The following is a 269198-nucleotide window of genomic DNA, read 5'->3' as shown; positions in this document are numbered from 1 at the left end:
TTTGTGGAGTCTGCATCTACTGTAGGGATCCCATTGAGGGAATCTTGCTGCCCCTTGTGCCTAAGAAAATGAAGGTTAAAGAGAGCACGAGGCTATAGGGAGAGTTATGGAGAGAGTTCGAAGTCTTGGTGAGGTGACTTGTTTTCGTTAGGCACCTGCTGTATATCGGGAACCTAGGAAATGCCGAGCACCTGGGATATGCTGAGCACTATGGCCAAAATGAGATCCTGCTCCCCACTCACTCAGATAGTGCTCAGAGCAATGGGAATTTATTATTATTATTATTATTATTATTATTATTATTATTATTATTATTATTATTATTATTTTGTTGATGAGGAAAGTACAGTACAGGAGCATTGAATGAGGGCATCAGAATGCATGCTTCCCACAGGTCGGTTCAAATTACGCAAGGTGGCTACAAAGATGGGTTTCTGGGATAGCCGGGAATACAGTTCTGGAGCTTTAAACCCGAAGGTGGTGTTGGGAGAGATGGGAGGTTCCAAGGGAAGGGATTAACCGAGCCGCAGGTTCTTGGAGAGAACTCAGGAAGGTATGGTGTGACCCCTCGTGGATGTGAGAGGAATGGCAGCACGGGACTGCCCTGCCCATGGCCCACGTGTGAGTTGGAGGGAGGGAGGAGTTCAGTGGGGCTCAGAGGAGTTGAGGAGAGGGGCATGTTGTGTGGAGTTGAAACCCAACACAGGCCGGTGACAGCAGTGATTATTCCAGGGGATCCTGGCCTGGGGAGGGTCATTCTGGGAAGATGGAGAGAAAGGGAATAGACTTTCACTAAGCATTGACTATCCACATGGAAAAAAAGATAAAAAAGCAAAAACGATAAAGATAATTGCCGCACAAGTGTGGTATCCTGAATTTGACCCCTAGTACCTGAGTCAGGGTGGAAGGTGAGAAAGGACTCCAGAAAGTTGTCCTCTGACCTCCACAGTCGAAACTAAAATGAGATACTCCTTCACACTCACTTGGAGGCTAGAATTAAAAGACAGTAAATGCACAACCACTCATATTGGAAGCCAATGGAGGACTAAGGTTTCTCTGGAGACTGCAGAGTTTCAAACTATGGCATGTAGAATGTCTGCAAGGATACTCACAGTGTCAGTGCTCTCTCTGGCCAGAAGCAGCCTCTCCAGAGGGCCAGGTCCCGGGCTTCCCTCTGAGGACCATGTGGAGAAGTTCATTGAGAAAAGCCTTTAAACACCCTTTTTTCTTTCTTCTGCGTTTATGTGTAGATGTGTGTGCCTGCTTGCCTGTATGCTCCAGGTGAAAGCATGCAGGAGCCCTTGGAAGCCAAAAGGGGGTGTCAGATCCCTTGGAACAGGCTTTGTGAGCCACCATGTAGGTGCTGGGAACAGAACCCAGGTCCTCTGGAAGAGCAGAAGTGTTCTTTAACCACTGAGGCATCTCTCCAGCCCCTCTCTTTTTTTAAGATGGACTCTCATGTAACCCAAACTGTGTAACCAAGGATGACCTTAACTTCTAATCCTCCTGCCTCTATGTATCTTTTATTTACTGGATAATCACACTTTAGGAAAGAAAACATTTTTGTTTATTTAAAAATTGAGTATTTATAATTTGCTTCTCCCAGGATTTTCATCCAATGTGTATGTGTGTGGGGAGTGTTTTTTGTTTGTTTTATTGTTGCTAAGTTTTGTTTGTTGTTGTTTTTGTTTGTTTGCTTGCTTGCTTTTCAAGACAGGGTTTCTTTGTGTATACTTAGCTGTTTTAGAACTAGCTCTGCAGACCAGGCTGACCTCGAACTCACAGAGATCCAACTGCCTCTGCCTCCCAAGTGCTGGGATTAAGGGTGTGTGCCACCACCACCCAGCTAAAATGTGTTCTTTTTCCATGAATTTACAACTGGTAAGTGCAATGGTTAATACTATCAGTTTATTTTTATTTTTTTTTTATTTTTTATTTTTTTTTTGGTTTTTCGAGACAGGGTTTCTCTGTGTAGCTTTGCGCCTTTCCTGGAACTCGCTTTGGAGACCAGGCTGGCCTCGAACTCACAGAGATCCGCCTGGCTCTGCCTCCCGAGTGCTGGGATTAAAGGCGTGCGCCACCACCGCCCGGCAATACTATCAGTTTAACAGGATCCAGAATCAGCTACACATTTCTGAGCATGCCTGTGAGGAAGTTTCTAGGTTGGGCTAATTAAGGTGTGAAGACCAACCTAAGTGTGGGTGGAGTTCCCAGAGTGGATAAAAGAAAGCCAGCTGAGCATAAGCATTCGTCTCTCTCTGCTTCCTGACTGCGGACGCAGTGAGCAGCTGCCCTCTACTGCCCTGCCTTCCCTAACATGATGGATGGTTCCCTCAACTCACGAGCCAAAATAAGATGCTTTTGGCAGGTGTGTGTGTGCACGCGTGTGTGCGTGTGTTAGTGTGTGTGTGTGTGTGTGTGTGTGTGTGTGTGTGCAATGAGAAAAGCTACTACTACTACAACACTAAAATAAGAATATACAAGCCAGGCATGGTGGTGCATGCTTTTGACCCCTGCACTAGGGAGACAGAGGCAGGAAGGATCTCCATGAGTTCGAGGCCAGCCTGGTCTACATAGCAAGTTCCAGGGCAATCAAAGCTCCATAGTGAAGCACTGTCTCAAAACCAAAGTTTGAGATGTGACCCACATACATAGTAGAGTGAATAGTTTAAAACAAGTGATGTTGTGGAGCTGAAAGATGGCTCCATGGATAGAGGCTCTCTGCCACCAAGCCTTATGACCCAAGTTGGATCCTAGAACCCACATAGTGGGAGGAACTCACTCCCTCAAGTTGTCCTTTAACTCTCTCTCTCTCTCTCTCTCTCTCTCTCTCTCTCTCTCTCTCACACACACACACACACACACACACACACACACACACACACACACACAAACACAAAATGATATTTTAAAAATTAAGAAAAACTAAGTAGCATTAAAATATCATAGCCTAAAAGCTTTTATAGCACAAATTTCTCACTTAGATGATGAGCCTCTAATTTGGGACATTTTCAGAGAGATTCTTTGTAATAATCTTTGATGATCTTGGAAATAAGATTTCTGACTAAATGAAAACAATAGGAATGAAATCTTGGTGAGGAAGTGGAGAGCTTAGATCTTCTGAAAAGGTCAGTTGACACTGGAGTGGCAGTTACTTTGGAAAGTCTGGCAGCTTCTGAAAACATCACATAGGGGTGGTTCCAAACCAAAATGCAATTCCTACATAGATACAAGTCTATCCAAAATTTTGTTGGTCATGGTGTGCACACCTTTGATCCCAGCACTTGGGATGCAGAGGCAGAAGGATCTGAGTTCCAGGACAACCAGAGACACATAGTGAGAACTTGTCTTAAGAAACAAAAACAAAAACAAAACAAAACAACCAAAATGTAGTAGAAATCTCGAAGAATCATTGTATCTAGGGTAAACATTAGAATGAAATAGTTGTTTTCACTATATCTAGGGTAAACATCACAATGAATAATTGTTATGTAGAAGTACTTAGATCTTGAGGAAGTCACTATAGAAAACAGTGATTGTTTTCCATCATCTATGGAGCTGTTTTTCTGAAGGAGCTTCACAACCTTTCCATGACTTTGGTCACTAGACAGTCCCTGAGTGTCTTGTATTATTGGGTAATGCAAATAGTACACAATAAGGACTAAAATTACAGGGTTGTGATGTTTTCCTTCAGAAAACATACAGATTAGATCAGGGCTTTGTTATAAGGAACTTATTTTACCCAAAAAAAACAACTTTTGTGTAACAATCAATAAATACTCCTTTGCACGGCTGTTTGGGGTTCAGTTCATAGGAACGGTTCCTCCCTGCTGTGACAGAGCCTGAATTGCATCTTGAAGTGACCCTCTTTCTTTGATTGTCCCATGAAACACAGAACATCTGACAACAAAATCTTGTGCAAGACTGTGGCAGCATTGGCCATCATAGCTCAAAATGGGACCATGAAGATGTAACAGTCTTATTATTAAATAAGAAACACAGAGCCGGGCTGGAGAGATGGCTCAGAGGTTAAGAGCACTGGCTGCTCTTCCAGAGGTCCTGAGTTCAATTCCCAGCAACCACGTGGTGGCTCACAACCATCTGTAATGAGATCTGGTGCCCTCTTCTGGCTTGCAGGCATACACGCAGACAGAACATTGTATAAATAATAAATAAAAATCTTAAAAAAAAAAAAAAAGAAAAGAAAAGAAACACAGAGTCAAATGCAGAGTTAAAAGCCCAAGAGGTCAGAGCAGTAGTAAGAGCTGATACTAAAAACCCTTCTTGTTACCCTTCCTGCCGCTGCTGTCCTTCCCCTCAGCAAGCAACCTACTTCCTGTGTATCTGTCTTTTTATTGACTTTCTGTTCTGCCTTCTCATTAGTTGTAAACCCAACCACATGACCTCCAGGTCTTCTATGGTTAGTACCGAGATTAAAGGCATGTGTCTCCATGTTGGCTGTATCCTTGAACACACAGAGATCTGCCTGTCATGTGATTGGGATTAAAGGTGTGTGCCACCACCACCTGGCTTCTGCTATGGCTTGCTATTAGCTCTGACCCCCAGGCAACTTTATTTATTAACATACAAATAAAATCACATTTCAGTGCGAATAAAATATCACCATAGGACCAACACAAATCTCCATCAATTTATGGAAACAAAATACTGATCCAAAGTGTAGCATGGATGAGTCTTGAAAACACTATGCTAAGTGAAAAAAGTCAGACACAGGAAAAGTTACATATCACTCCAGAGACATGAGCTGTCCGGAACAGACAAATCCATAGGTACCGAAGGTAGATGATACACTATTACGACGAGCAAGGGAAATGACATGTAACAGGTAATAGAGAATAAACACAAGATATTATGTCAGAGTGAGGAAAAAATTCTGAAACAAGATCTCAGTGAATGTTGCACAAGCCTGTGCATGCAGGAGGGGGGAAAAGCCTGAATACTTTAAAATGGGTCAGTATGGGCTGGAGGGCTAGGTCAGTGGTAGAGTGCTAACCCAACATGCATGTGGCTCCAAGTTTGATCCCTGATACTGCAAGATACATCAAGCAAAGTTTATGGTGTATTAATCACCTTACAAAGATTTTTTGGGGGGAGGCGGGGAGGATAGCTCTGGCTGTCCTGGAACTATGTAGACCAGGGTGGCCTCAAACTCATAGAGATTTGCCTGCCTCTGTCTCTGTTGGGATTAAATGGGTGTGCCACCATACCCTGGTAAGAATTTTGCTCTTGCAGAGGACCTAAAACCTAAGTTCAATCTCCAGAACCCACATAGAGTGGCTCACAACCACCTGTAGCTCTAGCTCCAAGGGATGTGATGCCTCTGTGGACACCTACAATCATATGTACACACTCACACATAAACATACACATATGCATGGAGACAAGAGGATGTTGAAGTGTCCTCTTGTCCTTCCCAGTCTCTGCTTACTCCTCTGAGGCAGGATCTCTCCCTGAACCTGGGTCTCACTTGTAGACAGACTTTTCTGTCCCACTAGTCAATCCCCAAATAACCACAGAGACTTAATATTAATTATAAGTGCTTGGTCAATAGCTTAGGCTCATTTTTAGCTAGCTCTTATAACTTAATTAACCCATTTCTATATGTGCTACCTCATCTATGAACTTCCCATGTTGCTTCTTCTGCATCTGGCTCGAGACTCCTCAGACTTCTCTCCAGCATTGTCTCTGCTCCGAAAATCCTGCCTCTCAGCTTTTTATTAACAATGAGGGCAACACATTTTCAGTGCACAGGATTATTCCACAGCACTCTCTTTTCTGCCAGCTAGATGGGATGCCAGCAAGCCTCATCAATCCACCTGTCTCTGCCCTCCTCAGAGCTGAGCTTACAAGCATGTAGAATGTCTGTCTTGTCATGTGGAAACCTGGGTTTAAACTCTGGTCCCCATGGTTGTGAAGCAAGTGTTCTTAACCAATAAATCATCTCTTCATTCTCAGGGGGCAGGGGGAGACTCTTTAAATGCAAGTAAAAACACCCTCAAGAACAAAAAGAAAATAAGATTCAGAAACAGCCACCATGACGCTATATCAACATGGACACTGTGTGCCCTTCCTTCAGCCCAGTGATCTTGTACCTAAGAATTTCCCTGTAGAGACGTACACAGGTGTCTAGGTAGGCAAGGGTCTGGAAATGTGGGCCTCAATGAGGAATCAGCCAGAAGACGCCAGAGCCACAACCTGAAATACTGATGCAGCCCATAAAAGAACCTAGAATTCTCTATCTTGGGGCTGATTGTGCCCCTCCTTGGAGGGGATCTGACAAGCCTGTATAGGTCTTTCTGTGCTGAGTCTGTTGTTTCTGTGTGTGAAGGCTGCAAGGACTTGAGCACCTTTTAGTTGGTTCAGTCTTTATTTCCTACGAAGAAGACGTCAGGGTTTTGTTTTTTCTTTCAGTTGTTGTCAATGTGACAGAAAACCTGAGACAAACAAGTGAGGAGAGATGTCTTTGGGCTTCCCGTTTCAGAGGCCACATTCCAGTTCCTGTGGCACCACCACTGTGGGACTGTGTTGAGGCAAAACATCAAGTGGAGGGGCCTGGGCAAAGCTGTTCCCCTCATGGCAGCCAGGGAGCCTAGATGACAGGAGAGGCCCAGGTGGGACCCGCCCCTCACCTCCTGATCCACTTCCTCCAACTGGGCCTAACGCCATATTTAGCATACCCAAGACGCAATAACCTCCCAACAGCTGGAATGATGGGCTTTTTACAGGGAGACTTCATCTCCAAACCCAACAAACTCGTGTTTTCTGGAGTTGAGTGTTTTCCCTGTATTGTTTATCAGATCTAAAACTGTGTTGGCCTCGGATTCATCAAAGAGGCTTTTGGGGCTCAGTGGTTCCACACCATTGGACCTTGTAGGGTCACCAAGACTCCCCAGTTCTCTTTTCCACACCACACGGGGGATGCAGAAGGTGCTATGAGGTTGCTTACCGAACTAGTTGCCTCCAAACATCCTTCCTGCCGTTAAAAATCTTCGCCCTCCCCCTGCCGGGCGGCGGCGACACACACCTTTAATCCCAGCACTTGGGAGACAGAGGCAGGTGGATCTCTGTGAGTTCGAGGCCAGTCTAGTCTACAGAGCAAGATCCAGGACAGGCACCAAAACTATACAGAAACCCTGTCTCAAAACCCCCCCCCCAAAACAACAGCAAAAACCTTCCCCCCCAAATACCATGTACAATAGCTAAAACAGCAGCAGGGCCGGAGGCATAGTGTCCAGCATGCACAAAGCCCTGGGCTCGTTCCCCACCACCACCTAACTCAGGGGTGGTGGTGCACTCCTGTGATGCCAGAACTTGGGAGGGGGAGGCCGGAGGGTCATAGGTTCAAGGTCATTCTCAACTACATAGGGAGCTGGAGGCCAGCCTGGGATACATTAGACTTTGTCTCTAAGTAAATAATAAAGATAGGAATAATAATAAACAGCTTCCAGAGGCAGAACCTAGGGCACGAGAAAACAATCTTGAAAAGTTTTTATTATCGTTCCTATGAGCATGATGTGTGGGGACATGAGTGTACCACAGTGTGCGCAGAGAGGTCAGAGGACAACTTACACAAGGCCCTCCTTTCCTTGCACATTTATGTGGCTTCCAGGGAGGGAGCTCGGTTGCAGGTTTTCACAGCAAGCACCGATACTGCAAAGTCACCTTGCTGCCCATCTGAGTTGTTTGTGTGTGTGTGTGTGTGTGTGTGTGTGTGTGTGTGTGTGTGTGTACATGCTGCCTGATCTTGCCTTCCCCAAAAGACGTTGTCTTTATTATATGGGGTCAGGAGAGCATTGTCTGCCTTCCAAGGCTGATTGGCACAAACATCCTTGAAAAACCTGTGTGGAGCCAGGCAGTGGTGGCGCACACCTTTGATCCCAGCACTCAGGAGGCAGAGGCAGGAGGATGGCCGAGTTTGAGGCCAGCCGGGGTGAATTCCAGGACAGCCAGGGCAATAGAGAGAAACCCTGTCTCAGGGGAAAAAGAAAAAGAAAAGAAAGACCGGCGTGGAGAAAAGGCAGCCACTATCTGTGCTCTGCCACAATGCATGTGAAGACCCATAAAGAATTGTCTCCTGGGCTGGGGGTGTAGCTCCGTGATAAACAGATGGAGTTGGTTCTCTCTCTTTCATCCTCAGCTGGGTTCAGGAGATTGAACTCAGGCTTGGTGGTTCTTTTACCTACTGATCCACATCCTACCTGCCCTTAATACACTTTTAAAAGAAAAATGTATAAGGAACAAAACAAAACAAAAAACCCTGCAACAATGGTTAGGAAAAAAAAATTGGAAAATAAAAGCTATGAAGGGGATTTAGCTCTTCTGGCTGTGGAAAATACAGTATAATCCTCTATAATTAAACCGGTGATATCTTAGCATCAATTAGACAAGACACCAATGGGTAAATAAGATACAGGAACAGTACAGTAAAGGTGGATTTCAAATCATCAAGGCAGGTGGGGATGTAACAGGAAAGAAATGGGCGCTGCTGGGTGACTGAGTGCACACATGCCCACCGAGTGAATGAGCTGACACCACAGTATGTGTCGGGAATGTGACAGAGGCTTCCCTCAGTGTACCAGCTGCAGCTCCTGTCCCCGAGCCTGTTCCAACAGGTGGGGCGATTCAGGATGCCTGTTTATGGCTCAGCTCACCACACCCTGGCAGCCCAGCGGGCCAAAGTACATTTCCATATCTATGCTCAGGTCAGGCCAGGCAGACCTACCTCCTCCTGTCCGTCACTCCTACCTTCCTCCGTTCCTCACAGGAAGACATCATCAGCATGGTGGGGAGGCAGCCATGCCACCCAAGTCTATTGCCAGCCTGTGCCTAGCTGGCCACACGACTGTCAGTAAGCATTTCATTTCCTTGGACCAAAGTTTCCCTCATTTGCTCCTTAAGCAATTTGGCTAAATGAGTGATTTTCAACCACAGCTGTGCAATACAATCAGAGGACTTCAACCATTCGAGTGCCTACTGGCACCCCTGAAGACCACCTAACTCGGACTCCTGGTAGGGTGGCAGGCCAGGCACCAGTTTCCTGCAGTAGGTGTGCATATCATCTGCGACCTCTAGGATCCTCCGGTGTTCGGAGGCTGAAGACCACTCAGCTCACTGGATGGACTGTCCACCTGCTGTCTTCTGTTACAGGGATGTTAAACGCCAGTCACCCATGCATATGGTCTCAGTCCACGCTCCTCCTGCTTCGAAGCTTGCTTTTGAGAGCTTGGTACAGCAGCCTCACTGGGGACTTTGCCCCGCCCCACCCACCCTTCACCAAGTCTCCTGCCCCAGCCCACCTCTTGCACTTTGATGCTTGCAATCAAGGGATCACATTCACAAGACAGCCTGCCCAGGTATGGCCAGGGGCTTCCAGCTTCTTTCCAGCCATGCATAGCAACTGAGGGATGGGCTGGGAGGGAATGTTCACTTCCAGGAATCAAGGGTTTGACATTTCTTATCCCCGATATAGATCCACAAATCTTTTCCAAGGGAAGCTTGACTCTGGTGGAGGGTTCTGGGGTGCCTGGCTGGTCCCTGGTACTCAGGCCAGAGCTAAGGGCTCCATTCCCACCCAACTGTTACTCCTGTGCATTGTATCCAGGAGTCACAGCCTAGGAGGGAAGGTGAAGCTTGAACTTCAGTCTCACTTCACTTGCAGCATGCTATACAAGTCACATGGCACACCTAAGCCTGTGTACTTAGCAATAAACAAGACCTTGCCCATTTTACAAGGCCGGTGACAGATGAACATACTACCTTACCCCCCATACTTGGGTTGAGACGCCAGGAAACACTTATTTGGTTGTGAGCTTACACGTAACTTGAGAGGGGCCACTCATCTGTCATGGAGGAGCCTGAACAGGACATCAAGAAGCTGGCAGGTGAGCGGATCCTGTTTCTAATAGTCCTCAAGGGGAATGGCGGCAGAGGGCAGTGTTCAGAAGGTGGTGGCCAGTGCTGTAGGCAGTGGGCCAGTCATGAGCAGAGAACTGAAAGGCTTCTGTCCCTGCATCAACTATACAAATGCAAGCAGCAGCCAGCACGATCTGATAACTGGTGCTAGGAGGACCCTACGAGCATCTTTTTCTTCTCACCACCCCATGAGGAAGGTCTTCTTAGCTTCATTTTCCTGATTAGAAAATAAGCCGAGAGGTTTCATACCTTGCCCAAAGCGTCAGAACTTGTGTCAAAGGAAGAATTCAGGCCTGAATTTGTCCCCTCCCAGTTAGACTTGGGAAAGTTCCTGGATGAGTTAGCACAGTCCACTTACAAACTGGTGTCTTGAGATGCTGCTTTCAGACAGAAGCCTCAGCCTCCGGGACACAGGGCTGAGTCATCTCCATGGCTGAGGTTGGAAGGACAGACAAAACCTGTCAATCCCTGTGTGCTCAAGAAAGGGCCATTACTGCTGTGTGAGGCGGCTGTGCTGGGCAGGGCAGTCTCCTTGCTGGGAGTACAAGTAGGGCTTGCGTTTGGGGAAACCCAAGGCTTCAGATTTAGTGTTCTAGAGCTGTTGGCTTGAAATTATTCATTTTCACTTCCATACTGTTAAGTACTGTTCTGCCTTTACCTCACCTGGGCATCACTGCAATTTCCCCCTTATTATCTGCCTCTTCTACTGTAAAGACTCATTCATGTCTTTGGAGTTTCATTGTTGCTCTGTGGTGGGGACTGAACCTAGGGACTCAGGCATGACAGGTAAGTACTGTACCACTGAGCAATTTCCTCAGCTGTTCAAGGTTTTTTAAGACAGGGTTTCCTTGTGTAGCCCTGGCTGTCCTGGAACTCTCTGTAGCCCAGACTGGCCTCAAACTCAGAGATCCACCTGCCTCTGCCTCCTAAGTGCTGGGATTAAAGATGTGCACCACCCCACCCTACTCCCAGTTCCTTCAAGTGTTTGTTTTTGTTTTTGTTGTTGTTGGTTTTTTGAGACAGGGTCTCTCTGTGTAGCCCTGGCTATCCTCGAACTCAGCGACTCGTCTTCCTCTAAGGAAGATTTCTAATACATCTTTCCTTTCTATTATAAGCTTTGCTAGAGAGCAACACAAAACATTGCATACCAAAATACCAGGAAAAGTTAAGGGCATAGATTATAAATATTTCTTTCCCAGACTATGCACCACTTTAGAATATAGAATTGGCTTCCTTTCATGATTTGGCTGGTAATTAAGAAAAATCACTCAAGATCAAAACTAGGGTCTATGGGATGGCTACTTGCCATACAAGACTAAGACTGAGTCCCACTTAAAGGTGTGCTCTGACCTTTCACACACACACTGTGCCATGCCATGGAAATAAAATAAACTTTATTATTAAGATTAAAATGAACTACTGTCCTTTCCCTGGCCTGCCTGTGGAAGGGCAGTGGGAGGCAGGAAGCGGAGGCAAGTGCTGGGGACTGCTGCTTCTCAGCCCATCTCCTTCCCAATTCTCCGCCAGGTGAAGGAAGTCAAGGCACGAATCCACACTTGCCGACTGAGGCGTGTGACGGCAAAGCTGACACCATGGGTGCAGGTAAGGACCATGCTGTAGAGCTGTGCTCACCATGTGGTCTGCCCAGTGGAGTTCTAGTTCATACTGTCCTTGAGATAGGAAGTTGACAAGATTCACACTCAATGCCATAGTCCCACAAGACATTGACTCATCCTAGCTCTTAAGGGATGCCATAAGAATCATACCGTGATTGGTACCTTGCCCAATGACACATATTTCCCAGTAACTTCTCAAATGGCCAACTAAGTACCATGACTGCTACACATTGCCAATGCATTAAAATACCCACTGTGTATTTTACTTTTATATGTACGGGTGCTCTTTCTACATGTGTATCTGCACCATGTGTACGCCTGGCGCCCTCAGCGGCCAGAAGAGGGCACTAGATTCCCTGGGACTGGAGTCAAGACGGTTGTCAGCTATCATCGTGGGTGCTAGGAATGAACCCAGGTCCTCTGGAGGAGCAGCCAGTGCTCTTAACCACCGAGGCATCTCTCCAGCCCTACAGCACATATTTTAAATCTCTTCCTATGGGCTGAAAATATAAGCTCAGGGTAGACTGATACATGTACTTAACGCTCCAGATCCCCAACCACAAGAAAGGAATTAGCGAAGTGTGGTGTGCATGCCTGCAATTCCAGCACTTGGAAGGCTGAAGCAGGACTGGAAGGGCTTCCAAGGGTAAACAGAGGCTGGAGAGAAGGTTCAGTAAGCCGAGTGCTGCTCTTCCAGGAACCCAGTTAGGTTCTCATCTGGGAGCTCACAACTGCCTGTAACTCCAGCTCCAGAGCATCCAGCATGCTTTGGCCACAGACACCTGCATACACAAGGTATTCCAACAGACACTTAAATCTTTTTTCAAAATATTAAAAACAGCCCTTGAGCGACTGGTTGGCACCAAACTGCAAGCTTCCTGTTTGTAGTAGATCTGACAGGGGCACACAACTCAGGTCAGCCCAGCACTCTCAAGTCCCAGCTCAAAAAGCTCCAAGGTTTTTAGGGTCATCTTTGCTGTGATGACTGACAATGTGAACAATCTTTAAAATGGGTATTTTATCTAAAAACCTATGTTTGAATTTATGGGTGATCAGAGCTGGTGCTTAAAGTAAGAATTCACAACTCCAAGGAAAATGACTTCATTGAAATTGAACTACACAGACAAGAACTGAGTTATCAGAACCTACTACAAGTGAGCTGCTGTGAACTGGGGATCCACCCAGAGCAAGTGGACAAGTTGAGGAAGCTGCCGAACACACTGCTTAGAAAGGTATGCCACACACCACCAAGTACATAATTCTACAGGTAAATGATGTCACACAAAGCCAATTGTTTCGTTTTCATGTACCATGCACAGTGTTCAAGATGGTGGAGATGCCTATAGGAGAGCCACAAGGCAGCTTGGCCACTCTGAGTCACATTCCTGCTGGTTCCACAAATCTAGTTCAGACACTTCTTAAACACCTGAGTGACAAGTGATACCCAATTTAAGACTTTTATATTATCTCTGCCAATCTCTGCAACAGACTGGCTGATAAAAAGACAGCATTGTCCTCAGACTGGAACGTGGCCCGCCCTTACCGCTTAGGGAAGGTCCACCTTGGCAATCCCCAGAAATGATGTTTCTTTGAATTTTTTTTCCAGGCTGAAAATGCAGATCTCAAGTTTTAACCCCAAATTTCATTCCTTAAGAATCTTTTTTTCCTAGCTGGGTGTGATGACACACACCTTTAACCTAGTACTTGGGAGGCAGGGGCAGGCGGATCTCTGTAAGGCCAGCCTGGTCTACATTATGAGTTCCAGGACATCCCCCACCCCCAATGCCTCTGACAATTTTTATTGATATCTCATTGATGTACTCTTTGTAAACTACCATTAAGTCACAAGATAATCATAATTTCCAGACAGCTTTAATAGGAAAAATAAGTTTGAGCTGGGCTTAAGGGCATACACCTTGATAATCCCAGCATTTGGAGAAGCAGAGGCAGATGGATCTGAGTTCTAGGCTTACACAGAGAGCCCGTCTCAAAAACTACAATTTTAAAAATAAACCAGCTGCTAACGATTCATCATGGAGACAAAGACCCTGAAATGGCCAATGTCACTTATTCCAGTGACTTCACATAGCACTCCAGAATCACTTAAATCTTTCCCCAACTTTTAGGACAAAGACATTCAAAGACTCCAGAACTTTCAGGAGATAGAACTCTTGGTGAAGAGTGGAAACTCTGAATGGACTCAGCACACAGCATCACCTTTGACGGAGAGACCCTGCTACAACAGCGAAGCTGCAAAAATGACTTACTAGCTCCACGAGAGAAGGATCTGGAATCATTGTCAACGAGGCCTAGACCCACGTGACAATTAGCTAACCACATTTGAACTTTGAAAAATTTCCTCATTTCCGACCTCTCTGAGCAGGAATTGTTTGACAAACACAGCTACAGTACCCATGAGAGGCCAAGCTGATTTTGAAGTGTTGTACCCCAATACTGACACTCTACTACTGAGCTGCATATATGCCCAGGCCCACTTACCTATCAAATGGAATGACTTAGGATCTGAGTAAACAACTGACTTCTCAAGGCTGAGACAACTTGTGAAAACAGCTCACACCACTGTAGTTGGTGGTGGCTTCACTAGCTTATCTAAAAGGTTGGTGGTTGTCATATCCCCAGCTAGTCTTCTGAAGTTCACTTTTGGCACGTCTTAGATGGCTGTAACCTGCCCACATTCACTCACCCATTCCTCTTTACGTAGCCATTTCTCCTCAAATATCAAATCACCTCTGATCTTTATGAAATGACTTTAATTGAAACACCAGGGCTCCTCAGGGATCCACACATTCTATTTGTATTCCCAGCTCAGAGTCCAGTCTCCTCATCACTGCCTTCCCAGCAGCTGAGATGTGAGGGAAGGGAAAGGCAGAGCAGGCACTAACTACCCAACCACTGGAGGAACACGGCTTACACAGCAATACGCTTGGTATCAGAACTATGGAAGGGGCACCATCAGGACATGCACTTTGGAAGTGTTCCAGCTCCAGTTCCAGTAACGACAGACAGGAAGGAGCCCCAAGTGACAACTCCCCTGTGTTTCACTTTCAGTAATGAGGAAAATTTAGCAGGGGTGTGAGATTGGTTAACAGCTAGAAATCACCATTAGCAGAACGCTGAGAACTGTTTTTAAATTAATAAATTTGTTTAGAATAAATTTTAATTGAAACACAAATTTATCAGGAGGGTAAGGTTATCCTAAGGGCAGAACCTATGTAGGTGTTATCCAGTGGCTAGTGTGAACAGTAATTCAACCACAAGGCTAAAGAGCAAATTCTTACCTGCTCTAAAATAAGCACACTCCACTACAAACAAAATGGGGGGGGGGGCGCACATGCACGGGGCTCTAGTAGCCCAGGGGGCTTTCACTTCCTATGGAGCTGAGGGATGACCCTGAACCTCTCATGTGCTGGGATTACAGATTCAAAGACACTTTTCTTTAAATCCTAAAACAAAACTTGAGAGTTTCAAGAGGAAGTACAAATAAGTTTTACTTTGTATCTTGAGTGTAAAAACAACAGGAAAGAACTCTACTAATAACTCCCAATTTTAAGTGGTATGAACCATGTAGCAGAATATTAGACTAAGAAGTCCCAGAACATGTATGGGTTACAATAAATTCAACACCCTTGACTCCCTGATGCACACAACCTGTTTCTTTACAGTGACAGAGCTTGTTAGGTAACGCACCTCCGTTTGTGCTGTGCTCGTGGTAGTAGTCCAGATGCACTCCCACAATGAGATAAGAGGCAAGGGGCGGGGGTGGGAGACAGGGGGCGCTGCTCCTGTTCTCTTTACTGACCCACCCCATTACTAAGATCCTCAGCATGCCAGGCAATCGTGGTGCACACCTTTTTTTAACCCTAATACTCTGGAGGCAGAGGCAGACAGATCTCTACGAGTTTGAGGCCAGCCTGGTCTACAGAGCTAGTTCCAGGACAGCCAAGGCTACACAGAGAAACCCTGTCTCAAAAAACCAAAACCAAACAAACCAAAACCAATCCTCAGCTCACTTCAAAAGGGCTGAATCTCACCTGAGCAGCAGGATGTGGTGGAGTAACTGCCAGGAACTAATTCTTGGCTATGTGAACCCTGAGCATCTGTTCGGGGTTTAAGTCCTGATCATTTTGTCTTAAAGAGAGACAACATTTTTTGCTAATACTTCATGGTACTGAACCCTTCCTTGGAAAGCTACTTAGGATAGAAGCAGCCATTCCCTAGTTGCCACATAAGTGAGGGAAAAAAAAAGAAAAAAAAAGGTGTCACACATTGTGTGCATGCCTTGTGTGTAGTGTAAGTGTGGTGGTGTACTTATAACCTAAGCAGTTGGGAGAAAGATTTCCAATTTCCAAGCTAGCTTGGGCTACACAGTGAGACCATTTAAAGAATGAAAGGAGAAAGTGTGCCTTTTAAAATCTGCCATGCATTAAGGTTAATTCAGTATGTTTATTAGTCACTACCTACACCAAAACCTTTCCCACTTAAATTTTTATTAAGAAATAGCAAATACACAAAAGCACACAAACATACAATTCAAAAAGAAAAGAGCCCGCCCAGCTTGAGAGAGAGGAGTGGCCATTCCTCTGAAAACCCTTTTGCCCTCCAAGGTCATTCTCAAGGAGCCACTAACTGATCGTCAACTGTTTGACGTTTCTTTCATTTCTCAATGTATTTTTGAGAACAGCCTGGTTTGACCTTTACCAAAGTGAACCATAATGAATAGATCCTTCTGTGGCTTGCGTTTTGGGGATATTATTATATCTTGCGTCATCCATGGTCACATGTGGAGCCAAAGTTCACGTTCACGCCTGTGAATTCCGTGGTGGGGATGTGTCACACTAGTTATCCAACACAAGTGCTGATGGGATCTTCCCAGGGTTTGTTGGTTTGGGTTTTCTTTTCTTCATTACACAAGATGACATTAAGACATTTGTTCATCCATCTCCTGGCAACATTTAAGAGTTTTTCAAGAGTATGTACCTAGGGCTGAATACAGCACTTAGCTGGGCCACACTGTTTGCAAAGTTGCTCCTGAATAACCTGTTGATAGACAACTGATCTACTTGCTATGGCTAAGGGGAAGAAATAGATCGACTATGAAACTCTGGAAATGCACTTTAATAGAAAATCCATAATTCTGACACAATGAAAATGTCATTTACCCTGTTTCAGCTAACTTGAAACACACTCTTTAAAAGCAACATGATCAACTTCAAAGTGTTGTATCCTACATCTCAAATAAATGTTTCCGAATATAGTAACTGAAAATGGCAAATTCAGAACATATATGATGGACACCATCATATATTAGATAGATAGATAGATAGATAGACAGACAGACAGACAGACAGACAGACAGACAGATATTGTGCATTCCCCACCTCCACCTCCTACTTCTTGCCCCACTCAAGTGCTTGAAATAGGCAACATTGGGAACTCTTAGAGGAGCAGACAGGTAGGAGCAAAGGAAGACACAGATCACTGAACACTTCCGGCTGTAGCTTTTAAACCAAGAACAGGCATTACAATTGCAGTTATCAAACAAGTTAAAATGCATAGTCATCCTGGGTCCTTTCACAAGCAAATAAAATCCAGTCAAAAACACAAGCTTAAAACTCAACCCTGAATGAAGTGTCACCCCATAGAATGTTTCATGCACATAATAAGTTAGGCATACTCATATCACTCATCTACAATGCATCTATGCATCTTTAAAAATGTAACAGATGTGAACTCAAAAAACTTCACTACAAAATTTTCAGTTTGTACATCCCTAAAATCTTTAATTAGATGGCTCAGCTTAAAGGTTATGTGAGCCATGTTCTTAGACCCTGGAATGACCTTTGTCCTCCTGTGACACTAGTTGCATTCAAGGTGTGAAATGCTCTAGAAGAAACTCTCTCAGCAGAACAGCATGAACAACTTAACTCATGATTACACAGGTACAAAAGTGGTAGCTGGGATCTGCTGAAGAGGCCATCCGTCTAGTCTGTCTACACTCTCCAGGAGACGCTCGTCTTCTGCCCTTTGGAGATTTACATGGTAAAGGGCCATCAGTCTGAGAACTACAGAGTAAAAGCTCATCAGATTTTACAATGAGCTATTTGGGGAACCTCCTCCTTCAGAGACAAGTTAACAGCATAACTGAGACTTGCTTAAGAATACAGAGTAGACACACACACACACACACACACACACAAACACATGCACACACACAGGAACTAGCTACAGCTATGAGTCTTATAGGAGATAAGTTAACAGAGATTGATTACACTCTTATATGAGGTAAAAAATTCCAAAATAAAAAGCACTTTAAAAAAGATTAACTGCTTGCTCTGATTTCAAAATTACACAGTAACTGGATTAAAACTAGCTCTCCAAAAAGACATGACACATTCACAATACTCTCTCTCTCTCTCTCTCTCTCTCACACACACACACACACACCAAATAACAGAGACAGCTGTTTGGTCTACACAACAGAACTGTTTCTTCTAGTAAGTTAGTTCCTGGCTTCTACACCAAACACCAATGGTCAAGCCTTTTCGAATCTTAGATCTGCATCAATAGATCTAAGTGTTCACAGGAACCCACTGCTGTACTCATTTCATTTCACTGTTAGCCTAGACGAGGCAGAAGAAAGCAATCTGGCATTTTAGTACTTGAGCAGATTTCTTACATTATGTTCTTAATACAACAATGTCATCAAACTACATGCTACACAAAGCAGAGCTTAGTTAGTCAGGTGACTTTGCGTCTGCCAGACTGTTGTTGCCAACTGCCTTAATCTCCCACAACTTCAGAAACAGCCTCCCCACCAACTGCTGTGTCTCTAGATCAGCCGGGGAAGCCAAGAGGGCTCTGTCCCCATTAACATTTCTCATATAGTGTCTCTAGAAGTGATGGCTTCATGATTGTCAAAGTTTGGTAGAGAGTATTTACTTAATAAATTCTGTAATGATCCATAACGCACACTAGAAGGAACGCAGTGGCACAGCAGTGAGAAAGGGCCGAGACCCAGTCTCCCAGCCCTAACACTGATCAACAGGAAGCCACTCCCTAGATGAGCCATGTGCTCAGTTTCTTCACCTATAAACTGACGTTAGTATTGAGAAGCTGTAAGTCACAGGAACTGCTATGATATATATAAACATATGTACTTGGGGATAATACTTTATACAGTCGATGGAGTTAGGTATAAACATGCTGCTACTTCGATGTGAAATTATCACCTGCTTTGTTTTTCAAATATCCTTGTTAAATATACTACACATTCCATACACAGAAATATATACATTTATAAATGGTAAGACTGGGTTGAAAGAAATTTTTGGTGTAGGATTTAAAGGGAAAAACCTAGCTGAAAGTTTCTGAATGTTTGCCTGCATTGTTTCATAGTTCAACAGAGGAAGACAGAGTTTGTAAGGTTATTCAGAACCTTTCGCTGCTATAGAAACCTCTCATGGTGTAAAAATATATTCTAGTTCACTGTACACCTTTGCTATTAAAAGCAAATCCAGATTTATTCATAACCACCCAAAATTGAAGCACCATTAAAACATCAAATGGGAAGTTCTATAAAAATTACCCTTCAACAGGACAAGTTAGAAAAACTGTTCACTAACACTTGTAGTAATAGTGTGCCTCATATTTAAAAACCAGGGACTAGATTGGAGTCAACAGCTTTATTAGAAAAAGAGCAATACTAAACCTTTCAATGACACAGACAATCAACTCTGTAACAGAAAGTCAGAGATACTTTATTGTCACTTCTAAATCCAAAGGCTAAGTATAGCAGAAGTGTAAAAATGGAATCCCACTCAGTCTGCTTCACACGAATACTAACGTTTAAGCCCGTTTTCAAAGTCCCAGACTGAAAACTTGCAATTAAACACTGAGCAAGCCACATGTTTAGGTAATATTTCTTAAAAAGTCTTAAAGAAAAAAATATGATACAGGACCTAAGTTTTCAAAGTGGCATATGTGCTAATAACACATTTTCTGAAATCTGGTAGGTCACGACAGTCCTGAATTAATTTTTAATAATAATAATAAAAAACAAATAACTAACTGAGCTTTATACTTTTCTATGCCACTAGAGCTTTCTTTCACCTCATTTTAATGTCGAGCTTCACTTTATGCCGTTTTCAGTATTCTTCAAAAAAATCTTCAACAGTAGTCCTACAATGCAAAATGTGGGGAAAATTGATAATTAGACAGCATATAAAAGGTAAAATTTTATGACTAAGTGTTGGCCCAGTCGCTAACTGCTAATCATGACACATGTGGATTTGAAATGTCTGTGTTGTTTTTACATCAAGGCATCAACGTGGTTCTTAGAGCCATGTGCCTGTGTATGCTGCCTATGTGTGAATGGTTCACACAGACATAACTATGCTGCTTTTCTAAAACAGGAATGCCACCAACAGATCAACTAATTGGTACTTCCTTTCATTAGGATTATTTCATCCCACGCCACTAGCCCAAAGGTTGAAGTTAGAGGTTTTAAGAACACCTATGAAACCTAGCTTTGAAAAGTTCTTTAAGAACCCAACCTCATCTGATCATCAATCAGATCTTCGTGTCACTGATCCAAAGTCTGTCTTTGCTAGATGCTGTTGCTTTCAATGTCTCAGCCAGTGACTATTCCTCTATACTATGGCTGACTGCAAATTCTCCTACACAGTAGGAAATGTTAAACACATACCTCTTAAAGACTTGAGAATTGCACTGAATGTAACAAGGCGGATAATATGAGGTGTTTATTGTATTTAAAATTCTTTAAAGATATCTAATTCTGGGCACCACTGCATCCCTACACACAGTTGAAAAAAAATTCCATTCTGTTAACATATGATTTGTAAGATTTCACGCAATACACAAAAAAACCCCTCTGTGCTTCTTGTAAAGAACAAAAAGGATACACAACAGTTAAGCGTAAAGGTCACAGGCAATAGCATTCAAACACGGATGTGGGTAGAGAAAGGAGTACCTGGCATGAGTACCTGCTTAGTTTGACTGAATCCTTGATTTCTAATTTGGCTTTTCATGGGCCGCTCACAACACCAACGCTGTGTGAGGTATGGTAGTCAGCTGCAATAATTCATAAACCCTACACTTCCATCAATCCAATGCTACTGGCTCTCGAGTTACAGAACAAACTGCATTAGAATGCAAGGCAATAAAGCAAAAAACTAGAAACATCCTTGACAAAGAAATACTAGCAGTTTAATTAAAACAAAGTAGTCCAACATGTGCCTCAGAAATAGTTAAGTTTTTACAGCATATGTCTCTGCCAATGTACCAACACAAGATGGACTTAATACCAAAAAGAAAAAAAAAAGAAAAAAAAAAAAAACAGTTCAACCTTTTTATTAAAAAAAAAAAAAGAAATGACAGCAAAATCCCTAAAAAAAAGGATAATTAACTTTCAATGGCGACTATATTACATACGTGGACAGTAATTTCCAAAGAGGCACACTAATGGGGGCACGAGTCTGCTACAAAATAGCTGAGACAAAACAATGTACCTCAAAATGTTTTGCAGGACTACACTGTCTTTTCCTTCAGAAGAGGCTTTTGTATGTCTTCTTACTCGGCTTAGATCCATCTTCATCTGTGCATACTTACGCTGCACTGTCAAACAGTAACAAAAAGCCCTAATCAAAGTGAGAAACAATACACTTACCTCTGTCTGATCTGAGGTCTTATCAGATCAGTTTTAATTGGACTGAGTGTCACCTTCAGATTTAATGTCTTCACTGGTCCCATTGACCTCATTCTTAGTATCACTTTCCTTCGAGTCAGTGTTTGTGTCTTCGCTTTGTTTTTCTCGACTACTGGACTTCACACTACTTTTTTTATCATCAGATCCCCTCTTTTCTGCCATAAAAGAAGACATTGACCATGGAATTTAGAGCAAAATACAACAAATACATTACTCTTTAAAAAGGGAAACAACAGAGATGAACAGATCCATTTCCCACAGCCTGCAAGAAACAGTTTGCAGAATTCACCAGTGATGTTGTTTGTAGTTTATAGGAAAGGCCAAGAAGAGGACTGAAAGGAAACAGAAGGTAAACAGCACATTTTCTCAAACTTGTGAAAAGCTGCTAAATTCCCCTCAGAACTGAAAACTGCAGGACCCCTCATTCTAGATAAAGAACACACAAAGGCAACGGGGAAGATGTAAACGACAGTTCACAAAGCTGTTAGCACCAAGTTAGTTAATCAAGCTGCGAGGGCAAAATGGTAACCAGAAAACAATTAACCTTTAAATGACATGTTTACCCAATGACATGTTTTATTAAAAAAATGTATGATTATTTAAATATCCAAGAGGGGCATACCCAATAAAAAATGGGATCTTAAAAATTCAAGACCCCAGACCTCTGTTTTCACTAGATGTAAAGAAATCTAAGCGTTTTTTTCCCTTAAGGAAAAATTAAAATCAATTCAGCTACAAAAAGTCGTTTCCACCTTCCCCACTGCTGTGTTGGAAAGGGACACCCCAGGCTAAGGTGAAGGAGCATACTCTGCCTTCCAGTTCTAAGTACCCCTCTAAAAAACAGACTCTGCAGAAACTTCAACAGTTAGACACCTTCCATAAAAGCTGTCTTCCCCCTCAAAACTAAGTATAACTAGTCTGGTAAAGTAGATCATGATGGGAAGATGTCTAAAGAGAGGAACTCTACGTGGACGGCCGTTACAGATGCAGCACCAAGGATGGAAACGCAAACACAGTGTTATGAACTGGCCCTCTTATGTAAAGGAGTGTGATTAGGTCCAACACTGGTGAACCAAGCAGAGCGATGTCTAAGGTTAACCGTAAGACCCGCTTCATGTCCTTCTGTCAGCTTGTGGGAACTATGCTCTAACTGACCTTGAGGGAAAGTCCTCCCTTTGTGCCTTATGGGCTTCTCCGGTGCACAGGTAGCTTCAAGAAGGAAGAGTCGTCTTGTTGCCCCGTAGAGGACTAGTAGTCCAAAAATCTTATCTTCTGGCCTATGTAAATATGGTAGATCTTAATAGTCCTAAGGATATCCATAATGTGTGGTGGATTTTAGAGTTATGGGTTAAATGGAAACTCTCTGAACAAAGAGAGCACCCAGGTAGCTAGGTGTGGGAAATGACTTCTCACTTGTGGCGCTAAACTGCCTCATTCACCTGCCATTATCAAATGCTTGCTATTGCAGACACCTGACCCCAGAGGCCAGAATACTATTATTTGTACTCAGAAGTGTCTAGAACTTTCAAAAGTCAATGGACTCACCACTTGGAAAGTTAAACTCTACTGACAGCATGCCCAACCAAGATAGGCCTGATAGTTTTCTCAGTCTTCCTTCTTTTCCCAAGTCTCAACAGGAAACTTAAGAGTTTTACTAAATTCATTTTGTCACAGGTCAATAACTCAGGACATATTTTTGCTTTCCCTAAAAATTGTACAAATGTGTCTATTTAAGTGGCATGACTGGACAAGAGCAACTAATCAACAGCAGAACTATGGGGTTGAAAGCCTCACAAAACATAGGTGATTAATTTGATCTGATGCAAGAGTCACCAGATGACTCGACACCAGGTGACTCTTAAAACTGCTATCTCACTCCAAAAATATGCCAAAGCCTTGCTAAAAGAGGGCAAGAGAAGACCCTCTCAAACAAAGCAGTAACCCTTTACCCCAAATGCCTTTTGAATCCCTTTTGAATTAAAAATGGTAAACACTAAAGCTCCTGAGAGGTGCACATGTGCCCCTTACCGAAAATGATCAAGGGCAAAAAAAAAAAAAAAAAAAGAAAAGAAAAGAAAAGAGAAAGCAAGCCCTTGTATACTGCTATACATTGAGTCTTTAACTCAATCTAGGAAAAACTCCTAAGTCTAACAAAATAGCTATCAAAAGAAAACGTGAGTGCCATACACATCACCAGTGTCACTTAAAGCACCACAGAACAGACATGCACAACAGGAGAGGATGGGACCAGGACTGAGAAAATCAGAAACATGCCCTTTCTCTCATCCTTAAAACCACACAGAGCTAAACAGCCCAACTAATATAAAATCAAAGAAGCTAAGATAATCCAAAAACAAAAATAAGTTTTAAAACTTATTTTGATGATTAAAAACATTATCTTGAAGTAAAGACTAAAAGAGATTATTTTTGTGAAAACAGGCCAGACAAAATTTACAGTCCTTTACTATCACTAATATAAACCAGCTACCCGGAGCTACAGAAAACCAAAAGAAAGCAGAGGGGATAGCAAGATGGCAACATAAACACAGTTAAGACACGGTAAGTAAGTATTCACTTCTGGGAACACAGAAGTTAATTCCTAAGTTAGGTGAATGCTGCACATAGGTAGGACCAACGAACAACGCACATCTATTTTGTGAGACATTATGGAATATTGCAGTTTTTAAAAAATGTAGCCAAATAAGTAAGGTTAAAATACTCTACAGCCTAAGCATTCTCAAAGGTGATACAAATTCAGAAGAATCTATACGAAAAACCTTTAGGTTACCAACTGAATAACGAGGCTTTAATATGATCTTAAAACCTCAGGTAGACTTCCATTCTTACAAATCAGGGCAGGAAAGGAAAGAAATACAGCTTGAAATCGAACTGACTGTTCTGGCACACGGTAAAATGGAGATCTGGGCTATAGACGGCACCTCTCATAATAAACCAACCTTTCTCCTTGGACTTTCTATCTTGTTCTCTGTCCCGACTTTTGCTCCTGTGTTTATACGACTTTCGATCTCGACTTTTTGATCTTCTTCGATCCCGACTTCGAGACCTATGTTTTCTTTCTGATCTGTCATGGCTTCTGCTTCTTCGTCGATCTCGACTTCTTAATAATTTAAAGAGAGAGCAAACAACTTCAGCTGACATTACTAAAAGGGATCCTCAGAGAAGCATATACTACTATCCAATAATTAAAAAGATTTAAGTAAAGCTTTCCCTTAAGAAATAAAATAAATGCCTAGCTTGATCTACAGAGTTAAGTTCCAGGACAGCTAGGGACATACCGAGAAACCCTGTCTTGAAAAACCACACAAACAAATGTAACAGAACATTTTACATTAGAAATCTCAAGGATGACAATTATTGAAAATCATGCCGGGCGGTGGTGGCGCACGCCTTTAATCCCAGCACTCGGGAGGCAGAGCCAGGCGGATCTCTGTGAGTTCAAGGCCAGCCTGGGCTACCAAGTGAGTTCCAGGAAAAGGCGCAAAGCTACACAGAGAAACCCTGTCTCAAAAAAAAAAAAAAATCTTGCTATTAAATCCCAGCATTCTCTTTTTTTTTTTTTTTTTTTTTTTTTTTTTTTTTTTTTTTTTGTTTTTTCGAGACAGGGTTTCTCTGTGTAGCTTTGCGCCTTTCCTGGAACTCGCTTTGGAGACCAGGTTGGCCTCGAACTCACAGAGATCCGCCTGGCTCTGCCTCCCGAGTGCTGGGATTAAAGGCGTGCGCCACCACCGCCCGGCAAATCCCAGCATTCTCAAGCCTGGCGGCGGTGGCGCACACCTTTAATCCCGGCACTTGGGAGGCAGAAGCAGGCAGATCTCTGTGAGTTGGAGGCCAGCCTGGTCTACAGAGCAAGATCCAGAGGACAGGCACCAAAACTACATAGAAAAACCATGTCTCCCAAAAAACAAACGAACAAAAAAACCACCACTACCAACAAAAACCACCCAGCATTCTAGAGGCAGAGGTAGTTGGATCCCAGTGTGTTTGAGACCAGCCTGGTCTACACAGTGAACTCCAGGCCAGTCATGGCTACATAGAGACTCTGTTTTGAAACAAAACAAAACAAAACACAACACAACAGAGATGAAGTGCTGTGGGATGTTCTGTATGACAAATGTGTTAATAAATAAAACACTGATTGGCCAATAGCCAGACAGGCAGTATAGGCGGGACTAACAGAGAGGAGAATTGAGGGAACAGGAAGGCAGAGGGAGAAAATCTGCCAGCTGCTGCTGCCATGACAAGCAACATGTAAAGATACCGGTAAGCCACAAGCCATGTGGCAACTTATAGACTAATAAAAATGGGTTAATTTAAGATATAAGAACTAGATAGCAAAAAGCCTGCCGACTAATAAAAATGGGTTAATTTAAGATATAAGAACTAGATAGCAAAAAGCCTGCCACGGCCATACAGTTTGTAAATAATATAAGCGTCTGTGTGTTTATTTTATAAGTGGGCTGTCGGACTGCCGGGGCTTGGCGGGACCCGGAGAAAAAACTCCAGCTACAATATATCATCTGGTATAGTCTCTGGAAAGATTATCTCAAACCCCATAACAGAAAGGAACTAACCAAGAAGATGAAAGCTCACTTTTCAACTCTCATAAATCTACTTAGCACATAGGGATACAGTCTTCTATTCACAGTCCAACATAAAATAATCTGACTTTATGACAACATAAAAGTAACATGCATCCCCCATCAGTCATTCTATTTCAAATTTAGGATTTTAATCACCACCCAGGCCAGCATAGCAACACATGCTGGACACACATCCTAATCCTGGGTGTCAGCAATCACTCACAGTTCCCCATCAGCCACGTTAAAAGGACAAGCAACCCACTCTGCAGGTACTGTGTCACTATGGATTCAGTAGTGACTTAATGCGTTTTAACTGAAAACAGTTTCAATTTATGACATTATCTGGGAGCCCCACCATGATGAAAGGCCATTTAGTATTTTTTTGCTCATGACTGTGTAGTATGGCTTCATCATGAGCCACTGTCAGAAGGTTTACAAACCTGCTTCGCCTTCTGTCTCTACTCCGTGATCTTTTATGGTCCCGGGACCTGCTGCATCTCCGGTCGGAAGTTCGGCTTGAGTGTCTACTTCGTGAACGACTTCTCTTTCTCCTTTCTCTATCACGAGCTCGTTCTTTCTCTCTTTCTTCCTCTTCTCTTCGTCTTTTCCTTTCCCGTTCTTCCCTTTCTCTCTCCCGCTCTTTTTCTCTTTCCTCTCTTTCTTGCTTCTCTTTTTTGAGACGTTCATCCCGATCAGGTTCTTCTGTTCTTTTTCTTAACTTTTCCTAAGGAAATCAAGTTGGAGTTGGAGTTGTAGTGCTGGTACCAGCCAGAAGACCAAGAATCCTAGGCAAGTGATCTATCACTGAGCCACCTCCCCAGCTCAAGATGGATTTTATACAACTTTAGCTTTTAGGACATTCTCAAACAATTTATAGACTACGTTGTTTACGGAATCCCATACCCTCAGGGGAAATGTAGAAATTTCAGCACCATATGTATACATAAAATACCATTATTTTACTAATTCTTTAGGTAAAGTCTCAATTTCTGAGTTGAAAATGGAAAGAAAAGTACTTCGAGAAACAGATTCTCACAGGAGTCATCACTGCCTGTCTTTTTACTTTTGGTACTAGGGATCAGCCGCTTATCAATCTACAGCCCCAGCACATCACTGCTTTAAAGAAATATAGATAGCAACAAAATGCCACTCAAGGTTTCTATCGTTGTTTTACCAATTTTTAGCTATAATAAATAAAATACAGATTTTTCAGTGATAGTTATTGTTAGAAATTACAGATTATAAAACCAGTCAGTGGTGGTACACTCCTTTAATCTCAGCACTTGGGAGGCAGAGACAGGCGGATCTCTGTGAGTTCGAGGCCAGTCTGGACTGTTATACAGAGAAATCTTGTCTTGAAAAACCAAGTAACAGATTATATTTACAAGAAACTTACTTTTAACTCTTCCACGGTGGCTTTAATTTTGGCATAGCCCATGTGTTGTTTGCCCATCAAATGGTCATCTACCCGGGACTGGGCATCTCCTACTATCAAAAAGGCTCCACACACCTCACAAACTTCCATCTGTTTTTCTTGGGCAGCAAAACTTTCAATAGTCTGAAATGAGAAGTCAGTTGCCATGAGAGTATCTGAGGAAGACAGAATGAATTCCAAAAGGAACTGAACATCTATTTTCCATCTCTCCAGCCAGAAGCTGAATACACCTGGTTAAGTTCTAGAGAGGGAAGGCTGGAAAAGAGCAACCAACTTGTCTCTTCTAGGAAAAAGAACAGGCACTGCTCACCTGACTTCACTGCTGAACACCCACATCACACTGAAAACCTTCAACTTTCAGAAAGCTACTTTAATCTAAATCCCTTTCACACAGATTCAATAACTCAGAACTTTAGAAATTATTAAACTCAAGGTGAACTGAGCTCACACTACTGAGGGAACAGAACCAGTGACCGACTCCATTTCATCAACAGCATCTAAAGCACACACCGCACTACTCACAGTAAGGTGGGAGACATTTTAAGACTGCCAATTTTAAACTAAGGTAAATAGAAGTACTGAGTGGTGATTTAACAAAAATGAAAATGTAATTCAGGCTCAAATGAGCGTTTACAATTTAAGGCGAGGCTCAGCAAGAGAGTGACTGAAGAACTGTTTTAACAGTTTTACTGGGAGGCTGGCAAAATGGCTCAGCAGGTAGGGGCTCTTGCCACCAAGCTGGATGACACCAAGGGGAGAACCAATGCCTACAACGTGTCCTCTGATCTTAACACACATGCTGTGACAGGACCACATAAACACACTAAATAAATAAATGCAAACATATAGAATAAGAATATAGCCTGTTTGTAGCGAGGTAACATGTAGTGACTATTTCTATCCATGTTCCTTAGCTCGTAACTCCCTCCCCTAAAGAAAGTCACAGAAACGCCAACCTTCTCTCACTTTTGAGACTTCAAGTAGACCATCCAGACCCACTTGTCTGCTCACCAGACCCCTATTTTAAAGGGATTATGCACAACAGTCAGGGTAAGGGATGTGGCGGGGAAGTCACAAAAAGATCTGAACAGGCAGGCTGCTGGGTCCCCCACTTGGTCTATTGCATTATATCATATTCTTTTTGTCTAATCACGTTTCTACCCAGTTGTCCATGTTTCCATACTGCTTACAGAATTACGTTTCCAATGTGACCCAGAAAAGGGCCTGGGAACTTCCAGATACCTGAATACATGGAGGTTCCTAGAAGGTGGTGAACCTGAAGAGGAGATGGAAGCTTCGCCACCCTTCTCCCATACCTATGCATCTCTTCTTCATCTGCATCCTTTGTAATATCCTTTATAATAAGCTGGTAAACGTGTTTCAGAGATCTGTGAGGTACGGGAGCAAATTAATTGAACCCGAGGTGAGGGTTTGTAAAAGCTCTGAATTTTTAACGTTAGTCAGAAGCACAGGCAAGACCTGGGGCATCTGAGTGACATCTGACATACATGTGCCTAGGACTGTGTATGTGTGAACACACACACCTAAGAAGGGGAGAGGAAATGGAGAGGAGAGAAGAGGGGAGGGGAGGGGAGGGGAGGGGAGGACGAATGGACAGAGCAAACACACAAGCTTCAGGACTGAGCTCCCAACTTGTGGAATCTAATGCTATCTCCAGATAGGCTGTCTGTACTGAACTGAGTAAGAAGATACTTGGCCAGTGCCTGCTGTTGAAGAACATTTCTTGCTTGCTACTGGAGTGAAATCACTAGCTGGAGAACAGCTCAGAGGTAGAGCATTTGCCTGACAAGCACAATACCCTAGGTCTGATGCTCAGCATTGTGTGTGCTTATGCATGTGGGGGAAGGGTAGGGAAGGACAGAAGGAACAAGCACACCAAAGCAAGCTAATTTTGAGGATTTTTGTTATATCTTCACATCTCTGAGGACGGACTCATGATGTAAGGCAGAACCTAATCTTGTGACCAACCAACCCAACACATGTGGCCTTTTAAGAAAATGCTTGATCAAGACTGAATTTAGGACAATAGAAAAAGTGCGCAAAGGTTCTCCAACATGAACAGATTCCAAGTAATTCCTAATTAACAGGCTTGAGAACATAAAAGGTTTAACTCACCGAGGTTGTAGATCTTAGCAATTCTCTCTCTTCTTTTAACTGTTCAACCAATTTCATCATTCCCTGGGCTTCTTCTACTTTTCCTTCAGATCCTAACTCTTCGATCTAAGACAGAGGAAAACACAGTCAAGCTAAGAATTTTACAGCCACATGCTTCACTAGCATTCAGTGAAATTATGTCTTTTTGGATTTACTTGACCCTTGTGATTTTTTTTTAACACCTTAGATGATGTGGATTTTAAGTTCACAGAGCTATAGTGTGGACACATGCACATATCCACAAAAAAACCTTCATTACCAGCTAGACAAGTTCCTTCCCCACCCCAAAAGGTTTCAGTTCTTTTTAGTACTTCCTCAAACCTCAATCCTATACATATAATCAGGTAGGCAATCAATCAATAATCTGTATCACTATAGATTAGACTAAATTTTCTGAATTTTATATAAATAGTATTATAATGTGGTTTGTATTCCTTCCTCAGTCTAGCTTCTTTCACTCAGATAATTTAAATGTTTATTCATATTATTGCAAATAATAAGTCCCTTTAGACCTCAGAATATTACTTCACTATATGGCTATAATCATAATTTAATCTTGGTTTTCTTAAGACAGTAGTCTATCTCTGCAGCCATGGCTGGCCTGCTACTCACCATACAGCCAAAAACTGGCCTTGAACTCAAGGCATTCCTCCTGCCTCAGTCCTGAGATTATGACCACAGCTGGCTTTCTCACACACTTGTTGAACATTTGAACTAGTACAAGTATTGATTTTACTGGGGTGAGGTGGGGCAGGGGGTCTGAGTGATTTTAAATAAAACTGTGAACAGCAGTGTACATGTTGTATAGCCATGTTTTAATTTCTCTTTTGAATAAAGGAATGGCTCACAGTACAATTTTAACCTTTTAAGAAGCAAACTAGGGGTTGGGGATTTAGCTCAGGCCCTGGGTTTGATCCTCAGCTCCAAAAAAAAAAGAAAGCAGCAGCAAATTAAACACACACACAGAGCAGATTAAACTCTTCTGGAATACCTGTGTCGGAATCATTTTACACACCCACCATCAATGTCTGATAATTCTAATGAGCCCAAATCCTTCAACACACTCAAGTACTTTACTACAGTTATTCTTTTTAATTGGGGCAATTCAAATACTGTTAAATATCTCCCTGTGAGATTTCAGTTTGTATTTCCCATATAATCAATCAAAAATCTTTTCATGTTTCTTTTCTTTTTTTTTTAAATTTTTTTAAAAGATTTATTTATTTATTATGTATACAGTGAGTGTTCAGCCTGCAGGCCAGAAGAGGGCACCAGATCTCATTATAGATGGTTGTGAGCCACCATGTGGTTGCTGGGAATTGAACTCAGGACCTCTGGAAGAGCAGCCAGTGCTCTTAACCACTGAGCCATCTCTCCAGCCCCCTCATGTTTATTTTCTAACCTTATCTATCATGTGTCTGTTTTTTTTTGTTTTGTTTTTTAAGACAGGGTCAAGGTCACAATACTATCTCCACCAATTTCTACATGCTGGGGTTAAAAACATTTGACATGGCTCCAATTACTTTCACACACTTCTGCCAACAATTCTCACCTGCTGTAGAAGCACATCAATTTTGTCTGTCAGAACCTGAATTTTTTCTTCATTTTTGCCTGTTGGACCAGCAGCCTATTAAAAAAGTAATGTGTGTTAATATTGTCATTGATAAGTAAAATACCAAAGAAAATAGTTCTAACTCTTGGGTCCAGGGACGGAGCTGGTGGTAATATGCACTAGGTCTTGGGTTTGATCCCAGCACCACCCCCTAAAGTAATAAAACATCCAAGTTCTCACAAATACAGATAGCATATTTCTTCCCCTCTCCCTTTAAAAGAGAAAAGAAAAATCAGGGGGCTTCTATGTAGCCCCAGTGGCCTTGAACTCGAGAGGCTTTTGCCCTAACCTCCCAAGTGCTAATATGGGATGATGCCACCATGCCCATCAGTATTTCTAGCTATTAAAGGGAGGGAGGAGGTTGGGCATCACGACATATGCCTATAATCTCTTGGAAAATGGAGGCAAGGAGGATCAAGACTTCAAGTCAGAGCCAGCAATATGCATGAGTTTGAGGCCAGCCTGGTCTACAGAGTGAGTTCCAGGGTATAGAGAAGCCCTGTCTCAAAAAATTAAAACAAAAATTTCTAGGTCATCCTCAGCTACCCAAGTTTAAGGCCAGTCTTGACCACAGGAGACCCTGTCTTGGCAAAAAAAACATGTTTAGCCAGTAAATACTAGTCCAACTCTATTTGATCTTTAGCCAATTATTACATACATAGTTACTGACATCTCAAAGAAAAAAAAATTTCAAAAAATCCTCAACTGAGCATGGTGGTGCATGCCTGCCATCCCAGTACTTAGGAAGTTGAAGCAGGAGGATTTCTGAGTTAGAGGCCATCTAGGGCTCAAAAAAGAAAACCATGAGCAAAACCATGTTACATTTACTAATAAAAACTGTCTAAGAACTACAAAGAATCCCAGTAATTAGTTTCAATGGCAGAAAAAGGGAAAGGAAAAGGGACTGAGGTTAACCTGCATCAGCCACATACCATCTCTTCAAGAAGATCCAAGGCCTGTTATGTCTATTTCTGAGCACCTCCATGAGCTCCAGACTCAAATAGCTAATATCTGCTGGGCACTTAACCACGTGTGTTACCATTGGTCACAAAATTTGACTTGTACAATAAATAGCTACTTTATTACTTCCACTTAACAGAGACAAAGCCAAGGTATGAGGCTAAGGTTAGTAACGGGCTGAAATACAGTTGGAAGATTTTGGATTCATGCCTAGATAGCCTGACTTGCAATTGCAAGCTCATGTCACTTCTCACCTCCTACTTGATGTCTCCACCTGGTTATTTTAAAGGCATTTCAAATTTGACATTTCTAAGATAGAAACTGTAAGGACAGAATTTCCTCCAGTTCCTATCTACATAAATTCTGTTAGTCACCTGGTTGCTCAAATCAAGAACTATGCAGATAGAATGGTCTATCCTTTCCCTGTTCACCCAAATCCTCTCCCCTGCAAGCTGTTAAGTTTTTTCAACCATCCTCACCCAAGCCACCACTGTATGTCCTTCAGACCATTTTCCATCCTATAACCAGAGTGAGCCTTTTAAGAAAGGTACTTCAGATCTTTGCACACCCTACACCCTAACTTTGTGGTGGCTCTGGATGAAGAAATAAACCCTTCCTTCTTTGTCCTTATGTTTACTCCCCCACCCCCACTTTGGATTCTGCTGGCTAGTTCCTTGTTTGCCTTCTACAAAGGTCACTTTTAGAACACTCTTTTCTAGTCATTCTCTCCTTGGAAAAGCAATTCCCCTAGACAACCGGCTTATCCCATCTTCTCATGGAGGTGGATTGAGTCACTGGGTCAGGACTAGTTCCTAGGACGACCACTTTTCCAAGGTTTCCTAGGATTAAGGAAGTGGCTAGAGAGCTACCATGTAGTTTAGTGGTGGAGCACTTGAGAGCATGTACAAAAGTCTGAGGTTTGAGCTCCAGCAGCAGCAGCACCAAAACAATCAACAAACAAAACACAAGAGGGGGAGATGCTTCCCTAAACTTCAACAGAAAAAAAATTTCATGTCATTTTAAAAGACAAAGCAATCAATGAAGACAAGTTTTAAAAAACATGAGATGCCTGGATCTCCACAGAACAAGGGCTCTTTACGAAGTTCATTTCATACTTACCCCAGAGGACTGCTGATTTTGAGATAATGCCAAACGAGCATGACCTCGTCTAATTCTACGCTCTACCTCGGCAAGCAAACTCTGTAAGTATCGCAAAAAATCTCTCTCATAGCCAACTTTCATAAAACGAGAACTCTTCTCATACCTGATAAAATGAAAATAAGTAACTTTTAACCAATACAAGTCATATGTTCTCTATCACCCCATCTCTCAGACAGTTGCATTGAGACTGAAGAATGAACAAGGCATTACATGAAGGAAATTTCCGGCTTTATCGTTTCCTATCAAAGGGAAAGGCATTACACTGTTGGTTAAGAATTAGTTTACGGGCCTGGGGAAGATGGTTCAGCAGCAAGAGCACTGACTGCTCTCCCAGAGGACCTGGGTTCAATTCTCAGCACCCACATGGCTGATCACAGCTGTCTGTAGCTCCAGTTCCAGGGGAACCAACACCCGTGGCAAGGCACCAATGCACACAAAATAAAAGAATCAGTTTGCTTTGGTGGTGCTATGCACTGAACCCAGGGCCTTACACATATTAACCAAGTGCTCTATCACTGAGCCAGAATCCCTTACCTTTTGTTTTTTGAGAAAGGGCCCCTTAAGTTGCCCAGACTGGCCTTGTAACAGGTTTTATAGGCCTACACTACCAAGCCCAGGTAAAAACACAAGCTTTAAACACAGGCTTAAGCACCACCAGCTCTACTACTACACTGGATCTATCCATGATCCCAACCCCAGGACAAATCTTATCTATAAACCAGTGAAATAGTTCAGCAGGTAATCTACTGCTAAGCCTGACAACCTAAGTTTGATCCCAGGGACCCACAGGGTAGAAAAGTCCTCTTAGCTCCACAAGTGTACTGCAGCACTGGTACACCCACATATGTAAGATACACAAATCAAAGAAATAAAATGTGATTTAAAAATTAAAAAATAGCTCACCATGCTGGTATAGTCTCTAATTACAGCACTAGAGACAGACGGATATATGTGAGTTTGAGGCCAGCTAGGTTATATAGTGTACATAGACAGTGTCTCAAATAATAATAAATTTTAAGAGTTGGGCAGTGGTGGCACATGTCTTTAAGCCCAGCACTTGGGAGGCAATGGCAGGTAGATCTGAGTTTGAGGCCAGCCTAGTCTACAGGGTGAGTTCCAGGACAGCCAGGGCTATACAGAGAAACCCATCTCAAAAATAATAAATAATGATGATGATGATAATAATAATAAATATAAAAAGCTGTGCAGGCATGGCAGCCACTTATATTCCTAGCACTTGAAAAACAGAGAAAGGGGATTCCTGGAGTAAGCTGGCTCAATAGACTAGCCAGAATTAGCCAACAGGAGACTTGCCTCAATAAAATAAAGTAGAAAGTGATCAAAAAAGACATCAATGTCTACTTTGGGCCTCTACATACATCCCCATCCCATAATCAAAAGACCCCTACACCACAGAAGCCGGAGAGAAGGCTCAGTGGGTTAAACTGCTTACTGTGCATGCATGAGGACCTGAGTTGGATCCATATAACGCCAGGCATAGCAGTACAAGCTGTAATCCCAGCATTCTTACAGTGAGATGGGAGGCAAAGACAGGACAACCCTCAGAAGCTTTCGGGCCAGGTAGCCTGTCATATGCAGTGACCCTATCATAAACAACCGAGGTTGTCTTCTGACACACAAGGGAGTGGGTTACAAAACATTTATAAAATGAATTTTAAAAGGGCAGACAAGGGAGATAACACAGAATAGACATAATATAAAATATTAAGCGTATAATATGCATTCATATGGCAACTAATACCATTATTGAAGCTATTAAACCTCATCATGCCCAGTCAGTGACTAGATTTCCATGCATCCTTATTTTATATTAATTCCAATTATTTCTTCAATGCTTGTCTCTTTAAATAACTGGTATAGTCTTTATAGAGGGAAGAATGACAAAAAAAAAAGTAAACTCACTGTTTTCTTAGATTTTCATCATGAATTTTTTCACATGGACCTGAGAGAGAGAAGAGCATGTACAAATTATTTGTGGCATTAATAACCTTCCACTAGCTATAAAAAGCCCCCCCCCCAATAGCATCTTACTCATTAGCCTAGGCTGGTCTAGATCTAGAACTTAGGATCCTCCTGCCTTGGCTTCCTAAGTGATAAGGGTTAATAAAAGTAGACCACTACACCAGCTTTTTTTTTCCCCCTTTCTTTTTAAAAAGGTAGAAGGCCTCATGTGACCTGCAGTCAAGCTGGGCAGTGTATCCCTCTCTAATAAGTAGTATCACTCTGTTCAGAATAAAGCTATGCTACTACTTTTTTGGGGGGGAGAAGGGGGTGACGACTGAGACTATAGATCAGTGGTAGAGCACTTGCTTAACATGTAAAATGCCCTGCGTTTGATTCCTAGCATCCCTGTGAAACAAAATACAGCTGCATACATATCAATATGGCTACTACAGTATATACAGCGCTTAAAAATAGTAAAAATATAAAGGAAAAAGGACACATTTTATCACTAAGTAGACTACAGACACCAAAATTGATGCTACTGAAACATCATGAAAATTGACCTCTTTAGTCTCCTAAGTCAACAAAGAGGTCTGGAACAACAGTGAAGAGAAAGAAGAAAACTGGTCCTTACTGTTACCAAGCAAAACTTGGGTGCTAGAGACTACTGATCTGAACCAGCATTGATAGAAAGTTAAGTAACACAAAAGGCTCCTTCTCAACCCCAAATACAACCAGTTTTTACTTTTAGCTATTTCTTCTAAAATTTAACTCCATTATTTTGGAATTTTGTGTTTTTTTTTTTTTTTTTGGTTTTTCGAGACAGGGTTTCTCTGTGTAGCTTTGCGCCTTTCCTGGAACTCACTTTGTAGACCAGGCTGGCCTCGAACTCACAGAGATCCACCTGGCTCTGCCTCCCGAGTGCTGGGATTAAAGGCGTGCGCCACCACCGCCCGGCTTGTGCTTATTTTTAATCAATCTTATACATCAAAAATTTTAGGTTAGGCCGGGCGGTGGTGGCGCACGCCTTTAATCCCAGCACTCGGGAGGCAGAGCCAGGCAGATCTCTGTGAGTTCGAGGCCAGCCTGGGCTACCAAGTGAGTTCCAGGACAGGCGCAAAGCTACACAGAGAAACCCTGTCTCGAAAAACAAAAACAAACAAACAAACAAACAAAAAATTAGGTTAGGCTGAGTAAGGTGGCACACACCTTTAATCCCAGCACTCAGGAGTTCAGTAACTCTGAGTTTGTGGCCAGTCTGGTCTACATAGTAAGTAGGACAGCTAGGACTACATGGAGACCCTGTCTCCAAAAACAAAACAAAACAAAACAAAAAGTTAAACCTTTTGGTATTTACATTTGACCAGGCAAACAGCATTCTCTGTAGACCAAACAAAAGGTGTGGGTAGTATTTTTTGTGTTCTTTCCTTGAGATTTGTTTTCTATGTATACATTTTTAGACCCTAAACACTTCCACTGAGTCAAAGAAAGTATCTCGGTAATCATTTCCCGAAAGGCAACAAGGCAACAATTGACCAAGTTTTGTTCTCTACAGGGAGCCTGGCCTTCCTTCCATCTGGAATGCTTACTTTCCAAGCTTACTAGTGTCGCCATCAAGAATTCCTCATCTACATACACTGCATTGGCTATAGTACCAGAACTTATTTTACTTTATTCTTTTCAGATCAATGAACATTTCCTGGATAACTTGGTTGAGAAAGGATACATGGGAACATGTTTGAAACTTCCTATGTTCAAAAACATCTTTCTCCACTCTCATACTTCAGTGTTTCCTATACTCATGCTGGTATTAGCACAAACCCTGAAGGTTTTTCTCTGGTGTTTGCAAACTCCTTGCATTGCTACTGCTAAGTCTTAGGCCATTCTGAGTCATAATTCTGTGACTATGTTTGCTGTTCTCAAATTCACCAAGGTGTGCCAGGGAGGGTATAGATTCTTCTCACTCGTTGTGCTGATCACTTGAAGTTAAATCTAAAGACTGATGTTCAACACTATTTAAAAATGTATTTCTTGCCGGGCGGTGGTGGCGCACGCCTTTAATCCCAGCACTCGGGAGGCAGAGCCAGGCGGATCTCTGTGAGTTCGAGGCCAGCCTGGACTACCGAGTGAGTTCCAGGAAAGGCGCAAAGCTACACAGAGAAACCCTGTCTCGAAAAACCAAAAAAAAAAAAAAAAAAAAAATTGTATTTCTTGGGGCTAGAGAGATGGCTCGGCAGTTAAAAGCACTTATTGCTCTTGTAGAAGACCCAGGTTAAAGTCCCAGCACCTACATGATGGCTCATAATCATTCATAACCCCAGTTCCAGGGGATCCGATGCTCTCTTCTGACCTCTGTGGGCACCAGGCATGCACATGGTATATAAATATTCATACAGGTGAAAACACTCAGATACATAAATGAAATAAACCACTAAAAATTTTTAAATGTATTTCTTTTACTTCTTCCTCATCTGTATACTGTCTCAAACTATTAATCAAGGTACTGATTTAAACAATGTTTGCATACTTATCTTTCTCTGTTCTACTGCACATTTCAGTAAATTCCTTTTATTTTCAAATTACCCCAGTCCTTTCTATTAATGTATGTACATATCCCTCTATGCAGCACCCGCTGGTCTCTAATGTGAGGGTCTCCTGTCTCAGCATCCAGGGTGCTGAGATTAAAACAGGCATGTGACAATGTGACATCACCTCTTGTCAGCCAAGTGATTTTTTGTATATACATGTGCATATCGTGTGTGGTATATGCATAGGAGTGTGTAGTACTTTTGTGTGTCCATACTGCAAGCTTTCAGGAGTCAGAGCATGACTCTGGTGTTGTCTTCTATTTGCTATTCATATTCAACTAAGCTGGCCAGCAGGCTCTGATCCACCTGCTTCCACCCCACCAGGCTTTCACGACAGGTATGTGCAGCTTTTCATGTGGGTGCTGGGGTTTGCCTTCACAGGCTCATGCTTGCAAAGCATGCACTCTTACCCACTGAGCCAACCCCTCAGCCCAGTCTTGCTGTGGGATGGTCTGTATGTCAAATGTGTTGCTGATTGGTCAATGAATAAATCACTGATTGGTCAGTGGCCAGGCAGGAAGTATAGGCGGGACTAACAGAGAGGAGAATTGAGAGAACAGGAAGTTGGGTGAGAGAGACACTGCCAGCCGCCACCATGACAAGCCGCATGTGAAGATGCCAGTAAACCACGAGCCACGTGGCAAGGTATAGATTAATAGAAATGGATTAATTTAAGCTGTAAGAACAGTTAGCAAGAAGCCTGCCACGGCCATACAGTTTGTAACCAATATAAGTCTCTGTGTTTACTTGGTCGGGTCTGAGTGACTGTGGGACTGGCAGGTGAGAGAGTTTGTCCTGACTGTGGGCCAGTCAGGAAAACTCTAGCTACACAGTCTATTGGCTTTTATTTCACATTTCTCTAGTTTTAACTTCTGAAAGCTTTATTTTTAAGAAGTTCAGCTTAATTGCAATCTATTCTTTCTAATATGCACAGACCATTCTTCTGAAGATATTAAAGTCAGGTAAGATTTCTAAACAATTTCAAACCTTTTCTTCTTGTATTCCCCATTATTTTTTACCATCATACCTCCTCCCTTGACCATTTTGTTAACCTAAGTTGAAGGATTCTTCCAATGTCTGCCTGGTTAGTGTTCCCTGAGAGGCAACTTATTTTTCACAGACAGTTTTGCCAGCATGTCATACACATCCACCATTTACATGCCTGGTTAAGAGGACATCGGAAGCCAGGCGGTGGTGGCGCACACCTTTAATCCCAGCACTCGGGAGGCAGAGCCAGGCGGATCTCTGTGAGTTCGAGGCCAGCCTGGGCTACCAAGTGAGTCCCAGGAAAGGTGCAAAGCTACACAGAGAAACCCTGTCTCGAAGAAAAAAAAAAAAAAAAAAAAAAAAAAAAAACAAAAAAAGAGGACATCGGAGCCCCTAGAACTAGAGTTGCATATGGTTGTGAGCTACCATGAGGATGCTAGGAACTGAACCAGGTCCTCTGCCAAGAGCAAGTGCTTTAAAACACCCAACCATCTCTCCAGCCCTGGCAACTAGTTTTTAAGACACTTCCAAATCCGACTGGAAATTAGAACAGATGGGTAAGATTTGTCAGCAAGGGCCTTTACCAAAGGGAAACCAAGAACTAATTTGTTTAAATGAGATTCTCAGAGGGTCAGGATGCAGACAACAGATCACTTCTCTGAGATGTTCACCTGCTCCCTGTACCTGGAGGAAATATCTAGCTATACATTTCTAGATGCCTCTAAGGGAACACCACTATTAAACACTTACTTAAAACTTTTTTACAATCTCATTTTTGCTCAGAATTGCCCTTTGCTGTGCTTAAAATGTCAAGATCCAGACTCCTCCAGCCGTAATATATCCCAAGGCAAACACTGATATCAGTAATGTCAGAGAACTCACAACTCCACCAATTATGTTTGTAGTTTATATTTCAGGTCTCTTTGGTCAATTTCTCCAAAAAACATAACCCTTATCTTCCTGGGGCACTGTGGTAGAAAAGTTAGCATCAAGAAATGTGCAAGAATACCTAAATTAGTGGCTCTTTACTGGGAGCTATTTGTCAACGTCTGGTGACAGTTTTGGTTGTCATGGTGGCATATGCTACTGGAAATGCCAGGTACGGACTAGGAATGCTGCCAACACCTTCAAATATACTGTTTCAAAACGTTAACAGTGTCAAGGCTGAAAAAAAACCTCTCAACTGAAAATCTTCTACATTTTTAGTATTATGACTCAGCCCTGACTTTTATAGTATCCTAATGCCCCAAATCCAGCATTAGCCAAGATTCTAGGATCCAATGCTTGTTTTCTCAGTCCCCTCTGCAGACTTTCAACATAGGTGTCTCTGCTCTGTTGAGACTGATCTAAAATAGTGCTGACACCTGATGTCACTGCCTATTCCACCCCTTTAGCATAGTTTCCACTTTGCCCAGGCATGGTCACTTCTACCTGTGATCCTAGCATTCAGAAGACAGAGGGAAGACTGCTCTATGCTTCAGGCCAGCCTGGGCCACATAAGCGCATTTCAGGTTAGTCTGCGCTAGAGTAGAGTGTGTATGTGAAGAATTTTGACTTTAGTGTTTTAGTGTAGGTGTGAACTTTTAATTATGCCAGCATGTTTAATCAGACTAACATTTATCAACATATTCATAATTAAACCAAGTAAGAAATTACTGAGCAGTAAATTTTCAAGAGAAAAAAATCTTCAGCATTACAAAGAAAGTTTTGAGTTTTGCTTGGATACAAGGTTTTAACTACATAACCTGGGCTGGCCTTCAACTCAAGATCCCTTTGTCTCCTGCTGAGATTATAGGCTCGTGTTATCATGCCTGGTGAAGAAAGTTAATTCTAAGTGTGATAAGAAGGTAAACAGAAAAATCACTTACCAAGATCAGAACGAGTATTTGTAAACAATTCCGCAGGACAAAAACCACAGAGATAATATTTACAAACCTATTAAGAGAAAAAAAAAGTAACTTTTAAAAACTGTTTAGTTCTAAAACTTCCATTAGAAAGGGTGCCAAATAATATTTATGTCTTGATATTTTCATCTTCTAACCAAGTACAACTTCATCTGTTTAACTCTGAACTTTCTTTTCTTTTCCTTCTGGTTTTTCAAGACAGGGTTTCTCTGTGTTATAGCTCTGGCTGTCCTGGAACTCGGGAACTCACTTTAGACCAGGCTGGCCTCAAACTCAGAGATCTGCCAGCCTCTGCGAACACCACTTATAGAATTATCAGTTATTTTCTAAAAATATACTAATTATGTTTGTTCAAATATGATGTTTCCCAGTAAACACCATCTTGTGTTTTAAGAACTAGCTGTGAGCTGAGCATGGTACTCAGGAGGCAGAGGCAGGTGAATCTCATAATAAAGAAAAACAAAATGAGGGAAGTGGTGTCCCATGACAGGGTTTCTCTGTATAGCCCTGGCTGTCCTGGAACTTGCTCTGTAGACCAGGCTAGCCTTGAACCCAGAAATCTATTTGCCTCTGCCCCCCAGTACTGGGATGAAAATTGTGTACTACCACATCTGGCAAGAAATTATTATCTAAAAACAAACAAATAACCTCTAACACAGGCTAGAGGGATTGCTCAGCACTTGAGATGAGGTACTGCTCTTGTAGAGGACCTGAGTCCAATTTCCAAAAACCAAGTTGAGAGCCTCACAACTACCTGTAACTCCAGCTCTCTTCTGGCTTGCATTCATGTGCACACAATCCTGTGTTTACGCACATACACACACAGGCCTCGCAATCACATAATTAAAAATATAATCTTTAAAAAAAAAAAAAAAAAAAAACAATTCGTGGGCTGGAGGGCTCAGAGGTTAAGAGCACCGACTGCTCTTCCAGAGGTCCTGAGTTCAATTCCCAGCACCCACATGGTGGCTCACAACCATCTGTAAGGAGATCTGGCACCCTCTTCTGTGTATATAAACTTACAACATGGAATAACTAGTAGTACATATATGGGTGTTTCAAATGAAGTTATTGATGCCAATAATAATTAACCCACATAATACCTTTTATTTATTGTGTGCTATATACACATACAATTTGTGTGTGCGCAAATGCATGACAAAACCACAAGTGGCCATAGGGGTGTCTTCCTCCATCACTGCTCAGCACATTTATTTGTTTGTGTAAAGGCTGCTCTCCACCTTAGTTTTTGGGACAGTGTACTTTGCTGACTGACTGACTAGTCTGGCTGGTCAGCAGGCCCCAGGAATCCACCTATCTCTGGCTGCCCAGCATGGGGGTAAGAGAGGCACTGTGGTGCACAGCTGCATACCTGGTTATCTTTCTTTAGGATATAATTGTGCCAATCGCTATAAATGTAAGATATTAGCCTTTGGCATTTAATATTAGTCAGAAAACTTTAAATGGTAAGTTTCCACCACCTTCAAATCAAATTGTCCAAAAAATAAAACAGTATCGGGCATCAGTGATGAAAAAGTAATGCTCTAAACAATACTACAGGACTGAGAAACAATTTGGCACTATTTGCCAGATCTAAAATGTAGATTTTCTTTTTGGTTGTTGTTTATTTTATTTTCAAAAGAGGGTTTCTCTGTGTGGCCTTGAGTGTTCTCTACCGTTCCACCTACCTCTGCCTCGGGAGTGCTGGAGTGAACAGTGAGTGCTACGACCGCCCAGCAGATTTTTTTTTTTCCATTTAGTCACACTATCTTTTGAGGTACCTGCCAGTAGTTTTTATAATCAATCTCACTTATATCCCCCCTCCCCATACCCCTTTCTCCCTCTCCCTCCAGCCTGGCTAGAATGGCAAAAGACGTAATTTACATACCAAACAGGAATCAAATAGTGAACATAAATTAAGGCAGGTTCATATATGCTGATATTGTCTAAATTATTAGGAAAAGCCAGGAAACAATACACACCAAGTCCCATTTTATTTAAGCAAATTACATAGGAAATAATTCATTCAACATTGCCTTCTTTTTTCTCTTCTTTCTTTCTTTTTTTTTTTTTTTTTTTTTTTTTTTGTTTTTCAAGACAGGGTTTCTCTGTGTAGTCTTGGCTGTCCTGGAACTTAACTCTGTAGACCAGGCTGGCCTCAAACTCACAGAGATCTGCCTGCCTCTGCTGGAATTAAAGGTGTGCACCACCACCACCACCAGGCTCAACATTTACCTTTGATCATGTAGATACTGCTGAGATAACAACTCCTGTTGGCAATGGTCAATCTGACATTTGAGAACAAGGATGCTAATTAAAGTCTGCACTACAGCCAGAAACAATAATCCCAGCTACTTGGCTTAGGTAGACTTTTAAGTCTGGGATAAACTTAAGCAGCAAAGTAGTGAGCTCTTACTTCAACCTTCTCCCACAACAAAACAATCCAAAACACAAAACCACTTCATAGAAAACCCTAATTACTTTATATATTAAGACTTCAACTGTCATACATGTATTAGCTTAAAATCCAGGAACACAGGGAAATTTTACTGTAGTTTCTTGTTCATCAATATTCCTTTAATTTTGGCCACATGCAGCATAAAACCAAATGGGTTTTGTTTTAAGAACAGTCTCATGCAACAGCCCGGGGGACTGGAATGAGCTCCTCTTGCCTCAGCCTTCTGAATGCTGGGATCTGGGGGTTGTGACACCAGGCCTAGTTAACTTTTAGCTAAAGGAATTCAACATCTAGTTTATAAAATGGAAAAGAGAAAGAAAAAAAGCGTAAGAAATTTTTCAAAAGCAGTTTTAAACAGAAGGTGTATAAGAGTCAGCTGAGAGCTATGGTTTTGCTCCAGCTATTCTGTGATCACACTTTCAAATAATTAGTCTTTGCGTCTCTCGTATTACATACTCCTTTGCAGTCATGGTTCACACACTTCTTCTTGTTACATATTTTGAATGGTAAAATTTCAATCAATCTCCACGGCAGCTAGGCAGTGAACATCTTCACTGCTTCAAACCCTTCAACCATTTCCCAACATAATGAAGTCTAAACTTCATTCTTACTGTCTCCCTCCTCACTCCCCTCCCAAGTCACCAAAGACTTCAGTGTACCGGTGCTGAAAACTCCCCAGTTGCACTCACTTTCTTCAGCCTGCCATTAGTAGCAATGTCTTCTCTCCCACCTTCCTAAGGCTAATTCTTACCAATCCTTTAGGTTCCAGTATTTAAAGGCCACTCTGTATGAGAAACCCTTCCTGAGTCTGGATTGGATACCACAGGCTCTTGCACCCTCTGGTTTTCATTGTAGTATTCACATTGTGTCATGAAAGTACATTTACCAATTCCTATTTGTCATTACACTGATGGTTCTCAGGGCTGAGTGTTATGCCTACACAATTCTACTATTCCCCCCCCCCCCCCCCCCAGACAGGGTTTCTCTGTGTAGCTTTGCACCTTTCTTTCCTGGAACTCACTTGGTAGCCCAGACTGGCCTTGAACTCACAGAGATCCGCCTGCCTCTGCCTCCCAAGTGCTGGGATTAAAGGCGTGCGCTACCACCCCCCAGCATCTACTATTTCTCTTAAGGGCATCTCGTTGAAAGGAACCTAAGTAGCCATCTCCCTTGGTGAAAATCAAATCTAAGGACATGTGTATGGGGGGGGGAGCAATCTATCCACACACACATACTTTTCTGAAGTCAACTGTTGAGGCTTAAATGTGAACTATCCCCCACGGCTCATGGGTGTGAACACTTGCTCTCCTGCTGTTGGCAATGTCTAGGCAATGTATGAAACCTTTAGAAGGCTGAGCCTTATAGGAAGCATGCCGCTGGAGGCAGGCTGACTGATGTTTTACAGCCTGGGTCCATTTCCTATTCTTTCTCTTCTCCTGGATGGCCAGTAAAAAGTGGCTGGCCAGCCTCATGCTCTTTCTACCATGGAAGACTGTATCCCCTTCTGCAACTGTAAGTCAAAATAAACCCCTTTTTTTCCTTAATTGCTTCTGCTGTGGTATTTTATCACAAGACAAAAATCAAGCCAATAGTAAGGAAATTTATTTTCAGTATTTATTCAATTTATTATATGAAGAGACACTAGCCCACTCCAACTATGGCTCTGGCAGGTCTTGCCCTTCTTCCCACTCCCTCTGCCTTGCTAAAAACAGATTACGTTCCTAACGCTAGCCACCAAGGTCTTCCCTTGTCCGCTTCCTCCTCATGAGGATGACTACCAAGGTCGAGCTATTGAAGTAGTAAAGTCCAGCCATCAAAAGCCCCCTTTGGTTCACACCTAATTAACATGCCCAATTAAATTAAGCACCTCATCTTAACATGGGGTTTCTCATCTTACCTTTATAAACCATTTTGCCTTTGTGCTATGTCTGTCTCCTCTCTATCCAGAGACAGCCCTTTCTTTGTCCCTCTGGGACAAATACTTTTTCCCCCTTTCCCTCATCCCCTATCTCTTTTACCAATGCATCCTAGGCCATTCTAACACAGACCGCCCCTTTTCCTCATTTTTTAAAAAAAATTATGTATACAGTGTTCTGTCTGCAGGCCAGAAGAGGGCACCAGATCTCCTTACAGATGGTGGTGAGCCACCATGGGTTGCTGGGAATTGAACTCAGGACCTCAGGAAGAGCAGCCAGTGCTCTTAACTGCTGAGCCATCTCTCCAGCCTCCCTTTTCCTCATCTTAAAAATCACCCCTGCAAGGTCATCTGCTGATGTTTTCTGACGGGGTTAGAAAGCAGCCACTTTAACTTTTCTTCCCTGCTTAATAAAAATCTCTCTGTGAAAACAGATGTTTGTGTGTGGTTTGTGTCTAATCCAGGGTCTGAGAGGAAGCCCCCACTGTTTAGGGGTCTTCTTCATTTTATCTTTGGATTTTTAGAGATATGAGATATCTTTAAGACTGATACTATAGAACTGTCTCAAAACAATTTTGTGTGTGTGTGTAGGGGGGATATTTGAAACATTCCATCCAGCAGAGAAGTTTTTTTTTTTTTTTTTTTTTTTTGGTTTTTCGAGACAGGGTTTCTCTGTGTAGCTTTGCGCCTTTCCTGGGACTCACTTGGTAGTCCAGGCTGGCCTCGAACTCACAGAGATCCGCCTGGCTCTGCCTCCCGAGTGCTGGGATTAAAGGCGTGCGCCACCACCGCCCGGCCAGCAGAGAAGCTTTTTAAGCAGAGGTAAACAACTCAAAATAGCTTCAGGAAGCCCCTGAAACCGACCAGATTCACTACCAGACACCCCCCGCCCCACACACACACACACACAAAAACCCACAACAAAAGTTCATAGTGCCTTTCAGACTAGCAGAACTGAGCTTAAGATTCTCAGACAAGACAAGCAACAAAGAGGACTGGGACTCTGAGGCCAGGCCAGCACCTAGAAAGAAGCAAAAACCAGCAGAACTTCCCAGAAGAGGTTTAGACCAACTGAGTGACTTGGAAAGGGCATTCTCCAACCTGTTAAGGTGACTGCAGGCATTTAATATCTAATAGGTATCATGAACTACAAAAGAGTTTGCTTATTTTTGTAAACATGCAAGCATGCATATGCTATTATAGCACGCATCTAGAGGTTGGTTCTCTCTTCCAAAAGTGGGTCCTAATGACTGAACTCTAAGCTGTTATGCTTGGCAGCCAGTGTCTTAGCTGCTGATCCATCTGAGACTCGCTCAACCCCTGTGACTACTAATTTTATACCTTTAATTTCCCCTCCCAAATTTTGAACCTTTTCCCCACCTCAGGCATTAGGTGTAAGAACATGGACAGAAATTTTAAGTAAAAAGTTTGGGGGCTGAAGAAATGGTTCAGCAGTTAAGAGCACTTGCTCTTCCAAAAGACCCAAGTTTGGTTTCTAGTACCCATGTCAGGCAGCTTACAATGGCAGGTAATTCCAGCTGCTTCGAATTCAAAGCCCTCTTCTGGCCTCCAACTGCACCTGCACACAGCATGGCAAATACACACTCAATCCTTTTTTTTTTTTAAGTTGTTTGATATTGTCAGTGACAGTATTTGCTAACATCCCAAAAGTTTTAGAAATGTACATTTAGTTCAATTCTCTTCATAAATAATTAGTCTTTAGCCAACAGGTTATGCTTCAATTAAGGTAAGTGACAAAAACAACGGCAGTCTCAGTAGGATGTGGGAGTACACTCCTACAGGCAAGAGGATCACTCAAGGCCAGTCTGGAAAAATATGAAGACCCTGGTCCCAGCAAATAAAACAACTGCATTCAACTCTCTGCAGACACTGTAAGTCAGTTACATCATCCACAGTTAAATTCACTTTTGGAAGGAGGTTCTTAATGTAAAACTTCAATTTGAACTACTAAATTCCTACCACATTAAAAAAAAAAAAAAAAAAAAAAAAAAAAACAAACAAACAAAAAAAAAAACTAAAAGCTCCAAATTAGACTTTGTAATTCCCTACAATCTTCTGTAATACAGCTTCTAACGGCTTCTCTGGAAACACTGAAATCTTCCTAACTGAAAGGTACTCACCCTAGGCAGTTACAATTCAATGCTTTCCTCATTACTATGGTTACTTGCACGTAACACCAACCAAACCTGGGATAAACTCTTAATGCAAAAGTACCGGCGACTGCAAATATGCGATGCACAAACCTGGAGTTGATGTTGGGTGAAGACTATTCTCAAAGAGCCCGCAAAGTACTAACACCAGTATATTCTACAAGACTCAACAAGGGTGGGGGTTGTGGTTTTTTGTCTTCCCCACCCACATACACACAACAATAAATGTAAACAGGGATTTTTAAAGTCAGTGTGCTGGGCTAGGATACAGAAATACATATTTAAAATAAATTACCCAGGTCAGTCAAATAAAGCTATCTTCCAGCGAGGCTGAAGGAATGAAGAGTACTTGCTTCTTGGTTCCCAGCACCTACATGGTGGCTCACAAGCATCCAGGCTCCAATTCCAGTGGAGTTCCATTCCCTCTTCCGGCATCCACATGGTGCATAAACATACATGCAGGCACTCATACAGCACACACGATAAATGTATGAGTGTGTATAAATACAAACACATTTTAGAAAACTTTATCTTGGAACTACTGTTAACACTAGGGTAAGTTTTTCTCTTTTCCCCTCCTGTAGCTCAGTGGTTAAGAACACTTTCTATTCTTCCAGAGGGCCAGGATTCAATTCCCAGCATCCACAAGGCAAATCACAATTGTCTTTAATTCCAGTTCCAGGAGTTCTGAGGCACACACATACATACATGCAAAACATATATACTAAAAGTAAACATTAAAAAAAGGCAGGGCCGGGCGGTGGTGGCGCACGCCTTTAATCCCAGCACTCGGGAGGCAGAGCCAGGCGGATCTCTGTGAGTTCAAGGCCAGTCTGGTCTCCAAAGCGAGTTCCAGGAAAGGCGCAAAGCTACACAGAGAAACCCTGTCTCGGAAAACCAAAAAAAAAAAAAAAAGGCAGGGTCTCACTATGTAGCTCTGGCTAGCCTGGACCTTGCTATATACACAAGATTGGTCTGGAATTTAAGAGTGCTGAGATTAAACACACAAAATGAATACAACCATGCAAGTTTCCATTTTGACTGCTAAATATCTATAGATGTTTAATCTCCTTTTTTTCTTTGTTTTGTTTGAGGCTGGGTTAGCCTAGGCTAGCCTGGAACTGTTTACCCTTGCCTTAGCCACCAGAGTGCTAATTTACAGGCATGCACTCCATCGGGCTTGATTTCCATTTGTCTTTTTTGCTATTTTCTCATCCTTATTTCAAAGAAGCAAAAACAAAATGGCCTGCCCAATTATGTGGCTTTTCTCCATCTAATCCAAGAATGGCAAAGAAAAAAAAATCTTCAAACACAAGCCAGAGAGATGGCTCTCTTTCAGGTAAAGATACCTGCACTACAAAGCCTGAGGACCTATGTCCAAACTCCCCATCTACCCATACCCACCAAATAAATTTCTAAATGCAACAAAAAAAAATTTTAAGAAGAAAAATTTCCAAATGGAATAAAAATGCAAAACTATGTTGCTATGTTAGGCCATGGTAATGTGATGGTGAATCCTGTATATTTAGATGCTGGGCTTGTCCATCCCTTCAGAGTTTTTATTAGCAACCAAAAGCACAGCATCTGACTGACATGGAAGTAACACCAAGAGTGTCCTTCCTCGTATTTACTATACCCTACAGTATCTGCACTATTTAGAAAGGCCAGAGCCAGGCAGTAGTGACGCACACCATTAATCCCAGAACTTGGAAGCAGAGGCAGGTGGATCTCTGCGAGTTCGAGGCCACCCTGGTCTACAGAGTGAGTTCCAGGATAGCCAGGGCTACAGAGAAACCCTATCTTGAAAAAACAAGAGGGGGGCGAGGGGGGAGGAAAACAAAAGACAGATGGACTGACCACAAACTTTGTTCCTGGTAATGACCACCAGCACCACCCCTTAATCCTGCAGACATGAGTCTGAAATGTCAATAAGTATCTGGAAATCTTTGAAATTAGAATATGATGTAACCTCGTCATTAAAGGCATGGCGTATTTTGATGACAATCTCTAAATGTTTATCAATAAAAAGCATTAAAACTGAAAGGAAAGCACATCTATGGCTGAGATGACGACATTCAGGCCTCGATTGTTACTTTTGCCCTGGCAAAGTCATAAACTTATCCACATTCATCATATGCCAGGCTTCACAACCTGTTCAAAACCAAGAGATACAAGGAATGAAATCACTTTTCACTTTAATCCAAACTACAAGTGTCCTGTGTGTATCAGGGAAAACCCTAATTTTTTTCTAACCTTGGTTGCTGTTGAGTCTCTGGCTGGCCTTGAATACACCAAGATCCACTTGCCTCTGCCTCCCCAGTGCTGGGATAAAAGGTGTGTGCTACCAAGCCCAGCTAATTTTTCCTAACCTTTCAAAGCTTAGACTGATCTGGGCAGTGGTGACATGCTCCTTTAATCCCAGCACTTGGGAGACAGAGGCAGGTGGATGTTTTCCAGGTCTACAAGAGTCAAGTTCCACAACAGCCAGGCCTACACAGAAAAATCGTCTCGAAAACAAAACAAAGCCAAAAGAAGCTTAGGTGGAAGAGTTAAGTGGGGTTAGGGGACAGAGAGAAAGTAAATTCACTGTGACAGAGGCCAAAAAAGGCAAGGAGGGTCAAGATATAACCAAAAGTCTAGACTAACACTGTGACAAATGAAGGAGACAACAAACATTTAAAACTCCACGTAAGGCCGGGCGGTGGTGGCGCACGCCTTTAATCCCAGCACTCGGGAGGCAGAGCCAGGCGGATCTCTGTGAGTTCGAGGCCAGCCTGGGCTACCAAGTGAGTTCCAGGAAAAGGCGCAAAGCTACACAGAGAAACCCTGTCTCGAAAAACCAATAAATAAATAAATAAATAAATAAATAAATAAATAAAAATCCACATAAGATTCACATGTTGAAATCAATCACAAATACATGAATCAATATGAATAATAACCAATACCATAAATTACGAACACTTCTATACTACTCTGGAGTCAGGTACCACCTCCATACAACTTTAGCCAAACACTTTTTTTTTTTTTTTGTTTTTCGAGACAGGGTTTCTCTGCGTAGCTTTGCGCCTTTCCTGGAACTCACTTGGTAGCCCAGGCTGGCCTCGAACTCAGAGATCCGCCTAGCTCTGCCTCCCGAGTGCTGGGATTAAAGGCGTGCGCCACCACCGCCCGGCTAAGCCAAACTCTTTTAACGTAAATCATATATCCCTCCTTATTTTTCTGAATTGCAAACAAGAAATTTTTACTTTACTCAAACCCTGGGTTTAAAACAATGCATAATTTACTATCCTGAAAAGCCTATCTGTTAGCCAAACGTGAAGACGCCTTTAATCCCAGCACTCTGGAAGCCAAGCAAGGATTTCAAGTTCGAGAACCTGACCTACAAAGTAAAATACTGTCTCAACAAAGCTTTTGTTGAACCATTTCCTCATATTTTTATTAGCAAGTGATTTAACTGCTGTTTGACTGTAACGGCAAAGTGAAATCAAGTCCGTCTATTCCCCGATTAAGATCTCCAACAGTGGGCCGGGCAGTGGAGGCGCATGCCTTTAATCCCAGCACTCGGGAGGCAGAGCCAGGCGAATCTCTGTGAGTTCGAGGCCAGCCTGGGCTAGAGAGTGGGTTCCAGAAACCCTGTCTCAAAAAACAAAAATAAATAAATAAATAAGGTCTCCAACAGTGTGCTCCATATAAAAAACTAGATAAAAATACCTGAAATACAATATATGCAAGGAGCCAGCTGCACAGAACCGTGCAACCTGAACAGGGCTACAAAAATTACTTAGTTTTGCCGACTACCAGACGACCTTAAGTGAGCTTGTCCAGTTCTCACCTGTGAACCTGGAGTTATATTTAACCCTTCTAAGTAGGTAAAAGGACCCAATGAGTTTATGTGAAAGCAAAAACCTTGACAAGCGCCTACCTGAAGGACTTAAACACAACTGCCTTCTAACAGTATTAGTAAATACACTGTTCACGATAAGCTGTACCAAGTTATTTAGCTGTATCAAATGTCTAGTCTCCCAAAGAAGTGTCGAAATGGAACCACTTCTAAATGAGGCATTGCCGTATTTTCCCCCCAATAATACTGGTCAGAAATCAGGCTAAATACGATGGCTGCACCCAAATAACGGGAAGGGTTTGCCCTTCTTTTTCATACGGTAAAAACCCGGAGCTCTGGCGTAAGAAAATGAGCCCTTCCTTCTTTTTCCCGCGTTTCCTGGCCTCACCAAGGTGCTTCGTTTGGCCCCGCCACACGCAATCCCGGACTTCCTCCACAGAACAACAAATCACCCTATCCCCGGGGTTCGCGCGGAATCCTCCCTCCTGGGCCACCCTCCCGCCTCCCTCAGCCGCCAGGTGCTTCAGTCGGTACGACCGGGGACCCCCAAATCGCGCCGAGACCCAGCCCGGCCCGGCCCGCGCCCTCTCGTCGCTCCCCTCCCCCAGGCGCTGGGGCACAGGCCCAAGGCCCACGGGACTTACGCTCTCGTGGTCCCACCGCACGTTGCTCCGCTTCTCATCCGGGGCGAGGTTTCGGTCCCGGCCCATTAACTCATCCAACAATTGCGCGGCCGAAATCATGGTGCTTCCTTGGGGCGGCTGCTCCCACCAGCCCTAGCACCCACCAACGAAGAACACCAGCCACTCGGTCGCCAGACCCCCTCGGCCCACTCTCAAGCCGAAAAGCCTCTTCCAAAGAGGAGCCGACAAGACAAAATGGCCGCCGCCCGGGCACCTTCCCAGCATGCCGTGCGCCCGCGGAGACACGCCTAGGCCCGGGCGCCCATGGCGGCGCGGCTTCCCCGGCTAGGGGGCGGGACCTCCGGGCCAGGCCGAGGGCAAGCCAAGGCCAGGCGCTAACTCCGCCCCGCCGCCGTGTCTGCGCCCGCGGAGCCTTAGGCTCACTTAACCGCCCGGGCTGTCGGCATCTCTCACTGCGAGAAGCAGCAAGCTAGCTCTGGAGACTTTGACACTGTCCCGAAATGGAGAAAATGTCCCTTTGTCCACGTGGTGCCCAGGGTGCCCATCTTCCAGCCAAGGAGACAAGATGAGCAAGCTGCGTTCGTGCTCAGACTCCATTTTCCTAGTCGCTATAGTTCCTGCCTCCTTTACCCGACCTGATTTCCCTGTCAGCCCTCCACATCCATTCAAAGCTGGGGACCTAACCGAGGACCTTACACTTAACCGTCTACCACTGAACTAAATCCCCAACTCCTCTACCTGGTTTTGTCCGGATTTCTTTGACTTTTAGAGTGGAAAACCTATGTCCTGATACCTCCCATCCAGGAATTTATTTTTCTTCGTTTTGTGTGCGTTGTACAAGTGTTGCTGTGTGTTCAGATGCACGGAAGAGGAGGCCAGAGGTCAACCCCTAGAGTCCATTCCTCAGGAATCATGCACTTTTTCTTTTCTTTTTTTATTTTAAAAGAAACGGTGTCTCGGCCAAGTGTAACAGTGCAGGCTCTTAATCCCAGCACTCAGGAGGCAAAGGCAGGTGGGTCTCTGTGAGTTCGAGGCCAGCCTGGTCTACAGAGTGAGTTCCAGGACAGCCAGGGCTGTAGGGGGTGAGGAGGGAATGTCAATTCGGCCACGCATGATAATGTACGCCTTTAATCCCAGCAATCCAGAGGCAGGGGCAGGTGGATCTCTGTGTGTTCAAGTCCAGCCTGGCTCATGTGTGAGTCTGAGGCCAACCAGGGCTACATAGTGAGACCCTATCTCAAAAAACAAACAAAATTTGTATTCAGTTGAGAAGTAATGGAACAAGCCTGTAAATTAGGAGGTGGGACAGGAAGATTGTTATTCCAGGTCATCATGGGCTACCCTGTGAGTCCCTTCTCTAAAACTATTTAAGATTAGAAAATTAAAAAAAAAAAAAAAATCGGGGGTTCCTGAGATGACTTATCTGAAAGGCAGACAAGCTTGATGAGCCTGACAACCAAATTCCATCCCCAGGTTGCACACGGTGAGAGGAGAGAATCAACTCATGGAAGCTGTCCTCTGATTTCCACATGTGCGTCTCCACACACGGACACTGGTACATAAAATAGAATGTAATTAAAATAAACTGGGCAGTGGTGGCGCATGCCTTTAATCCCAGTACTCGAGAGGCAGAGCCAAGTGGATCTCTGTGAGTTCGAGGCCAGCCTGGTCTACAGCTTGAGATCCAGGACAGGCACCAAAACTACACAGAGAAACCCTGTCTCGAAAAAAAAAAAAATTAAGATTAAAAGTTGGAATGGTACTCTACCACAGTTAAAGGGACAGACTGCCTGTGTTTATGATCCTCAGCAAATCTCCTTCTGTGCCTTTGTTTCCCCAACTGTAAAATAGGGTTTATGTGTCCTCCTCACTAATGTTAGTGTGTAGATCAAATGAATTGATACACTCTGCACATTGATAGAGGAGACTTGTATTCAGTCTTTCTTTGGACCACCAGCTCCCAAAAAATGACACGGAGACTTTTTACTAATATGAAAGCTTAGCTTTAGCTTAGGCTTGTTTCCAGCTAGCTCTTAAAACTTAAATTAACCAATTTATATTCCTCTGCATTCTTCCACATGGCTCTGTTACCTCTCCTCCATATCTGGCTGGCAAATCACCCACCTCAGATTCTTCCCCCAAAATTCCTCTCTCTCCCCAGAAGTCCCGCCTATCCTCTTCTGTCTAGCAGTTGGCCATTCAGCTCTTTATTAAACCAATCAGAAGGTGCCTTAAGGCAGGTGAGGTAAACCAGAGATACTTTCACACGGTGTGATCAAATATCCCCAAACAGAGACCCAACAGGTTTTTAATTACTTTATTAGCAAGAGGGAGAAAACCTTCTTATTGTCAAAGGGGAGGAGAGAACCCTCCCTGTGGAACTGACCGAGGAACATGAGAAAGTTCCAATCAAGCAAAGTGGGAAAAAGAGGCCCCAAGCTTCCTACCTCAGCCTCCCAGTGTGTTGGCACCTTCCCCAACAGAAATCTGAAGAGTTTATAGTTAAGGAAAGCAAACAAACAAGCAAAACAAACAAACAAACAAACAACAGTTTAAAAACCATGAAATGGAGGACACCGAAGAAAACTCTTGAAGGTCTGCTAGGAGAGGAACTTTTTTGTTTTTTGTTTTTTTTTAGCCCAGGCTGGCCTTGAACTCACAGAGATCCGCCTGCCTCTGCCTCTCGAGTGCTGGGATTAAAGGCGTTCGCCACCACCGCCCGGCGAGAGGAACTTTTTAAAGCATTCTGAGTCTTATGAATGGAAGCTGGACAAGGATGGGTTGAAAAATTAGAGGAAGAAGCAAACCCAAAAAGACTAAAATACAACACTTGGGAAGCTGAGGCAGGAGGATCAGAACTTCAAGGTCATCCTGGGCTCTCTAGTTCAAGGCCAGCCTGGGCAGAATGAGAAAAACCCATGGCATCTCCACCACTCCACTGTAACTTTCCAAGATCACAAGCAGTCTGAAGGCTCAACTCACACCTTCCTTATCCACTGGGTTGCTCTCCAGCCTGTGAGTCACTCATCCCTAATCCCTCCCCCTCATTTGCTTTTCCTCCTACAGGATTCCAGTTCTTCATCCTCAAGTGCCTTAGAGACTTTCCTTTCCATCATTAGAATGTTGAGTGTTCTTCAGAGTTCTGTCTGGCTGTCTCCTGTCAGTACTCACCAACCCTCTTGGGGTTATCTCTCCTGTTCCTGTGACTTCATCAAGCACTTTTTGCTGATGAGCGCCAAATCCCAACCTCCAGGCCAGATCTCCTTTCTCAATTTAGTATCCAGACCCACCCCCTTGACCGGGCCACTCCACTTACATGAAAGTCAGAAAACAAACATAAAACAAAACAAAACAGAAAAACAGCTTCCTGGGTCAGCCGTATAGCTCCATGGTAGAGAGCTGCCCTGGCACTGTGAAGCCCTGGTTGGATCCTCAGCATCAAAAGAGATAAATAAAAACAAAACAAATATAGGTCCTGGGACAGTTCAAGTCAATAGATGAAAAAGTGCATTCAGGCCTAAGGAGATAGCTCAGACAGTAAAGCGCTTGCCAAGAATGCATGAGGACCTGAGTTTGGACCCTATCACAGTGTGCTTTCTATTGCTGTGATAAATACCACGGCTAAAAGCACTTCGGGAAGAAAGAGTTTATTTCATCTTTCAGCTTACAGTTTATCACAAAGGGAAGCCAGGGCAGGGAGAAGTTAAGCAGGGCAGGAACCTTGAGGCTGATGAGAAGTCCATGGAGAAATGCTGCTTGCTGGCCGGCTTGCTCTCCTGGTTCGCGCTCAGTTGCCTTTCCTTTTCAATTTATTTGTTTAGTTTTATTTTATGTGTATGTGGGTTTTGCCAACATGTATGTATGCATGCATGCATGCATGCGCGCACGTGTATGCTTAGACCTGAAGAAGTCAGAAGAAGGCACCGGATGCCCTGGAACTGGAGTTATATATGGTTGTGGACCACCGTGTTGGTGCTAGGAATCAAATCCTGAGCTTCTGCAAAGGCAACAAGTGCTCTTAACTGCCGAGTTATCTCTCCAGCCCCTGATATGATCCCTTTTATTTATTTACTTATTGTTCTCCTGATATAATCCTTCTAAGGAACGGCAATTTAACAAACTCTTATTTTTAAAAAGCATACATTTTGGAGGGCAGTTACCATCTAATTTTTGTTGTTGCTCCTGCTGTTGATTTGTTTTTTTTCCAGTTCTGCCTCCTGAGTGCTGGGATAAAGGCCTGCGCCACCGCCTCCCGGCTACTGCTATCTTTTTAAATGGTCTTTTTTTTTTTTTTAAGACTGCTATTTCTTTCCATGTCTGCTAAGATTGTGTTAAAAGACTGAGTTCCAGCCAGGCGGCGGCGCACGCCTTTAATCCCAGCACTCGGAAGGCAGAGGCAGGCGGATCTCTGTGAGTTCGAGGCCAGCCTGGGCTACCGAGTGAGTTCCAGGAAAGGCGCAAAGCTACACAGAGAAACCCTGTCTCGAAAAACCAAAAAAAAAAAAAAAAAAGTCTGAGTTCCAATCATTCACATCAGCCTCAGACGGAGTACCAGGCTGATTCTACGGATTAAATTTTAAATTGGAGAAACAAATAAAAGCGCAAGCTCAAGCAGAGCTCCAATTTGCCACTGGGGTCAATTTAAGCGTTTAGTCAGTTGATATTCATCACTCCTGGTGTGCAGCGTGTACTCTGTGAATTACTGTATCATAATAAACACACATTGCTTTTTCTTAAACAGTAACAAGACAAATGCATGCTGTGAGCCCTTGGCAGCCCTGAGAAATGGAAATAAAGCCTCTATACCTAAATTTATCCCTTCCTATTTCATCTCCTCTTTGTTCGGGCTCACCTTTCTGCCTCCCCAGGGCACTTTCCTTAATCTTCTCAGCCCATCTGCCAAGTTCTAGCCAGTGCCACATCAGGGATCTCTCCAAGTCACCTGGGCTCAGCAAAACAATATTTTCTGTTTCTCCCACTGGGTAGTAGAGCAGTGCCAACCGAGGCTCTGAGCCTCATTAGCTAGTTTAGGCAAGGAGTACTGCACACTGCTGTTTATGAACACACCATAGCTCTACCCCTCAGTGCCTAGGATCAGGACCTGGATGACTAAGCGCTCTCCCCCCCCCCCCCCCCGCCCCCGCCTTTCCTTACATGACTTAGAGTAATTAATTATAATTTATAAGATATAATGAGTTGCATTTTATAGACTGTAAACAATGTTATTTTTCATGAAAGCCAAGTTAGAAGAATTTCTGTCTAAAAACGATAAGGGGTAAAACAGTAACAACTGAAATAAATATTCTAGCTGAATGGTCCCAAGCACAGACAAAAATAAGAAAGAACACTGTTATCTATCTCGGCAAATAATGAACATATTATAGTAGCATCGTTTTCAGCCCATTTCCCGTCCTGCTGGGCAAAATTGGCTCAGATAAAGAAAAAGAGCTAACCAAACTTGGAAGGTGGGTGGAAACCCACCAATTATTTTTAATGCCTGCTAAACAGCCTGCTCCAGAGGATAAGGCTTTTCTGGCTCTCAAACATGTCGGATCCCTCCGCCCCCCAACTATTCCTGTGTCTGTCCTCCTCGCTGGAAGCTGGGAGGTCTAAAAATAGCCGATGAATCACAGCAGATAATCCAGTGCAGTGGTTACATAAACAGCCGGCTGGGGCGGCGGGGCCGCGGGTCGGAACGAAAAGCATCTGGGTTAGTGTTGCCACACTAAATAGGGTCCCCCGGAGCCGGCCTTCGGAGGCGCGGCGGGGGAGGAGGCCTGGGCCTGCGGGCCACCGCCAACAGCTGGGCATCTGCCGGAGGGCGGGCGGGAGCACAGGGCCCGGGCCGGGCGCGGGAGGAGGCGCGAGTGGGGCGGCCGAACCCGACGCTCCTTCCCCATGGCCGGGAGCGGGCCGCGAAGGCGGCGGCGGCGCTGACGGGCTTGGGGCGGGGCGGCCGGGGCCCCGGGGCCCTGGGGAAGATGAACGCCCTCCTAGAGCAGAAGGAGCAGCAGGAGAGGCTGCGGGAGGCAGCGGCCTTGGGGGACATTCGGGAGGTGCAGAAACTGGTGGAGAGCGGGGTGGATGTGAACTCCCAAAATGAGGTCAACGGCTGGTAAGTGGCGAGCGGGGGAGGCCTAGGGTTCAGGGCCGCTAGCTCGGGGCGTGGAGCAGTCAGCCTTGACCCAGGACGCAGGCTAAGGTGAAGGCTGGTACTTCAGGCCTCGCAGGCTGTGCCCTTTCGAGACTAGCCCTGGCCTCATTGCCTCGAGCAGTCAGGAGCACATCCTCCCCCAATCCTATCTTACGTGGTCCCCCGCGGCCAGCGCCCTCCAGGACACTCGAGCCCACGCCATCCCCCCCGCGCCCTCTGGCTATCTTGGCCCGAAAGGTGATACTCGAGGCTTTGATTCTCGGCGACTCTGCTCTGGATTTCATCAGGCTTGAGTTATTTTGCCATGGGCGCTTCTGAAGAACACTTCGTGCAGAGATGAAAGCATAAGCAACCGAGCAAATGCCAGTCCTAGAACAGAACCAGCACCATTTCTTTAGCCAAGACCAGGAGAAAAGAAAACAACAACTACAAAAAACCCACCACTTGCATCATAATTCGCCTCTGTTGTTTCAGTGCAACAGTGATTTGCTGTTGCCTACAGCTGCCTGTTGAGAGGAGACTCATTTGTTTACCCTGTAGAGTGTTTTCGTAGTACAATTTCCAACAGAGAATTTCACCCAAGGCTTTAAAGTCTGCTTGCAGATTGCCCCCTTCCCAATTAAATAAGGAGTCTCATGTTAAGACCCGATCATTAAATTACTGGATGTAGTATTATTGTGCCTTTTTTTGCATTTTCATTTAAATTTTTACTTAATCCAGGTAATGTCTAACTAGCCTCTTTTGCTAGTTCAAAGTTAAAGTAAGTTTGAACACCCCCACCCCCACCCCCTTCGTAAATCGAGTCACACATTTTGGAACTGAAAGGGCACTGGAGATCATTTGAATCCCAGAGAGTGTTTTGCCCTGGTTGCACAATTGTTAATATATTCAGAGTCAGAATTGACGCTGCCTTACTTCCTAAGAAATCTACCTGCCTCCTTTCCCTAAAGAAACTATCCCGGATAGCTCTCCACAGCTAGGAGACAGTGGACACTCCTTTCTTGTCTTGTTTGAAGTGTTTACAATCAAAGAAACTTGTAGTTGTGTTTGCCTTGCCCTGATGTCCAAAGGCTGTGAGTTACTGTTTTGGCACTGGGAGGCAGTGTTTTACAGAATAATGAGCCTGGTCCCCCTGCCGGTTCTGCCTGCTTAGCTGTATGGTCTTGCCTGAGTCACTTCATTTTCCATTTGTTTCAGAAGGGTTGTTAGCATTTATTGAGATGAAGGATAATAAATAGCTACCGTGTATTGAATGTGCTCTGTGGCATAGATGTGGTTCTGAACACTTGACATAACTCATTTACGACTATTTAGGGACATAAGTTATTGTTATTTTCTCCATTTTAAAGATGAAGAAACTGAGCCCCCAAGAAAATTAAGTAAACCATCCAATTTTCAAAGTGTCCCTAAATTACTAAATTTGGGATTTAATAAGTCTTCATTACTGTTAGCCTTTAAGTAATTGGTGGAGCTGAAAATGAATCCAGCCCCTGACCTGCTCAGCACAATGCATGCCTTTGCTAGATATACAGTGGATGTCAGGTGAGTCTGAAGTAATGTGATGAAGCTCCCTATAGATTTAATTCAATATTGATGAATTTAAGTCAATTCAATCCAAAAGTGAATCCCTAGATTCCCTTTATCCCGCCTTATGCTCTTGGCCTATTGCTTTGAGTTCTTCTCATCTCAGCCTCTTATATGACCAGGCCAGAAATTTGGCATTATCCTGTTTCCCTGTCTTTCCTTCACACACCACATACAATCAGCCAGTTCTGTTGCCTCCATGTTCAGATAGGATCTGACTACCTCTCATAAGCTCTGCTGCTACACTGTCATCCAAAGGCACCGCCATTTATCTTGCTGGGTAGTTGCATAGTCTTGCTTATATTATGACCTGAACTCGTGGTCTGAGGGACCCTGACTTAGAACAGTTGGATCACTTCGCTCAAAGTCCTCTGGTGGCTCCCATGTTACTCTGAGAAGAAGCCGATTTCCACTCCCTTACCTGACCTTTGGGCCCCATCTCTTGAGATTTGCTTCCTTGTTTCCTTCTTTCCATTCCCCAGGCCTCCTTGCTTTTCCTGGAACACCACCACCCCGGTTCTAGACCTTTGCATTTTGCCTTCTTTCTTGTCCAGGCAGCTTGTCTGCAGTATATCCATGGTTTGCTCTCTATCCTCTTTCAGATCTTAGCTTAGATGTTAGCTTCATGGTAAAGCTTTTCCTTGGCTGTCAGTAAAAAATTGTGCAACTCAAGCCATGGGTTTTTTTTTTTTTTTTTTTTTTTGTGTGTGTGTGTGTGTGTGTGTGTGTGTGTGTGTGTGTGTGTGTATGTATGTGTGAGTGTGGTACACGCCTTTAATCCCAGTACTCGGGAAGCTAAGGCAAGTGGATCTCTGAGTTCAAGGCCAGCCTGGTTTACAGAATTCCAGGACAGCCAGGGCTGCATAGAGAAACCTTGCCTCAAAACACCAATAAATAAATTGTGCAACTCCCTTCCCAGCCCCTACCATTCCCTAATCTCTTACTCTGCTTTATTGCCCCATAACACTTAATAGCCACCTAACACACTACATAATTTGCTTTTTTATTTGCTAATTGTCCTAGCTTTGTTAACTGTAAAGTGAGTGAAGAATGTTCACAGTAGTAACGTTTTTCTTTCCTTTCTCTCTTTAAAAATTTTTAAAGATTTATTTATTATATACACAGTGTTTTATGTGCATGTATGCCTGCATGACCGAAGAGGGCATCAGATCCCATTACAGATGGTTGTGAGCCTTGTGGTTGCTCGGCATTGAATTTAGGACCTCTGGAAAAGCACCAGTGTTCTTAACTGCTGAGCCATCTCTCCAGCTCCCCGTGGGGTCCTCCCCCTCTTCCTTCTTGACTTGGTCTTGCTATGTTGCCTAGGCTGGCCTTAACTCTTGTCCTCAAAGTTACCTTCTTCCTACCCTAGTCTACTGAGTAGCTGGGCTACACCCCGCTGTACCCAGCTCCTCAAGGGACCTTTTGAAGATTAAATGAGTAGAGAGCCTTTAGAACAATGTCCAACATGTAAAGTATTATGTTTGTGTTAGCTATTGTTATTTCTTTATTATTAGGCAACATGTTGGGAGACTTATAAAGTCACCCTGAAAAATAAAAAACAACTTTTCAATATTGAAAAGTAGCTGGTGACTGCTTTCAATTCTTCGTTGCTCAGTAACCACAGTTTCAGCAGTGATGAATGATGCCTAGTTGATGAATGATGCCCAAAGCCTCTGGTCAAAAATACTTTCCAGCCCTAATGGGATATTCTGACTGCAAATATAAAGTTTAAAGAGTTGAAGTTCAAAAATAGAGTTTCCACATCAATTGTAATTCAAGTGTCATGTGTCCCCTTTGGCTTTAGAAATGAGTATTATGGTTTCTGAAGAAGTTGAAAATACTGCCTAGCTGCAATGGTTGTGAGTTATAGCTGCCATAGCCACTGGGCTCTAGACTGCAAATGATGATCACCGAGGGTACAGGGTGGCTGGGACATGCTGTGTTCACATGACCCCATTTTACATGGTAGTACTCTAACTGGTGGTGTGTTCAGTCTCTGGCCCATGCAGTATCAGTCTTTCACCCTCTTCATGATTGACTGATGTACTACTAGCAAGTAAGTACTTCTTTCCAACACAGAGCATATTTTTTCTCAGCCCGATCCCTTCATTTTTGAATGCTCACTTATTGTTGTTATTCATTTTTTAAGTCTATGCCACAGACATCTCCACACAAACACACTCCAAGCAGCAGTTTGCTCAGAATCAAGGAAAGTTTGGATTCTCCCTATGCTAAGCAATGTCCATTTTATTCTAGGTTCACTAATTAAGTGATAAGAAATAGGCAGTTGGGCTGGAGACGTAGCTCAATGGTAGAGTGCTGACCTAACGTATGTGAGGACATTGGCTCAGTCTTTGATATCACACGCACACACATACACACACAAACACACACATACACACCTGTATATACCAGGGAAATGCGTCTTTCTGTTCACCCTCTGCTGGGGATGTACTTCAGTGATCAGTCACTTGCCTAGCATGTATGAGGCCCTGGGTTGCAGAACAACAAAATAATTTTAAAGGCCCCATCCCTGTTTTTCCCACGGGCAGTCATTTTTGTTAAAGAGTACATGAAAGACATATGGATGGTGAATGAGTAGCTCTCACCCAGTCAGGCTAGCATTCTTGAAATCAATAATATAAAGATACACAAAGCAAATCATCTTTTCCTTGAAATCAAATAAATCTTACAGATGGTTGTATTTCTTAGGTTAGTGACCTCTCTGTCAAGCCTCTACTCTGTTTATTATCTTATCTGGGTTTGGCTGTAAGCTTGGTTAAATTAGAGAATTGGTAAATGAGGTTGTTTAAAATGGGGGAAAGTGTTTCCTACCATAATATAAATTCTGCTTTGCACCTGAGGATGCAACTTCTGTTAGGATGGCATTTTTGAGGGATACTAATAAATTTCTATACAGCATTAAAATAATAGTCCTTTGGGGTGTGCAACATGTCTATATATACAATACTAAGTAGTTTTGCTTAAGTAAGGCTGTTTTGTTAGAAGGGTCTGTGCTTGAAGCAATTTGGTTGTTGTTACCTTCATTTTCCGTGCCTCCAGAGGAAAAAAGTACGTGTGCAGTGTTTCATTTGAGCAGATGAGGATCTGTTTGTAGCCGTCTGGAGAGATTGAGAAAAGCCAGCATTTTGAAAAACGGAAATTTAGAAACCGTGTGTCTGTGTAGGTGTGTGTAGGAAAGAAACAGGAGGAGAGAGGAAGCAGCTAAGATTGATGCGTAGTCCCTGCTCAGGTGATGACTGACATGACAGAGAAGCTGCAGATAGGGGATGGCTAGCAGCCTGACAATGTTTATTCTTTAGCTGGCACTTGGCGCACATAAAGTTTTGACAGTTTCTAAAATAAAGAGGTAACGTAAAAATCTGCTTTAAAGAGACCAAGATCTAATGGACGTCACTGGTAGAGTAGCATCCTGAAGTGTCACTGCAGTCTCTGGAACCTTGGAAATTGAAGCTCCTGGGATAGATTGGTGTTTCTTGTGGCCTAGAAATTAAAACTGTATCTATCTATTTTGCAGTGCTAGGATTGAACCCAGGTAGGCCTTGTGTGTTCTAGGCTTAGCACTCAACCATTGAGTTACAGCCCCAGCCCCAAGAATGAAACTTAAACAGAAAACTTAAACGTATTAAAATATTATTATTATTGGAGATGGGGGGTGGTCTCACTATGTAGCTTTGTCTGTCCTGGAACTCACTCTGTAGACCAGGCTGGCCTTGAATTCACAGAGATCCACCTGCCACTGCCTCCTGAGTGCTGGGTTTAAAGGCATGCGCCACCATGCCTGGCTATATTAATATTTTCATCATCTGCTTTGTGAAATGAAAAGTTGAGATTGCTAGTCTTTCTTCTGAGTTCTAGCTGAAGTCGAACAAGCTAATATAGTTATTTACTAACGTTTCTAATTTGAAATCTTGAATCAGCTTTTCTCTCTTTCACTCATTCTCTCTCCTTTCTTTGGGACAGGACCTGTTTACACTGGGCATGTAAACGCAACCATGGCCAGGTGGTCTCTTACCTGCTGAAATCAGGGGCTGACAGAGAGATTCTTACAACAAAAGGAGAAATGCCAGTGCAATTAACATCGAGGAGAGAGATCAGGAAGATTATGGGAGGTGCGTCTGTTTGGGGGGAACATTCGATTCTTGCTGACAAATACTTTAAGATGTGGTGTTACTGGCCACATCCATGCTGATCAGATAATTGGTCTTATTTTTCTAAATTAATTACTGTGCCAAAGTTGTGGTTCCACATTGTTTGTAGGATGCCAGTATTATAAGTTGTGTTTTTTTAATTTGTAAAAGTGAAGAGTTTTACAAAAAATGGTAGTCATAAGCCTAATGAAATGGTCTCTCTTCTGACCTGAAGAGGCAGTCAGTCCTGACCAAAGTATTTGTCACATTCCAAATGACACTAGCTCCCACCATGCTCCTTTCTTGGTAAGTTTTATGTTCTGTGTTTTTCTGTTTTTAAGTGGAAGAAGCTGATGACGATGATGAGCTCCCCCAGCTGAAGAAGGAGTCGGAACTGCCCTTTGTTCCCAACTATTTGGCCAACCCAGCCTTCCCTTTTATCTATACCCCTGCAGCAGAAGACTCCACCCAGTTGCAGAATGGGGGCCCCTCCACACCTCCAGCGTCACCCCCAGCAGATGGCTCACCTCCATTGCTGCCCCCCACAGAACCCCCTCTGCTAGGGGCCTTTCCTAGGGACCACACCTCCTTGGCACTGGTTCAGAATGGTGATATTTCTGCCCCCTCTGCCATACTCAGAACACCAGAAAGCACAAAACCTGGTCCTGTTTGTCAGCCACCAGTGAGTCAGAACCGCTCCCTGTTCTCCTCTGTCCCATCCAAGCCACCAGTGTCTCTGGAGCCTCAAAACGGGACATATGCAGGACCAGCGCCAGCATTTCAGCCATTTTTCTTCACTGGAGCATTTCCATTTAATATGCAAGGTAATGCCTTAACAGCAAACAGTCTCTGCAAGAGGAGAATGAAGTGTATGTGTTTATTTAATTGGGGTATACTTACAAAATTAGGGAAAAGTTCCAGGATCTGTATAAGGAATTCTCTTCATTCAAGATTCATAAACTGTATACTGTTTACTCAAAAATATGAAGTGTTGTTCCTTTTCTATCATTCCTGGGAACAAAATTTTTCTCTTTCTGGACATGATGGTGTACACCTTTAATCCCAGCACTCGGGAGACAGAGCCAGGTGGCTCTCTGTGAGTTTGAGGCCAGCCTGGTTTACAGAACAAGATCCAGGACAGGCACCAAAGCTACACAGAGAAACCTGTCTCGAAAAACAAACAAACAAAAAAACAAAAAAAAGAAAAAGAAAAAGCGTTACTAGGGAGCTTAGCAGTTTTTAAAGCCGTCTTGCTGCTCTTGCAGAGGACTCTGGTTTCGTTCCCAGTCCCACACTTAGCTCACAACTATCTCTAACTCCAGTTCCAGGGCTACAGTGCCCTCTTCTGCACAGTGCATATACATGATACACTGTGATGATGGCACACACCTTTGATCCCAGCACTCAGGAGGCAGAGGATCTCTGAGTTCAAGGACAGCCTGGTGTACAGAGTGAACTCCAGGACAGCCAGGGCTATACAGAGAAACCCTGTCTTGAAAAACAAACAAGCAAACAAAAAAGAAAGAAAGATTAATTTTTTCATGTATATGAGTGTTTTGCCTTCATGTAAGTGTGCCATGTATGTACAGTGCCTGCAGAGACCAAAGAGAGTGTCAGATCTCCTGGAACTAGAATTTCAGACCCTATGAGCCACATGGGATACTGGGAACCAAATTCTGGTCCTCTAGAAGAATAGCAATTGTTCCTAAATGCTGACTCATCTCTCTAGCCCCTTTCTTCCCTATCATTCTTGACCTCTATAATTTTGAAGGGTTCAGAGCAGTTATTTGGTGAAATATGGCTTTCTATCATTCCTTCTGTGTTTATTACTTGGTATTCTGCTATAAAGAAGGATTTGGAGGAGGGAGGGCTGGAGAGATGGCTCAGTGGTTAAGAGCACTGGCTCCTCTTCAAGAGGACCTAGGTTCAGTTCCCAGCCCCTACATGGCAGCTTACAACCTTATGTAATTCCAGTCCGAGGGATAAGATAAAGTAAAAACAAATCCCACTAAAGAAGGACTTTTCCTTCTCATTTATAGCCATACTGACTTACTACTCTTTTGTATGTGGGGGGTGGGTGGGTGGGTGTTTTGCCAGCATGGATGTCTGTATTCTGTGTATGTGTCTGGTGTCCTCAGAGGCTAGGAAAGTGCATTGGATCTTCTGGAATGAGTTACAGACAGTTGTGAACCACCCTGTGTATTCTGAGAATTGAACCAGGTCCTCTGGAAGAGCAACCAGTGCTCTTAACTGCTGAGCCATCTCTCCAGCCTGAACTTATAATTCATATTATATTCAGTGTATTGTAATTTGATGCAGTCATTCTTTTGATATTCAGATTATTCCTGATTTAGCCAGTGGGAACCCCTTCAAGCTAGTTCTTAATGTCCTGTGGACACATCCCCATTATTCTTGGAACACATCCTTATTTCTAGGGCAACAAGATGTTCCTGGTTTATAGCATCATTTCCCCTACACCAACACTCCTGGGAGTCCTGGTTCTTTTTGGTAGAGAGTAGGATTTAGAAGCCAGGATTTGAGCACTAGGTGTCCTTCTTGCTATAGGTGTGACAGTTCTAGGCTTAATTAGAGACTGAGAGAAGGGGAAAGAAGGGACAGTGTGAAGAGTGGATGGGAGAAGAGAAGGAGGCAAATAAGCATTTGTATATATGTTTGCAGGTATATACATGTATTATTCACATATTCATGTATATTTCTCTTTGTGTGTATGTGTTTGGTTGGTTTTTAGTTTGTTTGTTTGTTTTGGTAGAGTCTCACTATGTAATCCTATCTGGCCCAAACATACTATGTAGAACAAGCTAGTGTTGAATTCATAGAGACCCACCTGCCTGTTTCTCCCAAATGCTAGGGTTAAAAGAGTACACTACCATACCTGACTGTCATATCATTTTAAGAACATTAGAAACCACAGTTTCATTCAAACGGCTCTTAATTCCAGTAAAATCCATAGTCTGGTGTACACTTACTTTTCTTTTTCACGTAACTTCCTAGTTTTGAAGACCTAGTACTATAGCTGCTGATATCAGTGACCTGTGATGCTGTGAGGGATCCATACTTTAAGAGCAAGACAGAATTGTCAAATGTATGTGGATACTTGGCTTGAGTCATCTTGACACTCAGTTTTGGAATATAAAGGCAGATAGATTGCTTCTAACTGACTCCTGAATATAGTGTTACCTACTCCCAAGCAAGGGTTCCTTCCTTATCAGGGTGCAGCGTTTCAAGTCATGCTTAGATTTAACTTTTTTTTTGTTCCTTTGCTGTTTTTGTTTTGATTTAGTGATTTTGTTTGTTTGTTTGTTTTTGTTAATTGATTTGGGTGTGTAGCCTAAGCTGGCCTGAAACTCATTGGGTAGACCAGGCTGGCCTCGAACTCACCCTGTTTCCTAGTTGGTAGGATGAATTGTTTTGGTGTTTTGAAACAATGTCTCACTATGTAGTCCAGGCTGTACTGAAACCTATGGCTCTTCTCTCTCCACCTCCTGTTGCTGGGATTATAAGTGTGTGATGCAGTCCATGCCTGGCTCCTTTACTGTCTTTATTTCAAGGAATGTTGTATTTCCTGAGTAACTTCAGATCCGTAATTGTTGAATCCCGTCAGAGTATCTCAGGTACCACATCTTGCCCTTGCCATCTTTCTGGCCCTCCTCTCCTTTCCCTACTCACATGTCATGGGTACTTAAACCCTCTGGAGTCTTTACCTCCTCATGTCCAGTGACAGAGATTAGTGAGCCCTACATAGCTAGGGTGGCTGCCTCTGCCCCTTTTCTTGGTGACCCCTAGTGGAGAAGACAAGGCAGGAAACGGCTCCAACAGAGCCAGGAATGGATGTAAACAAACCCTACTGATTGACCTAGGTTTTCTCAGTGGCTGGTGCAGACCTTAAATTACATGTGCTGAGCTATACCAGACTGCGCAGTACCATTTCTTTCTCTCTTTTTCTAGAGCTGGTACTCAAGGTGAGGATTCAGAACCCATCTCTTCGGGAAAATGATTTCATTGAAATTGAACTGGATCGACAGGAGCTCACCTACCAAGAACTGCTCAGAGTGAGTTGCTGTGAGCTGGGTGTTAATCCAGACCAAGTGGAAAAGATCAGGAAGTTACCCAATACTCTGCTGCGAAAGGTAAGAAGTCTGCTCAGCACGAGTAAGTGGCTGCTGCCTGCATTTGGAACACACCTAACTTCTTCCTTGGTTATTGAGTCATAGCTGGAGGGAAAGCCAGTAGCAAAGGGCTAAGGAGGGCTGAGGCCAGAGCTCAGTGGTCAAGTGTATACTTGTCATGTGCAAAGCCTTGAGTTCAAGCTCCAACCTAAACGCAGTCCATAAGCTTTCTCTCCCTTCATCTGAGTCCACAGAGACCCTGGCTTACTTGCTCATTTATTTATTTGTTTGTTTGTTTATTTATGACAGAGTCTTGATGTGTAGCTCTAGCTGCCTTGGTATTTATTGTTTGTCCTAGGCCACATTGAATTTATGGTAGTCTTCCTGCCTCAGCCTCTTGAGTGCTGGGATTAAAGATGTGAGCTACTACACCCTAATACACTGGCATTTTTGAAGGTTAGAAAATAGCAGAGTGTTACATGGGCCTGTTTCAGTTCTTTCCATAGTGACCCTGTGGGGCTTGACTTAGTGCTCTATTAGGTATGTTGTGTGTGATGAGCTGAGGCCCACCTGGTCATCTGTTGTGATCCTCCAGCCAGCTATGGGTTCTCCAGCATCAAGCTTCTGGCTGCTCTAGGAGCCTGAGGAAAACTGATGCCCACCTGCCTATCCCTTCAGGACATTCACATCCTACAGCAGAGACTGTTAGGGCCTTCTCCATCTTGTCCAGGTTAGACCTGGGAACTGATCATTGCTTAGCTGCCTCAGGGATTTCATTTTCCTTCTAGATTGAAGATGGACCAAGGTACTAGCATCAATACAACCCACCAAACATAGACACAAGCTGCTTCTATTAATCTGTTGCCCTGGGCTGGCAAGATGGCTTAGTGGTAAAGGCACTTGTCCCCAAACCTGATGACCTGAGTTCTATCCCAGGGCCCCACATGGTGGAAGGAGAGAACCAGTTCCCACAGGTTGTCATCTGACCTCCACATGTGTGTCATGCGTGACAAGGATACAAAATAAACAAGCAAATAAATGAATATAATTTAAAAAGTAACTGAATGGAAAGAAAAGTTTAACCCATTGCCCTGTTTTGTTTTAGGACAAAGATGTGGCCCGACTCCAGGATTTCCAGGAGCTAGAGCTGGTTCTGATGATAAGTGAGAATAATTTTCTGTTCAGAAACGCTGCGTCCACACTGACTGAGAGGCCTTGCTACAACCGGAGAGCTTCCAAACTGACATACTAATGCTGCAGGGCCTTTATCACTGAGTATTGTGACAGTATGTGTCACCTCTGGGCCAAAGGACAAGCCATTGATCCCAAAGCCTCGGATGCCCCCCAGGGCCTCTGGTGTCAACTGCGCAGTGTCCACTAACATCCTGCCTCAGCAGGAGGGAACCCCGACCCCCAGCGCGGTGCCCCTCTTTCAAGCCTCTTGGTGCACAATAAACCTATTGCTGAATCTTTGAACAGCTGAAAAGCGGTCTTGAGAGGCAGAAGCCGGAGGTACGATAGCCAGTGTTTCACGTGCAGAAGCTAGGGAGTCGAAGCGGACCCGAGAGCGGACCTGTCTCTGGGCAGGGCCCTGTTGATGGTGCACCTGAAGGGCCAGGCGCACTTCATTGGTGTTGCATGCTCACGATGCTCCTGAGGTTTTGAACTGACTAGGGAGGGAGACTGGGGTAGAAAGCACAGGTACTGGACGGAGGGATTCCGGTGTGACCTGTGGCTGTGAGGGTCCATCTAGCGTATTTATAAATGTTACTCAGGTTTAAAGTATTTAAGAATCTAGTTACCTAATTGTAAATAGGCTGTTAACCAAAAGAGCTTCCCCTCCCCACTTTTCTTTTGTGACCACTCATGACTGCCGCTGTCTGTCTCAGGACGGTCGTCTCTGCGTCTCCTCCCCTCCACGGTCACTAGAGGGCTCTCTGATGCTTTCTAAAGGAACCACTCCATCTTTACTGAGGCAGTTCCTGTCATCCTTGTTTGATTGCACCATTCAAAAGAGCACAAACACTGCTGGTCCACGTCCACCACTCTCACTTCCCACCAGAAATGAAAAGCCGTTTTTGAGCCTGAATTTGTTGCTGTTTTAGAGGTTATTGTGGGGAACTGAACTAAAGGAGTTAGCATCTTTATTTTTGTATCAAAGATAAAGGTTATTTTGGAAATTATTAGGATTTTTACATAACTCTGAAATCTGTTGCTTTTGTAAACAAATTGTTCGATCTTAGGAATCCCCGTCACCACCACCATCCACTGGTCAGTCAGTTGTAAGCACCTGATTAGACTTAAGCATGGCCTAAGGATCTTTCCCAAGAGTGCTTCGAAGAGTCTTCCCCTTCTCCTCAGCAGCGTTAAAGTTGAAAAGCCTCCGTTTTGCTGAGACAGCTTCACTTTAGAAATAGGACCTGGCCCACGCAGACAAACAGGAGAGCAGGGCCTGGAGCAGCTGTTGACGAGGATCCCTGCTGTCTTAAGCTTTCTCCCCATAGTGCCTATAGTTTCCACAGAAACTTAACTTCCTGACTATTAACTTCATTTTACTAGAACACTGCATTAGAGTGAAAACATGCAGCTGTCGGTGGAAGAGAATGTTTTGCTGAGGTAATGGCCTCCCGCTGCCACCTAAATGCTGAAATGAGATTGAGGTGTTCAAGGCCAGCTTCGTGGGGTCACTGTGTAGTGACGTCATCATACCCACCCTGGTATAGCTGGGGACTTTCCCTTGTAGAGTGGCAGTTGCTCATCACCCCTTTCTCCCAAGTGCTTTAATGAAGAAACCTCCCCTGTGTTTCAACCAATCAGAAACTACTTTATCTAGATGTACTAACCTTTTTTCCCCTCGATTTGCTTTGGAAAAACTTAGTTTACTGATACAATTAGTGTGATTCTATCGTGGAAGAAATAAATTCAGTATTAATTCATGTCTAAATTACTGGGGTTCAAACTCCTTCAGCCATCCCAAGTGATTAGAGATTCTCAGAAGCAGTAGAGACCTGGCTGGGAGGTGGGCTACAGACCAGTGTTCCAGAGCTCAGGAGCAGTGACCAAGGGTGTTGGCGTCCCACATGGCTCTGCCCAGTGCCCTGCTCTTTGCTGAAGTCCTCTGTGGTCATTGCCTCTGGCAGTGGGATGAACTGCATGGTTGCTCTTAGGTGAGTTTCAAGTCTTAATCTATGCATTCAGAGAAATATTTTTATATGCTTTGTGTAATTTATAACAAGGGATTTTCTTTTAAGTGTTGTTAACTGAATGCACTTCTCCTCCACTGCATAGTTGAAGCATGTGTTCACACTGTGTGTAAACATTCACAGGAGACTGTTCAAACATAACAGGTATTATTAAAATTAAATGCTAACTGACCAAGTTCATTTTCTCTCCTTTTGCCCTCGTAAACAGCACTGTATTCTAATGACAGGGTTCAAATGGCTGTCAAGTCCCATGGGGCTGGTACTGCGGAGGAGAAAGAGAAGGGCCACCTCCCCCGCTGAGCCGCCTCCACCCCACTGCCACTGTGTCCCTGCAGCACTCGTGCCCTGTCGCAGGCAGCATCTGGAGATGGAGTCTGTGTGGCGTCCTCCCTCCCAGTTCACAGCAAGCTCTTTGTTTCCCTGGAGTCGCTGAGCCAGTTAGATAGAGGTCATCCCCTATTAACCACATTTTTTGATTATCCTATTTACTTGACACAACCGAGCCTCCCCTTTGGGCTGTCAGCACCTGTCACGGCCTCAATGAGTTCAGAAGCAAACTCCCGAGACAGGAGAGGAAACAGCCTCACACCTTCAGATCCTCAGCTGAGAAGCATGCCGAATGAATCTCCTGTTGGTTTAGGCCAGCTAGCGCCTCACAAAGCAGACGTCATGCCAAATTGGCCTAATAAATCAGAGAGCATAGCGGAGACCTTTTCTTAGCACCGAGGAGAGGCAGAATAATTTGGGCATTTGTGCTTTCCTACTTGCTCTATCACAAGGATGGAAGTCGACTTCCATATACTCATAAACATCCTGGACAGAAACAGCCTGCCAAAAAAAAAAAAAAAAAAAAAAAAATGTGATTAACCTTTAACAAACGGTCCTGCTGCATAGGCCAAGCCAGAGCATATAGAAAAAGCAGATCAAAGGAGCCGTCTCCTCAGTGATTGCCAAGCCTTTAAGGTGGGGAAAGAAAAACAGCCATCACCTGCAGCCGGTCACTTTTCACCAAGAGTAAGGGTAGAGATGAGGGTGAAAGGCTGAGGAGGTGGCAGAAGAGATCCATTTCAATTGCAGCCTGGGTTCAGGCCAACTCGACAGAAAATAAGCCTTTGTTGGCTTGTTCAAAATGGCTCCAGGGGCTGGAGAGGCAGGGACCTGGAACACTTCTGACCTTAATGTTCATCTGGCTGACCTGAGGAGAAGGAATGACCAGTGGCCTTCCTGGTGAACAGGCATCTAAAGGAGCCAGGAGGGGAGAGCTCACACACACTTTAGCCCCCGGAGAACAGGCTTGGAAAGACAGCAATGACATGGACCCAGAAGTGTTCTAAACAGCTCTTCTAAGAAGCTAAGGCCTGAGGTCAGATTTCAGGACCTTTATTTCTTACCTTTCATAGCATCTGCCCAGAAGGGGAGGTACTGTAATTTCACTGGGAATTTTGGCTATGAAGATGCAGCCAAAATTTTGGGGTCTGAAGGTTTCAGATAACGCAGTCACATAGAAGTGTAGGAGGTCCTTCACCAAGGTTCGAACCTCCAGACAGCACAGGAAACAGGCAGAAGAAGGCAACACATGGTGTGTATACTGTTGACCACACAGCTTTATTTCATCAGTATCCTATCTGAAGTGGATTCAGACAGCACCAATACAGGGACTCTGTTCTTGGGACAGTCTGACCTAGCAGTCCCTGGACCAGAAGGAGGAAGTTTCATTAAAAAAAAAAGGGGGGGGGTATGAAAATGTAGCGGCAGGCGTGAGGTCTCTTAAAAACTGCAATGTGGGACTAATGGTAGACTAGGACCAGGAGACCCAGGTACTGGTCTGAACTTGGCTTTCAACTAGACTCCAACTCACTTCCTCATTCCAGTGTTAAGTATGGCTAGTCTGTGAGGCAATTTGCAGAATAATAATAAGAATAATATGAATATCACAAATGCCCCCACTCATTGCCATCAAGTCCTTGCTGTCGATTCAGACAAGGAAGAAACCCTTGGAATGTATTCTAGGCGAGTCCTGCATCTTTGGCCATCCCATAGAAGATGCCTCCAGCTGCAATGAGGTTGGTTGGAGAATCAAATTCAGCTACTGCTCCTTTGTCCAAGACCAGGACCCTAGCCAAAAAAAGAAAAAGTAGTTTGGTCTCCATCAGCGTAGACTCAGCCCTGGAGGCCAGCCCTGCCCTTTGGGTACTGCTCAGGCCCTGCAGTGACATGTCAGCCCACCCACGTCAGCCAACCCTCTCAGCCCAACTGATAGGCCACCTGTGCACACTCGCAAGCCTGGTTATTTTCGCTATTTGGTTAGCTCTCTTAGTGCACGAAGCAGTTTCTGGGATCAAACACAAAGTCCTATTCATCTCTGCTAGTCTGGGCTTGGAAAGCCTTCCCTAATGAGCCATCCTGTCGCTGGGGTCGCAAGGCTTCAGCAGGCTGTGTGCAGGGAGCCACAGGCCTGCACTAGGCCCTGTGTACATCCATCTACTTTGTGCCAGCTCACAAAGGCACACGGCAGGAAACCAGGCTGCAGTGAGGCCAATGCTGCAATCTGGGTCTTGGGCTGCTACTGCTGCTGCTGCTGCATGGATCAACTGCCCCACCCCAGGCAAGCCTGAGCCTGGAGTTAGAGTCTCCATCAACCACACGCAGGAGGAACCTGGCACAAGACCCATAGCCAGCTGCATCAGGGGAAGGTGGGAGGGGCAGGAGGCCCCAAGCCTGGAGAGACTCTTTTGTGAGAGGTAGGTTGTTTTCTAATCTCCACCTGCTGGGCTCCTAGATCTGTGTGCTGGGAAGGAGTGAACATTACCACCTGGCCACTGACCAAACCTGGGCCAGGAGGCTGTCTTATCCAAACTCAGTCTCCAGTGGCTTCTCCTGGCCCTTAACATGATGACCAGCTGACTCGGCATGGTCTTCAAGAACAGCTTTGGGGGCTGGTTCCTCTCTCTGGCTCCACCCTCCAGCCTCACTGCTCCCTGCCTTGGGGGCTGTGCTGCCTCTATTTCTGAGGTATACAGCCACCTCCCTTCTTCACTCCCCATCTCTCACCCTTTCCCCATCCTTTGGGTCCACGTGGCAGTGCCCTTTCTTGGAAGAGAAGGTCCTGCCACCCTGCTAGCCTGACTTCTCTGCCTGCACACAGGGATCCCCTGCTTCCTTCCCGTGGTCTCTAATTACAGGCTCCGTAACCTGACTCTTTGATTAATTTCTGCCTGCCCTTTTAGAATGAGTGGACTCCCACCCCTCCACGGTGGGGCCCGAGCCTCCCACCCTAGGGCTGTTGGGGGTGAATCTGGAAAGATCCTCTCAGCCCTGCCTCTTTCCCCAGAGGCAGAGCCCACCACTTGCAGCCAGCCCACCTGCATTCTCCTCCCAGTAGGATCCTGAAAGGGAGGGATAGAAATGGGGTAGGGATGGGACAGACACAGGGTGGCATCAGGCATGCTCACCACCCCCACCCCCAGATCCTGCTGGCTGCATGGGGACACTTCCAAGAGAAAGCCTCAGTTGACCCATCCTCCTACCCAAGGAAGCCAAGCGATCCTGAGGCGTTCCCTTTCTCATCCTTGGAGGAATGAATACTAGGGAGAAGAATCACAATCAACGGGCTTAAGGGGACTGGGGAGCGAACTGGCATTTCTCGGTGTTACCTTCAGTTTACATGTGCTTTCGCTGACTCCTTCCAGCAGTTCTGAGAGACACGGAGCAGCCCCAGCAAAGCTTTGCAAGCTGCCCATAGTCACACAGCAATCGGGCTCAGTGCTCTGGCTCAGACACAATGCCTTCCCCACAAGTAGGGCACTGGTAGGGTCTAGTCACCAAGGATGGGACCCAGGAACCTGTCAGGGACCTCCCAAGCAGCTTTATCCCATCCCCTGTGTGGTACTTGCCCAACACAGGTGGTAGTGAGGTGCAGAGGAAGTGATGGGCACGCAAACGCTCCACCCACAAGCTTGGAAGTGACATGAGGGGCCATTCCCCTCCCCTTACCCATTCTCAGTAAGGAGCACAGAGGTGACCCATGCAGTTTCCAATGTCTAGGGAGCCTGGTGTACCTTTCCCCACATGTTGGTAATTCCAAAAGGACCCTGGGTCTTTGCAGATGTAATTGTACCCAGTTAACTCTACCCTGCATCTGAAGAATAACTTGGGAACCCTGTTCTGAACTTCCATGCCATAGCCAATTCCAAGAGTCTCATTTGCCCTGCCTCTTGCGGACTCCTAGGTGATAGCCACAGATGCCCTCTTTCCATGACTTTCCACCCCCTCACCCACTTGGCTTTCCATGGCCCACCTGTTGTAGTCCATGATGGTGTTGAGCCGGTGGGCAATGGTCAGGACAGTGCAGTCTTCAAACTGGGTTCGGATGGTGCCCTGGATGAGGTCATCTGTCTCCAGGTCAATGGCAGCGGTGGCCTCATCTAAAACCAGGACGCGGCTCTTGCGGAGCAGGGCTCGGGCCAGGCACACCAGCTGCCTCTGGCCAACACTGAGAAGGAAGGCGGGTGTTTCCAGCTAGGTTCCCAAGCCACCTTCCAGGCCTCAGGCCTTGTTTCCCACGGGTTTGTCTCTACTTCTTCTCAGCAGCCCGGGACTAGCTGTCTACCTTTCCTGGTTCTGCCACAGCCCTCCAGGAGCAGGGACAAGGCTTTGTACCATAGTGAGGGGCCTGGAGAGCCAGAGCCAGAGCCAAACATCGCCGTGGGAGCTCTGCTGTGGGTACCCTCAGGTCTCTCTTCCTGTGCTTCCTTCCGGACCACATTCTGAACTAGTGCCACAGTGTGTCCTCACCTCACATTGTCAGTCATTCACACTTTATAGTAAGAACATACTGGGATCGCTCTCCCTGGATATTTGCATACAAGCCTCTCATGCCATCTTGCTAAACTATGATTATACCATTCTGGCAGCCATCTCCTACCCACACAGGGAATAGAGAGCATGGCTCTGTTTGGGAGACATGGAAGAGAGGGACCTGGGGACTCCCCATCTTTGTTCACTGGAGATCAGGAGGGCGGATCCTTATCTTCAACCTCCGGCCTTGAAAGCCAGAACCAATAAACAAAGCAGGGCTGTGTTCCCAACCACAGAGGCCACAGCACCCACCCACCTCCCCCCCCCCCCCACCCCCCACACACACCCAAGGACAAATACCTCAACCCTTCCCAGAGGGGTGAGTCACAGCCAAAGTAAAGACCAGCCTCCCTCCTTGGCCTCTTCCCGAAACTAATGAAGGTTCTGGCAGCAGAATGAGCTGCCAGATAGAGCTCAGGGCTGATTAATGGTGGGCCTGGCACAGGACACAGGTTATACTTAAAGTGACCACAAGCTCACTGAAGGAGGAGGAGGGACCGCTTCTGTCTCTGATCCTGCTGTGAAGGGCTACAGATGCTCTGGGGAAAGTGCTGGGGACTAGCAGACAGAGTGGTTGCTGTACCGGAAACTGAACCCAGACCTCACATTCACTAAGCAAGAACTGTATCTCCATCCAGCCAAGGCTGGTCTTGAACTTACAATTTTCTTGCCTCAAGTAGTTGGGATTACAGGTATGCGTCGCCAGGCCTGCACCACCTGTTTCCCGTTTGAGGAAGCCTTGCGATGAAGTAAGGAAAGTGATGATGGGGACAAAATCTCACATCTCCCTAAATCCCTCGCCCTGCCTCTGGCTGGCCCGGCAGTTTGGGGCAAGTAATTCCATTTCTATTTCCGGCCCACGGGGCAGCAGAAAAGATTAAATGAGACGGTGGAGGCCAAAGTACTTTGAATACTGCAAAACATTAAGCACCGGGCAGATGTGACCTTACGTTTGTTTGTTTCAAGTTTTGAAACATGAGTATGCACTGAATAGAAGGATGAAAATAAAGGGTTAGGAATGTAGGTCACGGTGAAGTGTTGCTCAGCTTGTCCAAGGTCCTGGGTTCGACCCCAGCACCAAAAGGAAAAAGTAAGGAAAAAAGAGAGGGCATTAAGAGAGAGAGAAGAGGCAGAGGCAGAATCTTTGTGAGTTCTAGTCCAGGCTGGTCTACATAGCAAGTTCTAGGACAGTCAGGGCTATGACATAAAGAGACCCTGTCTCAAAAAGCAAACAACTGTCAGGCAGTGACAGCACACGCCTTTAATCCCAGCTCTTGGGAGGCAGAGGCAGGCAGATCTCTGAGTTCGAGGCCAGCCTGATCTACACAGTGAGTTCCAGGACAGCCAGGGCTACACAGAGAAACCCTGTTTTGAAAAAACCAAAACCAAAACCAAAAACAAACAACAACAAAAAGAAAGTGGAAAATACATGCAAGATTTTAAACTTCTGTGAAAAAAAAAGCAAAATATCCATAATAACTTCCTTTTCTTTTTCTTTCTTTCTTTCTTTTTTTTTTTAAGATTTATTTATTTATTATGTATACAGTGTTCTGCTTGCATGTATCCATTCAGGCCAGAAGAGGGCACCAGATCTCATTACAGATGGTTGTGAGCCACCATGTGGTTGCTGGGAATTGAACTCAGGACCTCTGGAAGAACAGCCAGTGCTCTTAACCTCTGAGCCATCTCTCCAGCCCCCTCTTTTTTTTTTTTTTTAAGACAAGGAAACATTATGTAGCTCAGACTGCCCTTAAACTTAAAGTAATCCTCCTGTTTCAGCCTCCCAAGGCCTGGGATGATAGGCATATATTACCTAATAGCTTTTATATTGCTGACACATTGAATATTATTTTAGATACATTGGGCTGGATAAAATATGTTTTTAGAATTTATTCCAGGGCCTATTCAGTTAGCTGGTTCAGTGGATAAAGATGCTTGCCATTATGTCTGATGGCCTGAATCTGATCCCTGTGACCCACATCTTAGAAAGAGAGAACTGGGCTGGAGACATGGCTCAGAGGCTAATGCCTCTCTTGAGAAGGGGTATCGCTATGCTGTCCACTAATGTGGCTACTAGAAAAAATATTATATATATATATATATATATATGTGTGTGTGTGTGTGTGTGTGTGTGTGTGTGTGTGTGTGTGTGTGTGTGTGTGTAGCTTGCATTATGTATGTTTATTTTATTTATTAGTTTGTGTATATGGGTATTTTGCCTGCATGTATGTCTGTGTACCACATGTGTTCTGTGCCTACTGAGGCCAGAAGAGGAGGTTAAATTCCCTGGAACTGGAGTTACAGCTAATTGTGAGCTACCATATGGGTGCTGGGAATTGAACCTGGGTCCTCTGGAAGAGCAGCCAGTGCTCTTAACTGCTGACCCATATCTTCAGCCGTCATATTATTATCAGGGAGTGCAATGCAAGCAGGCATTGATTATTATTATCCCTATTTATATAGTGAATGTAAAAGAGACACAGAATGGTTAAGCAATTTCCCAAATCACACAGCCAGGACTATGACTTAGCAGTAAAGAGCTTGCCTAGGGTAAATCTAGCACCAGAAACAAACTCAAATAGAATACCAAAGAAAATCTAGATATCTTGAGGCTTTTGCCTCAGTAAGAACAGACTGCTGATCTCTGGAACACACAGCCCAGAGGCTTGGGTTGTGGACCCTAAGGGTCTGGAGTGGGCACAGGGAATGCAGAGAGAGCCGACTTTGTCCATTCCCGAGCTGACTGCCTCTATCCTGGCAGACATCTTTAGCTTTCTAGACCAACACAGGCTTCCTCTCACTTATGCCACAGGTACATGACCCTGGGAGATTCCAACAAGGGTGGGACTGTTTCATCTGTACGTCACTGGGGTCAGATTAGATGAGAACCAGAGCTGGTTCAAATCCCAGGTGTGCCTTCTCTTAGCTGTGCAACTTCGGCGAATCCCCTGCCCTCTCTGAGTTTGTTTCCTAAACTGCAAAGTGAGTCTTGCATGAGGGGTCTGAGGAAGCGCCATGTTCCTTCTGAGACTATACTCCATAGGAAATAGCATCCCTGCGCAGCTCTGGCTGAGGTGCATGCCAGTGTGGGTTAGGGGCTCATCCGGATTCTGCCCAGCACCCACAGGGCCCCCAGTTGGGGGCAGCATTCCTGCCATGTCTACTCCCACTCTTACCTGAGGTTATCCCCTCCCTCGGAACACTGGAAGTCCAGGCCTGCTGGCTGGCTGCTCACAAATGTGTGCAGGTGGGACAGCTCCAGGGCCCTCCAGATGTCCTCCTCCGAGTAACGGCCAAAGGGGTCTAGGTTCATGCGCAGGGTCCCTGAGAACAGGATGGGGTCCTGGAGACATAACATCAGAGAGAAATACCTTAGCCCCTGTAAGGAGTCTCAGGAGCGTGAAGAAGGAAAGGCACCGGGCAGCAGCTCTCTGCTCTGTCCCCAGTCTTCCAGAAGGGGGACATTACCAGGGAGATAAAAAAAACTGTCTGTGGGGGAGTGATAAACCTCAGCTTGGCCAGTAGCTGAGTCCCCTGCTGAAGCGGGAAGCAGCGCCACTAATCTGCCTCCGAAGTGTCTACTCGGCATAAAAAACACCCTAAGGAGCCAGAAAAGGCTGCGCCACTTGGAGCTGTGCAACCAGGAGAGAAAGACAGGACACCTCAGCATTGCTCTGCTGGGGGGAGCCTGTGGTCCTTCCCATTTGCTAGTTCAGGAGCCCAAGGGCAGTCCTGACTGGCCAAGGAGTCTGTCCTTCCAGATCTGTGCCTGGGTGGCTTTTGTGTTGACTCTGCTCCTGGCTGTGGAGGCATCTTTCCAACCAGGCCCCAAGGCCCAGTTCTTAAGTTCTTGAAGTTTCAGGGTTTGGGAGTGGGGTGGGGGGGTGGGTGGGGGGAGGAGCAGGGTCAGCAGGCTCCTACCTGAGGGATGATGGTGAGCTGAGAACGGAGGTCATGGAGGCCAATGTGTGCCACATTGAGCCCATCGATGCAGATCTCACCCTCTGCGGCCTCCAGGATCCGGAACAGGCAGAGAGTCATGGAAGACTTGCCAGCCCCAGTGCGGCCCACAATGCCTACCTATGGGGCACGGGAAGGGCTGTCAGGGGCATCTCTATCAGCACCCCAATAGATAGCCAGTTAGAGCACCCACGTTCCCCCACGAGGCTGTGGCAAGGTCCCCAGGCACAAGTACCTTCTCGCCACCCTGCACATGCAGAGTCAAGTTCTTCAGCACCAACTCAAGGCCCGGGCGGTACCGCACCGAATAGTTCCGGAACTCCACCGCCCCACACGTGGGCCAGCCTTTTGGAGCACGGTTGCCCTCCACCACCCAGGGAGCCTAGCGGGAGACAGTTGGGTTCTCATCAGGGGGACACCTGTCCAAGCCCTCTCCCACTGTTCAGCCCCACCTCTTTCCAGACACCTCAATCCTCACTCACTGTAGCTCCTGACGGCAAGGGCTGGCACCTGTGGTTCAGGGAATCCTTATTTCCTTTGACTTTTTTTCTTTGATAGAACCCGGGGGCTCACACCTGCCAGGCAAGCAGGCTACCACGGGACCACGCCCCCAGCCTTTTCTCTTTGATTTCATCCCCCCCACATGCTACGCTGAAACCTGGCTGTCGGGCCCCTGCCACTCTGTCACGCGTCTCTGAGGGTCTCTCCCTGCCTGCTTTTTCACGGCCTTTTGTCATCCCTATTCGTTCTCTATTACAAGGTATCCCCAACGAGACAAAGTTCTCCTTCTGGGAGGCTTGCGTCCCAGCATACACAGGCCATACGACTTATACAGAAGCAAGGCTCTGTAGTGAAACAAGTGATGAGGCCTTGGGCCCATAAGAGTTTGCTGTTCTATGCGTTATTCAGGAAGGCTTCCTGGAAGAGGTGACAGTGGCTACCTGAAGGAGGTGAGGGAGGGAACCAGGCCAGTGGCTATCTAGAGGACAGACAGACAAGGGAATGATGTTTGCTGTTTGTGTTCTGCATTGCAGTACGGGGGCAGCTACTCTGAATTACCTCCCAAGTGCTGGGGTTATAGGCACAAGCCACCACACCAGGTTTATTTGGTTTTAGCGGCAGAACCCAGGGCTCTGGGCATGTTAGTTACTTACTTTACCAAAAGAGCTATCCCACTAGACCATGGCTGGTCTCAAACTCACAGAGTTTGCCTCTGCCTTTCTAGTGCTGGAATTAAAAGGCACGCACCACCATGCCCACTTCCCAGTGGAGTTTTGAAGGGTCTCACTGGGCACTGCGAGGAGAATGGCGCGACTGGAGGGAAGATGGTGGGCACTTCGAGGAAGAACGAGCTATTTCCATTTGAGAGTCCCAATGTAAAACAAAACAAAACAAAAAACCCAAACCCCTCAGGGCCTGTTGTCCAAAAAAAAAAATTACTAAGAATGCCAAGCGACAACAGCAGAATACTGAACCGACACGAAGCCCTGCTGAGTGTGGGGGCCCTTCCAAGATGGGGAACTGTGGGACATTTCAGGCCGCACACCTCTGAAGCCAGCCTTGCTTCTGGGTAAGGAAGGCAGAGAGTCAGCATTGAAAGCGGCCGAGGAAGCTGAGCACAGTGGCACACACCTAGAAGGGCAGCCCTCGGGAGACAGAAGCAGGGTTGAGAGTTTGAGGCCAGCTCGAGACAAACAGCAAGACTGTGGACAAGATCCAAGGGCTAGGGATGTATCTCAGGGGCAGAGTGCTTGCCTAGCCTATATGAGGTCCTGGGTTCCAGCCCCAGAACTGGGAAAAGAAGAAAAAGAGGAAGAGGAGGAGGGAGAGGAGGGAGGGGGAAGGAGAAAAGGGGAGAAGGGAGAGAAGGGAATAGGAGGAAGAGGGAGGGGGAGAGAAGAGAGGACCAGGAAGGGGGAGGGGGAAAAGGAAGGAGGGGATAAGGGGGGAGGGGGAGATGGGGAAGGGGAGAGAGAGGGGGAAGAGAGTAACAGAACCAGGAACAGCAGTTTATACTGACAGCTCCCTCCAGGAGATGCTAAAGGCAGAAATGGATACCAGGCCTGAGAACAGCATCATTTGGGATAAAGCAACTGTGTGCATCCACAGGACATGTTGGATGTAGAGAGACATGGATATCTCAGGAATCAGGTGTACACTGGGGGAAGTGGGGCTAGCGTGGAGGCCGGGTAGCTTGGGATGGAGAACAAGTAAGTGGGTGGGGGTTCAGTGATGGTCCACCCACAGACCTAGGGCTTGGGTCACAGAAGCAGCCCCGAGCGAGCGGAGGAGTGGGTGCTTTCATCTGGATGGAGCTGATGTCAAATCAGACGAGCACAGGAAAGCGTCTCTTAGACTGGAGCCAGGTAGGTCACGAGGGAGCTGTTTTCGTGGAAAGCAGGCTGCAGCAGGCGAGGGCCGGGGTAAGGAAGAAGTGGAACCTGTGTAGATCACAGCTTCAATCGGACTTCACAACAAAGGAGAACTGAGAACCGGGGCAATGTGATGTGGCGGGGTGGGGGTGGGGGGTGGGGGGTTGTTTATGTCTAGAACGGAAGGTAGCTGTGGATGAGAATCACCCAACAGAGGGAGCAAGACAGAACGTCTGACTGAGGAAGCCATATTCTCCAGCAGCCATTCGAGCTGATAGAAGCTGAGGGGCTGGACTTTGAAAAGAGAAGGGAAAACATCAGCTCAAAGGGAAAGGAAGGAGGCAGAGAATGCCCAGGTGGCACTGAGGAGCTGGAGGTGAAGGGAGTTCACATTTTTAACCTATTTTCTCAGGGAAGAAAGTGGCAGGGGAGGTGGAGGGCTGAGCACAGAGAACAGACGTGGTTTGAGGACAGAGGAGGCTCCCAAGAGGTCTTTTGGAAAGTGGGAGCGCATAATTCTCAGGGAAGGGAAGCAGGGACACCAGCTGTGGAGGGTGGTTATGAACTTGAAGGAACATTAGCGATTTTTTCCCCCCGGCTACACATTAGCGGCTCTGTACAAGTGTGATGTGGACAGGTGGGTGGGCGCAGATGGGGTGGGGTTTTGTAGGCAAGGACAGGGACAGGTTGAGAACATCTCCTTGTGGAGCGCAGACAGAGTCTAGGCTAAACAGGGAATGGAAAAGACAGGAGCCAATAGCTGGGGAAACAAAGGCAAGTCACAGCACTGGAGTCTCATAGAGGGCAGAGAACTGTGGCCGTGGAACACACCGTCAGAGGTCCAAAAGTGGGCTGCTTGACACTCAGAGCTCAGAGATGGTGCAGCTTCTGGGCATGAAGAGGTCTGAAATATGCCCTCTTTGGAGAAAAATCTGTACCCACCTAGGCAAGAACAATTCCTTTTCTCAAAAAAAAAAAAAGAGCACACTGCCTGGTGGTGGTGGCACACATCTTTAATCTCAGCACTCAGAGGATGGGGGGCAAAGTCAGATGGGTCTCTGAATTTGAGGCTAGCCTGGTCTACAGAGTGAGTTCCAGGACAGCCAAGGCTACACAGAGAAACCCTGTCTTGAAAAACCAAAAAAAAAAAAAAAAGGCCCACTGCCCCACCTCCGCTCCTTTGGCTGGAATGCTCATCTTTCCCCTGCTCCAGCCCTACTTCACCTCATCTGTGAAAACTTGCCCATTCTCTGACTCTCACTTACTCCAGGACCACCCCAGCTGAACCACCTCCCCTAGCTCGGGGCAGCCCCAGAGCCTCACCATCTGCCTACATGCCGTGTGCCTCCACTGGATCAGAATCTTTGGCTCAGCTCTGAGCCCTCTGAATCTAGCATCAACCATGGCCTGATACTCTGAGAGCTGGATGGATGGATGGACGGATGGACGGATGGAAGGATGGATACCACTTAAAGAGCTAGCCTTGAACACACAGTGATGACAGGCCACCAAGCATCCTTCCTCAGGTCACCCCGGTACCTTCTGCTGCAGGGAACTCCTCTTGGAACTCACCTCAGTCTCAGTCTTGGAGTATTCCTTGACCCTCTCCACAGCTATGATATTAGATTCCAGGTCTGACATCATTCGTATCATCCAATTCAGAGCCAAGGTCACCTGAGCAAAGGAACTGTGTTGTGGGAGGGGCCCAGCAGGGGCTTTATTTCTCCATCCGTGGAATCCATCCCATCTAAGACCTCCAGGTGTGTGCTGACTAGGCCTCTAATCACATCTGTGCCTCAGGCAGTGACAATGCACACTCAGTGGAGGACCGTCTCACTCAGTGCTCCTCAAACTTTAATAGGTATTAGACTTCTCAGAGCATCCTGTCAGAATGCAGTGTGTGAGCCAGCAGGTCCGAGACTCTCCACTCCTAACATGCTCCCAGAATATGTCAGTGGGGCCAGTCCAGGGCCTGGACTGTGTTACCAAGACGCATTGACAGCAGTGCAGACTCCAAGCTCTGGCTCAGCACTGAAGCTTGTGAATGAGAAGGAACATTTTAACAAGAGCTCCAAATGAGTCACGTGCACAGTAAGGTTGAGTCTGACAGGCTTGTCGGCCTCGCTTTCTGTTTACCGATGCATTCAGATCTGAGCCACCTGAGGCCTCGACCATGTGATCTGCTTTAGAAAAATCCCATTTGCAGCTTGTATAACTCTTGGACTGTTCAGGCTGGTGTCAGGGTGACCTCCAATCCCAGGCTCCAGTCACCTGATCGGTTTACTCCTCCACAACCACGGGGTATTGGTTCTGGGACCCGGGAATATACCTAAACCCACAGATGTTCAAGTCCTTCACATAAAACTGCTTATTATTCACATGAAACATACCCACACCCTCCTGTATGCTGCAAATGGTGTCTCGATTACTTAAGATCCTTGACACAATACCTACATGTCACTTCATTTACCTGTGTCCAGAGACTCACTGAAGGCATCTTGTTTGTTTGTTTTCTGTTTTTTTTTTTTTTGGGGGGGGGGTAGGAGCTTCTAAAAATTTTTTTCAGATTGTTTTGGGGGGAGTTTTTTTTTTATTTTTTTTTGTTTTGAGAAAAGATCTCACTATGTAGTTTACGCTGGCACTGAATTCACTGCAATCCTCCTGCCTCAGCTTCCTCCCAAGTGCTAGGATTCCAGGCATGCATCATCATGTCTAGCCTCCTCAAGTGTTTTCTGTCTGCAGCTGGTTGGTTCTTCAGTGAAGAAGCCAAGGACACAGAGGGCTAGCTGTAGCCTCCCTGAAGGCGTGAACCACATCATGGAGTCTGGGCCCACATGTCCCATGTTCTGACCTCAGTCAGGTTGACCTACATCTTGCCCAGACATGGCAGTTCTGTTTGGGCCAAGCTCCAAGATCATTTCTCCAAGATCTCAGAACAGGGAAACTCCTTCAAGCTCTTAGCTCTTTCCCTCCCTCCCTCCCTCCCTCCCTCTCTCCCTTCCGTCCCCCTTCCTTCCTTCCTGTACTTGGGTTTGAACCTAGGGTCATGCACATACTAGGCGAGTACATGACCAATGAACTATACCCCCTTGTCTCTTGTCACACTTTCCTCTTCCTGCTAGGGAGACCTCCGCAGCCTGAATCACACTCCCTGGCTGGTAGTGTCTCCCCATGCCTGGGCTGAGAGATCTCGGGCTTTGGGAACCCAGCTGGGGCTGGTCTGCAGGTGGAGCAGAGGAGTACACTCAGCAGATGCTAGTGATCCCTGTATGTCCTCTGCCTCAGAGGTGGCCTTGCCGAATGAATCTCCTGTTGGTTTAGGCCAGCTAGCGCCTCACAAAGCAGACGTCATGTCAAATTGGCCTAATAAATCAGAGAGCATAGTGGAGACCTTTTCTTAGCACCGAGGAGAGGCAGAGTAATTTGGCCATCTGTGCTTTCCTACTTGCTCTGTCACAAGGATGGCCCCACCTTACCTGTAGGGCATAGGACACAGAAAGACCCACGAGCCCTGGATTCAAGCTGTTTTTCCCGATCACTGCAAACAGTGCGGCGAAGAGCACCACGCAGTTTCCCACGAACTCCACGTGGACACCCAGCCACCTGTGGGGACCAACAGGGAGGGAATGAACAAGGGCAGGGAGTGCGGGAGCCCACTCAGCACCACAGAGAGCCCGTCCTGACCGGTTCGAGGCGATGTAGGGGTAGGAGCTCTTCTGGTTGATGTCCACCTTCTTGTCACTGAAGACCTTGAAGTCTTCCATTCGGCCATAGGCCCGGATGACACTGGTGCCCGTGACGGTCTCCGAAAAGTGTGAGAAGATGGGCGAGCGGCTGATGGATTCCAGCCGCTTCAGCTGCCGGGACGTGGCCACATAGAAGCGCTGACCAGGGACGGGAAGAGAGCTCCAGTCAGGGGTGTCGAACCACCAGCTCAGTCCAGCATGGCCGCCAATTCCCTGTGCTTCCTCCTGCTGGCCCTGCTCTTCCCATGAGCCCCTGGTGCCTTTTCCTATGTTCCTTGGAGAGCAGATTCCAGACACACATACACTTCCTCTCTGACCAGCTTTGCTCAGCCAGCCAGCCCGCTTCGTCCATGAAGCTCTTCCTGATGCCTTATGCCCTCCCATCTCCTCATCTTTTACAGACCATGACCCTCTCTTGTTTAACCTCCCACGTAGTGAGATTTCTTGTTCCGCTTGAAGATTGTAGAAATGTGCTCCCAGCCAAATGACTGCAAAAAATAATTTTATATCTTTTTTTTTTCTGAAAAAGTCCCTCTTAGTCTACCTACCTAGTCATTTAAGGGTTCTAATCCCACAAAACCATGGTTCTGCCTCCATTTTCTAGCCTGTATTCTGTGGGCCCAAAGACAGCCAGGCCTGCACAGGAGGGGTGCACAGGAGGCTCCTTACCTAGGGGGCAGCACTTCCAGGCCCCTGTGGGAACTGATCACCTCCCTGAAGAGAGAGATCCCAGTAATCACAAGCCTTTACAATGAGCTGCCCCTGAATGCTGAGCATCTCAGGTGACACATATATGTCTAAATATGCACACAAAGGACAGCGTCTCGCGAACTATTTACAATGATTTACTCAAATAATACCAATGGGTGTAGGGGGCTGAGGAGAAGACTCACTCAGTAGAGTGCATTGCCATACAAGCATGAAGACCTGAAATAAGATTCCCCAGCACCCACATAAAAATCCAGGCATGGCGGTGCACACCTGTAACCCCAGCACTGCGGAGGCAGGGACAGGCAGATCCTTGAAGCTCATTGGGCAGTCAGCCTAGCTGGATAGGTGAGCTGTGCATCCAATGAGAAACTCTGTCCCAGAAAATAAGGTGGAGAGTGATTGAGGAAGACACTCAGCATTGACCTCTGGCCTCCACAAATGGACACACACATGTGCACACACACAAACATGTGTGTGCACGTACATCACACACACACACACACACACACACACACACACACACACACACAAATAAATAAAATACAGCCATTTGGAAAGGGTCCCAGGGCTGTCAGTGTATGAACACACATTTTGTCCTCACATCATCTCTATGAATTAGATTTTAAGAGTCTATTTTACAGGCTAGAAAAGTGAGTTTCAAGGCCGTGAAGCAATTGACTGAAGTCCCTAATCCAACCAGCTATGACCTAGCCTACAAAAGGGCCTGGTCCACATCAGAACCTACCCACCCACCCACCGTGTGCACACACACTCCATGCCCACTCTAGAGCTCCACCTGCCCCGTGCACTTCAGCGTCCCACCCATCCATGCTGGTACCTGCACAAAGCCATAGAGCACAGCCAGAGGTATGACAACAACAATGAAGAGTGGCGTGCTGGCCACGATGACCACAAGGGTGGAGATGGATGTGAAGAAGGAATTCAACAGCATGAGGATGGTGGGGGCCAGAACCTCATCAATGACGTAGATGTCCTTAGAGAAACGGTTGAGGATGCGGCCGGAGGGTGTTGTGTCAAAGAAGGACTGTGGTGAACGAATCTTGTTGTGCAACAGAGCTGCATGCAGCAGGCGGGCTGCCTGGACACTGCCGACCACCATGGTGAAGGCTGACAGCATCACCAGGAGCCCTTGTTGGGAGAAGGAGAGGATGAGTCACTTACGGCAGGGGAAGAGACCAGGGTAGAAGGGCAGAATGAGACAGGGGGTGGCCAGGTGGATCTAGGGAGGCTCTGAAACAGGGATATGGGTCTGTGGTATGGGGAGGGGGCAAAGGAGAGAAGGGATGAGGGAACCTCTTCTGGGCACCCCAATATGTTCACCTTGTAGTATTCCTAGGGCAGCATAGACACCTAGCCTTTGGGAGGTATTATTCTGCCGGCCATCTACCACCGCATCATTGGTCCAGGCGCTGAGCCACACATTGGCTCCGATGGCAGCCGCACTCTGGCCCGCATACAGGAGGCAGATAGCTAGCGTGGTGTAGAGCCCCACAGACCTGGCATAATCCCAGTACACGCCCATCTTCACCTGCAAAGAGAGGCCACACAATCTCCACGAGCCCCGGGGACCTGGTCATCGTCTCCAGCCCAGGCCCACCCGACTCACATTGCCTGTCTCTGCTGTCTCCTCTGTGATCAGTGCTCCAGTCTGCTTCGCCTTTGTCATCTGCATCTCCTTCTCTGACGAATTCGTGTGTCTCTTGGTCACAGGCCGGTTCTGGCTCTCCCCTTCTGAAGACATGGAGCTCATCTGTCTGTGGAAGCAGCTGGTGAGACCCAGGCCTGAGAACATGGACACACTCCCAGGATTTGTGCGTCCAGGAGAATGTCCACGTGTATTCTACCTGCTGGGGCTTGGTGGCCCTGATGTAGCCTTCTGAGGACTTGAGAACTCCTGGGAGTTTACCTCATGAACTGCTTGCGGACCTCGTACATGGACGGCTCATTGTCCGTCATGTCTGTGTGGGTGCTGAGCGTGTCTTCAACCAACAGCACTTCCTCATCTCCATCCTGCAAGCCTGCAGCAGGGAAGGAAAGTCACAGAGGCTGATGGCCCCTTCTGCAGCCCTAGAGACCCCATCTTCCACGCCAGTGGGAGGGCTGGATGGACAAGCAAGAGGGTGAGGAGAGGGTTTGAGATGACAGCCAGAAGGAAACCGGGCCGTGGTGGCACACACCTTTAATCCCAGCACTCAGGAGGCAGAGGAAGTTGGATCTCTGTGAGTTCGAGGCCAGCCTGGTCTACTGAGTGAGTTCTAGGACAGCCTAGGCTATGCAGAGAAACCCTGTCTCTGAAAACAAAACAAACAAAAAACAGCCAGAAGGAAATTTGGGCAGAAAGTTATCTGAAGACTATAGAGAAGGGGACTCAATAGGCTGAAGACCTGGGCTCTGAAGTCAGTCTGGCTGGCTTTAAATCCTGCTTCCTTGATGGCAGCAGGGCCTTAGGCAGGCATCGCAAAAGGGTAATAATCATGGGCAGCTCATGGCACCACCAGTCACTGTGAGGATTAAGGAAAGGATGTGTGTCCAGGGCTTCTCAAGGGCATATCACTTGGGAATGCTCAAGCAGGTTGGCAGCAGGTAGGGAAACCCAAGAGAAGGCCTGAGAGCCACCTCAGAGTGTTGAGGTAGGGAGCTCTGACTGGGCAGCAAAGTAGGGGAGCCGGGTCTTTTGTAAGCTCAGACACTGCCCTGGACTTCATGACGAAAGAGGCCTTTTGGCAGTCTACTATCTGGAATAGTTTCAGGTCATAGTAATTATCTAACAACTCTTGTTGGTAAATAAATGATTTTGCCAAGTACTTATACACTTATAAACAATTCAACCATAAAACAGCTTTACTACATACTCTGGGTCTAAGCTCCTGTGTTCTTTTAACAAATGGGAAAACAGGGGCTGGAGGGATGGCTCAGAGGTTAAGAGCACTGGCTGCTCTTCCAGAGGACCTGAGTTCAATTCCCAGCACCTACGTGGTGGCTCACAACCATCTGTAATGAGATCTGGTGCTCTCCCCTGGCTTTCAGGCATCCATGCAAGCAGAATACTGTATACATAATAAAAAAAATAAATCTTTGAAAAAATGGGAAAATGCTGCTGAGGCAGGGTCCCACAGTTAGGGGAGAGAAGGTGGGCTTTAGTGCATCTTTATCACACAGGTGGTTTCCCAGAACTAGGTCCCCAGCTCCATACTAGGCCAGTCCAGAGAGACTTAGAAACCCCAGACAAGGTGAACGCCGGGAAAGGATGGGAATTGGGAAGGCCAGGGATGGCAGGTACTAATTTTTTGCCACCTTCATGGTCCTTCTGGTCTTCATCTGGTGCATAGTTTCGGAGGAAGTTGGCAAAGGAGCCATTATGCTGGAGGAGGGCCGAGTAGTGGCCCATCTCAGACACCTGTCCGTCAGCGAGCACAATGATAAAGTCCGTCTGGGGCAGGAAGCTGATGCCATGGGTTACCAGCACCCGAGTCTGTGGAGAAGGCAGCAGGCTCTGAGCAGCAGCATCCTCAGGCAGACCCCAAGCATGGGTACAGAGCCATGGGGTCACATGAGGAGTCAGTCATAGGCCAGGCACATCCACAACATATCCCACACCAGCCAGAGCCTGCACAGCATCTCAGAGGTGTGCATCCCTATGGGTTTCCCCAGATCGTATCCTGCTTTTCAGGTTCCTGCATCTCCAGGTCTCCCTGACCCTCCCCCACCCCCACCCCTCTGCCACCTCCTGTCTGTTCTCCCCAAGGACCAAATCTCACTTTTGCTCCCACTCTCTTGTGGCCTCACCTTGCCTGCCAGCACACCTTCTGGTCCAATCACTTGGTCGAAAATATGTTTAGCCACGTGAGAGTCCACAGCTGACAATGGGTCATCCAGCAAGAAAATGTTGGCGCCACTATAAACAGCTCGGGCCAAACTCACCCGTTGTCGCTGGCCTCCAGATAGGTTAATGCCCTAGAGGGTGGAGAAGGTGGCTGATGTGTGGTGGTAGATTGAAGGGGTCAGACAGGCCCATGGGGGACAAGAGCCCACTCATTGTCCCTCGGCAAGGCAGACCTCTGAATCTCTAAATCTCTATTCTTTTTTTTTTTTTTTTTTTTTTTTTGGTTTTTTGAGACAGGGTTTCTCTGTGTAGTTTTGGTGCCTGTCCTGGATCTCTCTCTGTAGACCAGGCTGGCCTCACAGAGATGCTCCTGCCTCTGCCTCCTGAGTGCTGGGATTAAAGGCGTGCGCCACCCCCGCCCGGCTATTTCATTGGGTACTTGGCTGTCTCCACAAAGTTGTAGAAGGAAAGGGTGTTGGCTCTTAGAATCCTCTGGGACAGATGAACCTATTCAGCACCCTGTACAGTTGGCTGCCCTGCCCAATGCCAGTGTTCATGGCGGCAGATGAACAAGGAAACGACAGGTGCTATATCCATAGACTGGAATATTATTTAGCCCTAAGAAGGAAGGAAATGCTGACGTGTCTACAACATGGATGAACTTTGAGGACATTATACCAGTCGGACATAAAAAGACAAATATTATGCAAATCCACTCACACTGGTATCTAGGTAGCCAGATTCTGAAAAACAAAGTGGCAGTTGCCAGAGGTTTGGGGAGGTGGAATTCAAAACTGTTCGATAAGGACAGATAGCAAGGTTGGAGTGACATTTGGAATGCCCCGAGGTTCTAGCAATTATTGCATAACATTGTAAATATACATAACATACCTGAACTGGGCACGGAAAAGATAGTGAAGGTGGTACATTTAATGTTAGGTGACCTCTGACACATTTACAAAAAGGAAATACTTTAAAAATAAAAGCAAGGAACGGCAGGATAGCTCTACAGAGAAAGGTGCTTGCCACCAAGTCTGAGGATCTGAGTTCGACTCCCAGTACCCACAGGTGAAAGGATAGAGATGACCTCCACACATGCTGGAACAACTGTGGGTTCTCCCATGCACCCCTCACACAGACTCATGCAGTAACGTGAAAACCCGACAAAGAAAAACAAAACTTCCACCAGAGCCCCGTGTTTCATAATGTAACAGTCCTACTCAAACTGGCCAATGGAGGTGCACACCTTTTATCCCAGCACTCGGGAGGCAGAGCAAGGTGGATCTTTGAGAGTTCAAGGCCAGCCTGATCTACATAATGAGTTCCGAGACAACCAGGGCCACCCACCAGGGTCAAAGTGCACCAAAGGCCCATCTGTGACCACCCACTGCTCCTAGGCTCACTCTCCAAGGCCCTTCTATCACTCTGGGTAAACCCTGCAGTCTTCAAATGGCCTGCAGGGTTCTAAACATCCCAGCTGTCTGATGACCTCAGTCGCCTCCCTTTCTTCTCCTGACACCTGGATCACTCTGCTCCAACCATGCTGCTCTCTTCCTTGGGCTAATGCCCAGTCACACACCTGCCTGAGGCTTTGAACTGCCTGTTCGATCTCAGATGACTCTAGGCGAGGTCCCTAGACAGCCAGGGCTCCATGGTCCTCTGCAGGGCTGTTCCTTCTGTTCAGGTCTCTATTTCTCAATGATAAACCTCCCCAACAAAACAGTCCAGCACAAATTTCTTATATTCCTGCGAGGCTTTGTCTCTCCCCTTTAGGATTATCTAGTATATATTTTGTTTATCTTGCTTATTGTTTTTCTATAAAAGCAAACATTTTTATCCTGGTGCATTCGCCACCATATAATATTCCCTGGCCCATAGTAGATACTTAATAAAAATCTGGTGGCTGAATCAATGAATGATGCGCTCCTCTTTCTCAGTCATTAAGAGTCAGCTCAAGCCGGGCGGTGGTGGCGCACGCCTTTAATCCCAGCACTCGGGAGGCAGAGCCAGGCGGATCTCTGTGAGTTCGAGGCCAGCCTGGACTACCAAGTGAGTTCCAGGAAAGGCGCAAAGCTACACAGAGAAACCCTGTCTCGAAAAACCAAAAAAAAAAAAAAAAAAGAGTCAGCTCAAGAGTGATGCTTCTCCTTATACAGACTCTTCTACCCCTACCTCCTGCTCTTCTTCTACCCTGTATAGGCCTTTGTCATGGCCCTGGGGCATTCTGTGGTCCTTGTCTCTTCTTATCATTTTCCTCCCAGGAATAGAGCTGTTTCCTGGCACAGAGCTGGGCATGATGTTAGACGAACTGGCGAGTGAGTACAGAAATCTGAGGTTGGGCTTGGGCTAGCAACCTCATGAGTTGGCTCCTCGGGGATGAAAAGGTGGCTCTGTACCTTCTCTCCAATCTCCGTCTGGTCCCCACCAGGAAGCACATCCAGGTCAGCCAGCAGGGCACAGGTCTCCAGAGCCTGTTGGTAGCGCTTGGGTTTCATGGGTTGACCAAACAGCACATTTTCCTGAAGCGTACAGTTCTGGATCCACGCCTGCTGCGGTACGTAGGCCACCGAGCCCTGGCCAATGGAGAGGCTGCCTTAGGGTTTGCCTGAGGCTGTCCAGACCGTATGCCTTTCCAGGAGCCCCCTGTCCATCTCACCTTCACAGACACTGTTCCTTCCAGCTTCTCCATCTCTCCGAGTAAGGCAGACACCAGCGAAGACTTCCCACAGCCCACGGGGCCCACCACGGCCACCAGTGCCCCCTTCGGGATTTGGATGTTTAGGCTAAGAGCAAGGAGGAGTGGTCAGTGGTGGAACTTGGATTTGGTCCAAGCCTTCCTCCTGCAGACCCAAGCCCTCCTCCGTTCCCGACACCACCCTGTCAAAAACAGGATTTTTCCTGCATTCCCTGTCAAAGCCAGAGACAAGGAGAGAAGGGACCACATTTGATCAGACCTTCTGTCCACTTTTTTTTTGCATAGCTAGCAAGTGAGTGAGAGAAGCTGGGGGTACCTGTGCAGGGTAGGTGGCAGGTCCTGGGCCCAGGTGAAGGTGCCGTTGTGTATGGTGATGGCATGGCCTGGGAGGACCAAGAGGCATAGAGTCAGCGTGTCTAGGACATTGGAAGACCGTAGGGAGGCCTGGGAGGAGTGTGAGCAAGGGAGAGGATCCCTGAGCAAAGACAGAGGGAGGGGCATGAGGAGCCGTGGAGGAGGGCTTGATTAGGAGAGGGGCTGTAGAGTTCAGAGAAGAAAGAGGGTCACAGGAAGAATCTTAGAAACTTGGAGCAGAATTTCCCTGGAGTAAGGGTGTTGGGACCTGGGGAGATGGTCTTTCTTTCCACACACTGGGGGTCAAGTTCATCTTGGTTCAGGAAATCCTGGATCCGTTTCAGAGACACACTGGCCTACAGGAGGGTGTGGATTAGTTTTACCGTTGCTCTATGGGTGCCCAACTTCTGAGGCTAAGCAGGGCCTCCTGAGGACCTAGTCACTAATGCTGGGGCCCCTCCTATAATCAAGTCTTACATGGCTCTCACTGTCAGAAGGTAAGGTCCAGATGGCAACGAGGAGGCTGTGTGAGGAACTCAGGCCCTGTGACTCCAAACCGCCCACTTAGCCTTCACGGCTTTCCCTGGCCCCAGGGACTCTCCCCATTTGATTATCCGTTGATCCTAAGTGACCCCTGACTGACCTTCCCACATATCCTAAGTATAACAGACACCCGGGTGGCCCTGGGTTACCTGGGTCAGGCCACTGATTAACTGAGGCAGCATGTTGAGGGGGATCTTTAAGATATTGAACAAAGACAAGGACACAAAGGCCTTCTCGGCATCCAGCACATTGTTCTCATCCACACACACGTACACTCCGAGGGTGATCAGGGTCACCTGGGTAGCATGGGAATGAGCGTCATGGTGGGATCTGTTAGGTTCCAGGGACCCTCAAGACCTGGGCTGGCCTAGCCACAGCCAGGAACCCCATACCAGCTGCAGAAAGCCTCACTCACCAGAAAGGGGGTGCAGACCCAGATGAAGGTGGAGATAGCCTGCAGGTAGGCACCCTTGCGCAGCAGCTGGAGCTCTCCCTGCCTGATGCCTTCTACCTGCTCCAAGAAGCTGGGCTCCCACGCGTACAGCTTCAGCACTTTGATGCCATTCAGGATCTCATTCATCAGTTTGATGCGAGAGTCCTTGAACTTCATTTGTTGTACCTGTACGGAAAGGATCAGTGGTACACCCTTCCCCCTCCCCAGATCTCCTACCCACTGGGCTCCCATCTCCAATACCATCTCATCTGTCGTAGCACTGCATGTTGCCCCACGGGCCTCCCCACCACGCCTCAAATGCCCAGACCCCTGTCCCCCACAACCTGTGTCCTCTGACTCAGAAGTACAGCTCCGTCCTTAGTGTCATCACCACTGACCTCACCAGGTAGCATCCTCTGCCCCTGCCTCCCATTCCCATCCCTACCTCTTTATACAACATCCCCAGTCAGACTATGAGCCTCCCAGAGGCAGGAATTGTTTGTTTTTCTGTTCACTCAGGTCCTGATCTAAGGCCTGGCATATCACAGTAATTTCTCCACTCAGTTCTTACTTGCTGAGTGCCTATGTGTCAAGCCATGTGCCAAATGCAGGATAGCATGATGAACAATTCAGATGTGGCCCTGGCCACCATACAGCTGACAGTCTGACGGCAGAGGCAGACAATAAAATGTGAATGTCAGGGAAAGAACAGGATTCAGTAAGGGGAGAAACAGGTAGGGGCAGGGGAATGACCTTGGGATAATCAAGATGGTTCTCTGAAGGAAGTGATGTTTCTGCTGAGAAGTAAAGGAAGGGAAGACGTTAAATAGGCAAGGAGAGCGGGGAATGTTCCAGGTAGAGGGAAGAGTACATGTAGTGGCCCAGAGGCACATAGAGTTTGGTTCTTAAAGAAAGGAAAAGCCAGCATGTCTGGAATGTGGTCATCCCACGAAGATTAGAAATGGAGGCATGCAAGGTCCAATGGAGCCTGGACGGTGGTGGTGGTGGGTTGAATAAGAATGGCCCCCATAGGCTCATATATTTGAATGCTAGGTCACCAGAGTGTGGCACTCTTTGAAAGGATTAGAAAGATTAGGAGGTGTGGTGTTGTTGGAGAAAATACGTCATTTGGGGTGGCCTTTGAGATTTCAAAAGCCCATGCCAAGCCCAATCTATCTTTCTCCCTTTGGATGAGAATGTGGCTCTTCACTACTTCTCCAGCACCATGTCTGCCGCACATGCTGCCATGATGCTCTCCCCCATGCTGATAACAGACTAAGCCTCTGAAATTGTAAGCAAGCCCCCAATTAAATGCTTTCTTTCATAAGATTGACTTGGTCATGGTGTCTCTTCACAGCAGTAGAACAGTGACTAAGACAGCGGTCTTAGGTAGTTTGTCACTTATTCTATGTGTAGACAGAGCTTCTGAAGACTTCAGTAATCATTTTCAGACGGATGATAACTCCGTGTCTGGTTAGCAACACTCTAGCACCATGAATGGTGCTCTACCTGTCTCCGGACTGCCACAGTTACTCTGGGCCTTGGTGTTTCTGCTGTGAAGTAAGACTGTCACTACAGTGACGAGGATCGAGGACTTAAGGTTTGTACAAGGGGCTGTGGTCATTCACGTTCAGTACAGGGAGTGGAGAAGTCCTGAGAGTAGAAGGTGAACACTGGCCCTCAAGTGCCAACCCCCTGCCCCGCCCCCCGGCTGGTGTTGCTGTCTAAAGCAAATGCCTTCAGGTGCACTCACCTGGTAGGTTCGCATCTTCATGGACACAGCTCCATTGAGTGGTATGAGCAAGACTATGACAGCCACTCCGGCCAGGACTGATGGGCCCAGGATCTGAGGAGGCACACAAGCGGAGAGTCAGGTACGATAGAGGAACTTATAGACAACCAAGGTCTGCAGACAGAGCTCAACAGACCCTGGCTGACTTGAAGTATGACGGGCAGGAGGCACAAGACATCCGTCAGGAAGGAGTCAGAAAGCCGCAGCCACGTCAGCCGACGCAGTCAGCTGTCAGCTGATGAGCACAGGTGGCCAGCGGCACACAGAGAGAGGCATGTTCAAACTGGTCACTCTGGCACAGGTCTGGGATTCCGTTACTTAGATGGCCTGCCTGGGCTACACAGTGATTTCAAGATCAGCCTGGGCAACTAAGTGAGACGCCATCTTGAAATAAAAAAAAAATTCAAAGGGAAGAGGTGTTAGTAACAGAGTGTGTGCAAACATACACAGAACTCCGGGTTCAACCCCAGTGCTGCAAAGAAGACGGGAAAAGAGGAATGGAGAAGGCATGGTGGAGAAGATGGCAGCAAAGGAGGAGGCTGTACGGATACCCAAGAAAGATAATACAAACAGACCAGCAATGATAACTACAGTCACATCCACCCTGCCTCCAAATACCCTCTTGCCCCTGGCTTTTGAGGGATGAAACACAGCCTAGGACAGGAAGAGTGAGTGACCAAGTTCCCCTGGTACCTAGGGATGGTTTCACAGGCATGACACAGCTCATCTATCAGCACAAGATAGATGTAGTCAGAGGAAGGGGACAGAGGACAAGGTTCAGGAGTTACCTGCCAGAGGAAGTATATAGCCAAGATGACCTGCAAGGGTGCTGACCAAAGGAGGTTGAGGAAGGGGGAAACATCCATGAAGCGTTGAGCATCCACTGACATGAGATTGACCATTTCTCCCACAGTGGACTCACGTTTGACTGAGTTGGTGATGACCAGAGCCTGCAGATGAACAGCAAGGGGTGGATCAAGCCCATGAACCTCTCCCAAGCAACCCAGAACTGACCTCTCCCGGTGCGTGTCCCACTCTGACTGACCTTCCTGTAGACGACACCTATGATCGCAGTCCGTATCCTCAAGGCCATCACAAAGATGCAGTGGTAATATTGGTGTAAGATCAGTGTCTGCATCATGGAGCTCATGAACATCAGCCCAGCCAGCAGGAAGCCCCACCAGGTGGGAGCCGTGGGGTCAGAAATAAACCTGATGAGTATGCTGCCGGGCAGTGGGGAGGGGAGACCAGGTATGAGGCCGGTGTGCTCTTCAGCCTGTCTCCCATGCAGCAGCTCTTATCACCAGCCTTGCCTGCTTGTCCTTAAATGTCATGGGAGGCAGAAGAGGCACATTTTCACTGGCTACAGCAGCGGTTCTCAACCTATGTTTCGTGATCCCTTCGCCAACTTCTACCTCCAAAAAATATTACATTATGATTCATAATAGTAGCAAAATTACGGTTATGAAGTATCAACAAAAATAACTGTATGGTTGGGGTCACTGTGACGTGAGGAACTGTATTAAAGGGTCACAGAGTTAGGAAGGCTGAGAACCACTGGCTTAGACGTTCCTGCTCATTCTTGCGGGCTGCTGGGGGTTCTAGAATCCATCACAGGGCCACAAGGACTTTTATTCCACAAATCTACCCAACAATTGGCCCCAGTGCTATCTGCTAGCCTTTATTGGGACTCTTGTCCGCCTCTCCTATGACTCTCTTCGCCTTGCTTCTCTTACCTCCTAGCCTGTACCCACTCCTCGCCCGCCACTCTCATCAGCTCCCTGTCTTCCCACTGAACTGCCCATTGAGAATTCCCTGACATCCCAATGCTTCCAAGCTTCCCCAAGCTCATCCTTTGCTTTCTTCTTCTAAGGGGAGTTATTCTGGCTTTCCAAGCCCTATTTTATCTCCCTGAGTCCAGGATCCAATCTTCCTGTTGGAATCTCCCCAACAGGAAGATTGGGTCCCATTGTTGTATGATACTCAGGATTGTCGCCTCTTCTGGTAGCACTGTGCCTTCACTTATTGACATGACCAAGACTCACTATGTCATACAACAAACATCCTCTCGACCTCATGGAGCTTTCTAGACACCATCAGAGTTAAGCTAGCCTTTCTCCTGGGGGCTGAATTGTGTCTTGACCTTCTGGTATCTATGAATGTGACCTCATGTAGACATGGATGGAGTCTTTGTAGCTATAATCGGTTAAGATGAAGTCGTGCTGGAGAAGGGGGGATCATAATTCAGGGACTGTTGTCTTTTTTTTTTCTTCGAGACAGGGTTTCTCTGTATAGTTTTCGTGCCTGTCCTGGATCTCACTCTGTAGACCAGGCTGGCCTTGAACTCACAGAGATCCACCTGGCTCTACCTCCTGAGTGCTGGGATTAAAGATGTGAGCCATCACTGCCTAGCTGGGACTGTTGTCTTTATGAGAAGAGTGGGAAAAGAACATGTCCTCTCTCTCTCTCTCTCTCTCTCTCTCTCTCTCTCTCACACACACACACACACACACACACACACACACATACACACACACACACACACACACACACGCACACACACACATGGGGGGGGCGGCGGAAGAGGAGAAGGAGGGGAGGAGGAGGAGGCATGTGATAGATGCAGAGATCTGAGTGATGAATTTTCATGTCAGGAACACCAAGGACAGCTGACAACCACCCAAGCTGAAAGGCAGGCCCAGGAGAAATGCTCATTCAGAGTCTTTGGAAAACTCAAGTCTGAATCAGGGCATTGAGACATAGGTCTGAATCCCAGCACTTAAAAGGCTGAAGCAGGAGACCCATCAGTCAAGGCCAGTCTGAGCCCCAGAGTGAGACTCAATCTCAAAAAAAAAAAAAAAAAAAAAAAAAAAAGAACTGATCCACGTGTAGTGGTGCACATCTTTAATCCCAGCATTTGGGAGGCAGGGGCAGGCTGATCTCTGTGAGTTCGAGGCCAGCCTGGTCTGGTGTACAGAGTTCCAGACCAGCCAGGGCTACATAGTGAGATCATGCAAAAACAAAACAAAACAAAAACCCCAAAAATCAAAAACAAAACAAAACAAAATTACCAATCCCCCGGCAAGGTAGCGACGCCTGTAATCTCAGCACTTGGGAGGCAGAGGCAGGCACTTACTCTCTGTAAATTCAAGGCCAGCCTTGTTTACAGAGTGAGTTCCAGGACAGCCAGGGCTACATAGAGAAACACCATTTGGAAAAACCAAAAACAACAGCAACAACAATAAGACAAAAGTCACCAATCCTGTCAACACACCTTGATTTGGGACAGTGGAGCAGAACTGAAGGAATTAATTCCTATTGCTCCAAATGGCCCACAGGACGATAACTCGTCAGAACATTTCTGCAAACTATACAGGTGTCTTTGCAGCACATTTTGAGACTGTGATTTCCTTGCAGACACTCTCCACTGCTCTGGGGCCTTCTCCTGTGTCCCAGGCCCCAGCCATGGGAAAGCTGCTAACCAACTTCATGCCTCCTTCCTGGGACCGAGTTTGCGGGTTAATTTTGTCTACTGGAAGACTCTCTTTCTCCCAGAAGCACTCTCTGTGTTCATCTTGTGTCCCCAGCTCTGGACCTCTCTAATCCAGTCAGGGCTCTCTCCTTGTCTGTCAGGACTGCTGAGGCTCACTGACAGACAAGGAGAGAGCCCTGGTTGCCTTAGAGGCTCAGGCCTCTCTTCCTCTTACAGACTGTCTGAGCCCCAGACGTGGGAGCCTGGACCTGCACTGAGAGGCATCCTCTTGGAGGGCCCACCTGGCCAGCACTCAGCCCTAGGCCTAAACCTCTTTCTCCTCTGAAATCACCGATCGATCGGGGAAAGATCCATTGCCCCTCAGTGACTGCCCTGGATGGAGTAGCTCCTGAATCCTTGCCTCACTCCTGGCCTGGGCTGTCCTCTGACCTGCTTGGCTTACCTGCATCTTGCCACTCTGCCCTATCCCTCCCACACTGGGGTGGGGCCAACCTTTGGAAACAGAACAAGATGCCGCTCCCTGGCTTCCTCTCTCCCCAGCCCTGCCCCACCTTTGGGTCACTTTCTCCAGTAGTCCTGAGTCATGCTTCCTCAATTCTTTGTGACTCAGCTGGCTGCCCCTTCCCCTCTGCCTTCAATTACTTGTTCTTCAAAGATAACCTTTTGAGCTGGCACATGCTCTCTGACCTGGCAGGCTGACTTCCTGGACTCCCCAGTCTTTTCCAGGCACACCTGGGACCCACTGTAATCTTCGAAAATTACCTTCGGCTTCTCCCTCAAGACTCTAAGACGACCTTAATGAATCTGCAAATCTAGGGGTGGCTGTTGTCGTGTTCCATGAATGCTTGTTGAATTGATGAGCGTGCACGTGAGGGGAATCAATGCAGGGCTCTGCTCCATATCTCACCCTGTCATCTGAGAGCTGCCTCCAGTCCAAACCTCTCCCGTGACAGATGGCAGAGGCTGGCAGAAGAGGAAAGGGCTCTGGAGTTGGACTTCAGAGCCCGGGACTCACATCTGCCTTGTCCTACCAGCTGTGTCTGTCACCTGGGTGTCTGCCTTCACATTTGTAAAGAAGGAAATAGGGGGACTTCCCCAGAGGACTCCCAAACAAGGTCAAAGGGGGACACTTATTACCGACAGGCACATGTATGTGCACATGTATGTGGAGAGGGAATGGGAAATTGAGGGAAAGGGGCAACGCCATTGGCCAAGGGTCACCCAGAAAGCAGAGCTCTTGAATTCCTGCTCTAGGACAGCCAGCCAGCCCTCCACCCAGGAGAAGGCTGCAGCAAGAGGGAGTGGGGTGAGACCTGAGCAGCTGTGGGTTGATGAAGGAGAGCAGGTCCTGGATCAGCTTGAAGCAGACACTCATGAGCAAGCTGGAGGTGAAGGTTCTCACCAAGGCCCACAGAAAGGAGGCCTTGGTCTGGGACTTGGGTCGGGCCCTCAGTAGGCCTTCATCCTCTCCTGGGATCTTTTGCTCAAATGCTGCATTCTGGGGCCTGTTTGGGGGAATAAACAACAGTGGGTGGGAATGGGCACCTGATTCCAAGAGGCTAAGGGCCAGTCTAGGCTGGGCAGGCTGGAGGGAGAAGAGGAGGAGGAGGAGGTGATGGTTTTTTTCTTGGCTTTCAGAACTGGAAGGGGGATAGACAACACAATTCCCCAGATGACTGTCTCCAGGTGCCGGGGTGTGTGTGTGTGTGTGTGTGTGTGTGTGTGTGTGTGTGTGTGTGTGTGTGCGCGCGCGTGCGCGCGCACGTACACACTTGCTGAAAGGGGAACTTTGTACCCAGCTCAGAAAAGTCTGTGGCCCTCCTCCTGCTTCCCAGAGCTGCCTCCAGCCAGGACAATGGGACAGGAGAGAGCAGAACAGGTACAGTAGGAGGCTTAGGCTTTGAGCAGCTGATCAGGGAGGGGATGGTGTTGGGGAACAGAGAGCGGGTACAGCAGGCAGCTGGGGGTTCCATAGGCCTCTCCAGATGCTCCAAGGCAGGGAAGCCACAATATTGTTATCCAAGCCTTTCCTTGTTCCACCAATAGCTAAAGGCCACCAGTGGCTCTGGGCTGACCAAGCATTGACTTCTAACCCTGGGTTGTGGGAAAGAGGGATAAGGGCTTGGCTGTGGGTCCTGGATGGGAGGCTGCTAGCTCAAAGGCCCTCGGCCTCAGGCTCTCTCCTCCAGGCCTGCTTCCAGGCAAGAGAGGCAGGATGGAGAGGGCTGGCCCCGCCCTCACTAGGAAAACCCCTGCAATTTCTGATTCAAATCAGACACAGTAGAAGAGAGATCCGATTAGGGCCTCTGGGCCAGTTGGGTGTGGGTTATTGCTCTGTCAGCTTCAGTAGGGAGACCTTGGCTGTATCTTTAAAGCTCTAAGCTTCAGTGCTCCTCTCGGAGTCAAGGGAACCATAGAATGAACACTGTTTGGCTGCTGAGAAAGTGAATGAGGTACTCTATATGCTAAGAGTTGTGCCTAGGAGACACCGAACGGTACACAAGTGTCAGCATCCCCTTGTCCTCGGCCAAACCAGGGAGGACAGGTCCCACCCAGGCCTCGCTCCCACCTGCAGCATCCTAAGGCTGCGGAGCCATGCCCTCCCTGTGCGTGCTGTTCTCCCCACTCCTGCCCACGCATCCCAGGTGTCCGAGCAACACCACGGGTAACGGGCGTGGCAAGCCAGAGCACTGAGAAGTTAGGGTGGGGACCTAATGGCACAGGGAGGCCTCACCCTGATGCTTGCTTCTGCTGCCTCTGCCACGCTTCCAGCAGCCGCTGGATCAACTTGTGAGAGCAGTCCTCCTCATTCAGAGTCCAGAGGTCCTGCTCCTCCAGGGGACGTCGGTAGCCAAGGATGGCCAGCCTGGAGGAGGGAGGAGGAATCCCCACGTGGGGTCAGAATTTAGAAGCCTAGAGCCGATATCTCTAGTGCCTAAGGTCGAGGGAGGTTCCCCTTAATTGCAGCACCCATAGTCATCAGCATGGTAAACATGTTGCAGGTAGCTACCTCTCCCCTCCTGACTTGCCCTCTCTCTGCCTTGCTCCTACATGTCCCCATATGCTCTATCTGTCTAAGGCTCTGGTGATGAAATTCCCACTGGCTAGGCCTGAGTGTATGTATACAAGGCAGGAGGGATTCAGGCCAGCCTCAGGTGCATGTGGTTAATGAGTTGTCACCCAGGTCACAGACACAATTATCCTGCTCAAGCTGCTCTGAGGGACAGCCAAGGAGATGACAAGCTGGAAGCTTATCCCAAACGGAAGAACTCAGAGCTAATTATGATCCCCTTCCAGCCCTCTGAGCCCGTCTCTGTGGCCTGCCAGATGCAGGGATGGCCTGCAGCCTGGGAGCTAGACTGGACCAGGCTCAGCCTCCACACTCAGGCTCAGCCAACCCAAATAGCTACTTTTGCCCACCCTGGCCCACCCATCCAGTTATTGGGGTGGTAGTGTGAGAGAGGGGTAAGTCGGCTGATTCCTGGGGTTCCCTTTTCCCTCCTCAGGACTAAGCTAGAGCAGGAGCCAACTCACTTTGTGAACCACCAGAAAGTCAGGCGGGAGAGAAAGCCAGCACTGGCCTCTGGGCAAGGATTCTAGATGGTGAGAGAAGGGGACAAAGGGATCAGGAGTGTCCCCAGCATCTCAACACTCTGTAGAGGCAGTTCACAGGCCATGGAGGTGGCACCCCACTCCCCACTTTGGGTGAGATTGGAGGGATGGGAATGCTGCTGTCATTTGGGCTGAGGTGCAAACTGTGAAGCGCCCCCCCTCCCCCGCACCCTCCCATGGCAAACTCACAGGGTCAACATTCTCTGGAGAGAACAAGGGTGCCTTCTCCTTGAAGCAGGACAGGATGAGGGCGCAGAGCACCAAGGCAAAGTAGATGTAGAAAGTGGTGAAGCGGAAGGGATCTGAGATCTTACCCTGGGGGAGAGTGGAGAGGCACCTCAGAAGCTTTCAGGAAGGCTGGACTGAAGCTCAGCACCCTGAGGTGTCAGGCTTCTCTGGAGCAGCCAGAGGATGCTGAGTGGTGGGGAAGTGTTGTGGTGTTGTGGGTGGGGGCATGGTGAGGACTTGCCTTGAACCAGGCATTGGGCTGACACAAAAACCAGCAGCTGGCTCCTTGCCTATGTCCTCCTGAGAGAGGGAGATGGGGGCCACCTGGCTGTCAGTGCTTCGTCCCACCCGCCATCAAAGAGCAAAGCCCCACTGAAGCATGTGGGAAGAAACAGAAGAAATGAACAGGACTTCAGGGACACCTGCACATGGGATCATAACAGACACTTGCATCCACATTATATATTGAACTGGGGGATGGCAGTTTCAGAACTGTCCTCCCCTTCCTCTGTCCCAGAAGCACATAACCACGGTGGGATCTTGGATCTATTTCCTTGCATTGCTCAGATCTCCCACCTCTTGCCACCGAGCAAGAGATGTAGCAGGTGGAGGGACAGCATAAAAGGTGCTGAAACCCTGGGGTTGAGGAGAAGCCTAGAATCAGTAGTGACCTTGAGCCTTGAAGCCACGCCCCTGACCAGGGCTAGACCTGGAAGGTCTGACCGACCCTCTTACCTCTGCCATGGCTGAGAGGATCTTGGAACGGAAGGGGATGACGGCACAGATCACACACAGGAGCCAGAAGATAATGAGCACCCCTGAAGACTGCACCCCACGAAGCCGCTCATACTGGATCAGCAGTGTGGCCAACAGCTGTGCAGGAAGGGCCGGGAAGGCTTAGCCAAAGCACACACACCTAGGCCTGCTCTAACCCCCTCCGGTGTGGTCAGATGTTTGGGAGTCATCCTCTGACGACTGCCATGTGTCCACCCTCTTCCTCAGAGCCCAGGGTCTCAGTATACTCCACACCCCCCTGGAGACCTCCCCCGAGTCTCCCGGGCCCCACACTAACCATGGTGACCCCCACCACCAAGGGTGTGACAAAGAAGACAGGAGCAGGAGCTGAGCCGTGGATCAGGCCATGGAAGGAGTAGAAGAGGTCCACCCATGAGACACACCACAGCAGGACACCTACAGCCTGTGGACAGTGCACAGGTTGGAGTCTGCATCCCCGATGGCAATGCGGGTCCCTGCTGGGGAGGGGTCCCTGCTCACGCAGCCGCCATAAAGTTCTCAGACCTGCCTGGGCCTACTCAGAAGTGTGTCTAGGGTGGGTGATGGGAAGTTCTGTTGTTTGAACGTCCTACAACTTTCTAAACAGGGAAGGGCTCCAGACCCAGTCGGTAGGCTTCTAGGACCCGGAACTATGGGGCAGGGGCAGGCTGGGAACACTGGTTTAGCTGCTAACGGGGGCAAGGAGTTCATTAGAAGCAGAATCCCTCAGGTCTCCCCACTCAGAGGGCAACCCTGGGCCCCTGACCGTCTTGAGCCTGGACAAGTGGGTGAGGATGATGTAGCCCCGCTGGTGGTTCCTCAGGTAGAACAAGTAGCAAGGCAAGGCAGCCCACAGGTAGATGCAGGGGATCCAGGCCAGCAGGGAGTTCTGGAAACAGGGTGTGAGGTCCGGAGTATCGGTGTATACAGACAGGTTGGAGTCCTGGGGAACAGAAACGGAACAGTTTGGGCGTTATCATAACCTCCAGCAGGCGTAGTTGTCCCTCAGGGAGGTGGCTGGACTAGGGAGCCACTCCATCCACCCAGGATGGGTGTGGACAAGAGACTGAATATGTATGTGAACAGGTGAGCAGGGATGGCCTGGTGTGAACTCCTAGGGAGCCTGAGGCTGCCTCATTTCCTCATACTCTTTCTGAGGGATAATTGAAGCGCAATATAACTGTGCCCATTTAAAGTGTACAATTCACTGAGTTTAACAGTTGCATAACCCCTCAAAATCATTGCCACAATAAAGACACGCTATTTCCATTATCTTGCAAGGTCACTGATGTCTCTTTGCATTCCACTCCTCTCAGGCTAATGGTGTTCTTCAATATTCTTAATCATTTCCCCCTATTTTTTTTTCCCAAATTGAATATAAACCAAAACCCCTCTCTCCAGACTTCTCCCAGGCAAGGAGAGAGAATCCCCGGGACCTTAGGTGCCTTTAAGATGGGGTGGCAAGGCTAGGTGGATGACTTTTTTGTGTAAGCATGGGGACTTGAGTTTGGATCCCTGGAATCCATGTTTCTTTCTTTCTTTCTTTCCTGCTTTTAAACCAACCCAGCATGGTAGTCCACACTTGTAAACCCCAGTGCTGGGGTGGCAGAGGCAGTGGATGGATGTGAGGAGGGGGAGACAGGTGGATCCCCAAAGCTCAAGGGCCCATCAGTCTAGCAGAATTGATGATTGTCGGGTTCACTGAGAGACTGTCTCAAAAAATAAAGGTGGAAGACCAGCAAAGGCACCAGCCACCAACTAAGACTTACCAACCGAGTTCCATCCCCAGAACCTTGGGGGGGGGGGTTAACGGGGGCGCGGGGGCGGGGAGAGGAGAGAACCAACTTCCTGAAAGTTGTTCTCTGACTTTCACATGCGCACTGTGACACTTGCACACACCCCTCAAAATAAACAAATGTAATAAAGTAAGTGTAGATAACCATCAATCTTGGATCTCCGAATGCACACACCCCGTGTGAATGCACATGCTAACGAATAGACATACCACAGAGAAAAAGATGGGCTGGCCATCCTCTGCCCCTATCTACCTCAATGAGTGATGTGAGAGTCATAGGAGAAAAGGGGATAGGCAGAGATCTTTGCAAATTACAAAGTGACAGGCAAGCACCTGTTTCTGTTCAGTGGACGTGCCCGGGGTCTAGCCTGGGAAGTCTGTTTTAGGTACTGCAGGCAACTGCAGGGTGGTGGGTCACTCTCTTGACATGCCCTTCCTTGGACTGGACTTAGACCTCCACACTTTTTGGAACAAGATGAGGTAATAAATTCATTCACAAATGCTTCGTATTCAGATCGTTTCCTCCAAGGTAGCTAATGTACTCACCCTTCCCCCTTCTCACAAAGCATTAGGTGTTCTTTACAAAAAGCCCCCAAAATACAAACAAATAATGAGAAAACCGCCTACTATCCCACCCACTTAGAGACAAGTGTTGCCTGAGGATATACCGCCTACCTTCTAACTATCATTTAATTTTTATGCAAGTCACAGATGCACATAAACCCGATTTTCCTGAAGCAGATTTGTTTTCTGTTACTGGAGTTGGAAGTTCCTCTCAAACGTGTGTGAATCAGAAGGCTTGGCTGCTCCGGTAGGAACAAGGAAGCGCTAATGGATGCCCTATGGATTGGGGTGGAGCTTGATGGATCAGGAGAAGCTCAGTGGTTGTGTTTTTCTTTTTTTTTGTTTGTTTGTATTTTTGAGACAGGGTGTCTCTGTGTAGCCCTAGCTGTCCTGGAACTCACATTGTAGACCAGGCTGGCCTCGAACTCACAGAGATCCGCCTGCCTCTGCTGGGATTAAAGGCGTGCGTGGCCTGCACTCACACTGCCAGCGCTGGGAGATGAAGAAAGGCCTACATGGAGAACTTTAGGCTGCTAAGAGACCCTGTCTCAAAAAAGGTGGATGGTACTGAAGGCATGGCTCCGCAGGAACAGTGCCTGAGGAATGACATTTCAGGCTGTCCTCTGGCTTGCATGCACACACACATGTGTATGTGGACCTGCACACACATGAGCATGTGCACGTGGACATATATGTAAAAAAAGAAAAGACAGGGAGGAGGAGGGAAAGGGCCTCTGTAGGGGTGACTGGCACTGGCCTGGCTTTGAAAGGAGATGGAGAAGCTAGTTGGCTGTCTCAGTTCTCCTAACCTTCTCTCCACTAGCCCCTCCCCTCCCACAATCTCCGGCAGCCACCTGGTCACTGAGCTTTGCCAGACTCTGCGTGGGAAACGGCTTCAGCCACTCTCATGCCTGCTGATGGTCACCCCTCGGAAATGAGTCTGTCCTGGTCTCTCCACCGCGGGCAAGCAGCATTCTTTACTGGACTTTTCTTTTTCCCAGTGACCTCTGAGCGCTCAGCCTCAGCCCGTGGGCTGTTGCATCATGGTTCACAGATTGTACCCAACAGCCCCGCTCTCCTAGGCCTATGTGGCCACTTGCCCTTGCCTCTCAGATGATGTGCCCATCTGTCCTCAGCCACCTCAGTTTCAACACCGTTTATACCAAACGTGTTTACTACCCGAAAGGAACAAGTGTCCCACTGGTGCTGCTTGTCTCTGCCAAAGCCACCACCGTACCTCTAGGTCCCCCGGATGTGCCGGGGTACTGGACTCTTGCCCAGATAGCAGGTGTCTGACTCTGGCTTTCGCCTCTCTTAAGCTGTGTGATCCTAGGCGAGGAGATTCGCCTCTCACCTGCCTCTCTGGGCCCTGGCTTCCTCAGGGCTGGGGCTGGGATGATCATACTTCCTGCTCGGCCACTCTCACCTGGTCCCCTCACCTGCCCTCTGGCCATCCCACCACCTCTCACCTCTTTCAGAGCGCCTGCCTCAGGGGCTCTGCTCTCTTCCCTTCTGGTACCTCAAGGATGTGGGTGCTGGGCTGGCACTCCCCTTTCTTCACAGCCATGGAGTCTGGCTCCTTCTCTTGGTGTGAGAGTGCCCAGGCTCAGACCTTTCTCTCCTCTATCTGGACTCACCCGCTGCTGATCTCTTTTGGTCTCATAGTTCTAGGTCAGGTAGGTACCAGTGAGGTCTCCCTAGCCTTTTAGACCTCAATCACCAATGCTGTGTCCAGCGCTTAACCAGGAACCTCCATTCTACACACCCAATAGCCTGGACAGTGTCCCATCCCTCTGACCTGATTTCCAGTACTGTTTCTACTGCCTAAAGGTGGCCACTGGCCTTTTTACACATGCTAGGCTCGTTCTTGCCTCAGGGTCTTTGCACAAATCATCCTCTTTTTCCAGAGTGCTCTTCCCTTACATAGTTAAGTCCTTCATTTTCAATGAGGTCCATCATAATCCCCTTGTATAATACTACCACCTTCACCAGACTCCAAACATTCCCAATCCTCTTCCCCCTTTTCTGCTGCGCCTATGCCTTAAAATGGTACATAGTTTATTCATTTATCACGCTATCTTTCATCCCTTCTTGTTAACATGTAGCATCATTGAAGTAAACTACTTTTACTTAATTTATTGTACCAAACACGTAGTAGATGCCCAGAAAAAGTAGTTTAAATAACTTAGAAGAGGAGCTTGGCGAGATGGCTCAGGGGTTAAGAGCACTTGTTCTCAGAGAGGACTGAGGTTTGGTTCCCAGCTCCCACATGGTGGCTCACAACCTCCTCTGACTCTGCTGCCAGTTCTTCTAACCTCCGAGGGTAGCAGGCACACACGCACGTGGCACACACACATAGATGCGGTCAAAACACTAATACATGTAAAAATAAAATAAACAAATCTTAAACATTTTTAAGGTAAATTCTATTCAATATTTATTGAAGAATTGAAGCCAGACATAGTAATGCATGCCTGTAATTCTAGCACTCAGAAGGCTAAGGCAGGAAGATTGGCAAGAGTTCAAGACCAGCTTGGGTTATGTAGTAAGTTCAAGACCCGCCTGGACTATATAGTAAGACACTGTATCAAAAAGAGCAAGCAAGATATATATATGTATGTATATATATATATATATACACATACATATATATGTATGCACACATACATACACATACACATACGCACATATACATATACATACATATATAATATATATTTTATATAGCTATTTATATATTGAAGAAATGAAAGAGTTAACAAAGAAGATACTATGATACATTTCTTCTAAATCTTCAGTGGCTCCTTATTACCTAGAAGACAAAGTCTCAGTCTCTCATTATAGCATGTAAAACCCCCAGCGGGCCTTGAGTGATCTATGGAGCTTTGCAGGGGCCTGGGTTCTCCACCTCTGTGTCTAGGGAAGGCTGCTACCCCCTGCTTCCCTTTCTTTAGCCTGTCTTCCCCCTAATTCTCTCTGGGTAGCTCTCTGCCCGCCAATGCCCTGGCCACTGCTGCTCTTTCCTGAAATATAGCTCCCCTGCAGGATTCCCCTCCCACTCTCCTCCTCCTGCTCCCTTCATCCCCCACCCCCCTGCAGCCAACTCTCTCCACCCTGAGCCTGCTCTGAGATTCCCACGTGTACACCTTTGCTCTGTCCGGGCTCTCTCCTTTCAACTCTGCAAATCCCAGTGCCTCCACCGAGCAGCAGCGTTGGGCAAATCTCAGGGGCAGCCTCTTCCCTCCTGAGCATCCGTTCTCCTCTAGAATCAGCACTTGTTGGGAGTGTCACTTCTTGGAGCGGCTTTCCTGCCGTGGAGGATGCTTTGGAGAAAGTCCAGTGCTGCAAACACAGCAGCCTGGCAGCCTGGCAGCCAGGACGTGAGGTCTGGAGGTGCCTCTCTCAAGCTGTGCGTGTGCGCGTTCATGTCGGGGGACTGGGGTTGTGGTGTATGCATGTTCCATTCTAAAGCCCTATACAGGGTGCAGCAGGTGTTCATTTGTTCTTTATATTTCCCTTCCTCCCTCTCTCCCATCTTTCTTTCCTTTCTCCCTTATTAGGAAATTAAACATGGTAGGCAAGTGTTCTACCATTGAGCTATAGTTCAAGATACAGGTTTTGTTGTTGTTGTTTTCCAAGACAGAGTCTCTCTGTGTTAACAGCTCTGGCTGTCCTGGAACTCACCCTGTAGACCAGGCTGGCCTCCAGCTCACAGAGATCCTCCTGCCTCTGCCTCCCGAGTGCTGGGATTAAAGGTGGGCACCACCACCACCACCTGGTGGCGATGTAGGGTTTTTTGAGACAAGGTTTCACTATGTAGTCCAGGCTGGCCTCAAACTCGTGATCCTCTGGTCTAAGCCTCCCCATGAACTGGGATCATACACATGTACCACCAAGTCTGGCCCATTTTATGTTTTCACTCAGACTGTACAAGCCAGCTACCCACACACTCCTGCTGAGTTCCTGCCCTGTCAATCACAGAGCTGGGCCTAACACTCCGCCTGATCAGGGAGATGAAGAAGGCGAGGAGGCAGACATCCTCTACCCCCAGCTTACTTTTCATTTCCCTTTCCCCTCTTCTTCCCTCCCCAGACTTTCTTTTCTTCTTTCCTTTTTTTGAGGTAGGGTCTCTTGTAACCCAGGCTGGCCTTAAGTTCTTGATTATTCTGTCTCTGTCTCCCCAGTGCGGGGATTGCTAGTGTACGCCACCATTCCTGCCAACCCCGTTTTAAAAGCATTTCTTTACACTCAAGTGTGACAGAGTTATAGAAAAGCACACATATCTCTGACATAGAAATCTCCATGATTTTTTATCCGCACACAGGTGCGCTCAGCTGTGTGAACAGCACCCACAATCAAGAGCTGGAACACCAATGGCAGGAAGAGGCCCTGGGGCCCTCCTCATCACTGTCCACCACAGAGAACTCATCCCAATCTCTCATGCAATGCATGATTCTGCCCAGCTTGGATCTTCCCGTAAATGAAACCGTATGGTGTCTGTCTGTTATATTATTCTGGAGGGCCCACCTTCAATTCTGTGTGTTCCACTGTGCGAACATTCGATTGAGAACACACCCTACCTGTCTCCAGGCAGCTCCTAACTGAGAAAAGGAGCTCTCTAGGCCTTACATTTTATACTAAGCCTCTAGGCAAAAGTCATAGCTGTGACTTTTGTCTTTGTTTCTGGTCCTAGGGATTGAGTCAAACATGCTAAGCAAAGTGTCCTGACACCAATCCAGGTCATGAGCTTTTAAAAGGTATCTATTGGGGACTAGGGAGAAGGCTCAGTTGCCTCTCCAGTGTGAGGATCAGAGTTCAAATCCCAGAATCCACATAAGTCACATCTGTAATCCTGGTGCTCCTATGGCCAGATGGGAAGTGGAGACAGAATCCTTCAAAACTTGTGAACCAGCTATCCTGGCATACACTACTATGAGATGTGTTACATTTGATTATGCTGTTTTTGTTTAATTATGTAAAGATGTGCTGCCTGGCTAAGGCACACGATTGGTCTAATACAAAGCTGAATGGCCAAAAGCAAGGCAGTAGAGGGATAGGCGGGCTAGCAGGCAGAGAGAATAAGTAGGAGGAGGAATCTAGGCTTGAGAGAGAAGAGAAGGGGAGAATGAGGGAGAAAAAGAGGGAGATGCCCGTGGCCAGTCCGCCAGGAAGCCACCAGCCAGTCAGGCATGGAGTAGGACATACAGAATGAAAGGTAAAAAGCCCTGAGGCAAAATGTAGATGAAGAGAAACGGGTTAAATTAAGTTATAAGAGCTAGTAGGACAAGCATAAGATAAGGCCAGGCATTCATAACTAACAACAAGTCTCCATGTCGTGATTTGGCAGCTGGTTGGTGGCCCAGAGGAAAGCCTGCTACACAGGATATCTCTGTGGCAACAAGCAAGCAAATGCTCTTCCTCTGACAGTTGTGTGCAAACATGAGAACAGGCACCTTTCTTTCGGTTCGATATATACGAAGCTTTCAGAACTACACGTTGAGGGGATGAGGAGTTGACCCAGCAGGTGAAAGCACTTGCCACCAAGCCTGACAATCTCAGTTCACTCCCTCAAAATACACATGGTGGAAGAAGACAGCCAGCTTCTCAAAGGTGTCCTCTGACCTCCACACAGGCACCGTGGCATGCTCCCCACCCCCCACCAAGAAAAACCCCCAAACTCTGTGTGTTGAAAGAGCCTTCCCCATTTTGGCAGCACTGGGTCTTAACCAAGCAAGCCAAGCACTCCACCACTTCGTGTTCCTTTTACTTTTTACCTCGAGGCTCGTCAAACTCCCCAGGCTGGCCTTGAACTTTGGACCATCCTACCTCTGCTGCGGGAGGACCTGGATTCCAGGCACATGTCATCATACCAGTGCTCTGACCTGTGTCACCTCCGCCACCCGCTCAGGGAGGGTCATAAAAGTCCCCAAAGCTTTTCCAGCATTTTATGACTGTGCTCACAGGGTCATTATCTCATTTGGCTAGCTCAAAACAAGTTCCTGAAATATATAACAGGGGTGTCGTTGGGTTCAGTTTACAGAGGAGAAAGTGAGCACCAGAGGCTTTGGCAACAGCTTCAGAGACAGTTGACACCGTGGAACTGGGACAAATATCCTGGCTTCAGGGATGCCGTTGGACAGTTTCTCCCAACCCATTCTTCCTGGACTCATGTACCAGAAGACACCTTTTCCCCTGAGCCTTGCAGACGTTAAGGGGGTAACCCATGCCCTCCTCCTGCTCTCTTCCTATGCTGCACCATCCCCATCCAGCTCCCAGCACAGGGCGAGGTGCTCCGGAGCAGATCAGAGGCTGTTAAATAAGTGACAGGGGAGTGTGGGGGGAGAATGCCTATGTATGGGTCCACAGCACGCTTGGCAGGCCACTGGCTTGGCTTTGTAAGGCCACCAGAGGACCCAATCCTGGTGCTGTAGATGTGGTACAGCTCCACCAATTTGCTCATCTGAGGCAGGTTCTTATGTAACCCCTGAACTCACTATGTAGCCTAGGCTGGCTTTGAACTCTCGATCCTGCTGCCTTCACCTCCTAATTGCCATCATTACAGGTATGCACCACTATGCTCGGTTCCGCCACTTTTGAGTCATGGGATGGTGGCCGGTCCCTGCAACCCTCTGAACTCCACTTTCCAGGTACAAGTAATGACAGACCCACAGCCGCCTTCCCTGCAGGAGTGATGGATGACCATGTAAATGCCCAGCTGTCACCTGGTCACACTTCAGGACATCACGCTACTGGGGACATGTTTCATGACATAAACACTGACACTATAACCACAGCCAAGCACCCTTGGGGAGTCAGGATTGGATGGCTGCTCTGAGCTCATGAAGGTCCTATCTGGGTGCTTCTCCTTGGGGAAAATATATTCTGATTGGGCGCAGTCTCCTTGGAGACAGCAGGTACCCGTTCATTCCTACATGCCGGATTACACCCCCAGAGCTATTGCTAGGACATCTATGGGACATATAAACACCACAAATCCGGAAGCACAGGTTCCTTCTGCTGCTGCCTGCCTACCTTGGCAACTGGCAAAAATGCCTTCCTCCCTCCCTCCATCCCTCCCCATCTCTCATCCCCCTTCCTCCTTCCTTCAGGACAGAATCTTGCTGGGCAGCCCAGCTTTCTTTCTTTGTCTCACTTCTGAAATCCTATCCAAAAGATCAGGCGGGAAGTCGGGAGCAGCGATACCTCCTAGCTCCGTGACACGCCCGTCCTAGGCTACTAGCAAGACCCTGCCTCAAACAAAAACAGCCCCCTCATGTACACACAAAGATTAAGTGCAACTCTGTGGCCATGCTGTATTGCATCATCGTTATCCATAGAAAGGAAACCTCACCTACTTTACCCGATCGCTCTAGAATCTGGCCTCTTCTCCAGTCTCTGCTCTCCTGCCTGACTTCTCTCCAGAGCCCTCTCTCTGGTCTCCTGCTTCTGGCCCAGCCACTTGTCCTTACATCCTCTTTTCTAGTACAACAAGGGAAGCCCTATTGGAAGCCTAAGCCAGACCACACACCCATTGCACCACTCTGCTTTTTTTTTTAAACCAGCGTCTAAAGAAAAATCAGGAAATGTCACACAGCCTTCAAAACCATTACCAGCTTCCTACCTGTCTGACCTTCTTGCCTCGGTCTGCCTTAGGACCCTGGCCTGGGACCTGGCCATCTTCAGGGGCTCCATCTTCACTTGCCTCTGAGCACTCACTGTCTGCAGGCTTTTTAATTAGAACTGCGACCCACCCCAACCCCCTCCTTAACCCTGCACCCACCCCTTACCCGTCTATTTTCGCCATAGCCCCTCATCACCTTCTCTCATTTGATACACGTGAACCGTTTTCAGTTATGAATGGTCTACCTTCTCCTACTTGAGTATGTGCTCCCTGAGGACAGGTTTGCTAAAGGACAGCTTTTGTTGACCAGGATGTTCCTTCCTGCCTAGGGTTACACCTGTAACTCCAGCTCCAGAGGATCCAACTTCTGGCCTTCTCAGGCAACTGCACTCACAAACACAGATGTATACACAGACGCATCTATACATAATTAAAAATTATTAAAAAAATCAGTCCTAAGACAATAGCAATAAAAAGGTTTTGGAGTGCAAATGGCCTACATTGGAGGCATGGACTGAAAGTCTTTGACTATGTCCCCATCCCCCCACAGGCTGCCTCTGGAGTCAGGACACCTGCTAGGCTATCCTCTTGTCCAGGGGGCTGTGCTGTGGAGCAGGGTTTGGTTGAGAATGGGGTCTTGAGCCGAGATTGGATTTCTCTTCCAAACCGGACATTCCAGTTTCTTGTTTAGTTTACTCCCAGGATCCAGCTGGTCCATTGCCAGATACCGACAGCCCCTACCCCCCAGTCCCATGGATGAACTGCAGGAGAGAGGGCAGGCCGCGTGGGTCAAGGGTGACTAGTGATTTGAGAGGGTGGATGCAGGTGGATGTCATATTAGTGCTGACAGGGCACTGAGGAGACAGGCTCGACCCCAAGGGTGGGACCTGGGACTTGGATTACATGGCCTGGGCTCAAGTTCCACGTTAACCATGGGTCCCAGGTGTCTTGGCACACAGTGGCACTCAATAACCAAAGCCTTTCTGGGATGCCAGGCCTTTTACAGGAGTGAGAGGTGTGTTAGGTCTTCAAGCTACAGGCTGGCCCAGCATAGCCCTCTTTGGCCTCCCAGGCTTCCTGTTTTTATCTAAACAGCGCCTTGAGAGGGGAAGGGAATCAGAACATGCCCTCTCCTTTTCCACCAGTTTCTGCTGAGTCATATGATCTTGCCAATCAGTCACTTCCCAGTGACCTCAGGAGCTGTCTAGCACAGATGGTCCCCCACCCCACCATACAGGATTGAGGAAGTAATGAATCTTCTTTGGACAGGGCCTGTCAGCAGCCTGAGGCCTGGGAGACTGCTGGCAGAACTGGGGCACAGAACTCTGGAGTCTTCACCCCCCTCCCCCTGCCACTAGTTTGAGTCCACAGGCATCTCAGCCTCGGTGCCCATTAAGGGGCATCTGCCCTGTAGTCCATTCTGGGTGCCGGACCTTCTGCCTTATCAGCTCCATCCAGCTGTTTAATCGCAGTATTAAGGAAGCTGCTGTTGCTGTGGAAACCAAGTGGATGGCGGCAGGCGGGACTGTGGGGCTGGGCTGCCTCCCAGCTGATGCTCCTCAGAGCAGGAGTGGAAGGAGAAGTCTTAAGGAGCCCCCCTCCATTCTGCCTGAGGGAGTCCAGAAAATGACTTCAACTGTCCCTGTCCTCACTGTCACTTACACTTTAGTATCTTAGGCTAGAAGCTCCTTTGGTTGCCAAGACGGTGCTCAGTGCTAGAGAAACAGCGTGATGTTGTCTTGGTGTTCAGCTACTGAAGCCGGGGCTTGGGAGCACATTGGTTCATTCATTCACGAGTTTTGTTTAGCCAGTATCTACAGAGTATGTGCCTTCGGGGCTGAGCACTCAGAAGTGACCGGCAGGCAGGTAGGCAGGTAGGCAGGCAGGTGGGAAGGCGAGCCCGACGGTTGCTCTGAGCTCTGGAGGCCCTGCCTGAGTGTTTTTCCTTGAGAGAAGGACCAAAGTCACTTGGCTGAGGTGGGATGGAGGAGAAAACCAACCCAGGCTCAAGACCCCATTCTCAACCACACCCTGCTCCACAGCACAGCCCCCTGGACAAGAGCATAGCCCAGCAGGTGTCCTGACTCCAGAGGCAGCCTGTGGGGGGATGGGGACACAGTCACAGACTTTCAGTCCTTACCCACAATGTGGGACATTTGCCCTCCAAAGCCTTTTTGTTGCTATTGTTTTAGGATTTATTTTTTATAATTTTTGATTATGTATAGGTGCGTCTGTGTATACCTCTGTGCTTGTGAGTGCAGTTGCCCGAGAAGGCCAGAAGTTGGATCCCCTGGAGCTGGAGTTACAGGTGTTCATGAGCCACCTGATGTGGGTTCTGGGAATTGAATTCAGGTCCCTTGGAAGAGCAAGAAACGTTCTTAACCATTGGACCATCTCTCAAGTCCCTGTTGTTTGTGTTGTGGGCCAGGTGGACCTCAAAGGAAATACTTCGCTGAGAGAGGCCTCAAATCCTCCTGTCTCCACGTGCCGAGTGCTGGGGTTACACGTGCGGTGCTTGGAATCACACTCAAGCTTTGTGGCACGCTTGGTTAGCACTCCTCCAACATCGTTAGCCCCTTTTGTTTGTTTTGAAATAAAATCTCAGCATACACAGCTAAAGACAGCCTCAAACTCAGGCCAATCTCTCTGCTCCAGCTTCCTGAGCGCTGGGATTACAGATGTGTCTCCAAGATCACTCTTTAGGGGTGGGGAGGGAAACCAGTAGATTTCACAAAGCTTCCCCTCTCAGGTTCGCTTCCTTTCCTAGGTTTCTCCCTTCAGCCCAGGGAACAGGAGAAGACAATCTGGGACCACAAGGGACCGTATCTCCCAGACAGAAACCAAAAACTTAGAGGCCAAAGCTAATAAGCCTGAGGTTCAATATCTCCAGCTTTAATGAAAAGGATTTTCCAAGGCCCAGGCCCAGCAGGGAAGATTAGGTCCCTGGAAGGAGATGGAAAGCTTTGGTGCCCAGCAGGCTAAGAAGTTGGCACCTTCTACCCATCTGCCCCTTCAGACTGCCCTACTTCCTTGCATGCCCCTGTCTCCGCTTCGGAGCCCAAAGACACTGAAACTTAAACCTTGTCCACTACCAGTGTCTCTTGATGGCTGCCTATTTGTGTTGGGCAATAATTCAAGAGGAAGCCTTGGAGTCCCTGATACCTAGAGCCCTAAGGTTTAGAGCACCTGATTTATGACCCTGGACCACAAGCCTGAGGCGCATCCTCCCAGAATCATTACCAGGCAGCTCCAGACCTGAAGGGGGGGCCTCAGAGCCACCTAAGCTCAGCTAGACCCAGAGGGTGAAAGACTTTCCTACAGTTACATACCTAGTATATATGTAAGGAGTCATGGGAACGGGTCTTCAAAGTACCAGAGTTCAGCCCCTCCTTAGGGTGAGTGGGTAGCTGAGGGAGCAGTGAGAATACGTATCCTTCACACATGGGCCTGGCCATCGTGGGATCCGTGGGGCCCAGAGCTGCTGCTAAGTAGACTTGCGTTCTGAACAATGAGAAAGCCAGAGAAAGGAGAATCCAGAAATCTGGGGGTGGGGGGTGGCGGGGGATGGTGGGGGGCGGGGGGGCGGAGAGGAGCCAGAGAGTCTCCATTGGCCCTCTTCCCAGCTGCTCACAGAATCTGAAGATAGGACCTTGCTTGCTTGAGTGCTTTTCCCACAAGGTGGCTTCACACCAGGTACTTACACACCCCTAGTGACAGGGAACCTACTACTTTTCAGGCAGTCTTGATTACTTCATATACGTACAGCCTCTGGATTTCTAGGCTTCCAGAGGGCATGGGATCAGGGCTAATTATGCAAACAGACTAAACTTTCTGAGAGCAACCAGTCCCTCTTTAGGCATGGGGCGGCAGATCTGAGCAGAGGTAATCCACAATCTCCTCCTGGAGGCACCCTTGGTCTCCTGCATCTGAACTCACTCCAGGGTTTCTTTTGTTTTTGTTTTTTGTCTTATTTTGTTTTCAAGATAGGGTTTCTCTGTATAACAGCCCTGGTTGTCCTGGAACTCACTCTGTAGACCAGGCCAGCCTCAAACTCAGAGATCTGACTGCCTCTGCCTCCCGAGTGCTGGGGTTACAGGCCTGAGCCACCACTACCAGACTGAGTTTTGTTTTTTGAGACAGGATCTCATGTAACTCAGGCTGACCTCAAATTTGCTACATAGCTAGAGGTTATTCTGTAACTCCTGATCCTCCTGCCTCTGCCTCCCAAGTACTGGGATTATAAACAGGTGCCACCATTTTCTGTTATTGTTTTTTGAGACCAAGTCTTCTTCTGGCCTAGTATTCTTTTTTTGTTGTTGTTGTTACTTGACCAGGCTAGCCTTGAACTCACAGAGATCTGCCTGCCTCTGCCTCTGGGACTAAAGGCTGGCCTAGTGTTCTTTGGGAACTTACTAAAGGTGTACTCTGAGATGTTGATACTATGCCCAATAGATGAGGACAGTGAGCGTGGAGGAGAACTGTCATGCCACCTAGCAAGTGGTGGGTGCGAACACACAGGTGTGGGGGTGTCCACCAGATCACAGGTCCCCAGATTTCTACCCTTAGGGGGAGGGAGCCGAATCTACACTAGGCATTAGCTCCCTGATCCCCAGGAAGCAGCTGGAACCAGAGCCTCTGTCCCAACAGTGTGTCAGCCCTTTTCTCACAGGACCAGGGCTCTAACACCCGTTCTGACCTCATTCCTCTCTGTCTTCCCGCCAGTCAACGGGAGTGCACGGACCTGCCCACAGTGCTTCTTGCTTCTCAACTTTATTTCACATTCTCTAGCTCTTTTTATCGCCATAAAAAAAAAATCTTGCTAGGTAAGCAGCAGGTGGCTCGTTTCCTCATTTTGTAGGTGGAGAGAGAAAGGCCATGAGAAGCTAGGGAAAGTCTGGGTACATAAGTGGCCCAGAATGGCCTCACCACCAACCACACCCTTTGTTCCATTTTCTTCTATGTTCAGGTTTTCCTGGCTACCGCAGTCCCTCCTTCCCACAGCCCCTAACATTCAAGGGTGTAGCTGAATTGTAGATGATGCAAATGAAATGCAAAATTGCATTAAAAAAAAACAAAACAAAATAAAACCCAGTAGCCCAGAAAGTCAGCCTTTTGGGTAACTGAACTACAGCTTAGGCTCCAGCCTCCTAGCCTGAGCCCCTTCCACGTGCCAGCTCCGCAAACTCCCAGGGCTGAAGGAAGAGAAGCCTCCTGCTTTCTCCTACCCCAGCACGAAGCCGCCGCCAAGGGCAGCCGGGAATGGCTTTCAGAAGCCAAGATAGCTTGGAAGGGAGATGGAGGATGTTTCCAGTCCCAGGTGGGCAGAGGAGTCAGTTCCCCGTTACCGAAGACATCGAAGTAGAGACCCCCTCAAAGGGTCACAATAGAGATGAGCTCCCACTAACACGGCCTCATGGACAGTGTTAAGTTCCAGGGCCAGGCTGCCTGAGGCTCAAAAGTGTGGCCAGGCAGTGTGGCCGACATCTCGTCCCTTACTTAATCCAGTGCTCTCTAACAACACTGGGACCCTGCCATGGCCTTACCAGCCACGTGTCCTCTTCTCCCCAAGACTCTACATTGAAAGGTTGGGTGAGCCAAGCCCCTGCCGTAGCATAGCTCTAAGCTTGGGACGGAGGTGGGTAGGGGGCATCCCGAGGTTTCTAGCTCCAGGTTCCGGGGACCGTTGCCTTGGGCAGTTCTAATTACTCAGGGCTTCATTGCCAACCTAGGAACATGAAAGGCTGTCCCCGAGGCTGGGGGTAGCTGCCCTCCTGATTTTCAAACTTTTTGCCTAGTCACTGTGACCATGGACCTGCTGTAGTCACGCCTGCCAAGTCCAAGTGAGCAGACAAAGGAGTTGTACTGACAAGCTTAAGGATCATCTCTGGGCCTTAGAGAAGGGTGGCACTCCAGTCTGGATGATGGGGGGTGGGGGGTGGGGCTCCTCGAGGTTTGAGCTGGAACCAGTTAGTGATACGAAGAAAAAGAGTGGTCCCCAAAGACACATTTTTGTTGTTGTTGTTGTTTGTTTGTTTGGAGATAAGGTCTCCTGTATCTTTGAACTTGTCGTGTAGCCAAGGATGACCTTGAATTTCTGGTTCTCCTGTTTCCATCTCCCAAACACAGGATGACAGACTGCTCCACCACATCCAGCTTCTAGACATTTGGCAGGCAGGGGTGGGGGAGAGTACTCTATTACTTTTACTTCTCCCAGATCCATATAACACCTCGTGCCCAGCCTCGACCATTCCTGTGAACACATAGGCACATAGCACACACCTGTGCATAGCACCTCACCTTTACCCCTGCACACACCAGATGCCTATACACAAATATGTATACAAAAATACGTTGCCGGGCGGTGGTGGCGCACGCCTTTAATCCCAGCACTCGGGAGGCAGAGCCAGGTGGATCTCTGTGAGTTCAAGGCCAGCCTGGTCTACTGAGCGAGATCCAGGAAAGGCGCAAAGCTACGCAGAGAAACCCTGTCTCGGAAAAACTAAAAAAACAAAAAAAAAAACAAAAAAAAAACGGTCATAATGGGACTTACCAACTAGGATTCTGAGTCTAGATTTGGAAGCAGCCTAGGGTGGGCAGCCCGAGTTACCAGAAATTAGCCCCTATTCATGAAGCTGAGATGGCATCCTTGGTTGCCTTGCCTGGTAGAGGGGCGCTGAGACTGCACACCCTTCAGGTACCTAAGCTGCCTTGTGAAAGGACTGGATGAGAGCCACGGAAGGCTGCTTTTGTGTCTGTGTGCGGTACTGGGGTTTGAACCCAGGGCCTCCTGCCTACGAGGTAAGGGCCACACCCCTGAGCTACCACCCCAGTAGCCTGCTTTTACCTACTTTATTACTGTTTTCAATCCAGCTCTGATTTCACGCAATTGGGTGCTTTGGGGCAAGTCCCTTCCTCTCTGAACTTCCATTTCCCCCATCTATCAAAGGAGAGGGTTGGGCTAGGAGACCAGTCCACCTCTCTCTCTCTCTCACGTCCTGGGTGTAAATAGGGCCTCCGCACAGATCTGCAACCAGGTAAATCTTGTCCACAGAAACAGTGGCTCCCAAAAAACAAAACAAAACAAAACAAAACAAAAAAAAAACTGTCCATGGAAGGTCTAGCTGTACCAAGTACCTGATTAAGTAGGGCTCTGTATCCACAAACTATGGCTTGGCTATCTACCCGGTCTTCCTGCCCTATACCCTAAAGCATACATACAGTTTGTGGATCAGGTGCTGGGAGTTTCATTCACTAGGAATGCAGGCAAAATGCAAAATGCTGCTTCTGTACCCTGGGATCAATTGACAGAGGGGCTGAGATCAACAGGTAAGCGCCAGTGCTTTCCAATTCCCGGTGCCCTGCACTACCGTGCCTGCCTCCTGCCTAGCTCCTCCACACGGTAGGGAAAGGCATGACAGACAGCAAAGGTCCCGACCAGGAGTCGCTTTGGCATCGTGGCCAAACATCTTTTCGGCACCCATTGTTCCCTCTCTGGTGCCTAGACCCTCTCAGGCTTGGTTATATACACCCACCCCAGGGATCCGCTGACGCGCCCCCACTCCAGTGCCTTCCCCGGAAAGCTGTGGTGAGGCGGAGACCAGACTTCCGCGGTTGACACCTCCTCCCTCCGCAGCATGGACCCCGAGAGGCAAGCCTTACCCAGAACTTGGAGCCCAGCTCCCCGGAGCCGCAGAGGCGGTCCATGTGGCTCAGGTGCACCGCAGGACTGAGATCTCGGTTCAGCACAGCTCCAGCAGACCTGCCCGGGTGCCGCCTCCAACTCCCAGCTCGACCTGCACTCCTCCCCGCCCCGCCCTCCGGTCCTCTGGTCAAGTTCTCCCGGTCTGTCTCAGCGATTACGACACGGGTCTCGAGCTCAGAAAAACTGCTGGTACCTAAAACTGCAACGCTGGAAGGAACTGCAGAGTAAGGACGGATAGTCCCTTCCAGTGGTCCCCATGTTTCTAGTCCCCAAAGCTGATGGGCCTGGGAATGAGTCTTCATCAGTTTTCCAGTGGGATTTGAAACACATGTATTTTCAACCCAGTCAGAAAGACCTGGAGCGGCATTTAGCCATCTTCTCGCTGTAAAAGAAGTCCCTTATAAAGGCAGGGTCACTTCTGACTGTAAAAATACAGGATCATCTCGTTTCATCATCTGTAATACGTGTAGTACTTGAGGGCCCAGTCTCCCTCTTCCCCAGAAGTTGTCGGAGACAACTGACAGATGCCAGCCCACACGTGTGATGTGTGTACTGTGCATGTGTACAGCAGGAGAGTGAGGCATGAAGTTGGTCCCAGGTACCAAATAGATGGGTGCGTGGCTTCCTTGTGGTCCCCTTAAGTTGCTGCCGTCTGAAGCGCTGTGGCTCCCTCGTCTTTCCCAGAACACTTCTGCACACCACTTTTGCACTGGTAAGGTATGGATAACCAAGCCAGGCGGTGGTCGTGCACACCTTTAATCTCAGCACTGGGGAGGCAGAGGCAGGCGGATCTCTGTGAGTTCGAGGCCAGCCTGGTCTACAAAGCAAGTTCCAGGACAGACTCCAAAGTTACCACCGAGAAACCCTATCTTGAAAAACCAAACCAAAACAAACCAAAACAAAACAAAGTATGGATAACCATGATAGAATCCTCCTCACTGGCTTTCTGAGGATTCAACAGAAAAGTATATAGAGCATATGTGCTGAATGTAACATGTTAATTCTATTTCAGCCTGGCCATGGTAGAGATGGGTGGTGAGACCCCCCCAGGAAGAGCCCCATATTAGCAACCTCATCTTAATGCTGAACCTCCACATTGTCAGTTTGCAAAACGGCCTTCCCAGCTTGGTTATGCTGGGATGCCCTCCATCTCTCTTTTCCCTAATAGACTCTCAACTCACCACTTTCCTTGGAGCTAAGCAGAAATCTTCTTGGTCTAATTTACCTCTGTCTCTATCTGGTGTGTGTGTGTGTGTGTGTGTGTGTGTGTGTGTGTGTGTGTGTGTGTGTGGTCAGCCTCCCTTAGTACTTGTTTCCCAGACAGGACAGGGTATTTCTATTCTCCTGGGGTTCAGTGTAAATGTTGAAGAAATCCAGTAGGATGGTGCAGAAGTGATCATCTCCTGCCCCTCCAGGCAAGCAGGAAGTCCTGGAAGCCAGAATAGAGATGAGTCTGTAGAGTGAGGTGGACAGTGATGAATGAGGTTCCCCTTCCCAGGCGATTGTCCTGGGGACCTATGCAGATTCTCTCAGCCCTCTTTCCTTTTCTCCTCTTCTCTCCCACACTGCTTTCCCCCAACCTTCTCTCTGAACAGAAGACTGTAGGAGCTTTCATATCTTGTCAGTGTGCTTTTGGTTACGTTTATTAGTGAAGAGTCTGTCTTTCTTGCCAGTCTGAAAGGTCCTCAAGGCAGCCACCAACTGATTATCTCTACTTCTCCTCCATGCCTCAGGTAGTAACTTTGGTGCACTATGTAACCTTAACAGGCCCCTCATGCCTCTGGGACCAGTTCCACCAGCAAAGTGAGCAACATGCCATGGAAGCTCTCCCTCACTCTGGACTCTGTGGTCCAGGGCCCTAGGACCAGAGCATCTGGGAATCAGCTCGTAAGCCTTCCGTTAACCTTGAACATGACTTTCCCAGCACCCCTGCCTGGCATTTTACTACTGGCTCTCTCTTAGAGTCTGGCCATGGTTTGAGGAGCCTAAGGGACCTCTCTCTGGAACCCTTTAGGAGGTGAGCTTCCCCCAGGTAACTTTTCTGGTTCCCTGGGGCCTTCCAGCTCAAGGTCAGTGTGGAGTCTGCTGGTTAGCTCTCTGATCTGAGGACAGGAGTCTGGCGTCAGCACTGGAGCAAAGCACTGTCCTCCATGACATCAGCCTTTCCATTCTACCTTACTTTCCCTTGTCTCCCCATACAAGGTGGGAGGCTCCAAAGGTAACATGCAGTCCCTGGTGATCCTTGCCTTACCCCACCTCTGGAAATGCTCCGAGTTCACCCCTTCGTGGCCTCTTATGGAATGTAACCTCTTTCACACAGTCCTTGAAGAACAAGCATAGTGTTTGTATGACATCATTGTTTTTGGTTAATTGGCTCACCAGAGCAAGAGATCTCAGGTCTTGGGACATCCCAGAGTTTGTCCAGGGCCTCAGAGCTTCATCTGGCACAGTTACCAAGCGCCCTCTTCTCCTGTATGCAGCTTCCACACATGGCTACTCCAGGCAGCTCCCTGGATGGGATGCATTTCCTGGACTCTGGGCTATTGTACCCCTGCCCCTAGCCCATCTTCCAAGCTGCTCTGCAGACTAACTCCCCCTACTCCCTGTACCCACCAAACTCTGCTTATCCTTCAAGATATCTGTCGATACCGGGATACGGTAGCACAAACCTGTAAATTTGGGAGATAGAGATAAAAGACCACAAGTTCAAGGCCTGCCTCAGCTACACAGTGAGTGTGAGACTGGTTTAAGCTATGCGAGAACCTGTCTACTACCATAGCGAAGTCTCTTCCCTCCATTGCAACCCTTGCCACCCAGAGGACTGTGAATGTGGGTATAGAGACTGAATCTTATTTATTACAGTATTCCTCAGCACTCAGGGCAGTGCTTGGCTGAGTCCTCAGGGAATGTTTGTCAACGGACTAAACAGTTACTCATATAATTCTTGGTGTATTTCTTCAGTTCTGGGCATTCTTTGGGAAAGTCATTTCAAGCAGGAGGCAAGTGAGCAAGGCCACAGTTGGACTGAAATCCAGTAGAATTTGTCCGGTTGTTGTCTTTGGGTGCTAGCTCATGGTCTGACTTTCTCAGTCACGCTGGGGTCCAGAGAGGTCCTGTAGGAGAATGCACAGATACGGAGCCCAGGAACTGATCAATGGGGAAGGGGGAGAGCGGCATCCAGCTAGAGGCTGGGTTCTTAAGGGAGTTTATAGGAAACCATTAGTTTGTTTGTTTTTTAGTTTTTTTTCAAAACAGGGTTTCTCTGTGTAGCTTTGAGCCTTTTGTGAAATTCAGTCTGTAGCCCAAGCTGGCCTCGAACTCACAGAGATGCACTTGCCTCTGCCTCCTGAGTGCTGAGATTAAGGGCATGCGCCACCACCGCCCAGCGAAACCATCAGATTTTATAAAATCTCTTGCTTCTTTTTGTTTGTTTGTTTGTTTTATTAAGAGATTTTCTATTCATTTTACGTACCAACCACAGATTCCCCTGTCCTCCCTCCTCCTGCTCTCCAGCCTTCCCCCTCAAACCACCCCCCAAATCTCTTGCTTCTTAAGATGTTTTTCTGCAGTTTTAGGGAGGGAAATTGAGAGGAATGACTTAAAATTTTTAAAGTTTAAGTTGCTTTGGCAAGTCGCTCCTGAGCAGCCAATCCCTTACCCCCACCTTTTAGTTTATATATTTGAATTTTTTTATTTTTATTTTTATTTTTGGTTTTACGAGACAGGGTTTCTCTGTGTAGCTTTGTGCCTTTCCTGGATCTCGCTCTGTAGACCAGGCTGGCCTCGAACTCACAAAGATCTGCCTGCCTCTGCCTCCCGAGTGCTGGGATTAAAGGCATGCACCACCACCGCCCGGTCTTAGATTTTTTTTTTTAAAGTAATAAAAGGGCTTGCTCAATTATGGCTTGTCCTTGGGGATTATAAGGAAGGTCATGAGTTATATAAATTTCCAGAAATTGTTAAAAAGAGAGAAAAGTTTTAGATCTATGTGCAGGACCATTGTTTGTTTTAATTTGTTTTGAGACTCCCATTACAGAGAGAGCAGTTGATAAGTGTCTGCAAACAGCTCGAGCAGACACATGTGTTTGAGAGGTAGCCAAGACAAAGCCTGAAAAAGTATCAATGCAAACGGGAACAATTTTTAAATGACCAAAGAAATTTATAAGAATTTACACCCAGTTGCCAAAGGTCAGGAGGACAAAAATCCCAGGGACTGACCGGCTGCTCTGGGCTGGTTGACGGAGGGACCCAACAACCAACGGATGGACGTGGCAGAACCAGAGAGTTTGCTGAGCTTGTGTCTGTAATAGTGAAATTGTTTCTGTGAAGCCCTGGCTCCTCTATGAGAGAGGGGATGAGGGGAAGCGGCTTGTAGAAAGAGACATGATAAAGTGGTCAGCATTACGATTTCCTTTTTCAGGGACCCGTTTGGCATGACATTGAATATGTGGAATCAAAGCAGGATGAATTCATCTGTGAAGGAGGCTTTGGATAGAGCTAAATGCTGATGACAAGAAGTATGAGGTGTGAGCTAAGGTGGTTTTGTGATGGCTAAAGAAAATCCATTTTGCCAGGTGGCGGTGGCACATGCCTTTAATCCCAGCACTTGGGAGGCAGAGCCAGGCGGATCTCTGTGAGTTTGAGGCCAGCCTGGTCTACAAAGTGAGTCCAAGACAGGCACCAAAGCTACACAGAGAAACCCTGTCTCAAAAAACCAAAAAAAAAAAAAAAAAAAAAAGAAAGAAAAAAAGAAAAAGAAACTCCGTTTTATCCTAGACATCCATCTTGGTACCTACTAGATGTTTATCTCTAACCCCAGTCCCTGGAAGATAAGTTCCCAGTAACCTTGAATCAGTGACCCTGGCCCAGAAATATACAGCCATAACCATCTGCTTGTTACAATATGACTAACTGCTTTTTTGGCGTTTGTAATTTGCTAATGAGACACCCAAGGATTATTGTGGGTCGCCTTGACCACTTAACTTGGCAGAGCTGACTAGCTTTTGCTTGCTTTTGTAGATACTGAAGGTCTTTTTGTGGTTTTTGCCTTTAAAAAAATCATTTTCTGCTGGGTAGTGGTGGCGCACACCTTTAATCCCAGCTCTTGGGAGGCAGAGGCAGGTGGATGTCTGTGAGTTTGAAGCTGCCTGGACTACAGAGCAAGTTCCAGGACAGCCAGGACTACACAGAGAAACCCTGTCTCAAAACAAACAAACAAAAAAACCCATACAAAATAAGAAAATAAAATAAAATAATATCCCTTCCCCCAACCCTTTCTTCATCACATGCCTGAGATTTGGCTTTGAGGCTGTCGTCCTGCTAGCAGCTAATCAATAAATCCTTTAATTATAATTGAATTAAGTCCATGGTCTTTTCCCAGGGGTCATAAACTCCATAACAGCTTGAAATGAAAGTGGGGTGCCTTGAGCCACATAGTGAGAATCAGTTTGTAAATTGAAAGGCTGAGTGGGGGATTTTTTTGAAGGCAGAAAGGGCAACGAAAGTTCTGCCCATTGGGTGGGGACTATTTTGGGGGTAACAAGAGTGCCATATTCCAGCATCATCACACCATGGGCTGGCTTCTTTGCCTGATATATTGGCTCCATCTGAGAAATGATAAATGTATTAGAAATAGGATGTGTACTTGTGGGAGAACAGGCCTGTAAGGGAAGTAATGGAATTCCACAGAATCTTTTTTTTTTCCCAAGACGGGGTTTCTCTGTGTTGTAGTTTTGGTGCCTGTCCTGGATCTCGCTCTGTAGACTGGGTTGGCCTCGAACTCACAGAGATCTGCCTGCCTCTGCCTCCTGAGTGCTGGGATTAAAGGCGTGTGCCACTGCCGCCCAGCTCCACAGAATCTTTATAGCAGGGAGACGAAGGGAGAATTGTGCCCCTCAAAAAACTCAGTAAAAGTTATTGCCATTCTTCTGAGGTCTGTGAGAGAAAGTTGAGATTGTCTTGAGATACAGAAGGATAAAGAATATCAGGGTCTTGTCCAGTGAGTTAGGCAGTTCTGGTTCTGCCTTGAGTAAGAGTGACTGCTGAGTAGACTTTTTTTTTTTTTTTTTTTTTTTTTGAGTAAAAATGTTTTGCTTAGGTATACTGGGAAGAAACAGCTGTTTTAAAATGCCGATAGGGGAAGTTAATTGTCCAGTGACTACCCTAAAATCTAAGTGTCTGTGAAAAAGTTGTCTTTGTTGCACACCTGGAATGAATAATTGTGATTGCCCCAATGCAAGAAGTTGGAGTGTGAGGCCAGTTTAAGTCAGCGTCTCCTTTAAGAGAATGGAAAAGGTGAGAAAGCTGCATAGGGAATTCCCAAGTAAGGCAGACTCCCATTGATGCTGCTTGAGAGCTGTTGAAGAGAATTTAACATTGTCTTTCTTGGAATAGAGTAATCAGTAAAGTTTAATGGAAGGATGAGTAACAGTATGTCCACAATACTAACAGTATGAGGAATATTTGTTCTAAAAGGGTTCACTGCCTTGTTAGGCTGCCATTGGCAGAAGGTGGGGCTATTGGTCATACTTGGGGAAGAATATTCCATTGAAAGCCAGACATAGTTGCTTGATTACAAAGAGTAGGTGCTGAAAAAGCACATCTTTAGCATCAGAGTGTAAAGGGACAATAAAAAAAATCTTAAAATAAATAATAATAATATGGAGCCATAGTGGCGCACGCCTTTAATCCCAGTACTCGAGAGGAAGAGACAGGCGGACCTTTGAGTTTAAGGCCAGCCTGGTCTACAGAGCAAGTTCTAGGACAGCCGGAACTACAGAGAGAAACCCTATCATGGAAACAACCATAATAAAAATATAATAATAATAATAACATTGTAGTTTGAGGGACTATGGTAGGAGAGGGAACTCCTGGCTGAAGGACACTAGAGGGTGATGATGAGCATCAGTAGCACAGAAATCATGTAAAAGCCTGCATTTAGCAGATTCCTTGGGAATACAGAAAATAGGAGTAATCCCGGCCCTACAAGATGGTTCTGTGTAGTCAGCCTGAAGCGCTATGGAGTTAGCTGATGTGAAGTTTAATTTTGTTGTCCCCTTTAATGGGTCACTGATTTACCCAATGGGGGGATCTTTTACCCAAGAAAGCTTGGGTAAGGTATTGTTTTAGTGGCTCTTAGGAAAAAGAAGGTTCAAGTACAGAGTTGCTACAACCCCAGTAAAACAGGAGGTCTTGTCCCCCAAGGGAAGAAGGTTAAGGACGATGTAGAGGGTTGCAATATGCACTTGGATTCTGGATGGCAGCACATAAGGAGTCTACACTTGGTAGGGAAGGTCTGTAGCATGAATCTTAAATGGTCTTATTAATAAGAACAAACCGGAAGCCAGGTACTGGGGTGAATGCTGAAAGACCAGAGAAGCAGAACAAGCCACAGCCACCTCACTTTGCCAATTCCTCAGCTGATCCTGTTTCCTCAGACTGGAAGCCTCCGTGTCCTCATCCGGAATGAATCTCAACTGAACTGCTGCTAAAAGCCTAAAAGCTTAACCAGCTCTAATTCCTGGTTTTCATGCCTTATATACCTTTCTGCTTCCTGCCATCACTTCCTGGGATTAAAGACATGAATCACCATGCCTGGCTGTCTCCAGTGTGGCTTTGAACTCACAGAGATCTGGATGGATCTCTGCCTCCAGAAGGCTAGGATTAAAGGTGTGAGTGCCACCATTTTCTGGCCTCTATGTCTGTCTAGTGGCTGTTCTGTTCTCTGACCCCAGATAAATTTGTTAGGGTGCATGATATATTGGGGAACACAATATCACCACAGAGGTCTTTTGCCACCTCCCCCCCCCCCCCCCCCCCCCCCCCCCCCCCCCCGCCGGGTATCCAAAACTGAAGATCTAAGCATAATTAGAGGGACAGGATTGTTCAGCTACAATAGAAACATGAGCCCCTGTGTTGATAATGCCAATTATGGGGATCTGGTTGATGAAAACTGTAATATAAGGTTTGTCAAGAGACATCAGCTGAGTCCAACATGCATCTGAGGAATCATGACCTTTATTTTGTCAGTAATCATCACAAGTTTCTGGTGTTAGATAAAGTATAATAATCAATTGCTCCAATTGAGTTAATGCTGGGATTTCTTGGAATAGCTAGGACTGCACCATTATACAAATTTGACCTGCGTGATTTGAATCAGTAACATCTGGGCAAATAAAACTCTCTTTGTAATCCAATTTGATTTACCTAAAATTTAGTCAAAACATTTTGTAGGAAGGAATCCCCAAAGTCTGTGGGGGAGTCTCATTACTTCTCCTATTACACCTAACTTTATACCTTTAGCTAAGGCTAGATCTAATGTTGAATTATTTTTAATAGTGTTGATCTTATTGTCTTAGGGTTAGGGGTGTAGCCAGATGGAATGTTTCAAAAGGCCTAAACCAGGAAAACTAGCCGTGGCTACAGCTGGCTGTGCTCCTGGCAGCTGGGAGACAGTACAGGGGAGGAAACTCTGGGCTTCCAAGCTGGGGGTGTAAGCGGGCTGGTTTATGTCTTCTGCAGTGCCCTTGGGACTCATTTCCCCATTTCCAAAATTGGATCACCTTCTTTATCAAGTTTAGGACGACACTGACTGGCCTAGGGAAAAACCCTTGTTATACTTTGGGCATATTTTAGAGGTGGGTCTACCAGGATGAGGTTTGTTTGTATTTGTTTGTCTGAAATGTTTCTGCAAATGGCCTTTTTTCCATGTCTAAAGCATGCAGGAGGTTTCAAGAGCTGCTTCTAGAATTTGGGCTTTGTGCTCCTTGGTGCCAGCATTTGGGCATGCTTTGACCAGATCAGCAAGAGTATGGATGACATGCTGTCTTAGTTACTATTCCTGTGACGAAATACCATGACCAAAAGCAACTTGGGGAAGAAAGGGTTTATTTCCTCACACTTCCACATCACTATTCCTTATAGAAGGAAGTCAAGACAGGAGCTCAAACAGGGTAGGAACTTGGAGGGCAGGAGCTGATGCAGACCTCATGGAGGAGTGCTGCTTACTGACTTGCTCCCCATGGCTTGCTCAGCCTGCTTTCTTATAGCACCCAGGACCACCAGCCCAGGAGGGGGTTCCACCCACAATGGCTGGGCCCTCCCCCATCCATCACTAATTAAGAAACAGGTTTGCCTACAACCTAATCTTATGGAGGCATTTTCTCAGTTGGGGCTCCCTCCTCTCTGATGACTCCAGCTTGTTTCAAGTTGACATAAATCTAGTCAGCACAAGCACTGACTGCAAGTACTCTGGAATGAAGAAGATTCTTGCAGCCAAAATTTGCATTTCATAAACTAATGAAAGGTGTGAGGGACCACTTTATTGTCTGTCACTCTATAGCTTGTTGGGGACAATTAAGGCTCATTCATGTAGGCTCTGTGGGTTTTTGTCCGTAGTGGAAGAAGACTCTGAAAGAGTGTTATGGTCAGGGATCTTGTTCTAAGCCCTTGCAGAGGTTCTGCTAATCTGTTTATTAACCAGAGTGTTGGTAAGCTGTAGAGCTAGTTTCAAAGTTACCTTGTGCTGATTAATTGATCCTAAATACTATTTAGAGAGGGTTGCTGCCTTTGATTATGAACAGCATTAGGGCAGCATCCACCCATCCACCCATCCATCCAGCATCCATCCATCCCTCTATCCATTCAACCCTGGAACTATAAACTATATTGAGCAGTGGCAAGAATTGTTTCCAAGCTGGGAGGTGGTGGCACACGCCTTTAATCTCAGCACTCAGGAGGCAGAGCCAGGCGGATCTCTGTGAGTTCAAGGCCAGCCTGGTCTACAGAGTGAGATCCAGGTCATGCACCAAAACTACACAGAGAAGCTCTGTCTTGAAAAACAAAAACAACAACAACAAAAGAATTGTTTCCATAAGGGCTTGCCAGTCAAAAGGCATCATTTCACATGTATTTGCTATAACATCTATTATTTCCTGGTAAAAATAGCCTTGGCCTCCATTCTCTATAATACTCTTATCTGTTTGTTTATTTGTTTGTTTGTTTATTTATTTATTTTGAGACAGGGTTTCAGTGTGTAGCCCTGACTGTCCTAGAACTCACTCTGCAGACCAAGCTGGTCTCAAACTTACAGAGATCCACCTGCCTTTGCCTCCTGAGTGCTGGGATTGAAGGCTTGCATCACCATTACCTGGCTCTATAACGCTCTTTTTCAGATCTTTAAGCAGGAAAGTAAGAGCACTTCATGGCTGGGAACTGTCTTCTCTAAAGATAGGGTATGCAGTTAAAAATTCTCCTCTTTGAGAAGCCTCTTCAAGGCATTTTTGGAAGGCACTTTGTGTATATGGATTACTAATTGGCAGAAAACTCGGGGGCGCACCAGTTTTAGTAGGTGGTGGTTTTTTCAGAAGTTCCCCCTTTTTTTCTGTTGATAAGATTCTACAGCTCAGCTGGGTGGTGGTGGCGCACGCTTTAATTCAAGCACTCGGGAGGCAGAGCCAGGCAGATCTCCAGCCTGGTCTACAGGGCGAGATCCAGGACAGGGACCGAAACTACACAGAGAAACCCTGTCTCAAAAAAAAAAAAAAAAACAAAAAAAACCCAAAACAAAACAAAAAAAACAAAAACAAAAAACAAAACAAAACTCTATAGCTCACCTAATATGGTTCCAAAGAATTAGGTGTTTCTGTTGAACCTGTCCTATGCAACAGCGTAACTGGTTACCAATCCCCCGCAGCCCGCAGCAAGTTTCCAAATCAAGCATCCCATGGTCAGGATACCAAGGGCAATACTTCTGAATAATGCTTAAAAGCTCATAAATTTGTTTTAAAGACGTCTCAGTTCTGATTCTTGTAAGCAGAGTCATTCATTGCTGTGTGTGAGCTCTAAGTTCACGGGACAGAGCCCCCCCAGAGTGACGGCCAAAGCCAGAGTAGATCAGGCTGGCGAGAAGGAGCCTGGTTTACTTAGCACCTGTGGGAAAAGCCCTGTGCTTGTTGCCCGCTTACCAACTCAAGCAGCCGGCTGGGGCTGCTGCCTTTGGCCGTTTCCTCCAGACTTGTGCAGTGCTCAAAAGAACGCTTCCTCCCGCTTCCTCCCACAAGGCTCCACACGTGGCTATGCCACGTGAAAGAGGAAAGACTAACTCTTGGTGAGCTTTATACAAGAGTAGGCCTTCATATATTGAGAGGGGTTTTGGTCTTTCCTCTCCTAATCTAACAGAAGTCTCGTCTGAAAGAGCAACCTCATCTAAGAGACCCTAAGAAGTAGATGCTGAACAAAAGCCATCCTCTCCATATTGAACAGCACAACAAATGCGGCAGCCGTAAGGAGTGAGGAGTCTTTGTCTTCATTTTTTCCGGGGGTCTCACAGGGAGAAAACTCTTTCTGGCCCTACTGACTCAGGACAGCCACACAAAGCCAGAATCAGATATTATGAATCCATACCCACATATTGGGGGTGTGGGGAGTGATGTGGCTTTTGCTGCGCCGATGCTTCCAGCAAATGGCCTCAGACCTGGTTATCACATCTTCCATACACATCCATTGTTTTGAGTCATGGGTGTAAAAGATTCCCAAAGGAGAAATAAGGCACAAGGTACATTGGGATGTCTAAAGCATAGCAATACTGATTACAGTCTTAGAAGGTAATTCTGAATGGGTTGAGCACACAGCCTGTAAACAGAAGGAATATAGAGCTATAAATAATTTCATAGAACATGGTTAATTTGTTACAGTTTGGGTGAAAGTTTGATCTATAAAGGGAAATTTTCAACAGCAGTTCTCAGGTAGGCTACCATGTAACGAGGAACAGTCCCCCAAGTGCGCATAGCTGGCCCACTCCACTTTTGAGTTTTCAGAACCAAGATGTTTCTACCCAAAAGGCTGCTCAAAGGAGCAGCAAAGTCATGTGGTTTGAGCTGAGGCTCAGAGGGGAACACAATCGGGTGACCAATGCCTCGCCCTCCCTTTCCACCTGGCTGTAACTCCAGACTAGATGGCCGATGCATGTGCTATGCCTCTTCCCCCCTCCCCCGCCCCCCGCCAGTAAACATCTTGAGGCAGCCTAGCACCAGGGATTTTCTGGCAAAAAAAAAAAAAAAATGGCGTGAAAAGATCACTGCAAATGCAGAACAGGGGCTAGAAAGCAGGGCAGAGGAGACAGGGTGATCTAGGCACAGGAAATGCTGCCTGGGGGCAGGGCAGGTCGGAGCTAACAAAGGGACTGTGTGAAAAAAAGGGATGCTGTCCCCACCTCACTGTGCTGCTCCTTTAAAACCCCTTGAAGTCTGGGAACACCCCTAAATTATGCTCCAGCACACACACTGCCTCCCTCTTCTGTCTTCCCAAGCAGCAGGCCTGTTTCCTGCAGACTTCAGCCTAGTTGGAGCCACCTGGTCCTGTCCCAGTCTCAGCAAGGTTGCCCTCTGCCCCAGCCTGCACCCTATCTAATTGGTATGCAGGTGAGGGCTTGACTACTGTATCTGATCCTAGAGTTTTCAAAGTAATAATTAATAGGCCCTGTGGGCCTCAGCCAAGCTCCTCCGTTGATATAGGGGCTAAGGCATGCAGAGTGGAGAGTTTGCAGCAGAATTCCCTCCTGGAGCTTGAGGAGCAGCTCATTTCTTGATGCACCTTGCCCTGTAGGTGGGACCAATCCACAACTAAACTTGCCTTGAGTCCTCTCTCCTCCTTGCCACTTCTGTCTGGGATTTGTTCACTGGCCTTAGGGGCCATTATTGGCACTAGGGGCTCACCCTCCCTCTCCACCCAGCTGTGGCTCCCCAGCATTCAGATGGCATAGTCCAGTCCGGGCTTCCCCCCAGACAAGTTCTGCACTGTGAGCTCCTTCCCCTTTGGGGGTCTTACAGTGCTTCTGTCTGTGGAAGGATCCATCAAGGTTGGTATCCTCTCCCTGGATTCATCCCTCTTCAGAAGAGACCTTGGATGGCACCAGCCAAGAGTGCTTGGTGCTGCCATGTGGTGTCTGATGCCCTCACTACACTGTCATCACAGGGGTGGGGCAGGTTGGCAGCTCAGCAGGCCGGGGGAGAAGGAAAGGGGCCATAGGGCACCAGGCTGCGACGGGTGGGGAGAGCGTTTGAAGGTGTAGCTGAAGCCTGTTTGGAAAGCGGGCAGAGGCCTAGGTGGGGACAGGAAAGGAGAGGGTGGAGACAGTGGTGGCTGAGGAGAGCAGGTGCCAGGGTTTCAAAGAGCAAAGCCATTCTAGGGAAGGGTGTTGCCTGGAAACCTGGCGTGACTACAGAACCTGCATCTGCGTGGAGTTCCTGGAAATCACCCAGAGTTAAAGGACGCCCCCACCATCCCTATGGCTGAGATCACGTTGGAGGCTAGGATCTCACCAGGTGGGAGGCTGTGGACCTCTCTAATCCACCAAGTATGCCACACGGAGAACACATGTACATTTCTAGAAACCAAATGCGACTGCTTTAAGAACGGGCCCCCTCGCCTCCTAGCAAACTCTTCATTTTGTGAGCATGGTTCTGCCCATCACTTCCCATTCGCTCCTCGATGAGGATAGATTGAGGTGGTGGAGGCTGCAGAGGGGCCAGCCAGGCCTGGAGTCAAATCCTAACTCTGCCAAATTCTGGCTGTGTGACCTCAGGCAAGTCCCTTAACCTCTATGAAGCTGCTGCCGCCTGGAAAAAATGCTAGCCGGGTGCTTCCCTCGCTTAAGCGTTTGGAGGAGTGAGTGAGAGACTGTGTGTGAGCTTCAGGTTTGTTTTTAGCACCAGCTCAGATCACTCCTCTTCCCAGTTCCCCACCCCCAGACAGGCCTTTTCCTGGAGCCTTGGGGGTGGAGGAAGCCGCGGTGGCAGCCACGCCTGAGGTGCTCTTGACACAATTTCCTCTTTGAACCCCAGGGAGAAGACTGAATGGAGACAAAACACCCAGGGAGATAGATGTTCTCATTTCCAAACGCACCCCCATCTCAGAAACCCCCTGGGCCGTTCCAAGCCTGCCTTGGAGGTCCTAACCCAAGACCTGCTGCCTCCCCAGCCCCAATTCCGGGAGATCATCAGCCTCCTCACTTCCAAACCCTTGCAGTGACGGTTTCTTTCCATCAGCCATGTTATTGTTTTGTTGGTGGTTTTTGTTTGTTTGTTTTTGACAGGGAGTGTCATGGAGTTCAAGCTGGTCTCCAATTTACTATGCAGTGAAGGATGACCTTGTAATCCTAATCTTTCTGCTTCCACCTCCCAAGGACTGAGATTACAGACAAGCATCCCCATTTCTGGCTGATAAAGACTTCGCACTGTTGGGAGAGTGGTTACAATACTCCCCCCAAAAATATCCACCTTGACTCTGCCATTAATATGCCCACAGCATCACCCAGATGCCCTGTAGGCATTGCTTCCTGCCAGAGACGTGCTCAGGTCCACGATGAGGTGGGGTGGGAGAAGGGGGCTTTGCCCTCTCTCCGGGTGGGTCACAGTAGATCTCTGGAAAGCAACTCTAAAGTATACTCAGTGTGACCCCAAGCAAGCTTCCTTAGTCCTTCTTGGGAAGGGAGAAACAGGGGAGGGGGTGTTAGAAAGAATTAGACATGCTATGTATTATGTCATGTGACACTACAGCATTACTGCACTGCTGTGTATTCACAGAGGCAGGGAGGTGGGTGAGGGAGGTCTGGGTGAGGGGAGAGGGTTCAGCTTTCTGCTTCACCTCGACCCAGAATCTTCTAACCACTAGGAGAAGGGGGAATCCCAGAACAACCCCTTCCCAAACCTCCTATCCGTAAGGCACAGACAGCTATAGAATTTTACAAAAATCTAAAAGCTTAATCTCCAGATCCAGGTGGCAAAACTCTAGGAATTTTGTACAGCTTCCCCCCTCAGAGAGAGAGAGAGAGAGAGAGAGAGAGAGAGAGAGAGAGAGAGAGAGAGAGAGAGAGAGAAGAAAAGAAAAGAAAGAAAAGCCAGCTTCTACAAGAACCCCCTTTCTTCAGCTGAGTAGGCTAGAGGGATTAGAGCTTGGCACTATCATACACCCTAGGAAGATCAAACCAGGTATTTGCTTCAATGAGTGGTATCATTTCTGCCCAATAGAGCAATCAGAAAAGCTCTCTCAGCTTAGGAAATAGGCCAGAGGATGGACGCCTGCAGGTCCAGCCTCCCAGCAACCGGCAACCAGCAGCCTGGCACTGGGCTCCCAGTTGCTGGTGCAGATGGGGGCTGTGAGTGAGGGATGTCGCTGAGGTTTCAAGAATCCAATCCAGGGCTGGAAGTGCAGCTCAGTGGTAGGGAAAGAGCTGCCTCAAATACACGCAAAAACCCTGGGTTTGATTTCTACTCCAAAGCACGAACACACACACACACACACACACACACACACACACACACACACACACACAAGCACACAAGCACACACACACTCATGCAGGCACACAGAGCTGACTTAAGAGGGGCAGGGATGTTCAAAGGGATGGAAATAGGACAGATGTTTGAGGCTGGCTGAGTCTACAGTTACTCCCTCTTGGTACTAGGACTTCAACCAAGAGACTATCGCCAGCAGTAGCACCAGAAAGGCGACTCCGGGTCAGGTGGCTCTCCCCACCCCTGCCCCCCTGTCCTGGTGGCCTTTCCCCCCACTTCCCTCTCCTCTAGCTCCCTCCCACTGGGCGAGCAGCAGCAGACCATGTAAGCACCTTGCTTGTATCATTCATCACCCCTCAGGGAGTCAGCTTCCTAGCTCAGTATTCTGGCCACCACCAACCCTGCATCCTCATCAGATGTCTCCAGCCCTGGTCCCTGCAATCTCATCCTTGGGAGGGGACAACCTGCTCTCTTTACACAGATTAATCTCAATATCGGCGGGCAGGTAGATGAGACACCTCAGGTCACCACCCGGCCAGAGTGTGGCAAATGCCAGGGTGGAAGACTGGGGCAGGAAAACCCAGAAGCACCTGCCCCTCCCCCACCAGCCCTTCGCTCTAGATCCGCCGCAGCTGAGGCTGCCTCCCAGCCTCCATTGGCCCCATTAACCAAAACAGCTTCATTATGCCAATTTCCAGCTTTCAATGTGCGGCTGATCGCTGTCAGCAGAAATAAGAATTAATCTGGAATTACTCACATTCCCCGAGCTGCCTGGCTCAGAGGATGCGATAAAGCTTTGATAGAAAAACAGAAGCCCCTGCCACCCAGCCCCACCAGGCACAGGGTTCTCTTCTTCCCATGCTGGTGGGGATGGGCATTTGAGTTCCTCCTCTCTCAGACACACAGCTCATATGCATACAAGTGCACACACACACACTCAACACACACAAACACACACGCACCCCCCTCCCTGTACACACACAAAGGCAGCCCCGATTCTTCCCTCCCCACCACCCACTCCCCACACCCCATGGCCACCTGATCACCCCTAACTCTCCATCATCCCCTTTGCTTTTACTCTGGACTGTGATTAACTTTTTATTTTGGAAAATTACTTTATTTTATATAGATATATAGATATATAGATATGTATGTATGTATATATAAAAAGGTTCCATTTCATTTGTAAAATCTCATTTTTTTTCTCTTTTTCTCTTTTTTTTTTCCCCTACAGAAAACGATGACGAGGTTAAAGGAGAAAATAAGTTACATGACAGTTTCCAAAATGGTTCTCGCTTTCCACTGAAGATGGGCCACGGTTGGGTTGTAATGCACTCACGGTCCCTGCTTGTGCTTTACAAGAAGAGGGAATATAACTAGACTGGTTATTTTAGGTTAAAATAGCCAAGAGACAGACGCCTTCGCCTCAAAAATATTCTGAGACACATAAAAGTAGAAGGAAACAAGTCTCTTCAGTCACAAAATGTCGTACATCCGGCATATACTAGATTCAATTAATTTAATAAAATAGAATATACATAGAGATTCTGCACAAACGTATTGCTTTCTCCCAACAGCTCCTGGTGTCGGGAGCCTCTGCCAGACTGGGCTTCTCTCTCTCTCTCTCTCTCTTTCTTCCTGGAGGCGGTGGTGCCAGGGCTGTGCTCTCTTCAGACTCTCTGGAAGTCCCGCTTGTGATCCCCCAGCCACTAAAGAAGCCAGGCGAAGCGCCTCGCTGTGTACGTGGGACTTTTCAGAAATACTGCCCAGGAGGCGGAGCTAGGATCTGCACCCAGTAGAGAAAGGTGACAGGGAGAGTGGGTAGGACTCAGGGGTCCAGGTCTGTTGGGTCAGAGGACAAACCGGAGAGACTCAGCGCATCTTTCTTTGGGGAGGGTGAGGAAGCCGTGCCATCAAGGGGGCCTGAGGCCGAGGGATCCTTGGAGTCACTGGATGGCGCCCTCCTCCTGAGGCAGACACCAGGACTACATGGGGGCCGAGGGCCCTGGCTCTCCGGGGGATCTATAGAGATACTGGGTGGGCTGAGTTTTTTCTTAGGCCGGCTCCCAGGGCCCCCAAGAGGTTGGCCCCCCAGGCTTGAGGGGCTTGGACATAGGCGGGGTTGGGAGCCGCTGTCCAGGCAGCTGACCGCAATGGAGTGTCTTCTCTGTTCATCTAGCCAGGATCCAGGCCTGCGCCGGCAGCTCTGGGCTTCTACACTGTAGCATTTCTTCAGGTCCCGTGGGGACAGGGGTTCCTCCTGGCTGCTGGGCAGGAGGTCTCCTGAAATCCAGCTCAGCTCCGTGTCCAGCTCTAAGCTGCTTCTGGTCTCTGGAGGGTCCTTGGCCCAGCCCGGTTCCAGGCCTGGGCAAGGGGCTAGCGGGCGGATGTGCTTGGAGACCTTGCTCTGGCTGCCAGACCATTGCTGCACCTGGATGCTCGACCCGCCCCAGAAGGATGAGGATCGGGTCAGAGGGCAGGAGGGCCCACTCACCTCTGACAGCAGGTCTTCCCGGCTACCCAGGCCCTGCACTTCCAGGGAGTCAGTCCTTATTGCTGCCTGTAGGGAATGGGTGCAGGGCTCAACCCAGGAATTGCCTTTCCAACATGGATTGTCTTATATTCTTTCTGTCAGGCTGGGTGTCCCAGACCCCCCATGAAGCTGCAGGACCACCCTATTAACTTCTCTTATTGAGAGAAGGGGGCCGTGAGCCCTCTGAGCTCTGTGGTTCACGTCTCTCCCACTTCAACCACCAACCCTTTCTTCCGGTCCTCTGTGCTCCACTATCCTAAATCCTGCAGGAGGAACTCTTCAGGCTTTGGGCCCTGGGAGGCCAGAAAGAACGCTGCTTCCCAAGCTGGCCTCTAGCCTTTAGGGAGAGCAAGGCAGCTATTCCCTTGGCCTTGAATACCCTTCCCAACGAGTGTCCCTCACTCTTCTGAGCATGGGTTTTCTGTGATGAGTGCCTGGCAATCCACTTCAAATAAAACTAACCCTTGCCTCTTCTGGATTCCCCGCTACAACCCACACAAGCACCTTGCAGCTAGAACCTGTGGCTGCGGGGATCTGACGGCATGTGCGCCTCCGTTCTTAGACTGAGCTCAGAGAGCAGGAACTGGGTCTCAGTGCCGAGCACCAAGAAACTGCTTGGTGAGTGGGTGTGGGATGAGGGGGACCATGCCTGCTCCCCAAGAGCATGGGGCTGAGCAGACCTTCATGTGTCTGTGCTCCAGAGCCACAGAGAGCCACACAAGGCGCACAAGCCTCACTTGGCTCCGTGAGTCACTCTCTGTCTGGTTCACGGAAGGTGGACCCCAGGGTTGGCCAACAGTGAAGACACTTAAACCCTGCCTTGTGTCCCTGAATTTAGTCCCAAGTGTGAAGAATTGGGGGGGAACTCTGGGCCTGGGATTGGGAGCCTTGGTACCTGGGTACCACCTCCACTGGATGTCTGTTGCCCTGGTAACAACTCTTCCCCTAGACCCTGGGCCTCCTCAGTGAAACAAGGTATGTGTATGGGGTGGAAGGCAAACTCCAGCCATTTCTGCTTTACCCAGGACCATGTCCCTCATACACAGAGCTGCTGTATGGTTGGCACACAGTACACCTTTGCTGAAAGTTTGAAAGTGTCAACTCCAGTCGTCACCAACAGCATAGGAGTTCCAGTCGAGAGCCTTACCCCAGGGCCCAGAGCTAACTCTTCACACTTGCTCACCTGGCGCCTGAGCGGCCTCTGAGCCAGAGGGGAGCGGCCCGGTGGGGGTAGTTTAGGGATGGCGCCCCAGGTGGGGGCCCTGTGAGGCTGGAGTAGATAGAGTGCATCTTTGGGAAGCTGTAGGATGCAGCTGGTGTCTGCTGGTTGGGAGTGAACAGACAAGATGGAGCCTGTGGGGAAGGAACATGGAGAGGTGAGTAGAGAGGAGTCTGTGAGGCCTCCCTTCCGTCCTTCCTCCCCCCCCAGGGCCTCTACCCCTCACTGCCCTGGGATGAAAGCGACTTCTTCCAGTCTGGGTATTTCTCTTTAGCTCGGGGGTTTCCTCAAAGTAAGAGGCACGTCTTTTGTTGGTCTTAGGGAAGGTTGGATCTCCCTGTGTGAGCTGAGCTGGTTTGCCCCAGCCTCGGTACCTGACTGGGCTTTGGGGAGCCCCCAGCCCCTGTGTCCTCGGGCCCTCTCAGATGTGCTCCCATTGCGACACATGTAGCTGTCATTGGGCAGAGAGTGCGTCCGGCTGACACCAGACTTCCTCACGGTCAGCAGGTCTGGTCCCAGAGGGACCGGCACCTCCTCGGGGTGGGGTACCACCTGCAGAAGGATCAGGGCATGGGGTGAAGAGCATGCAGCTGGGTTTGATAACTGAGGAAAAGCTAGACAGCAGGAACTAAGGCCTCCCCCACCAGACCCACCGCCCTCCCCCCCACCTACCCACACCCACCTCCACACCCTCCTAGGCCAAGGTGATAGGCATGAGCATGGTAGGAGATGGGAAGACAGACAAGGGGTTTCTACATATAGGGAGAAAGGGGTGGAGAGACCCCACCCTGAGAGCATGCCCACAGGATCCCCTGTGAGCCTCTGGGCTAGGGATGGTGGGGGACTAGGAGGGATGAGAGAAGAGAGAGCAGCCCCCAGCACTGCCTGTGTGTGGTCCTCTTAGAGAATCTGAAAGTTACCCCAGGGATGGGGGGGGGGGGCAGGCCTGAGCTAGATTCGTGCAGGTTAAGGTGAGCACAAGGGGCGTGGCCCAGCCTAATCTCTAGATCTTTAACCACACAGAGACTCTGGAGGGTGGAGGTGGGTAGCAAGGCCTGGGCCCCCGGGGACTCAGTACTCCCTCAGTGGACAGAATTAGGGTGGGAGTGGGTTTGGGAAACCTGTTTCAAAGAAAGGCAGTGATTAGCCCTGGACCCCAGAACAGGAACCCAAGGCCGGGTCCCAGAGTTTTTCTTCCCCTTTAGAACCTCTTTCCCTGGACCCCCCATTCCCAGTTCTCAGGGAGACTGTAAGGTCTTCTTCCCATATGGGCTCAGCCGGTGATAGTCCCAGCCAGTGGAAGATGGCTGTGCTGAGTACAGTCTGAGTCTTTCCCTTCTATCTCAATCCCAGGACCCACTTCTTTCAGTGAGCCACAATCTCTAGAGACCCTCCCAGCCTCTGATCAAGATCCTGCCTCAGCTGGCCTGGCTCTCATGACAGAAGACAAATGATAAGAGGAGGGGGCTGCTCACTGTCAGAGGGGCAGAGGGAAACTGAGGCAGGGTAGAAAGGTCAAAGTACACCCAAGAAGAGCCCTCCCCCATGCCCCGGAGCTTGTTGAGGACAGAACACAAGGACACATAGGGACAGCGAGAGGAGACAGGAACAGTCCCCAGAGGGGAAGGACATGGTGGTAGCAGCAGAGACGTGGCTCTCACCCAGGACATGAGTCTCATGAGGGAGAGGGTAAAGGAAGGGAGCAGGGAGGGAGGGCTGGCTGGTACAGGGCTCCAAACACAGAAGCTGGCTCCCAAGTCACTTCTGTTTTGGGCTGTCATTCCTGGAATAACCCTGTCACCACTGATGCCCCTGTAACCCTCTGAGCAGGGCCTTGGTTTTTTATCTTATCTCATTCGAGGAAGAATTCATGCCAGCAAAGGCTGGGGCACTTTGTGCCCACAGGTGAATGAATGCCTCTGGGCAGGACTAGGGCACGGAGTGGGAAGAGGATCTGGAACCCTGCAGCCAGCCTAGCCCAGGCTGGGGGAGCAGCAAGGGATGTGTGCATGTACATTGCTCTCCAGGGCACTAAGTAAGAGTGTGTGAGTGTCGTCAGGCAAAGAGTCATCCGTCAGAGCTAGAGAGCAGGACGGTTCAGACACAATCTCTGACGTCAGAGACAGAGCCTCCATCTCAGCTAGAGGGATCTAGACAGGAGAGAGATGAGCAGGCATGAGAAACCAGGACGCACACGCGCACGCGGCACACTCGCAGCCCCCCACTTCCCCTTTCCACAAAGCGGGGAGGAAGGTATCCCATGTCGCTCCCCGCCCCTGGCCCAATCGACCCACAGCACCTCCTCCCCCTCCCACTTCAACCCCCTGCTCTGATCAGAGAGTCTGGAGCAGGCACCAAAGAGACAGAGCAAACACTGGCGAAGCACAAGAGACCAAGAGACACAGTAACACATTCTAAAGATACCCCAGGCATCTTAGCAGCCCCCTCCCACACTGCCGCCACCCAGAGAGAGCGCGGAGGAGAGGGCTTCCAATCTCATAAAGATGATACCAAACACAAAAAGAACGAAGAAAGGCCCGCAAAGCCCCGTCTCCTCTCCGCAGACAGAGCAGCATGGTGGGGGTGGGGGCGCCGCGCCAGGGACAATGCCGGCAATCCGACGGCTGTTTTCTGCCTATTCTCTTCGCTTCCAAAAGCCTAGCAGGACTTGGCCTGCCCCCAGATTCCGGCTTCTCCCCCCGTGGGCCCTCCTCCGCCTGCCTGCAACCTGCTACCCCTTCTCCAATGTGGGCCTTTGAGAGGTGCTCTCCCAGCTAGTCTGAAGGGGGCGCACTCGGGCCACCACATCATCCGGCTAGCCTACCTAGGAGCTTCAACACGGGTGAGCTATTGGGGGCGGTGAGTGGTGTCCGGGTGAGTGGGCTGTTCTGACCACTGTCCTGTGGCACTCTCCTCCCTCTCTCCACCTTTCCTGTGGGCCTAGTTTAGAATGGGGGAGCCTGGGGAAGGGACCGGCTGTGTTCCTTTTCCCACTGATCGTTCTAGGTCACTGCCAGGTCTGAGACTGAATCCTAACAAGAAGCAGCACGGGTCTTTATCATGTGAAAATCACTGTCTATTTTCTACCAGGCAAAAGGCTGCCCAGGAACCTGTGGGCCTACGCCGCCTTCCCCCAGCAGGGTTCCTGCAGCAAGGCTCCAGCTGGAGTCGACATCCTTTAGCCCACTCTAGACTGGCAGTCCCTGACCTGGGGTTGGGGTTGGGGTCTTGAAGGAGTACTGGGCCCAGGGGAGGAGAACGGGGGCTGGAGGGACCAAGAAAGCCACAACTCAGGGTAAGCTGCGCTTGTGGAAGAGCACCCTAGGTGTGCAGGAAGGGGTGGCAACTGGTGAGGGAGTCAGGCCTGCTTCCTGTTCCTGTCCCAGAGGTGACCTCTATTTCCTAGGTCAGAAAACGGCCTACGACAGTCTTATCACGTCTAGTGGGTTTTGTACTTACAAGGCCACCAGAGGAGTGGGGGTGGGTACTGGACACTACAGAAGAAACAGGCTGGCTAGAACAGGTCCCTTTATGGGTCCCACAGCCACATGCACTGACCTCAGAGGCTCTTATCCCCTGGATCTGACACAGCCTCCTTTACCCCTGAAGTCTCATTGTCCCATCTCTTCTTCCTTCCAGATTCTTTCTTATGAAGAACCTCCCCAAGTCTGTTCTCCATCCTTCCCTCTCCCCTGAAAGGCTGATCTCTTCCTCTCTACCTTTCAGAGCCTGGAGCACACACGCCTCGCTCCCCCCCCCCCCCCACTGCCTCCTGCCAGATTCAGTGCTCAACTGTGGCCCTACAGTTGCTCTTTCTCTAGATACTCAGTGGGCAGGCAACAGCCCCAGCCACCCCAGAAGCACAGCATAGCATGGCACAGCTTGGCACGGTCAGAGGAAGGGGCACATGACAGGGCACAGTAACCTGTGGGTCGGAGCCGCCCGGGCTGGGGGCGGAAGGGAAGGCAGAGGGCTGGCCCCCTGGGCCTGCCAGCTCGTCCATCAGCTTCAGCTCCCCCTCCAGGGAGCCCTGGATCAGCAGGGAGATGGTGTCAAACAGCTGTCTGTCCTGGGAGGACCAGCCCATAAAGGGAGCCGGAGAGCCAGGGGAGCAGGGGTCAGAGGGGCAACGATGAGAAGTGTCAGGGCAGGGGATCGGAGAGGGGTAGACAGAACGAGTGGAGGTGAAACCCACGTGACAGGTGCACACAAACGCGCTCACGCGTGCGCACACACATACACACAACACGCAGCAACAGAGAGATGAGAAAGAGGAGAATCGGGGAAGAGGAAGGTGTAGGAGGAAGGAGAGATGGGAGATGAGAATGATCAGGGTCCACAGGGGAAGAGGGAGAGACAAGGAGAAGAGGAAAGGATAGGGAGATGGAAGGGAGTCAAGGAGGTTAGAGACGGGGTAGGAAAGAGGTTTGACAATCGGGTAAAGATAAAAAAGAAACAGGAAGGAAACAGAGAACTTAGCCTTGAGCTTAAAGCCTAGAAGGGGAAGCCACACCAGGCTGGAGGAGCTAGCATGTCCGCCACCACTTTGCTAGAGGGCCGCCGCACACACTCAATAGGGGCAGCCATTCTGGGAAAGGGCAGGTGGCAGCTAGTCCCTCAACATCGAGGTAAGAGGGCCAGGAGGACGGAGGAGAAGCCCTGGGGCCTGCTGGGCTCCTATATATATACCCTCAGTGAGCTGCTGTTTGCCCTGCCCTCCCTTGCCCCTCTCCTGCCCCACGGCCCTTTCAAAGGGGCACTGTTGCTCACCGTGGGGTGCTCGAGGGAGAAGCCCGAGGCTGCTCCAATGTGGGCCGTGGTGTGTGGAGCCCCAGGCTTAGGGCTGCCAGGGCTATTGGCACCTTCCACCCCAGGCCAGAGGAAGGGACTGCCCAGCGGGGAGTGGGGCTGCGGGCTGAGCGTCTTCATCTCCAGCTCCAGCTCCGCCTCCAGCTCCGCCTCCTCCTTGGCCTCTTTGTTGCTTTCCTCCAGGTGCTTCATCAGCACGGCTATGACCACGTTGACCAGCACGAACTGGGCCGTGAGCACGAAGGACACGAAGTAGATGGGTGAGATGACTGTGTTGTAGCAGGTGGACTCCTGGTCACAGTCGCGGAGGGTGTCCTGTGGGAGGAGTCAAGGGCAGAGGCTTGAGGGTGGGAAGGACTGAGGATGGAGCTGTTGTGGATGGGGAGGGAGATCAGTTTCCCGAGGACAGAAAGGTGTCTGACGCTGCTGTGGCAAGTATGAGTGAGTCAGAGCCTGTCCTGAGAAGAGAGAGTCTAGAGTGTTCTGACGCGTGCAACGAGGGGGCCTGCTTTTACTCGTGGCTAATACACCTTCTCAAAGAACCTTAGGTCAGAGACTGGGGCGACCTCTCTGTGTGCGAGCAGCCCTGGGAAGGGCCTCCATCTTGTGGGCTCTCACCTTCATAATGCCGTTCCAGTTGTCACCGGTGGAGACCCGGAAGAGGGTCAGAAAGGCCATACCAAAGTTCCTAAAGGTGGCATGCCGGCCCAAGCCCTCACAGGGGTGTGTCTCATCACACTCTGGGGGAAGAGGGTAAAGGAGAGAAGCCGTATTAGTCCCATGACCCCCACTTGGTCTCCAGCCCTGACTCCTCCACCATCCCCAATCTCAACTCACCCAGGTCTCCAAAGAGCTCCACGCCCAGAGCTGCAAAGATGAAAAACAATAGCATGAAGAGAAGTCCCAGGTTCCCCACCTGGAGAAGAGGGAAAGAAACGGAAAAGACGCTGCTGGCTCTCCAGCCAGCCTCCCTGAGCCCCCTGCCCCCTCCTCCTCCTCCCCAGGAGGACCCTTCCCTTCTGCCCACCCCACCTCTCAGCTACCTGGGGCAGGGCCTGCATCACCGTGTCCAGCAGCGCCCGCATGCCCACAGCCATCTTCAGCAGCTTCAGCACTGAAGAACAGGACAGTGTCAAGAGCTGGCCCCCTCCCGGTCTCCCATCACGGAGCCGGGAGAGCCAGGCTGGGCTGCAGCTGACGGAATGGTCCACCCACACCCCAACTCATTCATGCTGGGCAAACCCCTACCTATGGCAGGGGCTGGGGGAAGCCCCTGGGAACCCATAGCCATCCCCATAGCCAACTCTATCTCCCCCTGCAAGCTGGTTACTGTGGGAAGGCAGACACAAGCGGTACAGCCGGACCTACCTCGGGCAATGCGGAGCACCCTCATGATACGGATGATGGTGGGGTTGATGGGCAGCGAGGCGTTGACTTCGATCTCCTCCAGTGTGATGCCCATGATGGACAGAAGCACGATGGCCAGGTCCAGCTGATTCCACCTGGAAAATCAATCGGGAATGTAGCTCCCTGAGTCGGGGAAGGAGGTATGGGGGAGGGTGCTGTGGTGGCACAGAAAAGTAGAACAGGGAAGGGCCTGTGCTTTTCATTTTTAATTATTACCCCCCACCTCCATATGGTGTTTTGCTATGTTGTTCAAGCTGACCTCAGATTCATAGCAATCCTCCAGTCTCAGCCTACCAGCATCTGAGACTACAAGCATGAGCAGCGACACCTGGCTTCATCTGTCTTTGTTTGTTTCCAGCATTTATATGTTTACTTTGCACCAAGCATTATTTTAAGAACGTTTATATCCGTATCCCAACTCTGATATGGAGAGTGATAGTTTACACTTCACAGAGGAGGGAACTGAGGCACGCCCAGAGTCACCAGTCACTAGTAGTAGAAGTAGGATTCGAACCCAACCCAGGCAGTCTGGCTCCAAGCTCACACAGTGGTTTCTTGCTGCTAAATCCCTCCAAGTCTTGCCTTGTCAGACCCCCAAATCCCTCCCATCCCTTAAGCCCTGGATCCTTGACCACCATCACTATCAGTCCAAGGGTGGCAGCTGGACTCACAGAGTTAAGAAAGGTCTTTAGGCTCAAAGCCTTCTGGGTATTTCCCCAGGAGACACACCTCTATTTCCTCTCAATGCTCCCAGACCTCTCTCTTCTGTTACCTGTCCTGGAAGAAACGGCGGAAGCCAAAGGCCACAAGTTTGAAAACTGACTCCAAGACGAAGATGACGGTGAAGATGTAATTGCAGATCTTCAGAGCCTCGTCCAGGATCTGGCAGGGGTGGGGGCCAGATGCAGGGTCTCCTTAGGCCCAAGGCTGAAGCCTGCCCCACCCCTCCATCACCATACCTCCCCAAACTGGGAAGTAGGGTGAAGCTAAGGAAGCCTGCTCTCCCCATTTTCTACCACGATGGCTGACCACGGGCCACTACCCCATGACAATTCAAATCTGGTGCTTAATGTCTCCTTTTGAGGTGATGAGAAACACACGAGACTGTGCCAGAAGGCACAGAGCACCGAGACTGCAAAGAGGCTTGTACCTTATCAGCTCAACCTCCTCCCTGCACAGATGGGGAAACTGAGAGGGCTGGAAGGTAGAGGAGAGGGGTGACTGGAAACAGATGAGTTTGGGTGTTGAGTATTTACTAGAATCTAAGTCTCGAAGGGCAAACATCCATCTATCTGTCTTCTTCACTTTCCAAGGCTCAGAGCCACACATACTAGATGCTCAATAAAAATGTACTGGTCCCCCACTGCCTAGCTATGTGACCTTGGTCAAGACAATTAACCTACAGAGCCACAGTGTCTTCATCTATAAAACAAAGGGGATACCCACCTCTAAGGAGACCGCTACTGGTACGAGGACCCATGCAGTGTTCCCAACACTTGCCTGGCACACAGAGGCTATTACAGTTCAGGTTGTTGCCTCATCTGGGGGAGGTCCCTAGGCTGCTGGCCCAGCAGCACTCGTTCTTACCTGGGGCTGCTGGTAGTGTTCCATGGCCATAGTGACCACATTCAGCCCAATGACACCCGTGATGAAGAGGTCCAAGTAGTGACTGGTACACAGGTGGTGGACCAGGAGCCGGAAGCGAGAGTAGTCTGAGTAGTAGGGCTTGCACTGGGCTTCTGGCGGGGCAGGAAGGAGAACAGAGCGAACGTCAGGCCCTGCCCCCCACACCCCTCCACCCGCAGGCCCTCCCTGCCGCCAGCTTCTACCCCAGTGCTGAAACATTCCATCATGTCACCAGCCTCCCAGTCGCCCCCACCCCGGCTGCCCTTCGCAGGAGACGGCCGTTTTGGCCTGCCCCCAGGCAAGCATCTGTTCTACTGCCTGCAGTCAGGGGGGGAACGGGATAGGGACATGCAGAGCCCCTCCCCTACATTAGATACTGGGTGAGCCCGTATCCCAGGGCAGCTTCTAAATCGTGCCAGCTCCTTATAACACCTTTGATTCCATGTTCAGCAGCAAGGTGGATCAATAAGATGAAAGACCCCATCTAATCGTGCTCAGAGGGAGCTCCGGCCACAGAGGCGAAGGCTGCGAGGCCTTCTCCAAGCTCAGCCTCCAGGGCCGCCGAAGGGATTACATGGAGCTGGGATTTGCGATAGGACCGGAGATTGGAAATTGGACATCTTGGCTGCCTGATGACCTACCACAGGGTCCCCAGAGGACAATGCCCTGGACTTCCCACAGCCTCATGGAGGGAAGGTTGAGGGGAGGCCCAGGGCTCTGCTCGGGCCCCAGACTCAAGTTGGGAGGGTTGCCACCCACAGACTCACCCAGTTTCTAATGAGGCAGTACCCAGCCTACCCTGGGTATTGGGGTGGTCTGAGACTGCAGGCTGGGCGGGAAGTGCTGTCTGAGATCTGTCTGTCACAGGCATGGTATTACTCTTGTAATTAGCCGACCACTTAGAAAAGTCACAGTGCCAGGTTACCCTGCCAAGCAGGCAAGAGAAATCTGGGGGCAGATTTCAGGGGGTCCTCCTCCAGGTGCTGAAGTAAGGGCCAGGCCAAGGTGGGGACATGCTCTCTGGAAATGTGCCAACAGATTGGTCTCACAGGAAGCCACACAGAGGGAAGAGAGCCCCCCTGGGAAAGCCTGGCCAGCCTCAGGTCCCAGACAGCCCTTCCCCTCTTAGGAGGTCTTGGCAGAAGCCAGCCAGTGAGGGCTACAGCCTCTGAGGCCCATGCCAGGAACCAGCTGGCTCAGGAGTGGCAGAAAGCTTTGGGCCCAGGCCAGCTCAAATACAACTATCTTTTCCCATGCAGAGGATCCCTTCACAGAGAGGTAAACTGAGGCAGGGAGTGGCTTGGGGGTGAGTCCCCACCAAAAGCCAAAGGAAGAAGCGTGCCCAGAAGTGAGTGGCAGGTTTGGGCTTGCGAACCACTCGGCAAGCCCACCCGACCCGTCTCCACATCGGCCTTGAGGTGTGGATAACCCGGGGCACAGACCCAAAAAGGCCAGCTGCACCTCGGAGGTGCTTGAGACCATCCCTTTGTTTTCAGAGGTGGCCCTGCCAGGTGTGACTTTGCTCAGGCGGCCCTCCTGACACCCAAGAGCATGGGGAGTGGAGAGGCCAGAGGCAGGGGATGCCATGAGACCACGGGTCATCCACACCCGATAGTGGAGGGTGGTTGGGCCAGCCAGGGCCTCTTCCTTCCTTCCTTCCTTCCTTCCTTCAGTACCATGAGAACCAGAGGGCGCTAGTCACCCTGTGTTGCTTTAGCAGCCGGAACTCTTTCTCTGCATTAATCTCCATAAATGCCGAGAACACCCGATCCCATTATGCTAAAATATGAATGGAGAATTAACTAAAATGTTTTGAATACAATTAGGTTAAAAGAAGCGGCTCCTTATTAGCCCCGTTATTAGTTGAGAGAATGTCGAGGGGAGGCTGGGAGAAGTCCCCTCGTCCTCTATTACCCCTACTTGACTATTGTGGGCACACCAGGGCCAAACAGAGGGATCACCAACATCTCTGCCTTCCAGCCTTGCTTCGGGAGTCTGAGTGGTGGGGGAGGGGCTGCATTCCGCCAGGGACCCTCCAGGTAACTGGGGGGAGGGTGACGGGGGGGGGGGGAGGTGGCGGGGGGGGGGGATGTGGCGGGGCAGGGAATGACTGAGGCAGGGCGGCTGTTCATGGCCACAGTTCCCAAATATCCTTCTACCTGAGCCCACAGCCCTGATTGGCAGGCATCCAGGAAACCCTCCATTAGGACACAGGTCAAAAGAGCACCAACTAGAGCGGCCTGTCCTCCAGCAGCCCCTCTGCCATCCAGACAGACCCAGAGAGTAAGTGGCCCAGCACCAGAATGAGACAGCAAGACCCCAGCCTCCGGCCTCATCTCCCTGCCTCCTACTAGTACCAACTGCCTTTGGCAGAGTAGAGCTCGGTGAGACAGTGGGAGACCAGTGGCACCAGGCCCCTGGAGAGCTCCAGGGGCCAATGAGGAGAGCTGGAGGGGGCTGTGAGGGGCAGCAAGAGGCACAGTGAGTTAGCAGAGCTCACAGGGAGCCCAAGGCACAGTTAGGGCAGCGGGTCTGCCAAGGACAGCGGGAGGGAATAGGCTTTTAGCAGGGATATAGCCCCCCCCCCCAGCAAAAGCCATGCTGCTGTGGGTCCTGGCCTGGTGGGAAGAAAAGAGGGGTCGGTGGAGATGGAGGCCAGAGATGTTGAAGGAAGTGAAGCTGGTGCTGGGGGTCAAGTGTCACAGGGCTGGTCTTGTCACCCGGGAGCCCCAATCTCTCCCTTCAGACCTGTGTCTGCTTAGGCCCAGGGTCTCGATAGTCCAACTTTTCCATTTCGCCTTTCCTCGGGCCGGGTGATATCTCCTGCTGGCCACAGCAGAAGGGTGGGTGAAGGTGTTTTAGCAGGAAAGGGAGTTTATATGTTTGACTCTCAGAAAACCCAGACTAGAGACCTGGCTTGACCCCAGTCACTGTGGTAGATAGACTGGCATATCAGCACCCCAGCATCTGGGAGTCTAGTAGAAATTCAGGGCCAAGATCCCTGTGGGAGACCTTTAGGGTGAGTCCCAGGAAGCCCTGTCCAGTCTCTCCATGTAAGTCTTACTCACACTGAAGTCTGGCAAGCTCTGGTATAGACCCTGATGAGTCCCAGGCCCTGAGAAGAGGGATGTAAGATGTTACGAGGCCCTGTTCGGAGTCTAGGTCATTGCTACAACCAAAGAGAGTATGCATGTGCCATCAGGAGCAAGCCAGGACCCCTGGGTAGGGGTGCAGGATAAGACAGCCAGTGTGTGCTGTGGTGTAGGTATGGTGGACCTTGATAGCTGTGCCTACATATGCCAATTAATGAGACAGTTCCTTGGGTAGAAGAGCCTCAGTGGGCCAGCCGTGTGTTTGGGTGGTGTTTAGGGGTAAAGTTGAGCATGTGTATTCTTCAGTCTCCACACCAGCCTGCTGCCCAGTATCTCAGAAGGGTTAAGCTAAAGACTGCTTCTCCCCATCTTCCCCACATCCCCTACCATGTCAGAATTTTGGAAAACAATTCAACACCAAGACATGGGGATCCTAGCAATAGAGATCCAAACCAGCCAGAGACTCCTGAGCCCCCTGAGGGATGCTCCTCAATGTCAAACACCATAGCTCAGGACCATGGCAACAGGAGATGATGATCTGCCAAGGCTCAGAAGGCCCCTTGAGTAGGTCTCTGAGCCCTCACAGACCCCTGCAGCCCGTTTCCCCAGGATGGCACCTGCCTGAGTTGGGCAGTGAGGAATGATACAGTCAGTGGTTCCCAGGCTGAAAACCCAAGCCCTCAGCAACAGAGAAAGCAGCCATGTGGGGGCCTTGCATTCTCAATAAAATTTCTCAAAGCTTGAAGGAAATCATCCATTCGCTCATGTGAAGACCCCGTAGACTAATTTAATGGCACAACAGCTCTCCTCACCATCATTTACTGTGTGACCTTCTGCGGCTCAGAAGCTCTGATCAGCAATTAAATGTGCCTTTGATTAGTGAAAATAGTGAAACAAAGCCGTTATCCACATGCTCCCGACTTCAGACAGTCTACCAAACTGCAGGATCTGTGGGAGAGGCCAGAAGGGGAATCCTCGGATAAACAGCTTGGGAACCATCAGGGAATGTGATGAGAACCCACAGCCCTTGCCATAGACTCTGATCCTCCCAGTCTCCATCTGGGACTAGTATCGGGGGGACTAGGAGACAGAGTGGGGCACAGGGTGAGGGACAGGCTCTGGGAAGTCTTCCCAGAGACACACACAGCTTTTGGAGGGACGGACTCAACCTGTTCTCAAACCTCTGGCTTTGGTGGGGAGAAACTTGTAGCTAACACAGTCTTTCCGTTCCCAATTCCTGACGTTTGTAGCGACGACGTGGCCACCGTGATTACTTGACTATTAATGAGTTGGTTCAATTATTCATTGCTACATTTTTAAAACAAATCCTTCCCCTCACTGCTCCTCTCATCCTCTCCCTTGGATCAAAGACTCCCTTTCAGACAAGGGAAGGCAGAGAGATTTGCAGCTTAATAATCAATGGTGAGGACAGGAGAACAGAGAGGAGGTGCAGAATCCCGGGACCTCTTCAGAAGACCTGGATCCTCCAAGAACTGTTAAGCCAGAGGGGGGCAAACGCACTTCACTTCCATCCAGCTTATCATGGGCCTATGGGGGAGGGGATGGGGGAAACGACGCAGACCCAATGCTTCAGGCTCTGCCCTCTCGGGGGCCCCAAGGACCCCCAGCCCTTCACCCCTAGAGAATAGAATCAATGAGCCATGGAGAGGGAGCAAAGAGCATGTCCCACACGCATGAACCCACACCCCAGACGCAGTACCTGACGCAGCGCTGGCTGAGCTGCCGGGAGCAATTACATCGTCCAACATTAGATCTAAAAGAACGAAACACGACATTGGTCATTGACCGGACCAGGTGCGCTGGGCAGGGCCCCTCAGCTCCAACCCTCACTCTGCCGACAAATGGGGTATGCTGAGCGCTAGCAATTGATTCTGAATGCCAACCCCAGACTCGGGCACCTGAAGAAGGCAACTCTCCAGGGTCACAGGGGTGGGGAGGTACTGGAAGGGGGCAGGCAGACTGTCATCAGAACAGATGTCCACTCCTACCCCCGCTGTGGCCTCAGCTGCACCTCAACAGCTACAGACCCCAGAAGCAGAGCCAGCTGGTCAGGCAGGGGCCACAGTGCCTCCTGCCAAAAAAAAAAAAAAAAAAAAAAAAAATCCATCTGCAGATGCCTTGTTGAGGCAGCTCACTGCCAGGGGTGTGCAGTGGGTGGAGCAGAAGTGGGAGCGTGGCCCTGGGGACAGGGTACCTGCCCAGCTTTAGAATCTACAGGGATGCCAAGGCCAGACCCCAACCCAGAGCTGGGAAGAGGGGGGCCTTTCACGGGTGATGGGTGGATGTGAGATATTGGGAGTTGCCCCTGCTCATGGCCGACTGGGGGCCAGAGTCCCCCTCCACATCCTCCTGGAGCATCTCTGGCCCCACCCCACTCTCATCCTTGTCTGTAACTCCATGCTCTCCCCTTCCTCCAAGCACCTGCCACGGGCAGCAGGAGATGTAGCTGAGAGCACAAGGGGGCAGAGGCACTGAGCCCCTAACTCACTCGGTGGTACTCACATTTCCACACACCAAAGGGAAACTCAGAGCGCGGCACACATCTGATCGGCGGAAGGCAGACGGTTTGTGAGCGGGTGGAGAGGAGGGGAACCCACAGACCAAACAGGGAGAGACACAGGGAGACACACAAAGGCTTTGAAACCCACACACTGAGACACGTGGAGGAACGTGGGCTGTTACTGAGAGAGGCGAGGAGATGACTGAGCACCAGACAGACAGGAGCCCTGAACGGGAGCCAGGTGCACACACACCTGCACACACGCCGGAAACAGCAACTACGGAGCTACTCCTCTTCCTCCCAACTCTATGTGTCTTTCCCATGTGTCTCAGCCTGTCCACAGCAGAGCGTGAAGGTGAGAGGCGTGAAGCCTCACCCACCCTGTGCAAGAGGTGCTGGGAGAACAGATGAGGGCCTGGAGGGGGTCTTGGGCCAAAGAGTGGTTATTTAGCTTTCCTATGAGCATAATCCTTTCCAGAGACAAGAGAAGACTCTTCCTATCCTTTCTCTTTCTCCTTCTCATCCTTCCTTTTTTTGGTCTGGCTTCTTGAGACAGGGTCTCACTGTTAGCCCAAGCTGGCCTCAAACTCACTGTGTAGCCCAGACTAGCTTTGGGCCTGGGATCCTTTTGTTTCTGCTTCCTGAGTGCCTTGATCATCGGCTTGTGCTACCAGGCCTGGCTCTTCTTTTCTTTCTTCTTTGGCAAGAAAACCACCAACCACCAAGGGGCCAGGTAGCTTTGTTGGAGAAAAGGGAAAGGGCTGTGGTTCTGAAGTTCATTCTCAACTACCGGCTCTTTGCAGGTTCACCTGAGCCCTGGCTGAGCAGCTATGGACTCTGAGCACACACGGAGATTAGAATACTTGCTGGGCAAGGCTGTGTTGATCTGAGTTGGTACCTAGGCTAATCCCCGGATCACTGGACACCAGTACAGGGAGGTGCAATGTCAGGTCAGGTGGATGTCCCTCCTCTGAGAGACAACTGAGATGCTGTCAGTTTCTCCCTGGCATCCTCTGGGGAGTATGAGGCTGAGACCGAGGGAGCCTCCTGGGGGGACAGCTCCCTCCCCATGGAGCTGACCTGGTCTGCTTCATGCAGGCTCTAAAGGCGGACGGACATGCTGTTGAGGAAAGGAGATGTGGAGGGGGGCAGGAGCACTTCTCCCAGCCCCCAACCCCAGCTCCCAACCTCCTGCCGTCACAAGGCCAAGGTCAAGCATGACCCAGAGAGACGTGGAAAGACTACCGACCGGCCATCTGCTTCTCCTTACTCCTTCTCTTTTTCTCCAGCCTCTTGAGTCGCTTCTCCTCACGGCGCCGCGCCTCCTCCTCCTCCTGGTGCTGCCGACACTTGTGGAAGTTCTCCACCACCACGCCCACAAACATGTTCAGGACAAAGAAGGCCACGATGAGCAGGAAGGAGATGAAGTACAGCAGCATCCAGGGGTTGTGGTTCATGATGGGCTGGTGGGGAGCAGGAAGGCCATGTGGTCCCGTCAGCCTGATGGGGACCACCTCAGGGGCTGCCCACCTTGGCTAAAGTTGTACATCTTGATGGGAACCATCTCAGGGGCTGCCCACGTTGACTAGACTTGTACAAAAGTTACATCAGCCTGATGGGGGACCATCTCAGGGGCTGCCCACCTTGGCTGGACTTGTACAAAATTAAACAGCTTCAGGGATCTGACAAGTGAGTGGCTGGTATGAGTTGGCATCAGGCAAGAATGGCTATTCTTTATCTAGTAGTTTTCTTTGTGCCTGCTAACTCCTGCCCTGAGGGGATGGGAGCCCAGTGTTCTCAGACCTTCAGAGTTTTCATGCCAAATTTACCAATTTTTAACTGTTCGCCCACCATTTGAAAAAAAAAAATTAAACTTATTGTAGGCCCACAGATGCAGCCCTGCAGTAAGCTGCCACATGTTCTTCTGACCCGAGCTTGCCTGGTTACTCTTGGCAACCAGCCCAGGCTGAATGACCTGAACCCAGAAGGGGTCCTTCCCACCCCCACCTTACCTGCTGGTCCACACCCACAGCATCCAGCCCATCATACATGATGTCAACCCAACCATCCTTGGAGGCCAGCACGAACAGGGACATCAGAGCCTGGGAAGTGGGGGGTGGGGTAGGAGAGGAAATAGCAGACTGTTTGAAACCTAGAATGTATGGCTGAACTACCCACCACATGCCATCAAAGCACATCCTGGCAACATCTTGGGGTCCCTGCTCCAAGTCCCAGGAGAACACTCTGTCCCAGGACCCCATGGTTGGTCAGAAGCTACCAGAGATAACTAAGTCTCTGGCCTTATCTAGGCTGGGAGGCTCCTAAGGCCCTGGGAGTCTAGAAACCAAAACAAATCAGCAAAACCAGCCACTTCATTTCTTTTCTGGCCGTAATAGGGTCGAACCCACATCTCCGTGAAGGGTAGGCAAGTGCACCGCCCTGGACTGCCCAGCCTGGCTACTTCACTCCCCGTGTATCTGTTTCCACAAACGGGGAGGAAAAGGGATCCCCTGAAAAATATGAACCCTGGCCACGTAAGCAAATACACACTTCATACGCTACACACTTACAAACCTCAAGGAAACAGTAATGGGAACTATTCGCCAGATGAGAAATCAGAGGTTCCTACAGGTCGGCTGCCCAAAGTCACTGCGCTGACAAAGACGGTGCCAGGGTTCATATAAAAATTAATAACCTGCTCTCAACCTCACGTGTGCTCTCTGCTGGCCCTGGTCCAGCCCCCTGCCTTCTCTGAGCCTCCATCCCTTCATCTTTGGCGAGCTACAGGCCTTTGGGGTCTGTCCACTGGGGTGTGTGGGTACACTAGCTCTGGGACACAGTGGCAGTGAGCCAGCTAAAGGCCAGTCTCTGTGGCTGCCCACTCCAGCTGACTTGGTACACACTACTCAGGATGGATGTGTGTCCCCCGCCCTCTGGGCTCCTCCCCTTCCCAAATCTGTCACTCACCTGGCCCAGGTTGTCAAAGTTGTACTTGTGCCGGACCCATCGGTAACTGGCCTCAGCACAGTCTGATTTGTTGGTGATGTTCCTAGTGTCCTCACCTTGACACACGAAGAACTTCCCTTTGAAGAGCTGGACACACACATGTGGGAGGCAGAGAGTGAGCCCTGGGCTCCCAACCCTTCCTTACCCCTGAGTCCAGGGATGTAGCACACCCCGGGTGACGGGGCTATTCATCTCGGGGGTTAGTCAGAAACCCTGACAGGCTGTTCCCCTCTAGGTACCCTCTTCTTGTTCCCAGAGAGGAAGGACAAAGTGGAAGGAGGGGGCTAACCATTCCCCTTCTACCAAGAGCAGGCCAGTGGTGCCCTGGATGTGGGGAGGGTCCAAAAGTCATCTGAGAACAATGCTCCTTTAGCCCACCCAGACTTCCTGGATCAGCTGTGCTAGGGTGGGCTCCACAATCTTTTTTTTTTTTTTTTTTTGGTTTTTCGAGACAGGGTTTCTCTCTGTGTAGCTTTGCGCCTTTCCTGGGACTCGCTTGGTAGCCCAGGCTGGCCTCGAACTCACAGAGATCCGCCTGACTCTGCCTCCCGAGTGCTGGGATTAAAGGCGTGCGCCACCACCACCCGGCTCCACAATCTTTTAACAAGAAGCCTGGGTGATTCTGATGGATGCTCAAGTTTGAGGGCTACACTGAGTTAGGGCATTTAACTCTCATAGTAACTATGAGGTGTGTAGATTATAAGCCCCACTTTAGCGAGAGAAAAACAGACTCAAGAGACCTTCACTCACTCACTAAGACCATAGCTGGCAGAAAAGGTCTTAAATCTAGGTCTGTCTAGAAAGTTTACTCTTGTTCCAGGATATCCCAGACCATGACTGCTGGGGTGGAAGGGAGGGGATTTGAAGGGCAGGAGGATCAGGGGCCTGACGGAACCATTTAGGGCACACATAAACCCATGGGATTGGAATCAACAATGGCTCACTCCCAAACCAAGGGAAATGGGAAAGGGGTGGGCACCAGACCACATGTGGGATGGGGGTGGGGCAGAGAGGCTCTGTACAGCTTTGGTAAATGTGGCCTGGAGGCTAGAGGATTTCTAGGAAACCAAGGAACGGCCCCTCCCCAGGGCATAGTGGACATTCTAGAAGCAGAAAGAGGAAGGAGGGGAGAGGAGCAGCAGCCACCCAGGAGTTCCCACACTGCCCAGCTGTCTACCCTGCAGCTGGAGTGGAGACATGAGAAGACAAAGATGGGCAGAGGGGCTCCACAGCCCCCTGGGGTGTCTGCTGAACTGCAGGCTGCTATGGCTTTTTCCTCCAGAGCCAAGTTCTTTCTCTGGGCCCGAAGCCAGGTTTCTCAGGCAGCCCCCACTTCCTGCCTTGTCTAGGGTCTACGCCGGCCTGCCTGCCAGCAGCACTCCGTTAACCTGGCCCAGCTGTCTGGGCCCTGGATCCCCAGGCCTGGCACTCAGCCCACCCTGCTCAGAGAAGCAAGGAAGGGGGGGGATCCCGGAGCAGATCAACATGTGTGATCAAGACACAGTGCGTAGGGACGACAGCTACGGTTACCAAGGGGCCTGAAGCCTCGGGAAACTGGGTCCTTTTGAGGCGTCAGGGTTCCCAGTTTTCTGTAAAACTCCCAGCAGGCAAAGGGGCCTGAAGCCTAGGCCCCGGAGGGAAGGGATGCTTATTTTCATTTGGAGCGATGGCAGCAGTAGCATCACCCAGGGCCAAGAGGAGAGGAGGGACTCCTCAGGCTTTCCCAGACAGACTCCCCAGGCCACCCAGCCCCGCACACCTGCACCCCCAGAATGCCAAAAATGATGAAGAAGGCACAGCAGATGACCACAATGTTGCCAATGGGCTTGAGAGAGGACATCAGCGTCTCTACCACCAGCTTCAGCCCCTGGGCCCGGCTGATGACCCTGGAGAGCAGAGGGAGGGGTGGTAAATACTCAGGCACTCCCATAGCCTCTGCCCCACTGGGACTCTTTCTCCCACCCTAACCTTAGCTTGCTGTCCCTCTGCTCTGCCCTACCAGCACGCTGTGTGGAAGTCCCCCTTGTCGCAGAGCCCCCACCACAAGGACGTCGCCCTTCTGCAGTCTCTAAAGAGGCACCCGAAGCTCCCACATCTCCACCTCCTCTCTCAGGCTATCAAGTGTATTTCCTGATCAGGCTGGGAGTGAAGAGGACTCAACCCCAGGGAGGCATCACCCGGGATTGCAGGGTGATGAGGTGGGGGTGCCGACAGCCAGGAGACGGTAGTAGGGGCATGCAGGGAGGAACGGGGGAGAGGAGATGGATCATTACAGAGAAATAGCACTCTTATTTTGGTATCATCCCCACTCAGGAGAAATTCTGAGTTAGGAGGTTGGAACTTCCTGACTGGGGAAGGCAGGTCCCCTGCTAGGAGGCGTGTTAGCAGGGATGATCCCTGAGGGGTGTAGAAGGTGAGGAAAGACAGGAGGAGGATGTGTCACTCACAGGGAGGGCAAGAACACCACCCTGAGGGGACTCTAAGGGAAAGCTTCAGCTGGAGGCCACAGGGGCATATATATGGTCCTTTATATGGTGCTCCCGCCAGAGATCGTCACAGCTGGGCTGTGACAGAAGAGTGTGCCACACTGGAAAGGCGTGTCCAGAACTAACAGTGACTGTGTGTCTTGGAGGGAAATGACCAGAACAGTGACCTGATGAGTGCTGTCTGGAATGCAACCCAGAATTACCTGTGAGGTCATCGCCAGGAGGTAGAGTGCACAAGGGATTTTGTTCCCTTGCAGGAGTGTTGGTTATTAAAGGTGTGTGGGGGGGGCATCACCTGAGTGGGCGTAGGGTCCGCAGGAGCCGCAGCACCCTCAGCATGCCAAGGATCTTGGTGCCGCTGTCGGAGACCATGGATACCAGGATGTCGATGACGGAGATGAGCACCAGCAAGCCATCCAGCACATTCCAGCTGCTGCGCAGGTAGGCCTGCTCCCCAAAGCACCAGCCCAGGGCCACCACCTGGGAACCACCACCACGTCATTGGCACTGGCCGCTCTCCCTGCAATCCCCAACCCTGCCCTCCACTGTGGCCAACCTTCCTACCCCCTAAGGGAGATAGTTCCCTTATCTCCACACCCACTGGAGATGAGAGGGTCCAAACTGGTGCTGCGCCTCCCTGCTTACCTTCACTGTCATTTCAGCCAGGAAGACTGCGGTGAAGATGTAATTGGAGAGGGTTAGGAAGATTCGTTCCTGCAGCAGAGAGAAGGTGGGAACCACCTATCAGGTCTGCTCTGCATGAAGAAGTCAAAACAGCTCCAGGTGTTTGATACTGAAAGAGTTGTGTCTCTCCCCCCCCCCCCCGACCCCCAAGGGGTCACCTCCAACCTCACTTGCGGCTCTGGGGAAAGTTTCGCCCCTGCCCTGAACAGAAGAACTACAGCTGTGTGCTGTAGAGGCGATAGGCGGCTATCTGAATCCCCAGGTCCTTGATTTCTTTCTTGAAACTGGAGCAGGATTTAACTTGCTTCTCCGACCCTGTCTGCTGTTCTACCCAGCTCACTCGCTTTCCTGCTGTGAACCCCAGAAACGGTGCAGCAGGCAGGTTGGGGGGCATGGCACATACAGACTGTGCCACCCTAGGTACCACCTGTATGCTGGGCATTGGTGACCCTTTGCCCGGGTATTTATGGGCTGAGGTCATTCCTTACGCCTGAGAGAGTGGCCAGCAGTATGGAGCGTGTATGTGTGTGTTTGGGACGGCGGAGAGGGAGGCACAGAGTTGAGGACAGAGAAACTGAGTGGGAAGGTAGAGAGACAGTGTCAGGGTGTATGGAGTCTTGGGGGGACACCAGGCAGTCACAGAGGGTGCAGCATCCCAGGAAAGGGGTCCCCAGTGCTGGCACTCTCTCACCTACCCACCTAGTCCCAGGGGGCAGGCCCCCTCTAATTCTCAGGCTTTCTCTACCCTCTCCTGGCCTGGCTGGAGCCCACCCTAATGGAAAACAAGTCCCAGCAGCACTGAAATCTGAACAACGATGGGGAGAGCAGCAAGGAGGGGTGAGGGGACCTCTGGCCACCTTCGAGCAAGTGGTGCAGAGTGCCAAGAGGGGGAGACAGGGTCGCCCCGATCACCCTTCTAGAACCCGAGCTGCTGCCAGTGGGAGGGGCTCTGATGCCAGGTGGGAGACAGCTTCCAGAGCCAGTCGGGCCCATCCAAAGAACCGAGGCTCTCAGGAGTTGTCCAGTTACTAAAGCCTCTGGCCCCCGCTGTTCTGGGCACTGAAAGATTGACAGTCAAGCAGAAGTGACCAGCTTGCCTCCTGCCCTCTGAAGGCCCTCCAAAGCTTAGTTGTTTGTGACTTGGCAGGACCTCAAGGTACAAAGTGTAGCTCCTCCATCCAGCTCTGCGTTACCCTTGGGGTGTGTGGTGTGTGTGTGTGAGATGTCCCCCAGCAATGTACCAGTCACAGTTCACTGAGACTCCCGGCCAGGCACAGGGAAAGCAGTACCGCTCTGCCCACACAGGGTCAATCTCACGTGTCACCTCATCTCAGAACAGGGCTCAGAAGAACAATGGGATATATATATATATACAGAGAGAGAGAGAGAGAGAGAGAGAGAGAGAGAGAGAGAGCACTAGGAAGGCAAGGAAGTACCCAGCTGGGCTGTTATATGACAGTAGAAGGGAAACTGAGGCAGGGGAGGACACAGGAGGCTTCTTGTGTGTTAGAGTCCAGTTAGAAACAAGGGTTAGAGTCCAGCAGACCCAAAGGGAGCCCTGGCTTGTCCCCTTGTCCTGTCTGTGATGTGTGACCTGAGGCAGACTGGAGACAGTTTGAGCTTTCTCGTGTCTCCTTTGCTTGCTCTGATTGCTAACCCGGGAGGAACCTGGCACGCAGCAGAATTCAACAGAAGTGTTTACATCCTGGTGACTCACAGCGCTGTGGGGGTCAATTTTGGGGCGCTCCATGGCGATGGTGATACAGTTGAGGAAGATGATGACGAGGACCACGTGGTCAAACATCTTGTGGGTGATGATCCGGTGACACAGGAGGCGGAACCTGCCCCGGGGACAGAAGTCAAGGCTGGGAAGGAGAGGCACCCGCAGACCGGCCCCTGCCGCCTTGCCCTAGGACCCCACGGCTAGCATCCCCAGAGAGCGACACAACAGACCTTGACTGAGGAGGGAAGATGTAGGCAGACCACGAGTCTCGCTCTCGGCAACAGGCAGGAAGCCGGGCTCGGACCCAGGCTCGTAACCGTTCCCCTTTGCTCTATGAGAGGAACATTCGGGGTGTGAGTGGGACCAGGACTCCAAGCCGTCAAAGTCCGTCTCCTCCGCAGCAGCCCTGAATGAACCTGGTCCATTCTTTCCCACCTCTGCCCACCCTCTGCCCTGTTCTTTACCTTTATCTCTAAAATCACCTCTTGGCTCCCTATACACCAACCCTCCAGCATCTTCCCTCCTTTATCCTCCCCCTCCTCCCCAGCATCCCCCGCCTCCGGCCTCCACCCTCCTCTGTGCTCTTCCCACCCAGCCTCCAGCCCAGCCCTTTCTTCCTTCCCTCCCTGCTGGGTTTAGAAACGGCATCAATTATCAAACATTGTACTCATCACAGCTGTCTGCTCAGATACACCTGGGCAGAGGAGACGCGGACCCTTCTCATGTGCTAACCCTGCATCCTGCATCCCTGTCCTTGTGCTCATCTTCAGGGCAAAGGGGGTGGTGAAGGGGATGGGGGAGGAGTAAGAGGCTAAGGACATGCTGTAAGTCAAGGCTTGTGATGAGGTTCAGATGAGAAAGGGGGACAGGAGGGGAGGGGAGACATCAGTTTAGAGAGATGAGTGATGGGTCTTCCTGAGTCACAGGGGGAGGGCCATGAAAGATTCATACACATCTGCCTGAAACCATTCATATCCACCAAGGACAGCGGAGAGCAGCCAGCCCTGGACACAAGCGTGAGGGCTTGAGGCTCTGCAGGGTAGCAGAGAGAAAGAGTCTGCTCAGAGGTCAGATTGCAAGCTAGGCGTTCCTTGGGATAAATCCCTTATACTGCTGCCTGGGCAAGGTTGTCCTCTCTCAAGATCAGGGGTGAGGGGTCACTGTGCCCCACGGGAATCTTACCAGGTTGCCCTCATCATCCCCATCATCCCCATCGAGTGGGGGGTCATCAGGCCTCAGGGTCCGGGCCAAACGCCCTGAAGCTGACTTGCCATTGCAGTCTTGGTGCTCGGAAGCAGAGCTTCGGCCACTGGCTGTGCGGTGCAGCCCTGGCACCTGCAGGGTGTCAGGCAGGTCAAAGGAACTCTTGGCCTCCCGGTCCAAGGAACCCCTGTGGCGATGATCACTGCCTGCGGGGCTGGCTCGCTCCTCTTCTGAACTTTCCTCCTCATCCTGGCTCTCCTGACCCTCTCCTGACAGCAGGGACCTCCGCTCTCCACTCGGGCTCCTACGCTTTAGGCTGGGGGCCCGGCCCAAGCTGTTCCGGCTCGAGCGCCTGCTGGTCCAGCTGCTTGCCGCACTCCAGGGACTGTGTGGGGAGCTGCGGGCACTTGGCTGCAAAGTGAGCAGAGGAGAAATGATCTCAGCTGAGGCTGCAAGGACCTTCATTGCTCATGTGTACCCCTATCCTGTGAGCCTCCCTGGAATGGACACTGGGAGAAGAGGTGTTAACCGGGGGTCTGAAATCCAACGCCTCTCAGTTCAGAACCGGCTTCAACCTGCCAGTTATTAAGCCTCTCAGTGCCTCCGTTTTCTCGTCTGTGAAGTAGATGCAACAATAGCACTTGCTTTTCATTTAGCTGGTGAGATGAGTATTGTTATCACTGAGAGGAAAAACAAAACAAAACAAAAAAACCAGTGGTTCTCAACCTGTGGGTAGCGACCCCCTTTTGGTTGAACGACCCTTTCACAGGGGTTGCCTAAAACCATCGGAAAACACAGCTATTTACACTATGATTCATAACCATAGCAAAATTGCAGTTGAATTTTAATGAAGTAGCAATGAAAATAATTTTATGGTTGGGGGTGACCACAGCATGAGGAACTGTATTAAAGGGTCGCAGCGTTAGGAAGGCTGAGAACCACCACAGAAAGCAATCCAGCTGAAGGTCGGGTGTGATGATGCAGGCCTGTGATCCCAGCACTTCGGAGGGAAGCAGAAACAGGGACCAGGAGTTCAAGACTACCCTTGGCTGCACATCAAGCTCAATGTTAGCCTGATACATGAGACTCTGTCTCAGAAAACAAAACGACCAAAGTGAACAGAGGACCTGAGCAAACATTTCTCAAAGGAAGACAAAAACCGCAAGCAAATACACATGGAAAGTGTTCAGGATCACTAATCATCAGGGAAATGCTAATCGTTTCTTTTCACTTGTGTGTGTGTGTGTGTGTGTGTGTGTGTGTGTGTGTGTGTGTGTGTCACAGTACACCTCAGGTGTTGGTTTTCAGCTTCCACCCTGTCTTGTGATAAGGTCTCTTATTCTTTATCACTATGTACCCAGCTAGCCTTTGAACTTCCATGATTCCCCTGTCTCTGCCCCGTCTCATCACAGGAGCACTGGGATCAGGTCCAGGTCCTCAGGTTTGTGTGGCAAGCGCTTCCTCTACCGAAGCCATCTCCAAACCACCCCCCCCCCAAATACAAGTTAAAACAGTAAGAGCCTCGCACCTGTTGGAATAGCTACGGTCCAAGCCAACGTGGAGAAAAGGGAACATTTGCACACTGTTGGTGGGACTATAAATTAGTATGGCTACCGTGGAAAACCATATGGAAGATCCTCAAGAATCTAAAAATAGAGTGATTGTATAGTCCAGCAGTTCTACAACTATAGGTATATACAGAAAGGATTCTACATCATTATGCACAAAACCCAGCTGGACTCCCATTGCATCACTGTTCACAATAGCAAAGCATCCGTCGGCCAAGAGGATTTTAAAAATGGGGTACACAGATGGCTTAGTGGTTACGAATGTGCAATGCTCTTTCAAAGAACCCCAGTTCAGTCCCAAGCATCCACATCAGGAGGCTCACAACTGCTTATAACTCTGGTTCCAGGGGATAAGCCCTGATCTTTTGAACTCTTGAGAGCACTGCTCTCACATGCATACACATTCTCTCTCTCTCTCTCTCTCTCTCTCTCTCTCTCTCTCTCTCTCTCACACACACACACACACACACACACACACACACACACACACGCACATGCACACGCACACGCACACACACATATTTATAATTAAAAATAGAAATAACATTTTTTAAAGAAAAGGAACATATGGAACACACAGAACTCAGCCTTTAAGATGAAGGAGGCTGGGGAGATGGCTCAGTGGGTAAAATCCTTGCCACACAAGCATGAGGGCCTGAATTTGGAGAGCCAGCACCCATGGACGAAAGCCAGGTACGATTGAGCATAGCTGTAACTTCAGCACTGGGTCAGGGCAGAGACAAGCACCTACCCCAAGTTTGCTGACCACCCAGTCTGGACGGTCAGTGAGTACCAGTTTCACCCAGAGGCCCCGTCTCAAAAGATAAGGTGGAGAACAATGGAGAAAGACATCCACCATTGGGCACCACACATATGCATACACACACACACACACACACACACACACACACACACACACACACACACACTTAAATACAAATAGTTAAAGTGGAATAAAAGAAATCCTGTCACTGCCAGTAACGTGGGCGACCTTGGAGAAAAGGATACTAAGTAAAATAAGTCAGACACGGAGAGGCAGATTCCCCCGTGATCTCGGTTTGGATTCTGAAAGGATTGAATGTATAGAAGAGCTGAATGGTGGGTGCCTCACGGAGTTTGGGAGGCTGGGAGCTATTGGACCAAGGGCACAACATGTCAATCAGAGCAAAAGAATACACCTATAGTAGCATGGCAGTCAGCAATGACCTAATGACCTAATGTCATTGAATCTGCTAGCAGAAGTAGACTTCAAATGTTATGACACAATAAAGTATGTGAGGTGCTACATTCATTAATTAGCTTAATCACGTCATTTCGTATTTGCATGCACCAAACACCGCATTTTAATACATAAACAAATACAATAATTTATCAATTAAAAATAACGTCTCAACCAGCTGATGTGGTGGCACACACCTTTAGTCCTAGCACTCTGAAGATAGAAGCAGGTGGAGCTCTGTGGGTTCAAGGCCAGCTTAGTCTACAGAGTAAATTCCAGGAAGCTAGAGCTCCATAGGGAGACCCCATCTCAGAAAAGCAAAACAAATAAATAAATAAAGCCTTGGCTGAGTGATGCATACCTCTTATCTTAGTACTCTGGGAGACTGAGGCAAGAGGGTCATGTGTTCAAAACCAGCATGGGCTATGTAGTTAAGACCCTATTTCTTTTTTTTTTTTTTTTTGGTTTTTCGAGACAGGGTTTCTCTGTGTAGCTTTGCGCCTTTTCCTGGAACTCACTTGGTAGCCCAGGCTGGCCTCGAACTCACAGAGATCCGCCTGGCTCTGCCTCCCGAGTGCTGGGATTAAAGGCGTGCGCCACCACCGCCCGGCTTAAGACCCTATTTCAAAATGCCAAATGAAATAATAATAAATTAAAGGTAAAGACTTAAAAATAAGTAAAATGGCAGTCTAAGCACAGTCTTCTGCACTATTAAGCTAACTTGGTCACCCCAGCCACCTGAGACTGAGGTCCCCATCAGTAAAATGGAAGCAGGGAGGATGGTACCTCTCTCTCTCTCTCACAGTCTCAGGGCAGCAAAGACTTCATTCACAATATCTTCAGCAGAATCTAGCATGGTATCAGAAGCTAAACTAGGGTTTAAGTCTAAAGGGGAAATGTGTACCCCATCTTTGATCTACGGAAGAGGTCCAGAAAAGTTAAACCCTGCCCGAGGTCACACAGGAAGAGAACAGGGAACCCTGGGTAAGAACACTGCTTCCCTAGCCCTGACTGCTCTGTCCAGTCCACATCCCAGGGACTGTTTCCTTGGATCTGCCTGCCTCCATCCCCTCATCCTGCTGTCCTGTTCATCTCCCACAGTGCAGCACTGACATGCAACCCCTTACCGGTGACTTCATCTCATGATGGGCAGCTCCAGGTTCAGCCGACCCACTGCTACTGGTGCGGCGAGAGCCAGGGCCCAAGGCTTCCCCCACACCTGTGCTGGAGCTCTTGGGCAGTGACATTGGCGTAGCAGCTGTGTGGATGATGAGGGGTGGCAGAAGGCTCTTTCGTAGTTCGGGGTGCTCTGCCAAGGCCACCACTGCAGGAGGAGAGGAGAGATCCTGAGTCCATCCAGGCAGGTCCCGGGCCAGAGGCTATACCCTCAGGACCATTACTCACAGGCCAGGCGCTTCTTTCTATCCCCATCACCATCCACGCTGGGTGAAAAGAAATCAGGCTCTGACTCAGACTTGGTGGCATCTCCCTAGGGTCAGGGAAGAGTGGACCATTAGGACTCTGGCCAGGCAGGTGTCATCAGCATGGACCAAGGTCTCCCTCTCATCACATGAACACACCACACACAGACCACAGGAACCAGCAACCACGATATAAGGCATGCATGAGGACAGGCCAGACCACCCAGGCTGGGGGCCTGGGGCTTCCCATGGCTGATGCCTCTGCTTCCCACCAGCCAAACCTTACGAAAGGCCATGGATAACCAAGCCCACAGCACAAGCAGCCTGGCTGGCCTGGCACTAAAACCAGCTGAGGGGAGAAAGGGTGGCTAGATGGGCAGGTGGCACAGGCCAGAGGGGTTGAGAACCGGGGTGAAGCGGTCACTACAGCCTCAATTCCAAAAGCCTACTCAAGATCCCTTCCCTTCTCCTTATGCTGTCCTTCCCTGAACCTCATACCTGTGGATCTGCGAAGGAAACAGAAAGACCCAAGACAGAACCACTTAGCCCAAAGATGGCCCCTTGACCTCTAGCCTCCACCTTCCCCAAGCTCCAGCTTCTTCCTGGTCCCATTTCTACTTCTCTGTCTCTGGGATCGATTTTTTTTCCCTTCCTTCTTAGCAGGTCAGTAGGTTTCCCAGTAATTATACACTCCTCCTTAAGAAGTTATTAAAAAATACTTGATTGCTACTTTTGATAAGCGCATAAATATTGGATAATTGGCATCTCAGGGGATCATTTTCATTAACTCAGTTTACATCCCTAACGAGGCCTTTAATTATCAAGTGGGATCTCCAGGGGGCTGCTAGGGATGCACAGCCCTGTGGGGTCCCATGGGAAGCCTGGCTTCGCCCCAAATTCTAATGCCAGTGAAGGAAACAGCAGAGTACAGGCTTGACATGAGGGGCCAAAAGGAGGGACATGCTCAGAGGTGGCTGGTAGGGTTTAATTCAATGACTGGTGGTCGGAGACTCAACGGTGGGTTTAAAATTTTGTCACAGTATGGCACGAGCTATACCCCTTCCCTGCATCTTCCAAGGACTTATCCTGAACTGAGGTATTTGTGGGTTTTCCAGTGGAGGCTCATGGCAAGGTGTGAAGGGAGAAAGAATAAGGGAGTGTGTTCTATGACCACAGGTCTTAACTCCACTGAGGCTGGATGTTTCAGACTCCTTCAGGACCCAGGTGCAGGCAGGCACGCATGCGGTGCCCACATACATGTGCACATAAAGGATTCTAAGTCCCTTCCTTCTCTGGCCCATCCAGAGGCCTGGCAGGGATGGATGGGAAGGTGCCCTCTGCGGGTTGATGTGGGCAGAGGCAAAGAAGCTCCTCCCTTCCATGTCCTCAAGCGGGGCGGGGGGGGGGGGAAGGGACTTAAAATCCAAGCAAACCTCACAACACCAAATGACCACCACGACGACCACCACAGGTTGTACAACAGCTGAGCATGAACAGGAGCAGAGACACAGGGGCAGGGTCGGAGGGGGCAGTGGGCACAGGGGCATGCCGACCCGTGATCGCATACCTACCCCCTGGGAGTCGACAGGCAGCTGAATACAGCTTAACTGTCCACTCGCATCTTCCCGTTTGCTGATTTCCTACAGGGAGAGGGGGAGGCAGGGGAGGGCTGCAGTTCACAGGCGCTCGGGCCTTCAAAGATCAGCAGTGTCCCAAGAGGATGAAGAGAAGGAAGTGAGAGACGTGGGGTCGGGAGAGTGGGACGGGACAGCCTTCTAGAATTCAGCCTCAGGCCCCCAGACCTGAATGAATCCGAAGGGCGAAGGCAGAGGCCACAAAGGGAAGATGAGTTCAGGAAGGATCAAGTCCTCCAGTTATCCTGGTAAGAGCAGCCATTGTGCTTTTCTGTGGAACTAAGGATCAAAACCGTGGCCTTGACCGTGCCATGCAAATGTTCCGCCACTGAATCACACCCACGGCTCTTGGCTTTTTGAGACAAGGCCTCGCTACATGGCTCAGACTGGAGTGGAACTCATGATCCTCTTGCCTCTGCCTTCCAAGTGCCAGGATTACTGGTGTGTGCCACCATACCCAGCCTTAAACTGCTTATGAACATAGCTCACTTCCTTGCAAGGTGGGAGATGGCACCATTATAAGCCTCTTGCAGGGTAGGCACCTGAGGTCATAGAAGTTAAAGAAACTGCCCCACACTGTGCGTGTGGAGTTAGAGACTGTGGGCTGTGCCCCACATCTCCAACTGAGAACACAGCTCCCCTCTCTCTGTTCCAAGATGTCTGTGTGGGCAGCAAGGGTAGGACTGGGCAGAGAGGGTATAGAAAAGTGGATAAAAGCTGGGGACAGGGCCTCAGTGAGGAGCAGAGTCCGGTCTCGTCATTTCTAAGACTCCCAGCCCAAGTCCTTTCGAGTCAGAATGGATGCACACAGATGTGACAAGTAACAGTGGGATGGCGGCCATGATGTTGTTTAGTATCAATTAATGGCTACACACAGGGCCTGCTGCTAGTTCATCTAATTAAGTGCATGGATGACAAATACACAGGAATTCAGGGCACTACCCCCTGGGAATCAGAACATCAGCAGCCAAGCAGGCTCTGTCGCCTAAGCCACCCCCTACCCACTCTTAGCAGGATGTTAAGGTCAGCAGGAGGGCTACCCTTGAGGTCTCCCGCTGAGGTCCGCCAAAATGGGGCAGTTGCTCCTTCCACTGAGGTGGGCTGTCTTGTTCATAAAAACAAAACAGTATTTCAGGTTATCACGACCCCAAAACTAGCCTCCCTTGCCGGACTGTGGGGCCTACTGAAACCCCACAGAGGTAAGGACAGGTGGCTCCAGCTGTGCCCAAGTCATCAGCATTGAATCACACCCCATGCAGGAGAGTGGAGCAGTTGGTCCAGCCCCTCAGGGTTACAGCCCACCCCATGGAGGAGGTTCAACCTTGAAATCCTTCCTCTGTTGCGCACCTTACCTGAAGCAACCCAGCCCTTGGAGGCACCAGGCCCTTGGGTGACACTCTCCCAGTAAGGGCACTTACACTATGAAGTAGGAGGGAACTTCCTGTGAGGCCCTTGTCAATCCTTCCCATGCTGGAAAAGCTCTCAGGCCCCCAGCAGGGCCAGGGTGACCAGGCCAGACATAAGGGCCTGGCAGCTCCGTTCCCACACTCAGACATCCCTGCTGCCTAGCAACCAGGCCAGCTCAGCTGCACTCAATTTAACAAGGTGCTTGTGAAAGCCAGTTGGTGGGGAAGGGGCTATCTACAGTGGACACCCCAGGTCCGCCGTGGTAGCTAGATGAGGGAGAAAAGGCTAGGGTATTTTCCACTTCCTTCAGGGTTTTTTTGTTGTTGTTGGTGGTGGTTTTTTTTTTTTTTTTTTTTCCTGAGAGTAAACTCAACCATCACAAATTGCTTTTGGAAGGAACTAAAGAGACCCATCCCCACTCAGCTCTGCACCCTGGCAGGCAGCTAGCAACTACCAGTCATGAGGCTCTTGGGAAAACCCTGTGATACCTCTCAAATCTTCAGGTCCAAGGGAAACTTCAAAGAAGGGTCCTATGGCAAGGAGGGTGTTCACGGACCTCTGTCATTGCAAGAGACCCACTCACCCATCACTAAAGCCTTCTCCACACACCTCAAGCTGCCTTTGCTGCCACCCAGCAGGGAGGAAATGTGATAATGGATAACCACACAATTAAAATGGAAGCAGAGAAGGCCAGTGCAGGCCAGACGCTCCTGCACACGACTAGTGCCCAACACCCGCAACCCCCTGTCAGCCCAACCCGGCCCAGGGGGAACAGCCCTCCCTTGCAAGGCTGGGAAAGAGTCGGAAAATAGATTTTTGTTTTTCCACCGTGTGCTGGGTATTTATAGACCAGGCCGCAGCGGGAGTTTCCATCCGGGTCACCCAGCGAGAACTGGACCAAGAGCTTCTTCAGGCCCAACCTGGTGCATTTCTAGGTTGGGTCAACCTGCCCTGTTTGAGGTGCTGGGATGACGGAGTGGGGAGGAGAGCTTGGGTGGGAAGGCAGGCAGAGCTGAGGGAGAAGGAGGTAGGCCTCTGGGACAGAAGCTGTGCCCTGGCGCAGCCGGGGCAGGATCAATGTGAATCAATATTAATTGATGACGCTGCCTGTGACGGAGGTGATGGAGTCTAGGCTGGAAATAGGACTCTCATCTCTGCCATGCCCGCAGCTAATTGGGCTCATTTCTCACCCTGGGCAGCTCAACCCTGCCTGGGGCCCTGGTGGCATCTTCATCAGCTCAGCCTGTGCTCAGATGACTTGCACACAAGCCTCCCACAGCCCTCAGCCCAGATGGGTCCTCCCCACACGTCCCATAAAGGCCCATGCTCTGGGATCCAGCTGCACAGGTCCCCAAATTCGGCTTATCTTTCTGGAGAAGGGCCTAGCTGACTAAAAGAACCCTATAACATGCCAGCTTATAACCCACACAGCCATCTCCTGTCCCGCCCCTGATGACAGGCCTCATAAGGCCCAGCAGCCCCCACCCCAGGCCCACCCTGGCTTAGTCCAATGGTTACTGCCTGCGGGATCTCCCAGGCCTTATAGTCAGCAGCAGAGGGAAGAAGAGGCAGCCATTCCTCCTGGGAGTCAGGAGACTGCCCTCAGCAGGGTGAGATGGGCAGGGCAGGGGGTTACCTCTGCCTGGAAGCCCTCCACCAGAATGGCGACGAGCAGGTTAAAGAGCACGTAGTTGCCAAACGTCATGAGGGCGATGAAGTAAAGGGCAGCCCAAGACGACGTGGAGGCCATGCCGTTGTAGAGGACTTTATTCCAGTCCTCCTGAGTCAGAATCTGTGGGCAGGGGACAGGAGTCAGGGCTTGACTGGACACCCAACCTCCCTGACTCACCCCTGCCCGGTGACCCTCGAACCTGAAAGACAGTGACGATGGCCCAGAGCAGGGAGTCAAAATTCTTCCGGTCTGGCAACGTGTCCCCATCCCGTTCAGATGCAAACTTGCAACCAAAGAGATGCATGCCCAGGATGCTGGAGACACAGGAAGTCCCAGACAGGGTCAGGGTCCGGTGCTCCTGCCCCTAGCCCCATCCCCCTCTTGGCCAGCAGTGTGCTCACCTGAAGATGAAGATGAAGAGCATGAGCAGCATGCAGAAGGTGGCCACGTTGTCCATGGTCTTCATGAGCACCACGAGCTGCCGCTGCAGCGCCGGCAGGAAGCGTACGAGCTTCAGCACCCGCATCAGGCGGAAGGTCCGCAGCACCGACAGGCCACCTCCCTGCTGGCCTACAATCTCCCACACACTGTGGGAGGCAGGCAGCCTGAATTCCTACCCCCCTGTCTCCTGACTTCCCTTTCCGAGGACCCACTGGTGACACCTGAGACCCAGCCACCCAGCACAGCTTGGAGAAGGGTCATGCACAACCCTTCTGGCTTCAGAGGGGCCGAAAATCCAGGTGACAGCTCCAGTTCGCTTGACCCTCCCCTCTCAGCCAGAGATCGCATCCTTGGCAGCAGGCAGCCCTCTCCCTAAATCCCACCAATGCAAAAGCATCAAGTTATGAAATGTTTGCTTTGTTCTCTTCTAATGAAATCTAAAGCCAGTTCCAGAAACCATTAAAAGAGTTCTGGCCCTGGGCTTGGGGGTGGGGGATGGAATTCTTTCCAGGTCTTGGAAACCCTAAAGTAAGTTGTTGGGCGTCTGAGTTGGTTTCCAAGCACAAGGGAAGCAGGGAAGCTGGCTGCATCTTACTCTTCCTCCAACTCCACTTGAGAGCCAACCCTCTGATCCTCACCCATCCCAGGCCTGGGCAGGGTTGAGAACAAGAGGTAGATGCAGACGGAAAAGGGGGCCCAGGCTCTGGGAAAGCAAGGTGAGACCCAGAGAGAAGAGAAAGGGATGGAGTGCTGAGGCCATGTCTCTCACTCAAAGTCATCCCTGCTGACACTCTTTCAGACAAAGGCAGGAGGGGGCAGCCATACCTGATGACCACGATGACACCATCGAAGATGTTGTAGGGATTCTTAATGTAGCCGAAGGGACCGTATACGAGCAGCTTCAGCAGCATCTCCAAGGCGAAGAGGCTGGTGAAGACGATGTTGCTGATTTCCAGGGCGTTGGTGAGCTCCTCGGGCTAGAGGGCAGCGGTGTATGTAGCAGACTCATCCCCAGGCCCCACATCCCAGTCCTCCTGAACATGGGGCCCCAGGGAGAGGAGGATCAGGAATGGCAACCTTAGGGAGCACCTCAGAAGAAAGGCATTCAAGGACAGCCACCCTGGGATCGTTCCCAGGACTGCATCTCAGGTCCTGAGACTGAAGTTTTTTTTTAGGGGCTACTGTGTGAGTTCTGCTGTTTCTCCTAGGAGGTCTAAGAGTTTTCAGTTCCTGTTCTGAGGCCCAGGCTGGCAGGGTACACTAAACGACGAAATAGGAGCTATGGCCAAGGCTTTACGTACACACCCAGTCCTGCAGCCCCGTGTAGCGCACATATCCCACAGCTACTCCATGAGCTTAGCAGCCTGCTCCAAATAACAAAGGCTATGCTTTGCTCACCTGCTTCCTCCCAGATAAATTACAAATGCACACACTCCTGGTCACATGTGTGTTAACAAGCAGGAGGGCAATCCCCAGAATGAGGATGCATCTGCAGCTTGCGTCTGATGATACCAGAAATAATCCTCACCTTATCCTGCCGCTCACTCCATGACCTTCAGACTAAGATTCCCAACCTCTCTGACCAACTGTAAAACACTAGAGGTAATTTCCTTTTACGCTCCTACCCAAGGTCTGGGATGGGATCAGGGATGCATTCTAGCGAGGCCCTCGGAAGAAGAGATGACAAAAGCCATCTCATCTGCTTGTTCCAGCTCACTAGTCTCTTCCCTCCAGTACCAAGTGCCTGCTGTATGCCTAGCAATGTACCAGGCATTGAAAGAGCTGTAAAAAACACACCTCCCAGGAGCCCTGTGTCTGGCTAGAAACAAGTTGTATACACACTAAACGGCTGAATAACCACAAGGGACCTTAGAACCTGCCTTGGTGCTAAAATATATGATTCAGATAGAGGCAAGACGAGAGGAGCCGATGCAGAGAAAGGCTATTGGGAGGGAGCACTTGTAATGAACTCCGAAGGTGAGTGGGTCTCCCAGGAGGGCCCTGGGGAGGGGGAGGGAGGAATAGGAAGAGGAGCTATCGTTCTAGCTGGGGGAGAAGGGAGGTGCATGACTTGGCTGAGGGCAGGGATGCAGGTAGGGATGTGATTAGCTCAGTGGACTCACTGCCCACCTGGCAGGTGAACAACAAACCAAAAGCCCGAAGTGCACAGTAGCTGCCCAAGAAACCGAGTTAAAGGACCACAGCTGGGCAGTGGTGGAGCATGCATTGAATCCCAGCACTCAGGAGGCAGAGCCAGGAGGGTTTCTGTGAGTTCGAGGCCAGCCTGGTCTACAAAGTGAGTTCCAGGACAGCCAGAGCTGTTACACAGAGAAGCCATGTCTCAAAAAACCAAGGAAAAAAAAGAAGAAAGAAAGAAAGAAAGAGAAAGAGAAAAAAAAGGAAAGAAACAGCCAAATGAGGCCCTCATTCTATCAGAATCAGACACCTCCTCCTGTTTACCCAGATGACTCGTCTGGCTGCCGAAGCGTGGAGCCAGGTCCTGGGCGCAACCAAATGTACCTTAATGGCCCCAATCTGTGTGACCAGGCTGGGAGGGAGGCTAGAGAGCTGGAAGGAAAGGGCTTCTCACTAATGGGCTGGGACGCTGGGGAGTGCGGGTGAAGGTGGGGGTGTGGAGGGGGGGGGCGGTCACAGTAGATAGACTCTCAGCCCATGCATGGGGTTCTTCCTAAAGGCAGGCCTGGGTGTCTGAGAGTCATCTGAGCCGCTGTTGGGGGAACTCTTTCGGTCCTCCCCTGCTCTGGCAGATCTTGATCGAGTATTTGATTCACCAGCTCAGAGTCTCCACTCTCCCAAGAGGACAGTACAAGCAGATCTAGTTAATAGGGTCACACCAAGACAGGACCTTCGGCCCCTCCAGTGTCGGCACAGTACAGAAAGCAGGGAAGAGGCCATTTGAGTGCAGATAAAGCCCAGGGCTCAGACCTCTTCTGACCCTGCTCTGCACTCCAAAATCCAGTGACCAAGGAGCCATTGTCAGGGAGCCTGCCCCACTTACCCAGCCTTGCTCCCTGAGCCTCAGAACACACAGGTACGGTGCCTCACAGGCTCCTGGCTCTCAGCAGGCTTCTTCACCTGCTACCCACCTAACAACCTTCCTCTGCCTCTGCTACCAGGCAGCAGAAAAAGCTAAGAGATCGTGGGGGTGGGTTCTAAGACAGAAGGCAGGAAGATCCAGGGAAGGGGAATCTCACTAAACAGTGAGGATTCAGACCAAAGCCAGAGACAGTGAGGAGCCCGTGAATGCAGACACGAGGGGCTGAGCACGTAACACGTCTTCTAGAGGTGTGTGTGTGTGTGTGTGTGTGTGTGTGTGTGTGTGTGTGTGTGTGTGTGTGTCAAACACAAGCAGACTTGAAAGCAGCACGAAGCACAATCACAATGGGCGGATTTGAAGTCACAGAAAGTGCACAGATTGAGCATCTCCAATCCCAAACCTACAACTTCCTGAGTACTGATGTGATGTCACAAGTGGAAATTCCCACCCGACCACGTGACACGGCACAGTCAAAACAAGTGTACCAGCTAGGCAGGGTGGCACATGCCTTCAATCCCAGCATACACCTTAGTACCCAGAGGCACAGACAGTCAGAGCTCTGTGAATTCAAGGCCAGCCTGGTCTACATAGTGAATTCCAGACCAGCCAGGACTACATAATAAAGGCCTGGTTATAAAACCAAAACCAAAAAATGAGACAAAACAAAAGCACAAGGTTTTAAACTAGGCCCCATGCCTGAAATGTCTTATTATGCACATGGAAACACTCTCAAATCTAAAACTCTTCTGGTCCCAAACATTTTTTTTCGGGGGGAGGGGTTTCAAGACAGGGTTTCTCAGTATAGCCTTGGATGTCCTGGAACTCGCTCTGTAGACCTGACTGGCCTCGAACTCACAGAGATATGCTTGCCTCTGCTTCACAAGTGCTGGGATTAAAGGCAAACTCCGCCACTACCACCTGGCCCAAACGTTTTAAATGAATACAAGGTAATTCAACCTGTACTTCAAAAAAGCTACTAAGAATCAAAATGTATAAAACTCCTTTCAAGCTGAAAGCATAGTAGCTTTCAAGAGTTTTTTTTTTTTTTTTTTTTTTTTGAGACAAAAAACAAAAAAACGGGGGGTGGGGGGAGGGGGGTGGTCTCCCTATGTAGCTCAGTCCAGGTTAGCCTTGAACTGAAGAACCTCCAGACGAAATTCTCCTGAGTCCTCGGCCACCATGCCCTGCCAGCACCATATCTTTGATATATATGGGTTTGCTCCAACAGTGGTTCCTAACAGCACAGCGACTCTGTGTACACAGGTTTCATCCTTGGAGCCCTAGGCAATTGGCATCAATAGCCGAAGGACACATACTAACAGTTTATCAGTATGTAGCAAAGGGCTCAGGGAGAAGGCAGGGGCAGGGGACCCCCGGAGGGCTGTATCACTGGTCTCCATCAGAGAGGTGGGACAGCAAAGGCTGAAGAGCCCCCCCCACACACTCTGCCAAGCAGCTTTGGAGAAGCTGGGGTGCCTGGTACAGGTAGGTAGACAGTGGACCAGGCACTCAGCCTTGTCACTCTCCTGCACACACATAAGGGCCAGACCTCTCCCCCCCCCCAACCCAATAGTCCATCTCCTGATCCATGGAAGAAGAAAAACAAAAACCAAACAAGCAAAAAAACTTTCTTTTCCAAAACCAGGTCTGTCCAAGTTACTAAATCGGAGGCTGGGAATGTTTTGCCAACACAGGACAGGACACAGACACAATCTTAGTAACACAGTTACCCTAGAGACTGCAGCCATAATTCTAACCGCTCAAAGGGGCAGAGGTGGAGTCACGTTCTGCTAGAATTCAGCACTGCGCCAGTGGACTACAGACCTCCTAGAGTTCATTGCCTCTGTCCGCCCAACCAAACAAGGGATGGAGAGACAGGAGATGGCCCGGAGAAACTGAGGCTTGGAGAGGGGGTGGGGACTTGATGGAGGTTAGGTGGGCTTCTTTGGAGAGGGCGTTGAGCACATGTCTCATGGTACAACTCCCATCACACTCCGAGAAAAAGCCCATTCAGTCCCTGTGGCAGGTTCCAGACTCCCCTCAGTGACTTCCTGGCTTCAGATCCCCTTTCTCAGGTCTCTGGTGGCTGAGTACTCCCTGCCATTCCTAGATGTCAGGGCCCAGTGGATATATGTGTTAGAGGTGGCTGGCATCCTGAGCCTTTGCAGCTGAGGCCCGGGCCTCTGCTCTGTGCTGATGCTGGCTGGAATCCTTCCTTGCCCATCTCCCAACCTGCTCTCCCCTGATCATCGCTGGTACCAAGCATAACCTGGTCAGCTGCTTGCTACCATACCATCTCCCTTGACTATGCTTTAAAGTGCCCTCTGTGGACAGAACATTCTTGATATAAAGGTGGGACTGAACCCAAAGTCAGCGGGCCTGCCAACTCTGAACCTTTCTACCTGTGAGACCTTGGGAAAGTCCCTTTCTTTCTAGCAGCAGCTAGAAAGTCTAGCAGCTCAGCCTTCCTGGAACCTCTTGTGTTATACAGAGAGTCACCACCTTGCCATGAGGCTTCTCTGCAGGACAGCGAAGGCTCGCAGCTCAGGCCTAGGCTCAGGTTCAGGTGGCCCTGAGGGTGCAGACAGTGGAAACAGCCCTCAAGTATGCCAGAGACTTGGCGGTGGGAGGGAAAAGCTAGGAGCAACATGGAGTTCAAAGTTAGTTGAAGTCAGTGGGCCGGTACAGGTGGGGGCACTCAAGAAGAGTATCCGTGGGAATAGCCCCAGCTGGGTGCAGCGGTAGCAGGAAGGGCAGAGAAAGGAACATGTGTGCGGTTGGGTGGGAGTGGGGGGCACCATACTCAAGACCCAAAATGTTGAGAGTGGGAAAGATGGTAAAGGATGAGGCTGCAGGGCCCTCGAGGACAGTGGCTTCCAGCCACAACTCAAGCTGGACCAGCCTTGGCCCACAGCACTGCCATTGATGCTTCTGCGGGGAGGGAGGAGCTGTGCAAGCCTGTGTGCTAAGAAGAGTCATCTGGCTGCAGTGGTGGCAGCATGCAGATGGCTTGGAGGGGAGACGAAGACCAATTAGGAGATACTGCAGCTGTCCCGGCTGGAGGCCTGAGAGCCGGTTCTGACAGACAGTGATGCGCCTTTCCCAGGGAAAGGTGGAGAAGCCAGACCAGAGCTGAGAAGGGGCTGGGTCAAGCCGCTCCTGGTCTGCAGTCCATGCCCAGTCCATCTCCTCAGCACCTAGCAGCTCCACTGATCCTAAAAGATTCTGCTCACCAATCTGGACTCCTCAGCTAATCTCAACCCTGCTTTGGATGTTCCCAGCTCACTCTCCCAGGAGCTAGGGTCTAATAAGCAGGCTGCAGGGATGCCTGAGTCAGGAGAAGGCAAGTATTCTGGAAGGTGTGAGAAGTCAGGGGACGACGGGGGTGGTAAGGAATTCCCCAACAATCTCACAGGCCACATACAGATTATGGTTTTGCCCTTCCCTTCTCAGCCTGGATATCACATCTCGGCACACTTCACCCCAGCACCCTCATTGTATTTCCGCCTGTGCTCCAGTAGCCAGCAGCTGGCTTTATCGCCTCCACCATCTCTCCAGCACTAGAAGTTTCCCAGCTGAATACAAGCCAGGTAGGCACAGCCCTGCCAGTGCTGGCCCGGCTTCAAGACAGCCAACCCAGGTCCCTGCCACTTAAAATTCTGGAGCCTTGAGCCTGGCATGGTGACCCGTGCCTGTAATCTCAGTACTCAGGAGGGAGAAGAATAAAGAGTTCAAGGTCATTCTCAGCTACAGCTACATTTTGAGTTCTAAGCCAGCCCAGGTTATAAGATAACCCATCTTTCACCAAAAAAGAAAAAAGAAAAAAGAGTGCTTGCCTAACATATGTGGTGCCCGGTTCGATCCCTGGCTACATAGTGAGACTCTCAAAAAGAAGTTAAAAAGGAAGAGAAGGGGGAAAGAAGGGAATGAGGAGGGAGGCAAGTCTGTCCTGCTCTTCCTGGTCAACCTCTGGCCTGGAGCCCCCTGGAAAGCTATTGAAGGTCAATCTCATGCTACTGACTTCAGAGGGCTCCTGCTGTGGGTCCCTGGTTCAGGTGAGTCCCCGTGTCCCTGCCGCTCAGCTGTATGCTGAACTGCTGAGTAGAGTAGTCAGTCACGAACCAGGCTATGCTGACCAGACAGTCCATGCCTGCTGGGCGGCCGCAGGGTTGTGTCCTGCTGGATCGGCAGTTACCTGTTCCCGTGTGGCTCTTCACTTCTGTCCCTAACATACCCACTCTTTCGGTTCCTTCCCGCACCCAGCCTGCACCTTTCTCTTCTCCCTCCTCTGCCTGCACTAGGACCCCCTACATCAGTCGACCCTGTCATTTCTCATGTGCTACTTTCCTGCTTTGCCCCCAAACAGAAGCTCTCTGCACACGCACCTATAAGCCGTGTCCCCCTCCCCTGCCACCCCCATCCCCATACACGGATCTTTCCAGTCCTTCTGGTATAACTGCCTTAGCAACATCCAGGCAGGACTGGCCCTCCTGCATCTGGCCCCCCTGGCCTCATGCAGCCACCTCCTGCCTCTCTAGGAGACCCTTCTCCAGCCGTCTCTTTTCCCCTCAGCCAGTAGTCTATAGATTTCCTCTAGGTCCACTCCCTCCCCTAGATGCCCCTGCTCCGCTGTCACTCCCCACCCTCCAGCTGTCACTGGGGTGTAGAGGACACTAAACAAACGTCCTCCAAGTCCCCGGCTTCTCCTCCCGCTGGCCAGCTCCTGCCTGATATCCCTCTCAGCATGGCCCACAGCCATCTCAAAGTCAACACGTCCAAAACAAAGCCTTCACCTCCTCTTCGAACCTGCTCCTTCCCCCTCTTCCCACGCCACCCGCCACCGTGCCTGGGAATTCTGCTTTGGAACCTCAGAGTTATCTGGGAGTCGCGCTTGCCCTTCATCCATCCCGACAGGCGGGTGCCAGGGCCAAAGGCCCTGCCAGTGGGCCGGCAGCCCATGCCCGCCCCTGTTCTCTTTGCACCATCCCCTTGACGAGAGGCTCTCATTGCCTGTCATCTGAGTGATAGAAACAGCTTCCTTGCCCTTCCCGGACCAGGCCTACACCTACTGGCGGCCCAGGCTTCCTCAGAGCCCTTCCCACATTCCTGTCACTCCCGGCTTGATCACCTTGTGCCCCTACGCCAATCCACTGCATTTCCAAGCTTGGCTGCTGGATGGTCCCTCATTTTGCCCCTTTCTGATACCGCCTTCCTCACCTATTGTGGAGGTGTGGCCACCTCTCCTTTGTCCCTTGGAGTCCAGCTCCTGGTCTCGGGGAGGGGTGTGTGTGTGTGTGTGTGTGTGTGTGTGTGTGTGTGTGTGTGTGTGTGTTTGTGAATTATCACTGAAAGGGAACAAGGACACAACACCACCTGGGAACTTCGGCTCCGCCCCCACCCTCTGACATCCTAGAATTCACCCAGTGGGCTGTGCCCAAGATGTGCACCCCATGTGAAACTGGGGAGGCCTAGAGCCGGGGGATGCCTAAAAGGACACAGCCTAAGAGCTCAAAACAGTACCCTTTGTACTCCCTTCATCCAAGACCCCTTGAAACTAGGAGGCTAGGTCAGGCAGCAAAGAAAAGTCTTGCTAGGTCCAAAGCCCCTGGTCCACAATCTGGAAAACAAGGACCAGGCCCAGGTAGAAGACATCCATAAAGCCTTGCCCTCAAATGCCGCATTTGGAATATCTATGTGGCATGTCCGTGTCTGAAGAAAGAGTGTCCCCAGCTTTCAACAGAACCAAAAAAGGAGTCAGTGTTCCCTTCAACAGTCCAGGCATACCACATGTGGACCCTACCCCCATCTTCCCCTCACTTCCCTTACTGTGAACCAACCGCAATCACTTATAAATAGAAACCTTCTCTGGACATATATCTGCAGTGACAGGATGGGTCCAGACACGAGTGACAAGCAGAATTGTCTGTATCCTGTCCTCTCTTGGCCTGAAAGGCTAACTACCCCAGACTCTCTATGTTCTTCAGCTTCCCCAGGCCTATATGCTGCCATCTTGCTTCTAAAACAAGTGGCTAGCACCTGCTTTTACTGGATTCAGAATCAAGAAGGGACAAACAGCCTGTGACTCCAAGACCTCAACTCACAGAGAGGTCCCAGATGGAACACAGGGAACAGGGCCACTTCTTGGACCCCCGATATCATCTCGAGCCCCTGCTCCCCACTGGAAGCCTGAGATTATCCTTGCTGTTCCCTCTCCTAATAGCTACCTGGTGCTAAGTCTAAAGATTTGGCTACCTGTGGGCTCTCCCCAGGCCCCTCCTCTCTGTCTCCAGGAATGAAAGTAGATCATGGACCACTCCACAACCCCTTCTTTCTCCTCCCCTTCTCCCTCATGGCTTCCAGGAAGCTTCTGATAAAACACAAACCTGGTCATATGACCTGCTAAAAATCTTTGCTAAGACTCTATCAGCACAAGCCAACCTCCTTCCTGTGCCTCTCAAGATCTGGCCTGAGTTTTCCCCGACTTAATCTCTTGTCACTTGCTCGTGCAGCCCATATCCAGTGCTCTCTCATTCTGAATGCCCGCATTCAGGTTTCAGTGTCTGGTACCTCTGGCTCTCCCCCTTGCTGCATCCTTGGATGGCTGCACCCTGCCTGTCCTTCAAACCCAGCTCAGGGTCCATTCCTTTCCAACTCCACATCCAGGAACTTGGCTATGGTGGGAGCATTTACACCATGGAAACTGGCAAGTTAGGTTGGGATTGTTTGTTTCTGGAGTACTAGAGTTTGAAACTAGGGCCTAGGGTATGCTAGGCAAGCACTCTACTCCAGAGTTATATTCTCAGCCTTCCTTTACTTAAAAGGTTTTTTTGAAGACTAGAGAGACAACTCAGCTGTTAAGAGCACTTACTGCTCTTGCAAAGACACAGGTTTGGCTCCCAAACACCCTCACAGCAGCTCAAAATCATCTGTGACTCCAGTTCCAAGGGATCTGACGCTTTTTCTGATCTCCATGAGCTCCTGCACATACATGATGCACAAATATCCACCCAACCACACACATATATACATAAATAAGTAAGTAAATATTTTAATTTGTTTATATACAGAATCTCAGTAAATTGTGCAGGCTGCCCTTGAACTTTTAATCTTTCTGCTTCGGCCTCTTGAGTAGCTGGGAAGGCCAGCACCATCAGGCCTGGTTTATTTTGTTTTGTTGAGGGCTACTTGATAAACATTTCTCAGCACCACTGCATAAACCCAATTCGGACACGTAGAAGATGTGTGTGGAATGGATGGATGGATGGGTGGATGGACGGGTGGGTGGGTAGATGAATGGATGGATGGATGAATGGATGAGTGGGTGGATATATGAATGGATGCATGGGTGGGTGAGTGAATGAATGGATGGAATAAAATGGGATGGATGGGATGGGTAGGTGGATGGATGGGGGAGGATGGATAAATGAATGGAATAGAATGGGATGGATGAATGGATGGGTAAGTGGATGTATAGATGGATGGATGGATGGATGGGTAGGTGGATGGATGGATAATTCACCATTCTGGACTCCCTGTACTGGCCCTTGTTGGTGGGACACATGCCTTGCCTCATCCTATAGTCACACCATATCATTTTTCTTGCTCAGGTACTCCTCAGTGTCCTATGTCCTTGTCCCTGTCACTGATCTTTCTGGGCACAGCAATACTACTGACAAGTGGTTAAGGGGCAGGGGAATCAGAACAGTGTTGAAATGAACATGGCCTCAGCCTTGGAGGTCTGGGGGGATATAACAAAATGATGTTTCCCCATCAAGAGGTAGGTAGAAGGGACAGACACTGTGCCCAGCCACAAAACGGAATAACGAGCAAAGTAGATGGCCGTAGTAGAAGACAGCACCTGGGGAAGAGGGCTGGGGCTACGTTCACAGCAATCCCCTCTCCAGGGCTCCCCAAGCGGATCAATACCAGAATTGATGGATGCAATTGCTTCATTAAGAGCCCTATGGGGAAAGCAAGAGCCTGGGGCCCAAGAGCCACCGCAGCAGCATCTGTGAGCCTTCCTTCCAATCAGCTCCACTTCCCCTGCAGTCAGCTCCATCTGAATCCTGAGCGTCTGTGCCTGCCCCCTCCCTGTCCTCCTTTGCATCTGGACCTATGTCTCTGTCTTCAGTGTCCTTTCTGTCTTCCTGTCTCTCTAAATCTCTGTCTCCGTCTCGTACCCCCCATGTCTCTGTCTTTCCTTCCACATCTCTGTCTTTTCTGTCCCTTTCCCCTTTCTGGGTCTCCATCTTTCCCTCTATGCATGTGTCCCATTCCTGTCTTTCCTCTAAGCCCCTCTGTATCGCTGTCTCTCAGCCCTGCATACTTGTTCACTCTCCTTCCCCTTCAGCACCCCCTCCAGCCTGCTCAGGGGCCCAGATGGTGGGACATTCACGCCGCAGTGCCTGCAAGCACAGGACCATGGCAGCTTCTGGAGTTATATGCCACCCTCCCTACCCTCTGAGCTTGCCAGGCGGCAACCAGTCATCTGCCCAGCCTGCTGAGGACTCCCACTCACTCTCATGGGGCCTTCAGCAACCAGGTACTAGGACAAACTTATTCCCACAGCAGATACTGCCCGCTCAAAAGGAAGGCTTCTGGTTACCGAGGGCTAGCGGGGAGCCAGGGTTGTCTCCTCTTTCCTCGGGAACGTGGGTAAGGAGATGCTGGAAGCACCTCAACTAATGGCTTTTCTTTCCACTCCAAAAGGGGCATCCTTCTTGACATCTAACTGAAAGCCCTCTTGCTGCAGCTTCCTCTGCCTTCAGCCTGTGTGACTCAGCTTCTTCCCAGTGCAATCAAAGCCTCCACCGCCAGCATCTGGCCGGGCAGGGACTGCTGGGCGCAATCCCACCCCCCACCAGGGGAGAGGGGAGGGCACCAAAAATGTGCTTGCTCCCTTGGGAGAGCGGGACCGGCACAACCCACACTGAGTGAAGTGGAGGAGGTGGTGATTCAGGCTAGGGGATCCAAGGTGGTAGAGGTTAGGGATTGCCCTCTCTTGGGTCACAGAAGGAGAAAATGCTGTCCCCACTCTCCCCCAGCCACCTGGCAGAGGAGAGCACCTCTCTGCGGGAGGCTGGCAGAGCCAGCATGTGCATACATGCCCACGCCCCACGCAGCCCAGACACAACACGCCCACCCAGTGCCATGCATGGCCACCCACTGGCACTGCAGCCGGTGTGTGGTTCCACCCATACACACACACACACACACACACACACACACACACACACACACACACACACACACACACACCTCGTTGGCACGGGAGAAGAACAGTGCATAGCCTAGCTGCTCCATACTGGGTCCTTCAAAGAACAGAGAATGGAGCCAATGAGATGTGACAAACGGGGGTGTGCCTGGCCAGGCAGGGCAGTTTAAGTAAGAGCCAAATGCTCATGACATTTCCAGGGCAGAGGTTGGTGGGGTGAGGGTACGGGGCTTCGAAACCCTCTGAAAAGTGCGCATTTTACTGGCTTCCCACACCCTGGCTAGGCCCCTACTGGTTGAGAGACTTCTCCTGTATCATGCTGGACTGTCACAAGCTCTCCATGCCTCTGTCTCAGCATGGGGATCTGGAATGAGGGGGTGAGCATGTTCAGTTCCAAACCAGGAAAAGAGAGGTTCTGGTGGCCCAGTTCCCTCTCTGCTGCCCCAGGCTGGCAAGAGCACCCAGACGAACGATGTGAGAGAGAAAAGCACGGAAGGACCCACGTGCATCACTACTGGCCAGCCTCTTTAGACAGCCCAGGCCAGTGTGGGCCCCCCTCCTTGGCCACACATTCCACCTGCGCAGCTTGGAGGTAGCTTCCCCCTCTCAGCCCAGATCTATAGCTGGCAGCCATTGACCCACAGAACAAGCTTCTTTTTTCCACACGACAGTCCTTCAAATATTTGAAGACAGCTCACTGTCCCTGCTGAACCTCTTCTCCTGACTAAACACCCCGCTTCTTGGAGCAGCTCCTCAACTCGCTGATTTCTAACCGTCTGGCCATTCTGGGCACTCTCATCTACCCAGAGCCACCCTGGTTCACAGCAAGGCTCTAACCTGAGGCCAAGCCAAGACTGCCTTGCGCCTGCATCCTGATGTTCTCTCAGGCACAGCCACTCAACACCGCCAATCCCTCACTTCTACCTGAGTGGCCCTCCTGCCTGTCAATCACCCTCTACTTACTGAGCTAGCACATCTCCTGCTTGCCTTGCCTTCTCCAAAGTCCCAAGTCTCTTCTGGTGGCTTATTGCCACATGCGATGCTCATTACTTATGCACATAAAGCCTCCCTCTTCTGAGAAACCTTCCCAGACAGAACATACCGGCACCTGCCTGGGCAACTACCATTCAGAAAGCATATAGCAATCATTGCGCTTACCCTCTAGAGACCCCACCCACCACGTCATCTCTTCGCCTCCCAGCCACTTCAACACAGAAGAGGAATCAACCCTAGGGAATAAGCAGTTGTCTGGAGCCAGCCTGGGCTGCATTCTTACCTGCTCGTGGTACTCGATGCCCATGCTGAGTGTATTGACCAGGATAGCGATCATAATTCCCCGGCCAAAGTATTTGCTATCTACGATCTTCCGGAATGTGTCACAGATGAGTCTCCAGAAAGCCAGCACAGAACTAGGCTCTGCATCTGGGCCCAGGCTCCGCTGCCGTCGGCTGTGGGGGTCCCGGAGGTCACTGTGCTGAGCATCCTGTGTGAACTCATACACAGCCTCACTGTCTGAGTCGGGCATTTCATGATCAGCGGACTCTGGCTCCCCTGCCCCCGTCCGGGCACAGTAGGGGCAACTGTCTGGCCCACAGGCTCCGCTGTCTGCCTTGGAGCAAGGGCTGGAGATCTTGCAGGAGCTATGGCAGGCTCCTGGAACAAAAGAGTGGGTGTTAGAGGATCAAGACGCTCACCAGGAGCTCCCCTGCCCTAGGAGGATGGAGAGCCTGTGAGAGAGAGGCGGGGGGGGGGGGGGGGGGGGGGGGGGGGGGGGGTTTTACAGTGATGGGTGTGCTAGGCACTTAGTGAATGGGGTGTTCCTGAATAACAGACTATTCCAATGTCAATAGCACCCTATTGATGGTCGCTTCTGAGGATCCTAGGGTTGTGGTAAAGAGGTCGCCACCATGTCCTCTGTGATCCTGTACAGCTATGTCCTATGAAGCTATGGCCTATGCCCTAGGAACTTTCTGCCAGGAACCTAGACCATCTCCTCTCCCTAGAGTGTGTAGGCCTGCACCCACACAGTGCTGAGTAGCATTTCCCAGGGGATCTTTGGGACCCACCCACCCATGCACACTTCTCGCCACCCACCCATGCACACTTCTCACCACACATACCAGACACACATACATACACACTACATGCACATACTGTGCATATGTATAGTGAACACATGCAATCTATATACCACAACACACACACACACACACACACACACACACACACACACACACACACAGAGCAAACACATGTGTACCCAAACACATCCATGCCACCCAATGTTTATTTTATTTTATTTTTTTATTTTTTATTTTTTGGTTTTTCGAGACAGGGTTTCTCTGTGTAGCTTTGCGCCTTTCCTGGAACTCACTTGGTAGTCCAGGCTGGCCTCGAACTCACAGAGATCCGCCTGACTCTGCCTCCCGAGTGCTGGGATTAAAGGCGTGCGCCACCACTGCCCACACCCAATGTTTATATACCAGACCCATGCACATATGTGCATGTGCAGACAGGCACCAGGAAGGAGCACCATACCCAAATGCATGTAAATCAGACAGTTGTACCCTCATATACACATGCACACATGGAACCCACGCTTCCTTCATGCCCACAAGCACACGTAGCATACCAGATGTGTTCTGAATACACACAGGGACATGTTCCAAGGCATCCCTGTCCATCTAAATCCTGTTTTGGTCACAGAATATGAGAAATGAATGACACCTCAGAGACTACTCAGGTAAAACAAGTGTGAGGACGTCCTTGGCTCAAGGCCTGACCCCCAGAAGACACAAAAAGCTATGTCCCCCTCCTGGATGTATCTGTATACCACAGGCCATCCGTTAGCTCCCACAGTAGTGATAGCCTCAATCCCACCTATTACACAGTGGGAAATGGAAGCCTAGGTGTGAGATGTGACTGGTCCTCCATGACCCACGGCAGGGCAACGAGAGAGCTAGCCTAAGAACCTTTCACTCTGTTTTTCTGTACTGACACTGTCTGGTCCCCACACACACTCCCAGGGGACATCTCACATATCCCATTACTTTCTATCACCACATCCTCCCTGAAACTTGGGTCGCAGGCTGTGTTTGCAAGGGTAGCCAGCCTACAAGGGGCAAGCATCACACTCCCCCAGGTCACCGATGTCCCACCCACGGGCTGGCCACTTTCAGCACTGGCTGCTCCTGCTCCAGGTCTCTGTTTACAGCAGTCACCTTGTGAGGCACCAGACTGCCACAGTCACACACCATTCCCCCCCCACCCCCCGCTGAGCCTTGGGACAAAGGACACAGAGTGGGCTGCAGAGCCAGACGGTCTCGAGGTCACACTCACCAACACCCCTAGCCACCTTGTTCCTTATGCACACCGCAAGGGTGCACACAAGCTTAATTACCAACCTGTCCAGAGGACTCAAGCGGATCTTGCCTGCAAAGCATGTGACAGGCACACATCGGGCAGCAGCAGTTAGATGGTATGGCCAAAGGCATAGAATGCAGCACATGGTAGGTGCGCATGTGTGACAGCTACCACCACTCCCTACATTGTAGTAATATGTACAATAATCATAGTCCCCATCTGAACAGATGAAACAGTTAGGGCTCAAAAGAAATGATGGAACAAATGGTTGAAGGTGCCAGGGCTACAAGAAGCAGCATGAGAAACTGGGAACTGGGCCCTGGGCCCTGGATCCTCAGACTCCGGACCCCTACTCTTCTAGATTACCACCCAGCCTCCAACTGTGGGGTCCCAGCACACCCACCCACGCTCTCACCCGTACTCTGTGTCTCCAGTAGCTTGTGCATGGAGCTGAAGGGCCCAGGTGGGATGTTGAGGCTGGTGAGGGTGGGGGGCCCAGGACTGGGGGCCACCTCCACTAGTGCCTTATCCTTCAGCATCTCTGGTGGAGGGCTGGTGTGCACAGTGGGGTACACCTTCCCACTACCCACAGTCCTGCCAGATGCCTCCGATGGGGACCTGGGAGGGGGTGCCTGGCAACGGACTGGCTCCAAATGGCAGTCGGCATGGTAGAAGCTGTGCACAGACTCCGCACCCCTCGGAGGGCCCCCCGAGGGAGTGGGTGTAGAGGGTGGTGGCAGCATGAGCCGGCGAGACCCATTGGCATCCCTGTCCTGGATCTCTGGGCTGGCCCGGGGAACTCTGAGCGTCCCATTACCCAGGTGGTAGTGGTGGTGATGGTGGTGATGGTGGTGCACCAGGTGGTGGACAGATAGACGACGGTGTGAACGAGAGCAGCTGCCACTGGGCTGGGGCTCCTGCCCACCATGGGCCACTGGGCTGCTAAGCAACCCAGCCCGCACACCTGCAGCCCTAGAGACCTGGGCCAGCCTGCGGGCTGCTTTGCGGAGGATGTACACCAGGTACTTGAGCAGCTCCTCATAACAGCTGCCTGGCTCGGAGAAGCTTGCCAGGGTGCTGGCGTTGGACAGGAATCGCACACGCTGCTCCCGCATCAGCTGGCTCTCCCGCTGCTTGGTCTCTGAGAACTGTGTGGCAATCACCACCAGGCACAGGTTGATCATGAAGAAGGAGCCCACCTGCAGGGGTGGGGGCAGAAAGAGGAGACGTCCTGAAGAAAAGCGGATCTAGATGCCGGCCGCCGGGATCAATGAATTCACCGTGGGCCAGGCATGGGGTTTGTAATCGTCCAGGCAGTCCCCCGTTTTATTGTCATGATAATTTGGGGAGCAGACACTTTGGTACTCGCTGCCACCTGAGCAGTGAAGAAGCTGGAGCTCAGACTGGTCAAGAAATTAGCCCACGATCACTCAGCTAACACAGACCAAGTTAAGTAAGACTGACACCAAGCCCTGTGGAAGTTCAGGGTGTTGCTACTGCTGGTGATAGCATGCTTTGCTGGTATCTCCCAGTTCCCAGCCTTTAAACGCGCATATGCTTGGAGACGCTAAGGCATCTCCCCAGTTTCTGGTTGAAGAGAATGCCGTAGAAATGAATGTACTACTGGGGACAGAGAACCTTCAACTTGGATTAAAACCTTTTGAGATTTACCTATAATTCTCCCACTTATTTCAATTCTAGCTGCATGATCTTGGGGGACACTCTTAGCCACAGGACTTCAGTATCCCCAGCTGAAAAGGGGGACCTTTATAGACTAACAAAACCATCATTCTGATTTGCCCATCCTTCCCCAGTCCCCACCTCCATGCCTCAGTTTCCCCCAGGACCCCGAGTAACCTACTGCTTAGACAACAAGCCTGAATGATGGAAATAAATATTTGTGGTGACAAAGCGGACTTTTTTTTCTCTAGCTCATGTCCTAGTAATTATGATAATTAGCTTCACTAGTGTGATTCCAGAGAGCTGTTTGGGAAGAATTTTCAGGAGGTGTGTGGGAGGGTGGAAACTAGGCCCCTGATGTCCCGGTCTACCCCTCCCCCACCGGAGCAAGCTTGAGAACAGCAACAATGATCAGATGAGCGGGTACCTCAGGGTACCCGGCCTCACCACTGTGGTAATGGTCAGGGGTGGTAAAGGTCCACAGCCAAGCTTTGCTCCAAGCTTGGTCATTCTTTCAGACCTGGGAAAGTTGTGGTAGCTTAGGGAAGACGCCCTTTCTCAGAGCCTACACATTGTCTCTCTCCCCAGAAGGAGCCTCATTCTGTCCCCACTTCTCTGAAGCTAGTCCTCAGTGATCTTAATCTTATTCATTCTTTTTTTTTTTTTTTTTTTTTTTTTAGGTTTTTCGAGACTGAGTCTCTCTGTATAGCCCTGGCTATCCTGGAACTCACTTTGTAGACCAAGCTGGCTACGAATTCCCAGAGATCTATCTGACTGTGCCTCCCAAGTGCTGGGATTAAAGGCGTGTGCCACCACGCCCAGCTTCTTAATCTCATTCTTAATCTCCTTCTCTCGGTATCTGACCCTCCACCTGGCTCTTCATTGGCCTCCTGGTGACACAGGAAAATGGAAGGGCTAGATTTTGAGTCGGTAACTTGGAGCTGACATCTCACCGCTATCCCTGACTTCCTACATGATCTTGGACCAGTGGCCAACCCTCTAGAGCTCTGAGTTCTCACTTAGAAGTTAGAGGCCACCATCCTTGAAGTGGCCACATCACAGGGGCATGTAAGGAAGAAGAGCTACACCAGCATTGATAGCCCTCCCCGGCAAGACTGGTCCACAGTTTAGACAAGGCGCATGGTGGGGGCAGATAAATGAGGGAAAGTCATTCTCCTTGCTTGGAAAACAAAGGTGGCAATGAGATCATGGTGAGGATGAAATGCCCAAGCCTCGGGGAGCGGTGGCTGGCACACTCTAAGTGCCCAATAAATATCAGCTATAAGTGGTAGCCATGAAAGCATCTCCTATGACTGGTAGTGATTAAAATGATTAAACGATACTGCTTTGGTCTGTCTTCTGCTTTCAGAAAGCCTTGGAATTTCAGAGCTGGAAGGAATAAGAGATCTCACAGTATTTCTCAATACTGATTGGAATTTTGAGTGTACAATTTTTTTGCTTGCAAGCGTTTCAGGATGTTTAACATCTTTCTCTTTTCCAACAGAATGCCAGCAGAGCTCCCCTAGAGTTCATGAAGTCAGAACCACATTTGGCCATTTCTGGGCACCCCTAGGGAAGGTGATGACAGCTTTGTGGGTTGAGAACCCTCTACTTTATGGGTAAAGAGTCAGAAGCCTATCAGGGGGCTGGGGCCTTAAAGGGGATGCCTTACAAAAGGTCCTAACGGTAGTAAGTGGTGGAGTCTGGCCTTGATCTTGGATGTCTCCTGACTCACCCCGTATCCTTCCCTAGCATGGCAGACGCCACCACCTCTACAGGACTTGAGAGCTAAGAATGTCCCCTCTAGTCACTGCTCCTTCTGCAACCCCATTGTCTCCCTCTCCCACGAAGGCTGAAGGAGTCACTCACGATGATGAGGAGAATGAAGTAGATGAAGTTGTAGAAGGAATGAGCATCCATCACAAAGTACATGATGTCGACCCAGCCCTCCAGGGTGATGACCTGAGGAGGCAAGAGAGATGGCTGACTCTGGCTGGGACCCCTAAAGCCTCCTTCCGCCTCCTCCACCAAGGCCCTGGCCACCACCCTAACCCCAAGGATGAGCACTCCCAGTCTGGGCTGTGTCCCGGGACTGTTGTGGGGGAACATCCCAAGGCCCCTATGGCCCCACCTGGAAGATGGCGATCCAGGCATAGCCGATGTTGTCGAAGTTGATGGCGCCTTTGAAGGGGTTGTGCTCGCCTGCAGAGCAGTTGGTGTAGTACTGGTTCCAGTTGACGCAGGTGGTGTTGCTGGAACTATTATAGGCCTCGTAGTCCAGACCACAGGGCGGGCCACCACCACCTTCCCCACGAAGGGTGGGCACGCTCCTGCAGGACCGCATGCCACTCTCCCTTGGCTGGGAGCAGATGAAGGGACTCTCATCCTCATTCTCTGTCTGGTAGTAAGGCTCCAGGTCCACACTCAGGGGGCTGCAGGGTGAGGGAGAGACAGAGGTAAAGTTGGGGAGCAGGGTTCTCCACAGAGAAGCCAAGAAAAGACTGGTGTGGGTACACTGAGGTACACAGAGGACAAGCCAGACCTAAAGTGGGAGAGGAGATTGGGCAGAACAGGGCTTTGTAGACAGGGAAGGAGCACTGAGGGATAGGAGAGCTTGGGCGGGAACTCCAGAGTCCAGGGGACCACAATAGGGAACTGGTTTTCCAACTTTGTTGGAAGTCAAAAATCACCGGGAAGAGTTTATTTCCCCACCCCTCCCCCACCCCTTTGTCATGTATTTCAGGCTGGCTTCAAACTCTATGTAGGTAAATGGTTGTGAACTCCTGGTTCTCTTGTCTCTGCCTCCTGAGCGCTGGGATCACAGGTGTGCACCACAACACACAGTTTATGGGGTGCTGGGGATTGAACCCTGGGCTTTGTGCATGCTAGGCAAGCACTCAAGGAGTCTCCTCTCTCTCTCTCTCTCTCTCTCTCTCTCTCTCTCTCTCTCTCTCCCTCCCTCCCTCCCTCCCTCCCTCCCTCCCTTTTTTTCTTTCTTTCTCTTGAGGCAGGGTCTCACTATGTACCTCTGGCTGACCTGGAATTCACTATGTAGACTAAGCCAGCCTGAAACTCAGATTCACCCAACCCTTTCTCCAGAGTTCTGAGATTAAAGATGTACACCACTGTGCCTGGCTTCTGAAGGGCTTCTTCAATGCTTAGATCCAAGTTGAACCCCAGGTCAATGCAATGGGAATCTCTGGAAGGCAGACCTGGGCATCAGGGCTTTAAAATGCCCCAGGTTATTCCAATGTGTAGCTAGGTTTGAGAGCCAAATGCATGCCAGTTAGGAGAACAGCTATATCCATGGCAACAGGAAGCCAGGGACTAAGAGAGGTCCACAGCCCCCCAGTCCATCACCCACCGGTCCACCACTCACAGGCTGAAATTCTCAGGGAGGAAGCATCGGTTCCGCAGCAGCCCTGCCCACAGCTGGACACCGACGATGCCAAAGATGAAAAAGACGAAGAAACAGAGCAGCAGGACATTGCCCAGCATAGGCAAGGTGTCCAGAAGTAATGTGACGAGGATGCGCATGCCTGTGGAGGCAGAAGAGCCATGCTCGCCCAGGCTCGCCCAGCTGGGCTGAGTGCCACAGGCCTGGCAGTCTTCCCCACGAGGGCCCACTGGGGATGCTGAGCAGGCCCAATTTAAGCTGGAGGGGAGACGGACAGATATGCCTACATCTCCCAGGCAGTCCTTGAAGCCCCCTCGGTCCACCCATATGAACTGCTGTATGGTACCAACACTTATCCAGAGTAACTGTGGTTTCCAAAGCTCTCTCAGGTTTCTGAGTCCCACCTTACTCTCTCATTGTCCCCACGGGGCTGATGATATCACCCCCAATTTACAGATGAGAAGTCTGAGGCTCACAGAAGTGACGTGAGATGCTCAGGATGGGAGCTGCTAAATGTAGGCGCCAGGACTTAAATTTAGGTTTTTGTGCTTCCAAATCCTGCTTCCCAAGGCACAGGCACACACACACACCTCCCACTTCCTTCTCTCACCAGACACAGTCACCTGACCTTCCTAAAGGATGGCCCCTGGGGGCCATTGGGGAAACTGAGACAGATCTCCTGGAGGAAGGCTGGAAGGCAGCCAAGATGACCAGCACTTTACCAGGTTTCTGAGCCCACCCCCAGCCCCTAGCCCTGCATCTCTGTTCCCTGCTGGGGCTGGATCTTGAAATCAGGGTCTGAAGAGATACAACTCTGTCTTCTTGGGAGTATAGCAGCTAACGCTCCCTCCATGGACAAAGCCACCACATTTCCAATCTCAAATAAAAGCCCCATTAGGGATCCATTCTCCTTCCTCACTCCAGGTCTAGGACTAGTACCTGAACTAGCCCTTAGGAGACCCAGACCTCCCAAGCCCTTGTCGAACCGATGGACCTCTAGTGGCCCATTTGACCCCCAAAGTGCCCTGTGTGGGCCCTGCTTTCTCAGGGGTAAAGGTTCTAAACACTAACACAGCAACTGATTAATCTTCCTGGTTACTACAGCCACCCTTCCCTGAGCAGCCGGCCAGTCCTTGTCCCCTCAGTTCCTTCCACCCTCCTTCAGCTCCTCAGAGCTCCAACTAAGATCAGTTCCTCAGGGCTTGCATTAAGGGAATTACAGCAGTGACTAGTCTGAGGTCCATCAATCTAGCAACTGTCACCTGGGAGAGGAGGCCAGCCACGCCTCTCTTCTGGATCTCCTGTTAACATGGAGCATGCCCCCCCTACTCCCCGGGACTCATTCAGCAGCTCTGCCCTCCCAGAAGTAACCGGATCATACACACACACACACACACACACACACACACACACACACACACACACACGCAGTTACCACAGCATCAGGCAAGGCATAAAGTCAGGCACAGCGCCCCCTCCTGAGGCCCCAGTGGGGACCATCTGCAGCTTATGCAGGCTGAGGAATTGCAAAGGGGGCCTGCAAAGGGGGAGGGGCCGAATGTCAGGGGAGCTGAAGCTGCCAAACCTTTGCTGGCTCCAGAAACCAATGCGGTTTAATTTAGATAATGGTCTCGGCAGTCACTGCAAGAGTTGGAAGGGGGGGGGGGGGTGGGAAGTGGGGGTGGGGGGGAGAAATGCAACCACAGCCGGAGGGTAAGGCGTGGAGTGGCCTTGTCTTGAGAGAAGTGGTGTTCCATGCCAGTACTGTCACACCAATGAAAACCAAAAAGACCATTAACAATTTGTGTCTCCTCTTGCTGGTCGGATGATCTCTCCACTGGTCCCCACCCACCCTTATTCCCCTGGAAAGGGGTCATCTGAGGTGTTTCTAAGACTCTGGCCCAAAGCCTGGCTGAAACGAGTGGAATAGAGGTTTTTCCCAGGTAGCTTTCCTAGTGATAACACCAGGGTTAGAGGCTCTGACTGGGTCCCTCCTCTGCCTCAGTTTCAAATGGTCAGGTCATGAAGCATTTCCTCTGAGGGCCCTCTGTCCAGGGGGGAGGGCTAAGGGGTCACTCACTGGGCACCCGGTTAATGGCCCTGAGCGGTCGCAGCACACGGACTGTTCGGACTGCTGAGAAGCTGACGTTCTGCAGGTCCAGCGAATACTCCAGCATCCTGTGGGGAGGGGCCGGGAAGGAGGCCCTTTGAGTTTGAGGCCAACTCCACTTGAAAGAAGCCAGTGAAGAATCCTGCTGTGGTGGCAGGATGACCTAGGACTCTTCCCTCTCCTCCACCAAGGGAAGCTGAAGATCAGCTCTCTGTCTAGGGGGCCGGGGCACCCCCAGCAATGACAGTCTCCTCAGAGGAGAGCAGACCCAAAAGGAAGAGCAGAGTGGACAGCCAGACAGGCAGGAGACCTGCCCAATGCTCTCCCACCCTAACCCAAGCCCTAGCCCTCACCCCGCAATGACGATGAAGAAGTCAAGCCGGTTCCAAGTGTCTCCCAGGTAACATTTCTTCCCAAAGATGCCCAAGGCCACCATCTTCACCACCATTTCCACGGCAAAGAAGGCAAAGATGAAGTCATCGAAGGCCTAAGGTGGGGAGGAGGAGCTGCTGAAACTGAGGAGAATGGGGGACACACCCACCCCACCCAGTGCCCACCAGCTGGATCAGGGCTTCTAGCAGACCAGAATTCAGGGCTTTAAGATCCAAGAACCACTCAATCCTTCCTCTAATACACACAGACAGACAGACAGACAACACACACACACACACACACACACACACACACACACACACACACACACGCACTCACACTCACCTGCAAGATCCGGCAGCGCTGGGAGTCACAGGCAATGTCCTCGCATGGCCTGAACATACCAAGAGTCACACAGTTGAGAAGAATGACCAACATGCTGATGCGCTCGAACCAGGTACCAGGGGTCAAGGAAACAGCTATCCAGAGCCTGAGTTAAAGGTGCCTCCCATGCCATACCTAACACTTGCGACCTGTCAATTAAGCTCCCATTGCCTTTGGAAACACTACAAGTGAGGTGGAAGAGGACTGGTCTGCCGTGGTCATTTTCTCTCTCCAGCCCCATCTTCCTCATTTGTAAGGCAGAGGAGGCCGTAAATACCCTGACTATTTGCACAAGCCATGTAGGGAATAGAATTGATTGTGGAAATGCCAGGCTCCATGAGTTTGCTCTGAATCTGATCCTCCTCTCCCCACCGCACTGGGGAGATGTGAGAAGCAAGTGAGATAATGTATGCGAATGTGTTACACAAACCTACAGTCGGATTAAGCCTGCCTTACAGTTTACCACGCACTTTCACACAATGCCACCATTGCTGCTCACAACAGCCCCGTGAAGCATCCAGGGTGGATCATTTTATTCCCCACAACCCAAGGACAGCAAGACCCAGAGAGCTGAAGCCAAGTCATATGGCAAAGTTGCTCAAGGAGCCAAGACGAGATGAAGGCTTCCAAGCTCATGGTCTACTCCATTATCTTCCCTGCGCCACAACTGCTCCAGCAGGCAGGGACTCGGGATAGCCCTGGTACCAGAAAGAAAGCCCACATCTGCAGCTCTGCCCCCCGTCACCACTTCACAGGAACCCAAGGCTCTCTCTCCAGCCCTAGCTTCTCCAAGTCCTCAGCCTTTTAGTCACATTCACGCCTTTTGGAATCAAAACCCGTGCCAGACCCTGCACTTGGTACAAGCCTCAGCTGTGCAGAGTGGGCAGTAGTGGCACCATACATGTGGCCAGGCGACCACCACACCTTTTGTACCTTCTAACCCAGACCCAAGCAGCTAGGGGCAGAGGGACTTCTGTCCTGGGCCTTTCTGCGTGGTGAGTTCTGTTGAAAGGTTTGGTTTACCTGCCTGCAGCCCATTGGCATGAGGATATACAAGATGACCTCTAGATAAAGAAGGCTCCGGGCCCTGGACCCCACAGATGAACAACAAGCCAGCCTAGCTTCCTCATCAAAAGATAGGAGCGAGGCGGAAAGAGCAAAGCACAGTCTAGGAAGGAAAGAGGACGGGGTGTGGCAACCGGCTGTCTGTCTGTCCTGCCAGTCCACTCAGGGCCCCAGAGCCCACAGACCCTTCCTGTCTTAGCCTTGCTTCTGAGACGAGAAGGCTTCCACCAGGCATGAAGAGATAATCAGGAGGATTCAGAGACCCCAAATCCATCCTCCCAGATGGCCCCCATCACTGTGCTGAATCTCCAACACTGACTTCTCCCTCGACCACCTCGAAGCCCTCCTCATTCCTGTCAGCAGGCTCTCTTCTCTTGGGTGCACATCGCTGTCACCCCCTGTGCCTAGCACCCTAGAAATCCTGAGACATTTCAGTTTCCCTCATATCCATCCCTTTAAAAAAAAATGAGAGTAAAAAAAATAAAATAAAAGCCTGTGTTTGAAGCGGGAAAGTAGGTGAGGGGGAAATGAAGTGTTTCTATGGGGCTGTTTTCCTGAGTGTAGCCGACGGATCTCTCTCCAGAATGGGGGTCAGCCAGGGGTCACTCTGGAAAACAGGGAGAAAGCCACCACTTGGAAGGAAAAGGACACAATTACCCTTAATAACTGGTCTATGCTCCTCAAGCTAACCCACTCCTCTCTGCAGGAGAAGCAGCACCCAGGAGGGGCCCGCGGGAACAATAGTAGGGGAGAAGGGTTCCAGGATATGTACTGGGACGTCTAATGGCAGTGACTCTACCGAGTGAAGTCATCCATATGCTTGGCTTTTCTCTGTGCTGGCTACAGGCTCCTGGCAGGTAGGGATCCTCGGCTACATCCTTCACAGTACCCACACACAGAGCCCAGTGCAGTATATAGTCCATAGCAGATGATCGGTGCACAGGAAGAGTGAATGAATGAATGAATGAATGAACTAACACATCAATCCGTCAGTTGTCTGCTGATCTAGAAGCCAGATTTGCCTCCCCACTCATGTTTTCCTGATGTTCCCCTCTGCAGTGACAAATCAGTCACGGTGATATGGGGCGTAACAGAGCTGACCCCACAGAGGAGACGGCCCCCTCTCAGGCGCCTACTTTTTACAGGCTCACACTGGGGCCCCTGGTAGTCAGAATCTGACCCCAGACAATTCCACATCAGGCTCTTCACCAAAATTCCCTTCTGCAGGCCCCTTGGCAATCCAGCCTGCACCCAGGTACACGCCTTGCACTCTACCTTCCCCTTCACTGTAGATAAGTACAAAATCTAGAATAACTGAAATAGAGGATTATTTAAGAGGGTCTTTCACCCTTCCCGGGGTGGGGCTTGTTTCCTTGGGAACATGGCAGTATGTCACTGTGTGATGTTCTCCTGTTGCCATAACAACAGGAGAATGTGTCACCAGGTGGTGTGGATTTGTTGCCATGGTAATTAAAGAGACATCCCCCTCCCCTACACAAGCTCTCCCCTTGCCCAGACTGCTCTCTTGTCCATGCAAGGAAAGAAAAGCAGGGAGGCCCACAGGTTATCAGGTTGGGGGGAAACCATGTGACAGATCTCCATGGTAACCAAGGGAACGGGGGACACTGGTTGCCATAGTGACTATGAGAGACCTGTGCGGTCACATGTCTACTGTTGCTATGGTGACTGTCCGGGCTGGAGTGGATCCCAAAGGGTGGGAGCAGGAGAGGGGAGGATCTTTCTCCTCCCCACAGCCCACCATCAAAAGCAGAGAAAAAGAGAATGGCAGAAGAGGACCTCTCTACCCTCCCTCCCCCTCCTCTCCTTCCTGGGAGAGGGAAATAGAGCATGTTATATCCACAAATGAGTCTTCTCCATAGCTTTTTATCTAGACACAGCTTTGGCCTAGCCTGGCAACTATAGATCTAAGGCCCTGGGCCTGGGGTGTGAACCCAGACAGCAAGCAGGTCTTCTAGCTGCCTCCCTCCCTCCCAGAAGTCTGGAAATGTGAGACTAAGGAACACTGAGGAGGAAATTGGCCTGGACCCAGGAATTCTGGCCTTCTAGTAAGAGTTGGGGGGTGGGGGCCACGTCCTTGCCTCACCCATGCCACAGAGAGGTTGGTGGTCTATGGGATCCAATGTTCCCTAGGGTGGAGGAAGATTCAGGGGTTCAGTCTGATGGCCTGTGCTCATTTTTTCCCCTTCAGAAAAGGGGATTCCCCAACAGAGGCCCCCTCCCTCTAACTAGTCTGTTTCCCTGTGCACCCCCAGCTCCGGTGTGTGGGTGTGTGGGGAGAGAGGTTTCCAACTAAACTGAAAACTGAAGCCTGCCCGAAAGGCAGCCAGCCCCACCCAGAGACAGAGACAGGAGACACAGAGACACAAGAGAGAGCGCCACTGGAATCTTTGGGAGGGGAAATAGGCCAGAAATCTGATTCAAACGTCTGTGACTCTGTGTGTGTGTGTGTGTGTGTGTGTGTGTGTGTGTGTGTGTGTGTGTGTGAGCATGTGCGTGTCTGTGTGTGTGAGCAGTGTGTCTGTCGCCATCCCGACTAAGGCAGGCAGGGAGGGGTGAGAGCTGGGGCGGGAGCAGCAGAAGGGGGGCAGGGTGGAGGGGTAATCCCAGGAACGGCTCCAACTGGCACGAGGGGTGATGGGGAGTCCCCCAGCAGTGGAGCAGAGTGCGTGCAGAGGAGTCTATATGACCCAGAAGAAAGGAGGATCTGGGACAGATTGCCGAAGATCCCCTGCCCCCAGTTCCACTTTATTCTTTTCTCTAGCCCTTCTCCCCAGAATCTTCTCTAGATGGTCTAGGGTTTGGAAAGGGGACGAGGAACATATGAGATTCAAATAACCTCCCCCCTCCGAGACACACACACACACACACACACACACACACACACACACACACACACACACACACTTCCTCTGAGGACCCAGTGGAGAATCCTTCCTTGGGAAGCACAGGAACACTTGGGGCACTGGGACAATGGTAAGGAAGACTACAGAAATTCCTAGGGCCTCCTCCCTTCTAGAGGCACACACTCAGACACACACAGTGACACACAGTCCCACACTCACATTCACTTCTGGAAGCCATTAGGACTCCTGCCTCTCAGGCCTCCCCCTTCTCCTCCCCCCAACTCCTGGCAGGCTCCCCTCTCCTTCCCTGGCCCCCTCCCACCCCTCCTTTCTCGGCATCCCAAATGCCAGCCTGTGATTTCCAAATGAGAAAAAGCTGTGCTGGGCTCTGAGCTTGGAGAAACTCCTACACAAACTTCCAGATGTGACACAACAGCCCGAGAGGGAATGCTTAGGAACTCCTTCCCGGGAGGGGAAACGCACGCCCTCACACTGTAAGAAACACACTGCAAAGGCCAGCATTCCCCGTAACCTGGGAGGCTGTGGCCTGCCTGGGTGCTAGTTGGGGCCCAGGTCTCTGCTCTCCCCAATACAGGAACATATACTTTCGTGTCCATTCTACCTCTTGTTGTCCTTCCTCCCCAACACACACACACCACACACACACACACACACACACACACACACACACACACACACCCTACCTGCATCTAGCTCTTCACTCTAGGAAATCTGGCCTCTTAATGAGGCTGCAAGAGGAGGGGGCCAAGAAAAGTATAGTAAGAAAAAGGCTAACTAGTTTCAGTTAACTGGGGGTGGTAAGACTGTCCTCAAGTCCCTCAGGACCAATGTCTTCATGACCTACATTGGGGACTCCTGGAGCCAACAGAAGCCTCGCAGAAACCAAAAAGAGAGAAAGGACAGGGGGGAGCTACGGGGCAGTTCAGAGCCCCTCTCTGGCAGTGGGAAGTACAGTTGCCCTTGTCACTTGGATAGGATTGGAGCTGGAACGATGGAGAGCACAGTGCAGGCAACCCCCTTTACCAAGAAATTGTTCTCAGCATACCCCCAGTTGACCTGCTAGCTCGTCTAGATATAGGGACATAGGTTCTACACAACCAAGACCACCCCCTCCAGACTGGGCCTGCTCCCCAACCTCCAGATTAACACTAAACTCCCACCTCTCTTCCCTCTTACAAGCCTAGTCTCTTATCTCCTTCCAGGAAAGCGTTTACCTCCAGATCCTCCACCTGGAGATAGGGCAAGTGGGCAGAGATGCTTGCCAAGAGCTCTGTTCTTAGGGGGCATTGGGAAGGAGAGGAAGACAAGATCGTCCAGTTACCCCAGGATCCCTGAGGTGGAGAAGACAAGCACTGCTGGGGCTTCCCCATTCATAATATGGTTAGGAGTGGAGAGGAGGGCTTCTTTTCCCATCTCCATCTCGGTCACGGAGCAGGGGACCTTGGGATGGAGGCTCACCACTCAAGATGTGTTGTCTGTTGGCAGCAGTTGGAGAGGCCACAGACCTCAGAGGCCCCTGCTCTCCTTTCTTCAGCTCAGAGAAAGGAAGGACAGGCGGAAGGGGCAAAGTATTGGGAAGGATGATTAGGGGCGCTCCTGAAGACTCACAGAGTGTAGAGCAGGGGGTGGGGGACTCAGGCTCATATCCTGCTTTGCGCACTAGAGGAGTCAGCGCTGCAGAGAGAAGGCGGCACCAAGCTTCCCACTGCCCCTGTTCTCTCCAAAGCAGAGCCCGGCTTGGGCTCTCAGGGGCTACAGGGTAGAACTGGGGTCTCCCACCCTGAGTCCCAGAGAGCCTCTGGGCTGGAAGGAGAGAGCCAAAAGAGACTAGGGGTTCCTGGGATATTAGTGCCAGCCAGCCCCCCCCTTTCTGGTACCCCCGAGCTGGGCGTCAGTCAAGCCTGTGCTTTGTGCTACGGGTTTTAGAGGGCGAGGGGCCCCCTGACCGCTCCAGGCTGGGAAGAGGTGCGGGTGAAGAGCAAAATTCATCTGCCTGGGATGTGGGGCATGCACTTCCAAAACCTAGCCACAGGGTAGGCTTGGGGTGCCCGACCTCAGTCCTCCTTAGTGAACACACTGGCAGTCTCCTGGTCCCCCCAACACTTTCAGAGGACTGCGGTTTCCCATACCTGGTCTGCCATCAGCTGGAACACTCTGGTTTGTGAAAGGGAAGGCGTAGTGTGTGGACGAGCTTAATCCCATCCCCCACTTGCCGGAGCTCTTGTCGGTCTCCCCCCCACACACACACAAGAAAAAAAAAAAAAAAAAAAAACAGCGCAAAACTCCCCAACCCAACCTTAGGCACCCGACATCAGATAAAGAATTGAGGCGGGGAGGGCGCTGGCCGCATTGGGCTCTCTCTGAAAGGGGCTACAGTCCAGCTCTGGGGGCAGACAGCTCCCCCTTCACCACATCTTGTTCTCATTCTGCACCCCTGACATCAGCCGCCGCCGAAATCTCCTTGTTGTGCCTCCAACCCGCGGATTGGGAGGGTGTTGGGGGGGGGGGGTAACAGGACCTGCCCCCCCCCATTTCCCGCTAGGTCAGTAAAAAACCTCAGCCTTGAGGACCAGGTTGGGCGACTGGACCCTAGAATCCGCCGCAAACTTTGGGGCGGGGGCATAAGGAAACCCCAGGAGATTGCGGTCTCCCCTCCTCCGTTCCCGCAGCTTCCTCCCCACCCCTGCCCCCAAACTCGAAAACCAAACCCAGCTCGCTAACCCGCGGCGGGCGGGCGAGCTGGAGGAGTAGAAAGCCCAGGCTCCTGAAGCTGCCCACATCTGGAGGATGACGACCCTCCTCTGCCCACATCTGTAGAGCATCCAGCTGCGTACCAGAGGGTCACGTCTCCTCTCTTTTCCCAGCTTGGATTTCAATCCTCTACCCCTCCACCCCCGCCCAAGGAAGACTGAGGTGTGTGTATTCGGAGGTGGGGCTCATCTGGGGGGTACCCACCAGACCTGCTCCAGTCTCCGCTTCTACTCGGACGCCCCCTCCCCTCCTCGGCAGTCCCCCTCTGAACTGTCCACAGTCCAGGCTCACTTCTCCAACTCACCTGGCTTTCGGTCCCCTGTGGCAACACGACCCGCCCCCCTGTGGACCCCCTGGTCCGGCCCATCGCGGTGCCCAGAAGGATATGGGTTACAGACCGTGCGGAGACACCAGCTCCGCGGGCGGCTGTCCTGGCTCAAGTAGAAGAAAACCACCGGGGCCAACGCCGGGTACGGCAGCCCCTCCGCCTCGGAGTCCGCGCTGCCCGGGTCCTTTTCCGCCGACCCCGGCCCCTGCCGGCCCCCGGCCCCGGACAGGTCGTTGAGCTGCGTGAAGCTCCCGGGCTGTCCCGACTCCTCGGCGCCCGCTCCATCCTCCTCCTCGTCCATCCTCTGGCCAGCCGGGGCCCCGGGGGGTCCGAAGAGGGGCGAGCGGCGCCCCTCAGAGGAGGTGTCCTCAAGCAACTGGGGGACCCCGGCGGGGGAGCATGTGGGGGGCTCTAGAGAGCTTGCTGAGCCCCCAGGAGGGCCAGTTCAGCCCTGCTCCCCTTGCCCGCAGGGGCATGCTGCCCTCGGGGCGCCGGGTCGCAGGGAAGCCCCGCCTGGCGAGAGTCCCGCTTCCCCTGGGTTCCCGGGGGCTCCCCGACTAGCCGGCCGGCTTCCCCTCACTTTGTTCCGGCTTCTTCGCTTCGCGCCCAGGCTCCGGTTGCCCGAATCGGCGCTACCTTCGGCGAAGCAGCCCCCGAGAGAGGGAGGAAGAAAGGGGCCACCCGGTAGAGGGCAAGGGTCCGGGGAGGGGCGCCCCCTCTTCCCTCGGCGCAGCTGGAGCAGGATCTAAGGGGTCAGCATCGTCCCGGCTCCGCGCCAGAGGCAGTGGGGGGGAGGGGAGGAGGGATCTCTTTGGGGGTGGGTTTGGAGGGGGTGGGGGCCGGCTCCTTCCTCCGCCCCGCGGCGGGTTAGAGGACCGGGAGGGGCGGGGAGACGGTGGGGGGCCGTCCCGGGCGGGGGTGGAGGCGGAGATGTCGCCGCCGCCGCCGCCGCCGCCGCTGTGGCTGCCGTTGCCGTAGCTGTCGCCGGCGCCACTGCCTCCTCCTCCGGCCGAGACGCGGAGCGAGCGAGCGAAAGCGGCGGCGAGCAGCCCGGCGCACACCACAGCTGGATCCCTCACTCCAACTTCAAGCCTCGGCCCCGCCTCTCCCCAGCCAACCTCACAGCCAATCGCCGTGCGTCACCGGTCCAGAGCCGCCCTTCTATTGGTCAGCCGCCGTGCCAGTGCGGGAGGGGGATACCGGGGGAGAGAACCACAGCTGGAATCCGGTTCCCACCCCAAAACCAGGACCGCCTTTCTCCCCTCCTCTTGCCCCTGGGTTCGCTCCCGAAGGCTGGGGCCAATCAGACAGCTGCCCAGACCGAACCCACTTTTCTATTGGTCTCTGGGGTCTTTGGGATGCCCCTGGAGGGAGCCTCTAGAAATCAGAGAATTTGGCATTGAGTCCTGGGGTAGCCCCTACGGGCCTCTGACATCTTTTTTGTTCAGGACCCCCGAATTGGACAGCAGCCAGAAGGCAGAACTTAGCTCTAAGCAGGGTTGGAAAAGAAGGGAGACAGAGTCACAGGAGTTAGGAATGTTACCGGGTTCCCACAGCGAAATTAGACTCTCCACCTGGTTAACCACCCACCCTGCGCTTGAACCCGGAGCCAGTCTCGGGAAAGGGAAGGAAAGTGAAATGCCCGGTGTTTCAGGCTGAGGCAAATAGGCGAGGCTAAAAAGGTAGAGGTGGGTGTGGTCTAGGAGTCCTCCACCAGCCTCTTAGGTTTACTGGTCCAGATCCCTGGTCCACTTCTAAGACGTTGACCCTGGCCTAACTCTAACCCTTCTTGCTGATGCTCTGAGAGTCATCTCCTGTTTCTAGAGATCGTTGCAGGGTGGGGACTCTTCTCAGGGGCTTCATGCTGGAAAAACGTGGCCCCCAGGAGTGGCATCAGACCGACCACAGAGCCTGGATTACCTGCAGCCCCAAAGTGGAGACCGTCTGTAAAGGCCACTGTGGGCCTCCAGTGTTGTGGAAGGGAATGACTCCTAGAGCTGAGTTTTACCAATTCCATCATGCAAAGCTCCACTCTGTGCCTCAGTTTCTCCCCTTTCTCAGATTCCCAATACGGCTTAAGTCTGCCTGAGAAAGAAATGCTCCACAGAGTTAACTCTCCTCCACCACTCTGCTAGGAGTGATGCTTGAGCTTGCGTGCTTTCCAGGCGTGTGCTTGCAAGCAGAGACCCTGGCTTTCACCCTGCCTCACCTCCCTGTGTTCAGGGACTCAGTCAGTTCTAGCTCCCTCACACCACTGGTGCCTCCAAAAGGCTGTGGGTGTCAGAGACCCAAACGCCGCTGGAATTCTGAACGTGGGGGAGGGTGGGCTGGAAGCGTTGAGGTTAGACGCAGGGAAACGTCTCCACAATCTGTGTAGGGTGTACACGATGGAAGCGACAGGATTCGTAGTCTCGGTAGTCCAGGAAAGCACAAGCTTCTGCGGAAAAGCTGAGGATTGGACTGGATCACCTCCTGCAGCCCCTGACTCCCAGATATTCTTCCCTGGCAAAGTTGCACAACCCACACATCCTCCAGAGACCTCTTGGCACCACGGCATGGGTTTGGGGCCGTCTCAGCTCCTACTCCCGCCAGTTGACAAGGCGGGGTGAAGAGGGCAGAGCTGCTGCTACGCTGTCACCTTCCTGGTTGCCCTTTCGCCAAATCCCAGCGTTGAGTTGTGCAAATGAGGCCAGGCCTATTTGCATTTCATGCTAATGAGCAGATCCCCTAAGTGCCTGTTTCTCCTGGAGGGAGTCTCTGCTCTCATTCCGAGTGAGAGGCGCCAATCTTGAACTCGGGGCCCTCTTCTGGGAGAGGGGAGCTATTTAAGGCTTCCTCTTAACAACCTGACAATTTCTTCCCTCCCTCCTGTGTGTCCTCAGTCTAGCAGGTGGGCTTGCCCTTCAGCCACCACCTTGAAGCCCTAGGGTTGGCAACTAGAGGTAGGGACTCTCATAACCCAGTCTCTGCAGCAGAGAGGAGTATATGAGGCCAGAAGCTTGCCCAGCCCCCACAGTTCTCCAGTGGCCAGAGGCTCCACATCTTCATCCTTGGGTTGCCCTGTTATGGAACATACTAAGAAAAGAGACAAGCAGGCACCAGCTGGAGAAATTGAGACCTACTTCCCTGGGTTTGCAAATGGGGGAGATCTGCCACCGAGGACAGCCTAGGGCATCAGGGAACCCTATATGCTACCTAAGTGGTGGAAGAGAGGAGGAAGACGAGAAGATAGGAAGCCTTTCATGTCCATGCTCCAAGTCTCAACTCTGGCACCATCCCTTCCTACTGGCTTTCCTTCTGGAGATTTTTTTTTTTTTTTTTAATGTGCTTTGGGTGTTTGAGCTGCATGTCTGTGTGAGGGAATTAGATCCACCAGAACTTTAGTCACAGACAGTTGCGAGCTGCCATATGGGTGCTGGGAATTGAACCCAGGTCCTCTGGAAGAGCAGTCAATGTTCATAACTACTGAGCCATCTCTCCAGGCCCCTCTTTCAGGAAGGGTCTTAACAGTAGAAGGAGCTGAGGACACAGTGCTGTATCAGTCAAAGGTGGGAATGCTCACAGTACGAAGTCTATGCAGAGATGATGAGTACAGATTTATTTCTGCCCCTAGGCTGTGCTCCTGGAGCCACGCCTTAGCCTAATGTTTGACGCATACATAGTGGGCACTTAATGACTTTCTTTTAGATGAACAATCTCAAACCAGGAAGTAGAAGGAGGGAAACAAAAAGCTTTATGAGCCTGGTGGTGGTGGTGGCCCACACCTTTAGTCCCAGCACTCGGAAGGCAAAGGCAGATGAATCTCTATGAGTTCAAGGCCAGCCTGATCTGCAGAGTGAGTTCCAGGACAGCCAAGAACAGCCAAGACTACACAGAGAAAATCTGTCTCAAAAAAAAAAAAAGCTCCTTTGTGTCTCAGTTTTCCAACCAAGTTAGATCTGTATGGTCCAAACTGTCTTCTGAGTTTGCTGGAGTACCCCATATGTGCCTTGCTCAGCAAGCCTCTCCTGCAGCCTCTGGCCTTTGCCCCTTCCCTACTGCCTATTGGTTCCCTTAATAAGAACAAAATCAGTCACCCACCTGTGGTACTCTTTACTAGGGGATGTTTCAAGCATCCCATTTGGTCACCTCCACACCTCTGGGAATTAAATGGGACCCCCATTTCTGGGGCTCAGAGAAATGAAATGACAACTCCCAAACCATGAGGCCATGTGTGTTGTGACCCTAGGTCACAGCTACCCCAGTTCCTCAAGACAGAAGAGGGGGCGTGAAGTGGGGGTAAGGTGGCACTTGCCAAGAAAGAGGAAGAGATGTTGTGGGACTTTTAAATCAGCTTCACCTCCAGTAAGAGCTATATTCAGCCTGTGCTCTGGAAAACCCAGCCTTCCTGGGAGAAGTAATTCCTTCTTCTGAATCTGTTTACAAGATTCCATAGCCCTGTGCCTGCCTGATAGCAGAAGGGAAATGAGAGATTTCATAAGGAAAGTGGGGGGGGGGCGACACCAAATGCACTCTCCTTCCTAGCCATGCCTCCACCTCCTGGCAGGAGGAAAAAGCTTCAGCCACCTTTGCTGTTATTCTGAAGACCCCAGGGAGAACCTGGGATGCTCAGGGGTGTCAGGCTAGACTCCTACCCACTCTGGCCCTCCAGTAGCTAGCTCTAGAAAGCTGATGGTTCCTGCTTTACCATCTCGTTCATGAGGGTCGCTGGGACCACGGTGGCAAAGGGACTACATGAACTACCCAGATTGTTCCAAATCCAGTGCTGGGGCTGCCAAAAAGGCCACCTGTGTCTCACCATGTTGTACTCTCTCTTCCTGCTGCCCCTCCAAGGCAGGCTCCACGTGTCCAGTCTTTGACTTGCTGGCAAGGCTGAGTGGGATCCATCAAGAAAGGGGCCAGCTGACCTCATTGGCCGAAGTGCTAATCCCCTCCAGATGGGCTGGTGGCTTGCACCAAAGGGCCCGCTGCCCAGACTGAGACAACTCTGGTCTCAGTGACCATGTGTAGCTGTGTGTGTGACAATGCCCTGTCTCTAGGGTCTTTCCTGCTCCATTTTTTCCTGCTGCTGCTGACATCCCCTTAGGAGTGTATCCCCCCCACCCCCATCCATCTCTCTTTGTCTCTCTGGCCGTTTCTTCCAGCTATCTGTGTTGCTTGGCTTGGAGGTTAGGATGATGATCAAACTCAGCAGATCTCAAAGAAATAGTTTCTCCACAATCTCACAACCGCATCATTCTATACCTGCCCATCCCAAGCACATCTCCCAGCTTCCTTCCCTGAGGGCAGCTACTTGGAGTTTTCTGGGAAGATTCATTTGCCAAGGATGGGATTCAAGAGCATCTCCCCACATTGAGAGGACAGAAGGAAGTCCTAGGAAGGTGCCAGCCTTCTCTGTAGCAGGAGTCAGATGGATTTGGGAAAGGGTTTCCAACACAACAGATGCTCTGCATGCAAGACAGCCCTTTCCCAGACCATCCTTCTGGAAGCAGAGGATGAACATGACCTCCTGTAGTGATGCTAGGGTTGAATGGGTACCCCCAAAGAAATGTCTTGGTTCTGGTCATAGCAGTTTCTACAGTACACTACAGTGAATGGAAATGTCTTTCTGTTGAATATTAAAGCCTATACTGAGCCCCCATCCCTTCCCTAGCTTTAAATGAAGGGACCAGGGGGAAGATGGCAAGTCACTTCCTACCAGGGGCTTCCCTTCCTGGGACAGTACACACCTGGTCCTCACTCTGGTTCCTGTACTTGCTTTTGGTCCACTGACTCAGTTACATTCAAGCTTACTAATCACGGACAGAGGCAAGACCAGTCTAGTGACCCATGGAAGGTGAAGGGACAATGTGAGGAGACGAAGGAGACGGCTGGGGACTCTCAGAGGAAGGGCTGGTCCCAGGCTAGAGCAGAGGGTCCTCCCTCACAAGAGAGGCTAGAGTCCCAAGGTCACCAGAGGACACTGTTAGGTTTATTTCATGGTGAGTAGGTGCCCATGGGGGAGCCGTGAAGATGGTTGTGACCATCTGGTGGCAGGATTCGCCAAGGTGGCTGTAGGTTTGGCATAGTCTTGCAAGGCCTGAGTCATTATCAGCTGAAAAGTTTTGCCTTCTGTCCCAGCTCAAAGGGTTCTGGGCAGTCACTGGTGTAGCAGCTTTCGTAGTTCACAGGGCTCAGTGATAGGCATGGAGCAGGCTTGGTTCTCTAATATGTAGGCTGTGGCCTGGTCGTCTACTCGTCGAAGGGTGCTCAGGAAGGGCAGCTGTCGGGACAGGAAGCTCGAGGGGTCTCCGTCAGCCAGAATCAGTACCTGGGGTAGTGGCAGAGCAGAAAGTGTCACCTGGGAGAAGGAACCATTCATTGCACAGTCCAGTGGGACATGACCTCTCCCCTAAGCCTCCAAAAGGAAGGAAGTTGGGAGCTGATTAGGGAGACTCAGCGAGGGGAGGCGGAGGGCAAACCCAACTTTGCAGGGATGTGCACCTTGTTAGGGATGTAGATGGAGTGGACACATTGCAACAGGGCCTTGGTGTCCTTGGCCTGGGGGTCTCCACAGATCACAATCTGGTCAGTACAAGAAAAATCATCCAATGTGTCAGAAAGGGAGAAGCTAGGCCCCAAGAGCTGCCAAGACTTCCCCGTCCTTCCTCCACCCACCCAGTATTCTTAAGAAGGGAAAGGACTCACCTTAGCCACCAGGAGGATTCATCAGATTCAATGCTCACCAAGTATAACACATACACACACACACACACACACACACACACACACACACACACACAGGAATGCACACAAGTGGCAACGTCATACATTGTAGTGGGTATACAAACATGGGGGGAGAGTGCTCAGGAGATGATATACTGGATGGCACACAACACACCAAGAGGCATAGAGTAGTTACATACATGCACAGAGGACGCCCAGAGAAGTGGACGCCACACATATAAATACACACAAACATACTTGCACACATACACACATACAGGCACTCACGAGTATTCATAGGCGAACCTGAGGCAAACACTCTGACCCACACCAGCCCACAAATCAGAAAAACAAGTGTGTGTGTGTGTGTGTGTGTGTGTGTGTGTGTGTGTGTGTGTGTGTGTGTGTGTGGTGTGTATACTAAAGGGTTGAAATAGCAGTAAGGCACATAGGAACAGAATTCATCAGACCAACACGCAGGGCCTTACAAACACTTCACCAGCCACACAACCACCCATATCTAGCCCCTCCATTTTGCCTTTTTACTCAAGACAGCCCAGTTAACAAGCCCTCACGGGCATGCCCCAGGGCCAGGGAGGCCTGTCTCCTCTGACACTACCCTTCCACAGATATCTCCACTCCATGGAGCAGAGACCCCTGACCTTCTAAGGGCCTGCACACATGTAAGTGAGCTTTGGGGACAGCCCTGGAACTCCGCTCGTGGCTCTCAGACCCTGCTGCATCACCAGCTTCCCTCCTGGCCTGGGTCTCGGTCCACGTATTACCGCCTCCCTACCTGCTTGAGAGTCTGCTGCTGAGCTGAGAGGGCACGGACCATCTCGGGCAGTGCCACAGGAACGCGGCGCATGCGCTCCGAGAAGGCTGTCAGCAGGCGTACACACTTGTCCATCCAGTCCTTGTGGCCAGTGAAGCCATGCAGCCGAAGAAGGTTGTGGGCTGACACAGAGTTGGCACTGGGCTCTGCACCGTCCTGGTCTGCAAAGGATAAGGGGGAAGGTCACTGGGTCTTTAGGGCTCTGCCCTGAGACTGGATCTGAGTTATGAGGTCCAGCGGTAGGATGGGGAAGGACTTGTGGTGTTGGTCTGATGGTTTCTTTCTTACAGACCCTGTATCCTTCTGAACTGTGAGTATCCAGGTTTCTTATCCCACTACGGATGCCTTTGTCCAGCTACGGACTGCTGGGGCCTGACAGGCATCACCCAACTCCTTCATCTCTTCTAACCCACCTACACATCCTTCTAGGCTGCTGCCTGAACAGGCCCCAGTCCCTCCCTGTCCCCCATCTCAGGTGCTATCCCTGGCTGCTTTCAGCAATTCCTCCAAGACTAAACACCGTGTCCTCTTAGTGGGTCACCCTGATTTTCCGGTTCCTATTCTTCTCTACCACTTTACATTCAAGCCAGAGCAGGTCAGAACTCTCCCCCCCCCCCCCGTTTTTTTTTCTTTAATTTTTATCCTGGTGTGATCAGACACCAGACAGCCTGGGAATTGAACCCGGTCCCTCTGGAACATCAGTCAGTGCTCTTAACCACTGAGCCATCTCTCTCCTTTGGTCAGAGCCCTCTTAACCCCCTGAGCCCTCACTTCCTTCCTCAGCATCTCTCACCACCCCCAGTCTCTCGGTCTTTCATCACTCAGCCTATCCCCCTAGGGCTCTCTTAGACTCTCCGCTGCCTAAACTCTCTCCTAATGCCTCCATGAGCACACAGCTCCTCCTGGTTGATACCTGTCCCAGGTTTACTGCAATCCCAGTGCTCTGGGGGTGTTAACATTTTGCCCTATTGCTGGTTATCTCCACCACACACTGTAAACTTCCTGCAGGCAGAGACCAAGGCATTCTTGTTTAACAAATGAATCTGTGGGTTTCAGAGACCACTGCATGCTCACAGGACAGTTAGAACAGCCTCTCCATCAACTCTGAGGAATGACTGCCTCTACACTCACCTGTATATCAAGAAGCAGGTTCAGAAATAACAGGAGACTACCAAAGTCACATGGAATAAAGACGTGAAGCCAGAAGCCCCACATCAGCTTTTTACTGCAAGGCTGCACAAATGGCTCCCTCAGGAAATGCCTTGCCCTGCCTAGAACCAGGACCCAAGGCTGGCCCACGGCCACACTGACCATCCTTCAGACGAAGAGGCAGGTCTGCCCCCAGCTCAGCCTCACTGCAGAAGTAGCCACCACCTCGGGAGTCCCAGAAGAGCCTGTCCTGTGTGTCCTGCAGGCGCAGAGCCCACTCGAGCCAGGAGCTCTCCTGGGAGGCCTCGTACAGGTCCAGCAGGCCCCGCACCACGAAGGCATAGTCTTCCAGGAAGCCCCAGCAGGGTGGGTTACTAGGGGTACAGGAGAGAAGGGAAGTCTGAGGACAGGCCTAGGAATATGCAGACAGCACACTTTTCATACTTTCTCTCTGTTAATTCTCAACACCCACCTCTCCTGGGGCTACAGTTAGCCCATTTCCCAAAAGAGTCAAGGGGTCCAGGAGTAGTAAGTGCACACATGGTGGGGGAGTGACTGATCAGTCGATTGAAGGGGAAGAACAAGAATTGGAATCACACAAGGAGATGGCTTCTTGGTCTGTCCAGCCCCCTACCTGTGTTCCACAGTTCCTCCAGAGCCAGCATAGCACGCTCGCTTCAGGCGGCCACTGGCCACATCAAACATGTGCCGCTTGAGGAACTTGGCGCCGTTGGTGGCTTGGGTGACCAACTTATCCATGCCCAGGATAGCCCCCGTCACAGCAAAGCCAGACACCATCAGGCCTGGAGGAAAAGAGGCACCAGGAGTGGTAAGAGGCCATCGAAAGCTCTCCGGGGACCCCCACCACACACACACCTGAGCCTCCAAATGCCTAGCCCAGGCAGGCTACTTAGACCCTAAGTCTCCGTTTATTTCTTTCTAAATCAAAATAAAGAAAAGAAGCCTAGGAAGAAGGAATGGGCAGACTGAAGGGGTAAATAGGACCAGTGCTCAGAGAGGGTCACCCCACCGTTCCAGGCAGCCAGCATCTTGCTGTCCAGGTGTGCTTTCGGTCGATGTTTCCGGGCCTGGAAGAGCTTCTCCAGCCCCGTGTTGAGCAACGTGCTCACAGCCTCCACATCCAGGCCAAAGCGGGCTGCCGTCAGCTCCAGTGAATACCGCACTGTTAGAACATTCTGGCCAGTCAGCTCCCCCTTGGAATCCTGAGAAAAACAGCCTTAGTTGGAAGGAGCTCATGTACTTGGTAGGCCTGGGGTCTTTCTTGTGTGTCCCCGGAGGTCCTCACCTGAGTGGAGCTGATATTGCCTGCTTCACTGAGTCCATAATGCTTCATGAGGAGCTGGCCGGCGGTCAGTGGCTCGCTGGCGCCTCCCACAGGCTCTGGGAGCAGCTGTTGGACCTCTTGGACTGTCCACACATAGAAAGCACCCTCTTTGGGCTTCATGCCCCTTTCTGGGGGAGAATCTGCATCCTCCGCACTGTAGAAACCTCCAGACTGTGGGGATAGGAGAGTTGGATGGTCACCATCCAAAAGGCAATGGAGGCCTTGAGCCCTCCTGCAGCCAGGTCCGCCTGCCTCAGTGGACACACACCCGATGGCTCAGACTCAGGGTCACGTACTGCAGGATGCCTTTGGCAACATCAGAGTAGAATTCATCACCAGAGATCTGTGGGGGGATGGAGTCTGTAAATAGAGGGCACTGGGGCAGCTCGGATTCATGGAGCACGTTCTCCCAGGAAAGCGGGGCGGGGGGGGGGGGGGGAGCCCAGGTATCCAGGATGTGAGAAGGAATTACGGGTTGAAATTGGGAGGAAGCCACTGTCACCTGGAAGGCCTGGGAATAGACCACCGATAGCTGCGCCTGGTCATAGAGCATCTTCTCAAAGTGGGGGATGTGCCACTGGCGGTCGGTGGAGTAGCGGTGGAAGCCCTGTGCCAGGCAGGATGTGGGGCTAGTGCCAGGCAGGATGTGGGGCTAGGCTGATCTCAGCCTCTGTCACCAGCCCTGCTGCCCCTCCAGGGAACCTGGCCTCCCCCTCACCTGCCCCACATGATCCCGGATGCCTCCGTTGGCCATCATTTTTAGCGTGTGCAAGGCCATCTGCTGAGCCCGGGGGCCGTCCTGGGTGAGCCGGTGACTGAGCCAATAGGAGAACAGGAAGTTCAGGATCACTGTGGAGCAGGAAGAAGAGGGTGAGAGGGCCGGGGAGTCTCTCATCCCTCAGTCTCTGTCAGAGACTGGAAGATGGGATATTCACTATCTACTCAGAGGACACGGGCCATTGCCCCAGTCAGAGGTCAGAATATCACTGGTCCACAGGGGAGCAGAAAGGAACTGGGCCGCTCAGCCATACAAGACAGGCCAGGGTCACTGGGCCACTTAACTAAGTCAACATGGTCATTATAAAGGCCAGAGGTCACTGACCAGGTGTGGGAAACTTGGGGGCCTCAGCAAAGCCGCCATACTCCTCATCATAGCCTTCATCCAGTTGCTGGAAGCAGCGGCTGTTCATGGTAGCCGCAGAGGGTGGCACCTGTCGGTCACCCACACTGATCTCAGATCGGGCTAGTAGGGCTGTGGTGACACGCTGGCTGTTTTCCAGAAGGGTGTTCTTGTTCTGTTTCCACTACAGGAGGTGAGCACACACCTGGAGGTCAGCACGTGCTGCAGGCTCTGTGGTCCCTCAGCCCGGGCTCGGCCATCTTCCCTCCCTGCTATCCACCGACCTGGTCACGGATTCTCGTCAACACTGTTCGGAAGCCAACGCGAGTCAAGCCGTCCTCTGGTGGGAAGTAGGTGCCCCCGACAAAAGGCTGAAGGCTGGGGGTCAGCCACACATTCATTGGCCAGCCCCCTCCACTGCTGGTGGCCTAAGAGAGAGAGGGCCAAGGTCAGGGGAGCTGTCACGCACAGGTGTGGACAAGACTGCCGCAGGAGATGGCTCACCTGCACAAAAGTCATGTACACTTTGTCCACATCTGGCCGCTCCTCTCGGTCCACCTTCACACAGACAAAGTCCTCATTGAGCAAGTGCCCGATCTCTTCATTCTGGAAGGACTCCTCCTCCATCATATGGCACCAGTGGCAGGTGGAGTACCCCACTAAGATGAAAGAGAGCCATGAGGGCAGGAAAAGGTCCCTGAGACCCAGAACCAGACCTTCCCTAATCTGCTGCCTGTCACTGAATCCCATACTGGGGAAGGTGAGTATATACCTGAGAGGAAAATTGGCTTGTTCTCTTTCTTGGCCTTGTCGAAGGCTTCTTGTCCCCAGGGGTACCTAGGTCCGACAGGAAGAGGCATCACTCAGCCACCTAGGGAGTCTCAGAGGAGCTTGGGACTCCAGCTGCTTCAAGGGCAGCCCTGGAACAGTACTCACCAATCCACCGGGTCGTAGGCATGCTGCAGGAGGTATGGTGACTTCTCATGGATCAGGCGGTTGGGGGCCTTCTCAGGTGCTGACGGGGGCTGGGCACAGCTGGTTCGGCTAGCCTTTCCTCCAGCAGGCATGGGCACTGAACTACTGACTGTAGCACTTCGGTCCTTTTCTCGGGAGGAGCTACCCCTAGGACGGGCAGAGAGGTCGCGCTAATGAGGACCACGTCTCCCTGGCTCACCCCAATCAGCTCAACTCCACCCAGCCTCAGGGGCTCCTACTCCCAGCCCAGTGCACCTTTCTGAACCACGGGGGAGACTGTGGCCTTTGTGCTCCCCCTTATGTTTTGGGGGTGGTGAGGAAAGGTGGCTCATTAGGGCCTCCCTGCCAGGGTAGGCTCCCCCAGCTTCTTGGATGGGCAGTAGATAGGATGTCTGTGAGGTCAGGGCGGGTCACAATGAGTAGAATGGTCCTTCCAGCTGGGTTCTATCACCCATGGAGGGCCCCTCCCTGGGGTGGTTGAACTGCAGACATCCCTAGCATGCATGTGGGGGACTTGTGCAAGGAAGTAGTTACCCCCGGGGTCTGGACAGGTCGAAAGGAACTAGGTCCAGGACTGGGCCAGGTGAGGGACAACCAGAAGAAGTGAGCAGAGACTGCTAGGCCCACAACCAAAAACAGAACACAGGGCACTCTGTGGGACCAGGTCTTGTACTGCACACAGAACACGCAGAATCCAATAGGCCTGTCTCAGGGGCTTCAACCTGAGAGCGTGGTCCTGGGAACACGGCTAAATGATAACAGGCCAGTGCAGCCATGTAAGACGGCGACAAAATGCATGCTTCAGGGGAAGGGCCTTTGGACAGCACAGTATTCTAGAAAGGCTTCCGAGAGGTGTTGTTAAGATAGTCCCAGAGCTAGCCTGAGCCAGCCCTTAGGCAGATAAGGGGAGGCGAAGAAAGGAAGCCTTTTTGCTGGAACCAAGGAGCAGATGGTGTTGGGGAGGGCCAAGTATGCAGAAGGATCTGAGCAGACACCACAGACCGGTGCCTGAGAGACGGATCAAGGGCCCCACAGGCGCAAGGCATGTTGCAGTGACTTGCTCATACCTGCGGGGCTGGGAGGCTGGGGCCGAGTCAGGCCTACTCTCACAGTATGGCTGCTCCTGTTCGGGTCGCCGTGCTGGCGAGGGGCGGACCCGGGGCCCGGTCCTCGCCGTGTCTCGGGCCCTGTGGCTGGTCTCCGAGCGCCGCCCGGCGTTAGAGCGCGGAAATACAGACCTGCCGTGCTTCTTACGATCCATCAGGCTCCGCGCCTAAAATAGGAATAAAATGGGTTAGATTTAGAGTGCTGGCGGGAAAAATTGCCCTCTCCCTTGGGAGGGCGTGAGATCTCAGAGCATCCGATCATTTTGCCTAACCCTTGCCCCTTTTACAAGCGAAAAATGAGGCTCCAGTCGAAGGATTTGCTCCGCCAGCACAATTTTGCTTGGTTCAGTCTGCCCATCTCAAGGTCCTGCTTAGAACCCACCCACTTCGGGAAGCTTTCCCTGAATGATGACGCTGAGCCAATGCGTCCTGCTGCACGCTCTATGCGCTTGCTTCACTCACTGTATTTACTCAGTGTCGTGTCCACTGCTGTCTACTCTGCCGGGCACTGGGCACCAGTGTGCTCCTCCTTACCGCTTATTCGCAGACTGTGGCTAGTAAAATATTCAACCGCACACTGGGACAAGCGCCACGAGTGGGTATAATCTAGCAAGAGACCTGACCCAGTAGACGGGACAAGGAGGAAGGCTCTGCTGAGGAAATCCTGCTTGTGTGGTAGCTAGAAAGAATGAGAGAGAACCTGCAGTGAGTGAGAGAAGTAGCGGAGGAACAGAACGTGTAACGGTCCTGTTGGGCCTGAAGAACAGCAGAAGGCCGGTACAGCTGGAGGGCCAAGAGTAAAAAGATAGGTAACGGCCGGCCGGGCAGAGGTGGCGCACGCCTTTAATCCCAGCACTCACTCGGGAGGCAGAGCCAGGCGGAGGATCTCTGTGAGTTCCAGGCCAGCCTGGTCTACAGCGCGAGATCCAGGACAGGCACCAAAACTACACAGAGAAACCCTGTCTCGAAAAACGGGAAAGAAAAAAAAAAAAAAAAAAAGATAGGTAATGAACACAGCCAGGAGCTGGCTTAGTTAGGTTTCTATTGCTGTGATGAAACACCAAGACGAAAAGTAGCTCGGAGAGGAAAGGGTTTATTTCATCTTACACTTCCACATCACAGTCCATCATCAAAGGGAAGTCAGGTGTCTTGGTTAGGGTTTCTATCGCTGTGATAGAACACCATGACCAAAAGGCAAGTTGGGAGGAAAGGGTTTATTTGGCTTACACTTCAGCCTTGCTGTTCATCACTGAAGGGAGTTAGGACAGGAACTCAAACAGGGCAGGCTCTCAGAGGCAGGAGCTGATGCAGAGGCTGTGGAGGAGAGCTGCTTACTGGCTTGCTTCCCCTGGCTTGCTCAACCTGCTTTCTTAATAGAACCCAGGACCACCAGACCAGGGACGGCACCATCTACCACGGGTTGGGCGGCCCTCTCGCATTGATCACTAAATGAGAAAATGCCTTACAGCTGGATCTTAAGGAGGCATTTCCTCAGCTGAGGCTCCTTCCTCTGATGACTCTAGCTTGTGTCAAGTTGACACACAAAACCACCCAGGACATCAGGGCTGGAATTCAAGGCAGGAACCTGGAGGCAGGAACCACAGAAGAAGCCGTGAAGGAACGCTGCTTACTGGCTTGTTCTCCATAGCTTGCTCAGCCTGTGTTCTTATAGCACCCAGGACCACTGACCCAGGGGTAGCACTGCCCACAGTGATCTGGGCCCTCAAACATCAACCATCAATCAAGAAAATGCACCCCAGGCTTATCCACAAGCCACTCTGGTGGGGGTGCATTTTCTCAGTTGAGGTTCCTGCTCCCAAAATCACTCTGGTTTGTGTCAAGCTGACATAAAACTAACCATCGCAGGAGGTTAGGGAGCGGGTAGGACCAGGGAAGGGAATGAACTCTGAGAAAGGGGGGCTTGCTAGGGATGGAATCTACGATCTTGTCCATGCTCCACAGGTGACCCAGTACGGAGTCACACTTCAGGAAAGAAAGGGAGCTTTGATGACAGAAGAAGAAAGCTGTTGAAGGACTTGAATCAGAAGAGCAGCCCCTCAGGTCTGCAGTTTGCAAAGCTCCTCCAGTTCTCTCTGGTAGGGAACGCACTAGAAAGGAGAAAGGGGGGAAGGGAGGGTAGTGAGGAGGTCATGGCAGCACCCAAGGGAGACCGGAGGCTTGTCAGGGGGTGGGTCTTCTGACTTTGAAGAGAGAGGGTATCAGAGATAAGGCCTTTCTCCGAAGAGTAGGGAGCTGGAGGAGGTCATGAGGTCACTTTGGGGCCTATTGGTCCGAATGCCTTTGAGACATCCGAGTAGAAAGGAGGCGGCAAGGACTGATGGATAGAGGGGAGACTGTTGGGAGAAAGGAAGGATCGCCTATGCAGAGAGCCACTGAGGAAATAGCATATCGGGAGCAGAGAGCTCAGGCCCATATACCTTCAATGTCGACAGCATAGGCAGGCAGGGGCCCATGCATAAGCTCAGAGAGGTTTGCATCCCGGAAGCAGAGCCACAAGGATCTGAAGAGCAGCTAGGCACGGTAACACACACCTGCACATTTCAGTGCTCAGGAAGCTAAGGGAGAAGATGAGGCTGGAAGCTGAGGCAGAAGGAGCATGAGTTCAAGGCCAAACGTGAGCTGCAAGAAAAGACCTTGTCTGAAAAAGTTGGTGGTGGGGAGGGTGGGGTGGAGAGAGCACGGTGGAGGGGTGCCTCAGTCAATAAAGAGCTTGAGGACCCGAGTTCCATCCCCAGAACCCATAAAACAAACAAAACAACAACCCAAACAGTGGCATGTACTTGTGGTCTCAGCAATGGTGAGAGGGAGGTGGAGCTAGACGGATCCCTGAGTTCACGGGCCTTCTAGCCTGGTCTACTTGGCAAAGTTCCAGGCCAATAAGAAACCCTGCCTAGGGCTAGAGGGATGGCCTGATGGTTGAGAACACTGGCTGTTCTTCCAGGGGACACAGGTTCAATTCCCTGCATCCACATGGTGGCTCACAACTGTCTGTAACTTATGCGTGTGGTGCACAGACATAAGCAGCCAAAACAGCAACACACACACACACACACACACACACACACACACACACACACACACACACACACACACACACAATTAAAATAAAAAAAAACCCTGTCTCCCAAAGTGGAAGGTACCTGAGGAATGACATCTTAGGCCATCCTCTGGCCTAAGATACATATACAGGTGCCCATGTGCATACACACACACACACACACACACACACACACACACACACACACACACCTCACACATTGCAGAAGAACAGGATGAAGTGCCTAAAGAAAGCCCGGGCGGTGGTGGCGCACGCCTTTAATCCCAGCACTCGGGAGGCAGAGCCAGGCGGATCTCTATGAGTTCGAGGCCAGCCTGGACTACCAAGTGAGTTCCAGGAAAGGCGCAAAGCTACACAGAGAAACCCTGTCTCGAAAAACCAAAAAAAAAAAAAAAAAAAAAAAAAAGAAAGGACAAATGCCCCCTAGCTTTAGCAAGCTGGCCCTGGTGAGTGTTGTCCCAGGAACATCAGGCTGAGAGCAGGCAGCCCACCAGCTACGAAAGAAAGAGGGGAAGAGAATGGGTTTGATTTCAAGAGGGATGAAGCCAAGGAGGCTGTATATTGGCGAGCAGGACTTGGCTGGAAGAAAGTGATTTGAAGACCTAGAGGCCTAGAGGAGAGACAGGGTTCCTGACATGAGTCTGCGGATGAGAGCAAAAGACGTGGTGGGGTGGGGTGGGGGGAGGGGCGGGGGCGGGGGCTGCCCTATATGACACCCTTCGGGTCCAGAAGAGCAGTTCCCAAGGGAGAGCAAGAGCGCTGCCATGAGTGCTAAGGATTTGGGGTGCTGGCGGCGTGAAGATGGATGAGAGGCCCGAATCAGGGAGTTAATATGGAACTGGGGTGAGAGCTGAGCCATGGGGAAAGAATGCTGGGAATGGGGAGTGCCCCAGACAGGGCAGAGCAGAGTGCCAGCCTTGGGGAGGAAGGTGAGCTTAGCAGCTTTAGGAAGCAAGGCCACCAACCTGTTCTTCGGGGCTCTGGGGGTGGAGGGGCAGAGGTATGGGGGGGGGTGGCAGAAGCCTGGGGCCAAGAAGCATTGAACCTTCTGGGTTTGGGTGGGGCAGAAGCCAGAAGAGGAGGAATAGTCACTGGCCTGGGAGCATCTGCATAGCAAACGCACAAGGAAGGATCTCTGGCAAGTAAGGAAACAGAGGCAGAGACACAGAGAGGTGAAGTCATTTACTCAGGAGTGCCTAACCACTTATTACCAAGCGATTATCATTAAGTTCAGCCCTGGAGCAGAGTTTGGCAGACCCAGCTGACTTCCAAGCAGCTGCTCCTGCCCTTCCTCCCTTCCCAGCAGAATAGCTCCTGCCCATGTACCTAGGAGGGACAGTGATACTGTGCCACCTCCACCAACGGTGGTGCTTCAGGCTGAGGAAGTCCACATGGGCTCTGTGACCCCAAAGAGAGTGGGGCCAGCACCAGGCTGCCTGCCAGGCCAGACCCTGAGTCCTGAGTACACATGGATAACATGGCAACCCCCAAGGGCAGAGAATCCCAGGACCTGCCTCTCTTTGGTTTCCTAAATGCTGCAACAACAACCCTCCAGAGGGCCAGACCTCTGGTGATCAAGGTGGCTCCCTTCAGCCCTGGAGAAATGGCGGGGGCAGAGTTGGGTTTAAGACGAAGTCAGACATAAGAGAAGGGGGCTTCCTGTGGCTGCCTATGCTGCAGCCACATCCAGTGTTAGTGGGACATCTACCTTGCTGCCCTCCTAGCTCCTGGGAGATGTGGGTTCAGGCCTCCTTGGTTCCCTCTAGGTGAGCCCAGCATTTTGTCCAAGACAGTCAGTCAATGTTTGCTGAATTAAATCTGGTCCAGCTCAGAGAGCCAGCCTGTCTGACTCTGAATTCCAGCCCCATGTCACTCCAGCTTCGTGACTCTGAGCATGCCACTGAATCTCTCTCTCTCAAAGCCTCAGTTGGCTATTATTAAACAGGAGTAGTTAGAAAGACCTGTGCCACCTCACTTGGGAGGGTTGGGCCCTTAGTTTATTGTTCTCCTGTCCTTGCCTTAAAAAAAAAAAAAAAAGAAAGAAAGAAAAAGAAAAGCAATTGAGCCCAGGCTGGCCTTGAACCCAGGATCCTCTTGCCTCAGCCTCCTTAAGTGCTGGGATTACAGGTATGTGTCATCATATCCATCCAACTCTGTTTTGAAATTCTTAACCCAGTTTTGGACAAGGAGCACTGCATGTTTAGCTTGGGTAGGGCCCTACAAACGCTGAAGTCCTGAGTAACAGTAAAACTGCGGAGGCTCCTTGCAATACGATTACATGAAATTCTCTGCCTAAGGTACATAGCGCATCAAAGAATGAGCAAAGGCTGTTACCCCTTACTATTCGGAGTATCCCGTGTGTGATAGTGAATGAAAGCCTGAATGAGTGAGAGCATAGGGAAGGAAGGCACCAGGCCGACATGAGATGGGAATTGGGGGTTGAGAGGGCTCTGAGGGAATTCAGACTGTCAAGTAGTTTCCGCCTTAGCTGGTAATCAGTGCTGTGGTCCGGACCCAGCTGCCACACCCCTCAAAAAGTCCACTTGGTAAGAGCTGAAGACGTAGATTCCAGTCTTTATTAGGCGGGTGTAGTCTTCGTTCCCTGGATGTGGTCAGTCCCTAGCTCGTTCAGCATCGGTCAGGGGTCCACAGAGGCCTGGATCAACGCTCAACCTGCACGACCGCCCTCGAGGAGGCGGGGCCTCGCGCGCAGGCGCCGAAGCGTCTCAGAGGAAGGGGTTGGTGCCAGCCTGCGGGGGCAGCGGCCCCGCCGGGCCGGACGTGGGCAGCAGCGGCTGAGGCAGGCTCGCGGGCGGCGGGGCGAAGGCTCCGGCTTGCGGGAAGACGCTGACCGAGGCGGGGAGGGTCGCTCCGACCGGCACGCTACTGAGCGGGAGGGGCAGGGAGGCGCTGTAGGTCATGGAGCCCAAGGGCGCCCCGACGGGTCCCCCCGGCGGCAGTCCCAGCGCGGGCGAGCCGGTGCGCATCTGGTTCAGGGTCGGCCTGCCTTGCTCGCCCGAGCCAAACGGGTTAGTGGGGGACGGAGCACCCAGACCTGCGGGCGAGAGAACAGAGGATAAGGGCTTTGCCACGGCGGAAGTGGCGAGGCCCAACGGGGTCCCAGACGCCTGGCCAGGGCGTTCTACCTGTCAGGAAGGGGTTCCGGGTCCTTGCAGCCAGGGGTGCCTTGACTAGTGAGTCCAAGTTGACCAAAGAAGAGGCAGAGGGGCCCAGGAAGGACTCCGGAGTCCGGCAGGGGCGCGCCTCCTTTCCTGGCTGCAGCGCCTCCCCCAGCACACCCAGGTCAAGGGCTTCAGAGTCCTTCATGCCATTTTGCTTGCAGCTGGGGCTTGCGTCTCCAAATGGGTCTAGCTCTGAAAGAATGGGGATCAGTTCGGTGGTGGCGAAGGAAGAGGGCGGAGGCGCCCCTGGAGTCCCCCCTAAACCAAATAGCTGTAGCCCCTGGCCTCTTGCTCACCCACAGGGCTGCTGGACTTCCCCGTGGCCAGGGCCTGGCTGTCCTTGGGCTCTGTGGATTCTAGAGGTTTGGCAAATGGATCGAAGGATGGGGCACCACCTAGAGCTAGCCAGGAGAAAGAGGGAAATGGAGTGAACTAGAAGAAAGGTACGGTCTGGGATATGGCCTTCTCACCATAGACTGTCCTCGGTATTGGAGGGCAGGGGACCCAGAAGTCCCCAGCTTCTCACTCATGTGCCTTCCACTTACCAGAGGTGTCAGAGGTCTCCACAGAGCCCCCCCAAGGGTCTGTTCCAGTGCTGGGGAGTTTGTGGTTGGGGGAGCTTGGTGCCCAGGGGTCTGAGATGGGGGGTCCGGCAGGGAGCACTGGGGTCCTGCCCCAGGGCTCAGAGGAGGAAAGAGTAGGAAGCAAATCCCAAGGCTGGCTTCGGGACAAGGCATTTCCAGAGGGAACTGGAGACCAGGGGTCTGCAGAAGGTCCCCAGGAAGAGCCACTTGGCTCAGTGTTCGGCCTGAGACCTGGAAAGGAGAGGGAGCTAGAACAGATATTATCTCAACACTCCCCCACCCTTTGTCCAGGGCCCTTCCCATTTGCCCAGCCTAGGCTGGGTGGCGTGGTACCCACTTCACAAGTGGGATGCTAACTTGGGAGCGAGCTGCTCTCTCGAGCCCATGTTTAACAAATAAACCTAGGAACTTGGACCCCCAAACCTGGGAGTATTGGCCTTGTCAGGGCTTGGCTAGCCAGTGAGGGCAGCTAGGCCTTCTGCTGAGCTTCCCGGGAGCTAAGATCTGCAGATACGCTCCCCTGGCCCTTATGGCAAGACCCTATTCTAGAGGCAGCACAGTGACCCTGGAGAGGAGGTGATTTGCCAGTGGCTGGAAGGAAGGGACTCTTCAGAGGCCAGCCTTGGGGTGCGGGTGCGCGGGGTGGGGGGCCCTTGAAGTGCTGTGTGCCCACCTGGGATGTCCCATGGGTCAGCAGAGCAGTGTGTGGAAGGCAGGGCTGGGGCAGGTGCGAAGATGTCGGCCAAGTCCAGGATGGAGGACTGTGGAGGAGAGAGGCAACCATGGCTCAGAGGTGGGTGGGGCGCAGAGGGAGGGGAGGCCTGACCAGAAGCCAGCTCATTCCCCTCCTTTCTTCACTCCACAGGCATCTTTTAATGACCCCTCACCTCTGATCAGCACTTCCCATTTATAAAACGTTTCCTCACCCATGAAGTGTCCCATTTCATAACGTCGCTGTGAGGTAGGTAATGTACCTATTTTACAGATGAACCAACTAGTTGAAGCCCAGAGAGGGGAAATAATTTGTCTGGAGTTACATAGTCAGAGAGAAGCTGAGCTGGGTTAGATCCCAGGCCAGCAGAAAGGGGGAGTCAAGACAGATGATTTTTTTTTTTCTTTTGAGTCTACTTCTCTAGCCCAGTACCCAAGAGAAACTGGCCACCACAGACAAGGAGAGGAAGAAGAGAGAGGCTCCCCAGGGACAGAATGAATAGCCTGGGAAGGTTATCTTGTTTTCAGTGGCCACCTGCTCCCCTTCTCAGGGAACCTGAGATATTTTCAGCACCATGTGCTTGAACCAGCCCCTAGTCCAGACCCACAGTATCACATGATCCTACAGTATGAGAGTTGGAACTGTCCAAAACACCCACTGTGCAAAAAGGGAAACTGAGACCAGTAAGAATGTCCCAAGTCATTAAGTGGCAGGAAGCCCAAGGAGTCTCCATCATGATCCTGATATGCCACCTCACGTCAACTCTGTCACCAGCCCCTGCGGAGCGCCACACCTTCATTTCCCACTTGGTGCATGCAGCGAGCTCCGCTCTGCGCACTGCACAGACGCCAACGCCGTTAGCCCGCTCTCCTCAGCCCACTGTCTACCTGGCTCGTTTTCAGCTTCTCCTCCTCCTTTCTCTCTTCTCTCCCAGGCTCTCTGTCCCGTCGACGTCGGCCAGCAGGTTCTGCGCCGCCGCCGTTGGCCATTGGAGAGTCACCGTCCTTCCAGGACCTGGCCCCCTGCAGAAGGGACAGGTAGGGCATGAGCAGGTGCCTGGGCTCAGCAGAGAGCAGGTGGGAGGCACCCACGTTAGCGCAGCACAGAGAAGCTGATTAGTGAGTGCCCCTGGATCCGCCACCAATGCCTTCACCAGCACCAAGTCGTGGTCGGCACCTGTGGCCCAGGTGACTCTGCCCCCTGTACTACCTTCTCATGCTCCTGCCGGCTCAGGCTCAGAGCCAGCTGCAGCTGAAGGTCCTCATCCCTGTGGGAGGCTGGGGGCACTGGCTGTGAGGGAGGAAGAGAGGCGTGAACTTGACCCGGCGGCGTTCCCCACCCCGGGGCCGGAGGGCCAACACAGTCCTGCCGTGATGGAGACAGAGATGCCCCTTGCTCCAGGGGATGGGCTTTGAAAGAGTGGCTGTGCCCCTGCCTGGGCCTGGGATGCAGCTTAAGAATCAGCCTCCCTAGTCGAGGCTAGTGAGCACCCAACTGCTTTTTTTGCTCCTTAGCCACCCTCTGCAGTCTCAGGTCTCACCTATCTTGTTCTTCTGGGTACCCTGAGGACGTCTCTAGCCCACCCACGACGTAAGAGGCATAAATGTTTCCTGCCTGGTCGCCAGGATCCACAGAGATAATGGCAAAGATGATGAGGTATCAGAGGTGTTGTCCCTGTCCTTCCAAAGGACGGCTGGCGGGAGGGAGCAGTAGTCCCAGAGTTTTCTCAGAGTGTGTTCTCAGCACACACCTCTCCCGAACCACAAAGAGAGAGCAGACCCCTAAGGTGCACCACAGACCCCACCCCCACCCCCCAGCTACACGCGCCCTCTTCTGAGCCCTGCCCGAGAACACCGAAAGTCGGAGTCCATGACAGGGACAGATCAGGAACATCGGCATATGCCCTTGTGCTGTCTTGGGAGCTCGAGTGGGTCTCCGGGTCCAGGGTGGAGGGCCCAGGTGGAGGCTAGTGAGTACCAGAGCCCTTTCCTTCCTCCACAGGCATCCTGTCCAGACCCAAGTCTCACCTTTTCAGCCTCCTCACGGCTCATGGCCAGGGCCAGCTGCAGCTGCAGTTCTTCTTCTCCGGATGTCTGGGGCCGGGCCTGCTCCAGGTCTGAGGCATAGCGTGGGGACGAGGATGCAGCTGCAACAAGTGTGGTTCCCGTGAGCACACCGGTCCTCACGGTCCCCACACTCCTTTGCCTGCCAGGAAGCTGGGGCTCACAGAGAGGGAGCCAAAGGAGACTGGCTATTCAGGCTCCAGGGAGCCAGGCAGTGCACTGGGCACCCCTTGTGGATTCTCCACTGCACTGCTAAGGCAGATGCCAGGGTCACCTTGGCAGGGAGTAGACAGTGCAGGGGGTGCCTGGCCACTTAGGGCCCTAAGTCAGAACCTAATGCAGGTCCCTGACATCAGCTCTTGAACTCTTCCAATGGGACCCTAGCCTGCTTGGGGCCACGGGGATTAAGAGGAAGGGATCTGCCAATCAAACAAAATCACAGCCTCGGAGCCCCAAGCAGGCCATCATGGGCTTTATGGAGGAGGGCCGTTCTGGTATTCCTAAGGTCACAAAGGCCTCCACCACTGTGGCAAGCCATCAGGAAGGATGTTTCATCATCAGCCACCCTTGTTTTCAAGGACAATACTCTTGAGTGGTGGGGATTTACAGAATGTCAGATGTCTGAGTAAAAGGGTCAAGGGCATTCTCGGGCCTTGTCTCATTCAGTTCTCAGATCAAACAATAGAGGGAGGTAAGTGTACCTCTGTTTTACAAAGAGCTGGTTGCCCAAGCCACGCAGCTTGGAAGGAACAGAATGAATGGTATGCAACTCCAGAGGCTGCATTTCGACTTCCATGCCGCCCTCTCAACAGCTAACTAATAACAAGGACAAGCAATTGATAATGTCATTATTTCATCTGAATTGCAGAGCACCTACTATGTGCAAGCATGGTGCTTTTCACATTACGTTCTTTATCTGGATGGGTCCTCCCAGCCTCCTTTCTGGGGTAGGAACTATCTCTCATTCATGGCTGCTGGCTGCAGAGTCAGGACTGTGGCTGGGCTACCACCACCATCACCACCCTCTCCAGCCATACCATTAGGGTCTACTCACAGGTGTAGGAGGAGGGGGATCCCCGAGATCTTCGGCTGAAGCCCAGCTGCCCACTGCCAATGCTCATGCCTTCCAGGGCCATTCTCTCTTTGGTCTTGAGGGCGTGGGTCCGCTCTTGCCGCAGACGCTCCTCGTCCTTGAGCAGGGCCATCACCTGTTTGACCTTCTCACGGACATTGACGCCTTGGTCCTTGCCATCGCGGTCAATGTACTGGAAGTCCTTGAGTGTCTGGATGGTGTAGAGGTTCTCACGGCACTGGTGGGCCACACGCTCTGAGCCCGTCTTGAGTAGGTAGTCCAACAGTGTCAGAGCCTTGTATACATGTCGCCAGTTCTTCCCGCTATCATTGAGCCGCCGCCACAGCATGCCCATAACCTCAGCAAAGGCCACTGTGTTGAAGGTCAAGTCAGCGATCTCTGACATGAGGGAGCTGGGTGGGCCCCAGGGGTCATTGCTGGTGGCCTCGCGCACCTTGATCTCAGCCTCCGAGTAGTTGTGAACAATGTTCTTCACCTGGCGTCGGAGCGCAGAGGTTGTCATGGTTGGGGACTTGGAGGTGGGCAGCCCCCACCCCCGCCGGAGGTAGAGGGCTGAGGGCCACCGTCTTGAGGTCACTGTCTCGAAGGATGGGCCGCCGTGCTTTCAGCAGGGCGGCTGCGTCCGTGGGTTCCACATGGGGCTGAGGAAAAGAGGACCTGGGACTCAGGATCGGTGGCTTCCTCACCGTTCATTCACTCACCAAGTAGGACCTGGCCGGAGTGTCCCTGCTGCCAGGAATGGCTTTGGCCAACACTTACTTTTATTTTTGTTACTGTGCTCACTGCTCAATGGACCCTGTTTGTTTGGCATGCTTGTCCATACGACCACCAGACCAAGATGTTGAGATGCCTATCTCTAGCCACATAGGGGGACAGTGGGGCTCAGAGAATGAGTCCATGATTATTCCTCTGACATCACAGAGCTGGTAAGTGGGGGCAGTCCTCCCTCCACCTGAATGTGTGGCTTCAAGGATCATAAAGTGACCACCAGGAATGTCAGTTTCCCGCCTCACTCACGCTTGTGTCCTCCTCCTCCTCTGTTTGTGCCGCAACCTTTCCAGTTCAGCCCTTCACTCTTTCCTCTCAGACGGCCATTTTTCATAATTTAATTCACTCAACACCCATTTCCTGGGGGTCTTCCCCAAGCCCCGCGATATGCTTGTAGAACAACACCCACATCTAAGTGGAAGGATCCGCCGACCACAGCCCGCCGTGGGCATGCTCAGAGGTAAAGAAGGCACAAGCAAAGAGACTAGTGGGCCACTTCCTAGAGGAGGTGGCGCTAAGTTAGGGACACAGAGAGAAGGGTGAGGAGATGGAGGGAAGTGAGGAATCTGTGAGCCTGAGGGGTGCACCTGCTGGCCTCTGCCACACACGCACAGGAGTGCTGTGACCCGCCTGTGTCAAAGGGCATGTAGGTGGCAGGGCTGAGATGGACACCACCTGTTTCCTTGAGACTAATTCAATACTTATCGTCAACGTCACCTAGTTTGTTAATTAATCCATCTAATTGTCTCAGAACCACCTTTTCAGCCAGAATGGAAGTTCCCTGAGGGCAGGGACAGTCCAAGCAAACTACCAAGGCCTTCGGCACACAGAAGACCTCTGATAGTCCCATAGACGCAGATTCAGAGGGACGGTCGGCCACATGTCTTTCCACAGCCTCGGGAGGCAGAAGAGTCCCCCAAGGCCTTGCCAGAAACCCAAAATAGGAGCCTCCTGCTATCATGGCACTAATATAGTTTTACACAGGAATACATGTGTACACACACACACACACACACACACACACACACACACACACGGAGAGAAGCTGGGTCAGCAGAACCTCCACTTTCTCCATGAACGCCCCCCACCACCATGGAGATCACACCTCCCCAGATCACCCTCCGGCCTGACCTCAGCTGTCCCAGCCTCCTGAGAGGTGGGGGTAGGAGTTGCGGTATAGGAAGTTTGTCCTTCCAGCACCCACAAGTGAATAACTGGCTCACTTCAAAGTACCCACAGGCCTTGGCAGGTCCCAATCTTGGGCTGAAGGATGGGAGTCTGTGGAAATTGGACCCCCTGGCCCGTAGTGCTGCCTACCTTATGTCTTTCTGTCCAGCTGGCCTTCTGTGGGAATGCCACAGCCACAACTTGTTTAATTCCTGCCCTCCCCCTCACTAGTGACTCAGACCTGTATTCACCTCCCCAGTGGGAGGGCGGGCTGGCAGTGGCAGTCAAGATGGGAATAATTGTGCCCGAAGCCCGCCCTGGTGTACATGCTCCTCCCTGCTGGCTGCTGGAATTGGCAGAACCAGTCAGAGCAGACATCCTGACTCCACCAGAGCCCTACCTGGGCCTGGCTTCCTAGGCCTTCCTACTTTGCCAGGGTGGGTACAACCAGCCTCCACAGGAAGGGAGGGACCCTCTATGTAGGTCCCATGACCCTCCATGGGCTTTCCTCTCAGGAACAAGGTGGACATTGCTTGCACACCTTTGCTGGAGCTGGGGAAAGGAAGGGACCGGAAACAAAAGGAGGTGCCTGAACCTCCACCCAGCCATTCCTCTACTCTCATGGAGTTTAACACAGTAGGGACACAGTAAGGAGCAAGAGGGGCAGGGTGAGGTCCCAGAGCATGCACGAAGCTGAGGCTGAGAGGAAAGGAAGGCCGGAGGAGCGGCTGGGAGCCCTGCCAGCGGTGTTACAAGCAGAAGGTTTTATCGAACACAATATGCCCAGGAATAAAAAGGGAGTGAAACACAAACCCAGCTGCCGATAAGACGGTGCTGCAGCGGCAGCCCCGGGCAGCGGGTATGGAATTACTGCAGTGACCTTGAGCCAGACCCTGCCAGGTGGAGGGAAGGACACTGAGAAGCCAGAAGCTGGGGAGGCCACTTCAGAGATGGAAAGAAAGCAGGAGGGTACTAGCAGAGAGGGAGCATAGGCTGGTCTGGGGGTGGGGGCATAGAGTAGAGACTCCCTCCTCCACACGGGTCCCCAAGGAGGAATTGGAGTGGTGGAACTTCTCAGGACACAAGTCCAGAAGGGTGCCAGGGTGGGGGATGGAGAAATTCCTAAAAGTCAGCAGTGAGGAAGCAGATGGCATCCCCAGGGTGGAGGTTCAGAGAGATGGAAGGAACCAATCACATGCACGAATTTGCCAAAGTATGTGCGCACCTCCACCAGCCAGCACCCCTCCCCATCTTCTGTCCCCATCAAGCCCAGAGTGAGCAATGGGGGAGTGGCAATATCCTTCCTGCTGCTAGAGGGATGTGGGACTGGATGGTAGCTAACCTTAGGCTGTCTGGCTTCATCAGATCTGAGTTGGCTGTGTCCTGGGGAGCACTGGAGTGGACTAAGGGGGCATCCTGAGGTTAGCGGTGTAAATACAGAGATATGCAGGATCTGAGGGAAATGCTACCAAGAACCTCTGGATGGTCCTACGTCCCTGTCCCTTTCCGGAGGGACCAGGAAGGTAGAGGGGGTTGCAGGTAAGAAGCCTCCAGGTCCCCCACAGTCCTGCCTTTCCTGGGAGAGAGACTTAAGTCCTGAGCCCACTCTAGCCCCCGCTCTCATGCAGGGCACCACCGCGGCGCGGGAGGGAGCTTACCTCCAGTGTGGGCTCCCTCGCCCCAGCCCCAGCAGGCTCTGCAGTGACCCTCTGACTTGCAGGGTATGGCACAGCCTCAGGAGCAGCTCCAGAGCCATCCACCATAGACCCTGGTCTCGGGAGCCCCACCCTCGACCGAGAGGCACAGGGCCCTCTGAAGGACAGCAGGGTCCCTCAGCGGGTTGGAGCTCAGCCTCTGGCGGCTGCCTCTCCGACTCCTGCCGGCCAGCAGTCTCGGGAGGAAAGTTGTTCAGCTGGCCAGGCAGGTCTGCCTCAGCAGTAACAGGACACAGGATGACGGGCGGGCGGGCGTGTTTAACCCCTTCCTGCTGTCTGCCGGGCGGTGCCTCCAGGGGAGGAGGCCTGCTTGTTTGTCTGCCCGTGACCTCAGGGGTACAGACCTGGAGCTGACCCACTCCCACCCTGCAGGGAGTTAACCTTTCCACTACCTCCTCAGCTAGAAGGGGAATGGGGTAGGGGTGGAGGCAACTCCAATACCACCACCACGCCCTACCCCTCCTAGTCAGGGCGACAGTAAAACAGAGGGCAGAACACCCCCTGGGGTTTGTCTTTTCCTGCTCCCAGCTGGCTTCCCCTTGCTACCCACAAGGGTCCTGAGGACTCTGTCTCTCCAACTCTGGAAGGGCCCTGCCGGCTCTGAAACTCCTTCTTCCACATCTCACCTGGAGAGTGCTGAAGGCTCATGAGGTCAGTATGAATCCCACAGGATTTGGCTACTCCCAAACTACCGGCTGCCCTTAATCCTCCATTGCTCCTAGAGACCCCCCCCCAGCCCACAAGCTGTTTACAGTTGTTACAACAGAAGCCCCGGGATGACCTGAGCAGGTATTGCCTATCTTTCCCAGCTGTTACCCTTCACCCATTTGACAAGTCCCACATTCCTTCGTTCCAGGAAGGAGTGGGAATTCTCAAAGCTGTTTTCCTGGAGACATTGTCTCCCCGTGTAGCCCAGGCTGGCCTCAAAGTCATTATGTAGCTCAGGTTGATTTTGAATTTACAACCTTCAGTGTCCTGCTGAGATTACAAACATTTTTCACCGTAGCAGGAAAATGGCTCAGGGCCAGATGCATTGACTGGCAGAAGGGATAAAGCCGACCAGAGCCCCAAAGACTAACGTCTGCTCAGGACAAGGGTGCTAAAGAGAACAGATGGGGAGGGGAAATTTGTACATGTGAGAGTTTCTTGGATTGTTGCAAATAGTTGTACTTTCGTTTTTCTTCAGACCTGGGGTGGGTCTGGGCTCAGCCCCAATTCCTCCGGGGTTTAAAAAGCTTGGCAAGTGCCATCCTGAAGGATGAGGTGAGCTGAAGTAGAAGATTCCAGAAAGTGGGATTCCATCAGCCCTGCTTCTCCTCCTAGTCCCTCACTCGGTCCCTACTACGTGAGGCCACTTGAGCTGGATCCGGGAAGCATGACCCTGAAAGTGTGGGCCTGAGGCAGGCAGCGGCTGCTCCAGAGACCTCCAAAGGCAATCTGCCCTGTCACCTGACCTGCTCTCCTGCTTTGTCATTTGCACATCGCCTCCCTCCATGTGGGTGGCTCTGAGAACCACATGTGGGCAGGTGGGATACAGGAGGTCCTAGACCATCACCTGACACAGTTGAGACCCAGCGTCCCCAGAGGCACAACGGGTGTGGTAGGAACCTAAAGATTCTTTATTGACTTTTTCTAACCATTTTCCCAGGAGGCACTGCGGGCCCAGGAATCAGCTGCAAAAACGCAAAGGTTCTTCAACACTCTTTCGGGGGCTGAGCTCATCAGCCAGGATCATCATGTCGGTAACCAGGTTATCCAGCAGCCCATAGACCTGCAAGAATGGGATAAACATCAGAGGCCAAGGCTGGCTCTGCAGAAGGCACCAATGTACCAGCCTTACTAAAAGAGGAAATATGGAGAGCAGAATGCCAAAGTTGGATAGTGTATTGCTGCATGTAATTGTTTTTTAGATCTGGAGTGGGCCTGGGCTCAGTTCCAATTCTGTGTTGGTTTTCCAGAAGCCAACTCTCCTTCCTGTAAGATCATAGATCTACATACTGAAACTTCCAAAACCGAGACTGAGCCCCCTACTGTGGCTGGACCACACAGCCTAAGAAAATTGACTCAATACCATAGAGTCAAAGAAGGGTTTATACCCCAGAGTCCCCAGAACCCTAAAACTCCTTTCTAGAGCCCATCAGCCATCAGAAAACTCAATGATGTCACAGGCAGCAGCAAACTACTTCTGGTCAAATGAGACCCTTGGGTGGTCCCACAGTGTACAGTAATGCAAGCCCAGATTCGCAATGCCTTATCAGTGAAAGACGAAGCATCCCTGTTAGATATGCTGACTTAGTGTGGTTTTGTAGACCTCCCACACACCTTGAAAAACCATAGTAACCAAAGACTAAGATGACCTGGGGCGTCTCTGAGGACCTGTTGCTTAACACCAGATCATGATCAAGTCTTTTCAGCAAATGCACACTTGCTAGCCTTTGAATGTACATTGCCCCCTCCAGAGCTCATGTTAAAATCTGCTTCCCATGTGAGTGCTGAGAAATCTGGAGACCTTTAAGAGGTCTTTGAGTCATGAGGGTCCCACCTTCACAGAGCAATTAATACCTTCACCACAGTGAGTCCTAGCGGTTGTCAGAAAACAAGTCTCCTTTTGTGTACCTTCCACACAAGCCCAGCTGCCCCTCTGCCGTCTACCGTGAGTTGAAGCAGCATGAGTCCCTCCCGGGTGCCCTACTCCTGGGCTTTCTGGCCTGCAGAGCCAGGAGCCAAGATAAACTTTTCTTATAAATCTCCAGATCTGTGGTATTTTCTTATAGCAACAGAAAGAGGACTAAGACAACCCTCCATGGTATTCTCCCAGGAAACACACCTCTACCAGTGTGTACCTGTGGGGAGGTAGAAGCAGCCCTACAAAGGGAAGGGCTTCACCCTTGGTGTGTTCCCGGGAGTCTGTTTTCCAAAGGACAGCTAGAGGCACCCTACTTCCGATCACATCACTCTCAATGAGGAATTCTGCATGACTTCCGGGGTCACTCAGAGAAAACTCCAAGGCCTCACACGGGCCAGCCAAGTCCTTCTTGACCACCCTCATGCCCTGTCCGCAGCTTCTCTTCCTTGCCACTCTCCTGGCCCACTTCCTCCTCCGCATCAGCTACTTCCTCTGCCTAAGGCACCCTTCCTTGGCCAACCTTCATTTCTCTCTGGTTTTTGGGTTTGGGTTTTTGGTTGGTTGGTTGGTTGGTTTTTTTGTAGGTAAAAGCAGGTGCTCCTCAGTGGAATAAAGGGAATGAGAGATGCAGGGGTGAGGCCTGGGAGGTATGGCAGTCCCCTCTTCCCTTCACCTCAGCATGCAACCTCTGGGTATATTTCTGCATGACCAGGGGGTCTATGGGCTCCTGCGAAGGGACCGTGCTGTCAGGGGTAGGGTCTTCTGAGGAGAGCCTGTCCCGGCTTGCAGACTTCACCACTTTCTTGTCATCCTTTGCCTTCAGTTTCTTGCTATTCAGGCGATCCTGCGTGGAGAAATTGGAGACACACAACCTCAACAGCTCCTGAAGGAGGTCTGATGTTCTCTCTGGTGGCTCTCCTGGAGCAACTACCCCCTCCCACCCCCCCTCCCCAGCACTCCCCAGCCCCATCGGGGTGCAGATCACAGCCGCACATACCTCCTTCCCTGACGCCTTGGCTCCCTTTTTTTCCTCTTTGTCTCTGGCACCTAGTAGTTTCTTTTCCTGGGTGGCCCCTTTCCGCTCCTCCTTCCCAACTTTACTCACCGCCGCCTTCACTTCTACGACTGTGGGGGACTTTTGACCTAAGAGGGAGAAAGTGGGAGACATATAGAAGCCCCCCCTCGCCGGCCCCCCCCCCCCCCCCCCCCCCCCCCCGGCACATGGCCTGGCCTACACCACACAGCCTTATGCCAAGGTAAGCTGGGTGATGAGGAAAACCGAGAATCCCTGCAGGCTGAGAGCAGAGAGGGCTAAGGAAGTGGGGGAGGAAGACTTCCTCGAGCCCTCCACGTGACCTTAGGGAACAAGGCTGTGTGACCAGGGCAAGAGACAGTTCGGTCCCAGCTCCACTCTGTTTAAACTCCCTGTGATTCAGCGTGCTAAACAAGGGCACTCCACCAAGGTAGAATCTGAGTCTCAAGTCCTGGCAACAGACACAAAGATGGATGAAAAAGAAAAAAAAAACCAAGCTGGATGAGCCCCACCACTAGGGACTCAAGTACCTACCATAAGGGGTTAAACAGTCAAGGTATTATTGCCTTCAGGGCAGAGGGCTGAGGAAGAGAAGACTACATCGAGGTGAGCCCTCACAATGTCTGACCTTGGTCTTCTGGAACATCCAAATAAACCGTCTCCTTCTCAGGCAATCCCAAAAGAGCCCTTAGCCACAGTGACTGGCTTACCAGGCTGTCAATCACATCTCGCCACAGCTGCAAACTAGAGGAAAAGACCCACTGGAGAAAAGCCGTGACTCTTCAGCTGTCCTCGAACCGTCGGAGGCTCGGATGCCTACCTTTAAAGACTCCAGCACGGGGGAACACTACCATGAAAATGCCGTGTTACCAAGCAGCCAACCCTCCCTGACACCATGCAAGTGTTCACATCGGAATCTGGCTTCCCCGTGCTGGTAACCAAGAGACAAGGACTAGGACTAGTATTAAGAAGCCTGAATGAACTCAGTCTTGCTTGGGAGTCTAAATTCCAGCGTGGAGTGATGGCTAGTCTTGGTCAGGCTCCATGGGGAGGCCTGAGCCTTGCACAAGATTCCCGGCATGAGGCTCCTGAGGCTGTGTTCTGGGCCTTTCAAAAACCTATCCACATAAGTCCAAACAGGCGACGGCTCGGTGACACTGAGAAGTGAAGCTTTTTGTGGGGCTCCCTCTCTCCTCAAGTGTCCTCTGCCCCCTCCCACCCCAGCCCCCATTCTTCTGCTTGAGAAGGAACAAGACAAGGGGAAGGGGTGGGGGTGGGGGAGGCTAACTATTTGTTCTACGGCAACTGTTCCCCAGAGGAGCAACTGGCAGCTGTGAGGCTGCTGTGGCAGCTTCCAGAGTATGAGATGTTTGCAGCATTTCTTAGCATCCCGAGCTCAAGGGAAACAGCCTCCTGGAGTCCGGAACTACCTTCCCAGGCCCCACGGCCAGGTACTACCAGGGGAAGGGGATCTGGGGTTGTCCCCTGGAGGGTACCTACCACATCTGGTGCAGGAGGTCAGACTGCAATGGCTTCTGCTCCTGGCACAGCTCCACGGCTGCCTTGTTGAGCCGGATGAGGGCATCCTCTCTCTGGATCTCCTCAGGAAAGGTAATCACTGCCTGGTTAGGGCCATGGACACCATGGGCAACTATTCTGGACCAGAACTCCAAGGGTCCCTGTGTTTTCTCTAGCAATGGACCTAGCTACATGGAACAGGGCCCAAAACTAGAAGCTATGGAGTCTATAGAAGATGCCTTCTCTGGGAACCAGTGACCTGCCTCAAAAAATCTCCTCCCATGAACCTCAGTTTTCAAGGTTTTCACAGAAGCTCATTGTTTAAAAAAAAAAAAAAAAGTTTTGACTCAAGAGACTACTTTTTCTGGGCCCTCAGGTTTCATCTATATGCCCATGGGCCAAGGGAAGTTGCTGGAGCCTCCCCGGCAGGTTCCAGAAAGGAGCAACACACTCAGGGGCCTTCTCCACCAACCCCGTCAGAGTCTTAGGGGCACCTTTCTGAAGTCCTCCAGGCAGAGGTTCCACTTGGGCAGGGGAAGGCTTTCCAGCTCCCAAGGGCTCCTGGTATTCTCCCTGTCAGGACTCTCCTCCACAAGGATCTCCTCCATGATGCTCTTCCGTGGAAAACTCTTGGTGCCTACGCCAATCTTCTGAGGCGGGACGGGCTCTCGGGTTTCCTTGGGGGTATCTGACTCCTGCCTCAGTTGCAGCTGTGAGGCTTCCAAGACGGGACTCTTGCCGCTCCTGCTGCTCCTGCTGCTCATCGAGTGTTCGAGGTCTGCTTGGGCCTTATCAACAAACACTAATGGCAATGGAACAGGCCGAGCTCTGGAGCTGAGGGCGTCCTCCTGACCTGCCCTGGCCTCGTCAGTCTTCAGAGGCAGGAACGAGTACTGCTGCCACAGCTGGTGCAGGTTTTGCACCACTTGATGCTGGTAATGCAACTGCAGCCAAGGTGAGGGAGGACACAGACACATAGGCACATGCATTTGGGCCTTCCAAGACAGGCAAGATTTAAATGAAGAATCATATGATGTTCTGGTCTTACTAAGCATCCGCCCACTTGTAAGCTATTTTGGGTACATTCCTTAACTTCTCTGGGCCTTCATTTCCCGTATTTACATCCTGTCAGGGTGTAAATCACACTCATTCTCTCTTAGGATTGCTATGAGGAGGTGAATTACTTGTGGAAGATGCCAAGCACAGGTTCCGGCATGCGGAAGGATTTGCTACTACAATCACCCAGAGTGCACAGGGCCAACCCATACCCGAGGATTCCTGTAGTGGAACAAGTCCTCCTCGGTGAGATTGGCATCCACAGGGGATGGTACACGCTCTGGAGTCGAGACCCCCCTCAGTAACTCCTGCAGCACACTCTGTGCGATGGTGACAGCCTCGTGGGCAGCCAGCTTACTCTGAGGAAAGAAAGATGGTGCAAGATGGCAGCCTAGGCTCTCCACTACCCATGTATCCTCAAGGAGAGAGTCAGAACATTCTAGAGTAGGGTCTGAGTTCCTGCCTGGACGTCAGTCCCTCTGACTTACACAGACACCTATTATTTCTTTTTTCTTTTTTTTTTTTTTTTGGTTTTTCGAGACAGGGTTTCTCTGTGTAGCTTTGCGCCTTTCCTGGATCTCACTTTGTGCCCAGGCTGGCCTCGAACTCACAGAGATCCACCTGCCTCTGCCTCCTGAGTGCTGGGATTAAAGGCGTGTGCCACCACTGCCCAGCGACACCTATTATTTCAAGACACAAAAATCTCCAGGTCTCTAAGCATCCATGTTCCTCTCAAAAAGGTAAAAGGCATCCAGCAGAGGCCAGTCCCAGAGGAGAGCCACTCCTGCACAGGATTTGGACCCTCCAACTCCCCTATTGGAAGAAGGGGTAGAGTCAGAGTCCACAGTTTGGGCGCCATTAAGAATGGTAGTGAACTTTCCTCTGGCCTGGCCACACAGTATCATAGAAAACCAGCAGAAGGGCATCTCTCCACACACAGGTCCTAGAGTCAGCAAATACAGTGAACTTGGCCTTTATCAAAGTTACAATCTAATTGGCACGGACCAAGCCCCAGCCCGTGTGTAGGGTACCACATAAATGCCCAGCTTTCCACAGAATCCCACAGAGCAGGGCACAAGAAAACCACACCGAGACTGAACGGAGACAAAGAGCCTCCATCTCTCACCTTGACTCTGCAGGGAGGCCGACAATGAGAAGGGTACCGGGGCTGGTTATGGAAGTCACTGTCTCTGGGCTGGAAGTCTTGTCAGTTCAGTCCCACTCTACCGCACAGCGGCAGACAGCCATGGACAAAATGCAGCCCCCCCCCCCCCCCCCCCCCCCCCCGCCCCAAGGTCTCCCATATCCACCCGAGACTCAGAGCCCCAGTGTGAAAGCTCCTACTAGGGACTCCGTACATACTTCTGTGAAGTCTGTATCTCAGGATTTCATCTTGTTCCCTTCTAACTCAGGGCTGCAAGGTAGGGTCACTGGCTGTCCTGCCCTAGCCTGCCCTTCCATCTTCTACATCATAAAGACCTGAGTATTGTTTCCTAAGCAAGAGTAGTTATCTGTCTGTGTGGTGAGAAAAAAATCACCTCTCAAGATAGGAAAATTAAAGATCCCTGGAGGAACCCCTGAGTGACCCATGTGCTGTCCCCATGGCTGACATTCTAAGTCTCCTACCTCCAGCAACTTCCTCTCTTCGATAAAAGTGTCCTGGGTCAGTGAGATAGCATGGAGAGTGACCTGAAGGACAGCACCTCCCAGGAGGGTAGGATGGGTCCCAAATTCCCAAGATTCCCTGAAGATGCCAGCATTCAGAGACTTGAAGAAGAAGGTGAAGTGTTTGGTTTCCCCAGGCAGAATCACACCTGAGAGAGACAGAGGCAGAGGCTGTGATGGAGGAGCTGGCCGAACCACCAGTCTACGTACAGAAAGCGCACTGCAGCCCAGCCCACATCTGGTCACCAGCCAGCCATTCCTGCTTCTCAGGACCATAAGGTTTCCTGGAGTGGGTGACTTTGAGTGTTACAGCTGGGAAAGAGCGAGTCGATCAGGAACAGTTGGTCATCCCGGGCCCCAGGTCTGTGCTCCCTGAATGGCTCCTCCCGCTCTGCATTCTCAAGAATTCTCTTGTTTTCTCAACAAATGTGAATAGTTAGACCACACACTTCGTGAGAGAAACAGGAGAGTCAAGGCAGAAGGAGGGGAGAGACCGGTAGGTACTAACCAAACACTGGAGTGTCCCGGTCACTGAGGCAAATGGGGAGCTGGTGAGGAGGGTAGCTTGGGGGTACCTTCCCGGTTGTTAAAGTAAAACCGCTGCGTCCTGTTTCTCTTTAGGTCTTGGAAAAAATTCATCTGGGGCCGCCGTCGCCAGTCATACCAAATGGCCACAGTGCCGTTATTGACCACAGTTAGTTCTGAAGATGTTTTCTCCCCTTCCAGGGTCTCAAATGTCAGGCGAACACCAATTCCAATGTTTTGCTGTGGGAGGAAGAGGGTACAAGCACTGTGCGGGCTAGAAGTTTCACCTAGGGTGACCAAGCCATCCTGTTTCCTATGACTTCTCTGGAAGTCCAGTGTTGACACTGTTCCTCCGGGATTGGTCACCCTGAGTGGTGTCAACCCTACACCGGTAATTGCCTCTGAGGTTATCACCAACACTAAGAAGAGAAGTATCTGACACCCGGTTTGTTTTTGCTCCTTAGCATCTGAAGAATGTTCTAGAACTGGTATTGGGGAGGTGACTCAGAGGTTAGTTTGCAAGCCCAAAGACTGGAGATCTGATCTCCAGAAGCCAGGTTGAGTGTGACAGCCTGCCTGTTATCCCAGCACATAGGAGGTGAAGACGGAATCCCCAGAGTGAGCTGGCTAGCCAGACTCACCCCAACATTAGCTCTAGGTTCAGTGAAAGCCCCTGCCTCAGTACACAGGTGGAAAGTAAGAGATGGAGACGCTCTGTCAGCCTCAGGCCTACACACAGACGTTCACACAAGAGATGTGCACTGCACCCAACATGTGTGCTCACACATATTTGGACATGCGCATGTGTGTAAGTCTGCACACATATCACATACACATACAAAAACTATAATAATAATAATAATAATAATAATAATAATAATAATAATAATAATAAATATTTTCCTAAAACCTCCATCTAGCCCCATCTATGTAAAAGGGTTTATTTGCCTGCTGGAGGGCTAGTTGAAAACTAGGTATTATCAGTGATGCTCTCTGTCTGTCTGTCTCCCCCCACCCACCACAGGGTCTCTTTGTGTAGCCTTGGCTGTCCTGGAACTTGCTCTATTCTAGGCTGGCCTTGAACTCACAGAGATCGGCCCGCCTCTGCCTCCTGAGTGCTGGGATTTAAGGTGTGCACCACCACCGCCAGCCTTTTCAGCCTTGTGATCTCATTTTGCTTCAGTTAGTGCTGCTGTTACCATTTCCAGGCATGTGGAATGTATAATCAGATAAAAACACCTATCAGAAACTGTGTGGATTCCTTGTGACTGTCACGGTCACCTTGGGGCCTGGCCCATCAGGGAGGCCCTTCCTGCAAGTGCATGAAGCTGAAAAGGCAGTTTACCTTGTCCTCTGAGTTACTGCCTCTGATCCAGCAAGCTGGCTTCCCGCAGAACAGCAGTGAAGGGCCGAGAATAGGCATGGGGACCATGTCAGAGACGTTGGTCAATGAGTCTCTGTAAGAAAAAAACGATTATTTATTTTCCTGGAGGCTGAGCACTCACACCACTTGGAACTATGGACACAGTTGTCAGGAAATCTAGAGACTTGGTCAGCCTTGCTGAGTCTCTCTCCAAGGCCATTCCCTGTTATTAGCTGTGGAGGGTTCTGGGGGTGAGGACATTTAAGTACCACAGTGACATATGGGCAGTCCCCTCTAGGATCCAGTTGTGGGGAAGGAGAAGGTGGCAGCAGACAGCGGTCAGACATGCAGTAATGCGTCAGAGGACAGGGAGGCAGCCTCTGGCAAGGCTGGGATGAGGCCACTCTGATTTTGACTTCGGAAAGGAAAACCTGCCCTCCAATACTGGTGGATGTCAGAGCAACTAAGCTCTCCAGCCTCCCTCTCTCCTCAGGGCTCAGTCTCACAGGAATGCTGTGTCTTCAGAGGAGCTCTTCATACTCTTTTCAAATGGTGAATACTCCTCCACAGTGATAGACGAGAAGGGCTTCCCATGACCCACCACCTCCAGGCCATCGATATCCTAAGAGAAACAGAGGTAGTGTGAGCTGGCTGGCAGGTTACTTGAAGCACCTCAGGATAGGGTATGAAGGCATTAGCAACCTGCTGGTTGAAATCCAGTTCTGCCATGATATTCCTTAGCTCCTTGCGTCGGTAGACCAGAAACAGACTCCGGTCCCAGGTGTAACGGTACCAAGCATCCTTCTGCTCTGGTAATCCTAGAGTGGAGATGGAAGACCTTCGGCACAGGCTGCTGTCATGCCCGCTTCCCATCCTTTGCCTAAGGGCCCTGAGAACACCCATCCTGAGGAGGATTGGGGAGCCACTGTGGGGCAGCTCTACTTCAGTTCTCTGGTGCTATACCTCCTTAACAACCATCTACAGGAACCCCACAAAATAAGCTGCCAGATAGCCAAATCTTTGGATTGCAGTAACAACAGCAACTACCTTCTGTTGAGTTTTAGCAAGGGAGCCAGAAACCCTTAAATGCATATAACGTCTCTTTTAACCCCTCACAATGCATAGGAAAGAAAATCAAGAACAATGGGAGCCAAATACCTCATAGAAATTCAGAAAGCCAGCACAGCTGGGGTGTGAGTCTGGACAGGCTGATAGGCTCTAAAGCCTGGCTACCCCATGGAAGTATAGCATAGACCACAAATGTAAGCCTTGTGCGTCACTTCAGATTTTCTAGATGCATGTTGAAAAGGTAAATCTCACCAACTCTAAGTGAGAGTCATTGTAACATAGTTCATTTAACACTTTATATGAAGACTATTATCACAACCAATATAGAAATGACTACTGACTGGTCTACCCTGACAGCTCATTTCTATGCAGACTAGTCACATTCCAGGGACTCAGTAGCTGCATGAGGATAGTGAAAGCTCTATGCCCAGGGTCCTAACTACCCTGCCTCATTTATCACTTCTATCAGTTTCACTGAGGAAGGAACTGGATCCCAGGTAGAGTCTGGAACTTGCTCAAAGCTAAGTGTGATCCAGGATTTGGGTCAGAGTCATGCTGACCACACCATACTGCCCTGCCACCTTCATCAGGCAGAAGAAGTCAATGGGTTCAGGCCCTGTTTCTCACCAGTCTCCACTTGGATGGAGTGGGGCTTCCTGACGTGTGTGATGGGTTCCACCAGGCCACGCTGAGATTTCGTTTTTGTCATGAGAAGACCTGTCATCTCATCTCCCAGGTACTCCAGTGGACTCCAGAAGCAATTGGCTGCCTTAAAAACCTGGCAAAGAGGGACAGAACAGTGAGGTCACCTCTGTACCTCAGTCAGAGGCTGGTGGGGGCATCCACTGGGACCCAATGGCAGAAGAGTGGGCATTTAACAATTTTCTTGTTTTCAAGATACCAGAGCCGGGCGGTGGTGGCACACGCCTTTGATCCCAGCACTTGGGAGGCAGAGGCAGGCGGATCTTTGTGAGTTCGAGGCCAGCCTGGTCTACAAAGTGAGTCCAAGACAGGCACCAAAGCTACACAGAGAAACCCTGTCTCAAAAAATGCAAAAAAAAAAAAAAAAAAAAAGAAGGAAAGAAAAGATACCAAAAAGATGAGGTGAGCTGGTCCCAGCCCAGGCATTCACTGATGTACCGAAACACATCTCAGTGCTTTGGCCTTGGTTAGACAAAAAAAAAAAAAAAAAAAAAATTTATATATATATATATATATATATATATATATATGTATATATATATAGTCAAAGCCCTTCAGAGACAAACATTTAGAATCTTATGATAAACTGACCGCCAGGGACCACCACAGGCTAAATTATTAAAGTGCACAGCCCCGAAACATGAAGATCCCAAGGGCTTGACAGTGCTTGGTAATGGACAGGCTGTTTTCTCCCAGCCATGTAACTGGAGACCAGCGGGTACTCCCCATGTGCAGTCTGTCTCTCTCCCCTGTCTCCCTCTCTCTGTACTTGGGAATAGTGTCTTCACTTTTCTGTCATGCTGGGTTGGAAGTGCACGGTCGATCAGTTCCCGCTCCTCCTGGATCTTTCTGTAATTCTCCCCAGAGTGCATCAGCAGCTCACTCACTGGCTTCTTCAGATGCCCTAGACAGGGAGAAGGAAAAATGTGACCACTGCCCCAAAACAGAACCCACAGGCTCTGGCACTATGGATCGGGTGGCCCACTCCCCGGCTCATTTCTGGACCCACTGAGGCCTGAGAACCAGGGGCTCTCGGAGCGGCGCCACAAATGCTAGTCAGTGCGAGTCCAGGTTGTGGACGGGTGGGGGAGAAGACACAGAGGAGCCTCTGTGCCAGATGGAGGCCTGGCAGGTCCCTGTCAGCTCGGCTCACCACTGAGGGCTTCCTGCTGCTTCTTCCACAGAGCAACGTGCCGCCTCCAGTTCTTCAGGAAGTTGTGCTGAAGAGGTGGGGCCCATGGAGGTCTCTTCTCTTCCTTTGGGGCCTTTGGCTTTGGCTCGTCTTTTGCTGAGATGAGAGTCATCACACAGGGCCTGATGTGTATCAGCTTGGCCAGCTGGAACACACAAGTGCGGAGGAAGACTGACCTGGGCCCAGGCCCTGGCTTCTGTCCTGCTCTAAGAGAGCCTCCTCTTCAGGACCAATGGGGGTGGCAAGGAAGGAAACAAACCAGGGGACCTGGTGAACAGTGACAGTTCCCTCTGCCCAGAAAGGTCAACATCCTTAGGGTGGCTCCTCTTCCCAACAGATGACTTCCCTCAGAGTAACTGAGCTGGGCCCCTAGTACCCACACCCAATCGAAGGGGAGGATCTGTGACAGAGGAGTACTAGGTGACAGGAAGGTAGCACAGAGAACAGTTGGGGACATCTCCCTCCAGCAATCCAGTCTTCAGAGACGGGAAATGAGGAGCTGGGCCTAGACCTCTGCTGCCTGGTGGGGTTCAGTCTACCCAGACCCAGAGTTCCACAAGGCAAGCTCTGAATTCCTTTTAGTAAATTACCACTTCAGCAGAAGGTTGTTCAAACTGGCAACTGGCTTCTGTGACTTCCCAAAGGGTCACTTATCACCTAAGCCCAGAGACTGGCCTATCTCTTGAATCCTACCCATGTACTCCCACCTCCACACGCACCCCTTCTACCCTGCAGGGGAGCAAAATGGCTTCGGTGATCTCTCTCGGCCACATAGCTCTTTATGAACAAACCTGGGTGTTCCCTCGAGCAACCGCGATTCTTTTAAAGTCCTGGAGACTCCCCAAGATCTGGTGAGGCAGGATCTGGTCACCACTTAAGAAATTGTCCCCGGGACCTGGGGAGGAGAAACAGAAACAACTGTCTGATGGAGAGTGGGCTTTCCCACCCCACCCAAGAATGCAAGGTCTAGAGAACCCATACCAGAGTAGTCCAGAGGCTTTGTGGCAGCATCAGGATGAGCAGGATGTGCTACCAAGTGGTAAACTTTCCTGCTGGAGTCCTTCGGTTTGAGCTTACGGATGATAAATTTCTGTGTAACTACAGGCTTTCCTCCTGTTTCTACTAACTGAGGAATGTGTTGCTAAAAAGAAACAAAGTTGAAGAAAATGCTACCTGGGAAGCGGAGGAGTGACACCACACACACACACACACACACACACACACACACACACACACACCACACCACACCACACCACACCACTCCAGTTCTTGGTAGAATTCCTGAGGACTGACTAGTCGGCTCCCCCAGCTCCATCCATACATCCTGTCCTGGAAATGCCTGTGTGACAGACCTGAGATTTAGGAGCAACCTGGAGGGGAAGAAATGGCACCTGGCATGTCCAGACAGATTAAGTAAGGGTGACTGACAGGTAAGGGAAATCGCTGGAGTTGAACAGCCTTGTGCTCCTTTCTAACTACGCTGATTTAAATTACTTGCCCATCTGCGGAATGGGCATGATGGCACTTGCCCCAAGGTATCTCACTATTTTGTGGCTCCACTAGAATCTCAAAATTTGAAAACCTAGCTTCTTGTAAGTTCCTTTAGATGCTAAAGTAATTTGTATTTAGCCGGTTGGCGGTGGTGCATGCCTTTAATACCAGCACTCGGGAGGCAGATTTCTGTGAGGTCGAGGCCAGCCTGGTCTACAGATCGAAATCCAGGACAGGCACCAAAGCTACACAGAGAAACCCTAACTCAGACAAAAAAAAAAAAAAAAGAATTTGTATTTTTATATTTGATGGATTTTTTTTTTAATGGAATTGGTGGCTCCTTGGGATCAGGAAGCCAAGGCAGGGATGGACCATGAGAGTGGCTGGGTATTCGAAGGGATCCCTGGCCTTCAGCCTTACCTTCTTCAGGTCTTCCTTCTTAATGGCCAAGGCAAGAATGTCATCTCCTTGTAAGACATTGCTGACAGGCTCAGGCTCTTCCTGAATGGGGGGAGTGGGCTGCTCAGGTGCCTTTGCCCGCTTCTTTTCTGGAGAGAAGCAAAGAGATGTGTTCCAAGAGCTCTCTGCATATATTCATACATAAATAAGATGACAGATTGAGAGCTCAGGACGCAGCTCAGTGGTAGAGTGCTTGCCTAGCAAGCATGTTCTGGTTAGTGAGGTCCTGGGTTCAATTCCTGACACCACATGTCCAAGGCTGGCCTTGAACTTGTAGAGATGCATCTGTTTCTAAGTGCTAGATTTAAAGGTGGGTACCACCCTACTTGTCCTGGACTTTCTCTTTAGACCAGGTTGGCCTCGAACTCAGAGATATGCCTGCTGCTGCCTCCCGAGCACTGGAATTAAAGACATGTGACACCACCATCCTGCTAATTTTGATTTTTTTTGAGATAAGTTTTCATGTAGCCCAGGCTGGCCTCAAATTCACTTTGTAGCCCAGGATAACCTTGATGCTCTTCATTCCATCTTCCAAGCATTGAGGTTACAGGTGTATGCCACCACATGCAGTGGCTTGGCATTGGGCTTCTTTTTCTCTTTTTGAGACAGGGTCTCACTATGTCATCCTGGCTAGCCCAAAACTCTCAGAAATCCACCTGCCTCTGTGGCAATACCAGTTTTAACCAGCATTGTAAGACCCACGATCTGGCACTTGTAATTCTTGCAGAGACCCAGATTTAGATTGCTATCACTTGCATGCCAACTCAAAACCATTTGTAATGCCCTCTTCTTTTTTTTTTTTTTTTTTAAAGACATGCGCCACCACGGCCCGGCGCATCTCTATTTTTTTTTTTTAATATTTATTTATTTATTATGTATACAGTGTTCTGTCTGCATATACACCTGCAGGTCAGAAGAGGGCACCAGATCTCTTTATGGATGGTTGTGAGCCACCATGTGGTTGCTGGGAATTGAACTCATGACCTCTGGAAGAACAGCCAGTGCTCTTAACCTCTGAGCCATCTCTCCAGCCCCCAATGCCCTCTTCTGATAGGTGTGTGCACCAGGCATGCATGTGGTACACATATATACATTAAGCAAAACACTCACATACGTAAAATAAATACAAATTTTTTAAAAAGAAAGTAAAGTTTAATCCTAGCACTTGGGAGGCCGAGGCATGAGGATTTCTGTGTTTCAGGCCAGTCTGGTCTATACAGGGAGATCAGGCCAGCCAGAACTATATAGTGAGGTCCTGGGAAGAGAGTTTCAGTTTGGGGTGCCAACAGTTGCAGGAGACAGAACGGTCAGACTGACCGAGTGTGGGACACTAGTCAGGCACTCAGGCGCCCCAACCCAGGGGAGGCTAGGGGAGCTTCGATAAAGAGGTGATATTCCTACTGAGAGTGAAGGAGGAAGAGAAGCCCCACAACAAAACAAACATTCCAGAAGGAACGGTAGGGAGGCCTAGAGGCCAGAGAGGAGGGAGAACCCTCTGGAACTCCAAGCATGCACTGTGAAATCACTGGAGTGGAGTGAGAGCGGGTGAGAGGCAGAAAGGCAGGAGGAAATAGGAGTCACACACACTGAGAACTTAGTGATCCATGCGAGGGATTTCAGCCTACCCTGAGGACAGAGGCAGGCAGGGCCAGGAACAGCCCAGGGGGCCAAGATTGAGGACAAGATTATTTAAGGGTCTACTGCAGCCAGAGACGCCAGATGCCACCAGCGGCCCATGCGACTGCAGAAAAGTGCAGTGATCAGAATTCACGCCACTGAAGTGACAGCCAGCGGCCCTCTGGCCAGGACGCGTTCTGTCTGCCACCAGAGAGGTGGCTTAACTCCTTTAGATGTACATACACCTCGACCCTCTGGTTGGTAATTTCATCTTTTCCCCCTTCTAGCTGAGGAGGGTTTGATGTAAACATCTGTACAAAAAGAATCAAAGGAGAAGCAAAACTCAGCTGTCAGGGTGTTTAGAACAACATTTTGGTTTTATCTCGTGCTTCTCTAATCTGTCAGAGACCACACCACTACAACATCACAGGGCTTTGGTTTACACAGTCAAACTGGTTTTTTTTTTTTTTTTTTTTTTTTAAGGAAATGTCCAAATTGCAGGTGGTTTAAAAAAAAAAAACTCATTCCAAACATAACTCTAAGTCTGTCTCCTCCACAGGAAAAATAGCTCACGGTGTCTCTGCACTAAGTGCACACACACAGACACACGCAGAGCTGAGCAGTCTGACCCCATTTCGGTCTGATCTTCCACCACACCTGGAGATGCAGCCTTGGGTTTTGATTTAGAATTTTTTTTTCTTTTTTGGTTTTTTTTTGAGACAGGCTATTTTTTTTTTTTTTCTCCTGTGACAGGTTTCTCTGTGTAGCCCTGGCTGTCCTGGAACTTGTTCTGTAGAACGGGCTGGCCTCAAACTCAACTGGCCTGCCTCTGCCTCCGAGTGCTGGGATCGAAGGTGTGTGTCAACACCACCTTTGGCGTGTGTCATGCCCAAGCTTTCTTTCTGAGACAGGATCTTCCTATTGAAGCCCAGGCTGGCCATCTTCTTGCCTCAGCCACCTGAGATTACTGGCCCCCATCTAGATGGGCTTGGGTTCCAATTTTTAATTCTCTCCCCTTCTATACAAATGTCAAAGCAGGTGGCAACCCATGAGGGAACTGCAGCCAGTTGACGACCCAATGTTAGAAGCATTTCCATATTATGTTTTCCAGGACGTTTGTTTCTTCTACCCATCACCTTGATCGGTCTACATCTTCCCTAGGGACTAAACAGTCCCAGATGTGCCTTTCACCGATGGGTATAGAATTACTGGTAGATAGATATAAACACAAACCTTCAACACTGTTGAAGACTCCTGGGGCCAAAGTTCCCACCATGCTCAGCAAGCAACACAGACCCTGATTGGTTGAGATTGAAGCAGCCCTTGAAAGCTCTGGTCTGAGGTTTGAACTATCTTGAGTGCATCACCATAAATGATGCCACTCAACACAGTTGGGCGGGGGGATGGGGCTTGCTCTGGTTAACTAAATATTCATTAAACTGACGTATGCATTTTAAAGTGAAGTCCATCTTAGAGACTATCCACTTTCTTTTGTTGTTTTGTTTTCTTTTGAGGCAGGGCCTCCTTTTAGCCCAGGCTGACTTGGAACTCACTATCTAGCCCAGGCTTGCCTCACAGTCATGGCAATTCTCCTGCCTCAGCTTTCTCAGTGCTGGTTTTACAGATGTGAGCTACCATGCCTGGCACACCAAGCACCTTCTATGTGCTGCAAAGGACAGAGAAGATAGTCCATGAGGTTACAATGTGGTTCCTCTTGAAGGAAACAAACACACAGTGATCTTAATGTGAATGTCTGCGTGGAAAGCATGCTAACAGGTCTGATTAGATATTCAAAGAATAACTATGCCAGTTGCAGAGTTGAGGACCCTAATGCAGGGACAGCTATCCAGCCTGGAGGAGCTGGAAAAGGGACAAATGCTTTGCAGAGATGGACCTGCAGATAGTGGTATTACAGGTAAGGCCAGAGAGTGAGCAAGGCTGAATGTGGCAGGTGTGTGTGGCATTGACGACATGGGAAGCTTGTTGGGGAAGCAGGGCCTGGGATCAGGATGAGGGGAAAACAGCATGGTGGCTTTGGGACCTTATCCCCAAACAAAAGAACCACAATAACAAAGGTGCTCAGTGAATATTCTCGGGCATGAACTTAACTCTGTGTGTGTGTGTGTGTGTGTGTGTGTGTGTGTGTGTGTGTGTGTGTGTGTGTAATGGATATTAAATGAAATTCAGATCAGAGATCTGACCCCTGGAACAGGAGAGTGGAGTGCTGACATTTCAGAATGACCCATCCAATGACAGACAGACAGACAGACTGAAGGCAGACCTGGCAGGAAGGACCAGTCCTTGGTTGGGGGCAGTTCGGGGTGTCCTGGAGGACCCCACAGGGTAGGGGTGTGTCACTACTGAACTTGAGGCCCATGTGCTTTGTTCTGGAAACCCAAGCTGAGTGGGGGGGGGGCTGTTGGTGAGCCACGGAGCTGGCATTTCTCTGGGCTGACAGGGGTCAGACACAAGCCTCTTTGAGTGGGACAGTCGGGCAACACCTCTGATGGAGCTAAGGCAAGAGGAGTTATTGAGGAGGTCAGGAAGAGGGGGACCCAGAGAGCGGGTAGAAGAGGGGATCTGATTTTTTTTCTACTTCTTGAACAAATGTCATTCATTGTTCCTCAGTGTTGCTGAAAGTCTTGGGGAAACTGACTTCAGGGTTGAGCTGAGGGAACCAAGGCAGGAACTGTCCCTTCCAGAGAGGAGCTGTCATTGTAATGGAAGGGGCAGCTGGTGCTACTTGTGGCTTAGCAACAAGGTCAAGGAGCTTACCAACAGGCCTGGGTAGGTAGTTCAGGTTTCTAAACAGGTTCCCAGTCATGTGTGCTTGCCTTTATGTTCAAGAATCAGAGACCTCAGAGACACATAGCACAAGACTACAAGATCACACTTGTGGCCTGGACACCGGGGAGGCTTCTAAGAAAGTTCAGGAGAAAGGGACCTTCCATGTGAAACACTGGTTTTGTTTCCCAACCCCCACCCCTCACTCTGGTACATGTTCTTAACTCAAAGACTATTTAACAAATCGAATCCTTCCCTTATTAAAAACAAATACACAGTGAAAAAAATCCTTCCTTGATCTGTTTACAGCAGAGAGTACAAATCTGATTAAGATCACCCTGAAAGTAGGTAAGCACGAGGCAGCAGCTAGGAGAGCCCTTGGCTGCCCTTGGGAAAGGGAACCGATTTTTTTTTCTCTCTCTCCTTCTCTCTTAACTATTAAAAGTATGTCATGAAACAGCACCAGCTTTTTTATACTATGAAGAAGCATAAAAGCCATATCCAAAAAAAAGAAAGAAAGAAAGACAAACCCACTCGGGTCTTTTGAGTTCCCTGGGCCTCCCAGGGGCTCCACTGCCTCCTGGCCCGCCCCCCTCTTCAGTGTGCTGCACCAGGCCTCGGAGGCTGGGTCCCCTCAGGGCCTGCAAGGTCACATAACAAGACTTTCTGACTTTGCACCGGAAGCCCTTTCATGGTCTGGCCCCTGCACACCTGCACAGAGTCCTCTGGTTCCTACGTTCACTGAGTCACGAATTCACACTGCTCTCCAAACCCAGAGAAGCAAAGCCTTCCTTTTTTTTATTTGTCTTTTTCTTTAATCCATCCTACAAGCCATCTACTCCAGAAAACCCTTCCCTCTAAGTCCACCCAACCAAGGCCTAATTCAGAAGCTCTGAGGGTCCTTAATTCCCATAGGCATCCATATTTGCTTTTCTAAGTCTTTCGGTATTCCTCTGGGTCTTTGCTTGATTGTGTTTCTGGAGGACTGGAGTCACACAATATTGATACCTAGGTGCCTACCGGTGTCCACATATGACAGACCTCAGTAAATAAAAGCAGGGTAAGGGGTAACTCAGTACCAGAGAGTTGCTTAGCATGCACATGGCCCCTGGGGTTCATCCCCAGCAGGATTTTTTTAAGGGGAGTAGGTTGCAAATGAGAAATGGAAACATTCATGGTACTAGTCCATGTTAGACTGAATATCTGCCATGAGGCTGGAAAGGCCAAGAGGTAGAGGAAATAAATGTCACTTGAAACCAACAGAGTTAGGGTTTTCGTTGTCGTTTTTTTACTAGTGGATTTTTCTCCAGCATGATTCTTAGGTGACCCCTGCTTCAATTCCCAAGAACCTCGTTAGGTGCTCCCTGGTTCTTGGACCTCTCACCCAACCCAGGGAGTCTGTCCCCTGCACCACTCTAAAATGTAATTGAGTTGGAGGTCGCCTACTCCTCCTGTCCAAGGCTGTCCCCCTGTCACTGACCCCTGAAGTCCCTCTGTTAGTCCCTCACTTGCCGTATCACCACCACCGAAGTCCTGAGCGCTTCGTCTCCCTCCTTTGCCCTGTGTGGTGTACCCCACAGTCTCAGTGACCCTCCCTCGAATCTGTAGTGTCCTAACCCCAGCCCAAGCATCCCTGTCGGGTTTTCCTGAGCACCCAAGGCCTCCAGCGCCAACCTTTGACGCTCTCTGCGGCCTCCAAGAACCTGCTGGTTGGAATTTTGAGACGGGATTCCTTCTTGAGGGCCTTCATGGTGCCGCCCTAGGTTACCAGCGTGGCCCTGCGCGTCCGGCCCCCAGGGTGACTGCGCAGCGCGGCACCCCCCTGCGACCCCGCCCGCAAGCGGCCGCCGCGGCGTCCATAGCAACCAGTGCCCCGCGCGGGGGCGCGCACCCACCGAGCAACTTGGGCGGGGACTGCTTGTCATTAGCCTTCTTCATCAGGATGCGACCCCGCGCGCCGCAAGCGGCTCCTCACGCTCGCTCGCAGACCCGGAGAATGCCCGGGTCAGACTCCTGACGTCACAGGAGGCGCTAGAGAGCTCCAAGGCGTCATCAGCAGGTCTGGGTAGGACAGAGGGTAGCTGCAGTAGCTGACCGAGTAGCTGGAGCAGGGACAGTAGTAACTCCGCTGCCCTGTGTGATCCCTTACCCAGACTCCTTGCAGATACCCCTGCCCTGGGCCACCACTTGCTGGCCGACCTTCAGGTTTCCCTGAACCCCCGGCTGACCACGCCTTGACCACTTCTGTCGTAGGTGCTCCAGACCCTTCTGCCTGCCCCACGCTCCTGTCATCTGCCCTGCCCATGCATCAGCCACTGGGGCTTCACTTCCTAAGCCAGCCTAATTTTTTCCATACTTGGGGTCTTTGCATAAAGATGTCGTCGTTGGTTCCCTCCCCAGTGAAGATGTCCTTTCCTGTTATCTCAAATTTCTTTTCTCTGTCTCTGTCTCTCTCTCTCTGTCTCTCTGTCTCTGTCTCTGTCTCTGTCTCTCTCTCTCTCTCTTGGTTTTTTTTTTGAGACAGGGTTTTTCTGTGTAGCCTGGAACTCACTCTGTAGATCAGGCTGGCCTCGAACTCACAGAAATCTTCCTGCCTCTTCCAAGTGCTGGGATTAAAGTCCTCTGCCACCATTGCCCAGCTTTTCAAATTTCTAAGTGTATCTGTATTATTATTAATTATTATTATTCTTAATCTAGGGCTCTAATGCATTCTGGAATTATCTGGTTTGTTTCTGACATTGGGCCCCTCTCCAGGCCCGGGACTTTACTACAAGCTCCTATAGATCCTGCTCCCCATAATTGATACATGCTCCAAGGACAGCCCTCCTACTCCAACCCAGGCAGCAGCCCCCCTCCACCCCTGGGACACTTAGGGGGCACTTAGGACACGCCAGGTAGATGCTCTGTTACCTGGGCCCTCCAGGGAGCAGGCTCTGGGATGCCGGCAAGAGTGCAAGGCTTATGGAAGTGAGGCATGGGGCCTAGGTAACAAGCACTGGTGAGATTGGCTTCCGCTGTAGGAACTGTGGAGTCCCGGCGAACAGGAGCAGTAATGGAAAGAAAGAGCTTCCAGGAGCCAACCGGCAGGCTCACCCTCAGGGACCTTTATGACAACCTACCTAAGGAAGAAGTCTCACGGTTTTTCTTTTTGATTTTTAAAGACGTGATTTTTTTTTAAACCCATCTTATCCTCAAACTTAGTCCTCCTGTCTTCTCCTCCCCAAACACGAAGACCACAGATGCGCTGGATCTCCTCGGAGCTTGGGTAAAGATGGTGGTGGGTTCCAACACTGGGGATTGAACTCAGGGGCTCGTTGCGTCCTAGGCAAGTGTTCTGTCACCGACCTCTACCGCAGCCCGTATAGTTTTTCAAAAGAAGGTATGTAGGTATCAGACAGTCATTTCAATTATGCAGTGTTTGTTTAAAAAAAAAATTGCCTTCTGGAATGTGGCGGCGCTCCATCCTATGCTCATGGTGGTGAGAGCTGTGGACCAGTGGATCTAAAGAAGACATAACTCCCTTGTTCGGAGGTAAAGGCAAGAGGATCAGAAGTCCAAGGTCCTCCTCAGCTTCACAGTGGACATTAGAGCTGCCTGGGCCACATAAAATCCTGTTAAGAAAAAAACCCAAAAAACTAAAGCCGGGCGGTGGTGGCGCACGCCTTTGATCCCAGCACTCGGGAGGCAGAGCCAGGCGGATCTCTGTGAGTTCGAGGCCAGCCTGGGCTACAGCTCGAGATCCAGGACAGGCACCGAAACTACACAGAGAAACCCTGTCTCGAAAACAAAAACAAAAAAACAAAAGAAAGAAAAAAAACTAAGAGCGAAAGAATGGAGAGAAAGAAAAGGGACAAAACAACAACAACAAAACAACCAACCAAAGCGTCCGGTTGGTTAAAGTGACTGGTATACAGATTTTGCTGTGGTCAGCATCTCTGGCAAGCACTTTTCCAGGTACGTCTTTTTAAACTTGGGACAAGGGAGTGCTCTGGAAGGGAGGATTTGTGCATTCCTCACTATATGGTTGTGTGGTTAATCAGCAAGAAAGGGAGCGGGCAGGAAACAACAGAAATTTCTGAGAGTGGGTCTCAGTGTTGGGGGGATTCGTGTGTGTTTTCAGTCAAGCTAGTGAAAGATGATGGGGAGGACATCAAAACATCACATGGACTCTATAAACATATGCAACGATCACTCATCAATTAAAACTAAACCTTAAGCAGGTGGTGCGTGTCTGGAATAACAATGAGGAGGCAAGAGAATGTCGAGTTTGAGGCCACCCGAGGCTATATAGTGAGTTCCAGAGCAGCCTAGGCAGCACGGTGTGATCCTATCTCAAAAGAATAAAGTATAACTTTAAAAAACATGAATGTGTCAGCTAAGAGAACCCCACACTGTCGCACATCTAACGAAGTCTAGGTCAAGGTAGCAATGGCATCTGGATAAAGAACAGTCCTGGGTCCTCCGAGGCAGTCAGCTAAGTACCCTCCTTCCAAGCAAACAGCAAGCTCTTCTGGGGGTGGCGGTTCAAGACAGGGTTTCTCTGTGTAGCCTTGGTTGTCCTGGAACTCACACAAGTTCTTTCTTAAACAGAGACAGGACCGTTCACTCCCAAGGTTACTTCAGAAGCTGTACGCAATATGGGGGAAAGTGAGAGATGCCTCCTCTTGCACTCTAGATGCTTGGGAGTCCATGGAGAGAAAGACAAACATTCTTGTAACTCCAATCCTCACCCAGCTTCTGGAAGGCCTTTTAAGTTTGTGGAGCTACACAGCTTGTGGGTAGCCTGGCTGGGAGGCTTCAGTGGGATCAAAGGACAGAGGAAGGCACGGTGCATGGTCAGGCAAGTGGGCGGGTGCTGACTCTGCCACCAGTCCAAGGGACCTTCCATGGGTCTCCCTCCCTCTGTACCTCATGAAAGTGTTGGATCAGACCAGGGCTTCTTAACCTTTTGAGAATCTGATCAAAGTTAAAATTCTTCTCGGAAATGTGCATTTGATTTTCTTTAATGTGACCAAACAGGGGTGACATAAAATTTGCCATTTTAACCTGCACAGTTTGGTGGCATTTAGTGCAGTCACTGCATTGGGTGAGCACTACATCTGGTTCTAAGATATGTTCATTCTCCAGAAGGAAACCCTGGATTCACTAATCACACACCCACCACACGTTTTCTTCTCTTCCAGACTCTAGCAACCACACACTACTTTCTGCCTAAATGGCTTGCCTATTCTGGATGTTGTGTGTCAATGGAATCTCACACTCTCTGCTGTTACTTTGTTTAGCAGGTAATTCTTTCCTTTTCATGGCTGAGCCATGTTCTACTGGATACCACATTTTTATTATCCATTCATCTGCACACTTACTTTTATTGAGATTAAACAGTTTTCAAGTTTATTAGGTTTATTCTGAACTTACTTTGTGAATTATCTTATTCTTTTTTATTTTGTAAATAATAAAATATTTTTTATTCCCTCCACTCCTCCCAGTTTCCCCACCAGAACCAGTTTCTCCCAGTTCCCCCAGATCCACTCCCCACCCTGTCTCCCTCAGAAAAGAGTAGGCCTCCCAAGGGACATCAGCAGAACATGGCACAAGGTACAATAATACCAGGCACAAACACTCACATCAAGTCTAGGCGAAGCAACCCAGTAGGAGGAAAAGGATCCCAAGAGCAGGCAAAAGAGAGACACCGCCCCCCCTTGTCAGGAGCCCTACAAAAACACCATATAACTGTATTTAAAAAGGCAATTCCACGTAATTTATCTGGTAATCAAGAGAGGTTTATTTCTGAGATAACTTACAGCCAATAGTGGTTGGTTACAGGATCCAGGAGAGATGAGGTACCATCCAGCAGAGAACTCTGGCTTGGTCTCCCATCCAGATTCCAGGACCATGAGGTATCCAGAGGGGGACCAAGCGAGTACCATCTGAAGTCTTAAGGGGCTCCCTCTCGGCCATGCCCCAGGGGCAGGTCAGCCCCGGGTGGCAGGTCATAGGCAGGTGTGGCAGTTACCTGCTGTCACTCTAGGGGCAGTGTTTCAAGGTCAAAGCTGGAACGGCTACCCACTGCAACACCAAGCCAATAACCATAACATATATGCAGAGGACCTAGCACAGACCCATTTAGGTTCTGTGATTGTCGCTTCAGTCTCTGTGAGCCCCCATGAGCTCTGTGGAGTTGATTCTGTGGGCATGCTCTCTGACATCCTTGACCACTCTGGCTCCCACAATCCCTCCTCCCTCCTTCCTTGGGGGTCCCTGAACCCTAAGGGAAGGGACCCAGTGGAGACCTCCAACCTGGGCTCGCTCTCCTCCAAATGTTTGGCTGTGGGTCTTTGCACCTGCTCCCATCAGCTGCCTGAGAAAGCCTCTCTGATGATGACTGAGCTAGACACCAATCTACGAGTATAGCAGAATATCATTGAGTCATTTCATTGATTTTCTTTGATTATCCATTCATCTGCACGTTTTATTCTTTTAATCATATTTCTTTCTTTTCTCCTCCTCCTCCTCCTCCTCCTCTTCTTTCTTCTTTGGTTTTTCAAGACAAGAGTTTCTCTGTGTAGTCCACGCCTTTGATCCCAGCACTTGGGAGGCAGAGGAAGGAAGATCTCTGTGAGTTCGAGGCCAGCCTGGTCTACAGAGTGAGTTCCAGGACAGCCAGGGCTACACAGAGAAACCCTGTCTCGAAAACCAAACCAACAAACAACCAGGTTGTACATGCTGGGAAGAGGGGCAGACGTGATCACGTGTGTCATGTGGCCTGCAGAAGGAGAGCAGATGAGCAGTAGAGGACACAGTTTGAGGGGGGCTAACCAGTAAGAGTGCAGCAGACAGGATAAGGGGCAGGTACCCCAGACAGTGACACGACAGGTACCAAAGACCAGAGAGAGGAAGTGAGGAAGTGCCAGTTAAAGGCACAGCAGCATCATTTAGCTGGTGAGGCTCCTTCAGCCTCCTCCCAGGTGGCAACCCTGAGCAAATTCCTCCAACCCAGGGAGGGGGAGCTGGTGACTAGATTGACAGATGATGTCAAGGCTTACTTCATGTCCCTATGTATTTTTACCCGGCCAAGTGCAAAGTATTTTGTCAGCTGCTCTTTCCAAAGGCTAAACAGCCTCCCTGGATAGAGACCCACCCAACAGCATCATTAGTTGCCCGGGGACAGTCACTTCCCAAAGCCTGAGCTGGGGTAGCCTGACCTCAAGCCTTTCACAGATGGCTTGCCCTCCGGCTCCCCACTTCTGTCTCTGCAGACGCTTGCCCCACTCCCTGATTATCCTCTTGCCTCCCTCCATATGGCCACCCACACACAGAGCTCACTCGCTCTCCACAGCTGGTCTCACATCTGGTTGCCACCCTCGTTAAAGTTGACATCAGGCCACTGCCTCCTTACTGGACCCTTGCTTAGTGGGAACCTTACAGTATGCTCAGCCCTGAAAACAGCTGGACCCTGTTTCCAGAGTGGACTCACTTGGCCTCAGAGATGACATACTGATCACTACTCACAGGCTCAAACTCCTTTCTTGCCTTTTCTTTTATTTATTTGTTTATCTATCTATCTATCTATCTATCTATCTATCTATCTATCTATCTATCTAATTCCTTTAGACAAGGTCTTGCTATGTGGCTCTAGGCTGACTCTTGCCTTGTAGTCCAGGCTGGCCTCCAACCACAGGTGACTCTGGCTTAGCCTCCTCAGGACTGGGATTACAGATGAGTGCCACCATGCCAGGATGCTTCTTCCAGTCTTGAGCTAGAAGGACCTAACAATCAATCCTTTTGTGGGGGCCACCTAGAGTGAGGGTGAGGCTCATGGACCCCCTGGTCAAAGCCTGTGCTTATATCTCCCTTCTGCCCCTATCTGAACTACCATCTTTAGAGCTGGAGACATTGTCTGCCACAAAATCGCTGTCACCGACTCTCCCACACTCTCCACAAATCAATTCTGATTCCTTGTCACACGCCTTTCCACGGGCCCCATCTCCTTCCACTGAGGCAAATGCATCAGGGAACAGGGCCCTGCTCAGATCCAATGTAACCCAGTTCCTGGAACAGGGAAGGCACACAAAGACCATCGTGGTGGGTAGGGTGGCGGAGAGGTGCTCAGAGAGGCTTCAGGAGGTTCCAGGGCAGCTTCCCCCAGCATCTGTGGGGCCGGGAGAGCTCTCCTCTCATGCAGTAGCACCCAAGGCAAAACCATAAACCACACTGGAGTGATTATGAGAGATTCTCACTAAGGCTTTTCTAAGAAGAAGAGTGCTCCAGGCAAACAGGGTTCCAGCCTCAGCTGCTGTGGAGGACACGCCTCAGACGGACGGACACTGAGTTCTGGGGCTCTGGGCCAAGGGTATCCACACACACACACACACACACACACACACACACACAAAATCCAAAAACAACAGCTTTTCTGCCCACATCTCACCCTCTTGATTTCAAGGCTGACTGCTGAGGACACATCTAGGCTGTGGGAACAGGCTCACTTTGGGGGACTTTATCCTGTAGGTTGTTAGGTACCTGAGGAATCACCCCGATGCACCAAGGGCACATTGTTCTGGAAGCAAATGGCTGGGAACTGTGGGTGGAGGAACTGAATCAAAACTTCTGAAATCCTCATAGGATATCACATAGTGATATAGAGGATATCACATGGTGATAGAGTGTTTGCCCAGCATGCACTAGGCTCTAAGTTCTATCTCCAGTACTTGTTGTTTTTTTTTGTTTTTTTTTTTAAAGAGGCATCATTAATTTGGGGGCTGAGGGTAAGACTTGGTTGGTGGAGTGCTTGCTTGGCATGCATGAAGTCTTGGCTTCCATTCTTGATGCTGCACAAAGCTGGTGTACCTGTGGTCTTAACACAGTCGTTCTCAACTGCATTGTGTAAGCGTGCCACGGCTGAGGCTCTGAGTCCCTTCCCTGGACTCCATGTGGTGAAAGGAAATTCCTGACCACTGCAGACTGCCCTCAGCTCTCCTGGTGTGTAAGCGCACACATACACCATAACTACATGAAATTTATAAAATGTATTATTTTTTAGAAACAAAATATTAGCCAGGCATGGTGCCATATACCTTTAACCCCAGTACTTGGGGGGTAGAGGCAGGAGAATTTCTGTGAGTTCCAGGCCCGCCCGACCTACACACTGAGACCCTGCTTCAAAATAAACGAGTAAATATTTAAGGAGACAAAATAATAAAAGCTCCGGACCTGGGTCTCTTTGTAGCTGTGTGGCCTGGCCCAGGGCCTCCCCTGAGTGCTGTTCCCGCTTTTACAGTGAAGGCTCAGTACTTACTTCATTGATTTCCCAGGATCAATTCAAGGAGGAAAAAAAAAGTGTCATATGGAAGGATTCTAAACCCTGCACAGATGAAAAGGATTATAGTTAAGGCCCAGAACACTCAACTCCACTAGAATTTCTCTTTTAAGCAGCTTGTAGACTTCCCAGAGATGTGCCTATCTTAATTGCAGAAAGCTGTGAAATGTGTTCCCTTATAAGGCAAAAGGGACTTGTCGGCTGTGATTAAGGATCTGAAGATTATCCCAGATTATCCACTGACCCTTTTCATCACAAACTCATTAAAGAGGGAGAGAGAAGAGTCAGGGTCAGAGGGGATGTTGCTGTTGGCCGATGCCAGCACACCTTGTAGCCCAGGGCCAGGAGAAGCCACAGACTGAAGTTTAGATAGGCCAGAACAGATTCTTCCTAGAGTCCCCTAGGAGAAACACAGCTCTGTTGACACTTGAGTTAGCCACTACAGACCTTTGGCCTCTGGTTGTTAGATAAGGCATTTGTTGTCTTAAGCCACAGCTTGTGGGCATTTGTTATGGCAGTAGCAAGAACTACCATAAGAAGCCAGGCAAGGTGCTGTCGGCCTGTAATCTTAGCACTTGAGTGGAGGTGGCAGGAGGATCAGGATTTCAAAGTCATTCTCAACTATACAGCCAGTTAGAGGCAGACTTGGATCACATGAGCCCTTGTCTCAAAATAAATAAGATAAAACAATCTTAGGCCTGGAGAGATGGCTCAGCAGTTAAGAGCACTTACTGCTGTTGCAGAGGAGTTGGTTCCCAGCATCTACATGGCAGCTCACAACAGCCTGTAACTTCACTTCCAGGGCCTCTGATTCCAACTCTGGCCTCCACTGGCTCCTGCACACACATAGAACACCAACTCATGCAGACCCGAACATATACACAAGAATAAAAAATAAATATTTAAAAAAATAACAAGATCGTTAAGAAATAATAATCATAGGCCTGGAGAGATGCCTCAGCAGTTAAGAGCACTGGTTGCTCTTCCAGAGGACCCAAGCAAGGTTCAATTCCCAGCACCCATATGGCAGCTCACAACCATCTTTAACTCCAGTTCCAGGGGAACTGACACCTTCTTTTGGCCTCCAAGGGCAGTAGGCACACATGGCACATGGATATACATACAGGCAGAGCACTCATACACATAAAACATATAAATAAAAAAATGATAAAATAATCTCTAAAGGCCACACCCTGTTACGATGATGTTTCTTTGTCCCTCTCTGGAGCAGCCCGTGAATCTAGAGGAATTTACACCGAATGACTAACAATTTCCAGGGCTTACCATGGACTCAGCATCCTTATAAGTCCTTTATGTGTACTGTAGAGTATTATCCAAATTAGTTTTAACATTAAAAACCCAGAGTCAGATATCGAGAGTAAAAGCTAGATCAGAGAAGCAGAGCAGCCAGCCACTTCTTACCTCTTCGAAATCTCAGGCTGAATGGGCATCCGGTCTCTACAAATCCTCCAATTGAATGGGCATGAGATCCTGCCTCCACCCACCTTACAGTCCTGTCTCTACCTCCCTAGTGCTGGGATTAAAGGCATGAGCCTCCCACGTGCTGGGGTCAAAGGCATGATCCTCCCTAGTGGTGGGATTAAAGGCACGAGCCAACCATGTGCTGGGATCAAAAGTGTGTGCCACCACCACCCAGCTCTGTTTCTCTTTTAGACTGGATCAATCTCCTCCTATCTGTGTTGGCTTCCTATCTTTTCATTTATTTTATTTTTAATTATGTGCTGGGGAGGTGGTTATGTACATGTGAGTGCAGATGCCTGTGGAGGCCAGCAGAGGGCGTCAGATTCCCCTGGAGGTAGTTGTGAGTCACCAGATGTGGGTGCTGGGAATGGAACTCAGGCCCTCTGGAAGAGCAGAATGTGCTCTTAACATAGGAACCATCTCTCCGGCTCCTACTGTTCATTATTATTAATCTGAAGGAGACTGGAAGGGGGATTTCCATGGCAACTTCCTTAATGACCAAAAGGTGAGACCCCGCCTACCTTTGAGCCCTTATTAGTGCCCACAGCTCAGGGTTCTGGCCTCTCCCTGGGGTCTTAATTACAAGAAAGCTCAGCAAAGTACTCAGGCCTGGGTGAGTTGGTCAGGTTCCAGGACTGTTGCCAGTCTTCCTTGTCAGACTTTCTTTGGGGACTGCCAGCCCCCAAATAATGACACAGAGACTTATTATTAATTATGAAAGCTTGGCTTTAGCTTAGGCTTGTTCCTAGCTAGCTCTTATAACTTAAATTAACCAGTTTCTATTAATATACATCTTGCCTCATGGCTCTTTACCTCTTCTCCATTCTTTTTTTTTTTTTTTTTTTTTTGGTTTTTCGAGACAGGGTTTCTCTGGGTAGCTTTGCGCCTTTCCTGGAACTCGCTTTGTAGACCAGGCTGGCCTTGAACTCACAGAGATCCGCCTGGCTCTGCCTCCTGAGTGCTGGGATTAAAGGCATGCACCACCACTACCCGGCTCTTCTCCATTCTTTATGTCTGACTTGCTCCAAGTCTCCCTGGTGAAATCTGCCCCAAACCAGATTCTAACCTGGAGTCACGCCTAACCTCTCCTGCCTAGCTGTTGACCATTCAGATCTTTATTAAACCAATCAGAATAAAACAGCGACACATTTTCATACAGTATGACCAAATATCCCCAAACAGAAGCCAGGCCCAGGCTGCGTTAGAATAACCTGAAGTTTCTAGAAAGGAACCAGAAGAGACAAAGTCCAGAGATTCAGGTAAAGCAAAGGCATGTCCTGAGGCACCTCAGGTATCAGGCAGGGTGGTCCCTGCCTGGATTGATCTGTCACTGGAGCAATGGGGCCATTCCTGTCAGACCTGTTGGAGGAAGGGAAGAGCACTCATGTGAGGAGTCACACGGGCAGGTGCCCTATGCCTGGAGGCTGCCAGTCATATACCCTCTCAACTCCCCAAGAGACAAGTTCTCCACTGAGCCAGGAAGAAAAATTTTCCAGGAGCCCTGGGTCCCTGGTGACAAGGAACTGACAGATCTGTGTGTTGTCAGATGCCAGGAATTCCAGCTGTAGATCTGCATTCCCTAAGGCCGGCATGCTTGAGGACAGTGAGCAAGTTATTAACATGTTGACCCCAAATCTACTTGACGTCTTGGCTGTTTTCATGTAAAGGCCTTTGAAAAAAAGCAGGCACAAGAAGATCACTGTGACCTTCCTTCTTTTCTTTTTTCTTTCTCTCTTTTTTTTTTTTTTTTTTTTTTTGATTTTTCAAGACAGGGTTTCTCTGTGTGGTTTTGGTGCCTGTCCTGGATCTTGCTCTGTAGACCAGGCTGGCTTTGAACTCACAGACACCTGCCTGCCTCTGCCTCCCAAGTGCTGGGATTAAAGGCATGCAAATTCCCTTGTTCTTAAAAGTAGCAGGTGAGGGATTAGAGGAGACAGCTCAGGGGTAGAATGTTTGTCCAGCATGCATGAGACCTGAGCGTGCATCCTCAACACAAGGAGGAAAAGAGAAAACAGATGAAACTCCTGTGTGAGCCAGGCACAGTGGTACACACATCTGTAAGCCCAGCACTCTAGAGACTGAGACAGGAGGATTGATCATTCAAGGCTACATAGTGAGACCTTGTCTCTAAAGGATAATCTTATTTGAAAAATGTCCCCTCTGTCCCAGAAAGGGAGTGTGAGGCCCAAGGAAACCTGTACAAACCTCCCCCAACTCACCCTTACCTTCCTAGTTACTTCCCACCCAGTTCGTTCTTCCAACCCATGGCCCCTTAGCCTTATCACATTTTCCTAATTTACTACTTTTGTCCAACCAATTCTGTGTCTTTGGGCCTTCAGGTTCGTATGCATTCTCCTGTGCCACATTAAGCTGGTATCACTTTGTATGCCTTCCTCCTATTATTCTGCCTTATGTCAGCTGAATTCTCAGACCCAGCCCACAGACCTCAGGACAGTCTCCCCTACAGCTAGAAATGTTGATGAAAACAGACAATGATGCCCTCCACACGTGAGCCAAGCCCATTTACACAAGGAACAGCTCTAGGCTCTTTCCACCCACCCATCCATCACTGGTACCCTTTCAACAGCTTTGTAGGAAGGCCCTGTTCCTGCTTTCATCAGGGAGCACACCCAGACTCAAAGGATGAGTGGCTTGGCTAAAAGGACCCAGCTGCTAAGTAACTGGCCTCTCCCCCAGGAGTGTGACTGTGGCAGTCCCCAGGATTGCCAAGGAGGCAGTGATCAGGGCTGCTTCTCAGGCTGTACTCCAAGTAGGGGTTCTGACAAAGAGGAAGAGGCAGGGCTACCAGCTCCTGGAGCCCAGCAGTCACGGCTGCTGCTGGCTGTTCTCACTCACTGACTACTCCTAGGCTGGGCAGGAAGCCATGGAAGATCTTGGCTTCCGGTGAGTCTAAAGCAGGTCTGAGCAGGGGCTTGTAGTATGGCAGGCGCAGAACAACACTGACTATGTTCCCAGGTTTGGAAATCTGGATTCTTGGGCTCTGACAGAGCAGGCAAGAAAATGCATCTTATGGAGCCCCTGATGCATAGACAAATTGGAGGACCTGGGGCTGGTCCAATTCCTTCACTAGCCAGGAAACCCAGAACTCAGAGTGAAGAGTCTTTCCTAGTCACATAGGTGGGAAACGACAGAAGGGAATTCAGACCCAGTTGAACCCATCCATCAACAGTAGCCTTTCCTGGGAAGAGAGAGCCAACTTAAACACTGCCATGTCTCTGGAGTTAGAATGGACATATGAGCCTGAGCCTGGCAGAAAAAGTCACAAGGCAACAACAGATGGACTCAACTATATAAATATAGTTGAAATTTCTAGAAGACTCACTTCCAAAAGAGTAAGAATTTATGAGGGATAAAAAGAGTAGCTTTGAGACAAGCAAGGCTATAAATTCCAGCTCTTGGGAGGCAGAGGCGGGAAGATCTTGAGTTTAATGTCAGCCTAAGCAACACAGTGAGACTCTGTCTCCAAACAAACAAACAAAATAAAACAATATTAGAAGCAATATTTGCAGTAAGTAAGGCAGAGTTAATATATTTGTAATTATCTATCTGCCTGCCATTGTCTACCTAGCTAGACCTTCCATCCAGCCTCATCAAGAAAGCATTGCTTAGGGCTGAGGATGGAGTCCAATGGATGGTGTGCTTGCCATCATACACATACAAGCCTTGATATACGCCATCAAGCATATTCAAAGCATTGGGGTTCAGATGATCTTAGGCACCACATCAAGGGCGCATGGTGGCCACACCTAGAATCCCAGCACTGGGGAGGTGGAGACAGAAGAATTAGAAATCCAAGACCATCCTCAGCTACAGGTGGATGCTACACTGGGTTACATGAGACCCTGTCTCAAACCCAGTCAACCAACCAACCCCAAAACCAAACGGTCCAATCCCAGTAGCAGCCACAAAAGCTCAGTTCTCCCGCTGTTCTTTGTCTTTCTTTCACTTCCAGAAACACGACCACTCGGGTGGCTGTCTCTGAGGTGTCCCCAAAGTGTCCAATGAAAGAATGATGTGCAAGCCATCTGCACCAGAGGAAAGTCAGTGTTCTTCTGCCTGAGTCAGAACAAAAACACCATCCGGGAGGATGGCATGGAGACCCCAGCAGGCAGCACAGGGCAGACTCTGGATACCCTCCTCACCCCCACCCCCCACAACCTTTGTCAAGATGCAGCCAGACCAGGACTGCCACCATACTCTCCATGATGCAGCCTACAAGATTAAGGACAACAAGAAGGAGGACTTGGTGTTCACCTTCTGGGCCCCTGAGAATGTACCCCTTGAGACCATCAAGGCAGGTCCAAGGATGCTATCAACGAGAACCTGGGGGAGTCTGGAGAGGCGGTACAGCAGGTAAGAGCAGGCACTCTTCTTGCAGAGGACCCAGGTCAGGTTCCCGGCACTCACATCTGGCGGCTCACAACTACCTCTAACTCCTGGTCCAGGGCATCGGAAGCCTCTGTCCTCCAGGGGCATCTGCTCATGTGCACATACTCACACACAGACACACAGGAACATATAATTAAAAATAAAGGGCTAGGGAGATGGCTCAGGGGTTAGGAGCACAGACTGCTCTTCCAGAGGACCGGGGGTTCAATTCCCAGCACCTACATGGCAGCTCACAACTGTCTGTAACTCTCATTTCAGGAGATCTGACACCTTCACACCAATGCACATAAAATAAAGTTAAATAAATTATTTTAAAAAAGAAAATAAAATAAATATGAAGACGAATGAAAAGAAGAAGAGGAGGAGGCAGCGGTGGCGGCGGCGGTGGCGGCGGCGGTGGTGGTGGTGGCGGCGGCGGTGGTGGCGGTGGCGGTGGCAGCCAGCAGCAACACAAAGAGCTCAAACATGAATCACAAGTGAACTGCATCCAGCCCCTGCCTAGAGCATGTGGTAGCCCCAGACCAGCCCCACCGGGGGTGGAGGGGGCAATCCCTTGATCCCAGTTGCCAAACAGTCCCTCCCATCCCCTCTACTGCCCTCCTCCCTCCCTTCTAAATGGCTTCTGTCTTCTTGGTTTGGAGCCAACCATGTCTCCCTCCAGGCGCCCAGCTGGGGGCGGCTGGATTTTCTGAGGGTACCCCACTCCCCACCCTCGGTCCTTCCTGTCCTCTGCTGTCATCTTCTAACCTCAATCCGGACTTTGCGCTTGTCTGTTCAGTTCTGTGTGCGAGTGGATGCCGTGGACACCACCCCTCCCTGGTTCTCCTCTTCCTGGTGCTCAGAGGTGCTCAGGAGGTAGGACCAGTAAGGGATCGTCACTTTAAAAAATTTTTTTCTTTTTAAGGGCACAATAAAAAAGCTAATTAAAAACAAACAAAAATGTTCTTAAAATATGTTCTCGTACTACTTTGTACAAGCATCTGTTTTGGAGATCCAAAGAATTTGGCTTGAGCACCACTCTCCACCCCTCCTTGGCCATGTGACCTTGGGCAATTTCTTTGAGTCTGTGACTTTGTGAAAGGGGCAGAGTCTCTCACTGGATCTTGTTGGGCCTCAACAAACTAACTCAGGTAAAGTCCTGGGCACAGCGTCTGGTTTATAGCAAGTCTCCCACGACATCATCCCAGCACCCGGGCGCAGCTGCTGAAAGAACCAATTAGAAAAACCCAGGACGTGTTGAGTTGGAAAAAAAAAAAAAAAAAAAAAAAAAAAAAGGAAAGAAAAACACGAGTCTGCAAAACTGGCATAGGAATATGATCTCTTTTGTGAAAAAATTATTTTTATCTCTCCATCTACATATATATCTATGCATCACGAGCTGTCTGGAACGACCGTCATCCGAATGTTGTAGAAATTTCTGTAGTATAATTTTTTGCTTTTCTTTTATGTGGTTGAAAAAGAGATGTGTATTTTTTTTTCTTAGTAGAATTTTTTTTTTTTTTAAAGGGAAACACTTCGGAAAACAATATAGTCATTCATGCCAAGGATCATCAAAGCACTTACACCCTTTAACCCTGCTATCTCCTTCTGGGGCACTGACCAGAGGAAATAATCCAAATGAAGGAAGCAATGATATCCATAAAAACATGCTGCAGCATTATTCATCCTGGGAAAACTGAGTAACCATGTAAGTGACTTACATTAGGGTAATGATTATTAAATGATTCACTCACTGGAACACCATTCAGCAGTCAGGGAGAGAAAAAAGACGACCATGGTGCACAGTGCAGAACTGCTTGTGAAAAATGAGAAGCTAAAGGGTCACAACACAAAATTAGACCCGTGCCTGGATACTCAGCAAAACTATGACTTGCCCTGGACAAGCACAGGAAGGAAACATGGGCAAATAACAACAGTGGGAGCCTTTCCAGGGTTTTGATTTTCATTTACAATTCTGCCTAATGTTTCCATTGTATTACCTGTCTATAATAGTTTAAAAGTTGGCTTTAAAGTTCCTCTCAGGAAAAAGAAAGACAGACGAACTGGAGATCTGGGAGTCTTCTACTGGGTTCTAGGTAACTAACTATGCATGAATGTATGTATGGTATTATAAGAGGTACAGTGTAAACTCTGGTTAAAGAAATCAGGGAGCTCACTGTTTCAGTTTGGAGTTTTGGCCCCATAGAGCCCATGCTGTCCCAGTGCTATGTAGCTGAAGCTGACCTTGAACTCCTGAGGTTCTTGTCTTCATTTCCTGGGTGCAAAGACTGCAAGTATTGGACGTCTGCCAGGCGTATTCAGTGCACCAGTCGGCAAGCCTCTAAGACCCGAGCCACATCCCCATCATATCCACAGAATCATAACAGTGGGAAATTTTCATTTTCTCAGAGCTGGATATGGAACTCAAGGTTGCTGCATGCTAGGCAAGCACTCTACCATTGAGCCACACGACCACACCCAGCCTAGTAACGGTTAATCTTTGAATGCTGGGACCACAGACTGCATCTGACAGTTTAGTCTCAATTATGCTGTACTAACTACCTGAAAATATACTAGCTACACAGCAAATGCTAATTTCTCTTTCTGCTCATCTCCCATGCCTGGCTGCTCCTCTGCCCACCATTGGCTCCACTCTGATACCAAACTGCCATATGACAGTCTCTCTGTTGGAATAGTGCAGGTCCCTGTCCCAGAGGGACACACAGACAGTGGTCCACCCATTACTTCTTACAACTGGGGCTTAGCACGTCTCTTGCCCCTTCTCAGGATTCTAGGCTCCCCTATACTCCAAGGACTAGTAGCAAACAGTAGTAGCAAACACTGAGCAGTTATACAACTCAGTCATCTCACTCCACGGCTTTCTTTGCTGAATCAAGCAAAAGAGATTATGCTTCTATCCCAGGAAAAGGATGGTGCCACAGAGTAGGGCCAGGGTAAAATGGATCTTCATCATCTCAGCTGCTCAAAGATTGGTGTGTCTGTGGGTTCACTATCTGCAGATTCGAGAAATTCCCAATGGGGAATTTTGGGGGAAAAACTGCTTCTGTACTGAACATCTACATCTTTTCTTCCTTGTCATTATGCCTTACACAATGCAGTCTACTATTTATGTTATTTATTTTCAGTTACAAATTATCTTTGAAAAAAAGCTTATGAGTGTTTGCTTGCTTGTATGTGCGCCACAGAGGCCAGAAGAGGGCGCCAGATCCCCCTGGAACTTCGTGAGTAAGTCATGATGTAAGTGCTGGGAACTGAACCCAAGTCCTCTGCAAAAGCGCTAACTGCTCTCAACAGATTAGCTATCGCCCCAGCAATCCCCCCCCATTTAAAAAAATTACGTTTATTTATTTAGGGTGTCTGTGCACACCATGGCACTCTTGTGGAGGTTAGAGGACAATTTACAGGAGGCAGCTCCTTCCTACCATGTAGGTCCTGGGGACCAAACTAGGATTGTGAGGTTTGATAACAAGTTCCTTTAGCCACGGAGCCATCTAGACAGCCCTATTTACATAGGTTTACACTGCATTAGGTATTACATGGAACCTAGAAATGATGTAAATATAGGAGAAGAGTCAGGCATGGTGGGACATGCCCGTAAATCCTAGCATTTGGGAAGTGGCAGCAGAATCAGCAGTTAATGGTTGCTTTCAGCTACAAGGCCAGATTACATGAGACCCTGTCGAAAAACAC

At 49.8% G+C, this 269198-nt stretch overlaps 8 protein-coding genes and 2 long non-coding RNA genes across 49 annotated transcripts; 4 read left to right on the top strand and 6 right to left on the bottom strand.

The window, feature by feature from the left end:
* The first annotated feature begins 9865 nt into the window (after window positions 1-9865).
* Ankrd40cl (ANKRD40 C-terminal like) lies at window positions 9866-20960 on the top strand. Its single transcript, XM_052756524.1, has 4 exons — window positions 9866-9902; window positions 11350-11535; window positions 12606-12781; window positions 13676-20960. The coding sequence occupies exons 1-4, from the start codon at window positions 9866-9868 to the stop codon at window positions 13817-13819; spliced, it is 543 nt and encodes a 180-aa protein (XP_052612484.1). The 3' UTR covers window positions 13820-20960.
* On the bottom strand, window positions 19307-51966 carry Luc7l3 (LUC7 like 3 pre-mRNA splicing factor). 4 transcript variants are annotated; one of them, XM_052756330.1, is made up of 12 exons: window positions 51715-51966; window positions 40647-40713; window positions 35162-35201; window positions 33197-33341; window positions 31058-31132; window positions 29467-29571; window positions 27292-27453; window positions 26336-26619; window positions 24252-24412; window positions 21309-21449; window positions 21098-21203; window positions 19307-19748 (listed from the first exon to the last, which is right to left on the bottom strand). In XM_052756330.1, exons 1-12 carry the CDS (start codon window positions 51811-51813, stop codon window positions 19715-19717), a joined length of 1419 nt encoding a protein of 472 aa, XP_052612290.1. In that variant the 5' UTR covers window positions 51814-51966; the 3' UTR covers window positions 19307-19714. The 4 variants fall into 4 exon arrangements, with proteins under 4 accessions (XP_052612290.1, XP_052612289.1, XP_052612291.1 ...); XM_052756329.1 differs by having other exon boundaries at window positions 19307-21203; window positions 51715-51965; XM_052756331.1 differs by lacking the exon at window positions 21098-21203 and having other exon boundaries at window positions 21256-21449; window positions 51715-51964.
* Window positions 51967-57467: 5501 nt separating this feature from the next.
* Window positions 57468-71107, top strand: Ankrd40 (ankyrin repeat domain 40). The gene is made up of 5 exons (XM_052757300.1): window positions 57468-57829; window positions 63440-63588; window positions 63948-64430; window positions 67573-67754; window positions 68839-71107. Exons 1-5 carry the CDS (start codon window positions 57696-57698, stop codon window positions 68983-68985), a joined length of 1095 nt encoding a protein of 364 aa, XP_052613260.1. The 5' UTR covers window positions 57468-57695; the 3' UTR covers window positions 68986-71107.
* Window positions 71108-72415: 1308 nt separating this feature from the next.
* On the bottom strand, window positions 72416-122242 carry Abcc3 (ATP binding cassette subfamily C member 3). 2 transcript variants are annotated; one of them, XM_052758476.1, is made up of 31 exons: window positions 121990-122242; window positions 105117-105293; window positions 104649-104774; window positions 104312-104449; window positions 103538-103663; window positions 103271-103332; window positions 102471-102602; window positions 101050-101241; window positions 97289-97466; window positions 97032-97193; window positions 96205-96297; window positions 94434-94637; window positions 94168-94314; window positions 93744-93831; window positions 93438-93504; window positions 93083-93209; window positions 92823-92999; window positions 90390-90557; window positions 89898-90075; window positions 88510-88621; window positions 88210-88357; window positions 87924-88131; window positions 87421-87731; window positions 85810-86009; window positions 85602-85728; window positions 83698-83799; window positions 79989-80135; window positions 79715-79873; window positions 78970-79136; window positions 75234-75428; window positions 72416-73051 (listed from the first exon to the last, which is right to left on the bottom strand). In XM_052758476.1, exons 1-31 carry the CDS (start codon window positions 122032-122034, stop codon window positions 72943-72945), a joined length of 4572 nt encoding a protein of 1523 aa, XP_052614436.1. In that variant the 5' UTR covers window positions 122035-122242; the 3' UTR covers window positions 72416-72942. The 2 variants fall into 2 exon arrangements, with proteins under 2 accessions (XP_052614436.1, XP_052614437.1); XM_052758477.1 differs by lacking the exons at window positions 72416-73051; window positions 75234-75428; window positions 78970-79136; ... (12 more) ...; window positions 93744-93831; window positions 94168-94314 and having other exon boundaries at window positions 93100-93209.
* Window positions 122243-138825: 16583 nt separating this feature from the next.
* Cacna1g (calcium voltage-gated channel subunit alpha1 G) lies at window positions 138826-204667 on the bottom strand. 25 transcript variants are annotated; one of them, XM_052755716.1, is made up of 38 exons: window positions 203664-204667; window positions 196536-196648; window positions 196172-196305; window positions 195789-195886; window positions 193691-193850; window positions 192443-192743; window positions 192181-192273; window positions 189047-189830; window positions 186545-186921; window positions 173822-173973; window positions 172957-173142; window positions 172755-172869; window positions 172520-172675; window positions 169414-169482; window positions 167826-167910; window positions 167549-167745; window positions 163614-164045; window positions 162662-162762; window positions 162426-162549; window positions 160670-160738; window positions 160320-160504; window positions 159298-159424; window positions 157500-157625; window positions 156545-156634; window positions 155782-155995; window positions 153732-153785; window positions 148881-149032; window positions 148066-148175; window positions 147255-147388; window positions 146930-147000; window positions 146724-146802; window positions 146505-146626; window positions 145848-146201; window positions 145003-145146; window positions 143093-143227; window positions 141452-141629; window positions 141042-141211; window positions 138826-139885 (listed from the first exon to the last, which is right to left on the bottom strand). In XM_052755716.1, the coding sequence occupies exons 1-38, from the start codon at window positions 203902-203904 to the stop codon at window positions 139154-139156; spliced, it is 7164 nt and encodes a 2387-aa protein (XP_052611676.1). In that variant the 5' UTR covers window positions 203905-204667; the 3' UTR covers window positions 138826-139153. The 25 variants fall into 25 exon arrangements, with proteins under 25 accessions (XP_052611676.1, XP_052611677.1, XP_052611699.1 ...); XM_052755717.1 differs by having other exon boundaries at window positions 155803-155995; XM_052755739.1 differs by having other exon boundaries at window positions 189449-189830.
* Window positions 204668-209552: 4885 nt separating this feature from the next.
* Spata20 (spermatogenesis associated 20) lies at window positions 209553-217247 on the bottom strand. 3 transcript variants are annotated; one of them, XM_052756548.1, is made up of 17 exons: window positions 217126-217247; window positions 216800-217005; window positions 215694-215879; window positions 215530-215594; window positions 215262-215416; window positions 215042-215185; window positions 214740-214941; window positions 214356-214486; window positions 214140-214244; window positions 213906-213980; window positions 213599-213808; window positions 213323-213515; window positions 212927-213095; window positions 212455-212666; window positions 211105-211304; window positions 210087-210167; window positions 209553-209913 (listed from the first exon to the last, which is right to left on the bottom strand). In XM_052756548.1, exons 2-17 carry the CDS (start codon window positions 216991-216993, stop codon window positions 209743-209745), a joined length of 2493 nt encoding a protein of 830 aa, XP_052612508.1. In that variant the 5' UTR covers window positions 216994-217005; window positions 217126-217247; the 3' UTR covers window positions 209553-209742. The 3 variants fall into 3 exon arrangements, with proteins under 3 accessions (XP_052612508.1, XP_052612509.1, XP_052612510.1); XM_052756549.1 differs by having other exon boundaries at window positions 217111-217210; XM_052756550.1 differs by lacking the exon at window positions 213906-213980.
* Window positions 217248-221080: 3833 nt separating this feature from the next.
* Epn3 (epsin 3) lies at window positions 221081-231917 on the bottom strand. 2 transcript variants are annotated; one of them, XM_052756106.1, is made up of 10 exons: window positions 231145-231917; window positions 227513-228192; window positions 226423-226541; window positions 225605-225685; window positions 225283-225417; window positions 224357-224444; window positions 223645-223914; window positions 223396-223500; window positions 223064-223291; window positions 221081-222972 (listed from the first exon to the last, which is right to left on the bottom strand). In XM_052756106.1, the coding sequence occupies exons 2-10, from the start codon at window positions 228051-228053 to the stop codon at window positions 222644-222646; spliced, it is 1896 nt and encodes a 631-aa protein (XP_052612066.1). In that variant the 5' UTR covers window positions 228054-228192; window positions 231145-231917; the 3' UTR covers window positions 221081-222643. The 2 variants fall into 2 exon arrangements, with proteins under 2 accessions (XP_052612066.1, XP_052612067.1); XM_052756107.1 differs by lacking the exon at window positions 225605-225685 and having other exon boundaries at window positions 231145-231911.
* On the top strand, window positions 222785-227101 carry LOC128121414 (uncharacterized). Of its 4 annotated transcripts, none has more exons than XR_008222185.1 (6): window positions 222833-222946; window positions 223402-223542; window positions 224549-224644; window positions 225330-225432; window positions 225910-226051; window positions 226397-227101. It is a non-coding gene; the product is annotated as an uncharacterized LOC128121414 (long non-coding RNA). The 4 variants fall into 4 exon arrangements; XR_008222186.1 differs by having other exon boundaries at window positions 222874-222896; XR_008222188.1 differs by lacking the exon at window positions 223402-223542 and having other exon boundaries at window positions 222785-222896.
* Window positions 231918-232797: 880 nt separating the features above from the next.
* Window positions 232798-252346, bottom strand: Mycbpap (MYCBP associated protein). 5 transcript variants are annotated; one of them, XM_052756104.1, is made up of 19 exons: window positions 252196-252346; window positions 245861-245988; window positions 244931-245090; window positions 244741-244844; window positions 243911-244094; window positions 243546-243661; window positions 242683-242833; window positions 241690-241805; window positions 241494-241609; window positions 240970-241081; window positions 239675-239864; window positions 239061-239248; window positions 237647-237793; window positions 236873-237322; window positions 236361-236482; window positions 235489-235604; window positions 234825-234970; window positions 234501-234671; window positions 232798-232972 (listed from the first exon to the last, which is right to left on the bottom strand). In XM_052756104.1, exons 1-19 carry the CDS (start codon window positions 252236-252238, stop codon window positions 232871-232873), a joined length of 2862 nt encoding a protein of 953 aa, XP_052612064.1. In that variant the 5' UTR covers window positions 252239-252346; the 3' UTR covers window positions 232798-232870. The 5 variants fall into 5 exon arrangements, 3 of the variants coding, with proteins under 3 accessions (XP_052612064.1, XP_052612063.1, XP_052612065.1); XM_052756103.1 differs by lacking the exon at window positions 252196-252346 and adding an exon at window positions 251975-252154; XR_008222182.1 differs by lacking the exons at window positions 232798-232972; window positions 235489-235604; window positions 252196-252346 and adding an exon at window positions 251975-252155 and having other exon boundaries at window positions 234560-234671.
* A 170-nt stretch (window positions 252347-252516) lies between these two features.
* On the top strand, window positions 252517-265884 carry LOC128121415 (uncharacterized). 2 transcript variants are annotated; one of them, XR_008222190.1, is made up of 3 exons: window positions 252517-254254; window positions 255484-255585; window positions 265072-265760. It is a non-coding gene; the product is annotated as an uncharacterized LOC128121415 (long non-coding RNA). The 2 variants fall into 2 exon arrangements; XR_008222189.1 differs by lacking the exon at window positions 255484-255585 and adding an exon at window positions 265767-265884 and having other exon boundaries at window positions 254139-254254; window positions 265072-265472.
* Window positions 265885-269198: the final 3314 nt, after the last annotated feature.

This window comes from Peromyscus californicus, unplaced genomic scaffold (genome assembly GCF_007827085.1).
Source record: "Peromyscus californicus insignis strain IS unplaced genomic scaffold, ASM782708v3 Scaffold_3__1_contigs__length_106647218, whole genome shotgun sequence".
Taxonomy (NCBI): domain Eukaryota; kingdom Metazoa; phylum Chordata; class Mammalia; order Rodentia; family Cricetidae; genus Peromyscus; species Peromyscus californicus.
The sequence above is the reverse complement of the archived record's forward strand: the minus strand, read 5'-3'. Positions and strand labels throughout refer to the sequence as shown.

What these genes read in the sequence shown, in the direction of transcription:
- Ankrd40cl (XM_052756524.1), top strand. Translation starts at nt 9,866, where the DNA reads ATGGAGGAGCCTGAACAGGACATCAAGAAGCTGGCAG. An exon ending in GGACATCAAGAAGCTGGCAG is followed by an intron (nt 9,903 to 11,349) that starts GTGAGCGGATCC and finishes GATTAAAATGAA; the next exon opens with CTACTGTCCTTTCCCTGGCC. An exon ending in CGAACACACTGCTTAGAAAG is followed by an intron (nt 12,782 to 13,675) that starts GTATGCCACACA and finishes CCCAACTTTTAG; the next exon opens with GACAAAGACATTCAAAGACT.
- Luc7l3 (XM_052756329.1), bottom strand. Translation starts at nt 51,813, where the DNA reads ATGATTTCGGCCGCGCAATTGTTGGATGAGTTAATGGGCCGGGACCGA. An exon ending in GATGAAAATCTAAGAAAACA is followed by an intron (nt 33,342 to 35,161) that starts GTGAGTTTACTT and finishes TCATTTTATCAG; the next exon opens with GTATGAGAAGAGTTCTCGTT. An exon ending in CCACCGTGGAAGAGTTAAAA is followed by an intron (nt 26,620 to 27,291) that starts GTAAGTTTCTTG and finishes TGATTTCCTTAG; the next exon opens with GAAAAGTTAAGAAAAAGAAC.
- Ankrd40 (XM_052757300.1), top strand. Translation starts at nt 57,696, where the DNA reads ATGAACGCCCTCCTAGAGCAGAAGGAGCAGCAGGAGAGGCTGCGGGAG. An exon ending in CAAAATGAGGTCAACGGCTG is followed by an intron (nt 57,830 to 63,439) that starts GTAAGTGGCGAG and finishes TCTTTGGGACAG; the next exon opens with GACCTGTTTACACTGGGCAT. An exon ending in GATCAGGAAGATTATGGGAG is followed by an intron (nt 63,589 to 63,947) that starts GTGCGTCTGTTT and finishes TCTGTTTTTAAG; the next exon opens with TGGAAGAAGCTGATGACGAT.
- Abcc3 (XM_052758476.1), bottom strand. Translation starts at nt 122,034, where the DNA reads ATGGACCGCCTCTGCGGCTCCGGGGAGCTGGGCTCCAAGTTCTGG. An exon ending in CTCCAGAGAATGTTGACCCT is followed by an intron (nt 103,333 to 103,537) that starts GTGAGTTTGCCA and finishes CTCACCATCTAG; the next exon opens with AATCCTTGCCCAGAGGCCAG. An exon ending in ACTCCAAGACTGAGACTGAG is followed by an intron (nt 80,136 to 83,697) that starts GTGAGTTCCAAG and finishes GTCTCCCGCTAG; the next exon opens with GCTCCCTGGGTGGTGGAGGG.
- Cacna1g (XM_052755716.1), bottom strand. Translation starts at nt 203,904, where the DNA reads ATGGACGAGGAGGAGGATGGAGCGGGCGCCGAGGAGTCGGGACAGCCC. An exon ending in TGGAGGGCTTCCAGGCAGAG is followed by an intron (nt 169,483 to 172,519) that starts GTAACCCCCTGC and finishes CTCTCCCTGTAG; the next exon opens with GAAATCAGCAAACGGGAAGA. An exon ending in TAGAAAGAAGCGCCTGGCCT is followed by an intron (nt 167,746 to 167,825) that starts GTGAGTAATGGT and finishes CTCCTCCTGCAG; the next exon opens with TGGTGGCCTTGGCAGAGCAC.
- Spata20 (XM_052756548.1), bottom strand. Translation starts at nt 216,993, where the DNA reads ATGGATCGTAAGAAGCACGGCAGGTCTGTATTTCCGCGCTCTAACGCC. An exon ending in CAAGCCAATTTTCCTCTCAG is followed by an intron (nt 215,417 to 215,529) that starts GTATATACTCAC and finishes CTTTCATCTTAG; the next exon opens with TGGGGTACTCCACCTGCCAC. An exon ending in GCAATATCAGCTCCACTCAG is followed by an intron (nt 213,516 to 213,598) that starts GTGAGGACCTCC and finishes TGTTTTTCTCAG; the next exon opens with GATTCCAAGGGGGAGCTGAC.
- Epn3 (XM_052756106.1), bottom strand. Translation starts at nt 228,053, where the DNA reads ATGACAACCTCTGCGCTCCGACGCCAGGTGAAGAACATTGTTCACAAC. An exon ending in GCCGTGAGGAGGCTGAAAAG is followed by an intron (nt 225,686 to 226,422) that starts GTGAGACTTGGG and finishes CCTCCCTCACAG; the next exon opens with CCAGTGCCCCCAGCCTCCCA. An exon ending in TGACCCATGGGACATCCCAG is followed by an intron (nt 223,915 to 224,356) that starts GTGGGCACACAG and finishes TCTCCTTTCCAG; the next exon opens with GTCTCAGGCCGAACACTGAG.
- Mycbpap (XM_052756103.1), bottom strand. Translation starts at nt 252,050, where the DNA reads ATGAAGGCCCTCAAGAAGGAATCCCGTCTCAAAATTCCAACCAGCAGG. An exon ending in AAAGCCTCTGGACTACTCTG is followed by an intron (nt 244,845 to 244,930) that starts GTATGGGTTCTC and finishes TCTCCTCCCCAG; the next exon opens with GTCCCGGGGACAATTTCTTA. An exon ending in AAGAGAGGAAGTTGCTGGAG is followed by an intron (nt 237,794 to 239,060) that starts GTAGGAGACTTA and finishes TTCTTTCCTCAG; the next exon opens with AGTAAGCTGGCTGCCCACGA.